The 284,233-nt window shown below is 34.3% G+C and overlaps 6 protein-coding genes across 11 annotated transcripts; 4 read left to right on the top strand and 2 right to left on the bottom strand.

Moving 5' to 3' along the window:
* Nucleotides 1–40,268: 40,268 nt before the first annotated feature.
* On the top strand, nucleotides 40,269–60,181 carry LOC105220635 (probable basic-leucine zipper transcription factor Q). Of its 2 annotated transcripts, XM_054232449.1 has the most exons (7): nucleotides 40,305–41,087; nucleotides 43,955–44,038; nucleotides 54,126–54,217; nucleotides 54,473–54,862; nucleotides 55,180–55,400; nucleotides 59,348–59,431; nucleotides 59,783–60,175. In XM_054232449.1, exons 1-6 carry the CDS (start codon nucleotides 41,021–41,023, stop codon nucleotides 59,379–59,381), a joined length of 888 nt encoding a protein of 295 aa, XP_054088424.1. In that variant the 5' UTR covers nucleotides 40,305–41,020; the 3' UTR covers nucleotides 59,382–59,431; nucleotides 59,783–60,175. The 2 variants fall into 2 exon arrangements, with proteins under 2 accessions (XP_054088425.1, XP_054088424.1); XM_054232450.1 differs by lacking the exon at nucleotides 55,180–55,400 and having other exon boundaries at nucleotides 40,269–41,087; nucleotides 59,783–60,181.
* A 53,368-nt stretch (nucleotides 60,182–113,549) lies between these two features.
* Nucleotides 113,550–230,998, top strand: LOC105213906 (uncharacterized). 3 transcript variants are annotated; one of them, XM_054232446.1, is made up of 10 exons: nucleotides 113,550–114,458; nucleotides 117,021–117,118; nucleotides 117,374–117,763; nucleotides 118,081–118,301; nucleotides 227,808–227,854; nucleotides 228,694–229,012; nucleotides 229,846–229,973; nucleotides 230,059–230,402; nucleotides 230,470–230,688; nucleotides 230,757–230,998. In XM_054232446.1, exons 1-10 carry the CDS (start codon nucleotides 114,293–114,295, stop codon nucleotides 230,856–230,858), a joined length of 2,034 nt encoding a protein of 677 aa, XP_054088421.1. In that variant the 5' UTR covers nucleotides 113,550–114,292; the 3' UTR covers nucleotides 230,859–230,998. The 3 variants fall into 3 exon arrangements, with proteins under 3 accessions (XP_054088421.1, XP_054088420.1, XP_054088419.1); XM_054232445.1 differs by having other exon boundaries at nucleotides 113,833–114,458; nucleotides 227,808–227,878; XM_054232444.1 differs by having other exon boundaries at nucleotides 113,845–114,458; nucleotides 227,808–227,878; nucleotides 230,056–230,402.
* A 79-nt stretch (nucleotides 230,999–231,077) lies between these two features.
* Nucleotides 231,078–236,111, top strand: LOC114804193 (putative mediator of RNA polymerase II transcription subunit 26). Its single transcript, XM_029041446.2, has one exon. The coding sequence runs from the start codon at nucleotides 231,078–231,080 to the stop codon at nucleotides 232,332–232,334; it is 1,257 nt and encodes a 418-aa protein (XP_028897279.2). The 3' UTR covers nucleotides 232,335–236,111.
* Nucleotides 236,112–237,941: 1,830 nt separating this feature from the next.
* Nucleotides 237,942–248,330, top strand: Trove2_0 (RNA-binding protein Ro60). 3 transcript variants are annotated; one of them, XM_011187015.3, is made up of 8 exons: nucleotides 241,501–241,641; nucleotides 241,780–242,047; nucleotides 242,116–242,353; nucleotides 242,426–243,259; nucleotides 243,346–243,478; nucleotides 243,542–243,729; nucleotides 243,810–243,988; nucleotides 244,123–248,330. In XM_011187015.3, exons 3-8 carry the CDS (start codon nucleotides 242,150–242,152, stop codon nucleotides 244,262–244,264), a joined length of 1,680 nt encoding a protein of 559 aa, XP_011185317.2. In that variant the 5' UTR covers nucleotides 241,501–241,641; nucleotides 241,780–242,047; nucleotides 242,116–242,149; the 3' UTR covers nucleotides 244,265–248,330. The 3 variants fall into 3 exon arrangements, 2 of the variants coding, with proteins under 2 accessions (XP_054088423.1, XP_011185317.2); XR_851804.3 differs by lacking the exon at nucleotides 241,501–241,641 and having other exon boundaries at nucleotides 241,796–242,047; nucleotides 244,123–244,409; nucleotides 244,946–248,330; XM_054232448.1 differs by lacking the exons at nucleotides 241,501–241,641; nucleotides 241,780–242,047 and adding an exon at nucleotides 237,942–239,393.
* LOC105213908 (uncharacterized) lies at nucleotides 239,738–241,313 on the bottom strand. Its single transcript, XM_011187018.3, has 3 exons — nucleotides 240,969–241,313; nucleotides 240,835–240,909; nucleotides 239,738–240,743 (listed from the first exon to the last, which is right to left on the bottom strand). Exons 1-3 carry the CDS (start codon nucleotides 240,972–240,974, stop codon nucleotides 240,057–240,059), a joined length of 768 nt encoding a protein of 255 aa, XP_011185320.1. The 5' UTR covers nucleotides 240,975–241,313; the 3' UTR covers nucleotides 239,738–240,056.
* Nucleotides 248,331–252,723: 4,393 nt separating the features above from the next.
* Nucleotides 252,724–273,600, bottom strand: LOC105213910 (dynein regulatory complex subunit 4). Its single transcript, XM_011187020.3, has 5 exons — nucleotides 273,315–273,600; nucleotides 260,629–260,671; nucleotides 254,374–254,538; nucleotides 253,970–254,273; nucleotides 252,724–253,867 (listed from the first exon to the last, which is right to left on the bottom strand). The coding sequence occupies exons 1-5, from the start codon at nucleotides 273,315–273,317 to the stop codon at nucleotides 252,949–252,951; spliced, it is 1,434 nt and encodes a 477-aa protein (XP_011185322.1). The 5' UTR covers nucleotides 273,318–273,600; the 3' UTR covers nucleotides 252,724–252,948.
* Between the last annotated feature and the right edge of the window lie 10,633 nt (nucleotides 273,601–284,233).

The following is a 284,233-nucleotide window of genomic DNA, read 5'->3' as shown; positions in this document are numbered from 1 at the left end:
GACAAGTGACTGGCATTCACTAAAAACATGGATAAGCACTGCAGTGAATTGCTATAAAAGATTATACATATTTATCCCGTATATGTAAATAGCACATGTCCAGAGAGAGAGAGCACATTCGCATCTGCTGGAAAAGGCTAAAATTCCGTTTTAATCGTCCACACATGCTTCTGCCTCAAAGCAGAAAGTGTCATTAAAGGCAGGAGTGCATATTGATCGCTATTAAAACTGCACTTAAATGCTAAATGTCCTCATTAAACAAGTGCGCGTGTGTACTGCTAGTTTTTGCCAACTTCCAATTTCATCGTTCAAACTTTGTTAGCAGCCACTTAAATGCGATGCAGTCACATATTAAGGAGCGAAACTCCCCTGCAATGCTGCATTTTTCTTTATGCACAGCCAGAGAGAGAGCGTAATGAGAATATGAATTGAGCTGAGAGGTGCTCTGAGGTGTTGCAACGACTTGAATTTCTCGAACTATATTGCAGTGATGATATTTTGTGAGGATAATGCTAGAATATTTTTTGGAATTAAAATTTTTTTTAATAAAACTGTGGTTCTCCCTTAAGTCGATTAGTTTTCTGAGATTTCCTAGATTCCTAGTTTCAACGACACAGCGTGTTCGAGTGTTTCTTCCATAGTCGCGTTTTCTAAACTGAAAGAACCAGAACTGTTATCTCAATAACGTTCCCAAAGTAAGGTAATGCTAACTAAAAAAAGAAAATAACAATTGGTTGAGATGTTGTGACATTAATGGGGAAGCTCAATGACTTTGGCTCCTCTTTCTATATCATTAACTTCAAAGGACCTATTAGATAATGTTACTGTTTCTATACTATATACTTCAATTTGAACTCATCTTTCGCCGAGAGATCATTTATGATTATTTATCTTAAAGTAGGGTGTCGTTAAGGTCAATATTTCAACTATGAGCTCAGTCAACATGTTTAAAACCCGAACAGAGGTTAGATGTCAAATAAAATAAGATTATTTTCCCTCGGTCATCCCTTGCGGAGAAAGGAAACCTTGCAGTTATGTTCGAGTAACTCAAGACCCTCACTTTAGTTGGAAAATTCGAAGCTATCTGGATAAATTCTGCTTGAATTGCTACAATGTATTATCAAAATCTTCAAAATAATCACAAACTTCGTTGGTAATGTAATCAAAACAACGATGCTGCTCGGCCAGAGTCTCCGCTGCACAAGCTTTTACAGGGCGCTCTCTTTTTCATGCACAAACAAGAGAAGGAAAACAAGAAACGATGAGCAACGAGCTGTCACTGTAACATCTCACTTAATGTTATTATGTAGCAATAGCAATAACAACAACAATATACTCGCTGCTTCACGAAATTGCATGCTTTTACAGCCTGAATGCTGCTTCGTCGAATCAACACTACACAGGGAGGGAAATCACCCACTGGTGCCACTGCTGCTACAAACGACCGACGAAGAGACCGGTCACCGGTGTGGGGTCTCGTGCTCTGAGGTAGTCAGCTGTGTCTGCAATGCCGCAGCAGCAGCACCAGCAACAGCAACAGTAATGCCAGCAACAGCAGATAGCAACGAATTTTTGCACACAGACTCATGCAACGAGCGAGCTAAATAAACAAGCGCGCTGCCAAGTAGCCAGGCAGCTGGCGAGTTGGCCCAGCGTCAGAGTGTTTCTCGCTACAAACGAGTGTGGTTGTCTTGAAAATACGAAATTCACTGCGAGCGACGCTAGATGTGGTAACAAAAAACCAGCAAGAATTAGAAAAGAAAATAATAATGCAAAAAACATTGTGAAATAAAAAGCTCAAAGCAAAAGTGCAAAATGGGTTAAAAATGTGTTTGTTGACGAAGTATTGAGAAAATTCATAAGAAAGTGCAAAAGTATTTTTAAAAATTTTGTGGAAAATAATTTTGAAAATTTTTAGTTGAGAGATGTTTTAAACAAAAGTTTTCAGTTAAAGTGAACATTTTAAATAGATTTTGTTGAATTATAACACATATTTGCTGTTTTTGTGTTTTTTCCAAAATCGTGTAGTTTGTGTTAAAAAGTAAGCAACAAGAAATGCCTTGAAGCTGCGCGAAAACTGCAGCAACGACGATGCATGAACATACAGACATCGTTGGAACAACAACAAGCGATGGCAAAAAATTAGCAACAGCCTTCACGAGCTTGCAGGCAAACACATTCACATGCACATGCACATTTGTTTTTATCCATTTAAGCAGGCAGCATTTACTACTTATGTGGAAGCATATATGTATAGACATATATGAATTGCCTACTATGTGCCTGTGTATGCATGTAGTAAGCACTGAAAGCCCTGTCTGCGCTTATTTTTGATTATCGCCAGCCATAAAACTATCAGCGCTATTATCGAGCTTGCTGATGAGCACGAAATAAAATTTAAGTAAATTCAAAAAGAAAACAAACACGAAAACGCTGGCGATTTGAGGCTCATATGTTTATATTCGTGAATGTTTGTTTGTTTTGGCGGTGTGGAATTGTTGAAAATTCGCTGTTGTTGCCTTGCTGTGTATATGTAAGTGTATGTACGGCCCTCCAGCACTCTGCTTGTTCGTCTATTTCGTTCAATTTGCAAGTGAAGGCATATATTAGACGCCGGCGGTGCTACAATATCTGCAACAACTCACTTCTAAATGCATTTCGTGCACTCTTGTTGTAAGCCGGGGCATATAAGTAATATCAGTTTTCGCCCGCTGCCGCTGTTGGTTGCGCTGAATTTTTCGTAAGTTGTTGTTAATATGGGGGAATAAAAATGCAGGTCCACCCTGCTTTTAGTAACTATTTGCTTGTTATTTCACTTTGCAATTTGGAATTTAGCAACTATTGTTTGTTTTTGGCAGTTTTATGACCGAGAAGGATTATGTGTGCTGTGGAATTTCTTGAATCTATTTAATTTTGGAGCATTTAGATGATGTAATTAGTACAGTAGTAGTACAGTAGCAGTACTCATTTGGAGTTGATATAATAACAAAAAATATATTAAATAATAAAAAGTAAATATATAAATATACATTTATAAAACTTCTATTTTAAAAGTTAGCCCAGACCTTGATAATATTTTGCGGAAGAGGACACTTGACTAAAATAGAAAATTATAGAAATTATTTTGTTAGAAGAAAGGCAAAAATATCAGTTCTCTTTCTTATTGGTTTTTGTTATATGAAATTATACAGAAATTGGTTCTTTTCATGCGCGTATTTGCGCTCGTTTTAACTAGTAAATAATTGCTCAATTAAATGGTTGTGGAGTTAGGGTCGTGAGGGAAAATGTTTCTAATAAATATTGTTGTTATTTATAATTATTAGTAATTAAAACACTCGCCCAGTGTCAAGTCTCCAAGTTTATTTAAGAATACAAAAAATAATTATATTACTATTATGATATAAAAATATAAAAATTTTGGAACTGTTTGAGAAAGTTTAAAATTTGTGGATCTTTCCACTTCAATTATTTAACCCTTTAATTAATTTTACGTTGTCTCTTATTTATTGCATACAAGTTGATCCAGCCAAAGTTTTTTGTAAGAAAAAACATTTCCATATTTTCTACTTTATTGGTTCTATCTACAGTGTAGCAGATACAAAAGGTCATAGGGAATTAAATTTGGTGACTTCGGTTTTGGATAGAGCTGTTGTTTCGTTGACAAGTTTTTTTACAATCTCTAATCGAGGACCTTCTAGGATATTATAGATTTTTTTGTAAAAAATGTTATATTAAAATGTTCAATTAAAATACAATAGATTTAGTCGATAAATAAAAGTTGTTGAGAACAATCGCTCTGCCTCTAATGTTAATTAAATTATTGGAGAATTTTAATTTTAAATTGATATTAGTTGATTCGAACATTATTGGCATTGGAATTGTATAACAATTCAGGGCAATCGATTTCAAAAGAATCGATTCGTGATTAATCTTTCACCAATATCATTAAAAACAACAGTCACGTAATGCAAAATGAACAGAAGGAAACAGCTTAAAATCAACGAAAGAACATTACAAAAACACATACATGAAGGGACAGCTACACAAACTATAAAATTCCCGAGCCACAAATGAGCATTAATTACCTTAATTTGACTTGTTTTACTAACTGCAAGTAAGCACAAGGCATCAGAGCATGAAGACCCTTACGACGACAAATCAAAAAACAACAAAAAAGTAGAAAAATTAACAAACCAAAGAGAAAAGCAGAAATGAATATAAACTGAAAAACAACACAAGATGCACGAAACTATACAACCACACTGACACACAACAAAAGTCGTTTCGAAAAAAGGCTAACGGTTAAAATGAATAAATGAGAAGTCGAGAAAGCGCAACAGTACAGAGATTGCAAGCGGTGGCAAACAGAAAACGTTTTCAATTGTTTTAGCCACTCGTCAACACAATCTTCGTCGTTGCTGCGGTTGACAACCTTCAGACTTTCGTTGTTATTGCTATTGTTATTGTGGTTGTTAGGCTAGGCTGTCTACTATAGCATTACCAGCTTGCTTACCATATACACACGCGCACTTGATTGCTCTAATGTGTGTGTGTGCTGTGGCAAGCATCAAGCTGTTTTCAATTGTTGTTGTTAATTTCGTTGACTCTGACATTTTATATCACGCTTTTGAGTCTGTATGCTATTCCGTTGACATTTGTCATTACACTTTACAGCGCCTATAAATATGCTTCGGTTGAAATGATTGCTGAGCATTTTCACTGGAAATCCTCAAAATTTTCCCGAATTTCGTTGCAAAATTTTGGCTTGTGTTATTGACTGTGCCGAAAGTCATATTAAGTGCTGAAATGTATGTTCTTTTGCAGTGTTCGAAATTCGCTGTCACCTAATCTGAATGTGTCAACAAGTTCAATTGACCTTTTGGTTGTTGGTTGGTTTTAGTGTGAATATCTGTGTTCTTAATTAAATACTTAGTGAACTAACGTTAATGCACTTACGTTTTGCGGTCCATAAAGTCCAATATAAATATAAATATAATCGAGTAGTGAATGTTAAATTGTAAATAAAAGTCATAGGATTTCAAGAATAACTAATCAATATTGATTGTTTGTGGCAATTGTCTAAAAATATTCATTTGTTTTAATTTTTTTCATTTTAATAGATATATAGTCACTTTCGAGATTACTGACTATTTATAAAATATTAAATATAAATATATTGGGACTAGTTTGTGAATTGAGACCAAAGTTCAATATTCAATATACATATACAGATACTTTTGTTGATACTCGGCTACTACCTTATTTGAGTTGTCGAATAATAGGATTTATATTTGGAAAATAGATTATTTGAATACCAAAGGTTTTGCTACCGTCTGCCCAATGATTTACTACATATTTTATTCGAAAAACTATATCCGTATCCTACCAATTGTTCTCAATACGATTCACACTACTTCATACTAAACACAGATTACCTATGAATACAAAACCCCAATTCTTGGAAATTAGTAATAGTGGAGAAGCATTCAGTGAAAACACACAGGTTCTTCCAATAACTTAATAATGTCCAAGAATTAGAATCTTAAACTATTGGTCGTTTAATTAGAGGTGGAAGAACATCTCTGAAAAAAACTAAGAAAAAAATCCTTCACATCACAAAAAAATCAGAAAACGTCAGCAACCAAACCAGACCAGACTTCGAAAGCAATCAGTCAAACATTTAAGTTCGCTCTGTCGAAATAGTGCTACTGATTTTTTGTTAAAGATTTTACAGATTGTCATCATAACTCAAAAACATCCTTGGATTGTATTGAAAATGCCCTGAAAGACAATTAGATCTCTTATTTACTAGATAGACTTCAGTTTGAAATATTTTTTATTATTAAAGTTTCAAGACTAAACCTAAATACAGGTTTCCTGTAATATTTTTGAGAATTGTTGATTAGTTAGTATTAATTGAGTAGTTGCCGATATTTGAAATCTTACGCAAATGACCTTACGTTGGCTCCTTTCTATTTGTTTGTCCGTGCGAAATTGGCTGTGGTTGCATGAATATTATTGAACGTTCTAAGTATCTTTAGGAGTCAAAAAAAGAAGAGTTTTGGTGACTTCTGAAGTTTTATGAAAGAGATTTGGTTAGTTGCTTTGAATATATTTGAGGAGTTCATATATGCTTACATACAAAAATATCCAACGCTGACCAAATCTGACTTTACTACAGTAACGAGCACTTTGTTAAAACTTCAATAAAATAAATACTTAAATTTCTTCAAAGTTACTCTAAGAACATTTTGTTTATGATTGCAATGCTCACATCTACGGCTTAACATCCAGCATATCCCTGTACAACGTCGGCTTCTTGTCTTCATGATTGCAAAGTTTACGCGTCATCAGTGCCCTTGTAGGCGAACTCTGTGTCTTTTGCTCTATGCCAATGTCATTTCATAAACTTACGCACATACATGCATACACATGTGCGTATATAGAGATATGCCCCAACATGCAACCGAAGCCGATAGTCCAGCACAGTTCAACTGCTAATGAAACTTGCAAGCATTTCGACGACGATTTAACAACAGAGAATTGAATTTTGAAAACCAAATTGAAAGAATTTTAGAAAATTAAACAAACGAATAGAGAAACGAGCGTGATGGTAAAGTAAGAAAATAGTAAAAATCAAAATGTGTGAGAAGGAGAAGCGGTAAAAATAGGAAAACTAAAATTGCATAAGTTTTACAGTTATTTTCTAAGAATTCGATTTTATTGGTATATGTATGCCAAACGGCAGATTTATGTGTGTATGTGCCTGCGAGTGTACGAGTGTGGAGTCTGTGGCTACGATTGCAAACCCCCTCCCTTACTCGTGGCATTTGCGGTGTGTGTGTGTTTGAATTGGCCGACTAGCGAGGTGTTGTTGTTGTGCGAAAGGACTCGGTTGCAAGAGTACGGGAGAGCCATTATTGCCGCAATGATATGTTGGCGATGATGACACGAACCATAGTTGTGGCCTAAGCGTTAAGACCAACACATATACACAATAACACACGCAACGCATAACGGTCATGTGTGCGTCCAAACGTGACTAAAACTGACAGAAAATAAATAAATAAAATAAGTTCGCCCGCATGCGAAGCATTGTGCGACTAAAGTTTCTAGACTCAACTTAGGTTGATTCTGCAGAGTTTTAAATAAAACCAAATAAATGAAATTCTCCTGGTTATAATTTTTATTCTGATCCAATCTTAAGACTGACTATAAATGAATAGATCATCAAAGTAAGTCGGTAACTTCAAATATGCTAAGTGGATTGTGGGAAGTGAGTGCCTGGGATTTGTGGAAAGTGAGTGCCTGGGAAAAGTGTGGATATGGAAGTTAGGATATGTGTAATGTGTATAGGAATGTGGGAAGTTTTGGAATGTGGGATTGAAGTGTGTTTATTATTATTAAGTGTGCTTATTATAATAGTGTGTTTACAATATGAGTATGATCTGTTTAAATTTGGGTACGGAACATAACTCCTCCCCTCTTAGATTCGAGATTCTCCCGGATCTCGTAATAGCTTAATGTTTAATTTAAATTGAATGAGTATCTAAAATGTTCTTATATATTTACATATAATATTTTTTTTTTATATAAGTAATGACAGTAGCTGTAATAAGTCACTTATGGTGTGTAATTTAATAACAGAAAATATTCATATATATGTGATATATTATTAGGGTGCGGAACATTACTCCTCCCCTCTTTTTTTTTAAGATATAAATGTAAGTAACAGTGGGTGTAATAAGTTTAATGTTATTGCAATATTATAGTATAAGCAAATAAATTTAATGTAATTCAATGTCAGGTTCAGCGTTTTATTTTTTTTTTTTTTTACATTTTCAATAGCTGTTGTTTTTTTTATATAATTGTACATTTCCAATAGTTGTAATCAATTTAACGGCAATTTATGGTATAAATAACATTGTAGTATAGATAAATATGTCAGGTGAGTTCAGTCCTGTTGGTGTCAGTTATTATCAGTAAAATAATTAGTAGAAGGGTCTGCAAATTTAAGTGGTCTTTTAATGTTCGTCTCGTGAATGTTATCTAATTTGAGTTTCCTAAACTTAGGTTGTTCTTTGTGTCGTACATTGCTATAATTTTTTACAAAACCTATTTTCCTGTTTTCAATATAGTCTTCTCTCTTTGTATTAAGTTTATTGTTTCTTATTTCCTTCTGTAATTGAATTCGCTGTTTTATTAAGTCTTTATTCGCATTATTATAATGGACGTTATGAGGAGTATCTTTGATAGTGGAGTGAAAAGTGTGGTTATATAATTGAATTACTTTAGACATTTGTTCCTTGATAGGAAGTTTTTCTTCTAAATTTTGTGATCTGATTTTTTCTGTAATTGTATTATTGAGACGTTCTACATCTGAGTTACCTGTATGACTGTTAGGCTTAGTGAAATGTGTTTGAATTTCTTGTTCTTTGCAGAATTGCTTAACATTCGTATTATTGAATTCATTATCAAAAACAAATTTATTTATTTTTCCAGAAAGAGATAAGTATAAACGCAATTTTTCTACTAAGGTTACACTGTTTCTGTCTTCTAAGTAGAAGCTTACTGCGTGTTTAGAAAATTTATCTAAAAACATTATAAAAGCTTGTTTAGAATTAATATATGTGTCTACATGAACAATTTCATCTATGGTTGATGGTGTTTCTGTCGTACGAAATTTCTTTTTGATCGGATTACGGTCATATTTGGCCGCACTACATCTTTCACAATTATTAATTACTTTATGTATTATATAAAGTAAATTTGGAAAATATATTACGTGTTTCAGACTTTGATAGTTTGCTACGATGCCAGCATGACCAGATTCTTTGGTATGGTAGAGTGCAATTTGTTTAATTGCATGTTCCTCATTTTCCATGTCTTTTGCAAAATAAGAGCATTTCACAAATTTAGTACTGCAATTATTTCCATATAATTCAATTAACTTAAGTTGGACCTTATTATACAAAAAATCGCTTAATTCTGAATAAATGGCAGTTTTTCTGTTTGTAGTATGTCTTCGAACTATATCAGCAATATTAAGAGGTATATCATTTTTTTCAATATAAATACGTTTGTTGCCTAAGATATGTTCAAATTCCTGTGTTTTTTGTTCAACTAGAATTATTTGTGATTTAAATCTGTTAACAATAGTTTCCAAAATTGGAATATGATCATTAGCGTTCTCTTCTTGAGAGTGAACAGTGGCCATTGTGGAAAATAAATCATTTTGTTCGTTTATAGCATTTATTTCATTTTTGCAAGCATCTATTCTGCTGAGAAAATCTGCAATTTTGTTATCTTTTCCATTGATATAATCTATTTTGGCGTCATATTCACCTAATTGTATTAACCAACGTTGCAATCGAGGATTTATATCTTTGCCATTATATTTAGCTTGGAGCCACTTAAGTGGTTGATGATCACTTTGAAGATCGAATTCCCTACCAAACAAATACGGTCTAAAATATTGTGTCGCCCAAACAATAGCTAAAAATTCCTTTTCAATAGCTGAATAGTTTTTTTCATGGTCATTGAGCGTTCTGGAAGCATAACAAATAGGGTGCCCATCTTGGGATAGTACAGCACCTAATGCAAAATTACTTGCGTCCGTTGTCAGCTTGAATCGTTTGTTAAAATTTGGATAATGTAGAACTGGATACTTTGTTATTAATTCTTTTAATTTTTCAAAAGATGTGATGTAATTTGGGTCATTTAGATTGATCTTGTTATCTTTTTTTAGATAATAAACCATCGGATAAGCAACTTTAGCGTAATCTCGAATAAATTTCCGATAGTAGCCTGTTGCTCCTAAAAATGATTTGATTTGTTTTTCAGTGGTTGGCAATTTCAGTTTTTGTATTACTTCTACTTTTTTATCGTTAGGAGTAATCCCTTGAGAAGTAAGAGTATGACCCAAAAATTGTGTTTGTTTACTTAAAAAATTACATTTATTAACTTGGATCTTCAAGCCTGCCTTTAATAAAGTGTTAAATATGATTTTTATACTGTTTAAGTGCTCTTCTAAAGATGTGCTAAAGATAAGTATATCATCCAGGTATACCACACATATTTTATTAATATGTTCTTTCAAAACTGAGTTCATCAGCCTTTGGAAAGTGGCTGGAGCGTTTTTAAGCCCAAACGGCATTCTGACAAATTCAAAATGACCATGAGGGGTACTAAATGCTGTTTTCTTTCGATCTTCTGTTTTGACCTTAATTTGGTGGAAACCCTTAGCGAGATCTATTGTAGTAAAGTATTGTGCTCTTCCCAGTTTATCAAGAATAGAATCAATATTAGGTATGGGGAACTTATCACTTACAGTATTTGCATTGAGTTTTCGATAATCAATTACAATTCTCCATTTTTTTTGGGAGGAATCGTCGACTTTTTTGGGTACGATCCATAGAGGACTATTATAGGGAGACGAAGATTCTGTAATTATTCCTTGCTGAAGCATATCTTTTATTTGACGTGATATTTCTTCCTCATGAATTATGGGGTATCTATAAATTTTTGAGTAGATTGGATTGTTTGTTGTTGTAACTATTTGGTGTTGAACATTGTGAGCAAATGTAAGATTATCACCTTCTTTGTAGAATAATGATTCATATTTTGTTATTAATTTTCTTATTGCTGCCCTTTCTTCGCTATTTAGATGTGAGAAGTCTAAATTTTCAATAGCTGTTCTATTTATATGTGACAAATGACATATATTTACATCAAAAGGATATTTTTCAAAAAACAATTTTCTTTTGCCTACTTCTATATAGTCATCATCATTGTTAATGGTTGCTTTGAAGGCTTTCAAAATGTTTCTACCAATGATCGCGTTGTAATTTTTGTTTTTCAAGTTGACCACTTTCCAAGATATAGTTCCGAATGAAGGAAACTCTTTCGGAAAAGGTGTAATTATTTTATCTGTAATTTTATCTCTTCCATTTATTGTAGAAAAGTAAATTGGGGTTTTGAGACTTTCTAATTCAAAATTATTAAGAGTATTCGGGCCTATTACACTAATGGTGGCTCCCGAGTCTATAAGACACCTAATTTTTTGGTTGTCTATGGTTAATGTAATTATTGGTAATCTTGATTCCGAGGCTCTTCGTGAAAATTTATGCTTTCATTTGTTCCGTCAGTTTTATATTGATCTTCAATATTTTGGATCTCCATTGGTTCAGTCGGGTCAATAGTCATATAGGACATTTTTGTTTGAGTTGAATTTTGTGAATTATACTGTTTTGTGTTGTTCGACTTATTATCATTAAATTTGTGATAATTATTATCCGTCCTGTAATTATTTCTGTTTAATTTGTAATTGTTGCTATTCGAACAGTCGTACTTTTGGTTACTATTGTTGTTGTAATTGTTATTTTGTGTCTTATTATTCGAATTGTATTGGGGTTTACTTGTGGTCTTACGGTGGCCAAAAGCAATCGTATTATTTTCATCTAAAAGCTTGTATTTTGTATATTTTTCTTTAATTTGGTCAAGAGTATTCGTTTCAGTCATAAGAGCTCTAGTTGATGGATGTATTTTGTCTAAGAGAAGGTCAATTAAGTCTCGTTCTATATTATGCGGTTCATACATATCTTTTTTGTCATCGTCAAAAAATTGTAGTTCTAACAGATCGTATTTTGCTGTAATAAATATACTTAAAAGTTCTCGTAAATTACTCACTTTGATATATCTACACTTATTATATATTTCGCCATACGTTGTCCTTGGATGAAGATGTTCTTTCAATTTCTTTTTTATTTCTTCCCAAGTAGCATTTTCCTTTATTTCACGGAGACATTTAGCTGCATCACCGCATATTTTTTCCTGGATTATTATTTGTAGTCCAAACTCCTGTACAGCTGGATCATCAGAACACAAGCCTAATGTTCTTTCCACCGACTTTGTAAACTGCATTAGATGGCTTGTTCCCTCCAACTGTTTCAAGTGGCGGAACTGTTGTAATTTGTCTCTATTATTTAGAGATAAGTGTTGTTGTTGTACTAACTCCTGCATTGCTGCTGTTGTAGCACCTTGGTTTTGTATATGGTGTGCTTGAGTTTTAATTGTATTATCAAGCTCTTGGAGTTTTAATTGTTGTTGCTCAATAATAGCTTCTTGTCGACTGATCATCAGTTGAAGCTCTTCAATTTGTTCACTATTCATTTTTCTATTTACATCAAATTTGTGTGTCATTTATTGATATATGTATGTATTTTATGAATTGGATTGAAAATTATAGTTTTTTTTTTTTTTTTTTTAGCTAATCACCGATTTTTTCGTATTCATTAAGTTTTTCTTTCACAAATAATGTTTTACTAAAATCTTTTTGTAGTCACTGATTTTTATTTATCAATTACGCTGTTTTTGCACATTTATGACACATTAATCTGTTAGTTTTTTATTTGTAATAAATTTTTATTACACCACTTTTGTGTTAAAACTTTTTTTTATAATGGAACTTTTTCGGGTCGTTTGCCGACTGCGCCACTAAAGTTTCTAGACTCAACTTAGGTTGATTCTGCAGAGTTTTAAATAAAACCAAATAAATGAAATTCTCCTGGTTATAATTTTTATTCTGATCCAATCTTAAGACTGACTATAAATGAATAGATCATCAAAGTAAGTCGGTAACTTCAAATATGCTAAGTGGATTGTGGGAAGTGAGTGCCTGGGATTTGTGGAAAGTGAGTGCCTGGGAAAAGTGTGGATATGGAAGTTAGGATATGTGTAATGTGTATAGGAATGTGGGAAGTTTTGGAATGTGGGATTGAAGTGTGTTTATTATTATTAAGTGTGCTTATTATAATAGTGTGTTTACAATATGAGTATGATCTGTTTAAATTTGGGTACGGAACATAACTTGCGCGTGCAGGAAAAATTCGCTATAAATCAGCTGATTTTCGAAAATAGAAATAAAGTATGGCCGTTTGAAACAACCAAATGGAAATCAAATAAAATGCTAAATTTATGTGTGAAATGCAATTCTACTTGATTTGTGGCAATGTGCAACCACAAATCTATAATTGAAATGAGCAAGTGTCGGATATAAGGAATAATGATATTTCATACACAATTTCAATGCATTTGCAGGTGCAGGTGCAGTCGCCACAGCAGCGTTTATGGAAAAATTGTTTGACATTTGAAATTCTTCGAACAAAAATAAAATAATTGAGTAGATAAGTGAAATAATAAGTGTAATTCAAACATATCCTTCAAATGTATTCATTAATATTAAATAGACTATAAAAGGAAATACATTTAAATTTATAAAAAAATATTTGAAACTAATAATGCAAAAAATTTAATTGGAAAATAGTGAATTATCAAAAAAGTGGTTCTTAGCAAGTTTTATTGATTTGTGAAAAAGTGGTGCATATAATTTTTTAAATTCTGAAAACAGAAAATATCATATAAATTACTAGATCTTTTGAGCTAAATTGTATTAAAATTAATAAAGATTTATAAAAAAAACCTAAAAGTATTTGAAGTGAAATATAAAAATTAAAATTAATGCTTAAAATTAACTTAAATGATCTTTAGTAAAAATTAAGACACAATTTGTTAAAATACTAGACTAAAATAGATTAATTCAACAAAAACGAGTGTTAGAGCAAATACGTAAGTATAATAACGGTATAAGAAGTTTTTAATATAATTAAAAAATATTAAAATACTTGACAGTGTTCAAAACAAAAACAAAAATTGTAAAAAATGAAAAATAACGTGTAAGAAAAAACTAGAATAAAAAAATAAAACTACTAATAATTTTTAAATATAAATATTTAAAATAAAAAGAGTTAAGAATACTCAGTATAATTTGTAAAAAATAGTATTAAGTTTAATAATATTTACGAAATATTACTTAGTTTCTGTAACTTAAACAAAAAAAGTGAAATTGTTGATTGTGATCAAACAATGAATATTAAAATTGAAAATTAATAAAAAAAACATAAATAATATTATATAATAATAGCAGTAAAAAATTAAAGAAAATGTGTATGTGAAAATTAAAAAAAAGCATAAGTGATTAAAACTGATATTGGGGTTTAACACTACAAATTACAGCTCATTTTAAAAAATTAGTTATTGTAAAGAATAATACCAAATAAATTAATGAACATATATAATTATTTAAATAAAAAATTAAATCAAATGCAAAAATTAATAAGGAATGCAATAATGAAATTGGAAAAAATATAAAATACAATACAAATATTTATAATAAAAATAAATAATTATAAAGAAAATTATTTAAAATTATAAAAAAAAATAAAATAAATAATACCAAAAAAATAATTAAAATTATTAAAAATATCAGAAATAATATTAATCGAAAAATTTTATAATAATTCAATAAAATGTTGGTAAATCGGAGTTCATTAAAAGTGGATTTTTCCAAAATTATTGTAATATCTAAATAATAAAAAATAATATTACTTTAAAATAGATGTATATTTATAAAAGATTACAAATATATTTATAGAAAATCGAAATTGATTATTAAAATTATTAAAAAAATTAAATGCAACAACAAATGAATAAATAATCATTTTGAATATTTAGTAAGTACGAGTTTAAAAGACAATTAAAAGCAAATAATAATTGAAAAGAGAAACAAATAAATTTAAGTTAAAAACGAAAAAATAAATACTAATAATTTTATTCCCATTAAAACAGCGAATGCAAAATCGTTAAAATTGAATATAAAAAAAAAATTATAAAACTAAATTTAAAAATTAGCCATACATTAACACAACTTTCGAAAAATTAAAAATATATCACAAAATAGCTAGTTTTGAAAACACAACTATAACCTAAGCATATCCAGTGGAGAATTAAACAGAACTAATCCAAAAAGAGCAATAAATATATCAGAAAGCTACAAAAGGGTTACTCCCCTACTGTAAAAGAGAGAAAATATTCTTAAATATTAATACAAAAATTTAAAATATAATAAATAACACATGTGACAAAAGTGTATAAGCAGCAACAAGTTTTAAAATTGTAATTAGTGCACAAAAATATACACACACAACAACAAACCAAACGAAACGATTTAACAATTAGAAATTGGTGAAAACAAACAAACAAACACCATTCTAATAAACCACTATATTGCTCTAGCCGGTCGTTGGTGCATGGAGCCGACCACAAATTCGCCGCTCGCAACAACAGTTATAGTTGACTTACAACTTTCGCATATTAACGTGTCGAGCATTACAGTTGTCAACATCAGCAATTCGTGTGCCGAACATTGTTGATTTTATTTGTCGTTAGGCTTGATGATGGCAATTTAGACATTCCGCCACCTCGAGCACAACAACAATACCCACCAACTAATAAATGGGTCCGTCGTTAATGACCACAGCATCGTCACTAACCTGAAAATATATTTATTAAACGAAACTAAAAGGCGAAAAATAGAAACGTTCAACCTAATAGCAAATACCAAAAGAAATGTTGTTCGTAGTATAACAACAACAATAACAAATTCAGCAATACAACAGCAGTCAAGGGAATCCATATATTTCGTATGGAACAAAGGAATTCATCGTTGTGCATGACTAAACATCAGTAGAAGCTAATCACATCACATAAACACCAAGGAAAAATCATTTGCTGGTGAGTAAACGAAACCATAGAAAGAGAGAGAGAGAGAGAGTAGACAAGAAACACTAACTAATTGATGAGGAGTTTTTATCTGCCAAAACCCAAAATGTGCGTCCTAATTATTTTATGTGGATGGCAATATTTAATTGAATATGTGTATACCCTGTAGGAATTTATGCCTTAAAGCGGTGCTGATTATACTATTTACATTGTACTAGTTATAAAAAAATTTTCAATCGTTTATCCTTTCTTCGGAATTGATTCATTTCCTAGTAACTCCGTCGCCCTTAGAGGATCCCAATTGTCATTGGTACAAATCAAAAAAAAAAAAAAAATTAAATAAAAATAAAATATGTTTCGATTAATACATATTGCAAATATTTGTAGTTGTTTTCCATAATGCGGTTGTAATTAGTTTATTATACTGTCGACCGTGCATACATACAGCCATCCTTCAACCCGCACAGAGACACTTTTGTTGCCCACGTGCTGGCCTGGGGGCTCTCTGGCAGACTCAGCACCAGAATTGGGTGCGATGTAGCATATAGCAACTGCTATCAGTTTTTGTAAATAGCAGAGAATTACAATCGCAACGGCATTTTAATAACTTGAGTTCGATCACAGTAGCTATAGAGAAGTTTAGGGTTTTTGTTCAATCACAGTACCTATAGCAAGTTCAGTAATTATAATTCGATCACTGTGTCAATAGCATTACAAATTACAAAAGCAGTTAAATTTAATTAATTTGTTAATAGTCAGTCATCCATCTTAAAATCACATGATTATAGAAACCACAAGAAGATACAACATAAATTAGATAATAATATCATAGATTTATGTTAGATTACGCCTTTGATAAACCCTTTTAAGTACCATATATGTATAGTACTTGTATTTGTTCTCGATGAACTGGTTAACTTGCTTGGCATTTTTATATATATTTTAATAGTAATTACAACCAATAAGGAAGTGCTAAGTTCGGACGTAACCGTATTTTATACTCTCCCAATTTATGTAACGAAACCCATTATATATAGTATATGGGGGTTGGGATAATTCTTGAACCGATTTCACTCAATCTCGATACCAAGGTGCATTATATCCAAGATTATACGTTAATTTTATACAGATATATACGGAATGAATGGGCATCGTATGTTTGTAAAACCTAATATTAGTTCAAGGAGATTATGACGCGATTTTAAACATTTTGGCACGGAGGTATATGATTAGAAAATCATATTACCTCTAAATTCCCAAATTCTATTTCCTCCATAGGCGCTGAGGTTATATATACTGATGTATAATAACTATTTTGTAACTTTCTATAAGGAAATCTGGATTTGAGACATAAAAAATTCAGTATCTTCAAAATTATGAAGATGAAGAGCTAAGAATGTCATTCTAAAAAGTGTTCGATACAGAATTATTAAAGTAAATATAATAAGATCCAAGGCATTGAAACAAGTTCGCAAGCTATCAACGAAAAACTAGTCCCTGAATACGCCTATGTACAGTCCCATTGGAAAAATTTATATGTGCTCTAAGTAGTTTCACACCACATTCACATTAGTAATCGTTGTTTACTCATTGTGCTCAATGTATTAAATTAAGTTGTGTTGCGGTTTTTCTCCTATTTCGCTGTTTTCGCTTCATGTAAGAAATATAAGGGAATTTTCACTACCTCGGTGTAAACCCAGGGATTAATTAAACGACAACGTCGATAACAATTGTGAGCAGGAGGGTGCAAATTCTGAATCACACCAGGTGAATTAAGTACCTTGAGGAATGTAATGTTACATATTGAATTATTTACTATATTTTTCCGCTGTCTTTTTTATGTGTTTGGCTTTTGGTAAATAATGGTCCGATGTAAAATAAAAAAGTTTAACATAGTAAATGTTGTTTTAGCTATTAATATGATCTGCTTCTTAAGTAAACTAATCATAAAGGCCGAAATGAAATATTCCAAAAAGCCTTTAATATTTTCCATAACATTCCTATGAAATACATCCATTATTCTTTAATTTTTAACTAAAAGGTTGCTTTATCTGTGAACAATACTAAATAAAATGACTATCAGTCACTGTTTAAAAAACTATATGTATACTGTTATCATGCTGTGAAACTACATTTGCACATAAAATTAAATTGAATTTCCGTCAGCGAACATAAAAGGTATAAAAAACATAATGGCTGACGTTCCTAATTGTAATGTTATCGGTTAATGAATAAATATTGCTATCAATTGAAATTATGCGCAAGGAGAATGCGCTGCGAGGCATTAATGTGGCTATAAAATTGTTCATGTGTTAAATATACAATGAAAATTATTTTTATACTCTTTATGAGTGAAGTTATGTTTTTCTCTGAAGGTCGGTTTAACGAAGTACTTTCTGAACAGTTTTTTGATGGTATGGATATACATATTTATCTGTTAATATGAATTTGAAACTGAATCCTGATTTATACATGCTTGGTTTAAAATATCGTTTACTATCATATTCGAAGCACTTTTAGTGAGTCAATAAAGATACATAGTTTTTAGAAATTGAACAACTAATTATTCTCAATTTATCATACAATCTATTAATTAACTAATTGCCTAATTAGCTATGCTATTGACACTGCATTTATGCAAATTTCCTAAGGCAACTCTGTGAACTGAAGTTAGATAGGCAATATCTGCTGCTTAATGGGAAATTAAATAAATACTTCTGTTATGAGTAAACAGAATTCGATCCAAATTATCATATACATATATTTAATTGTTCAATCAATATTGAGTATATATGAATACAACAAAGAATCAGCTCATTTATATCATAACTGCCTCAGCTAATTGATCTGTTTCTTTTTCGAATAATTAGTGTGTACTGCTAATGATCTCTCCTTGGATATCTCATAACGTTGCAGCACATGAGACGAAAAATCGTCTACATCGCCCATTGCTAACATGTAATAGAGATGTGTTCACGAAAAACAGTTGTATCTTCTTATTTTCTAACCACTTACTGACTAATTTTTCCGTTCAGATTATTCGTTTAATTTTTTTCAAAGCTATTAATGAAATGAAATGAAATTTCGATATATTTTAAATGGGGTTGTTAGCTGATTAAGAAGTTGAAATTTGAAGCATGCAAATTAAATGAGATATCAAAGAATCGGTTTACAATTTTTGAAAGCTTTTCTAACTAGCTTTACTAAGCTGTCAGCTTTGAACAATAAATAAATCTGTTGGAAAAATGAAATAAATAAAATAAAATAAAATTGCAAAGGTTTTTGTTTTGTTTGTAGGGACACCAAAACATCTGGCGAATAAAAGGAAAGTTTCAAACTGTAAATTTCCCTCAATCTCCCTCTCTCTACAGCCAGTGCTTGCTCTTATGCACAGTTTATGTGGTGTGTACCAAAAATATGTGAACTTTTCCCAAACACAAATAAATAGAAAATAAGTATTCAAATAGAACTTTCAAAGGCAAGAGACATTCAAAACTGTTGTCCAATTTTTCCTGCTGCTGCCAACAGTGCGCCTTCTTTGCCAACTTTCAACAACGTCAATACTCGCACTACATAAATTCATTTTGACTACATAGTTGACTGGCCAAATGCCAATTGTTTGCGTGTCTAAAATGTGAAATTAATATTTGAAGTTTATTGAAAAGTCATTCATGCTTATTTCAAGGCAAGCTGAAACCCTCACACGTCACACTCGCCGTATTACTCCTCTGCCCCATCCGAGGGGTTCCACAAATAATCGACGAAAATTAAAACTTATCCTGTGGCATTGGAGCAAAACTTTGCATGGTGCCAGTTTGAGGAATGTCAAAAAGTTTTCGCACACTAAGGCTTTGAGGACAAGTGCCAGCCATATTGAAGGTCAGCTTGGGAATTTTCGAACGAACTTAAGCAAATTAAGTAAAGGGTGATTTTTTAAGAGCTTGATAACTTTTTTAAAAAAAAACGCATAAAATTTGCAAAATCTCATCGGTTCTTTATTTGAAACGTTAGATTGGTTCATGACATTTACTTTTTGAAGATAATTTCATTTAAATGTTGACCGCGGCTGCGTCTTAGGTGGTCCATTCGGAAAGTCCAATTTTGGGCAACTTTTTCGAGCATTTCGGCCGGAATAGCCCGAATTTCTTCGGAAATGTTGTCTTCCAAAGCTGGAATAGTTGCTGGCTTATTTCTGTAGACTTTAGACTTGACGTAGCCCCACAAAAAATAGTCTAAAGGCGTTAAATCGCATGATCTTGGTGGCCAACTTACGGGTCCATTTCTTGAGATGAATTGTTCTCCGAAGTTTTCCCTCAAAATGGCCATAGAATCGCGAGCTGTGTGGCATGTAGCGCCATCTTGTTGAAACCACATGTCAACCAAGTTCAGTTCTTCCATTTTTGGCAACAAAAAGTTTGTTAGCATCGAACGATAGCGATCGCCATTCACCGTAACGTTGCGTCCAACAGCATCTTTGAAAAAATACGGTCCAATGATTCCACCAGCGTACAAACCACACCAAACAGTGCATTTTTCGGGATGCATGGGCAGTTCTTGAACGGCTTCTGGTTGCTCTTCACCCCAAATGCGGCAATTTTGCTTATTTACGTAGCCATTCAACCAGAAATGAGCCTCATCGCTGAACAAAATTTGTCGATAAAAAAGCGCGAAACACATTTCGAACCGAACACTGATTTTGGTAATAAAATTCAATGATTTGCAAGCGTTGCTCGTTAGTAAGTCTATTCATGATGAAATGTCAAAGCATACTGAGCATCTTTCTCTTTGACACCATGTCTGAAATCCCACGTGATCTGTCAAATACTAATGCATGAAAATCCTAACCTCAAAAAAATCACCCGTTATATTTAAAATGAAATGATGCTAGAGTTTTCGCTAATAAATATTTGTAATTGTAGCTCCTTATTTTACGCTGTAAAATATTTGCTTCTATTTCGAGTCGTAATGTTTCATTCAAACACTCACTCTTAATTTGATTTACATGCGCGTTTTGCGGATTAAGATTTCGGAAAATATATGAGAAATTATTGGTGCGAGAGGCAAAGAGTTCCCAGAAGCTTGTGAATCATTACGTCTGAGTTGAGTCTAGTGGCCGGGGGTGTATGCTGGAGAATTGCGTAAATTAAAAATTTAAATTATTATAACTGATAACGTTATATAACTATATATATATATATATACGGGTATGCCCCTTAAGGCGTTATATACCAATTCGCTAGTAATAGGTTAGATTAGGTTAGGTTGTAAGGCTGCTTGCCAAAGGGAAACACACGTAGTCTTTAAAAGACAGTTCTTTGTGAAGCCTGGATTCGACAAAGCGCCCTGAACCTACTACAAATCTGCAGAGATTTTTAACTTCTATATTCGCTATTTCGCGAGCTTGCTCGAAAAAGGGAGATCCAAGAAATATATGATGAGATGATTCCACCTTATACTCTCCATGCAGCTTCTACAGCTAGCGTCCGGTAAGATTTTTAACCTTACAGCATGGGTCCCGATGGTACAATGACCAGTAAGAACCCCTATGACTAAGGATATGTAAGGTTTAGGCTAGTAATAAATTGGATTGCATTTATTCTGATACCGAACTTCAATTTGACGTGCCTATATGGACGAAAATATTTAATACTAATTAAGTTTCTACTGCCACTCTAAATAAATGATTTCCTAACAACACTTAACATAAAACATTTGACTTCAAATCAATTAATTAGGGAGCTGCTTAATTGTATTCAATTAATTCTGTACACCGTCTGTCTAAATTAACATTATATTAATTTCGTTGGCATGAAGTCGTTAATTAAATTATTTGTAATTGTCAATTTCAAAGCGATCGTCCGTCCTTAGGCAATCAAGGCGTGACCATCCAAAAACCAAAAAGCAACGGCCTCCCCTCTCCATATGCGCATAATAGTTCAAATTTCATTTACCCTACAAATAATGGCTATTCCTTCGTCTTCTTTTTGCGTTAAAATATCTTACTGACTTTGTTGAAGTATCTTCTGCAACCAATCAAATCAATCAACATATTTTAAATCTAATGCCCTCCACAAAGAAACAGTGCAATATGCAATCGAATAAAATATAATTTCAATTTATTTTAGTTGCACGATTGTTTGCCTGTATGAAAGCTAGCGGTTGTTATGTGAAATGCTTATGAAATTATTTCTGTACTCTGCATGCAAACAGAATATGCAAATCCCTTTGCAAAGTTTTAGAGCGGAAGAGAATCATATAAAATGAAATATAATTCTACACAATACATTTTTACACTCACAAAGGGCACAAAACGGGAAATGCTTGCATAAAGCAAATGCTGTTTATACAAATCTCCATATACATACATATGTATGTACATGTATGTGGTTGCGCCATATATTCACTGCCACGGATAAGCGGGAGACATGTTGGCAGTGTTTACGCAGTTGGTGTCTACAAATGTTGACAATATAGAAAAAACGCCAGCCGGTCGGTCCAAAGTTACTCGTTTGGAGCAAGAACTATTTCGCCACATTTGTATCAGTTCGCTAGGAGGCATCCAAAGTGTAGTGGTTTAATAATTGTTCAATGAAATTTCGTTTTTCGGTAAACGTAACCGAAATCGAGCAAGATTCGTGTTCGAATAAGGATTATCGTTCCCAGATAAACATATGTATATCATAGAAGAGGCTGTCATGCCGACAATAATTCCAAAAGTATATAGGATACTTTCAAATTTTTCTGTTTGCAATACACGGTTCCACTGCCTGCAGGGAAGCATCAAATAAGTCAGATATGATACCATAATACAATTAGAAATTCCTGGCTTTGATCAAAATAGGCGGAAAAACCAATTATAGAAAAAGTGTGAAAATAGTTGATTCTCTAGAATTTGACTTTTGAAGCAAATATACGGGATTTTGTTTAATAGTTTGGGGGTTTAACCTGATCTGAAGTAGATTAAATAAAAAAATTATTTGATAATGTTACTTTGCAGAACATTGCTTTCCGATTTAGTATTTCAAAATACTAGAGTTTCGATAAAATATGTTTCCAGATTCCTGCAGGGATCAAGGAAATATATATAGCATACGACAATCAAGGAACAAAGACACACACTATGGTGTGTCAATAATGCAGCTTCTGCAGTTGGTTGTCACAGCTGCATTGAGGAGCGTCTGCTCGTTTGCGGCAGCTGTGAACATACAGTTTAGTAAAATGTCGAAATAGTTGCTGCAATGGCAACGGAAACGAAAAGCAAGGAAATGAAAAGAGCGACACATACGGACATAACAATCGCATTCGTACATATATGTATCTTCATGTTAGTCACTTCGCGCACATAATTTCGCTTATCGCTCATTTGTAGCGACGTGGGTAAAGTGTTTGTAGTTTGTTGCAGCGATTTCCGCAATATTTGTACAACTTTATACAATTGCAATAAATTGCATTTGCACAAACTATCCTATACAAACAACTGCCATATAAATGTATATACTTTTCAGCATAGAAACCCCTTTTTAATTTGTTTTCCCTGCTAACTTTGTGTTCTGGCTTGTTGCACGCGTTAGACAATTTAACAAGTTGCAGCGGAGATAAGCAAACCAGCTCACTGCTGCGAGGAATAGTGTGTGAGTTAAGCCTTGGGTTTATGCAATGGTAATGTGAGAATTCTATGACAGCATGTCAGCCACTGAGGCACTGACATACATATATGTGTAACGGTTTTTTATATAAGTATACGTTTGAACAACCACTTCTACGGGGAAAACGCGCTTGTCAACAACGGCGATAAAAACAAATACATACGTAATAAAATTACGAAAAGCCATTGGAAGATGCGTTTTAAATGTATGCACACAGACAAATACATATATAAATGTATAAAGAACAACACGCAATCACATACGCGCAACGGAAGCGTAAGCATATGTGTACAAGCCTGTTATGGTTGTTAGTGGAAGCGATCATCATCTTTTTTTTTGTTGCTCAACACAAAAGCTCGCAAAATCAAAAAATTGAGCTCAACAATTTTAAGCGAAAATTTTCTGAATGACACAAATTATTCGGAATTGATAGTAAACCGGAAGTACTGCACATATTTTTTAACATTTATTATATATGAAATTTCCCTGCGAAAGCTGAATGCAATGCAAAAAATTGTTATTGTTATTATATTCATGAGTTAAATATAACATTTGAACACCGCTATTTAACGAGATTAAATTTTTAAATTATTTTTTTTTTATATTTTTGTTTTCCGAATCTCTTTGCTACGCTGTTTATAGCGAAAGATTTACTATATAAAATTATAATTTATTATTTCACTTCTAGAACGAATAAGAAAGTGGAAAATCACACCAGTTTTGGGAGAAAAGGGTATACGTGTCGTATACGTAACATGTTCGAAGCACAAACCAGTCAACTGTGAACGATTGGAGTGAGGGAATTCTCAATATCTAATTCTTAAAATTCCATTCCTTTTTTAATTCTTGTTAAATGCTCGGACAAAAATATACATATAATTGAAATTCGGAATCAAAATTGGAACATTATCACTTCCGGATCCTTCCAGTGACGACACTACAGCCAACCTGTATAGCATCTTGAACAAAAAAATTTACAAACAATAAAAACTTCATATATTTTCTTGCTTTTTCAGAAGTTCATGAAAGCAGGTGATTTGTTGGCGCCCCAAAGCATGATATTAAAAAAAAACGGATTTCATGATAACTTAAATGTTAAAGTGTTGCTGTCAAGGCATTTAATTGTAATTTCAATTGCGACCAACATGTGTTCGCACACACATTCTTACGTAGTCTTCCACTGACGTCAACACGTGCACGCATAATTGCTTATGCAACTGTGTTGTTATATAATGAACAAAAGTTGTTTTCGAAGTGTACTTCTACGGTTCTCGATGTATACGGTCGCTAGTCAACAGTTAATTACCCGCAAGTGTGCAAGCAGATCTAATAAATATGAAGTAAATATTTGATGACGACCCACTTATTAGTCACTCGTAGGCAGTTGTTCTCAAAGATGCGAAGTCTGATTAGCGAAGTGTATAACGCTCGTCCTTGTACTATTTTAATTAATTATACCCAACACAAGTGGGCTGCTGCGAGAGTTGGTCCAGTTGAATTTCTTGAACACCCATATCTTACTTTATAAACTGAGTACATTTACATATACATATATGTATATATCCACTCTAAAATATGTGGCATATCATAAAAAAATTTTACACAAGAGCTAATTGATCAATAAACCGGCCTCTGCTCGATTAAAACGCTGATTAAGATCGATTTACCATCCGAATTAAAAATCTACATTAATTTTTGATTGAATTTTAATCGACTTGAAAATGAAATGCAAATCTGCGACAAACACCGTATCTGTAATTATATATACGTTCTTTGTCTGCGATTGGCTCTATTTTTTGATAAAATTGCATTAACACTACTCGACGGTAGATGTTGCTGCTAAAAAATTAGCAATCAGCTGATGAAACTTACCAACTTCTTTTGAAAAGCAAAATCAACAAGTAAGGACAGGCTAAGTTCGGGTATAACCGAACATTTTATACTCTCGCAATTTATTGAAGAAATTTTATTAAGATAACGCACAAATTTACCCATAAATTCGGCATAAAGTTTAATACAATAACGAAAATCGTCATATATAGATATGAGGGCTGAGGTAATTCCTGAACCGATTTCATTCAATTTCACCAGCAAGGGACACTATATCCAATACTATATGCTCACTTAATTTTGCTAAGTTATATCACGTATTAACCAATACATATATGCGTAATAAAGCCCAACGAATTTTTGAAAAACCTATAATTATGTATATGGGAGCTAGGAGATGTTGTGACTCGATTTTAATAATTTTTGGAACAGAGACACACTATTGGAAGAAAACAATTTCCTCTGAATTACATTAAATTAGCTGAGAGATTTACCCATATTTTCGGTTAAAATTTTACCTTAGGCGCTGAGTTCAACATGTTCGATATCTGGGGCCTTCAAAAGTTATGGTCCGTTTTCGACAATTTTTTCACAAGTGAAGCCAGAGATGATATGCACTATATGTGTAAAGTTTTATTCTGCTATCTTCATTGGTTCCTTATGTTTACATTATAAAGTGAGGGAATAAGATGGAATTCAAAATTGAGTTACATGGGAAGTTGTCGTGGTTGTGAACCGATTTCATTCATTTTCCACCCGTGTCAGGGTGTCAAGAAAATATTATATACCGAATTTCATTGAAATCTGTCGAGTAGTTCCTGAGATATGGTTTTTGACCCATAAGTGGGCGATGCCACGCCTATTTTCCAATTTGTAAAACTATCTGAGTGCAGCTTCCTTCTGCTATCATTTCTGTGAAATTTTGTGTTTCTGACGTTTCTCGTTAGTGAGTTAACGTACTTTTAGTCATTTTTAACCTAACCTTTCTATGGGTGGTACGCGTGGTTATTATCCGATTTCTTTAATTTTTGGACTGTATAAGGAAACGGCTAAAAGAAACGACTGCAGAAAGTTTGGTTTATATAGCTTTATTGGTTTGCAATATTTATACAAAAAACATATTTGGGGGCGGGGCCACGCCCACTTTTCCAAAAAAACTACATCCAAATGTGCCCCTCCTAGTGCAATCCTTTATTCCAAATTTTATTTTCATAACTTTATTTATGGCTTAGTTATAGCTCTTTATGTGTTTTCGGTTTTCGCCATTTTGTGGGCGTGGCAGTGGTACGATTTTGCTCATTTTCGAAAGCAACCTTCCTATGGTCCCAAGAAATAAGTGTGCCAAGTTTCATCAAGATATCTTAATTTTTACTCAAGTTACAGCTTGCACGGATGGACAGACGGACGGACGGACGGACAGACAGACATTCGGATTTGAACTCCACTCTTCACCCTGATCACTTTGGTATATATAACCCTATATCTAACTCGTTTAGTTTTGGGTGTTACAAACAACCGTTATGTGGACAAAACTATAATACTCTCTTTAGCAACATTTGTTGCGAAAGTATAAAAATGTATAACAGCTGATCGGTTATCGAGTAGTCGGCAGTGTGAAGGGCAAAATCAAAATTTTGGTTGATCAATTAATTTGGCTGTGTAAAAACGATAATGGGAATCTGGGGATGATTGCTAACAAATTAATAAATATATACTGTTTTTTCGTAATTTTGCTTATCCTTAATAAAATAATTAATGTAAGCATTTTTTTATACTCTCGCAACAAATGTTGCTAAAGAGAGTATTATAGTTTTGTTCACATAACGGTTGTTTGTAACACCCAAAACTAAACGAGTTAGATATAGGGTTATATATACCAAAGTGATCAGGGTGAAGAGTGGAGTTCAAATCCGAATGTCTGTCTGTCCGTCCGTCCGTCCGTCTGTGCAAGCTGTAACTTGAGTAAAAATTAAGATATCTTGATGAAACTTGGCACACTTATTTCTTGGGACCATAGGAAGGTTGCTTTCGAAGATGGGCAAAATTGGACCACTGCCACGCCCAGAAAATAGCATAAAAGTGCCATAACTAAGCCATAAATAAAGCTATGGAAATAAAATTTGGTATGAAGGATCGTACTACGAAGGGGCATATTTGGATGTAATTTTTTTGAGGAAGTGGGCGTGGCCCCGCCCCCTACTAAGTTTTTTGTACATATCTCGGAAACCAATAGAGCTATATAAATCAAACTTTCTGCAGTCGTTTTTTCAGCCACTTCCTAATACAGTCCAAAAATAAAAGAAATCGGATCATAACCACGCCCACCTCCCATACAAAAGTTAGGTTGAAAATTACTAAAAGTGGGTTAACTCATTAACGAAAAACGTCAGAAAATTTTTTTACAAAATGGAAAATGGGCGTGGCGTCGCCCACTTATGGGTCAAAAACCATATCTCAGGAACTACTCGACCGATTTCAATGAAACTTGGTTTGTAACAGTTTCCTTACATCCCAATGATATGTTGTGAAAATAAGCTAACTCGCTTTACAACCACGCCTACTTCCTATATACCAGAACTTTGAAGACAATCTGAATCGTTTACTTTACAATATATAAAGTAAGTACTAGTGAAGATATCGGTGCAGAACTTTGCACAAATATTATGTTAATAGTGTGGCAGCCCCATTCTAAAAATCGCCGATATCGGACCATAGGTTTTTAAGGCCCCATATATCGAACACGAGGACCTCGGTGCTTCTAACCTAATATTAGGGTTTCCAACTTTCAATGGACTTTAAACCATATATCGGACGAATATGTGGGTAAAATTGTGCATTATATAATATAAATAAAGTTAAATAACTAAATTGCGAGAGTATAAAATGTTCGGTTACACCCGAACTTAGCCCTTCCTTACTTGTTCTCTCTATATTTGTTTTCCACTCTTTTCTCCACTCTTCGCTTTCTTTACCTCACAATAATCTCAGAAGTTCAGACTAAACTGCAGCATCATTGTTAATTTGGTGCTTTTATATGTTCTTAATGAAATTGCTAGAGTCTCTTGAGCTTAATAATATAATTTAACGAAGGCCATAAGATTATTGAAGCTGTCATGGTAATGAAATTTAACAGCCTCTCATGTGAGTATGAGGTAAATGGCATAAGATAATGAGAGACGCGAGATTAAGCCTATTTGTCAAATTTATTCACTTAAATGATTTAAAAGCTACGTCAAGCAGCTTGGATCCTTATAACTCCCCAACTTACTAAAAGAGCTAACAATCTCTTTATTCTATTTAACAAATGAAGACCTCATATTGTCATATTGCTTAATGAACATAATTTGCTTATAATATTATAAAACCGGTACATTGTTATTTAGTTCTCATTAGAACAGAAAAACTAGAACACTAGACATTTTCCATTCCATTTTTTGTCTTACATTAAAGTTGTATGGCAGCTCTACCTAGATTAATTGACTAATAACAAGTTAATTACTAATAATATGTTCCTCCATTTATTGTATACCTAAAAGAAAATATCGCGTATTAAACAATATATGCTCGACCAATTATCTCTATAAAATATGCTTTATGCTTTGTTACTCAATAATAGCACAGTCAATGAACTTTCTAATGTGTACCGTTGGTCCTATAGAGTAGATAGCAATAAAAGCAACACTAGATGCACATGATTTTCACATTGCATCAGTGTTATGTTCAATTAAGTGACGTTTTCTCGAGCAAATAGCACGAATATGCTTTATTGCTCATAAATCCCAGTTTTTTCGTATAAATTTTGTCAAGAATTTCTCACTTTTTAGCTCCAATAGTGACTGAGAGAAAAATGTCTTCTCCTGACAAGTTGTTCTGTGTAAATAGGTTGGATACTAACTCAAGTGCACAGGTACAAACTTATCATTCTTATATGAAGGAGATACTGAGTTTACATGTCAAAAAACATATATGATTGTAAAAATATTAAGTCCTGTGTATTTACAAGCATTTATCAATGTCAACAGAAATGCTGAAAAAAAAAAACAAAGTCACTAAAACGCACATTTCGACTCAATAAAAGTAGTCTGAAAAGGAATTAATGTTCTTAAGTCTGGTTGCACGGATGCCAGCAGCGTAGCTTGGGCGAGTGTCGTTAATCATCCGTTAAGAACACTGCCGCGAAAAGTTCAAATGACAAAGTAAATCATTGTAAGTTTGTATGTGTCAGTCTAGGTGTGTAAAGGATACACTTTAATGCACATCAGCCACTGAGATTACAATCTACGAAAATTATGTGTGTGTTGTGTTGCTGCATTTTATGGCAAACATTTTGACAAGCGCTCATTTATGCTTCCGTCAGCTGCGACAAGTGAGCACGTAAGTTTGCTGAGAGCATTTCAAAATTTGGAGCTAAAGTAGCAAGCAGAAGCAAAATATCAAATAGAAGTCTTAATTTCAAAAGAAAATTGGGACTCGTTTTTTTGTTTCTGTAGTCAATTGCTTCGAAGAAATTGTATAATATAGCAGAATTAACTGTTTTTGGTATCACGACTCGTCTTGATTAAGTATGATGCGAATGATACAATTCTTATTATGATGAGACGCAAAGCATCATTTCACTTTGTCAAGAGCGTGCTCTATTTGAAATAACTTTATTATAGATGTATTGGCATATAATTATTTAACAATTACACAACAGTTAAAAAACGAAATAAACAATATTCTACCGGTATATCTTAAAAATTAATTAATTAATTTGTATTTTCTTAAAATTATTAAACAAAAATAAACCAAAATTTTGAAAAGATGTAATAATTTTATTCCATAATATACACAACGGGAATCAAATTGTAAATGTAAACGCATATAACTGAAAGCTTCCAATATCTCTGCCTGAAAGTTTTCTAGTAAAGAAAAAAAGCTCGAAAAGACATATAATCTGCGGGAAATGTAGCAAATGTGAAAAGTTGTATTTTTCTTCTTGATCCAAAATCATCGGTAAGTGGATTTATTTTATTGCTGTTTGCAGTGCTTATAATTCACTTTTCCATTAACATTGTGCACTCCTTACCATTTACATCCACCTTTTTATTATTCAGAAAAGCTCGTGGCTAGTTTGCTGACAATTTAAGCGCACTTAATATGCAAATCATGCCGAGACAATGGTACTTACAAATAGAATTACTTTAGTAACTTATTGGCATATACATACTAGGGCTCTTAAAATTAAATCGAATATCCGGTTTGTAACCATTCGTACGAATATTAACCGGTTAGCACTATTCGGTTAGTCGCAATGTTCCGACTATTCGAATAGTCGTTCTACTGCGGTTATTCGAATAGTTATACTGTCACTATTCGAATAAATGAAAATTGTTTGCAGTCTAAAAGCCTTTGATTTTCCAGATATATGTCCGTATTTTCCAGATATATACAATGTGCGGTATAAATCGGTTGAGAAGTGTTCGGTCAGAAGGGCACGAGCAAAACCGACCACTGACCGACCCAAAAAAACCGGTTCTTCACACAAAACCGACTACCCACTCGTCGAAGTTTTGCCCCAAAATGCCCCAAAGCCCCAACCACCGACCGCCCACACTGCCACGAGTTTGTCCCAAAAAAAAAAACCGGTTCCAAAAAGTAACCGGTTACTGCAGTACTAGGCATATGTCGCAAAAAACCGAAAAAATTCGGCAGCAAGTGGGTAGAGGTATAGAATAGCGAACTCAAGAAACATACCACGCAGTGTTGTATCAGTCATATTTTAATTTTGCATGTGAAACAACAACAGTTGGTATGACAGTCATAAAAAAATAGCGAGTTTTTTGTTAGTTCCAATGTTTCACTTTTTTCAATAAAAATAAGAAAATTAATGAACTTGCACTATTCGAATAGTCGACAACGAACGGTTAACCGAATAGTCGAAAATGAGCGGTTAATCGAATAGTCGATGACTGACGACTATCCGAATAGTGCAAACCGAATATTATTATTCGAATAATGCCCTATTCGGTTGATTCGGTTAGTCGATTAGTCGAATGCCAAGAGCTCTAATACATACACTACACACAATTAAGTATGTCCTAGAAATAGATTACAAGCAGATTACTTTCCCGTTTGAGAATCATCTGCTTGAGAATCATGTACTTATGTGCAAATTCATGACTGCTCAATCAATTCCAGCTCAACAATATGCCCCGTTTCATTTGCCATTTGCAGTACGTACTATTATTCTGCATTCAAATTGTAACCACTCACATACACACGCACATAAGTAGTTAGCAAGTAATTATATGTCAGCCGCAATCAACATATATGCATGTGTGTATGTGCGTTTGCGATCAGTCAATATTGGCACCACTCAATATTAGGCATATTAAGCACTAAGCACACCAAACGGCCGAATTGCTGTCAATAGCAAACACCCAATGGAGGTCATAAATTGCAGAAGCTTGTCACGAAGTCCTTGGTTGTAGGCCTCCTCCTTTGTTGATAGCAGCTATGACTACGTATGCCATGAAAAGTTATGTTTGTGCGAAATATCTGCTGGGCAATAATTAAGATTATCACTTCATTAAGTTGAGGATTGCATACGTGCAAAGCAAACCTTCAGTTATAGATATTACATTTACATCTTTCGTACATTTTTTATTTGATATGTAGATATCTTGATATGATAGAAGTATGTATTCGCTATTTCATAAATTTAAAATTTCCAAGAAGAAAAGCTGAAATATAAATTGGCAAAGTGAACAAATGAATTTCCGATATTGATAGCTGTTAAAGTAACTGTCAGAGTAAACAAATGTGTTTTACATTAACTTTCTTTATGCCTTCTATATAATGACTCGCATTCGTACATTTGAAAATCTTGGAAATTTATTTCTAAAACTGGTCTGAGCAAAATAACAATAACTTTGTTATTTTAAAATAATTTTCGGAGAAAAAAGTATTAAAATAAGGAAAAATACTGTTCTTTAATATCAGCAAACACTGCTATAAAGATTGGTCTTGCTTAGCCTCTTCTTCTTCTTTCTCCTTCATCAAATGGAGTCGTTTTTCTCCGATATCGTTCGCCAACTGTGTCAATAACACTGTATGATTATCGCAAAATCACAAAGATCCCAAACTATAGACGACTTAATTTTGTCAGTTGAATCGCCTTTTCACACAGCCAAATTAATGGATCAATTGAAATTTTGAGCGACATCTACCGTCGTGTAGTGTGAGCATCAATTTGTAGACAAAGATCGTATATTTAATTACAAATACGGTTTTTATCGCAGAGTTGCATTTCATTTTCAAGTCAATTCAAAAATTAATGTATTATAGAAAAATTGGATATTTATTTTGTGTGGTAAATCGATCTAAATCAGCGTTTTAATCGAGCAAAGGCCGGTTAATTGATCAATTACGTCCTGTGTGAAAAGGCTATTACTTTCCCTTGCTTTGGATTCGATTACTCTCCGAGTGAAATGTAAATCATTTACCGATCAAAACTGTGGACTTATCGACAGCATCATACATTGAGCTGAATCATCAATTTGTTGATGTTACTATCGTTTGCACTATTTTTGGACGGACTATTACCAAATTATTTTGAACAATATATATCACGTGTTATACTACATAGTGCCAACTATAGCTATTAATTTATATTTGTTTTCTTTCTAAAATAATTTAAGCACAATATTTTATGGGTGTTTTTCACTTCTTTTTTTTATTACAATAGCCGCATACTTTTCTAAGCACAAAAAACTCTTATTTATTGCAAAAAACTGTCCATCTAACGAAATTCAAAACACTCAATTTCAGACAACTGAAGTCCTATTGTTATGTGCTTTCAGCTAAGCAATCAAAAGTGCTTCTTCACTTTTTATACAACAAGAACGTACATGTATGTAAGTAAAATGTGCTTTTGTATTTGCAGAATTTTATTTGCAACATTTGGCAGTTGCGTCTTGACATTTTCAGAGGCACTGAATAGGTCAACCTTCTAAAGAGACATCCAAAAAACTTGTGCTGACCAGTGCTATTCTTGTAAGAGCAAATGCATTTACATAGTTTCACGTGCTTGCTGTTATTCATATAAGCTACCGAAACTGCAAACCACTGACATAAAAGATGGGCGTGAGTACATACCTAGAGTTGGCTCAATTACTTCTCCTTTCAAATTGTCTGTTATTGCTTTCCTTTACGACATAACGGAACAAGTAAGACACTTGACCGTTATTGCGGCGGATGTCATTGTGTGCGGTCAACTCAGCTACTCAACGGCGGTGGCGAATCCCTTCTTCTTGTACAACTTTTTCCGACGTTTCTTTTCAGAAGTTCTCTTTGCTCGGACGCTTATTGTGGTTGAGTTGTTGCTATTCAAATTTCCACAATTACAATATCCTATCTCTATACTGTAGTAGTGTTGTGGTTGTTGTTGTACAAAGAAGTGGTAATAATATTTTAGTTTTTCCTTTATAGTATTACAATATTTTATAGTTGTGAATTGTGCAATCGTTTTGTAGCCTTTCTTCGTGATGTTTGCTTGCAGAAGTATTTTCGGTGCTTTAGTTTTATTGCCATTTAAGTGTAACCAGCATCATTCAATTGAAAACTTTGTGGCTTTTGTAGGGACATTTTTTGCAATTAAGTTTGAAATAAATAAAGTTTGAAATTGGTCTAAAAGATACAGCGCAGAAAAAGCAGTATAATAAAATAAAGGTCTAATTTTGAAAATTATTACGTCATTTGTTGAAAGTTTGACTGTAGAAAACTTTATTGATTTGCGAGATATAAACAAAAATCGTATTTGGGGGCGGGACCACGCCCATTACATTCAAATATGCCCCTCCCTATTGTGATCCTCTGTACCAAATTTTACTTTCATTACTTTATTTATGGCTTAGTTATGACACTTTATATGTTTTCGGTTATCGACGTGGCAATGCTCCGATTTTGTCCATTTTCAAGTATCTAGTTTCATAAAGATTACTAAATTTTTACTCAAGTTATCGCTTGCACGGACAACCGGACAGACATCCGGATTTCGAATCCACTCGTCATCCAGATCATTTGTATATATATAATCCCACGTATAACTATTTTAGTTCTGGGTGACAGAAACAACCGTTATACCCCTTGCAGACGGCGGCGTTAATCCGGATTAACTGGATTAATTGGAATTAAGTAATATGAATAATAGCTGCAGAGTAGGATTTTATGCGACTTTTATCCGGCTTTTAATCTCGCAAATCACTTCTTATTCATATTCAACTGACTTAAATTTAAAAGTTAGTCTAAAATAATTTTATATGTGCTATGAAGCTACTTTTTCAAATCCGTATGTGAAACTTCCATGCCACAAGTTGACGTAGACAGTGCAGTTATGGGTACTTAAGGGCAATATAGGGTGGCACAAATGAAATGTGATGATTGATAAAGCTTCTTTATTAATTTCAATTGAAATCAATTAAAAAAACTCATGTTTTTAAGTACCGTAAGTGCTCTCACTCTTTACAATTTTCAAATATTAAATTTCTTAGCTACATAGGGTATTTTATCCTTTTCTGGGGGAATGCTAATACAAAACATTATTGCATGTGTTCTAATATACCGGACAAACATTTTGTCTCATTTGTCATATATGTGCTGTGTGGTGGTGTATGAGGATAACACATGTGACAACCAAGTACAACCAACCAGAGACAAATGCAATGAATGAATACATGTATGCTGCGGGTAAAAAATGTCCGTCGAGAGTAATATCAAAAGGGCTCCGGCTCTTAGCAAATGTAATAGATATATTGCAGTTTGTTTTATTTGCAATTAGTGCTACATGTCTCTATTTATTCCAGCACTTCATAAAATATTTATCCTTTTTTGCTTTCTGCTGGTCTCCCTTTTTAATACTACCAGTTCATAAAAATGTAGGCGAAATTTGCTTTGATAGTGCGTCAGTACTTTTATTTCGATTTTGACAAGCAATACTCGCTCCAGAGTTCTTCGCTTTGACAAATGTATTTCGACATGAAAAAGAGCTTTCCATTCACTGATTTGCTTTCATTTACTGCTCTCACTCGTGCATTAAATGCCAAAGAGATTACAAGCCCCATTGCTTTTGTGCGGATTTGTGTGTTCTGTTCGACCAAATTTTATGCGATTTAGTTACAGAAGGAATTAATTTTATTCGGATGTAGAATAGCTATTCTGTAATATATAAATAAAAAGGTGACAATATTTAAATAAGCACAGATTTAAAGCCATAAATCTCCTTTACAGGATAACTTTGTTCGACAGCAATTATTTACAAACAAACTACTTTTAAAAACAAAAGGGTACTATCTTCAAATGACTAAAATAACTGCTGAGTTGTGGTAGTAAAGCTCATTTGCTTTGTGCTTTGGACTTAATAATGATCTGATGACTTTAGTACTATAAATCATATGCACATCTACATACATTCAGTTGGAGCAATTGTATTAAGTTAGTACTCGAACGCACTCTTTTATGCGAAATGTGTCTCCTTTTATGAATAGCTTTTTATTGCGCTTCTTGCTCTATTTGACATCATTTTTATTACTCGAGTGCAATGCTGATGTATGCTATTAATGTCACATCCTTTTTATGCTTTGATTACACTTGTCGACACACACACGAAGACAAACATTAGCATGCAAGCATCCGCAAGCCCTTTACAGCCTACACGGTTGAATCGACACAGTAAGCTCCCGCATGACCTGGAAGGAACATAAAACTACACTATGTTATACGGTACGCATCCCATGCACTTTAATTCCTTTACACTCTATTTCCTTTTTACTGTTCATGTTTAATGTTGCTGCTTCGATTTTTATCCATTTCACTTTTGTTGAATGGTGGGCACAGCACGTTCAGAAATGTGTCCTCATCCATATATACATACATAGTAGGTACTTAGCAAAGTGGGAGCATATTAGGTTACCCTCAATCATCATCTATGCCACCTATCTACATATCTATGCCACCTATCACCCCACACGTTTTTTCTATTACGTATAGCACTTGCCGTAGCATTATTCACATTCACTTTGTCGCTCCACTTCGAGGCCCAATGGGCGTCACTGCAAATCTTTTGCCTTTTTAACTTGCATTTTTATTAAATTTCTGCTTTCTGCCTTGGCGCCCTCGCTCCTGAGGCGTATGCTCAACGTTGTTCCCAATTTTTTCAATTTATTTCTTCTTCTTCTTTTTCTTATTCTTAGTTGATTGCATTCCTTGAACACGGTGTCCAATTAGCCTTTATTTTTCTATTGCATTTTTCTCATAATTCATCAAGTTTTCCCTTCAGACCCCATAATTTAAATTACAATCTTTGCCGTAATTTGATTGCGCTGTGGCTTTGTGAAAGGTAGTTTAGAAACGATTTTTTAACTGGGCGATAAGAAATTTCATTAGCACATTACTATTAGATTAGATGACTACATGACATATGTCAATAATAATTTGATCAAATTGATTAATTATTTCTTTCTGGAAGAGGAAAGTAGCACTTCTGGAAAGTATACTCAAAGAAATATATGAATTCTTCATATTAGTGAAGAAATACTATGTAGAAACTGACAGGTTGGCGGTTGGCTGAAGTAATTAAGAGTTAATTGTCAAACTGCCATTTCGTATTCTAAAGTAATAAATTTAGCTTTCTAAACATTTATTTTTTATTTACCATAATATAGCATTATTCAATGCAGCACAGATGTACAATAGCTAGAATTGGTGGAACAGCAAAAGTATTTGCACTATATTTACTGATGTATTTATTTTATTTTTAATCTTTCAGAGTGCATACACAAAGTAAAATTATACAGCAGCAACAATAGAAAGCAACATAACACATACGAATTTGTATTCAACAATATTCGTATATATATACTCGTATATATTATTCAAGTATATCTCTATGGATCTGGATGCTCAAAGTGCAGCAATAGTGCTATAATAATATATACAAGTTATTCCATTTTATATAGAAATGATTAGTATGTATCCTACCAGAGTTTTAACCTACATAAAGAACTGTTCCCGCCTACAGCAAGGTTTGTATCGTATGAATATATTCATATTTAACAATGAACCATACAATTCGTTTGAGTATGCGCATTGCGGTAACCATGACCTCGGGCACTTTGGAAACAGAACAATGGAATGTTTTGTAAAGACATAAAAAAGATATACGAACAGCAACAGTTCGACAAACAATCGCATGTGTGGGAGTTGACGTTTTTTTATTGTTTTTAAAAATAAACAAATGTCTTTAAATTACTGCCAAACAGTTTCAAAGATACCTGTTTGGTTAACTTTATAAAGATATTTAGAGTAGACGATATATTTTCATCACCAAAGTGGAAAATGGTTGGGATTATGAGAGGAGACTTTAACGCTTAAACAGTCAAATTTCTTCTTTTGATCCATTAAAACAAAATATTTGTGGCAACTCTCCACATTATTCATACTATGCATTTTATCAAATCCTCCACATGCTTTCGAACTGGTGTAGCGACATTTTATGCTCTCAAACCTCATGATAATGGTCGCTGAAAAGAATACTTCTAGACTGAACTCTATTATGAAGCAAAAAGCCAATCGTTCCACATAAATGGTATCGAAAATTGGTTATATCGTTACAATCGGTGTTTCAGAACTATTATGAATTGTATATTCAAGTTGTTTCACAACTATTTGTTCTGTTCTGTTGGGATAAGTACTTTTCGGTCTGTTGCAATTGCTATGGGCAACCGTAATCTTAAAACAAGTAAGGAAGGGCGAAGTTCGAAGGGCACATATTCGTCATATATATTGTACTGTTGGAAACCATAATATTAGGTTAGAAGTACAGAAGCCCTCGTGTTCGATATATGAGACCTTAAAAACCTATGGTCCGATTTCGGCGATTTTTAGAATGGGGCTGCCACACTATAAACATAGTATTAGTATTAACTCTGCATCGATATCTTCACTAGTGCTTGCTTTATATATTGTAAAGTAAACGATTCAGATTGTCTTCAAAGTTCTGGTATATAGGAAGTAGGCGTGGTTGTGAAGCGATTTGGCCTATTTTCACAACGTATCATTGGGATGTAAGGAAACTATTACAAACCAAGTTTCATTGAAATCGGTCGAGTAGTTCCTGAGTTATGGTTTTTGACCAATAAGTAGGCGACGCCACGCCCATTTTCCATTTTGTAAAAAAATCTGAGTGAAGCTTTCATCTGTCATTTCTTATGTGAAATTTAGTGATTCTGACGTTTTTCGTTAGTGAGTTAACCGACTTTTAGTAATTTTAACCTAACTTTTGTATGGGAGGTGGGCGTGGTTATGATAAGATTTCTTTCATTTTTGGACTGTATTAGGAAGTGGCTAAAAAAACGACTGCAGAAAGTTTGGTTTATATAGCTCTATTGGTTTGCGAGAAATGTACAAAAAACTTAGTAGGGGTCGGGGCCACGCCCACTTCCCCAAAAACAAGAACAAGTAAGGAAGGGCGAAGCTCGGGTGTAACCCACCATTTTATACTCACGCAATTTATTTATTTAACTTTATTTATATTATATAATACACAATTTGACCCACATATATATTGTACTGTTGGGAACCATAATATTAGGTTAAAAACCTATGGTCCGATTTCGGCGATTTTTAGAATGGGGCTGCCACACTATAAACATAGTATTAGTATTAGCTCTGCACCGATATCTTCACTAGTGCTTACTTTATATATTGTAAGGTAAACGATTCAGATTGTCTTCAAAGTTCTGGTATATAGGAAGTAGGCGTGGTTGTGAAGCGATTTGGCCTATTTTCACAACATATCATTGGGATGTAAGGAAACTTTTACAAACCAAGTTTCATTGAAATCGGTCGAGTAGTTCCTGAGTTATGGTTTTTGACCAATAAGTAGGCGACGCCACGCCCATTTTCCATTTTGTAAAAAAATCTGAGTGAAGCTTTCATCTGTCATTTCTTATGTGAAATTTAGTGATTCTGACTTTTTCGTTAGTGAGTTAACCGACTTTTAGTAATTTTAACCTAACTTTTGTATGGGAGGTGGGCGTGGTTATGATAAGATTTCTTTCATTTTTGGACTGTATTAGGAAGTGGCTAAAAAAACGACTGCAGAAAGTTTGGTTTATATAGCTCTATTGGTTTGCGAGAAATGTACAAAAAACTTAGTAGGGGTCGGGGCCACGCCCACTTCCCCAAAAAAATTACATCCAAATATGCCCCTTCATAGTGCGATCCTTCATACCAAATTTTATTTCAATAGCTTTATTTATGGCTTAGTTATGGCACTTTATGTGTTTTCGGTTTTCGCCATTTTGTGGGCGTGGTAGTAGTCCGATTTTGCTCATTTTGCGAAAGCAACCTTCCTATGGTGCCAAGAAATAAGTAAGTCAGACATTCGGATTTGAACTCCACTCTTCACCCTGATCACTTTGGTATATATAACCCTATATCTAACTCGTTTAGTTTTGGGTGTTACAAACAACCGTTATGTGAACAAAACTATAATACTCTCTTTAGCAACATTTGTTGCGAGAGTATAACAAGTGACCTCCCGGAATATTTTGAGTTGTTTAAAGCTTTATGACCTGTAAAGAAGAGATATAAGTAAGATGAATATTGCGTACCTACATAAATTAAAGATGTATTCGTTGCACGAATATTATAACAACGAATCAGCACTAACAAGGCATAAGGAAATTGTTTGTAAAAGTAATTTCATCGAGCTCAAGTATTTATTTCACAGTTTCGAGAGTACTTCATTCCCAAAACTATGATCACACCAGAATTCTTGGAAAAGGCAAAAAGCCACACAACGCGAAATTAAGAATTAAATTAGCGAATACTAATAATGTGCTTGTGTTGGTGGGTGTAAAGTGGAAATTGGCCTCCAAATATTATAGAACAGTTTAAGCTTGTGGAAGAAGAAAATAAAATTGGAGGAATGCCACAAAAATATGAGGGCGCGACTTTTTTGATTCCATTTTCGTATTATTATTAAACATATTAGATTTGATATTAAATAGATGGAAATAATGTTCACACATTCATTGCACGCTTTTTCCCCCGACCACTTGTTGGGTTTTCCCTACGACGCACACTGTTGGAAAATGAATTTGAAATTTGAATTTTTCGGAGCAAACGAAAATCAACACTTGCCTTGACGTCAGTCAGTGGCACTCATTGCAATGGCCAGCCAATTGCGAGAATTTATGACTTTTAATATCTCGAAAAATGTGAAAAGTAAACAAAGTAACAGTAAATGAACACTGGCGGTGGCGAATGGTGCGCGAAGCCAAAAGCAAGGCGTCGCGGCACTGCTCGTACCTTTGGGCCGACACTTCTTGCGGCCACTGTACAAACGTGTGTATTTTTGGCTGCAAAACAAAACGGAAAATCGGAAAACAAAATTTCGTATGAAACGTCGTCTTCGCAATTGATGTGGGCTTCTCGCAGCTCTTCCAAAAATTTTCAAAATACGAAAAATACTTAAACATTTTATTGAGTTGCAAAAGCGACTGACGACAGTTTGCCATTTAACGGCTGGCGGTGTGTGTGGTGAAATTTGTGTTTATTTGGAGAAGCTAATTTGGGAAATAAGCTCTTTAGCATTTCACTTTACGGCTGCTTTTGGTGTTAATTTGTTGTGAAAATCATCGAATTTGCGAATTTTAAATTCGATTTCATTCGAAATTTCGACAAAAAATGGCAACGCAATCGCCAGCCTGCGGATATTGCCAATATTAAGCGTTTATTATGTGTGAATCGATTTGATGTTATGTGAAAAGTGTGCAGGAGCTTTCTGCAACCAGTGGCCATAAGCAAATTTAAATAGTGATCAGTAACGACTGAATCAGACAAATAAGTTGTAGTTGTTGTTTTATGTGAAATATTCTAAAATGTGCGATTCGCATAATGAGCTTTTGCGACAAACGCAGACACCGCAAATGATGGTGAATGAACAAGGTGAGATAAATCTTCAATATCTAACCAAATAGCATTAGGCAAAGTTGTGAGATTTTAGTTTTCAGGTTTGAAAGTGAGCATATTTATGAAGACTGCAACGAAATTGTGTTGCGCAACAAAATCCAGGGAAATGAATATTTTTTTATTAAACTAAATGCGTTTAATAAGACGTACAGTAGAAAATAATAATTAAAAGTGTTGGCAGCTATTTAAAATTTTGAAAGAATAAAAATTGATAAAAAATAAGAATTATGATCGCATTTTGAGGAGGGTTATTATCTCTTAAACTGTTTTTATAAAATTAAATTTTAAGTAAAAATAATATATAAGGGAAATAAACACTGTCTAAATTAATATAAATTAATAGCTTTAAGAAAGTCAACAGTTCTAATCATTTGTAAGAATTATTCTGTTTTCTTCTGCTGCTTATCGACAGAGTACTGTATATAACATAACATACCGTCGCAATAATTTTTTTTCAAAATTAATATTTCGGACATCTTTTTTCACGGCCAAACATTTTCCTGTTTTACTGTTTACACACGAAAATTTGTTCTGCTACTTTTCAGCCGAACACTTAATTAACACGATTTTTAATGCGATCACCCACAGACAGTTTGTAAACAAATACATTTTATTGTTTTAAGCAATAAAACTGCATAGTTAGATTTAATAAAATCAACACAACACAGACAAACATAAAACCATTAAAATATCTACGGATTTTCGTTTCATAAGGAAAGGATGAGATATAAAGTCAAATAAAACCGTTGAGTTGTTTGAACAATATTCTATAATTAAGGCATTTATTTAGCAAACAAAAGAAAGAAATATTTTGGCTTGTTGACATTTGTAACTAAGGAGTTGATAAGCACGGGCGGAGCGGATCATTAAATGGCGCCTCAGACTATATCCAGTGTTTTAAATGGAATTACTTTAATACTATATGTTTATCATGCTCACACTAGAAATGAAAGCATTGTTGATAAATGCACAATGGAAATCGAAGTAGAATTTCCAAGCTAACAAAAATTGAAATACCATTGTAAGAGTGGCATAAATGTACAACCTTAAATTCGACATATTTTTGCAGTTGTTCAGTCAGACCCCAGATCATGGAACAGGACTGATATTCTGAATAGGGAATGCTGACGTTTGTCTACGTAAACACATTAATGCTTCGGAGTCTAAGGTACTGTGGACTAAGCTATTAGATGTGGACAGAAGAAGGCTTCCGTATTTTAACTGACGATACCTTAACCTACATTATAGTCTCATTAACGCTGCAGAGGTCACGTATATGAGTTGCCAAAATTAGTGAAATACAATTACTGCAAAAAAAATAGTATTTCTAAGCTAATTCACACAAGAATGTCAAATATTCACAATTTTAGTGTTTATTTACAAAAACAAAACATATAAGTATACATTTTACGCTTCACGGCGTAAATAAATAAACATATATTATATTTAGAAAAAGTAAATTTGCATGAACGAATATACATATGTACATATGTGCTTTCGCCAGTCAACATTGCGCCGCTGTCGCACACCAAAGGTCCAATATTCCACAAGTGCTCAATCAACAGCAGGAATTGCTTGACAGCAGCTATTCGCACCGAAGAGGGCGTGCACTGAAAGGAGGAGTGTCAAGTCAGTGGTTTTTGGCATATACACACAACCTCTCGGCCGCTTGGGCTACCAACAGTGGCGGTCATGAAACTGTCGTTGCCGAGCAATTCCATGGGGAAAGGAGTGCGACGGTGCTGAAAGGGGACAGCGCAAAATAAACAAAATAATCACACAACCAGAAAGCATTTTGAGTACCGTAACAAGTCGCTTTCAGCTGTGCGAAGATGTTTAGCGTTGTCGAATGCTACCGATGTTTGTTCTTTGTGCACAGGCAATTTTTATGGACATAAATAATATTCTCTTTATTTTATTACATAAATAAGGCAGATCGCTATGAAATAATTTTATGAAAATTGTTATTTGCTGTTTGCCTCCATAGGATAGAGGGTCTCTTTTAAAACTGTGCCTCGATAGTAAAATTTTAAGTTTTGTATCTTGATCTGGTCGAAAAGTTCGATTTATGGAAGAAGATTTGTATGAAATTTCAATTCTATTACCAATTCAAGAGTTCGGGTTATGGAGAACTTCGAGTTACGGAAGTTCCACTGTAAATATATAAAACATGATCCCTATGTAGCAACAAAATTATAAAATTCACAATTATTATACTACTATTATACTATTACTAATTTCCATATGTCACACATAAAAAGGGGGTTTAAACTGTCCAAGTATCCCCTTGGATCTGACACTCGTGCCTCTGAACTGTCATTATCCCATCTCGTTTTGTTTATTTTATTTTGTTTGACTGGTGTGAAACTGAGAATCTCATAAAACCGAATTTTGGCAAGTGTCCAAATGTGTGCGAACGCCTGCCACGAATTGCCAATGGCCAAGAATTTTCACTGACAACAATAAAAACTATTGGTTCTTTATGATTGTTTGGCATGACTCAATTTGACCGATGATGATTCTTTGAATGTTATCGTCAATGTTTGACACCTCTGGTGTTGTAGGTTTTGTTGTTGTTCGATTTTGTTGTGATCACTGCAGATAACATCGAAACAAGTGTGCTTAGAGATGCATACAGTTTGTGAATTATTAAATTTTGAGTGTCACAACAACTGGCTGTTGGTTTAGGTGATTATCTCTATTTTGGGGTCAGCACAGGCAATCAAATTTCGGATAAAAAAAAATCGAATTATTTATATAGAATATTACATATCTATATCTATATATAGTATTATCTATTATATTTTATATATAAATTCTCATAATTTCCTCTTTTATTGCAGATAGCCCCCTGGGCACCCCCACCAAACTGGCACATCAATTTTGGTTCTCATATCCGCCACCGGGCGCTGGCGGAGGCTCTTCCAGTGAGTTCACAACCAATAACTACCGTTTATGTTTATATATATTCTTGTTGTTTTTGTATCAATTTTAATATGAAACAAAATGAAAAAAAGCGCATAAAACTCATAAAAAATAATTTCTGTTTGTCAGAGTTCGCGCATATTACAATAATATATGTATATTTTTCGGTTGTACTACCGCATAAGATTTGTTGTAATCACTAAATGTTTATTTTTGTTAAAATAACAAATTTTATTTGTCTTTGCATAACTCCTACTCGTACTCGTACTCGTATACTCGTGTATTGGTGTTGTCTTTGTTTTTTGTATTTGTGATTTTGGATATGTGGAAATTATGGTGCAAGTGCAATGGATTGGAAACCAAAACTACTAATCAAAATAAATAATAAACTATTTAAATATATAGTTAAGCATAAAATTATAATTTCGATTACTTAAAAACATTTAATTATTATTTTTTTATGAATTTTACAAAACATTTCTAAAAGATTAACAAATGAAAACATTTCAAAATCAGCGTTCCATACAATTTCATTTTTGAGAGTAGGTTAAATAAGATTCTTACCATTTATCACATCTATATATATAAAAATGAATGCCATTTTTCGTTGTGACTTTATAACTCAAGAACGGGCTTACCTATCCAAACCAAATTTTTAGGCTTTGTTTGGACTATTCAGTAGATGGTTTGTGTTTTGAAATTTTAAGAATCGGATACCAGGGTCTCGAGAAATAGGCCAAAACGTGGACCCGGGTAACCCTAGGATGTGTTAGTACAATATGGGTAGCAAATAGAAGCTGTTGATGATTTCTATAGTATAGAGTATTTTTGATGCCGCTCCGTGACTAGGGTCTCGAGATATCGGCAAAAATGTTACAAAAATTTCACCACACATATGTTACATTTTTTTTTTTAATTAACTCGTACCTATTGGAAAGCTGAAAAGCGTTCAATGTATGGTGGAATTATTTTAAAAAACACACCAAAAACCCATTTGTTTGGTCAGATTCATCCCACTTAGCCAGCGGATTATACGTTTTCATATTAACATACATACATCAATAATAGTTTAATCATTTACTGAAGATATGTGTCTACGGATTGCAAATAAAACATTAGTACAATTGGGTATGACCGCACCAAATCGTGACATGCATGATCTATTTGATCGTGAATTGCAACGTGAGCAGGAATTCAATTCTAATGATTTGCGTTTATTTGTACAATCGAATATAACCAAAATGAATATTCAGCAAAAACATGTCTATGACAAAATCATGCAAGCCATTTCCAATAATGCAGGTGGGTTATATTTCTTGGATGCACCTGGTGGTACAGGCAAAACGTTCGTTATATCACTGATTTTAGCCACTATTCGATCGGAACAGAAAATTGGATTGGCACTTGCATCTTCGGGAATTGCTGCTACATTATTAGAAGGTGGTCGGGCAGCACACTCTGCATTAAAATTGCCATTGAATGTACAGGTGATTGAAACTCCAACTTGCAATATTTCGAGAAATTCTGCTATGGCAAAAGTTCTGCGATTAACGTCAATTATTTTATGGGATGAGTGTACAATGGCGAATAAAAAATTACTAGAAGCATTTAATCGAACAATGCAAGATTTACGTGGTAACCAACAGCTTTTTGGTGGTGCTTTGATATTACTGTCAGGGGATTTTCGACAAACATTGCCTGTCATTCCTCGGTCAACTCCTGCTGATGAAATTAATGCCTGTTTGAAGTCATCAGTTCTTTGGAGATATGTACAAAAATTGACACTGAACATTAATATGCGTATTCACCTACAAAATGATTCAGCTGCCCATGAGTTTTCAAAACAATTGTTACAAATTGGTGATGGCAAAATACAAATCGACAGAACCAACGGATTGATCACTGTACTGAACAATTTTTGTACAATTACGAAATCGATAGCTGAATTGATTGAATGTGTTTTTCCAAATATTCTTCAGAATTACAGAAACCATGATTGGTTGAGAGAACGCGCCATTTTAGCACCGAAGAACATTCATATCAATGACATTAATTTTCAAATTCAAGCAAAACTCCCAGGCGTAGTCACGACATATAAATTAATTGACAGTGCTATGAATCAAGATGAGGCAATGAATTATCCAACTGAATTTTTAAATTCATTAGAACCGGCTGGTATGCCACCGCATTTATTGAATCTGAAAGTGAGTTCTTTGATTATATCATTGCGAAATACTAATCCACCAAAACTGTGTAATGGCACCAGATTGGCAGTGAAAAATGTATTGCCAAATTTGATTGAAGCAACGATCTTAGCTGGTAAATCAAAAGGAGAAGTTTGTTTAATACCGTGTATCCCTATGATTCCAACTGATATGCCATTTGAATTCAAACGATTACAATATCCTGTTCGTTTATCATTTGCGATGTCCATCAACAAAGCTCAAGGGCAAACACTTAACGTTTGTGGTGTGAATTTGGAGGAATCATGTTTTTCACATGGCCAACTTTATGTTGCCTGTTCCAGAGTCGGTACCCCCAGCCGTTTGTTTATTCATGCTCAAAATGGAAAAACAAAAAATATTGTTTATCCAAATGTTTTGGATAGCTAGCAAATAATTAAATAAATATTTTTTTATAAAAATGAGTTTGATTTAATATTTCACTTTAAACGTAGCGAAGCACGTACCGGGCCGCTATAAATATTATAAGTATTCATTGTATTGCTTTCAAAAAATCATAAAGTTCTGCTTATCTGTAACACCACATTCATTGACTGTTAGGCGGTACAAAGTTCGCCGGGTCAGCTAGTATGATATACGATATATTGATAGTCCCAATTATGTTCCTATTAATACCATAGTTCGTGAGAATAAAGGCACTATATGTCGTAGAAATACTCTGGTCTGTTCAGTTGACCAATTTCAGTAGCCGTCATCGATTCGAAAGTTCTTTGCCCGCTAGTTTTGAGCGCTGCTCTCCTGGCAAAACCATTTACAAACAATTTAGTAATTTATGAATAAGCTGAACCATTGAAATATGACTAATATCTAACGAGAAGATTTAGCAGACCAACAGCAGAGTTGCATTGAAATATATGCTAGTGAAAGCTAAAGAGCTTTTATTACTTGTTCGCTCAACTGTCATTACTTTTCAATGGATTGTATTTCTACATCGTTTTTGGAATGTTCGATATACTTAGATGTTGAAGAAACATTATACACGAATATAATTGAAAGAGATGTTTTCCCTTGTTTTTTCTATCAATTAACGCAAGTGAAAAGAAATAAACGAATAACAATATAGTTATCATATAAAAGGGCTTCAGTTGAATTTACATTGATACATACTTTTGAGAACAGTTGCCAACTGTTGAATTTTGTAATAAAACTTTGTCGATAGATGATATATTATGACTGAGGTTTTAAAAAATCTTTGTGGGAGATATTGCTAAGAGGGATTGACATCCGACTTTTTTTGGTTTAATACACAATATATAAATAGGTATGAAATGTAAAATATTTAACAAGACTTACAGTTATGTTTCAGGAAAGTTACCATATTTTAAATTGCATAATTTCGGGTCAAAAAGATTTCTAATTTCTAAAATGGTCACCAATTGTTTTCTTCAAAATGAAGGGTATTTAGAAAATCGAAAGTAAGTACAAAATTATTTTTTGAGAACCTTGTATTTGAGAGAATAGAACTCAAACGTTGTCCGTCTACTATTCCCTAAAGAACTATTAAAATCTTCTTTATTTAAAAAAAGAAGAAGAGAAATAGGTCACTTCATTCCAATACATTTTCTTATTCATTGTAATATATTTGGGTAAATCTTCAACTTCTTTTTTGTGTTTTGTAGCTGGAAATATATGTGAACCATTATTTTGCTATTTGAGTATGAATATATGTTTATTCTTTTCTTTTACGCAATATTTATATAAATATTGTATAATTAATAGTAAAGATTTTAATGTATTTGTATTTAAATATGTGTTCTTTCAATTTAGGGTTCCTCCACTTTTAGTCCAATAAGTCACAACCACCAAGTAAAAAATTGTAAACAAACACACGTGTAGAATGAAAAGTTGAAAAGTGTACAATAACAAACAAAAAATAAAGTACAACTTAACGTTAACGTAAACAAATAAACGTAATCGTTCACGTAATCGTAATCGTACCCATAGAACAAACAATTTTTAAACACTAACTTAGAGGTAAGGCTTGAAAACTGTAAGCAACAATTTATAGCGAAATTCAAACTAGTTTCTTATTTGAGTTTAGCATTTTTTGTCTTACTTACAACCTAGTTTGCTGTGCTGTTTTGATATCGAACATTTGCGTCGAATTTTATTTGCTATTTGTTTGCATAGCAAAGTACGAACTTTTAGTGCGTTCATTTTCTCGTTTCTCTTGTTTTTGTTGTATTTTGTTAGTATTTGCTGATGCTAATGCCTCTCCATATAGTTTTTGTATAATACTTTTATGAGTAGTGACGTTAAATTAAATTTAAATAAATAAATGTTTAAATGCGACCCTTAATTATTTTCCAAATATCTCATGACATTAAATTGTTTTCTTTAGTGCCGAAATTGCTTTGGATTTCTTCATATTTTCATTCTTCAATTATTTGCTTTTTATCATAATTTCAAAGTGCAAAATAAGAGAAAGCAATGACTTCATGCAATTATTACTATCATTCTATCTATATTCGAGGCATATATGTATAAGTATCACAGGGAGAAATAAAAATGCATGCAACTACGACACTTAATCGGTGAGAGAAGTTTCCATAGATATAAAAGTATGTATTATATACAAAGCAAGAATATGTAAAAATATTAATTTATGTGTTTCCACGTTCCCTGAACTTATTCAAGCACAATATTTAGGTAAACTTTAACAAATTTCGGAAATTATTTTAATCAGTTTTGCCGCAACTTATACCAACCCCAAACATTTTAAAGAAGAAACTTAAATTACCGGAAAGCTTCAATGAAAAATCTTTATTTTTTTCGTTGTACTAAAATAAACATCGGAAATCGAAATCTAGTTTTAGCGTCAAGTATCTAAGTATTGTAGGTTTTATTGTCATCTATGGTCAATAGAGAGTTCTTGTTTTATGCGATTTATACTTTATACGATTTATACGATTTGAACTTTAAAGAATTCCGCTTTTTGCACTTTAATCAGTGCTTTATAAAATGTGGTACAATCATCGGATTTAGTTCAAATATCCGCCGTTTCGTTCGATAATCTGTTTCCATCTAAACGGCAACTTCATAATACCCCCTCGTAAAAGCTCCTCTACTTATTTGGATCGGACAGCTACTTTTCACAAGCCTCTTTTGAGTTCAACTTTACGGCACCAAGGGCGTTCGCCATGGACAGAAACAGGTGGTAATTACTTGGCGCTATGTCCGGGCTATATGGTGGATGCGATAAAACCTCCCACCTCCGCAGCTTCTTACGAGTCATCAACGAAGTGTGTGTTCTGGCGTTGTCCTGGTGCAACACTGTACCCTTCCTGTTAGCCAATTCTGGGCGCTTCTGGTCGATGATTCGACCACGCCGTTTTCGCTTGATATTGTCCGCTTCAAAAATGGATCGGGTTCGTTCCGTTTCAGCAGCACATCACAGTCGTTGATTCGGTGCAGAAGGTTTTTTTGAGTCAAATCATGCGGCACCCAAACATCATGCTTTTTTGTGTATCCAGCTTTCTGCAGATGGTTTAAAATGGTTTGGGAGTCACGAGATGCCACATGCCGGTCTAACTCGATGTTTTCGATGATTTGATCGGTATTCGCCGTCACAGGTCTTCCGCCGGCTGGCTTATCCATGGTGTCGTTTTCACCCGCTCTGAATCGTCGAAACCATTCCTCCGCAGTTCGAAGTGATAGAGTACCATCCCCCAAAACACCATTACCTTTTAAAAAAGAAAAGAGAATAAGAAATATTTCTCCGATTAAAGATTGTTTTTGTTTGCTCAGGATGCTTTAAAAACAAATGGAATATTCTCAATTCTAAGTTCTTGGAAGTTAAGAAAATACATACCAACTGTTCATTTCGGAAGAAATTGAAACGAGTAGCTGATATTTATTCGCCAACATGAAAATAATCGAAGCACTTGAGAGCAAATTAAGTCAAAAGTAGGTCAATTGGTTTTAAACTACCAATGTATTTGTTAAACTACAAACACATTAACTGCATTATGGATCAGCTGATTTGAAGAGTGAGTTGGGGTAAGTGAATTTATGACGCAAATATAATTCAATTTCATGCATATTAATCACAATCAAGGAGACTTGAGTGCAATTATTTCGATCTAATAATTTTCATATATTGGCTGTTGAAATTAAGTAAAAGTAATGCGAATATAAGTATGTGTTAAATATAGGAGTATTGGAATGGTTCTATTTTGAAAACATCTAATGAGAGAAATTTTATTATATTTATTACTAAATTCAAAATTAGCTGATTCTAATAGCGTTTTAAGAGCATCCAAATAAATTGATCAATTAAAATTTTTATTAACAAACCGATACGATAGCCGATCGATAACCGATCAGCTGTTATACGTTTTTGGTTTTGCTTTGGTAAGTGTCATGAACTGATTAATATCTTTTAGCAGCGACATCTACCGTAGCTTTTTTTATCAAAAAATTCAGCCAATCGCAGACAAAGAACGTATATCGTCCGTCTTTGTCGCAAAGAATCATTTGATTTTCAAGTTCAAAATTCAATTTAAAATAAGTGTAGCTTTAATTTTGTATGGTAAAACGATCTTAATAAGCTTTTTTATCGAGCAGAAGCCGGTTAATTGATCAATTAGCTCTTGTTTAAAAACGATATAAGAATAGCTGTTTGTAAAGGCTTATTACCATATATATTTTAGAAAGCTTTTAGTGGCTCTTTTACATTTTTACATACAGTTATTGTACATAACTTCATATCATTCTAAAGATAACACAAAAAGTTGCACGTTCCAACTAAGATAAAGCTACTCAAAATAATGAAATACAAGTTTAATTCACGTCATTTCAAATCCGTTAAAAGGCTAGACAAAATCTCAGAAATACATTCGGTGATTTTAATATGACTTCGGCATACAACAAGCATTTATTTACAATTCCGATTTGGGACCTATTTTGTTATATAACAGGGTGGATAGGGTATAGGCCGATTTAAAATTGTTAGACGAGCAAAGAAGATAATTAGAACAAAGGAGATGATTTGTATATTAGTTAAGAATGTCAACTTATTGTATGCGGTATACATATACATATCACGTTTGGACAATAATATTGACGTTATTCGAACAGCTTTAATCCCTTGTAGTAGTATGCTACATATCATTGCAAACTCAAATATTTATTTATGTTAATATGTAAAATTATTTCGATCCGAAGCACTTGTTTTAATCTAACTAACTTCAAAACCAATTCTCTTAAGTAATACTGTTTTGCATTTTGAAAACACAATTTGAAGGCCATAAAGCAGCCTCTGCATTTGTTGTTCGGGTAAGAGAGAAACGAATTAATTCGCAAAGTCAACTGAATTTACAGCAACCCGCAAATATACTCAAACCAACTGCAAACGTAACCATTATAAATACGAGTGGTTGGTTAAGAGTCGCTTTATGTGGCACAAATGCAATTATTCATGCGACTTGGAAATGTATAAAACCAATTAAGGGGCGAAATCCACAGAAAGCAAAGGAATTTTGTGATTAATGAAAACGGCTGCGATTTAATGAAATATTCGAAGGTCAAATGTACTTACTATTTCCTTTTTGGAAAAGGTTTAAAAATTATAAAAAGAAATTTCAATTACGAATCTCATTCACTACATTAATCATAATTATTCATATTTGTTTGAATTTGGTTCCACTATAATTATGCGAAGTATATTGTAACGTTGATAATCAATTGGCGATCTGTGGTTGTTTGTGTGGAATTTGTTGAAAACGTTCGATGAGAAAATACTTTTGTCTTCCTCTGAATGTATAGGTATAATTTTGGGAATAAGTTGATGATAATATAATTCTTTAAAAACTAAATGAATAAAAAAATCTTTTATTTTTTGTGCAGTTCAAAAAATGTTTTAGTGGTTTGATTTTTAATTTGGTTTATCTTCGAATTTTAAGTTTTACATTGCCCTCCGTTGAGTATTTCATACCATAATTTTCACATTTTTTTAATGGCTCACGACTGCTTCTGATTTTTCACTTTTGTGCCCGATCTCGCGATTTGAATATCCTTCCACATTGTAAAGATTGATTTGTGCTTTTTTGAGTCACTGAGGTTTTTTCAGGAATCGTGATAAAATCTTAAACATTTGTATAATTATGAAACAGTTTTATTCTTTAATTAACCTAAAGATACCAATTTGCAATAATCCAATTATATGAATACAAAAACACATGAAACCAGTTTTATGTATCCAAAAGCCTTTTATTGCTTGCTATACCACAGAGGGGCAAAACCAAATGCAATTAATTGCGACGTCTCTGGGGTAACAGGAAATGAGAGTGTAGCTGTGTGTGTATTGATAGCTTTTGGGTTTTGTTTTGGCATAATTTATGAATGTCCAACTCTTGACATTTATTTCATATTTATTTGATTTAATTTTTAATCAGACGCTAATTGATGCCATCACCAAAGCTAAATCAATTATTAATAACGGTCGAAATGGATAATCACATTAAAATTTCGGAAGTATATGTGTTGATATACTACATACAACAGTTGTCAGGTTATTAGCAACGACAAAGTTTCTGAGATATTTCGCTGTGGCATCGCTTGTGGAAAAATTGTCGAGATCGGACTATAAATTTTCAAGGACCCGGATATCGAACGTGAAAAACTCAGTGCCTAAGGGTAATTTTTCATCACAAATATCGGTAAATATCTAAGATATTTTAATTTAATTCAGGCGGAATCTTTTTCTTCTAATACAGTATCTCTGTACCAGAAATGGTTAAAATCGGGATATAACTTCTCCTAGCTCCCATATACCTAATTATAGGTTTCAGGAATTACCTCAGCCCTAATATACTACACATAGAGATTTTCGTTATTCTATTGGATTATATGCCGAATATCTGGGTGAAATTGTGTTCCCTCAATATTATTACATCAATAAATTGCGAAAGTAAAAAAAATTGGTTTGCACCCAAACTTAGACTTTGCTTACTTGTTTTTAATTACTATTTGGTTATAACACCTTTTCTCTTTTACTGATCTATGTCGTCATCAAGCAAGCAATATTCTACCAAACACCGAATACTTGTTTTCTTGGATATTTCGACTTAAATACGTCCTGAATTTTTCGTAAAATACCAGTGAAACTCTTTTTTACTAACTAAGTACTCTCTTTTTCACTAAGTAACGCTTGTACTGTTTTGAAAACATTAAAAGAAGTTCAATTGCAGCAAACCAACTTTGAGGGAATAAAATAACGGAAAATTTAGGAATTTTACTCTTATTCTAATCAATCCCTATCAAAAGGAAGCGTTGCTAATTAGTTGACAACAGCTGTACGTTGACTAAATTATTTATTTCTAATCAATGAAATCGTTGGGAGAAAAATATCAGATTATAATTAATGAAGGATATTTATATAGAATAATTTCGTATGTATATACAATTTTTTGCTACAATTTACGCGCCTCCTTACTAAAGTACTTAGCAATAAAACTGTAAATATTAATATTTTGTGGTACTAAATTATTTTTTTGGAATTACACCTATTAACTCTATTTTATATAGAATATAATTCATCCATAAATTTTAGCTTTCAATAATAGCTAGTATGTTTATATGTTAATTTTATATTAAACATAAATAAATAAATAAACTTTTTAGTAGCATGTCGAAATCCGAAAAACATTTTTCTTTTTAAGTGAAAGCATGTTTGACATTCCAATCCTTTGTCTTGAATGCAATTGCATGCAAATTTTGAATAAAAGCATTACGTTTTACGTTTCCATTACGTGAATGATGTTTGCGACAAGCAAAAAGAAATGCAATCTGAAAATTCGTTTAGTTAAATTTGATCGATACAAACTTGATTGTAATTGAATTGCAGACAGCAAAACATCGCAAACGGACGAGGAGAAGCAACGCGACCGACAGCGCAGCGAAGCGAAGAAAGAGGAGCAGGACGCCATCAATTACAAGGTGAATATAGCACACAGACACTCTCGCAAAACCATATAAAAGAATATGCATAGACAAACATACATACACTCATATATACACATTCAAAACTACAACGATATCAAAGATGAAAGAAAGACACGACGCCTGTTGCGATTCCATTTTATTATAAGTTTCTAAGGAATGGTTTATTAAAACAAAACACACACTCCCTCACTTACCAACCAATGGATTCTAAATGTACCCAATCTCTTCTCTCCTGCGTGTGTTTTGCAGCGCGACAAAGAGGCACGTGAGGCGCGTTTGCTCGATTTGGAGATTCGACGACAGCAGAAACGTGAGGAGCATAAGCAACAACATCAGTTGCAACAACAACAACACCAGCAGCAGCAACAATCACAAGCAGGCAGGAGCGAGAAGAGTCCACCCACGACATCGGGCCAGTCACAACAACAACAACAGCTATTACAACAACAGCAGCAGCAGCAGCAACAACAACAGCAAGTGACTGGCGCTGGCAGCAGCAGTAGCGGCACGACCACAGCGCCCCGCATACCAACGCCACCAGATCGTTCGTGTCCGCCGGCATTTCGCAGTCGATCCATCGAGCGTGAGCTACACTACGAGCGCAAAAGGTATTCGGCACCGGAAGCAGCCAAAATCGAGGTGAGTGCACGACGAGTATGTGTTTGTGTGTGTCAAGCTTTGGCTTGAACGTGATTGCAATTTCCGTATGTTCAGTGCCCAGAGTGGAGAGCTCATTAAAAAAGGCAATTGCGGTTTTATTTTATATTTATATCTCTTTTTTCATTCACGCCTCATCACAGTTTACTTTTTAATTTGCTTCGATAGCGATTGCTGATTGCCTGCTCGTTTTACTTCTCTCTCCTTTCGTCGCGTTTCACTATATTCATATGTTCATGGAGCCTATTTAAATTACTTGAATATTTCTCTTTTATCTCTTTTGCGTGAATTTATTGTAGGAGGGTGTAAGCACGACACCATCACCGCAGGCTATAACTGGACCGCCGCCAGCCACACATCATTCGGTGGTGGCGGGCCCTCCGGCAACAGCAGCAGCTGCTACAGCTGCTATAATCCCAATATTACCGCTTGGAGTTGCCACCTTGCGTGATGACTCCACGGAGTCGGAGCAATCCGTGACATGTGCGCAGGCTCAGCCAGATGCGTATCATCGCATTATGTAAGTTCATAAAATACTTTGATTTATTTATATACATATATGTATATCTATAAATTAATAATTACCGTAACGGAAGTGGATAAACAGAATTGTTGCCCATATGTAATACAAATGTCTAATGTAATGTTATGTTTGTAGTTTCTTACAATTCACAACCCAAACGTGCTACACTTAGTTAGTTGAGGTCAAAAGGGAAAGCATTTTGCAATTATCTGCTCACTGCTGCATGAAGTGGCCACCAGTGGCCAACATTGCAGAACTAATGAAATAATCGATTCTTGATTTCGTGTAGCACACACCAACACACACACCCAAGCCAAACACATATCGATTTTCCAAGTGTGAATTTTTATACTCTCGCAACCAGTTGCACAGAGTATTATAGTTTTGTTCACCTAACGGTTATTTGTGTCACCAAGAAATATAAGAGTTAGATATAGGGTTATATATATATAAATGATCAGGATGACGAGTGGAGTTGAAATCCGGATGTCTGTCCGTCCGTCCGTGCAAGGGATAACTTGAGTAAAACTTGAGATATCTTAATGAAACTTGGAACACATATTCCTTGGGACCGTGAGAGAGTTGCTTTCGAAAATGGGCAAAATCGGTCCACTGCCACGCCCACAAAATGGCGAAAACCAAAAACACATAAAGTGTCATAACTAAGCCATGAATAAAGTTATAACAATAAAATTTGGAATAAAGGATTGCACTAAGAAGGGGCATATTTGGATGTAATTTTTTTGGGGAAGTGGGCGTGGTCCCGCCCCCAAATTGGTTATTTGTATATATCTCGCAAACCAATGAAACTATATAAACCACACTTTCTGCAGTCGCTTTTTTTAGCCACTTCCTTATACAGTCCAAAAATGAAAGAAATCGGATAATAACCACGCCCACCTCCCTTTTGTATGGGTAGGTTGAAAATTACTAAAAGTGGGTTAACTCACTAAAGAAAAACGTCAGAAACACTAAATTTCACATAAGAAATGGCAGATGAAAGCTGCACTCAGATTTTTTTACAAAATGGAAAATGGGTGTGGCGTCGCCCACTTATGGGTCAAAACCATATCTCAGGAACTACTCGACCGATTTCAATGAAACTTGGCTTGTAATAGTTTCCTTACCTCCCAATAATATGTTGTGAAAATTGGCCAAATCACTTCACAACCACGCCTACTTCCTATATACCAGAACTTAGAAGATGATCTGAATCGTTTACTTTTCAATATATAAAGTAAGCACTAGTGAAGATATCGGTGCAAAACTTTGCACAAATACTGTATTTATAGTGTGGCAGGCCATTTCTAAAAATCGGACCATAGGTTTTTAAGGCCCCATATATCGAACACAAGGACCTCGGTGCTTCTAACCTAATATTAGGGTTTCCAACTTTCGATGGACTTTATACAATATATATGACGAATATGTGGGTCAAATTGTGTATTATATAATATAAATAAAGTTAAATAAATAAATTGTGAGAGTATAAAATGTTCGGTTGCACCCGAACTTAGCCTTTTCTTACTTATTATTTTTACAATGTCCCTCAATTATAACTAGTATGGTGTATATAACTGGTGATGTTTGGGAGTAGCAATGTGACAATTGTAAATTGTATTGCATTTTTAATGCAATCAGGTTGCCAGAACGCGCTGTAGGGTGGGTAGACTTGCGTTCGGACCGTCGTTTGCTCGACTGCATTCAGCACGGTTGAGTGATTTTGGTGGAAAGGTTAGCTGGTTGGACGCTGCTCGGTTGCTTCGTTTGCTCTTTTGCTGCTTGCTGTAGTTGGTGTGGTTAGTTTTACTGTAAGTGTTGTTTTTTTCATTTTCCGTATTTACCCACACAGGAATACACAGCAATAAACGAAACTTACAAGCGTAGCGTAAGAATCACGAGAGCATTCGGGCTTCAATACACGCTAGCAAATATTCTTGTAAACATATTCACATACAGATATACATAGATGAAAGCTATGCACTTGTTTGGTTTTCGCTTGAAGGCTCTTCCCCACAACTGAGCAGTTAACGCGTCGCAGTCTTATGTAAGTGCTGGTTACAAATGGTGAGTCGTTGGGAGGAAAGCGCAAAGCGTAAAACGAAATAAGGATTGCAAGCGTTCGTGCACTCTGCTGCCGCTTTCTGGTGTAATTCAGTTTATTATTGTTGGCATATATGCTTTTTACTGCTGCCGTGTTTGGTTGTGTGAAGGACAATGTCAAGAGCTCACACCTCGAACTCATTAAGCAATTGGAATTAACAGTATATGCGAATATTTACTTCGATTCTGTAATGATTTTACATTTGCAATGACTTTGGAACCTCGCAACCAAGCACCCGCAGCTTCTGGCGAGTCACCATCGATGTCCTATGGAACACAATTCCTCTGCTATTGACAATGTATATGTCACAATTAAATGTTTGGCAGTAGGGTAACAGCTCATAGCAGATGATTCCCTACCAATCCTACCAAATAATAGCAAAACCTTCCTGGCTCGCCAATGTTTGCTCCAGATTTTGTTGTGATTCAAAAGCGATTTTCAGAAGAAAATTCAATTCGGGTAATCGAAACAGATACTTGTTTCGGTCAGATATGATCGTCGGATTCCAATTCCAATTCCGTATGATTCCAATTACTTTACAACTAGCCTTCTTATGCTTGGTGCGTTTTTGACATCAAAATTACTATTTTTTCTACCATTATTCAAAACTAATTCCTTATACGGAAAGAATATCTACAAATATTAAACATTTGAATGTTTTCTTCGCATTCTATACTTAACTGGAAAATCCACTTGCAAATGTTTTCACAGCAAGAAAAATGCAAAAGTATGAAAACGATTTCCTAAGAGGTTAATGGTTTTCATGTTGTGGCGAAACCTTATCAACTTTTGCATCGCTTTCATCTTTTTCGCTGCACTATTCATGCCTGTTTTCCTTTTTGTATTCACAACAACACAGCAGACACATTTATGAAAAAACAACAAAGCTAAAGTAAACAAAAGCTGTTGCAGTTGTGACAACGTCACAACTCGGCAGCAAGAGACCGACGGTGGCATGCAATTTCAAGCACACATTCTCACACCTGTTAATACACTTGAAAAGCTTGCAGACAACTATAGCACACTTTTATGCGCCGTCACCGAGCCTCGCTTTGTTTTCATTCACTTTCGCGGGTGCTGCCATTGAGAGAAAGCTGCTAGAAATTCATGACAGAATGGATTGAGGTTCGAAAATGCTGATGGAAAATTGGCAAAAAATACGTATACGAAAAATGGAAGAAAGTAAAAATTCCTAAGGTTAATACTCATATTGAATGATAAATAATTAAATTTGGAAAGAAACGTTGACAATCTTCGGAGTTGTCGATTGCAACTCAACAGTCACACGTACAGGTAGAACACTCCTTCCGTTAGCGTCTTTTCTTATCTGTCAATGCGGTTGTCATGTTAAACTATGTTGTGGAAGGACTTGAAAATTGGAAGGACTTGAAAATTGGAATGCTTGAGCATTTCGTGTATCACTGTTACGCAAGTGGCTTAAGTCAGAGATAGAGAGAGAGAAATACGAGTACATAACCAAAAACAGAATAATAACAAATAGCTTGTCTTAAAGAAGTGATTAAGCTAGATCGTAAGATACCAGGAAGCTTTTAAGAAACCCAAATGGAGAACTTAAAATGCAAATTAATGATTTTTTAAATAAAATATTTTAGACTAAAATTATAACTTATCATTATTTTAGATTTATAATATTAATAAATTTTATCTATTGAAATATTGGGTTATATTTTTTAATTAGTGGAAACAAAAAATTTCTTTAACTTCAAAAGTATATATTAATGGAGTTATATTCTTACGAACCTTAGAGAAAAAAATCTGTATATTATTTTACGCCTCCATCCTCTTTTCATCCTTCATCCTTTTCTTTTATCATTTGTAGACACAATTGCCACAGATGTTGGTGGATACTCTGAAGGACATACAATATCCAAATCAATGGAGGAAGACATGCAGTAAATGAAAGGTGAGTTTATTTAGTAATATCTGAATATATGTATATGCTCGTAGAATGGTTAAATGCATACATACATATGTATCGAAATATCATTTTCTAAAAAATATAATTTCGAAATCATATATTCGAAATATCATTTTCGAAAACATATAATTTGAAATGTATACATTTCGAAATATCATTTCTGAAACGTGTAATACGAGGCAATCGTAGCTTCGAGTCATAGGGTGAACCGAAAATCTCAGTGTTCATCTACATAAAGAACTTCTGACATCAATTTTGGTGTAACTATTGCATTAATATTTGCTTAAATTACTCAGTAATGAAAGCACAATGTTGATCCATTTGTTTACCCAACAGGTGAATGCCAGCGTCGACTTCATCATAAGGCAGATTTGTAATTCCCCTGAGTTCATCATGGTTTCATTGTGTCGATCATTGTCGGCACTATTGTGCCGGATGATATGCGGATGTAGAAGTTCATAATGAAAATCGTGAAGGCGATGATTCCCGAAGACCTGTATTTACTCAACAAGGAGGAACTGAAGAACAATCGCAAAGCGTTCGTGGAAGAAAATGTCGTGTGCCCAGTGCGAATATTACTGAGCAACAATTTATAAGATTATGGCTTCAATTCTTCACCATGATTCGCGTGAAGAAATGTGCCGCAAGGAATGGGACACAAAGTATATAAATAATTTAAATTTGTGGTATTAACACAATTCCAGTAGTTTCAATAAAGACTTTAAATAGTAAATATAGGAAAATACAAAAAATGTTTTAAATTTGTGTAACTTAATGAACAAGCAATAATGAGGTGTACGAAAAAGTAAGTATATTTAATAATTTATATAATTTATCAAAATTAATGTTCTAAGATGCTTCTGGTTAAATATTTTTGGTAAATTTCTGTAGAAATCAATCGACTATATTGAATTTTTTTGAAGAAATTCCGTCAGGCTCGTTGGATATGAATCATATTTTACAAATTATCGATGTATGAATGTAATACTTGGATTAATGAAACTCAGAAAAAGTTGAATGGTTGTCAACAACATACTATTAAATTTGTAATATTCTGAAGGGGCTTAACTATAGAATTGTATAAAATTTGAAGATCTTCACCGGTTAAAACTGTTTTTATAAAAAAAATTTATTATCATGGACTTTAATCTTCAGAGCTTTGTGATATAATCATATACTTATATAGCAAATTAATTATTTTTGTCAAATCAAATATCAAATTAATTGCTATGGAGGTTATCTATCGACAGACAGTTACATTTATTTCCTTTGACATTTGGATTGCTGGTTATCCCTCTATGTGGCACTAAAAAAACAAAAACCGAATTTTCAAAAAACTCCTCTTTAAACAAGGTCAAGGTCGAGTGACAGTATGATCAACAACCACTAGCTAGCAAATGATAACATACAACAGTACAAATAATATTGAGCAATACAAAAACAATATACCGTGAAAAATACTAGCACAATTATTTGACGATTTGTCCTCTAGAGCAAACAATTTATTCTAATATGTTGTTGTCACGTTTTTGGTTTGTTTTGTATATTTGTGTGTTCGTAGCTGCTTTTTGGTAAAGAATCTTTTGTGTGAATCTTTTGATGGGTTTTCATTGTTTTGCGAACACTGGTATAAGCAATTTGTGATTTCAAAATGAATTACAGGTAGAGGTGGATTAGTAATGTTGAAATATTACTAAATGAATTTTGAATTTGTTGAAATATGTAGGTTGTGCAAATTTATGTGCAAATTTAGTTTAGTTAATTATCATTTCCTTGTAAGGAGGAAAATATGCGGCTTAATCTAGGACGTATATTACTAACTTAGGTTTATAAAAATCTCGAACTTGAAAAATTACTGCAAAGCAAAAACAAAAAAATATACTATTTTGCTTTACTAGGCATTTTGCAACAAGCGCGGCAAAGTTTTATTTAAATACATTAAAACAGGTATTCTGTAATTTTGTTTGTTGCACTTTGCTATTGTTTGGCTCTTGATGACTATATTCCACGCCTTTGTTACACGGTTTAACAAATCTATTAGGGTAGTATCATATTTTTTGTTCGCCTCTATACGAATTTAGGGACTCCTCTAAAATTGTTCCTTGATAGTAAAATTTAAAATTTTGTATTATGCCCTAATCGAAAAGCTGGATTTATGAAGGAAATTTGACTTCTATTGCCAATTTAGGAGTTCGAGTTATGGAGATCTTCGAGTTATAAAAGTTCGAGTTATGGAAATTTCACTGTATTGATCCTATTATTGAACAGGTATTTAATTTGAATGGAAATTACAGGGTAATAATCTATAGAAACAAAAAATCATATCTATGGCTGTTCGCTACATATACCAGACCTTGATCTAATTCATAATATGTGGCGAACGTTGAAAATTGCTCAAAGAAACAAATTTAATTTTTGGGAATTGGTAAATCTACTAAATACATTAAAATTTTATTAGTTTTGTTGAAGCGAAAAATAGGAATATATATCAACGAAAATGGTTTTATTGTTTTTCAAAATATTCTCCATCAAGATTTATACACTTTTGCATGCGCTCAAACCAATTTTCGAAGCACTTTTTTTGAGCGATTGTCAAATTGTGCGGGATCCAACGAGAACAAACCTTTTTTACGGCCAGGTGTTCATGCAATATCGAATGTATGCTGGTGGGAGAAATGCATAGGCATGCCTCTATCTGAAGGTATGTTACATGACGGTCTTGCATTATCAGTTCACGTACGGCATCGATGTTTTCTGGCACAACGGCTGTTTTTGGACGACCTTCACGGAATTCGTCTTTGAGCGAGCGTCGGCCACGATTGAATTCGTTGTACCAGTTTTTCACAGTGTTATAGGATGGTGCTTCATAGCCATATAAAGATTTTAGTTCATCGATGCACTCTTGTCGCGATAATCCACGTCGAAAGTTGTGATTTCCATTTTTTGGCCGAGATGAATTTTTTAATTCCTTGTAAATAAAACAATTCACGATAAAATGACAAAACGTTCTGAGTGATGTTATGCTAAAAAATGTCAAACTTTCCAATGGAAATGTCAGATTGCACCTGGCAACACTTAGTGTTGCCTAGGCCAGAAATATATATATCAGCCCTCGTACAACCAACTGTCGATTTTCCAAGCGAATCTGCGCCATTGTGAATCGCTAATCATCTTCCGTGAAATTATGTTTACACTCCTGTAACTTTTTCTTTCTTTGCGGGGTGCGCCCCCTCTCCCAGAAATGTTTTTCTTTTCACACGGTGTAGAAAAAAAATCCACTACGAGTACCCCTTTAGGATTTTCAAATATAGTCGTACTTACGGAAATACTTAGCGCATAAAAGTATCAACAACGGAAAGCGTTGCAGCTGGATTGAAAATGTTAGTTAATAATCGTTTGGCTGTCAGGTGTACATATAATACATATACCAATATGAATAAGTATATCTATATATGTATATTCAAGTGTAAAATTTGAATTTTTAACGAAGTAATTTTTGTTGAAAGTAAAAAGGAAACTGACGACTTAAGCAATTTCACCAACACTAATTGCGAGAGTTGTGGAATTATATGAATCAATATAATTGTAAAAAGGAAACGAATTCATTTCTAATATCTGTTTACCCAATTGTCCATCCATGGCTTGAACAAAATATTTTGAAAGAATTTAGTAAAATTGTTCCTTGTTGATGATGATTGGATTGAAACGAATTATAACCACGAAATGGTACTAATCGATTAAATAATACACAGCCCAGTATTTTCGTTAGAACGTTCGGTAGGAGCCGCAGAGATCACCGTGAAATCCGTTTCCACAGCAATCATATTTACTTATACGTCCGGATTTTACAATTAATCAACTCGGGGACATATCCCGAAATTAATCGGTAAATTTTTTGTGTCGCTACAAAATTCTATGAATTTGATAAAACCACGAATTTTAGACGGCACAATAATGACTACTTAAGTTGAATGCAGCACACCTGAAGTTTACACCTGAATAATTAGTATTACTTTTCTGACTTCCATCGGTTCAAAACTATCAATAGCTTGGTTTTGCAAACACTGAGGAAAAGATATGGAACTTAGTGTGTGTATTTTACCTTTCGTACAGACATTTTTTGTAATTCCAAACATGAAGAAAATAAAAATATTTTTATAATTTGCGTATACTACACGTACATAGCAACAAAACAAAGTGTGGTCAATATCATAAAATTAAAGAACTTCTAATAGGAAAATATGTTGCACATAAATTTGTCGTCATGGTATCACGAAGCTATAAAAAGGAACATACAAAGTACATTTGGACAGTAATTGACAGGAAATGAGTTTTTAAAGCAACAACAAAGTACTCATATATCGCAATTACGTACAAACAAGCATTTGACGTTTATTATTGGCAAATGGAAAGATATAATGCATTTCAGAAATCCTGTAGGTGATGAAAATGAAGTCGACGACATTTCAAATGTACATACACTCGCCTGTATATGTGAATGCACTTTGAGCTTGTCGAAGAACCATTTTCTATTTTCACACGTACTTTGCGGTTAAGGCTCCACAGAAGTACGAAATTTGTAGCGTCTGTTCACCAAAGTTCGGATGCTAAAAGATATGCTTCGGAGTAAGGAACGTGATAGAAATATATTTGTGTTATAACCTTGAGCATCATCGCGACAAATAATAAATAATCCCTCGTTCGATACAGATCACGATTTCGGAAATGTTATGTACCATCAAAGGTTGGTTGCTTTTTCGTAACAGCCGGATCGATATAACCGAAACTGTACAGAATCTTTATTTGGCTAAAAGACGGTCTACTCATCAGAACTATTAAGGGAGTTTTTTAAACGAATTCAATTTAAAAAGAAAATAGTCCATTAATTCATTCATGAGTGTTTAATTTAGTACAACATAAATGCTATGCGTAAATAATTTCAATCTTTCTCTATGAACGATCTTCTTTCTTTATGTTTACTGATGCTTTATTCTTTTATTAAGCTAGTCCACATGACGCACATTTTCTATAATACAAAAGTTTGTAAATTATATTATCATTGCTATTTGTCAAATTTTTACTTCTTCCTGCTTTTAATTGAACTCATTTCACTTATGACCATATCATTCTGCTTTCATGCGCTTCCTGTTTTTGGCATCGTTTTCCCTTTTCTTTATTTCTTCCTCCTTTTACTTCCTTTTATTAAGGTTATTTTACTGCGATCATTCATGCGTATTATATAACAAAATGCTGACAACAGTAGAATCAAAATTGATGGATGGGGCAGTATATAATACTGATGACTTCACCAAAAGTGCATTTTCAAATTTGCTGCGATTTCATTGCACATGTGCAAATGTGTGAGTTAAGCAGAGTGTATGGATATACTAAATAACAGCTTTTAAATCAAAGTTGGAATTGATAAAGTGTGCCTGTATATTTAAATTTGGAGCATGGAAAGAAATGGTCCTCTGCATTATATTTTAAAAATCGTCACAAAGTCTACATTATTGATTTAAATTTATAATTTTTACAAAATAACGCTAAAGCTCAATGATCATCAAAAACCTTCTTTATCTCATATACGTCAAAACTGCTCTATGTGTTCAGATATTTCAGTGATTTTGGGCCACGGATATAAATATTGATATTTTTATTTTAAAAAAATTCTAAAATTTGTTATGGAAATTTTGATAGGTCAGATGTGTCTCTGCTCTTTTAGTTATACTTTTTATGTCTCTCTAGAAATACTGAACTTTCTAGCATATTAAACCCATAAGTTAGTATTTAATAATAGAAAAATTATTTCCCGATTTAATATTTAGAGTGTTCTCACTATTTCGGCAACTATTTAAGTTCGATTAATTTATCCATCACCTGTGGTTTCCCTAATTAAATTAATTGATATATTATATGAAGCTCCACAAATACGAAGGTTAGAGTGGAAAAGGAACTTGACCAATAAAACAAAACTTACCGTCACGTGCTCGTGTGAAATGAAGTAGTGTGAAAAGAATGCCATTAAATTGGCAGGCGAGGTAAAGTAAAGAATACAAAGCAGTTACTAAATGGAACAATAACAACAACAAGAGCGCTTAGGTATACTGCACCTAAGGTGAATTCGCAAAGTGTGAATGTTGCGCGAAATTGATGGGTTCAGTGGCGCTTTGCCGCTCGATATACAGTGGATAAGCAATGAGAATGCATGTTAGCTCATGCAAGTTTGTACAGAAATATATTTAAAGGAGTGTGCACCATGTAAATTCCATCAACCAACGAGGGGAAGAGGGGGGTATACACCAGAGATCAGCAAAAATCACATTTTTCTTGATTTCATCATACAACAAAATTTTTACTCACATTTAATCATGTAACAAAACTCAGCATTGAATAAAATCACACTCAAGTTGTCGAACACGTCTTTCGGATATTTATGAGTGGATTGATCGAACATGTTTGTGTAAATTCACTTGTTTGAGCGAAAGTAAGTTTGATTTGAGTAAGATCAACCCATTTGATTTTATTCAGTTTGTTGTGCAGAAGCATACATTTAACATCGTAAAAATGTCGGACGATCAAAGTTTTATTCGAGAACAAATTTTTAAAAATGTTTACACATTGACGCCACGACGCAAAGGCAGAAGTGTTATATGGAGTATATTATCCGAAATAATTAAAGAGGGTGGAAATATTTTGGAGGGATTTGTTTACTGCCGTTCATGTTCAAAACTTCTTAAATGTTTGCCAAAACAAACGTCCAATTTATGCCGTCATAAGTGCTGCCAGTCACTGAAAGAATTTAAGTGTCTAAAAAGTGTTGCACTAGAAGATAAATCGACCGCCATTGACAATTGTGTAATGTGGATTACAGAAGATTTTCAGCCATTCACAGCTATTAAGGGGTCTGGCTTCTTAAAGCTCGCAAAGTTTTTAATTAAAATTGGAGCCAAATATGGAGAAGATGTCGATATTGAAGATCTGCTCCCTGATCCATCAACACTTTCTCGTACAACACAGAAGCTAGCAGATAATAAGAGAAAAGAAATTAAAAATGAAATATCTGATATAATAAACTGCGGAGGAGCCACTGCTACAATGGACTTGTGGACGGATAATTATGTACACAGAAATTTTTTGGGAGTTACATTGTATTATCAAAAAAATTTGAAATTATACGACTTAGTTTTGGGTATTAAATCCATGGATTTCGAGCGTTCAACTGGTGCTAACATTTGGAGTAAACTAACGACTTTGTTTGGTGACTTTGGAATAAGTAATATAGATGACATTAAATTCGTAACAGACAGAGGATCAAACATTGTAAAAGCCTTGGAGAATAAAATTAGTTTAAACTGCAGCTCCCATTTGTTTTTAAATGTATTGGAATACTCCTTTAAGGAAACTACAGAGCTGCGAGACCTTGTTGAGGCGTGCAAGAGGATCGTTAAATACTTCAAAAAAGCCAATTTGCAGCACCATTTGCAAACTTCTTTAAAAAACGAATGCCCCACCCGTTGGAATTCGAATTTTACTATGTTCAAGTCAATAGTTGACAATTGGTTCCAAATTAACGAAATACTCAAAGAGAAAGAAGAAAGCCAACGCTTGTTGTTGATAAATATTTCAACGCTTAAAGAGCTTGTTGACTTGTGCAGTGATTTTGAAATAATATTTAAAAAATTACAACTTTGCAGTTCTCCATCATTGTGTTTCGTTATACCAGCAATTCAAAAAGTTAAGAGTGTGTGTATGCCTAAAGATACAGACGTAGCTGCTATAGTATCATTGAAGAAAAAAATTACTCAAAACGTTGAAAAAGTGTGGGATGTAAATGTGGGTTTATGGCAAAAAACTGCTTTGTTTTTATATCCACCAGCTTTGAGTACACAGCAAACCGATTTAAATGATATTAAGAATTTTTGCGTTTCCTTAATTGAAAATTTACTTAATATTACCCCCACATCATCAGCATCTCATTCTATCCCAACTAGTCCGTGCACACCTTGTTCTGATTCCGTTGCGCAATTTTCATTTACTCAAAACAGTATTTCAATAGACTTGGACACTGAATCTACAAATCAACCGTCATATAAAAAAGAGGTTCAATTTTTTTTCCCCGACATATTTAAAAAAGCAACGCAGAATACCACGAAGACACCAACAGGGGAGGTAGATAGATACTGCAAGGAAAATGTAGAAATAACTGACGATTTTGATGTTCTCAAATGGTGGAAATCAAATGAAAAGTTCTATCCATATTTATCTAAAGTCGCACTACAAGTCCATTCAATTCCTGCCAGTAGTGCAGCTGCTGAACGAGCTTTTTCTTTGGCTGGCAACGTAATAACCGAAAAGAGAAACAGACTTGGGCCAAAATCGATAGGCAGCTTGTTATTTTTGCAATCATATTTCAAAAATTTAAAAAATTAAAAGTATTGTTTTCAGTTTTTTTTATTTTTTAATACTTATTTAAGAAAATATGAATTAAATTTTTTTTTTTTTTATATATGTAATTTTTATTTTCCTTTCATGAATAACATATTATTTTAAGTTGTATTTATGTATATAGATATGTGTGTATGAAAATAAACATAATTTTACTGTAATGAATTAATATTCCTTCTTTCCCACCTCAGTTTGTTTTTTCCGTGATCCAGTTTGTCTACCGGCATAAAAATCAAAACATTCATTTGCGCCTTTTTTGAGTTTATTCCCCATCACAAAAAATCATTTTGAGTTGAACGAACAAGTACCCAACTTGAGTGATCTGAGGCGGTCGTTTATTAAATGACCGAGCGCACACGAACCGCATGGTTTGATTAAAATCAACATTGAATATGAGTGTTCGAACAAGTTCGATCGTATGAGCGTAAAGGCTGATATTTCTGTGCAATGATTGCGTATGAACATTTTACAATCACCCGTTGCTGATCTCTGGTATACACACATCTGCAAATGTGTGTCAACATGAGTAGGTAAATCTGTGTGTTTGTTATTGTGAGTCAACATATAATGACAATCACTGTTTACGATAAGTACTTACGACAAGTGACTGGCATTCACTAAAAACATGGATAAGCACTGCAGTGAATTGCTATAAAAGATTATACATATTTATCTCGTATATGTAAATAGCACATGTCCAGAGAGAGAGAGCACATTCGCATCTGCTGGAAAAGGCTAAAATTCCGTTTTAATCGTCCACACATGCTTCTGCCTCAAAGCAGAAAGTGTCATTAAAGGCAGGAGTGCATATTGATCGCTATTAAAACTGCACTTAAATGCTAAATGTCCTCATTAAACAAGTGCGCGTGTGTACTGCTAGTTTTTGCCAACTTCCAATTTCATCGTTCAAACTTTGTTAGCAGCCACTTAAATGCGATGCAGTCACATATTAAGGAGCGAAACTCCCCTGCAATGCTGCATTTTTCTTTATGCACAGCCAGAGAGAGAGCGTAATGAGAATATGAATTGAGCTGAGAGGTGCTCTGAGGTGTTGCAACGACTTGAATTTCTCGAACTATATTGCAGTGATGATATTTTGTGAGGATAATGCTAGAATATTTTTTGGAATTAAAATTTTTTTAATAAAACTGTGGTTCTCCCTTTAGTCGATTAGTTTTCTGAGATTTCCTAGATTCCTAGTTTCAACGACACAGCGTGTTCGAGTGTTTCTTCCATAGTCGCGTTTTCTAAACTGAAAGAACCAGAACTGTTATCTCAATAACGTTCCCAAAGTAAGGTAATGCTAACTAAAAAAAGAAAATAACAATTGGTTGAGATGTTGTGACATTAATGGGGAAGCTCAATGACTTTGGCTCCTCTTTCTATATCATTAACTTCAAAGGACCTATTAGATAATGTTACTGTTTCTATACTATATACTTCAATTTGAACTCATCTTTCGCCGAGAGATCATTTATGATTATTTATCTTAAAGTAGGGTGTCGTTAAGGTCAATATTTCAACTATGAGCTCAGTCAACATGTTTAAAACCCGAACAGAGGTTAGATGTCAAATAAAATAAGATTATTTTCCCTCGGTCATCCCTTGCGGAGAAAGGAAACCTTGCAGTTATGTTCGAGTAACTCAAGACCCTCACTTTAGTTGGAAAATTCGAAGCTATCTGGATAAATTCTGCTTGAATTGCTACAATGTATTATCAAAATCTTCAAAATAATCACAAACTTCGTTGGTAATGTAATCAAAACAACGATGCTGCTCGGCCAGAGTCTCCGCTGCACAAGCTTTTACAGGGCGCTCTCTTTTTCATGCACAAACAAGAGAAGGAAAACAAGAAACGATGAGCAACGAGCTGTCACTGTAACATCTCACTTAATGTTATTATGTAGCAATAGCAATAACAACAACAATATACTCGCTGCTTCACGAAATTGCATGCTTTTACAGCCTGAATGCTGCTTCGTCGAATCAACACTACACAGGGAGGGAAATCACCCACTGGTGCCACTGCTGCTACAAACGACCGACGAAGAGACCGGTCACCGGTGTGGGGTCTCGTGCTCTGAGGTAGTCAGCTGTGTCTGCAATGCCGCAGCAGCAGCACCAGCAACAGCAACAGTAATGCCAGCAACAGCAGATAGCAACGAATTTTTGCACACAGACTCATGCAACGAGCGAGCTAAATAAACAAGCGCGCTGCCAAGTAGCCAGGCAGCTGGCGAGTTGGCCCAGCGTCAGAGTGTTTCTCGCTACAAACGAGTGTGGTTGTCTTGAAAATACGAAATTCACTGCGAGCGACGCTAGATGTGGTAACAAAAAACCAGCAAGAATTAGAAAAGAAAATAATAATGCAAAAAACATTGTGAAATAAAAAGCTCAAAGCAAAAGTGCAAAATGGGTTAAAAATGTGTTTGTTGACGAAGTATTGAGAAAATTCATAAGAAAGTGCAAAAATATTTTTAAAAATTTTGTGGAAAATAATTTTGAAAATTTTTAGTTGAGAGATGTTTTGAACAAAAGTTTTCAGTTAAAGTGAACATTTTAAATAGATTTTGTTGAATTATAACACATATTTGCTGTTTTTGTGTTTTTTCCAAAATCGTGTAGTTTGTGTTAAAAAGTAAGCAACAAGAAATGCCTTGAAGCTGCGCGAAAACTGCAGCAACGACGATGCATGAACATACAGACATCGTTGGAACAACAACAAGCGATGGCAAAAAATTAGCAACAGCCTTCACGAGCTTGCAGGCAAACACATTCACATGCACATGCACATTTGTTTTTATCCATATAAGCAAGCAGCATTTACTTCTTATGTGGAAGCATATATGTATAGACATATATGAACTGCCTACTATGTGCCTGTGTATGCATGTAGTAAGCACTGAAAGCCCTGTCTGCGCTTATTTTTGATTATCGCCAGCCATAAAACTATCAGCGCTATTATCGAGCTTGCTGATGAGCACGAAATAAAATTTAAGTAAATTCAAAAAGAAAACAAACACGAAAACGCTGGCGATTTGAGGCTCATATGTTTATATTCGTGAATGTTTGTTTGTTTTGGCGGTGTGGAATTGTTGAAAATTCGCTGTTGTTGCCTTGCTGTGTATATGTAAGTGTATGTACGGCCCTCCAGCACTCTGCTTGTTCGCCTATTTCGTTCAATTTGCAAGTGAAGGCATATATTAGACGCCGGCGGTGCTACAATATCTGCAACAACTCACTTCTAAATGCATTTCGTGCACACTCTTGTTGTAAGCCGGGGCGTATAAGTAATATCAGTTTTCACCCGCTGCCGCTGTTGGTTGCGCTGAATTTTTCGTAAGTTGTTGTTAATATTTGGGAATAAAAATGCAGGTCCACCCTGCTTTTAGTAACTATTTGCTTGTTATTTCACTTTGCAATTTGGAATTTAGCAACTATTGTTTGTTTTTGGCAGTTTTATGACCGAGAAGGATTATGCGTGCTGTGGAATTTCTTGAATCTATTTAATTTTGGAGCATTTAGATGATGTAATTAAAAAGCGCTCGTTACTATTATGCAGTACTCATTTGGAGTTGATATAATAACAAAAAATATATTAAATAATAAAAAGTAAATATATAAATATACATTTATAAAACTTCTATTTTAAAAGTTAGCCCAGACCTTGATAATATTTTTCGGAAGAGGACACTTGACTAAAATAGAAAATTATACAAATTATTTTGTTAGAAGAAAGGCAAAAATATCAGTTCTCTTTCTTATTGGTTTTTGTTATATGAAATTATACAGAAATTGGTTCTTTTCATGCGCGTATTTGCGCTCGTTGTAACTAGTAAATAATTGCTCAATTAAATGGTTGTGGAGTTAGGGTCGTGAGGGAAAATGTTTCTAATAAATATCGTTGTTATTTATAATTATTAGTAATTAAAACACTCGCCCAGTGTCAAGTCTCCAAGTTTATTTAAGAATACAAAAAATAATTGTATTACTATTATGATATAAAAATATAAAAATTTTGGAACTGTTTGAGGAAGTTTAAAATTTGTGGATCTTTCCACTTCAGTTTATTTAACCCTTTAATTAATTTTACGTTGTCTCTTATTTATTGCATTCAAGTTGATCCAGCCAAAGTTTTTTGTAAGAAGAAACATTTCCATATTTTTTACTTTATTGGTTCTATCTACAGTGTAGCAGATACAAAAGGTCGTAGGGAGCTAAATTTGGTGACTTCGGTTTTGGATAGAGCTGTTGTTTCGTTGACAAGTTTTTTTACAATCTCTAATCGAGGACCTTCTAGGATATTATAGATTTTTTTGTAAAAAATGTTATATTAAAATGTTCAATTAAAATACAATAGATTTAGTCGATAAATAAAAGTTGTTGAGAACAATCGCTCTGCCTCTAATGTTAATTAAATTATTGGAGAATTTTAATTTTAAATTGATATTAGTTGATTCGAACATTATTGGCATTGGAATTGTATAACAATTCAGGGCAATCGATTTCAAAAGAATCGATTCGTGATTAATCTTTCACCAAGATCATTAAAAATAACAGTCACGTAATGCAAAATGTGCAGAAGGAAACAGCTTAAAAATAAGGGAGAAACGTTACAAAAACACATACATGAAGGGACAGCTACACAAACAATAAAATTCCCGAGCCACAAATGAGCATTAATTACCTTAATTTGACTTGTTTTACTGACTGCAAGTAAGCACAAGGCATCAGAGCATGAAGACCCTTACGACGACAAATCAAAAAACAACAAAAAAGTAGAAAAATAAACAAACCAAAGAGAAAAGCAGAAATGAATAGAAACTGAAAAACAACACAAGATGCACGAAACTATACAACCACACTGACACACAACAAAAGTCGTTTCGAAAAAAGGCTAACGGTTAAAATGAATAAATGAGAAGTCGAAAAAGCGCAACAGAACAGAGATTGCAAGCGGTGGCAAACAGAAAACGTTTTCAATTGTTTTAGCCACTCGTCAACACAATCTTCGTCGTTGCTGCGGTCGACAACGTTCAGACTTTCGTTGTTATTGCTATTGTTATTGTGGTTGTTAGATAGGCTGTCTACTATAGCATTGCCATTGCCAGCTTGCTTACCATATACACACGCGCACTTGATTGCTGTAATGTGTGTGTGTGCTGTGGCAAGCATCAAGCTGTTTTCAATTGTTGTTGTTAATTTCGTTGACTCTGACATTTCATATCACGCTTTTGAGTCTGTTGCTATTCCGTTGACATTCGTCATTACACTTTGCAGCGTCTACAAAGATGCCTCGGTTGAAATGATTGCTGAGTATTTTCACTGGAATCCTCAAAATTTTCCCGAATTTCGTTGCTGTTGTATTGCACTGTCGGACAGTCGTATTAAGTGCTGAAATGTATGTTATTTTGCAGTGTTCGAAATTCGCTGTCACCTAATCTGAATGTGTCAACAAGTTCAATTGACCTTTTGGTTGTTGGTTGGCTTTAGTGTGAATATCTGTGTTCTTAATTAAATACTTAGTGAACTAACGTTAATGCACTTACGTTTTGCGGTCCATAAAGTCCAATATAAATATAATCGAGTAGTGAATGTTAAATTGTAAATAAAAGTCATAGGATTTCAAGAATAACTAATCAATATTGATTGTTTGTGGCAATTGTCTAAAAATATTCATTTGTTTTAATTTTTTTCATTTTAATAGATATATAGTCACTTTAGAGATTATTGCCTATTTATAAAATATTAAATATAAATATATTGGGACTAGTTTGTGAATTGAGACCAAAGTTCAATATTCAATATACATATACAGATACATTTGTTGATACTCGGCTACTAACTTATTTGAGTTGTCGAATAATAGGATTTATATTTGGAAAATAGATTATTTGAATACCAAAGGATTTGCTACCGTCTGCCCAATGATTTGCTACATATTTTATTCGAAAAACTATATCCGTATCCTACCAATTGTTCTCAATACGATTCACACTACTTCATACTAAACACAGATTTCCTATGAATACAAAACCCCAATTCTTGGAAATTAGTAATAGTGGAGAAGCATTCAGTAAAACACACACAGGTTCTTCCAATAACTTAATAATGTCCAAGAATTAGAATCTTAAACTATTGGTCGTTTAATTAGAGGTGGAAGAACATCTCCGAAAAAAAAACTAAGAAAAAAATCCTTCACATCACAAAAAAATCAGAAAACGTCAAAACAGCAACCAAACCAGACCAGACTTCGAAAGCAATCAGTCAAACATTTAAGTTCGCTCTGTCGAAATAGTGCTACTGATTTTTTGTTAAAGATTTTACAGATTGTCATCATAACTCAAAAACATCCTTGGATTGTATTGAAAATGCCCTGAAAGACAATTAGATCTCTTATTTACTAGATAGACTTCAGTTTGAAATATTTTTTATTATTAAAGTTTCAAGACTAAACCTAAATACAGGTTTCCTGTAATATTTTTGAGAATTGTTGATTAGTTAGTATTAATTGAGTAGTTGCCGATATTTGAAATCTTACGCAAATGACCTTACGTTGGCTCCTTTCTATTTGTTTGTCCGTGCGAAATTGGCTGTGGTTGCATGAATATTATTGAACGTTCTAAGTATCTTTAGGAGTCAAAAAAAGAAGAGTTTTGGTGACTTCTGAAGTTTTATGAAAGAGATTTGGTTAGTTGCTTTGAATATATTTGAGGAGTTCATATATTCTTACATACAAAAATATCCAACGCTGACCAAATCTGACTTTACTACAGTAACGAGCACTTTGTTCAAACTTCAATAAAATAAATACTTAAATTTCTTCAAAGTTACTCTAAGAACATTTTGTTTATGATTGCAATGCTCACATCAACGGTTGTATTAGCAGTTTACCATCCAGCATATCCCTGTACAACGTCGGCTTCTTGCTTCCATGTTTGCAAAGTTTACGCGTCATCAGTGCCCTTGCAGGCGAACTCTGTGTCGTTTGCTCTATGCCAATGTCATTTCATAAACTTACGCACATACATGCATACACATGTGTGTATATGGAGATATGAGTGGAGCAAATGCGGGTATGCCCCAACATGCAGCCGAATAGAACAGCTCAGTTCAATTGCAAATGAAACTTGCAAGCATTTTGCCGACGATTTAACAACAGAGAATGTATTTTGAAAATAAAATGGAAAAAAGAAAAGTAAAAAAAAGAACAGAATAACGAGGGTTTGGTAAAGTATGAAAATGGTAAAAATCAAAATGTGTGAGAAGGAGAAGCGGTAAAAAATAGGAAAACTAAAATTGCATAAGGTTTTACAGTTATTTTCTAATAATTCGATTTTATTGGTATATGTATGCCAAACGGCAGATTTATGTGCGTATGTGCCTGCGAGTGTACGAGTGTGGAGTCTGTGGCTACGATTGCAAACCCCCTCCCTTACTCGTGGCATTTGCGGTGTGTGTGTGTTTGAATTGGCCGACTAGCGAGGTGTTGTTGTTGTGCGAAAGGACTCGGTTGCAAGAGTACGGGAGAGCCATTATTGCCGCAATGATATGTTGGCGATGATGACACGAACCATAGTTGTGGCCTAAGCGTTAAGACCAACACATATACACAATAACACACGCAACGCATAACGGTCATGTGTGCGTCCAAACGTGACTAAAACTGACAGAAAATAAATAAATAAAATAAGTTCGCCCGCATGCGAAGCATTGTGCGCGTGCAGGAAAAATTCGCCATAAATCAGCTGATTTTCGAAAACAGAAATAAAGTATGGCCGTTTGAAACAACCAAATGGAAATCAAATAAAATGCTAAATTTATGTGTGAAATGCAATTCTACTTGATTTGTGGCAATGTGTAACCACAAATCTATAATTGAAATGAGCAAGTGTCGGATATAAGGAATAATGATATTTCATACACAATTTCAATGCATTTGCAGGTGCAGGTGCAGTCGCCACAGCAGCGTTTATGGAAAAATTGTTTGACATTTGAAATTCTTCGAACAAAAATAAAATAATTGAGTAGATAAGTGAAATAATAAGTGTAATTCAAACATATCCTTCAAATGTATTCATTAATATTAAATAGACTATAAAAGGAAATACATTTAAATTTATAAAAAAATATTTGAAACTAATAATGCAAAAAATTTAATTGGAAAATAGTGAATTATCAAAAAAGTGGTTCTTTGCAAGTTTTATTGATTTGTGAAAAAGTAGTGCATATAATTTTTTAAATTCTGAAAACAGAAAATATCATATAAATTACTAGATCTTTTGAGCTAAATTGTATTAAAATTAATAAAGATTTATAAAAAAAACCTAAAAGTATTTGAAGTGAAATATAAAAATTAAAATTAATGCTTAAAATGAACTTAAATGATCTTTAGTAAAAATTAAGACACAATTTGTTAAAATACTAGACTAAAATAGATTAATTCAACAAAAACGAGTGTTAGAGCAAATACGTAAGTATAATAACGGTATAAGAAGTTTTTAATATAATTAAAAAATATTAAAATACTTGACAGTGTTCAAAACAAAAACAAAAATTGTAAAAAATGAAAAATAACGTGTAAGAAAAAACTAGAATAAAAAAATAAAACTACTAATAATTTTTTAAATATAAATATTTAAAATAAAAAAAGTTAAGAATACTCAGTATAATTTGTAAAAAATAGTATTAAGTTTAACAATATTTACGAAAGATTACTTAGTTTCTGTAACTTAAACAAAAAAAGTGAAATTGTTGATTGTGATCAAACAATGAATATTAAAATGAATTAAAAAAAAAAAAACAAAAAATAAAATTCTATAATAATAGCAGTAAAAAATTAAAGAAGATGTGTATGTGAAAATTAAAAAAAAAAAGCATAAGTGATAAAAACTGATATTGGGGTTTAACACTACAAATTACAGCTCATTTTAAAAAATGAGTTATTGTAAAACTTTCTGAAGAAATTAATTAACTTTCCAAATAAATTAATGAACATATATAATTATTTTAAATAAAAAATTAAATCAAATGCAAAAATTAATAAGGAATGCAATAATGAAATTGGAAAAAATATAAAATACAATATAAATATTTATAATAAAAATAAATAATTATAAAGAAAATTATTTAAAATTATAAAAAAAAACATAAATAAATAATAGCAAAAAAAATAATTAAAATTATTAAAAAAAAATAGTAATCAAAAAATTGTATAATAATTTAATAAAATGTTGGTAAATCGGAGTTCATTAAAAGTGGATTTTTCCAAAATTATTGTAATATCTAAATAATAAAAAATAATTTTACTTTAAAAATAGATGCATATTTATAAAAGATTACAAATATATTTATAGAAAATCGAAATTGAAAAATTTCGAAAAATTAAAAATATATCACAAAATAGCTAGTTTTGAAAACACAACTATAACCTAAGCATATCCAGTGGAGAATTAAACAGAACTAATCCAAAAAGAGCAATAAATATATCAGAAAGCTACAAAGGAGTAACCCTACTGTAAAAGAGAGAAAATATTCTTAAATATTAATACAAAAATTTAAAATATAGTAAATAACACATGTGACAAAAGTGTATAAGCAGCAACAAGTTTTAAAATTGTAATTAGTGCACAAAAATATACACACACAACAACAAACCAAACGAAACGATTTAACAATTAGAAATTGGTGAAAACAAACAAACAAACACCATTCTAATAAACCACTATATTGCTCTAGCCGGTCGTTGGTGCATGGAGCCGACCACAAATTCGCCGCTCGCAACAACAGTTATAGTTGACTTACAACTTTCGCATATTAACGTGTCGAGCATTACAGTTGTCAACATCAGCATTTCGTGTGCCGAACATTGTTGATTTTATTTGTCGTTAGGCTTGATGATGGCAATTTAGACATTCCGCCACCTCGAGCACAACAACAATACCCACCAACTAATAAATGGGTCCGTCGTTAATGACCACAGCATCGTCACTAACCTGAAAATATATTTATTAAACGAAACTAAAAGGCGAAAAATAGAAACGTTCAACCTAATAGCAAATACCAAAAGAAATGTTGTTCGTAGTATAACAACAACAATAACAAATTCAGCAATACAACAGCAGTCAAGGGAATAATCCATCTATTTCGTATGGAACAAAGGAATTCATCGTTGTGCATGACTAAACATCAGTAGAAGCTAATCACATCACATAAACACCAAGGAAAAATCATTTGCTGGTGAGTAAACGAAACCATAGAAAGAGAGAGAGAGAGAGAGTAGACAAGAAACACTAACTAATTGATGAGGAGTTTTTATCTGCCGAAACCCAAAATGTGCGTCCTAATTATTTTATGGGGATGGCAATATTTAATTGAATATGTGTATACCCTGTAGGAATTTATGCCTTAAAGCGGTGCTGATTATACTATTTACACATATAATAATAATTGTACTAGTTATAAAAAAATTTTCAATCGTTTATCCTTTCTTCGGAATTGATTCATTTCCTAGTAACTCCGTCGCCCTTAGAGGATCCCAATTGTCATTGGTACAAATCAAAAAAAAAAAAAAAAAAAAAAAAAAAATTAAATAAAAATAAAATATGTTTCGATTAATACATATTGCAAATATTTGTAGTTGTTTTCCATAATGTGGTTGTAATTAGTTTATTATACTGTCGACCGTGCATACATACAGCCATCCTTCAACCCGCACAGAGACACTTTTGTTGCCCACGTGCTGGCCTGGGGGCTCTCTGGCAGACTCAGCACCAGAATTGGGTGCGATGTAGCATATAGCAACTGCTATCAGTTTTTGTAAATAGCAGAGAATTACAATCGCAACGGCATTTTAATAACTTGAGTTCGATCACAGTAGCTATAGAGAAGTTTAGGGTTTTTGTTCAATCACAGTACCTATAGCAAGTTCAGTAATTATAATTCGATCACTGTGTCAATAGCATTACAAATTACAAAAGCAGTTAAATTTAATTAATTTGTTAATAGTCAGTCATCCATCTTAAAATCACATGATTATAGAAACCACAAGAAGATACAACATAAATTAGATAATAATATCATAGATTTATGTTAGATTACGCCTTTGATAAACCCTTTTAAGTACCATATATGTATAGTACTTGTATTTGTTCTCGATGAACTGGTTAACTTGCATGGCATTTTTATATATATTTTAATAGTAATTACAACCAATAAGGAAGTGCTAAGTTCGGACGTAACCGTATTTTATACTCTCCCAATTTATGTAACGAAGCCCATTATATATAGTATATGGGGGTTGGGATAATTCTTGAACCGATTTCACTCAATCTCGACACCAAGGTGCATTATATCCAAGATTATACGTTCATTTTATACCGATATATACGGAATGAATGGGCATCGTATGTTTGTAAAACCTAATATTAGTTCAAGGAGATTATGACGCGATTTTAAACATTTTGGCACAGAGGTATATGATTAGAAAATCAGATTACCTCTAAATTCCCAAATTATATTTCCTCCATAGGCACTGAGGTTATATATACTGATGTATAATAACTATTTTGTAACTTTCTATAAGGAAATCTGGATTTGAAGCATAAAAAATTCAGTATCTTCAAAATTATGAAGATGAAGAGCTAAGAATGTCATTCTAAAAAGTGTTCGATACAGAATTATTAAAGTAAAGATAATAAGATCCAAGGCATTGAAACAAGTTCGCAAGCTATCAACGAAAAACTAGTCCCTGAATACGCCTATGTACAGTCCCATTGGAAAAATTTATATGTGCTCTAAGTAGTTTCACACCACATTCACATTAGTAATCGTTGTTTACTCATTGTGCTCAATGTATTAAATTAAGTTGTGTTGCGGTTTTTCTCCTATTTCGCTGTTTTCGCTTCATGTAAGAAATATAAGGGAATTTTCACTACCTCGGTGTAAACCCAGGGATTAATTAAACGACAATGTCGATAACAATTGTGAGCAGGAGGGTGCAAATTCTGAATCACACCAGGTGAATTAAGTACCTTGAAGAATGTAATGTTACATATTGAATTATTTACTATATTTTTCCGCTGTCTTTTTTATGTGTTTGGCTTTTGGTAAATAATGGTCCGATGTAAAATAAAAAAGTTTAACATAGTAAATGTTGTTTTAGCTATTAATATGATCTGCTTCTTAAGTAAACTAATCATAAAGGCCGAAATGAAATATTCCAAAAAGCCTTTAATATTTTGCATAACATTCCTATGAAATACATCCATTATTCTTTAATTTTTAACTAAAAGGTTGCTTTATCTGTGAACAATACTAAATAAAATGACTATCAGTCACTGTTTAAAAAACTATATGTATACTGTTATCATGCTGTGAAACTACATTTGCACATAAAATTAAATTGAATTTCCGTCAGCGAACATAAAAGGTATAAAAAACATAATGGCTGACGTTCCTAATTGTAATGTTATCGGTTAATGAATAAATATTGCTATCAATTGAAATTATGCGCAAGGAGAATGCGCTGCGAGGCATTAATGTGGCTATAAAATTGTTCATTTGTTAAATATACAATGAAAATTATTTTTATACTCTTTATGAGTGAAGTTATGTTTTTCTCTGAAGGTCGGTTTAACGAAGTACTTTCTGAACAGTTTTTTGATGGTATGGATATACATATTTATCTGTTAATATGAATTTGAAACTGAATCCTGATTTATACATGCTTGGTTTAAAATATCGTTTACTATCATATTCGAAGCACTTTTAGTGAGTCAATAAAGATACATAGTTTTTAGAAATTGAATAACTAATTATTCTCAATTTATCATACAATCTATTAATTAACTAATTGCCTAATTAGCTATGCTATTGACACTGCATTTATGCAAATTTCCTAAGGCAACTCTGTGAAGTGAAGTTAGATAGGCAATATCTGCTGCTTAATGGGAAATTAAATAAATACTTCTGTTATGAGTAAACAGAATTCGATCCAAATTATCATATACATATATTTAATTGTTCAATCAATATTGAGTATATATGAATACAACAAAGAATCAGCTCATTTATATCATAACTGCCTCAGCTAATTGATCTGTTTCTTTTTCGAATAATTAGTGTGTACTGCTAATGATCTCTCCTTGGATATCTCATAACGTTGCAGCACATGAGACGAAAAATCGTCTACATCGCCCATTGCTAACATGTAATAGAGATGTGTTCACGAAAAACAGTTGTATCTTCTTATTTCCTAACCACTTACTGACTAATTTTTCCGTTCAGATTATTCGTTTAATTTTTTTCAAAGCTATTAATGAAATGAAATGAAATTTCGATATATTTTAAATGGGGTTGTTAGCTGATTAAGAAGTTGAAATTTGAAGCATGCAAATTAAATGAGATATCAAAGAATCGGTTTACAATTTTTGAAAGCTTTTCTAACTAGCTTTACTAAGCTGTCAGCTTTGAACAATAAATAAATCTGTTGGAAAAATGAAATAAATAAAATAATATAAAATTGGAAAGGTTTTTGTTTTGTTCGTAGGGACACCAAAACATCTGGCGAATAAAAGGAAAGTTTCAAACTGTAAATTTCCCTCAATCTCCCTCTCTCTACAGCCAGTGCTTGCTCTTATGCACAGTTTATGTGGTGTGTACCAAAAATATGTGAACTTTTCCCAAACACAAATAAATAGAAAATAAGTATTCAAATAGAACTTTCAAAGGCAAGAGACATTCAAAACTGTTGTCCAATTTTTCCTGCTGCTGCCAACAGTGCGCCTTCTTTGCCAACTTTCAACAACGTCAATACTCGCACTACATAAATTCATTTTGACTACATAGTTGACTGGCCAAATGCCAATTGTTTGCGTGTCTAAAATGTGAAATTAATATTTGAAGTTTATTGAAAAGTCATTCATGCTTATTTCAAGGCAAGCTGAAACCCTCACACGTCACACTCGCCGTATTACTCCTCTGCCCCATCCGAGGGGTTCCACAAATAATCGACGAAAATTAAAACTTATCCTGTGGCATTGGAGCAAAACTTTGCATGGTGCCAGTTGGAGGAATGGCAAAAAGTTTTCGCACACTAAGGCTTTGAGGACAAGTGCCAGCCATATTGAAGGTCAGCTTGGGAATTTTCGAACGAACTTAAGCAAATTAAGTATATTTAAAATGAAATGATGCTAGAGTTTTCGCTAATAAATATTTGTAATTGTAGCTCCTTATTTTACGCTGTAAAATATTTGCTTCTATTTCGAGTCGTAATGTTTCATTCAAACACTCACTCTTAATTTGATTTACATGCGCGTTTTGCGGATTAAGATTTCGGAAAATATATGAGAAATTATTGGTGCGAAAGGCAAAGAGTTCCCAGAAGCTTGTGAATCATTACGTCTGAGTTGAGTCTAGTGGCCGGGGGTGTATGCTGGAGAATTGCGTAAATTAAAAATTTAAATTATTATAACTGATAACGTTATATAACTATATATATATATATATATATACGGGTATGCCCCTTAAGGCGTTATATACCAATTCTCTAGTAATAGGTTAGATTAGGTTAGGTTGTAAGGCTGCTTGCCAAAGGGAAACACACGTAGTCTTTAAAAGACAGTTCTTTGTAAAGCCTGGATTCGACAAAGCGCCCTGAACCTACTACAAATCTGCAGAGATTTTTAACTTCTATATTCGCTATTTCGCGAGCTTGCTCGAAAAAGTGAGATCCAAGAAATATATGATGAGATGATTCCACCTTATACTCTCCATGCAGCTTCTACAGCTAGCGTCCGGTAAGATTTTTAACCTTACAGCATGGGTCCCGATGGGGCAATGACCAGTAAGAACCCCTATGACTAAGGATATGTAAGGTTTAGGCTAGTAATAAATTGGATTGCATTTATTCTGATACCGAACTTCAATTTGACGTGCCTATATGGACGAAAATATTTAATACTAATTAAGTTTCTACTGCCACTCTAAATAAATGATTTCCTAACAACACTTAACATAAAACATTTGACTTCAAATCAATTAATTAGGGAGCTGCTTAATTGTATTCAATTAATTCTGTACACCGTCTGTCTAAATTAACATTATATTAATTTCGTTGGCATGAAGTCGTTAATTAAATTATTTGTCATTGCCAATTTCAAAGCGATCGTACGTTATTAGGTAATCAAGGTGTGACCATCCAACAACCAAAAAGCATATTATATGCGCATAATAGATTAAATTGCATTTACCCTACAAATAATGGCAACTCCTTCTTCTTCTTTTTGTGTGCACCATTTTGCTTTACTGACAGCTGTCAGTTTGTCTTGACACTTTTGTTTGCTCTGTAAAAGCAACAAAAATCGTAATTAGAGTCTCCTTTTATTTATTTCATATTTTTGTGTAGCTTGTAATCGACATTGCTTACCATTACTGAAATACATTACAATTGCGTTAAAATATATTTCTGACTTTGTTGAGGTATCTTCAGCAACTAATCAAATCAATCAACATATTTTTAATCTAATGCCCTCCACAAAGAAACAGTGCAATATGCAATCGAATAAAATATAATTTCAATTTATTTTAGTTGCACGATTGTTTGCCTGTATGAAAGCTAACAGTTGTTATGTGAAATGCTTATGAAATAATTTCTGTACTTTGCATGCCAATATGCAAATCCCTTTGCAAAGTTTTCGAGCGGAAGAAAATCATATAAAATGAAATATAATGTTACACAATACATTTTTACACTCACAAAGGGCACAAAACGGGAAATGCTTGCATAAAGCAAATGCTGTTTATACAAATCTCCATATACATACATATGTATGTACATGTATGTGGTTGCGCCATATATTCACTGCCACGGATAAGCGGGAGACATGTTGGCAGTGTTTACGCAGTTGGTGTCTACAAATGTTGACAATATAGAAAAAACGCCAGCCGGTCGGTCCAAAGTTACTCGTTTGGAGCAAGAACTATTTCGCCACATTTGTATCAGTTCGCTAGGAGGCATCCAAAGTGTAGTGGTTTAATAATTGTTCAATGAAATTTCGTTTTTCGGTAAACGTAACCGAAATCGAGCAAGATTCGTGTTCGAATAAGGATTATCGTTCCCAGATAAACATATGTATATCATAGAAGAGGCTGTCATGCCGACAATAATTCCAAAAGTATATAGGATACTTTCAAATTTTTCTGTTTGCAATACACGGTTCCACTGCCTGCAGGGAAGCATCAAATAAGTCAGATATGATACCATAATACAATTAGAAATTCCTGGCTTTGATCAAAATAGGCGGAAAAACCAATTATAGAAAAAGTGTGAAAATAGTTGATTCTCTAGAATTTGACTTTTGAAACAAATATACGGGATTTTGTTTAATAGTTTAGGGGTTTAACCTGATCTGAAGTAGATTAAATAAAAAAATTATTTGATAATGTTACTTTGCAGAACATTGCTTTCCGATTTAGTATTTCAAAATACTAGAGTTTCGATAAAATATGTTTCCCGATTCCTGCAGGGATCAAGGAAATATATATAGCATACGACAATCAAGGAACAAAGACACACACTATGGTGTGTCAATAATGCAGCTTCTGCAGTTGGTTGTCACAGCTGCATTGGGGAGCGTCTGCTCGTTTGCGGCAGCTGTGGACCTACAATTTAGTGTAATGTTGAAATAGTTGTCCGCTGCAATGGAACGGAAACGAAAAGCAAGGAAATGAAAAGAGCGACACATACGGACATAACAATCGCATTCGTACATATATGTATCTTCATGTTAGTCACTTCGCGCACATAATTTCGCTTATCGCTCATTTGTAGCGACGTGGGTAAAGTGTTTGTAGTTTGTTGCAGCGATTTCCGCAATATTTGTACAACTTTATACAATTGCAATAAATTGCATTTGCACAAACTATCCCATACAAACAACTGCCATATAAATGTATATACTTTTCAGCATAGAAACCCCTTTTTAATTTGTTTTTCCTGCTAACTTTGTGTTCTGGCTTGTTGCGCGCGTTAGACAATTTAACAAGTTGCAGCGGAGATAAGCAAACCAGCTCACTGCTGCGAGGAATAGTGTGTGAGTTAAGCCTTGGGTTTATGCAATGGTAATGTGAGAATTCTATGACAGCATGTCAGCCACTGAGGCACTGACATACATATATGTGTAAAGGTTTTTTATATAAGTATATGTTTGAACAACCACTCTTACGGGGAAAACGCGCTTGTCAACAACGGCGATAAAAACAAATACATACGTAATAAAATTACGAAATGCCATTGGAAGATGCGTTTTAAATGTATGCACATAGACAAAAATACATATATAAATGTATAAAGAACAACATGCAATCACATGCGCGCAACGGAAGCGTAAGCATATGTGTACAAGCCTGTTAAGGTTGTTAGTGGAAGCGATCATCATCTTTTTTTTTGTTGCTCAAAACAAAAGCACGCAAAATCAAAAAATTGAGCTCAACAATTTTAAGCGAAAATTTTCTGAATGACACGAATTACTCCGAATTGATAGTAAACCGGAAGTACTGCACATATTTTTTAACATTTATTATATATGAAATTTCCCTGCGAAAGCTGAATGCAATGCAAAAAATTGTTATTGTTATTATATTCATGAGTTAAATATAACATTTGAACACCGCTATTTAACGAGATTAAATTTTTAAATTATTTTTTTTTATATTTTTGTTTTCCGAATCTCTTTGCTACGCTGTTTATAGCGAAAGATTTACTATATAAAATTATAATTTATTATTTCACTTCTAGAACGAATAAGAAAATGGAAAATCACACCAGTTTTGGGAGAAAAGGGTATACGTGTCGTATACGTAACATGTTCGAAGCACAAACCGGTCAACTGTGAACGATTGGAGTGAGGGAATTCTCAATATCTAATTCTTAAAATTCCATTCCTTTTTTAATTCTTGTTAAATGCTCGGACAAAAATATACATATAATTGAAATTCGGAATCAAAATTGGAACATTATCACTTCCGGATCCTTCCAGTGACGACACTACAGCCAACCTGTATAGCATCTTGAACAAAAAAATTTACAAACAATAAAAATTTCATATATTTTCTTGCTTTTTCGGAAGTTCATGAAAGCAGGTGATTTGTTGGCGCCCCAAAGCATGATATTAAAAAAAAAAACGGATTTCATGATAACTTAAATGTTAAAGTGTTGCTGTCAAGGCATTTAATTGTAATTTCAATTGCGACAAACATGTGTTCGCACACACATTCTTACGTAGTCTTCCACTGACGTCAACACGTGCACGCATAATTGCTTATGCAACTGTGTTGTTATATAATGAACAAAAGTTGTTTTCCAAGTGTACTTCTACGGTTCTCGATGTATACAGTCGCTAGTCAACAGTTAATTACCCGCAAGTGTGCAAGCAGATCTAATAAATATGAAGTAAATATTTGATGACGACCCACTTATTAGTCACTCGTAGGCAGTTGTTCTCAAAGATGCGAAGTCTGATTAGCGAAGTGTATAACGCTCGTCCTTGTACTATTTTAATTAATTATACCCAACACAAGTGGGCTGCTGCGAGAGTTGGTCCAGTTGAATTTCTTGAACACCCATATCTTAGTTTATAAACTGAGTACATTTACATATACATATATGTATATATCCACTCTAAAATATGTGGCATATCATAAAAAATTTTTACACAAGAGCTAATTGATCAATAAACCGGCCTCTGCTCGATTAAAACGCTGATTAAGATCGATTTACCATCCGAATTAAAAATCTACATTAATTTTTGATTGAATTTTAATCGACTTGAAAATGAAATGCAAATCTGCGACAAAGACCGTATCTGTAATTATATATACGTTCTTTGTCTGCGATTGGCTCTATTTTTTGATAAAATTGCATTAACACTACTCGACGGTAGATGTTGCTGCTAAAAAATTAGCAATCAGCTGATGAAACTTACCAACTTCTTTTGAAAAGCAAAATCAACAAGTAAGGAAAGGCTAAGTTCGGGTATAACCGAACATTTTATACTCTCGCAATTTATTGAAGAAATTTTATTAAGATAACGCACAAATTTACCCATAAATTTGGCATAAAGTTTAATACAATAACGAAAATCGTCATATATAGATATGAGGGCTGAGGTAATTCCTGAACCGATTTCATTCAATTTCACCAGCAAGGGATACTATATCCAATACTATATGCTCACTTAATTTTGCTAAGTTATATCACGTATTAACCAATACATATATGCGTAATAAAGCCCAACGAATTTTTGAAAAACCTATAATTATGTATATGGGAGCTAGGAGATGTTGTGACTCGATTTTAATAATTTTTGGAACAGAGACACACTATTGGAAGAAAACAATTTCCTCTGAATTACATTAAATTAGCTGAGAGATTTACCCATATTTTCGGTTAAAATTTTACCTTAGGCGCTGAGTTCAACATGTTCGATATCTGGGGCCTTCAAAAGTTATGGTCCGTTTTCGACAATTTTTTCACAAGTGAAGCCAGAGATGATATGCACTATATGTGTAAAGTTTTATTCTGCTATCTTCATTGGTTCCTTATGTTTACATTATAAAGTGAGGGAATAAGATGGAATTCAAAATTGAGTTACATGGGAAGTTGTCGTGGTTGTGAACCGATTTCATTCATTTTCCACCCGTGTCAGGGTGTCAAGAAAATATTATATACCGAATTTCATTGAAATCTGTCGAGTAGTTCCTGAGATATGGTTTTTGACCCATAAGTGGGCGATGCCACGCCTATTTTCCAATTTGTAAAACTATCTGAGTGCAGCTTCCTTCTGCTATCATTTCTGTGAAATTTTGTGTTTCTGACGTTTCTCGTTAGTGAGTTAACGTACTTTTAGTCATTTTTAACCTAACCTTTGTATGGGTGGTACGCGTGGTTATTATCCGATTTCTTTAATTTTTGGACTGTATAAGGAAACGGCTAAAAGAAACGACTGCAGAAAGTTTGGTTTATATAGCTTTATTGGTTTGCAATATTTATACAAAAAACATATTTGGGGGCGGGGCCACGCCCACTTTTCCAAAAAAACTACATCCAAATGTGCCCCTCCTAGTGCAATCCTTTATTCCAAATTTTATTTTCATAACTTTATTTATGGCTTAGTTATAGCTCTTTATGTGTTTTCGGTTTTCGCCATTTTGTGGGCGTGGCAGTGGTACGATTTTGCTCATTTTCGAAAGCAACCTTCCTATGGTCCCAAGAAATAAGTGTGCCAAGTTTCATCAAGATATCTTAATTTTTACTCAAGTTACAGCTTGCACGGATGGACAGACGGACGGACGGACGGACAGACAGACATTCGGATTTGAACTCCACTCTTCACCCTGATCACTTTGGTATATATAACCCTATATCTAACTCGTTTAGTTTTGGGTGTTACAAACAACCGTTATGTGGACAAAACTATAATACTCTCTTTAGCAACATTTGTTGCGAAAGTATAAAAATGTATAACAGCTGATCGGTTATCGAGTAGTCGGCAGTGTGAAGGGCAAAATCAAAATTTTGGTTGATCAATTAATTTGGCTGTGTAAAAACGATAATGGGAATCTGGGGATGATTGCTAACAAATTAATAAATATATACTGTTTTTTCGTAATTTTGCTTATCCTTAATAAAATAATTAATGTAAGCATTTTTTTATACTCTCGCAACAAATGTTGCTAAAGAGAGTATTATAGTTTTGTTCACATAACGGTTGTTTGTAACACCCAAAACTAAACGAGTTAGATATAGGGTTATATATACCAAAGTGATCAGGGTGAAGAGTGGAGTTCAAATCCGAATGTCTGTCTGTCCGTCCGTCCGTCCGTCTGTGCAAGCTGTAACTTGAGTAAAAATTAAGATATCTTGATGAAACTTGGCACACTTATTTCTTGGGACCATAGGAAGGTTGCTTTCGAAGATGGGCAAAATTGGACCACTGCCACGCCCAGAAAATAGCATAAAAGTGCCATAACTAAGCCATAAATAAAGCTATGGAAATAAAATTTGGTATGAAGGATCGTACTACGAAGGGGCATATTTGGATGTAATTTTTTTGAGGAAGTGGGCGTGGCCCCGCCCCCTACTAAGTTTTTTGTACATATCTCGGAAACCAATAGAGCTATATAAATCAAACTTTCTGCAGTCGTTTTTTCAGCCACTTCCTAATACAGTCCAAAAATAAAAGAAATCGGATCATAACCACGCCCACCTCCCATACAAAAGTTAGGTTGAAAATTACTAAAAGTGGGTTAACTCATTAACGAAAAACGTCAGAAAATTTTTTTACAAAATGGAAAATGGGCGTGGCGTCGCCCACTTATGGGTCAAAAACCATATCTCAGGAACTACTCGACCGATTTCAATGAAACTTGGTTTGTAACAGTTTCCTTACATCCCAATGATATGTTGTGAAAATAAGCTAACTCGCTTTACAACCACGCCTACTTCCTATATACTAGAACTTTGAAGACAATCTGAATCGTTTACTTTACAATATATAAAGTAAGTACTAGTGAAGATATCGGTGCAGAACTTTGCACAAATATTATGTTAATAGTGTGGCAGCCCCATTCTAAAAATCGCCGATATCGGACCATAGGTTTTTAAGGCCCCATATATCGAACACGAGGACCTCGGTGCTTCTAACCTAATATTAGGGTTTCCAACTTTCAATGGACTTTAAACCATATATCGGACGAATATGTGGGTAAAATTGTGCATTATATAATATAAATAAAGTTAAATAACTAAATTGCGAGAGTATAAAATGTTCGGTTACACCCGAACTTAGCCCTTCCTTACTTGTTCTCTCTATATTTGTTTTCCACTCTTTTCTCCACTCTTCGCTTTCTTTACCTCACAATAATCTCAGAAGTTCAGACTAAACTGCAGCATCATTGTTAATTTGGTGCTTTTATATGTTCTTAATGAAATTGCTAGAGTCTCTTGAGCTTAATAATATAATTTAACGAAGGCCATAAGATTATTGAAGCTGTCATGGTAATGAAATTTAACAGCCTCTCATGTGAGTATGAGGTAAATGGCATAAGATAATGAGAGACGCGAGATTAAGCCTATTTGTCAAATTTATTCACTTAAATGATTTAAAAGCTACGTCAAGCAGCTTGGATCCTTATAACTCCCCAACTTACTAAAAGAGCTAACAATCTCTTTATTCTATTTAACAAATGAAGACCTCATATTGTCATATTGCTTAATGAACATAATTTGCTTATAATATTATAAAACCGGTACATTGTTATTTAGTTCTCATTAGAACAGAAAAACTAGAACACTAGACATTTTCCATTCCATTTTTTGTCTTACATTAAAGTTGTATGGCAGCTCTACCTAGATTAATTGACTAATAACAAGTTAATTACTAATAATATGTTCCTCCATTTATTGTATACCTAAAAGAAAATATCGCGTATTAAACAATATATGCTCGACCAATTATCTCTATAAAATATGCTTTATGCTTTGTTACTCAATAATAGCACAGTCAATGAACTTTCTAATGTGTACCGTTGGTCCTATAGAGTAGATAGCAATAAAAGCAACACTAGATGCACATGATTTTCACATTGCATCAGTGTTATGTTCAATTAAGTGACGTTTTCTCGAGCAAATAGCACGAATATGCTTTATTGCTCATAAATCCCAGTTTTTTCGTATAAATTTTGTCAAGAATTTCTCACTTTTTAGCTCCAATAGTGACTGAGAGAAAAATGTCTTCTCCTGACAAGTTGTTCTGTGTAAATAGGTTGGATACTAACTCAAGTGCACAGGTACAAACTTATCATTCTTATATGAAGGAGATACTGAGTTTACATGTCAAAAAACATATATGATTGTAAAAATATTAAGTCCTGTGTATTTACAAGCATTTATCAATGTCAACAGAACTGCTGAAAAAAAAAAAAACAAAGTCACTAAAACGCACATTTCGACTCAATAAAAGTAGTCTGAAAAGGAATTAATGTTCTTAAGTCTGGTTGCACGGATGGCAGCAGCGTAGTTTGGGCGAGTGTCGTTAATCATCCGTTAAGAACACTGCCGCGAAAAGTTCAAATGACAAAGTAAATCATTGTAAGTTTGTATGTGTCAGTCTAGGTGTGTAAAGGATACACTTTAATGCACATCAGCCACTGAGATTACAATCTACGAAAATTATGTGTGTGTTGTGTTGCTGCATTTTATGGCAAACATTTTGACAAGCGCTCATTTATGTTTCCGTCAGCTGCGACATGTGAGCACGTAAGTTTGCTGAGAGCATTAAAAAATTTGGAGCTAAAGTAGCAAGCAGAAGCAAAATATCAAATAGAAGTTTTAATTTCAAAAGAAAATAGGGACTCGTTTTTTAGTTTCTGTAGTCAATTGCTTCGAAGAAATTGTATAATATAGCAGAATTAACTGTTTTTGGTATCACGACTCGTCTTGATTAAGTATGATGCGAATGATACAATTCTTATTATGATGAGACGCAAAGCATCATTTCACTTTGTCAAGAGAGTGCTCTATTTGAAATAACTTTATTATGGATGTATTTGCATATAATTATTTAACAATTACACAACAGTTAAAAAACAAAATAAACAATATTCTACCGGTATATCTTAAAAATTAATTAATTAATTTGTATTTTCTTAAAATTATTAAACAAAAATAAACCAAAATATTGAAAAGATGTAATAATTTTATTCCATAATATACACAACGGGAATCAAATTGTAAATGTAAACGCATATAACTGAAAGCTTCCAATATCTCTGTCTGAAAGTTTTCTAGTAAAGAAAAAAAGCTCGAAAAGACATATAATCTGCGGGAAATGTAGCAAATGTGAAAAGTTGTATTTTTCTTCTTGATCCAAAATCATCGGTTAGTGGATTTATTTTATTGCCGTTTGCAGTGCTTATAATTCACTTTTCCATTAACATTGTGCACTCCTTACCATTTACATCCACCTTTTTATTATTCAGAAAAGCTCGTGGCTAGTTTGCTGACAATTTAAGCGCACTTAATATGCAAATCATGCCGAGACAATGGTACTTACAAATAGAATTACTTTAGTAACTTATTGGCATATACATACTAGGGCTCTTAAAATTATTAACCTGTAAACCGATTATTCGAATATCCGGTTTGTAACCATTCGTACGAATATTAACCGGTTAGCACTATTCGGTTAGTCGCAATGTTCCGACTATTCGAATAGTCGTTCTACTGCGGTTATTCGAATAGTTATACTGTCACTATTCGAATAAATGAAAATTGTTTGCAGTCTAAAAGCCTTTGATTTTCCAGATATATGTCCGTATTTTCCAGATATATACAATGTGCGGTATAAATCGGTTGAGAAGTGTTCGGTCAGAAGGGCACGAGCAAAACCGACCACTGACCGACCCAAAAAACCCGGTTCTTCACACAAAACCGACTACCCACTCGTCGAAGTTTTGCCCCAAAATGCCCCAAAGCCCCAACCACCGACCGCCTACACTGCCACGAGTTTGTCCCAAAAAAAAACCGGTTCCAAAAAGTAACCGGTTACTGCAGTACTAGGCATATGTCGCAAAAAACCGAAAAAATTCGGCAGCAAGTGGGTAGAGGTATAGAATAGCGAACTCAAGAAACATACCACGCAGTGTTGTATCAGTCATATTTTAATTTTGCATGTGAAACAACAACAGTTGGTATGACAGTCAGAAAAAATAGCGAGTTTTTTGTTAGTTCTAATGTTTCACTTTTTTCAATAAAAATAAGAAAATTAATGAACTTGCACTATTCGAATAGTCGACAACGAAGGATTAACCGAATAGTCGAAAATGAACGGTTAATCGAATAGTCGATGACTGACGACTATCCGAATAGCGCAAACCGAATATTATTATTCGAATAATGCCCTATTCGGTTGATTCGGTTAGTCGATTAGTCGAATACCAAGAGCTCTAATACATACACTACACACAATTAAGTATGTCCTAGAAATAGATTACAAGCAGATTACTTTCCCGTTTGAGAATCATCTGCTTGAGAATCATGTACTTATGTGCAAATTCATGACTGCTCAATCAATTCCAGCTCAACAATATGCCCCGTTTCATTTGCCATTTGCAGTACGTACTATTATTCTGCATTCAAATTGTAACCACTCACATACACACGCACATAAGTAGTTAGCAAGTAAGTATATGCCAGCCACAATCAACGTATATGCATGTGTGTATGTGCGTTTGCGATCAGTCAATATTGGCACCACTCAATATTAGGCATATTAAGCACTAAGCACACCAAACGGCCGAATTGCTGTCAATAGCAAACACCCAATGGAGGTCATAAATTGCAGAAGCTTGTCACGAAGTCCTTGGTTGTAGACCTCCTCCTTTGTTGATAGCTGCTATGACTACGTATGCCATGAAAAGTTATGTTTGTGCGAAATATCTGCTGGGCAATAATTAAGATTATCACTTCATTAAGTTGAGGATTGCATACGTGCAAAGCAAACCTTCAGTTATAGATATTAATCCTCTTTCGTACATTTTTTATTTGATATGTAGATATCTTGATATGATAGAAGTATGTATTCGCTATTTCATAAATTTAAAATTTCCAAGAAGAAAAGCTGAAATATAAATTGGCAAAGTGAACAAATGAATTTCCGATATTGTAACTGTTAGAGTAAACAAATGTGTTTTACATTAACTTTCTTTATGCCTTCTATATAATGACTCGCATTCGTACATTTGAAAATCTTGGAAATTTATTTCTAAAACTGGTCTGAGCAAAATAACAATAACTTTGTTATTTTAAAATAATTTTCGGAGAAAAAAGTATTAAAATAAGGAAAAATACTGTTCTTTAATATCAGCAAACACTGCTATAAAGATTGGTCTTGCTTAGCCTCTTCTTCTTCTTTCTCCTTCATCAAATGGAGTCGTTTTTCTCCGATATCGTTCGCCAACTGTGTCAATAACACTGTATGATTATCGCAAAATCACAAAGATCCCAAACTATAGACGACTTAATTTTGTCAGTTGAATCGCCTTTTCACACAGCCAAATTAATGGATCAATTGAAATTTTGAGCGACATCTACCGTCGTGTAGTGTGAGCATCAATTTGTAGACAAAGATCGTATATTTAATTACAAATACGGTCTTTATCGCAGAGTTGCATTTCATTTTCAAGTCAATTCAAAAATTAATGTATTATAGAAAAAATAGATATTTATTTTGTGTGGTAAATCGATCTAAATCAGCGTTTTAATCGAGCAAAGGCCGGTTAATTGATCAATTACGTCCTGTGTGAAAAGGCTATTACTTTCCCTTGCTTTGGATTCGATTACTCTCCGAGTGAAATGTAAATCATTTACCGATCAAAACTGTGGACTTATCGACAGCATCATACATTGAGCTGAATCATCAATTTGTTGATGTTACTATCGTTTGCACTATTTTTGGACGGACTATTACCAAATTATTTTGAACAATATATATCACGTGTTATACTACATAGTGCCAACTATAGCTATTAATTTATATTTGTTTTCTTTCTAAAATAATTTAAGCACAATATTTTATGGGTGTTTTTCACTTCTTTTTTTTATTACAATAGCCCCATACTTTTCGAAGCATAAAAAACTCTTATTTATTGCAAAAAACTGTCCATCTAACGAAATTCAAAGCACTCAATTTCAGACAACTGAAGTCCTATTGTTATGTGCTTTCAGCTAAGCAATCGAAAGTGCTTCTTCACTTTTTATACAACAAGAGCATATATGTATGGACTTTTATTTGCAACATTTGGCAGTTGCGTCTTGACATTTTCACAGGCACTGAATAGGTCAACCTTCTAAAGAGACATCCAAAAAACTTGTGCTGACCAGTGCTATTCTTGTAAGAGCAAATGCATTTACATAGTTTCATGTGCTTGCTGTTATTTATATAAGCTACCGAAACTGCAAACCACTGACATAAAAGACGGGCGTGAGTACATACCTAGAGTTGGCTCAATTACTTGTCCTTTCAAATTGTCTGTTATTGCTTTCCTTTACGACATAACGGAACAAGTAAGACACTTGACCGTTATTGCGGCGGATGTCATTGTGTGCGGTCAACTCAGCTACTCAACGGCGGTGGCGAATCCCTTCTTCTTGTACAACTTTTTCCGACGTTTCTTTTCAGAAGTTCTCTTTGCTCGGACGCTTATTGTGGTTGAGTTGTTGCTATTCAAATTTCCACAATTACAATATCCTATCTCTATACTGTAGTAGTGTTGTGGTTGTTGTTGTACAAAGAAGTGGTAATAATATTTTAGTTTTTCCTTTATAGTATTACAATATTTTATAGTTGTGAATTGTGCAATCGTTTTGTAGCCTTTCTTCGTGATGTTTGCTTGCAGAAGTATTTTCGGTGCTTTAGTTTTATTGCCATTTAAGTGTAACCAGCATCATTCAATTGAAAGCTTTGTGGCTTTTGTAGGGACATTTTTTGCAATTAAGTTTGAAATAAATAAAGTTTGAAATTGGTCTAAAAGATACAGCGCAGAAAAAGCAGTATAATAAAATAAAGGTCTAATTTTGAAAATTATTACGTCATTTGTTGAAAGTTTGACTGTAGAAAACTTTATTGATTTGCGAGATATAAACAAAAATCGTATTTGGGGGCGGGACCACGCCCATTACATTCAAATATGCCCCTCCCTATTGTGATCCTCTGTACCAAATTTTACTTTCATTACTTTATTTATGGCTTAGTTATGACACTTTATATGTTTTCGGTTATCGACGTGGCAATGCTCCGATTTTGTCCATTTTCAAGTATCTAGTTTCATAAAGATTACTAAATTTTTACTCAAGTTATCGCTTGCACGGACAACCGGACAGACATCCGGATTTCGAATCCACTCGTCATCCAGATCATTTGTATATATATAATCCCACGTATAACTATTTTAGTTCTGGGTGACAGAAACAACCGTTATACCCCTTGCAGACGGCGGCGTTAATCCGGATTAACTGGATTAATTGGAATTAAGTTATATGAATAATAGCTGCAGAGTAGGATTTTATACGACTTTTATCCGGCTTTTAATCTCGCAAATCACTTCTTATTCATATTCAACTGACTTAATTTTAAAAGTTAGTCTAAAATAATTTTATGTGTGCTATGAAGCTACTTTTTCAAATCCGTATGTGAAACTTCCATGCCACAAGTTGACGTAGACAGTGCAGTTATGGGTACTTAAGGGCAATATAGGGTGGCACAAATGAAATGTGATGATTGATAAAGCTTCTGCGGGTATGCTGCGGGTAAAAAATGTCCGTCGAGAGTAATATCAAAAGGGCTCCGGCTCTTAGCAAATGTAATAGATATATTGCAGTTTGTTTTATTTGCAATTTGTGCTACATGTCTCTATTTATTCCAGCACTTCATAAAATATTTATCCTTTTTTGCTTTCTGCTGGTCTCCCTTTTTAATACTACCAGTTCATAAAAATGTAGGCGAAATTTGCTTTGATAGTGCGTCAGTACTTTTATTTCGATTTTGACAAGCAATACTCGCTCCAGAGTTCTTCGCTTTGACAAATGTATTTCGACATGAAAAAGAGCTTTCCATTCACTGATTTGCTTTCATTTACTGCTCTCACTCGTGCATTAAATGCCAAAGAGATTACAAGCCCCATTGCTTTTGTGCGGATTTGTGTGTTCTGTTCGACCAAATTTTATGCGATTTAGTTACAGAAGGAATTAATTTTATTCGGATGTAGAATAGCCATTCTGTAATATATAAATAAAAAGGTGACAATATTTGAATAAGCACAGATTTAAAGCCATAAATCTCCTTTACAGGATAACTTTGTTCGACAGCAATTATTTACAAACAAACTACTTTTAAAAACAAAAGGGTACTATCTTCAAATGACTAAAATAACTGCTGAGTTGTGGTAGTAAAGCTCATTTGCTTTGTGCTTTGGACTTAATAATGATCTGATGACTTTAGTACTATAAATCATATGCACATCTACATACATTCAGTTGGAGCAATTGTATTAAGTTAGTACTCGAACGCACTCTTTTATGCGAAATGTGTCTCCTTTTATGAATAGCTTTTTATTGCGCTTCTTGCTCTATTTGACATCATTTTTATTACTCGAGTGCAATGCTGATGTATGCTATTAATGTCACATCCTTTTTATGCTTTGATTACACTTGTCGACACACACACGAAGACAAACATTAGCATGCAAGCATCCGCAAGCCCTTTACAGCCTACACGGTTGAATCGACACAGTAAGCTCCCGCATGACCTGGAAGGAACATAAAACTACACTATGTTATACGGTACGCATCCCATGCACTTTAATTCCTTTACACTCTATTTCCTTTTTACTGTTCATGTTTAATGTTGCTGCTTCGATTTTTATCCATTTCACTTTTGTTGAATGGTGGGCACAGCACGTTCAGAAATGTGTCCTCATCCATATATACATACATAGTAGGTACTTAGTAAAGTGGGAGCATATTAGGTTACCCTCAATCATCATCTATGCAACCTATCCACATAAATGCGCACACCTTCTCTACTTCACCTCACATGTTGTTTCTATTACGTATATCACTTGCCGTAGCATTATTCACATTCACTTTGTCGCTCCACTTCGAGGCCCAATGGGCGTCACTGCAAATCTTTTGCCTTTTTAACTTGCATTTTTATTAAATTTCTGCTTTCTGCCTTGGCGCCCTCGCTCCTGAGGCGTATGTGTAACTTTGTTCCTAATTTTTTCAATTTATTTCTTCTTCTTTTTCTTATTCTTAGTTGATTGCATTCCATGAATGCGGTGTCCAATTAGCCTTCAGTTTTCTACTGCATTTTTCTCATAATTCATCAAGTTTTCCCTTCAGAGCCCATAATTTAAATTACAATCTTTGTCGTAATTTGATTGCGCTGTGGCTTTGTGAAAGGTAGTTTAGAAACGATTTTTTAACTGGGCGATGAGAAATTTCATTAGCACATTACTATTAGATTAGATGACTCCATAACATGTTTCAATAATAATTTGATCAAATTGAATAATTATTTCGTTTTGAAAGAGGAAAACAGGACTACTGGAAAGATGTCCAAAGAAATAGATGAATTCTTCATATTAGTGAAGAAAACTATGTAGCAACTGACAGGTTGGCGGTTGGCTGAAGTAATTAAGAGTTAATTGTCAAACTGCCATTTCGTATTCTAAAGTAATAAATTTAGCTTTCTAAACATTTATTTTTTATTTACCATAATATAGCATTATTCAATGCAGCACAGATGTACAATAGCTAGAATTGGTGGAACAGCAAAAGTATTTGCACTATATTTACTGATGTATTTATTTTATTTTTAATCTTTCAGAGTGCATACACAAAGTAAAATTATACAGCAGCAACAATAGAAAGCAACATAACACATACGAATTTGTATTCAACAATATTCGTATATATATACTCGTATATATTATTCAAGTATATCTCTATGGATCTGGATGCTCAAAGTGCAGCAATAGTGCTATAATAATATATACAAGTTATTCCATTTTATATAGAAATGATTAGTATGTATCCTACCAGAGTTTTAACCTACATAAAGAACTGTTCCCGCCTACAGCAAGGTTTGTATCGTATGAATATATTCATATTTAACAATGAACCATACAATTCGTTTGAGTATGCGCATTGCGGTAACCATGACCTCGGGCACTTTGGAAACAGAACAATGGAATGTTTTGTAAAGACATAAAAAAGATATACGAACAGCAACAGTTCGACAAACAATCGCATGTGTGGGAGTTGACGTTTTTTTATTGTTTTTAAAAATAAACAAATGTCTTTAAATTACTGCCAAACAGTTTCAAAGATACCTGTTTGGTTAACTTTATAAAGATATTTAGAGTAGACGATATATTTTCATCACCAAAGTGGAAAATGGTTGGGCTTTAACGCTTAAACAGTCAAATTTCTTATTTTGATCCATTAAAACAAAATATTTGTGGCAACTCTCCACATTATTCATGCTATGCATTTTATCCAAATCCTCCACATGCTTTCGAACTGGTGTAGCGACATTTTATGCTCTCAAACCTCATGATAATGGTCGCTGAAAAGAAAACTTATAGACTGAACTCTATTATGAAGCAAAAAGCCAATCGTTCCACATAAATGGTATCGAAAATTGGTTATATCGTTAGAATCGGTGTTTCAGAACTATTATGAATTGTATATTCATGTTGTTTCACAACAATTTGTTCTTCTTCGTTAGGATAAGTACTTTTCGGTCTGTTGCAATTGCTATGGGCAACCATAATCTAGAACAAGTGAGGAAGGGCGAAGTTCGGGCGTAACCGAACATTTTATACTCTCGCAATTTATTTATTTAACTTTATTTATATTATATAATACCCAATTTGACCCACATATTCGTCATATATATTGTATAAGGTCCATTGAAAGTTGGAAACCATAATATTAGGTTAGAAGTACAGAAGCCCTCGTGTTCGATATATGGGACCTTAAAAACCTATGGTCCGATTTCGGCGATTTTTAGAATGGGGCTGCCACACTATAAACATAGTATTAGTATTAGCTCTGCACCGATATCTTCACTAGTGCTTACTTTATATATTGTAAAGTAAACGATTCAGATTGTCTTCAAAGTTCTGGTATATAGGAAGTAGGCGTGGTTGTGAAGCGAGTTGGCCTATTTTCACAACATATCATTGGGATGTAAGGAAACTATTACAAACCAAGTTTCATTGAAATCGGTCGAGTAGTTTCTGAGTTATGGTTTTTGACCCATAAGTAGGCGACGCCACGCCCATTTTACATTTTGTAAAAAAAATCTGAGTGAAGCTTTCATCTGTCATTTCTTATGTGAAATTTAGTGATTCTGACGTTTTTCGTTAGTGAGTTAACCGACTTTTAGTAATTTTAACCTAACTTTTGTATGGGAGGTGGGCGTGGTTATGATAAGATTTCTCTCATTTTTGGACTGTATTAGGAAGTGGCTAAAAAAACGACTGCAGAAAGTTTGGTTTATATAGCTCTATTGGTTTGCGAGAAATGTACAAAAAACTTAGTAGGGGTCGGGGCCACGCCCACTTCCCCAAAAAAATTACATCCAAATATTCCCCTTCATAGTGCGATCCTTCATACCAAATTTTATTTCAATAGCTTTTTTTATGGCTTAGTTATGGCACTTTAAGTGTTTTCGGTTTTCGCCATTTTGTGGGCGTGGTAGTAGTCCGATTTTGCTCATTTTGCGAAAGCAACCTTCCTATGGTGCCAAGAAATAAGTAAGTCAGACATTCGGATTTGAACTCCACTCTTCACCCTGATCACTTTGGTATATATAACCCTATATCTAACTCGTTTAGTTTTGGGTGTTACAAACAACCGTTATGTGAACAAAACTATAATACTCTCTTTAGCAACATTTGTTGCGAGAGTATAACAAGTGACCTCCCGGAATATTTTGAGTTGTTTAAAGCTTTATGACCTGTAAAGAAGAGATATAAGTAAGATGAATATTGCGTACCTACATAAATTAAAGATATATTCGTTCCACGAATATTACAACAACGAATCAGCACTAACAAGGCATAAGGAAATTGTTTGTAAAAGTAATTTCATCGAGCTCAAGTATTTATTTCACAGTTTCGAGAGCACTTCATTCCCACAACTATGATCACACCAGAATTCTTGGAAAAGGCAAAAAGCCACACAGTCCGAAATTAAGAATTAAATTAGCGAATTCTAATAATGTGCTTGTGTTGGTGGGTGTAAAGTGGAAATTGGCCTCCAAATATTATAGAACAGTTTAAGCTTGTGGAAGAAGAAAATAAAATTGGAGGAATGCCACAAAAATATGAGGGCGTGACTTTTTTGATTCCATTTTCGTATTATTATTAAACATATTAGATTTGATATTAAATAGATGGAAATAATGTTCACACATTCATTGCACGCTTTTTCCCCCGACCACTTGTTTGGTTTTCCCTACGACGCACACTGTTGGAAAATTAATTTGAAATTTGAATTTTTCGGAGCAAACGAAAATCAACACTTGCCTTGACGTCAGTCAGTGGCACTCATTGCAATGGCCAGCCAATTGCGAGAATTTATGACTTTTAATATCTCGAAAAATGTGAAAAGTAAACAAAGTAACAGTAAATGAACACTGGCGGTGGCGAATGGTGCGCGAAGGCAAAAGCAAGGCGTCGCGGCACTGCTCGTACCTTTGGGCCGACACTTCTTGCGGACACTGTACAAACGTGTGTATTTTTGGCAACAAAACAAAACGGAAAATCGGAAAACAAAATTTCGTATGAACCGTCGGCGTCGCAATTGATGTGGGCTCCTCGCTGCTCTTCCAAAATTTTCAAAATACGAAAAATACTTAAAAATTTTATTGAGTTGCAAAAGCGACTGACGACAGTTTGCCATTTAACGGCTGGCGGTGTGTGCGGTGAAATTTCCGTTTATTTGGAGAAGCTAATTTGAGAAATAAGCTCTTTAGCATTTCACTTTACGGCTGCTTTTGGTGTTAATTTGTTGTGAAAATCATCGAATTTGCGAATTTTAAATTCGATTTCATTCGAAATTTCGACAAAAAATGGCAACGCAATCGCCAGCCTGCGGATATTGCCAATATTAAGCGTTTATTATGTGTGAATCGATTTGATGTTATGTGAAAAGTGTGCAGGAGCTTTCTGCAACCAGTGGCCATAAGCAAATTTAAATAGTGATCAGTAACGACTGAATCAGACAAATAAGTTGTAGTTGTTGTTTTATGTGAAATATTCTAAAATGTGCGATTCGCATAATGAGCTTTTGCGACAAACGCAGACACCGCAAATGATGGTGAATGAACAAGGTGAGATAAATCTTCAATATCTAACCTAATAGCATTAGGCAAAGTTGTGAGATTTTAGTTTTCAGGTTTGAAAGTGAGCATATTTATGAAGACTGCAACGAAATTGTGTTGCGCAACAAAATCCAGGGAAATGAATATTTTTTTATTAAACTAAATGCGTTTAATAAGACGTACAGTAGAAAATAATAATTAAAAGTGTTGGCAGCTATTTAAAATTTTGAAAGAATAAAAATTGATAAAAAATAAGAATTATGATCGCATTTTGAGGAGGGTTATTATCTCTTAAACTGTTTTTATAAAATTAAATTTTAAGTAAAAATAATATATAAGGGAAATAAACACTGTCTAAATTAATATAAATTAATAGCTTTAAGAAAGTCAACAGTTCTAATCATTTGTAAGAATTATTCTGTTTTCTTCTGCTGCTTATCAACAGAGTACTGTATATAACATAACATACCGTCGCAATAATTTTTTTTCAAAATTAATATTTCGGACATCTTTTTTCACGGCCAAACATTTTCCTGTTTTACTGTTTACACACGAAAATTTGTTCTGCTACTTTTCAGCCGAACACTTAATTAACACGATTTTTAATGCGATCACCCACAGACAGTTTGTAAACAAATACATTTTATTGTTTTAAGCAATAAAACTGCATAGTTAGATTTAATAAAATCAACACAACACAGACAAACATAAAACCATTAAAATATCTACGGATTTTCGTTTCATAAGGAAAGGATGAGATATAAAGTCAAATAAAACCGTTGAGTTGTTTGAACAATATTCTATAATTAAGGCATTTATTTAGCAAACAAAAGAAAGAAATATTTTGGCTTGTTGACATTTGTAACTAAGGAGTTGATAAGCACGGGCGGAACGGATCATTAAATCGCGCCTCAGACTATAGAAATATTGTGTTTTAAATTGAATTACTTTAATACTATATGTTTATCATGCTCACAGTAGAAATGAAAGCATTGTTGATAAATGCACAATGGAAATCGAAGTAGAATTTCCAAGCTAACAAAAATTGAAATACCATTGTAAGAGTGGCATAAATGTACAACCTTAAATTCGACATATTTTTGCAGTTGTTCAGTCAGACCCCAGATCATGGAACAGGACTGATATTCTGAATAGGGAATGCTGACGTTTGTCTACGTAAACACATTAATGCTTCGGAGTCTAAGGTACTGTGGACTAAGCTATTAGATGTGGACAGAAGAAGGCTTCCGTATTTTAACTGACGATACCTTAACCTACATTATAGTCTCATTAACGCTGCAGAGGTCACGTATATGAGTTGCCAAAATTAGTGAAATACAATTACTGCAAAAAAAATAGTATTTCTAAGCTAATTCACACAAGAATGTCAAATATTCACAATTTTAGTGTTTATTTACAAAAACAAAACATATAAGTATACATTTTACGCTTCACGGCGTAAATAAATAAACATATATTATATTTAGAAAAAGTAAATTTGCATGAACGAATATACATATGTACATATGTGCTTTCGCCAGTCAACATTGCGCCGCTGTCGCACACCAAAGGTCCAATATTCCACAAGTGCTCAATCAACAGCAGGAATTGCTTGACAGCAGCTATTCGCACCGAAGAGGGCGTGCACTGAAAGGAGGAGTGTCAAGTCAGTGGTTTTTGGCATATACACACAACCTCTCGGCCGCTTGGGCTACCAACAGTGGCGGTCATGAAACTGTCGTTGCCGAGCAATTCCATGGGGAAAGGAGTGCGACGGTGCTGAAAGGGGACAGCGCAAAATAAACAAAATAATCACACAACCAGAAAGCATTTTGAGTACCGTAACAAGTCGCTTTCAGCTGTGCGAAGATGTTTAGCGTTGTCGAATGCTACCGATGTTTGTTCTTTGTGCACAGGCAATTTTTATGGACATAAATAATATTCTCTTTATTTTATTACATAAATAAGGCAGATCGCTATGAAATAATTTTATGAAAATTGTTATTTGCTGTTTGCCTCCATAGGATAGAGGGTCTCTTTTAAAACTGTGCCTCGATAGTAAAATTTTAAGTTTTGTATCTTGATCTGGTCGAAAAGTTCGATTTATGGAAGAAGATTTGTATGAAATTTCAATTCTATTACCAATTCAAGAGTTCGGGTTATGGAGAACTTCGAGTTACGGAAGTTCCACTGTAAATATATAAAACATGATCCCTACGTAGCAACAAAATTATAAAATTCACAATTATTATACTACTATTATACTATTACTAATTTCCATATGTCACACATAAAAAGGGGGTTTAAACTGTCCAAGTACCCCCTTGGATCTGACACTCGTGCCTCTGAACTGTCATTATCCCATCTCGTTTTGTTTATTTTATTTTGTTTGACTGGTGTGAAACTGAGAATCTCATAAAACCGAATTTTGGCAAGTGTCCAAATGTGTGCGAACGCCTGCCACGAATTGCCAATGGCCAAGAATTTTCACTGACAACAATAAAAACTATTGGTTCTTTATGATTGTTTGGCATGACTCAATTTGATCGATGATGATTCTTTGAATGTTATCGTCAATGTTTGACACCTCTGGTGTTGTAGGTTTTGTTGTTGTTCGATTTTGTTGTGATCACTGCAGATGACATCGAAACAAGTGTGCTTAGAGATGCATACAGTTTGTGAATTATTAAATTTTGAGTGTCACAACAACTGGCTGTTGGTTTAGGTGATTATCTCTATTTTGGGGTCAGCACAGGCAATCACATTTCGGATTTATATAGAATATTACATATCTATATCTATATATAGTATTATCTATTATATTTTATATATAAATTCTCATAATTTCTTCTTTTATTGCAGATAGCCCCCTGGGCACCCCCACCAAACTGGCACATCAATTTTGGTTCTCATATCCGCCACCGGGCGCTGGCGGAGGCTCTTCCAGTGAGTTCACAACCAATAACTACCGTTTATGCTTATATATATTCTTGTTGTTTTTGTATCAAATTTAATATGAAACAAAATGAAAAAAGCGTATAAAACTCATAAAAAATAATTTCTGTTTGGCAGAGTTCGCGCATATTACAAATAATATTATGTATATTTTTCAGTTGTACTACCGCATAAGATTTGTTGTAATCACTAAATGTTTATTTTTGTTATAATAACAAATTTTATTTGTATTTGCATAACTCCTACTCGTACTCGTACTCGTATACTCGTGTATTGGTGTTGTCTTTGTATTTTGTATTTGTGATTTTGGATATGTGGAAATTATGGTGCAAGTGCAATGGATTGGAAACCAAAACTACTGATCAAAATAAATAATAAACTATTTAAATATATAGTTAAACATAAAATTATAATTTCGATTACTTAAAAACCATTTAATTATTATTTTTATGAATTTTACAAAACATTTCTAAAAAATTAATAAAAATAAAACATTTCAAAATCATCATTTCATACAATTTCATTTATGAGAGTGGGTGTAATAAGATTCTTACCATTTACCTCATATGCTATACGATATTTTGGTAGCCCCAATTATGTTTCTTTTTATACCATAGTTCCTGAGAATAAAGGCCCTATATGTCGTAGAAATAGGTCTGTTAAGTTGACCAATTTCAATAGCCGTCATCGATTCGACAGTTCTCTGCTCGCTAGCTTTGGGTCCTGTCAAAAACATTTAGTCAAGATGTTTGGGTAACTTTAGTCATTGCTGAATAAGCTGAACCATTGAAATATGACCAATATCCAATGAGAAGCTTTAGCAGACCAGCAGCAGAGTTGCATTGAAATATCTGTTAGTAAAAGCTCAGATGCTTTTCTCATTTGTTCGCTCAACTGTCATTACTTCTTAATGGATCGTATGTCAATATCGTTTTTGGAATTTTCAATATACTTAGATGTTGAAGAAATATTATAAACGAATATAATTGGTAGATAGATGTTGTTTTTCTAACAATTAACCATAGTTACCATACAAAAGGGTTTCACTTGAACTTACATTGATACATACTTTTGAGAAGAGTTGCCAACTGTTGAAATTTGTAATAAAACTTTGTCAATAGATGATATATTATGAGCAAAGTTTTAAAAAAATCTCTGTGGGAGATATCGCTAAGAGGGATTTACATCCGATTTTTATAGGTTAAATATATAACATATAAATAGGTAGATATGAAACGTAAAACATTCAACAACACTTACAGTTAAAGTATGGGGCTATATTAAGATAAAGAATTTTTTTTTCGAAATAGTTATTAAACTAAATAGTTTTAGAAAAGGTTAGGGTCAACGATAATTTCTAAAATGGTCACCAATTGTTTTCTTCAAAATAAATAAAAAAATAAAATAAATACCCTTATTTAGGAAATCATTTATGTATACAGTTATAAAATTATTTTTGACAACTTTGTACTTGAGAGAAGAGAACTCAAACGTTGTCTGTCTACTATTCTCTAAAGAAGAGAATATAGGTCACTTCATTCCATTACATTCTCTTATTCATTGTAACTATATTTGTGTAAATCTTCAACTTGTTTTTTGTGTTTTGTAGCTTGAAATATATGTGAACCATTATTTTGCTATTTGAGTATGAATATATGTTTATTCTTTTCTTTTACGCAATATCTATATAAATATTGTATAATTAATAGTAAAGATTTTAATGTATTTGTATTTAAATATGTGTTCTTTCAATTTAGGGTTCCTCCACTTTTAGTCCAATAAGTCACAACCACCAAGTAAAAAAATTGTAAACAAACACACGTGTAGAATGAAAAGTTGAAAAGTGTACAATAACAAACAAAAAATAACGTACAACTTAAACGTTAACGTAAACAAATAAACGTAATCGTTCACGTAATCGTAATCGTACCCATAGAACAAACAATTTTTAAACACTAACTTAGAGGTAAGGCTTGAAAACTGTAAGCAACAATTTATAGCGAAATTCAAACTAGTTTGTTATTTGAGTTTAGCATTTTTTGTCTTACTTACAACCTAGTTTGCTGTGCTGTTTTGATTAGCGAACATTTGCGTCGAATTTTATTTGCTATTTGTTTGCATAGCAAAGTACGAACTTTTAGTGCGTTCATTTTCTCGTTTCTCTTGTTTTTGTTGTATTTTGTTAGTATTTGCTAATGCTAATGCCTCTCCATATAGTTTTTGTATAATATTTTTATGAGTAGTGACGTTAAATTAAATTAAAATAAATAAATGTTTAAATGCGACCCTTAATTATTTTCCAAATATCTCATGACATTAAATTGTTTTCTTTAGTGCCGAAATTGCTTTGGATTTCTTCATATTTTCATTCTTCAATTATTTGCTTTTTATCATAATTTCAAAGTGTAAAATAAGAGAAAGCAATGACTTCATGCAATTATTACTATCACTCTAACTATATTCGAGGCATATATGTATACGTATTACAGGGAGAATACGCTCTCTGAATTAAATAAAAATGCATGCAACTACGACACTTAATCGGTGAGATAAATTTCCATAGATATAAAAGTATGTATAATATATATAGCAAGAATATGTAAAAATATTAATTTATGTGTTTCCACGTCCCCTAAACTTATTCAAGCACAATTTTTAGGTAAACTTTAACAAATTTCGGAAATTATTTTAATCAGTTTTGCCGCAACTTATACCAACTCTTGGCGCTATGTCCGGGCTATATGGTGGATGCGATAAAACCTCCCACTACCGTAGCTTCTGACGAGTCATTAACGAAGTGTGTGGTCTGGCGTTGTCCTGATGCAACACTACGCCCTTCCTTTTGGCCAATTCTGGGCGCTTCTGGTTGATGATTCCCTTCCAATTCCACTAAACACACAGCAAAACCTTCCTGGCCGTCAATCCCGGCTTGTCCACTATTTGGGACGATTCACCGGCCTTCGACCACGACCGTTTTCGCTTGATATTGTCATATGTGATCCATTTTTCGTCGCCAGTCACCATCCGCTTCAAAAATGGGTTGGGTGCGTTCCGTTTCAGCAGCTTATCGCAGGCGTTGATTCGGTCCAGAAGGTTTTTTGCGTCAAATCATGCGGCACCCAAACATCAAGGTTTTTTGTGTATCCAGCCTTCTGCAGATGGTTTAAATGGTGGCAGATGGTTGACTAGATATGGCTAGAGATGGTTGATAGAGTACCATCCCCCAAAACACCATTAATCTCAAAGAACGTGTAGCTGTGTTATTATACTCTGAGTCACATTTTGCATATGCATCAAGTATTCTTTAAATAAGCATACCTTTTAAAAATGAAAAGAGAGCAAGAAATATTTCTCCGATTAAATATTGTTTTGTTTGCTCATCATGCTTTAAAAACAAATGGAATATTCTCAATTCTAAGTTCCTGGAAGTTAAGAAAACACATACCTACTGTTCATTTCGGAAGAAATTGAAACGTTGCTGATATTTATTCGCCAACATGCAAATAATCGAAGCACTTGAGAATAAATTAAGTCAAAAGTAGGTCAATTGGTTTTAAACTACCAATGTATTTGTTAAAGTACAAACACATTAACTGCATTATGCATCAGCTGATTTGAAGAGTGAGTTGGGGTAAGTGAATTCAATTTCATGCATATTAACCACAGTCAAGGAGACTTGAGTGCAATTATTTCGATCTAATAATTTTCATTAAAGTTTTCATACATTGGCTGGTGAAATCATTGTCATTAGCTTGTGGCTCTTCGTCCTTAAACCCGATACACCGTTGCTGCTTCGCCACGGCTCCTTGTTCAGGACGACGTCGGCCTCGTCCAATCCTAGACGAAGCAATAAGTTGGCCGCCTTTGCGTGTTGGAGATTAATTTGCAGGATCTTTATCCTCCAAACTCTTCTCCAACAGTGCGATTTCCGCACTCTCCATACATCTCGAACAGTTTGCCGAGATTGAAGATGGATCCATCTCCAATACTCGCCGTGTCTGAGTGGGATGAGTCAACATCCATGCCCGTTTGGGCATCAATTCCCTCCTCTCCCGCTCCTGGAGGTAGTGGGACATCCACTTTGGCATCGGCAGGGAGGACCCGAAGGACCGCCTTCTCGAAACCATAGCTGATGACCCCCTTTACATCGCTGAGAGGACCCAAGGACTCTTTATTCAGAAGTATCAGCGTTTGCCGATATGGCTCCTGAGTTTTCTCTAGCCGAATGACCTTCCAATCTTGAACGGGAAGAGAAGGATTGCAATAACGCAAGATTTCTTCGATCTCTCCTGAAGTGGAGGGTTCGGCGGCGAGCCACACCCGAGCACGAGGCCGAGGTGGAAGTTCCTCCTTAGCCACCGCCTCGAGCTTAGCCCCCTTCCAGACCTCTCCCATCAGGGACACCGCTTCCTTGTACAAGGATGCTGATCTTTCATCAGCACACCTGACAAGCTTGTGGATACCGTAGTGCCATCCTGCGCTCTCGCATTTTGAGGGGGACCAGGGTTTCCTCTGATCACCCTCATGAAACCGCTGAGTTTGAGTTTCACCCAATCCCACCGGTTTACCATCGACACCGTCGCTAAGCACCTTCCTAGCCCACTCGAGTGTGCTAGCATACTGCCCATGTTTCTGCTGAGCATGCTCGCCACCGTAGCGTTCCAAGATCTTGGCTCCCATGCGGCGGTCCGACTTCAACTTTTTGGACGCCGACACCTGTCTCCTAGCGTTTGTCGGCAGGCTTCCGCCGTAAAGAGGGAGTCTTCTCCACCTACACCTCCACATCAACTTAATGATGACAGGAGCGGAACGGACACCGAGGCCTGCCAGGGTTTTAACGGGATGGAGGCAGCCTTGGCATTAACCCACCAGCCATTTCTGTAGAGTGTCACCCCTACATACTCAGGTGGCGGAATATCAAGACCACCAGCCCAGGTAACAAACAAATCCAAAAGATTTAAAAAAATCGTAGTCCGTGTCGGTCCAGGGTCGTAGTCCGTGAGGAGCTTCAAAAAGGAGGCCGCAGGTCAGTCAGCGTTACCCAGGATGCACCACTAGGAGGCGACCCGCTCTACATCCCAAAAATATCAAAACGGCGAAATTTTAAAATTGAAAGCAAATATTTACAATTCCGCCTTTGGCACTTTCGATCTGGGACCTATTTTACACTTGGTATATCAGACTAGATAGGGTATAGTCTGATTTAGAATTGTTAGACGAAAGAAGATAATTTGTATATGAGTTAAAAATTTCAACTTATTGTATGCTGCATACATATATGTACATAACACGTTTTGACAGTGATATTGATGCTATTCGAGCAGCTTAAGCCCTTGCAGTCGTATGCTACAAATATTATCATTGCAAACTAAAATATTAATTTGTGTTAATATGTAAAACTATTTCGATCCGAAGCACTTGTTTTAATCTAACTAATTTCAAAACCAATTCTCTTAAGTAATACTGTTTTGCATTTTGAAAACACAATTTGAAGGCCATAAAGCAGCCGCTGCATTTGTTGTTTGGGTAAGAGATGTCATCTGAATTTACAGCAACCCGCAAATATACTCAAACCAACTGCAAATGTAACCTTTATAAATGCGAGTGGTTGGTTAAGAGTCGTTTTATGTAGCACAAATGCAATTATTCATGCAACTTGGAAATGTATAAAACCAATGAAGGGCCGAAATCCCCATAAAGCAAAAGAATTTTGTGTAAAGAGCTATTCGAAGGGCAAATGTACTTACTATTTTCTTTTTGGAAAAGGTTTAAGAATTATGAAAAGAAAATTCCAATTACGAATCTAATACTGTAGTGCATAATGATAATTATTCAAATATGTTTGAGTTTGGTTTCACTAAATAATGCGAAGAATATTGTAAGGTTGATAATCAATTGGTGATCTGTGGTTGTTTGTGTGGAATTTGTAAAAAACAGTATGTGTTACTGTTGTTATGAACTAAATATATGTGTTTATTGATTTTTCTTTAGCATATTACCTGAGTACGGTAAAAAATGTATTTGTTATTCATACTTATTTACAATTACTAAAAGCTCTAACCTCACACATAGAGTCATGTCAAAAGCTATTAAACTGTCACTGCCATTTGAGTCTAAATTTGTGGAAGACAAAAAAGAAAAGTACAAACCTATAAATAAATATGTTGCCATACCTGTAGAACGGCAAACGAGCATACATGCTTTTGTGTTACAAAAGTTATTATTTTTCGATTATATATGTATGTTTGTTTGTTAACTTGACATAAATGCACCGTTATGCCTGGGTATGCCATTGGGTGTGTAAACATTTCAAAGCACCGTTATATACATTTATTACATTTTATTTTATTTTTTTTGTAGCAGTGGCTACTGAGTGGTCTACCTATCTACTTGCAAGTACACACATCTGCTTATGGTATGCCATGGCGTATACGCAACACATATTTTGTGCTTTTATTCGTAGAAATTTCTTGCGCTATTTTTCAACTGTTCTTAGCTTAGTAAAAATGAATTTATCGTGTGGTGACATGCCTTTCTTAGTATGAGTGTATTTGTTGAATTTTTGATTTTTTCCGCGAACAAGCGACGTCAAACCATTTTGACATTTGCTGTCGTAGGTCTAACCAGATTATTGAGCATTTCCTCGTATAAATATGGCACAAGTATGCAGAAGAATTTGTTCTTGCATATACAGTGTCGGACAAAACTCATTGGACTAAATCGAGTCTCAGACATATTCTGTCATAACTTTTTACATGGATGCATTAGAAGAATAACTTTTTTTGCAAAAGAAAGATCGCATATTCTATATTAAGAAACAATTCAATTTTATTTTTCAACTTTTATGTACAATTTATAACATATAACAGAAGGGAAAAAAGTAAAAAATTCTCGCGACATAACTCATTGGACTTTAGCTGAATATGAAAATAAATTAGTTTTAAATTAATTTTTTATTGGGTAGCTATTATTTTTAATGATTGCAGCACATATTTTAGGCATTGATGAAATTAAATTAATAATATGTGTATCATTTATCCCATTCCAGGCTTGTTTCAGGGCATCAAATAGCTTGTTTTTATTACCGTGGACCTGTTCCCTATTAATCTGCCTGTTGACCCATAAGTTTTCAATCGGGTTTATATCAGGAGACTGGGCGGGCCATCTCATCACACAAACTTGTTCTTCCAAAAGCCAATCCTTCACAACTTTTGATGTCTGTTTGTGGTCATTATCATGTTGGAACTGCAAATCAGGCGGCATTTTTTGGATGGCGTGGGCTAACATTTGGGTTTGCTGTATATTTTTATATTGGAACCTATCCACGTTCCCTTCTATTTTGAAAATAGGTCCTAATCCCTGCCAGAGAAGCATCCCCACACCATTATGTTACCCCCACCATGCCTTACGGTACCCTGCAAGTATCGACGGTATAAACGGTTTTCTGTTGGTCTTCGTACACGTGTCATTCCATCTGAGTTCTGCAAATTAGATTTGGAATCATCTGAAAACAATACTGACTTCCATTGCTCCAAATCTAATTTGCACTTATCGGAAATTGTCAACAGGCAGATTAATAGGGAACAGGTCCACGGTAATAAAAACAAGCTATTTGATGCCCTGAAACAAGCCTGGAATGGAATAAATGATACACATATTATTAATTTAATTTCATCAATGCCTAAAATATGTGCTGCAATCATTAAAAATAATAGCTACCCAATAAAATATTAATTTAAAACGAATTTATTTTCATATTCAGCTAAAGTCCAATGAGTTATGTCGCGAGAATTTTTTACTTTTTTCCCTTCTGTTATAAGTTATAAATTGTACATAAAAGTTGAAAAATAAAATTGAATTGTTTCTTAATATAGAATATGCGATCTTTCTTTTGCAAAAAAAATTATTCTTCCAATGCATCCATGTAAAAAGTTATGACAGAATATGTCTGAGACTCGATTTAGTCCAATGAGTTTTGTCCGACACTGTATATATATATATATATTTCCTAATTAGCGTATATTTATATGGGCTGAGTTGAGGTTCTGCCACTGAATAATCAATATAGTGAGACATGTGAGCTTTTTTTCCGTTTCAACGCCATTCTCAACGACTATTTGTCCAATATGTGTGTATTTTGAAGGGATTATCTTCGCTTACAGCTTCTTAAAATTCAGCAGATGCAGAAATTGAATTGATCAAACCAAATTTTTTTTAGGTGAATGAGTTAAATATCAAGTGACTGTATCCCTCCAGCAGGCTTAAAAAAATAGTATGTTTTTCATTTGAAAGAAAACTTCCCTATATATGAAGCTCAACTGGTATGAAAGGTCCTGTCTTCAGAATAATCTTTCTTAGTTATTCGGAGATCGTTAGTACCTAACTTACATTTGCTATTTCTGATTCCCTAAGCTTTAGCGAGCAGCGATATCTTGTCCTCTAATGCACATCGTAAACACTTTAAGGAAATATTCGCAACTTATCGCGTTCAACTCTCCAACTTTGTTATTGCTTTCACTTGAAATTTTTTTGACAATTAAGCAATTCCCAGACATAGTGATCCGATGATGGCTACGAACTAAAAAAATAATAATTACGATCCGTATATGGACATAGTATGGAATTAGTAAGTTTTTCTGATTAAACCTCTGAAATTGTTCACTGTGCATATGTCTCACTCACACAAATGCCTAACGGTTAATAAAAATAGCGTTAAAAGACTACATAGCACAGCTAATCAAACAGGCCAGTAAGCGTTACATGTGCAGTCAGATACAATACCACAGCCAGCACACACAGTACCGGGAAATGCCGGCACATTTGCCAGCGCTAATCTAGCGAAAAAGCGTCACGACTGTCGAATGTGGTGGCTTGAACGTTTCGCTTAACGGCAGCACATAAGTAGCGACACTGAGTGGGTCACAAAGCCAGTATGTGACCGGGTGTTGTCCCACTATTTAACTGACAGCGGCAAATACGCGTCGCCGTGGCGTGCTTAAGTCGCCTTATTTCTTTGCTGTTGTTGAGTCGTGGCTGTGCTGAGACAACGGGGGTACAACAAGAGTCAGAGTATGCTGGCGCACAGCACAAACGACTCATTATAGTTGCAATTGCATGTAACGGTATTTATAATTACAGTTATTGTAGACAGAGAAATATGAGAATAGAAGACGGTCAACGTGGCCGGTCACTCGATTTGATTTCCTGCCGCGTAAAGGTTGCGTGCTGCCTGCTGCCGGCAAAGTTTATTGCTTTTTGTACTGGCGTATAATAAGAATAACTGTTAAATATTGACAAAACGGAAAGGATAAAAATAAATATATCGAGTGCGTGTTTGAGAGTGTGGCATGCAAAATGTTTGTAAAACTATAAACAAATTATTTGTGTTCTTAAACGTGTGAATATTTTAAAAGATTAAAGCGACCATGTGAACAATTGTTTGTGTTTATACGCGAGTATTCTTTAAAGAGTTAAAAAAAGTTGTTTGTGCAACATGGTGCCACCACCGAACGTTTCCAAATATTTGATGAATGTGCGCTCGTCTCAACGTAAATTTCCATCAGGCCCGCCACAGTCACCATCAAACCAACAACAACAGCAACAACAAAAGTATCAAAAACAACAATCGGGGCAAAAGCAACAACGCAATTTATATGATTGTAAGTGGTCGGCTGCAGTAGAAGCCTAGGATCCTAAAAGTAGATTTAGAAAATTCGTTAAAAAATATAAAAACAAAATACGAAAAAAGTTAAAAATCAGTATTAAATAGACATTGAGTAGCAATCTTGATCTTTTCTCCAATCGATACTGATGGTGATGCCATTATGTTTCTATCCAAATGCATGCACTTTCTCCTTTTTTTCTTTGAGAGCTATATTAGGATTTTCTGCCAAAACATGTTCCCCACAAGAGAAGGAATACACATAGACCTTATAGCCTACAGACCTTTATGAACTCATAAAAACCCTAAATAGATGTTAGGAGTCGTCAATGCGCCGTGAACCACCTACAAATCTGCATACATTTTTTACTTCAAAATCCGCAAATTCGCAAAGTCAGATTCCAGAAATTTTAGTATAGATCTCGCAGAGGTGGGACATTCCATCAGCAAGTGTTGAGATGATTCTGCCTCGTCTTCTTCTAGGAAACTTCTGCAGCTAGCACCCGATAAAATTTTTAATGGGACAATGACCCCTTCCTAGACGTCTCACAATTTTCTTTGGATTAGTAGGATCTTGCGACTGACCAGAGCTCAGCCTGACTATCTAGTTGAGTATCACAAAAGAATAGGTAGTCCTCCTACTTGTTCCCATTCTACAGTAGTTAATACTAACGTACCTAGCCTTGAAACATCGTTATCAGCCTTACGTTATTACCTGGTATTCCTCTGTGGCCAGGCAACCAAACTAATCGTAACCGGTATCGCCCGAATGTGAGGGTAGACATTTCCTTACAAGTCTCGAGCACTTACTACCAGAGAGAATCGTCACTTCACTGAAGGGTGCTACGCTTCGAAGCAATAGATTCGTTGCTACCTTTATAGCATCAACGTGCGCTTTAAAAACGCTAAAATAGTCGGGAAGCCTTTTGGAATCTCCACCACACAAGGATCCTACCGTATATTAGTTTAACTTTGGTTTTATATATCCTTCCACATTGTAAAGATTTATTTGTGCTTTTTTGAGTCACTGAGGTTTTTTTCAGGAATCGTGATAAAATCTTAAACATTTGTATAATTATGAAACAGTTTTATTCTTTAATTAACCTAAAGATACCAATTTGCAATAATCCTTTATTATTAAGCGTGTACAAATACGGGATTGCGTAGGTTGCAACTCGCTGCAGTCACGTTTGATTGACCTCAAGATATGCATGCCTGCTCACGAAATATTTGAAAACATAAGTGCGTATATGAATACAAAAACACATGAAACCAGTTGTATGTATCCAAAAGCCTTTTATTGCTTGCTATACCACAGATGGGCAAAATCAAATGCAATTAATTGCGACGTCTCTGGGGTAACAGGAAATGAGAGTGTAGCTGTGTGTGTGTTGATAGTTTTTGGGTTTTGTTTTGGCATAATTTATGAATGTCCAACTCTTGACATTTATTTCATATTTATTTCATTTAATTTTTAATCAGACGCTAATTGATTCCATCACCAAAGCTAAATATATTATTAATAACGGTCGAAATGCTTAATCACATTAAAATTTCGGAAGTATATGTGTTGATATACTACATACAACAGTTGTCAGATAATTAGCAACGACAAAGTTTTTGAGATATTTCGCTGTGGCATCGCTTGTGGAAAAATTGTCGAGATCGGACTATAATTATACTGATCTTCATGTCGTCATCAAGCAAGCAATATTCTACCAAACACCGAATACTTGTTTTCTTGGATACATAGACTTAAATACGTCCTGAATTTTTCGTAAAATGTCAGTGAAACTCTTTTTTGAGTCTTTTCGGAAGTCAATTGCTATTTTGAGGAATACTCCTACTGATTTTTCGGGGGCCGTTTCACGTGCAACATTAGGAAGTGGTTTTAAATTTACATATTCTTTAGGACATTAAATGCTTCTTTTTTAAATACTGTACGACTTTGTAGCAAATGTTAAAGAAAAACATTCTAAACAGAAACTACAAATATATATTAGTTGACAACAGCTGTAAGTTGACTGAATTATTTATTTCTAAACAATCAAATCGTTGGGAAAAAAATATCAGATTATAATTAATGAAAGATATATATATATTTACGTATGTACATTTCTTTTGCTAAAATTTATGCGCCGCCTTACTAAAGTACTTAGCAATAAAACTGTAAATATTAATATTTTGTGGTACTAAATTATTTTTTTTTGGAATTACACCTATTAAAACTAATTTATAGAGAATATAATTCATCCATAAAATTCAGCAGTCAATAATAGCTAGTATGTTTATATGTTAGTTTTATACAAATAAAATAACATAAATAAATCTATTTTTTTGTAGCATGTCGAAATCCGGAAAATATTTTTTTTAAGTGAAAGCATGTTTGACATTCCAATCCTTTGTCTTGAATGCAATTGCATGCAAATTTTGAATAAAAGCATTACGTTTTACGTTTCCATTACGTGAATGATGTTTGCGACAAGCAAAAAGAAATGCAATCTGAAAATTCGTTTAGTTAAATTTGATCGATATAAACTTGATTGTAATTGAATTGCAGACAGCAAAACATCGCAAACGGACGAGGAGAAGCAACGCGACCGACAGCGCAGCGAACGCGAAGCGAAGAAAGAGGAGCAGGACGCCATCAATTACAAGGTGAATATAGCACACAGACACTCTCGCAAAACCATATAAAAGAATATGCATAGACAAACATACATACACTCATATATACACATTCAAAACTACAACGATATCAAAGATGAAAGAAAGACACGACGCCTGTTGCGATTCCATTTTATTATAAGTTTCTAAGGAATGATTTATTAAAACAAAACACACACTCCCTCACTTACCAACCAATGGATTCTAAATGTACCCAATCTCTTCTCTCCCGCGTGTGTTTTGCAGCGCGACAAAGAGGCACGTGAGGCGCGTTTGCTCGATTTGGAGATTCGACGACAGCAGAAACGTGAGGAGCATAAGCAACAACATCAGTTGCAACAACAACAACACCAGCAGCAGCAACAATCACAAGCAGGCACGAGCGAGAAGAGTCCACCCACGACATCGGGCCAGTCACAACAACAACAACAGCTATTACAACAACAGCAGCAGCAGCAGCAACAACAACAGCAAGTGACTGGCGCTGGCAGCAGCAGTAGCGGCACGACCACAGCGCCCCGCATACAAACGCCACCAGATCGTTCGTGTCCGCCGGCGTTTCGCAGTCGATCCATCGAGCGTGAGCTACACTACGAGCGCAAAAGGTATTCGGTACCGGAAACAGCCGAAATCAAGGTGAGTGCACGACGAGGCATGTGTTTGTGTGTGTCAAGCTTTGGCTTGAACGTGATTGCAATTTCCGTCTGTCCAGTGCTCAATGTGGAGAGCTCATTAAAATGTCAATTGCGGTTTTATTTACTTTTTATGTCTATTTTTTCTTTCACGCCTCAGCACAGTTTACTTTTTAATTTGTTTAGACAGCGAATGCTGATTGCCTGCTCCTTTTACTTTCCCTTCCTTTCATCGCCTTTCACTATATTCATATGTTCATGGAGCCTATTTAAATTACTTGAATATTTCTCTTTTATCTCTTTTGCGTGAATTTATTGTAGGAGGGTGTAAGCACGACACCATCACCGCAGGCTATAACTGGACCGCCGCCAGCCACACATCATTCGGTGGTGGCGGGCCCTCCGGCAACAGCAGCAGCTGCTACAGCTGCTATAATCCCAATATTACCGCTTGGAGTTGCCACCTTGCGTGATGACTCCACGGAGTCGGAGCAATCCGTGACATGTGCGCAGGCCCAGCCAGATGCGTATCATCGCATTATGTAAGTGCAAAAATTACTTTGATTTATTTATATATATCTATAAAATAATAATTACCGTAGCGGAAGTGGATAAAAAGTAAAGAATTCTTATCCATATGTAATACAAATTCTAATGTAATGTTATGTTTGTAGTTTCTTACAACAATTAGCCGATAGTAGGTATTCCTCTATATGTAAATACCAACGTTCACAACCCAAACGTGTTAAACTTAGTTAGTTGAGGTCAAAAGGGAAAGCATTTTGCAATTATCTGCTCACTGCTGCATGAAGTGGCCACCAGTGTCCAACATTGCAGAACTAATGAAATAATCGATTCTTGATTTCGTGTAGCACGCATCAACACACACACACCCAAGCTAAACTTTTACTTAAACAACTTTTATTTTTACGATTTCCCTCAATTATAGTATGTGCATGGAAAAAAATTATTGGTGTATGGTAAAAAAGGGTGGCAACTCGCAAATACATATCTACAAGCACAAACCCGTATCAATGTAGATTTATGTGTTCCAGCCCCAGCAGTGAGTAGCAATGTGGCAATTGTAAATTGTATTGCATTTTAAATGCAATCAGGTTGCCAGAACGCGCTGTAGGGTGGGTAGACTTGCGTTCGGACCAACATTTGCTCGACTGCATTCAGCACAGTTGAGTGATTTTGGTGGAAAGGTTTGCTGGTTGGGCGCTGCTCTGTTGTGTCGTTTCCCATTTTGCTGCTTGCTATAGTTGGTGTTGTTGTTTTGCATTTTCCCATTTTACCGTCGCAAGAGTACACGGCCAAAAACACAACTTACAAGCGTAGCGTAAAAATCACTAGAGTATTCGGGCTACCATACACACTAGCACTTTCTTGTAAACATATTTACATACAGATATACACAGATGAAAGCTATGCACTTGTTTGGTTTTCGCTTGAAGGCTCTTCCCCACAACGAAGTAGTTAACGCGTCGCAGTCTTATGTAAGTGCCTGTTACAAATGGCGAGTTTTTGAGTGGAAAGCGAAAAGCGTAAAGCGAAATAAGAATTGCAAGCGTTCGTGCACTCTGCTGCCGCTTTCTGGTGTAATTCGGTTTATTATTGTTGGCATATTTGCTTTTTACTGCTAAGCCATTAATATACGGCTTACGTGTTTGGTTGAGTGAAGGACAATGTCAAGAGCTCACACCTGGAACTGATTAAGCAATTGGATTTAACTGAATATGTAAATATTTATTTCGATTCTGCCTCTGATTTTATGAATGGATTGGATTTGAATAATATTATTGTCCTTTTTCCATTAGACATCAAAAGGTCTGAATAGACGATGTGAATAGTCAAGTATACATTCCATATTTGTCTAGGTGGAACACAATTCCTCTCCTACTGGCCAATGTACAAGACATAATTAAATGCTAACGATTGTTAAAATAATACATTTCTTTTTATTAGACCTATATAATTATTTTTTATTCTATTCTAATAATTTAGTGGTATAAACATTGGAATATAGCGTAAAATATTTATTTCTATTATTGAAAACTAATCCCCAACACGGAAAGAAAACTTAAAAATATTTAATCTTTTTATGTTTTCTTCTTATTCAATGCTTAACTAGAAAACCCACAATTTGTTTTCATTCGCGTACAATTTTTTCGCACCAAGAAAAATGCAAAAATATGAGAACTATTTTCTAAGAGGTTAATAGTTTTCATGTTGTGGTTGTGAAACCTTATCACCTTTTGCCTTGCTTTCATCTTTTTCGCTGCACTATTCATACCTGTTTCCTCTTTGTACACATATCAAAAAGCAACAAAGGTGAAAGAAACAAAAGTTGTTGCGGTGGCACAAACTACGTCACAGCTCAGCAGTGGCAGCCATGGTGTGGAATTTCAAGCACAGTCCCACATACGTTTCAAAGCATTTGAATAGCATGCAGACAGCTGTAGCATACATTTGTGTGCCGTCAACGAGTGTCGCTTTGTTTTCATTCACTTTTGAGGGTGCTGTCATTGAGAGGAAATACTGCAAGTACCTGGAACGTTAGCGATTCGTGATAGCATACAGTTGATGTGGAAAATTTAAAAAAATATTAAATACGAACATGAAAATTTACAATCGTAACTTGCAATATAAATAAAGAAAGTACGAGAAAAATGTTGACAGCTCTCAAAGTTGTCGATTGCTATTTAATCACACATAATTTTGCTGAAAATTTCTTGCGAAAGTTGACCCATAAACGGCTAATCTGTCAATGCGGTAGTCAACTTAAAGTATGTTGTGAAAGGGCTGAAATGCTTGAGCTTTTTATGCGTCGCTGCTGCGCAAGTACCGGTATCGAAGTTTCTCAGAAGCCTGTAGATAATCATTGCTTCACTGCTGCTTAACGTTGCATATTACCTTCTCTCAGAGAGAGAACTTCGAGTGCATAACAGCATTCAGAGTAATAACAAATAGCAGTGGGAGAGCAAGAGTAATGCCCTAAAGGAGTGAGTACGCAAGAACGAAAGTTGTCAGGAAGCTTTTAAGGAACCCAATGCAGAATTAGTTCATGAAAATTATAATATTTTAAATAAAATATTTTGTATACTACAAGCATAATTTTTTTTATTTTGGATTGTTTAAAAAGTTTAATTTTGAACTTACAAATTTTGGTATAATAAAAAATAATGTTTGTAGAAATGCGATTAAAATTATTATAGGAAATATTAAAGGAAGTCAAAGCCTCAGATTCAAGAACTTCACTTATGATAGTGCTATAAGCGCTAATAATGGTATATTTAAATTGTCTGACAAAACAATCCTTGGAGCGTACGCACGTCTAAAACACAGGAGACATGTCTTCCGTCTATCACAACGTGATTGTTATGATTGCGCGTATTTCGATCAGGGGACATCCATGTTGCTTAATGAATTTTCTTGTGCTGGAATCTGGTACTACAGACAACCATATTACCAGCGAAGTCGATCAGCCTCTGGCCGTTTGGCGATGCTTCGTCAAGGAGGCTGAATTTTCCGACTGTTGTGCAAAAGACACCTTCTTTACCCACCCTAGCGTTGAAATCGCCAAGCACGATTTTGACATCGTGGCGGGGGCAGCGCTCATAGGTACGTTCTAGGCGCTCATAGAAGGTATCTTTGATCACTTCGTCCTTCTCTTCCGTCGGGGCGTGGGCGCAAATCAGCCATATGTTGAAAAACCTCGCTTTGATGCGGATTGTGGCAAGACGTTCATCCATCGGGGTGAATGCCAGGACTCGGCGACGCGAAGACGGAGTCTCTCTCCCACCACAAATTCAACACCAAATTTGCGCTCCTTTATATGGCCGCTGTAGTAGATGTCACAAGGGCCCGCCTTCTTGCGTCCTTGTCCCGTCCATTGCACTTCTGGGATGGCGGTGATGTCAGCCTTTAGTTGGCACCTTCCCAATTAAGGGTCCGGACATTCCAGGTGCATGCCCTTAAATCATTTTCCTTAAAACGTTTGCAGGGGTCGTCATTAAAATTGGGATATCTCATCCGAGGCTCAGTTCGTTCTTTCATTGTGGAGGATTTTTTAAGTGGTGGGTCCCAAACCCTACGCACAACCGCAGAAGCGGGCTTCGCCTTTTCACTTTGGTTCGCCTTCAAACGGATGTCTGTTGGCTACCCTGAGGATACTTGGTCTAAAACCGGAAGTCGTGAGAATCGATTCTGGCCACTCCCAAGTGAATGGCAATTAGAAACTTTCCTCACTTGTGTAAACTGCTATAAACAATATAGTGTGTAATTTTTTGAAAGTCAAAACTACGTCTTATTAGAACGCGTTCCTATGCGTTTCAATCTAAGTCTATAAGACGGAAATACGTGTATAGTGTCCAGCCGGACCTACTCATTATCAACTATTTAACTTAGTTTTGTATGCATTAATGTTATTCTTCCCTCCTGGGAAAACAGCTAATGTTAAAGCTAAGGATTGTTAAACGTTCAAAGTTTTTTAACAGCAAGCTTTTTAACATGAAATATAACATAACATAGATGTTATTGCTCTACATTTTCCTCCCTACATAACAACTGACAGACGAAAAATGTTAAAAACGGAGAAGCAGTTGAAAAGCGAAAGTGTAAACTAAGGGATATCAACAGATAACAACAACATGAACAACATAGTGAAAAGGGTTTGTACGAAAAAACATGCAAACTATTTGAACAGAAACGTACTGGTAAATTTTTATTAAATACTTCTAGTTCAGTTGTTTTCAATACATTTGGCGCCTTGAAAGTTCGCTTATTTTGTTTGAGAGCATTCAAGCTTGTCAACTCGAGCTATGTATATTGTGCAATAAAAATAATTGAAAAGGATGCACCAACGAATGTCAATTCAATATGAAAACAAATAATAATAAAAATGCGAATTTCAAAACCAAAGCGAATTGCAATGAAAGCCAAACAACAGTGCAGAGAAACACACACACACATACACATGTAATTGAGTTTCATGGGTGTGCGTGAGTTGACGCTTTCGTGTGTCTGACAGTTTATAGTAGTAACTTATGGTGTCTGTTGGCGGCTGACAACACGACGCACACACACCTAAGTAATTGCTCATGAGTGTGAAGTACGCCCACACAGTTGTACTTGTAGTATGTAGGACACAGGAGCACAGTACGCAAAATGCACGTGTCCTTTTCGAATTTTGCTTCAACATTTTCGCTTTCTGCTTTCACTATTTTCCATTTCGTTGGCTGCACATCGAGCGTTTAGCGTTGATTTAGTTGCGTCGCCGCCATTTTCGGACGCATTTCGTTGGCGTATAGACGCGCCGACAATTACCCGTTGAGTTAGAGTTAATGTGTGGCTTTTGGTGATACATTTCAAATAAGAAAAGATAATAATAATTGTGTGTAGCAAGATTTTGAAGTTGAGAAAAAATATAAAGAAAATTGAAAAAAAAAATTAAAAGTAGAGAATTGTGCTGGTCAGTGCAAAAAAGAACCAGCCAGTGCTTGCAAAGTAAAAGAACCGCATTCTCAGCGTCCAACATCAGCTCGTACCGAAATCCAAGCGCGTGCAGTTGCCTGTTTCGCATTTCGCTTTTCACTCTAATGACTTTATTGGATTTTTCGTGCACCGCCTGCAGCTCCAGCACACTCGCATAGCGGCTAGCTGGACATCTTTAAATGCAAGTTCAGCGCTCTTTATGCTTTGTGCAACGCTTCGCGACCACATCAAGAACTGCAGTGCAAACAACTTTCGGCGAATTTTTCTCAAAAAAATATTGAAGGTAATAATGTATACTATTTCAGTCGTTCATCCAACCACACTTTCGCCTTGCTTGCACTTCACATCAGCTATAATTTATATTTAAAACCGCAAATTAAAAATTAAAAATGTATTATCTTCAAGTTTGTGGTTTAAGTGCTTCTACGTTGGAGATGCTTTGTGCATCTCCTTTGCCAAAGTGACACAATGCAAGTGAAATACAATGCGGCGGTAGCGCTTTGTTGCCACTTACGCTTCTCGGTGGTTTTTACGTATAAAAGACTTGGTGCTTTTGTATAATGTGTGTATGTATGTATGTTTGTCTACTGGCTTGATGAGTCTGCTTAACGAGCTGCTATGCTACATTTGTGCATGTGAACAGGCTGTAGGTGGCTTGAATTTCTGGCAAGTTTAAATTTTAAATGCAGAATAAGTTGCATAAATAATTTTAGTAGAAATATTTGAATTTCCACGAATTGGATCTAGTTTTTGGAAGCTTTTGCGTAATCTTTATTTGAATAATATTAGGTTGTCTGCTGACGAAATTTCGTAAATTCAGTGGAATTGGATGAGATGTGATATTTCATTTATTTCTTACACATAATTAGTAAAAAAGTTGTTGATGGTTAAACCGCTGTAAACACATACTATTATTACACTGAATAAATTTATTTATTTAGAATTTAATAACTCGACATTAAGAATTTTTAATGAGTCTTCACAACTGGAGTTTAATATCAAATTTAAAATTTTATAACCTGCGGTTTCCCAGACACACTTAATTCTTCAAAATTCGGCATAAGTATTAACACTACCATAAATTTCTCGGAAATAAAATGCGTTTTGTTTACTTATTCGTTATCAATATACTTCAAGAAATAAATGTTATCTCCATAAAAGTTTCATCACAGGAATATTTCATATTATAGTTGCTGTTCATATTTACTTTTACCAAAGAATATTTATTTGACAAAACCATGAACATTTAGTGAGATTTTCCAAGTATCTAATAATATATTACCATAAGAAGTAAAAGAACTACCGCTGAGTTCTACGAAATTTATTTTCGCCATATATCCTTCAACTTTGTTTAACAAGCTTAAAGGAAACAGTAAAATTTAAAAGCGAGTAAAGAAGGAATTTATTTTTGTATTTGATTTAGACAGTTTCCTACTAAAACATGTCATTTTTGTCATTCATATTTGAAAAGTTCGAATTGAAAACAATGAAATTCCCTTGAAATTGTGTTTTTTACAAAGTGCTTATGTGCAGTCAAGATCATTTCACTTAACTTTACTTTGACAAGACGTCACAAAACAATATGTATATTTTTCGGATCAAAATCAAGCTTTCTGTTTCCTGGAATTGTTAATAAATTGGTAAAGTGTTGAATATTGCTGTCATCGACAATGTCATGATAGCCATGTGTACTTGAGAGTACTTGCGCAAATAAATATATACTTATATATATATATATATATATATATATATATATATATATATATATATATATATATATATATATATATATACAACTTATTTGTTGTGCTATAGTTGCTACGAGGATTCTACTTTTTGTCATATATTTTCTTCGATATTAAATGGAAATGAAATATTTAGATTTGTTAAGAAACACAAATATGTATGTTCGAGTATATTGGCCGTCATAATTTTGTATTGCCCATAATTGTTTGACTAAAGGGGTTAGAACAGTTTAAGATTTTCATAAAAAAATATTTTTTTTCCTTGAAATACATTTTGGAATCCGAAAAACATTATTAATTTGATAGTATAGGGGTGAAGGATTCAGGGATCTTTAACGTTGACGCCTTGTCTCTTTTTACTACAGAATTATTGCTTCGTAGTGCTTCAAAAATTGAAAATCGAATGTTTACAATACTGTATATGACGATCTTTTGAGCATTTAGAATGATCGTTTGTGTGACATTTACATCCTTAATATCTCGTTTGATTTCAATCAGAACATTCCAGTTTTCCAAGATCTTCATGACGATCGCAACTAAACTTGGATGGAGTGGGATCTACAGCTTGGTACCATGCTGAACAAGGAGTGCTTATTTTCATCATTTAATATACCTCATTTAATCTTATTGCACTTATTACTCCTAGTAGTTGTTCTAAATATACTAGACTCCCACCAGTTCTCACATACTCATGCTCTCTTGGTGGGCATTCAAATGAAGGCAGATTTTTTATTTTTCAAATCAATCATATTCGTAAATGTGCTATCATTTACATGCAAATACAACCGTGCGGTTGTGTAATTTCCACACACACGTAGATGTCAATGATGCTTTATTATCGCTACTCGAAACGTTTACGCTCCAATAAATTTGCGCATAATACTTTTTATGTTCTACTGCTGCTAGACAAACACACTTGTTGGCGCTGTCAGCGCACAGCACAGATCACAAACTCAATCAATTAAAAATTCATTGCATGTAAATACACGGTGTTACGTATACGCCAGCGTGTGCCAAACGCAGATGACTTACACTATGCGCTTGTAACTGTGGATGTGTGTGTGTGTGTGTTGGAGAGTGTGCAGCGTGGCAGTCAACCGACCGTGAAGTTAAGTGCCAAGAGCTAGTGAAAATGAAAAGTACACGTCTGCGGCCCTCCTCGACCCCTACGAAAACGGTAAAAGCGGCAGACTGTCTATGTCGGCACGAGCTGTTTCGTTGCAGTCGCTGTCACTCGCACTGTCGTTGGTGGTTGGTTAAAGCAATTTCAGAGGAAATATCACTCAGTTTTTATTTATTTGCATGCTGGAATCAATTTTAGCAATAACCTTTACCATGAAACGGCTATCATTATCGCGTAACTGCACATTTGAGTGCACACGCTCACATCGCTGGCTACATATGCAGTTGCTTTTATTGTCATCGTGTGTATCGAGTGCGAATAACGTGCAATAGCTAACAAAAAAATAAATAAAATATTATCGAAATCAACACAAAAAAGTGCAGAGGAAGTTCAAGACCTCTACCAAGTACTAATATCCGATTGCATTCGTGTGCAAAGCGAAATACTCGTGTGTGTGTGTGTGTGTGTGTGTGACTTGAACTTTTTGGCAAAGTGCCTTTGAAATGTTTGCGCAATAACATCCATTTCGGTTGGAATTAGTTCTTCTGCAACTATTTAACCTTGCTACTTGGCGCTGGAAAGTGCATTACTCTACTCTACAGCATTGTTGTGGTTTTCTATATTTGCTGCTGTGATACAGCTTCTGATATCTTTGCGGGCCGTAATAGTATTCCTATCATTGCTGGCAATTTATAAAAAAATATATCCTTAATTACCCAATGTGGTATAAATCAATGGGTTTAGTTAGCAACAAGGATTGGCATCAGAGGATTTTTCTTTTGTGATTAGCTTAATTTTAATTCCCTCCTTTATGATTAAGTTATTTATTGTAAAGTATAATAGGCTAATCTGACTAACTAGTTCTATGCGAAGTATGCACGGCTATCGTCTGATTTTTTTTTTCTTTTTCGAATTCTGTAAAAGAATTGAATTTTTTAAAAACTTGAATTTTTATCTCAAATTGGACAGTGTTACTAAAATTCGACATTATTTGGGATTCTAATTTTTTCATCCTAATGATGAAGAACAAATTCCATTGCTTCATTAACTGACCACTACTCTTACGGATTAATATTCTATGAGAAGTAATCTCTCAAATGCGCTTATGTAGTGTTGAACCAAAAAATTTCTTAAAAACAATACGATGACATCCGATTAATTTATTTTTTTTAACACCGAAATCGAAACACTATCTCCGGTGTGGTAATAACGTCCGGAGATCTGCCACTAATGTTCGTGAAACAGCGAAATATTGTTCAACAGTACATACTTAAGTTCTGTTTAGGTACTGAAAAGAGGAGACTAAAGGGCTTAGGTGGGTTTCAAAAATTTTAAAGTTTTGAAGTTCCACCCATCAGGTCACGTCCTTTTCTATCGAAACTTTAAACGCGCTTTGAAAACTCGATCTTTCAAGTCGGTAACCACAATCGAAAATTTATGAAGCGATTTTGCTAAAATTTTGCACATATATTATCTTCGAGCCAATTCATGCCCAAAATTTGATCAAAAAGTCAATTTTTTGTTAAAGATCTGGATAAATAAAAATTTTAACATTAAATTTTTTCTTTCGTTCATTATCCTCGCTTGAACTATAACTTGGTGTCCTTATATCGTTTTTATCCACCTGAAGTATAAAAAATAACATACTTTCTATATTTATAGACGACATATATTTCCCTTTAAAGATGCCATATCTTGGTCATTATCGACTGTGAAACGCAAACGACTACTTTTCAATAATAATGTTTTGCTAAGACCTTAGCGGAACAACTTAAGCACGGACTTTGAAAACGGGCATACGAGTTTGGTTAGTTGATCGAAAGGGGATGTTAAAAGAATCATAACTCAAATTATAGTCAATATTGAATCGAACTAAGCAACATTGCACACATCTCTGTATTATGAAATAATTCCTCAACTTTCCTGTAATGGCCGATCAATATCTTTCATATTTGAACACTAAGAGAGAATATCTAATTCTGAAGATAAGATCTCATTATGAGTCGATGTCTTCATCGACTTCCACCAGCGGGTACTGCATTGAACACTTTCAGAGTTAGTCCATTCGAACAACTTGACCTAGCCAGCGTAGCCGCTGTATTTTTATTCGCTGAACTATGCCAATGTCGTCGTTTAACTCGTACAGCTCATCGTTCCATCGTCTAAGGGACCGAAAAACTTCCGCAAATCCTTCCTTTCGAAAACTCCAAGCGCGGTCTCATCAGATGTTGACAGCGTCCACGCTTCTGCACCATAAAGTAGGATGGTTATGATGAGGGACATGCAGAGTTTGGTTTTTGTTCGTCGAGAGAGGATTTTGTCTTTAATACGTTTACAGTGGTCGTCATAAAAATTGGAATCTCATCCGAGGCTGTTGCTACCTTTTCATTGGGGATGTTTTTTATGTGGTGGGTCCCAAACTATACTTACAACCACATAAGCGGGATTCGTCTTCTCACTTTAGCACGCCTCCAAACGGATGTATGTTGGCTACCCAGAGGATACTTCGTCCTAAGACCGAAAGTCGTGAGCTGTTTGAGCCACTTGCAAAAGAATCGTTCCTGGCCATTCTAAGTGAATGACAGTCAGGAACTTTTATCGCCTAGGTGAACTTCTACACATGACCCCGTCCTCAGTAACCACTCTACCCCAAATTAATTATCTATCTAAGAACTTAAAAAATTTTTTGTCACAAATACTTTTTGAGCTATAGTCTCAGCAAACATATAGAACTTAAATATCGATAGCATACGCTTCAGGCATGCTTTCATGTGAAATTAAAAGAAATTCACCGGCCTGGTACAATACTTTCAAAGGAAGTACTAGTTGAAAAGCGCTGTTATTAATCTAAATCTCAAAAAGTGTGATACTACAACTTATCTTTTTGAGCATTTGCCACACCTTATCTCCATATTATATACATATATATGTGCAACCAAAATCCAAAAATTATATCCCCTTTAAGCAGTGTACTCTAAATTAAAGCTATAGAATCCTAAAAAGAAAAAAACAACTGTCAGCTCATCAACTATATGTCACGTGCATCACAGATTGTGCGAAATATTCGCTTATAAACAAATAAATAGCGCAAATTCGCTGAGATAAATCATCTTGCAACTGTGCCGGGAGCGCCACCACTTTTCTAATTAACACAAAAATTCTGGCAACAGCTGTTGAAAATGGGGGCGGCAATGGCAGAAAAGCTAGGCCGCCTTTTGAATGAATGCCAAATGAGCGCCAGTTTCGCACGCCGCCATCCATCCTTGGCCCCACGCTTCGCAATGCCTGATGTAAGCTCAGCTGTTCACAGTTTGGCTGCAGCAATGCTTGCATTCCCGAATTTCACAGTTGTGTTCCGTTGTAGGCCCTGGGCTTTATAATGCCTTTGTTGCTTCAACCAACAACACAACCTTCGCCTGTCGCTCACACTTTTGCTGCCTACAAACTATTTTGCATTTGCGACTGCGGCTGCAACCGCGACTGTGAACGGGTTTATCAAGCCACAGTTTGTCGAACGTAGTAGCTCGCATTTCCCGGGTATTTTTTTGTGTTCTGTACGTCAACATGCAATACCGTTACATTGTGTTCTTGCGTCTGTATGCGCGTGTGAAGTGAACAAGGCGTGCTTGTTAACGAACTAAAACATAATTTTAGCATTAAAAGACGTGGAGAAGCGAAAAATGTTGCAGCTGGTGGGTATAATGCCTTGTAATTTTTTTTCGCTTGCTTCATCTAACGCGGTCGCCTAAGCAACGATGAACAGCGTACTAACAAGTCTGCAAGCACAGATAGAAACTACAACAATGCCGCGCTGCAACTTTTCACTGCTGTTATTGTTATTGTTGTTCGCGTCAACTTTTGTTTATTGCATTGCATTTTTACGCAATGAGAAATGAGGAAACTATGTCTCACAACTGCCGTTGGGCATACTCGAAAAGCAAAAGCAAAGCACACATGAAGGCGCAGAATGGCTGCAAAGCCAAATGCAATGTAAAAAAGAAAAATTCAAAAACTATCAAGCAAAATCACAAACGACAATAAAAAGTGGGTGACAACACATGCGATGTTCCACAGCTGACAACACAGTTATAATCGCACTTTTGCACAGACGTACATGAAAGTAAAATGCAAATGTGTTTGTCCATGTTAGCAATTGTTAGCATACAGCCAGGCGCATATTAATACTGTAGTTGTGGTCAACGCAGTTTTAATAATATTTTGCGTATAAGTGGCTGTTTGCGTGCTTGCACCCATTTATTATAGCTTCTATATAATTTTATTTTTATTATTTTAATTTAATTAAACGTGATAAAAGTAGTTTGTGAAAGACAAACTTTCATCCGAAAGCGATAAAAATCAGTATTTTCTGCTGCAATTTAAACAAATGTGAAACTACGAAAGGAAAGCAGTTAAGGAAATCGATTTTTTTAATAATTATAATTAGGACTGCAGTAAACATATCTAATATCATCAAACAATAAAATATACAGATTTTAAATGACTCCACTCAGCGCTTCCAAACATATTGAAGTATAACATATCTCTTTACTACTGTTATCAATTTCTTCGTTCTCAATTCCTTTTACATAATTACAACTGTAGTCATGTGTACTTTTAAAAATTAGAAAAGGTTAAGAATGCCGAGTTTTACAGTTAACTGTAATTTGGAAAGTATAAATAGAGTGGCTCGTTCCAAATAAGTAGTTATATTAGCTTAATTAGATATTTGAATCCATATTTGTATTAATTATGTATTTATGTAGAAAAATTGGTCGAGTAAAACATTGTTCAGAGAAAGAAAAGTTCTGCGTAAAAAAATTGTTAAGAAATGATCACACGCAATGGCAAATTGCAAACATATTGAAAAGAAAATGCAAATATTTGAGTTTAAATCCTTAACATCTCCGAACATATGTGAAAAAAGAGGCCGGCCACGAAAAATTACGGCGAAAGTCGATCAATCAGTCGATCGGTCGCTGTGCGATCCGTTTAAGTCCGCTGCTGGCATTTAACAAGAGATATTTGCAAAATTTTTTTTCAAGAACGGTAAGAATACGGTTTGTAGAGAAGAATATCTTTGGCAGATTGTCCCGACAATGTCCATTGCCGAACGAAGGGCATAGATGCATTCTTATTTAATTTTGCAAAACACAATTTAATTGGGGTAAGGATGAAAATGAAAAAAATGGTTCAACAACGTATGGTCTGATGAATTAAAAATTAATATTAGGGGAAATGCTGGCAGGACATAGGTCTGACGTTAAAACGACTACACGACTTAGCACTTCAAACATGGTGTCGGTAATACAATGGTTTGGAGCTGTTTCTCGTGATGTGTTGTCTGACCTATTTTTGGATACAAGTAAACATGAGCCGCCAAATATATGTTTAATTTTTAGAGGAACTCATTCTCCCATATGCTGAATAGATATGCATTTCATTTGGTATTTCCAACGAGACAATGACTCCAAGCATGTCTAGGGCGTGGAAAAAAGTGGTTTGAGACCGTGGTGTTGATGTTATGGCTTGGCCAGCACAACTACAAGATACGAATACATTTGAAAACTTATCGATATTCATTAAGGAAAAGAGCCTTAAAGAAATAAGACCAGTTAAACCAAAAAATGAGGAGGAACTCTTCGAGGAGGTTCAAGAGGTCTGGTATTCTGTTCACAGAGCTCTTAATAATTTAGTATATCCCTAGAAAATATGCATGCGATAAGTCAGTAGCGGCTACGCTACAAAGTACTAATAATTTAACGTATTAGTTCTCTTAAAACATTTATTATTTTTAATATAAAATATTATGATTCTATTTTTTTGTCTTCCCAATTTTTTATTTTTTTTATTTTACCTTTGTTTTCCATTATTTATGAATTGCTTTTTCCCAATATTTTTACTGTAACGAATAGCACTTGACATGAAGTAAATAACAGAAATAAATTTTAGTTGAATTTAAATCAAATTCATTTTTTTTTTCGAAACAGAAAATTAATACTATGGCTGATTCTATTTTATTGTCCTTAACTGTAACTATCGCGTAAAAGGTGGGAAGATTGAAGGGAAATATTACACAAATTCCATCAATAATATTATTATTAGTTCTTTTAAATTAGTGATCTGAAATCAAGGGATTTGTGTCAAATTTGCTTAGTTCATTTTTATCGAGGAATACATTATGTTTTTTCTGCAAGCTCCAGTATTCATAAATGTTGGTATTTATACATAAAGAGTCTACCAACCAGAGAAATTAAAGGTGAGCATTTTCCAAAATTGACGAGTCGCCAAACATTTCACGCAATAGGTCCAAGTTTAGACATGGAACATGAAGCGGCGCAGTCTTGTTGGAAGTAGATGAAAGATTTCATCAAACTCAAAAAAAAAAGCCGGTCAACATCATGTTATAATGCTAGTTTCTAAAGAAATAATGATGCCGCCATACCACAATCGGTAACAAACTGTTAAATCTTGAGGATGCAATTCTTTTTCCTGAACCAAAGGATTTGACTAGCGATATTTTTCTTTTTACGAAGGCTTTATTACGTCATCCCTATTGGTAGACGATGTATATGTATATAGCATTTCGGAACTGTTTGTCAGGGCGTATGAGAACTAATCGTAGTGAAAATTCCTGATAAGTGGTGGGGCGTATAAGCAACTTGTTGATTTCTTTTCAATATACATAATGAAATTTCCTTTGTATGCCACCAATAAATACAATTATCTGTTATATACTTTGGATAGCTTTAGACTATGCAATAGTTAATTATATTAATTCAAAAATGAGCAAGTGTAAATTATTATAGTCAGTAGATATATAAAACAATAATAGGTGCTTATAAAAATTCATTTACACTCTTTTCTATAAATAGTTCTTTTCCTCTTACATTTCGCCGGATTTTGCTAGTTTCTGCTAAAGCACTGGACAGAGTACTAAAATTTTTATTTGTATTTCGGCAGATGCATCTCTCTGTACCGCAGCTTTTGTCTTTTTTGATACTTTGGTAGCAGCAGCTGCAGCTGCAACACAATGCGTTCTTAAATATAGCTGCAGCATCCCAAAAGCTCTGCTGTCGCATTACATAAAGCTTTCTTATGTGCGGCAATTAAAATGCAGTTCTCTGCTATCAAATAGTTTTGAGATGCACTAAAAGCTGCGCGCAGCTTACGAATACTGTGTAGTGTGTTAGTACAGAAAAGGTGCATATCAGAAAACAGTTGTAACGATGAAGATTTGAATTTTCATTTAAATGTGGCTTGGATTTATTTAAGAAAAGCTACTTAATGCTGTTTTTGAATAATATATAATTTGGTCTCCACGGCGTATGAGTATCGAGAAATATTATCGAATGTAAATTTTTGTTTGCCATTTTTATTTACAATTAAAAATCAAAAATCGTATTTGTCTTCAAAATAAATTATGATTAACAGCAAATAAATCCTATGCCTTTACTCAATGAGTCCACTACTACTTTATATATAAATTTGACAACAGAAAATTTTAACTTCACAAGCACATTGTCAAAATTCATCTTCTAACTAATATGGATGCTTACACTGTAGAATATTCGGCTGAGTATTGGACCAAAATTACTTTTCCCGGGAGATTGAGTCATAAGTAAAAACTGTGTGTTCTCCGATTTTCGAAGTTAGCCTCACAACAATATTTGCTATATCTAGTTTCTGGAGGCCAGACCTTAGAATTAAATACCCACATTACTGACTTTCCTTTTACCTCCTACTCTACCTGAAATTAATTTTGCAGTGTAGCACTGCTATAAACTGTGTCTGGAAAGGCCCCATTCACATGTTCATTTTCGTCTATACCTATCTAATCAGGGCCATAAAAAACACTATACGACAAAATGGATATTTTTTCTCTGGGTATGGGACACATATTACAAGGAAGCGTACCTACGCTGGAAGGCCTTACTTATAGATATAAAGTAATTGTAGAGAATTTATGGTAGTTGACTCTTCAATATTTCTTTTCAGTGAAATAATATGTATATTAAAAAAAAATTTAAAAATTCTTTACACTTACATATTCTATAGTTATGTATTTAACCACTCAAAATTAGTTGATATAAATTATATTCAATGTCCGCACTCTGTAGATATACTGAATTGACCTTAGACTTAGAATTGTAAATTCTAATTTTGGAAGGGTCGATATTTTGATACACTGTATTAAGGAGCAATAGCTTTAATTGAATATTTTTTCCTTGAGGCTCTAAACTATTGCATTATTTATACAATTTTACATTAACTTTATATAAGTCACATCATGCAAAGACATAGATAGCTATTAAATACTGTTTAGTGTAAAATTTTTGAAGAAATAAAATTATAATATTAGTATTTTCAAGCGAATAAAATATATTTAAATTTACGACGACCTCATACTTACAAATTAGCAATTTTCAAAACTGAATAACATTCATATTTTACAACAATTATATTTTCATGAATTCTTTTCTTATATACTTTTTCCGAAAAAAATAGTTCTTAACTAATTAGAATTTCTCCCACACTTATTTGCGGCTTCACACACATTTCAAACAATATAAACACCCAGTGCGTATGAGCAACATACGAATTTGGACAACTTCAATGTGAATGCCCATTGGGATTGCCCAACTAATCAGCGAATTGAGCAAACATTTGTGATACAAAAAAGACATATTCATTATTCCTACATATGCTCACATATTTGTATAAATATTTACAGCATTTTGTAAAGTGCCCTAATGTGAAGTGTAATAAGCAAACTCATAATCAAGGTTTAACTTACAGCTCACGGCATTAAACCCTTTTTGTTCTTACTCGCCCATTCATTATGGTAGTTGTCTGCATTTGCCGCCACACCAACCCGCAGCGCTGCTACAACGCCAACATGTGTTCATAAATGCTTGTAAATCACAATTGGACACACATAAAAGCACATGTCTATATATGAAATGCTTTAGTTGTTATTTTGTTATTCCGGCATACAGACGACATGTTAGCCGATTCCCACGTGGCGGAATGCGCCAAAAACAAAACGACATTTGTATGTGCACAAATCTGTAATGCAGCAGGGCTGGTTGTCACTTCCGCCCCCTCAACTGCCACTGTTACTACCACTTCCTTAGCACTAATAATAATAAAAGTTACGAAAAGGCATTTTAACAGCCAACAATATGCCGCATAACATACTAGCTAAACTCTCCACAGTTGGTGAATTGGTGAGGAGACTCTACAAATGTTTGTTTGCTGCTTTGTTGTGGTGAATTTGAAATGCTTTTGCTCGCCCTTTCAAGACTCTCCACAATGTCACTAGTGTCAAAACTTTACTTGCAGCTGTCGCTCTCTACTTTCTCTCGCTGAACGCTGTCTCTCTTTCCGCTTTCACCTTTAATTTCGTCCGTGTTTTTTGTTTCCACTTGCGTTTTGCTCGCTCTCTCTTTGTTACTTCGCTTGCTCTCTGTTGTTTTGGTGTGCGCGCGCGCAATTTCTACGCCAAAAACAACAATTTGTTGCAAAAACACGTGCACGCCGTGGCACCCAACACTACTAACCGACTAAGCAGCCAACTTGGCCGCCTTTCGAGCTACCGCCTGACTGCTGCGGCGCGTGTATTGGTGGCCGTGTGACCGACTGCCGCTATGCCAACTTTCTCACATAGTACCCACTTGCATGTGCGTGCGTGTGTGTGTTGGCGCGTGTCAGCATGCGGTTTGCTCTGTGTTGTGTTTTGTTGCTTGTCGCTTTCGTTTGCTATTTTCCATTTTCGCTTTTGCTCATAGCTTTCTCGCTGTTTCTGTTTGTGTTGCCCTTCCGCGGCTGCTCTGTCTCTGCAGAGACTGTTTGGCGGACTGGCCCGAGCCAATGGTGCCTGCCGTGTCGCTGGCTCATTGCGGTGTTACGTGTTTTGTGTGTCAGACGTTGTGGCGGCGTCGTGCAGCAGTAACAAAAACAGTGTTTTCTCTTGTGTTTTTATGAATTAAAAAAATATATTAACTAATATTAACTACAAATTAAGCGCACTCTGTGATCGAGCGTAAAATTAGCGAAACAAAGTGTGAATTGTGACTATAGAATTTGTGACGGGAATTACAACACAATTGCTGCAGTGCATATATGATACATAATATAATTAGAAAATAATATAAATATTTATTAAAAAATAATTAAAATTAATATAAGCAATAACCTCTAATGCCACGCTTTTCTACAAAACTCGCTTAAAATTTAAACATAAATAAATTTAGTAAATAAAAAAAATAAAAATAAATTTTTTGACATAATTCAAGCAACAAAAAATGACAGACACTGTCAAACAAGCGCCGTTCAACGCCTGAGAAAATCGTTAAAATAGCAGCAAGTAAAAAAAATCTCGACAAACAAATGCAAATACTTGATATTTGAAGTGTCTAGAGTGGCACTGTGTGCTTACTCTGCCATTTGCCAGCATGTTTGCGGCGCAAGTATGAGTGTTTGCTTTACTGAAAGAAAATCCTGTCTGAACAAAAAGTTGTTGGTCGCCTATATAAACGTATATTATATGCATTTATTTGTTCAACATTTCAGTTTATGATTTTTTTATATTTTTTATACTCGACTCAGTTCGACTCAAATGCGAAACACGCACGTTATGTGTGACTCACTTGACTACCAAGTGCCGCCGCATTATAGTCAGTTATTGTAATTGTTTTTGTACAACGTGCATGTGTTTGCCAATTATTTTTTGTTTTGCGCACACAGCAGCACGAGTGAGCAAGTGAAACAAAGCAAGCAAATTAACGAAAAAATATGAAAAAATCGAAAATCAATTCAAATCGTCACGGCAAACACAAGGCGTTGCATGATTTTAGGCGTCTGGCAGAGGTGGGTAAAATGTGTTTGCTGGTTGCAAGTATTTGTTGTTTTACTCAGCGCGTTTTTAAGCACATGCTCAAGTGTGTCAACTTTTATACACGCCACTGTGTCCTTACAGCATTTCATTTTTGTTTAAGTAAATTTTTTTCGAAAATTTTGGTTTGTGTGCACAGGCCATTGAGAGGTCACAGACGACGCTAAAAACTCGCTGAAACTTTTGTAGTGGCCTACAACAGCAATACAAACCTTGGTTGTGTCATAGCCAAATATACCATATATGATAACAACAACACACTCACACATTTGAGTTATTCATGCGTGTGTGTGTGTGTGTGTTTTGTTGCCTTTGCGTGTCCTTTGTGTGTCACACGCTTTGTTGGTCGCCGCATTGCCGTGTTTTAAATCACAAAAAGCAACAAAGCAAAGAAAAAAGAACAACAACTGCCATATTTTAAACTCCTCTCCTCTCTTCATCGTCGTTTTGGCAAATTTATGTGCCTAACACAAACGCCAGTGCGGCTTCTGTTCAACTGTATGTCGCAGGCAGCGTGGCGTAACCAGTCAATGTGATACACCACACATTGTTGAGATCGACAACAACAGCAACAACAGCAAGAGCATATTAACATCGCTTTTATGTACAAATTTGCATTGTAAGCGCCCGTTGTATTATGCAAAAAGGTTACATTGTCATGCATAATCAATGGCGTTTATTGCTTTTGTTGTCGCTGTTTTTTTATTATTTGTGCATAAAATATTGTATTTAGTTGTGTTTGTTGTTGCTTGTAATTGCATAACCGAAGATGCTCCTTTTTTTGTAAATTCATAGGCTATAAAATCAAAATATTGAACTTACTTTAGGCGTTGCTGTCGTCGTTTATATTAAAATCTAAATATAAGAATAAGGAAGGATCCTCTTGATAGAAGAATTCTGTCTTATTTATGTTTGCCACATGAATTTTCTAATTTTAATAAATTTTCAATGAATAATTGCACCCAAAGGTGTCGCTGCAAATCAAGTAAGTGAGAAATACTTCCGCGAACAGAAAAATGGTAGCGCTCGAGATATGTAAGAGCTTATTATTTATTTTACCTTTGAATATTTATTTAATCTACCTTATCGACGCTTCAGATTGCCACTTACTTCAGTCAATCAGTAATAATTTTGACCAAATTAGGAGATTGTCTCAAACAACACTGGTATAAACTATTGGTGTCAAAACAAATATGGACAATGAGCTGCATTAATCATTTGAAATCAAATAACTGAGAAAAAATACTATTTTCGACTCACACATTCTATTTATGTGACTTAATTTACAATCAATTAGTGATTAGAATTTAGATTCTAAAGTGAAATTTGATAATTTGGATAAATTATACTCAATTTAGATCCAACAATTAGCAAAATAGCCGTAGCAATGTATGCTGAAATGTACTAAATGTTTATTCCGTAATTTTTTCTGAGGTAATTTAGATGTAAATTGACTAAAATGTACTAAGTGTTTATTCAACATTTAGTATTTTTTCTGAGGCAGTTAAGATGTAAATCGACCGAATCTAGGTCAACTGACGCAATTAAGATATGAATTTAATAAGATACATATATTAGATTTTATGAGGCAATTAAAACGTAAAACGTAACGCTTCAATAATTATTAAATTAGGTAACGGAGTTAAGATATAATTGAATATAATTAAGCTTTTCTAAATTGACTGAAACGTAGTCCATCTAACTTAAAAGATTTGTATTTGATAGCTATCTGAAAATTGTATTCAATTACTTTCAGCGGGGTTTTGTTTCATGTAACTTAAGTCATTTAGGAAACCAAATATTTTACAAATTAAATTTCAAAATTAAAAACTTACTGTAACTGCACGGCTTGACATATATTTTGACAATATTACGTTTTCTTACTGAACAATCTCATCGAATAAACTCGAAAGCTTTTACAAATTAATATATTCTTCAATATATACTAATTATGTAATTAGTTAATTGCTCCATTATATTCATAATTGAATGGAGTATATACTAAATTGTTGGAGTTAACTTAATTATTAAATTAACAGTTCATTGGACATGGAAAACTGGAATAAAAAATTAACAAAGAACATCAGATTCTCGCGTAAGTTAACACTAATTAACAAATTGTTTTGAAGTAAACCCTTTCAGAATGACACTAATGTTATTAATGCTTTTGTTGTTAATTCTTACTTAATATTAATAGTTTAATTCAAATGAAAAACAAAACATTTTCACTGTCAGGTAAACATATAAACTGTAGAACTCTCTTCGCCCTGCAATTATATGAAAAAATATATATCCTCAATCTATAAACCATTCAAAGTTATTCTACATGAATATACACACGTGTATTTAAAGCAGCATTTCATCTCAGGATTTCATTATATTCAATAGTTTATTTATTTTAGTAAAATATTTTCCTAAGTTGTCTTTCAAGATTTATTTTCAACGCCCTTGCACTAAGCGATTTATCAGCTCGAATTGCTTTCACAAGATCTGCATTCAATGGCATAATGTATACACAATTATTTGCTTGTACAAACGTATGTTATATTATATGTTGTTGTTCACTGCTCTCGTTGCCCTTTAAGCCATGTGATAAATGCCTTGCACTAAACACAGGCGACATTGATCTATCGCTTAGATATGCAGATGGGGCAAAATATATTGTCAATCTTGAGAAAATAAATAAGCAGCTAAGTAATATACAGTTAGTCTGGTGTTTATGTGTATCGACATTATGTTTCGTTGGATATTTGCACTTATACATATGTGTTTACTTTTCATGTTTGCCTTAAAGTTTTTATGTACTCGTTGTTATCGAGACTTTTGTTCGGCATCAGTGTCAATATTTTTTTTTAATCACGAAGCTTATATACTGAAATATCACTTATTACTTCGTTATACTCAAGTGAGATGAGAGAATTTGATGTTTTTGATTTAAAAAATATTGATTTTCGCCGCTTTTACAGGGCGAGAATAGGTTAATTGAATGAACAAATTGAATATGTTGTATTGGCCTATAGAAGGGGTAAGGTGTCTACAAATAAAGTAAAGTTTGAATCAAGCTGAATAATAATACTGACGAAGTTGAAGTTGTTCTACGTCAAGACGATAATTTAGTTAGGGATGAGACTAGACCACTTTGAAATTTTACTTACTATACTTGACACTCTGCCCTACGACATCACAAAATGCTTTTGAATTATATTTTAGAGTAACCGAATGGACGAAAACAAATCTCCATCTGGTTCCGTATACTAAGAAGGAGTTCGGGCTAGAAAAGGAGCTTGATTTGTAACTCTTTCTGTAACCTATATTATCTTCCGTCCTCTATATATCTGTTCAATTCAATACAATATATTCGGAGGTATGGCTTTATGTTGTCCAAATGTCTGAAAACGGAACAAAATCTTTTTATAACGGCAATTTCTCTGATAGGGGCAATAAATTTGATATCATATAGCTTCTTTCGATAAATATTGGAATTAAAGTGAAGATGCGTCAAACCATCGTGTCATCTTCCACGCAATTTCGGCAAAGATATAGAGATATTGAACGAACTAGCGTATATAGAAGTGTAAAATCTTTGCAAATTTGTAGTAAGTTCAGAGCGATTTGTCGAGTCTTAATATCTAATCAAGGAAGCGATCCTGGCTTCACAAAATACTGCCTCTCATAGTTTAAGTGTTTTGCTTCTAGGGAACAGCCTTACCTAACCCCCTTAAGTGAGGATTAACATACCTTACTGAGCACTTAAGTAGTAGCAATGACCAGCATTCGTTGCAACCCAAGAGTAGACCACTGATGGCGCTCTTTCCAATTCCGAGAAGGATGAAAAAACTGCGTTTCCTTGCAAGCTAATCAGTTTTATATTTTCTATTGGATCTAATATGACCACTCCCCAAACGTTTATATAAAATCTCTACAACTAATAGCTTTTCAATCCCCACACGTCAAACCCTTGGGGAATTACTTGAGAATTAAGTGGCTGAACTCAATTACATAATGAATGAAGAGGTCAGCAGGTCAAGACAAGATATATAAAGTTGTTCATTATTTACTAGCCATTCGATCAAAGTAAACTACTGAACATGAAAGTGCAAAAGTAAATCACATATCCTCTCACAAAGTAAAGAAGCGCTACACTCATAAAAAAGCAAAAAGGCAAAGTAAAATAATATGTGATAAAAGGAAAATAGATAGAATAAACAAAAGGCGGTGCTTCCTATGAATACTAACCTACAGTAAGACGCCTGGGAAAGTAGCTGTTGGTAGGCTTGAGAAACAGCGCTGTGAACCGAGGCAGGCTGTTGGCAGCTAACCGCAGTCACGTGCCAAGAGACGCAACCGTGTGTGCATACACATGCAAGTAATATAAATATAGAACACACGAGCAAATATGCGCACATGAGTGTGTGCTGTTTGTAGTAGTTGTTGTAACGGTAATGGCAACCTTAGCGGTAATGACAACGGATGTGGCCGCAATGCGCCATATGCAGGCTACTTAAATGCTTCAACACTTGTGTGTATTTTATATATTTATATATTGAAGTATGTGTGTGTGCATTTCAAATGCGTGCAAAAGTTCGCTTTTCCTATATAAAGTGCCATATGATAGGCGTGCTCGTAGTTGTGTAGCGCTGCTGCAGCTGGTGCGGCGCGCTGTAAGTAGAGCAATGAAGGCGAACAATGCAAATGACAAATGGCAAACTTTTATGTCCGCAATCTCGCGACATTTCAAGCAATTTGTGTGGTTTGGGTAAAAACTCGAGCCACCGTAGAGCAAAGAATATGATAATAATAGGAGCATCATCGAAACAATAGTTTGCTTGCTGGCCACACCTGCTAACAATTAAAGCGCCTAAAATGCGGCTGGTGCAGTTTTTGTTCCGCTGTGTGTTGTTCTTTTGACATACGACATTGCTTTCGTGTCGCTCATTACTTTGGCTATTGTACCGTGCTGAGTGCGACACAGTGGGTCATAGTGTTCTTAATTAAATTTTGGCTTTAAATGTCAGTACAACCAGCTGTGGAGTAGGTGGACGCACCTGGTCAGCGAGTGAACGAAATGCGCGATAGGCTTTTTTTTGTTGTAGATTGGTTTTTATACTTGACCATGTCACGCAACAATTCATAGCATATCATAGCTTCAAACCGTTTAAGGCTAACACAATTTTGATCACGTGCCATAAAATTTGATAAACATAAAAAGTACTCACGAGAAACCGAATTCAGACATAGGACATGTATATATAACATATCTGTTGGAGGAATAAATCATAGCAAATGAGAATAATGACTCATGCCTAAGGATGGTATATAAAGTATGTCAAAATGTTTGACAAAGAAATTTCAACCCAGTAAAAGAGACAAATTTAATTTCTAGCTAGAGTTGGTGTCACATAATAAAGCAATTAAAGTTAATTAGGTGTAAATTTTCTCGATGGAAAACTTCTTTTCAAAATTATACATTGTCAAGGTAATGCCATTGAATCTGACATATAATTTGAAAAATTGACTGCTAATTTATAGCTTAAATGTTTGCCATCAAATTTGTTATTGAAACAGTGACAACTTTAACTTCTTTCTGAAACTATTTAACCAATAAAAACTTGTCAGTAAATTTGACAATTGACAAAACAGTTAGTAGCACAATAAAAGAATAGAATATAAAACATTTCAAAATTTTTGACATTGAATTATTCGTCTATCACTGAATTTGACACAAAATTTAAAAAGGGTTTACTGCTGTTCTATAGTTTAAATTGACAAGAATATTGTGATTAAAAAAATGACTTCACTTATTTCTATTTGACTATTTAACCATTAAGAATTTGACAATAAATTTGACATTGTAGTATATCTTATAGAATTTATCAGTCCACCTTTCATATGTAAAATTAAATTACAGTGATGTCAAAGTTTGAGTACAAATAGATATCAGTTGTAAACAATATCAAAATCTTTTATAGCCATTTAATGTAGCTCGTTAAATGGTTGTAAAAAATATTTATTGCCGATATCGCAGTAAAAATATTTTATTTGTACGGAATGAAACCGCTGTGCCACTTCAGCCTTTGCAAACAGAGCATTTTATTACAACCAAATAAAGCATACAGCGTCAAGTGAGGTGATGGTCAACAACAATGAGCGCAAAAAAAGCAACACAAAGCAGTAAGGAGCGCAAAATTTACGGAAAAAAATCAATAAACATGCATGCCAACATTTCGCTTCAAACACACACAGACACACAAATACAAATTCAGTGAATTACAAAAATATTCAAGTATATAACCGTAAGGGTATGCCTGAGTATGTGTGTATGTAATTAAGTATGCATGTATATTTAGCAACACGAAAGGCCACAATTCTGCCAGCAACTGCCACTTACACAAATATACAAAAACAACAATAACCATTTTGTGCTTTAACGATTTTCTTTGGCCTTTTCACATGTTCAGGGCTGCCATCGACACCGCCAGCTTTGCCACGTCACATTTCGTCATACTTCGTAGGAAACGAATAAATAATTAAAGCGTGAAGATATACATGAGTGAAAGCAAATATTTATTAAAAACTTCACAGTTGCTGCTGCGTTAAGACATTGATTAGCAGAGGTGCGCGCGGGGCTTAAAAGGGTTATGGGCCCCAACTGCTTCTTTAACTGACAGCTGTGAAAAATTGCCGCAATTTCGCACACGCAGCACAGCAGGTGCAAAAGCAACTGAGCATCCGAAGATCTATTGCTTGTATCATTCACGACACATAAGAGACTTATGGCACGTCTTTTTTTGAGGCGCCGCAATTACCTGCAGCTGTTGGTCTGCTTTCCGCAGCGTAATTGTATAATTAATTCAGCTCATTGTTTTCCTTTAAGTCCATTGTAGAAATATATTGTTTTTATTTTGGCAAATTGTGTTTCTTATTTTTTTGCACAATGATTTTTTGTCAATTGAACATTAACTTGAGTGACTCATTTTGTTCATTGTCGTTTTTAGTCGACATCATAAATTTACTGCAGTGATTAAGTTCATTGCATTCGCGTGTTAGCCTCCATTAACTAGATGTATGGTGGAACATATTAAATAGAATGGGAAGGATTAGCTCATAAAATAGTAAAAAGAAATGCTGTTTACAATGTACATATGTGCGCAGTATAAATGTTTTTTCAAGGGGATGCCAATGCATATACGCAACATTGTGTAAGAAAGAAAATGTTGTCAAATAACAAATAAAATATATACATAAATTAGTGGCCGGGCCAAGCATCGCTGTGGATAAGGTATATGTATGTTAAATTCTCTTCGGGTTAACTATTTTCAGATTAATACACTTTTTATTCGGTTGCAGTTCTATTCCACCGCTTCCAAAAATAATATATCTGCTGAGGAATCAAGTTGAAGCTGTATCCGATTGAAGTATTTCAACATTTCGCCATAAAATGTTTTGAACGTGCGTTATTCTTATTATCTAAAGTACATAAATATGTCAAAATAACATGCATCCAATTTGGATCAAAGCGGCAAAAGAGTAGTATGTAGTGTTACATCCATTGTCTAATTTTTAGTGAAGCCTTTCTCTACTATCTCGAGATGAATCTACTACTTTCACTGCTTTCCAAGTTTTCCGTCAGCTTTAGTAGTCTGCGATAAATATACCAAAACTCTCTCTTTGGTTTTTTTTCCGTCAATTTATCAAACAATTAGCCACACATGCCCTTCCGTACCTAGATCATGTGTTCCGAATTTTATAGCTTAAATTGTTGCTTTGTTATAACTCTTTTTGTTTAACTACTATTTTGTAGTTGTTGCAGAAGTCAGATTTGGCCATCAAAACTACCAACCTTCTCATAGTATCAAGTTTTAAGTGTGAGCTAAGTTATATTAGGGTATCCAGATCAAATTGTCGCTTGTCCAATTCATTTCCTAAAAATATGTAAATTCTAATTTTTATATTTTTTTTATTTTTTCTTAGCTTTTTTTTTAATTTTTTGCATTTGTCCGGTTTTGTACATCTACAATACAATCTCATATTGCTAATTGTAACGTGTACGAAGTTTTATTAAGATATCTAGATTTCAATTCAAATTTTCGCTTGACCGAATGGTGAAATGGACAGACGGACATTGCGAATAAAATTTGAAATATAAACTATCCTATCTCTCAAGTTGGACCAAACTGCAGGCGTGTGCAAAATTTCATTAAAATCGGTTTTGTAGTTTATGCGCCAATCCCGGACAAACAACGTGACATGAATTAATATATATATAGATAACGAAATAGCAGGCCATTAAACTTATTGCAGATGTTTTGTTATAACCGGATAGTAATATTTGAAGGGATATTTGTATTACTATTTCTCATCCATAAGTTGAAATCAGTTTCCATAAATGTTTGATCATCGTCAATGTTCTGCAAAAAAATTAAAGGTATGTTCGTCGTTCCAAGCAGAATGTAGACCAAATCCAGCCTTTTGCTATATATAGTTAAAAAGTTCAAGTTATAGTTATAGAAATTTGGGTTATAGAAGTTCAACTGTATATAACAAGATCCGTACTTCAACAAAAATAAAGTAGAATAAACAATTGCATATCGCTATAGTATACAACACATATACTTTATTTAATTCTTGAATATCAGAGTTTGCACTGTTGACTCCATTCATGTCATATTATTGTGAATTTATAACTTTTCAAAAAACCATAGTTTATCATAAATTGCTCTAAATGTGACATATTTACATATATTAATTTGCTTCTTTATGTATAGTTTCTATTTTGTCAAATTAATGACAGTTGTTGTCAAACTAATGAAAAATATTTTCATTTCATTATTCTAGAAATTTATAACAAACAGTTTTAAACCTATTCAAATGAACTCAACATATACAGGTCGAATGAATAGCTTTATCATACTTACAAGAATAAAATTGTCAATACAATTGTCATTCAATTTGACATAATCAAAACCACATATTTGTCAGTAAGGCTATGATGTCACTAATAATAATTTACTTAACGAATTTGATTACAAATCGGACACCGAAATAACTAAGATTTTGAGTATGCTTTGAGATTTTATCAAAATCAGTTAAGCTGTTTTTAATGTTTTCTGTATTTAACAGCATTTATAATATACTTATATACTAGCGGACCCGACAGACGTTGTCCTGTCCCACATCTCAATGTAAAATATACAATCGCCCAATATTTTTTGCTCCTCTGCGAAGACGTGGTATTTTTTCTTTTAAATGCAATACTATAAAAAATAAATTACAGCTAATGTTGTAACTTCTGTAAGTTAATATTTAGAAGGGTAAACGATTTTAACGTACCTATTTCGGATAAATAATGACTCAATTTTATAGAAATTATTTTTCATTTTTGATTATTCTTTAAATGAATTTTTGATGAATTATGACAAAAATATATGTAAAAATGTAAATATGACATATTTACATATTTTCTAATTCTTTCCTGGTCTTCCACATAAGACACACTCTTGAATATTTGACACAGCGATTGGCGTATCCTATGTAAGTTGTGCTAATATCAAAAACAATTTTTAAATAAATAATATAACAAAAAATATAATATCTAGATGATCTTATTGTGAATCTAAACCATCCTCAAACCCCCTGGAATACACACAAAAAATTTCATCAAAATCGGTCCAGCCGTTTAGGAGGAGTTCAATGACTAACACACGTACAGAAGATTTTTATATATAAAGATATACAAATATATTGAAATATATTTTCAAAATATACATACACACTTATTTAAGGCATTTGAAGATGTCAAAGAAAGGAGATAGCAAAGACATTAGTTTAACATAAAAATTTATATATACAGCATAGAAAACGTATTGCAATATATAAATTTCTAGGATAAAAACACACAAAAACCAGCTAGGAATACGTACATACATCCTCATATGTACATGCGTTTCTAAAAGTAAAACGAAAAAAAAATTGTACGTGTGTCTATTACTTTTTCATGTACACTATTCAGCTACTTTAAGTTCAGGCATATTCCATATAAATCTCAAAAAATCGTCTTCCTTCTGTTTAATAAAATTATCCTTAAACGAAAAAGATTGACTCGATATCAGTACCCACTGGAAATATCTTGTAAATCTATCAGTTATTTAGAAACATATTTAATATAAAATGTTTCTGAACGGAATCTCTGTTAAGACACTTTGGACACATTCATTACATTCTTTCTTTTTTTCGTGCTTGCTCTACTCTTTTCAACATTTTTACTAAGCAAACTTAATGGATGAATGTAAAGCTTGAAATATTAATTATAAGAAAAACAAACCAGAAATTCTCATTTGAGTGCAAAAGCAAAAATTTACTTATTCGCACGAAATAAAAAATGCAGCTGCGCTCGTATTTGCAGCACTTCAATGTCTCATCAGCACAAGTGGCGCTACGCTGCGTATACGTAACATTTGTTGGCACTGCAAAGAGGGCAGCACAATTCGCACAATGAAAGATTGCATATATGTACATATATAATTTTGCACATTTGAACATTTGAGAGATGCAAAGGCAAATTGCCATATAAAATATATAATATGCTGCATGTAAAACTGCAGAAAGCTCTTTCGTTTCTGCGTCACTTCTTTTTGCATTGTTCCAATGCTTTTAATTGTTATAGTCTCGTTTTTAGCTTCTCCTTTATCGCTACATGCAGTCGTTTGAATGTACTTTAGTTCCTTCCACTGCCATAATATTTCTTTTTGCTCATATGGGTTAGCGGAAGGACACATTTCTATTTTAAGCAGGCAGTGATGCAGTATTTGGTATATACCTACTACATACGTAAGCAAAGTGCGGAAGTGTGATGTTAAACGATTTGCTGTTTGTTGCCTTCTGCTTCTTGGCTTTTAAAGCTCACTAAGGAGATATGAACCGACTTCATATATGTATATAACAAATTTTATGTCTGACGTACAGAAGTTTACCTCTTAAGTAAAGAGAAGTAATTTGAAGAATTTTACGAGGGTTAGATCTTCGGTGAGTTTATTGGGTACCAATAAATATATTTTTAGGAATCTGACCAATTATTATTTGTATTATATTTTATAGCTGATCCTAGTAGGTCGATGCAAAAAATACCATAACAGTGTGAGGGATGCTAGTAGAATGATGATTCTTTTAAACTCTTTAATCGCTTTCATATGTGCATATATAGTATACATATTTATGTATATGTATATATATGAATATTCGTGTCTTTATATATGCCATTTTGCTGACACAGAACACATCCGTCCAAAAGCAGTGGCACAGAAACCGACGAAAGGCTCCATTTCCGGTTCGTTGGCGTCAACTGGTGTTGGCTGGTCAGTCGCCTTTGATATTTTCACTTTTTTACGATTTTTTTCCAGCTTTTGAACGCTTCATATAAATGCTCCACATCCGTGCGTTCATTTCGGTTCAGTATTTAGTGGTTTTGTTGTGATTTTTTCGCTTATGCGCGATTTTAACACTTTTGGAATACACAAATACACATACATACACACGAGCAAGTAAACTTGCCTGCAAATAAATATCAACACATGTGAATACAATACATATGTATGCCCGCATACATGTGTGCTTTACGAAACTTCATGACCGCTTGCGTGCATGGATTTTAATTTTGTTGACCTCAATGTCACAGCTTGAGTTGCGCGCAATGTGTGCTGAGTGCTGAGTGTCGCGTGCTGCCATAAGCCGCTTGCAACCGCCACCAATACACTGACACCGCACTATCGACCGCAAATGCTGTTCAAAGCGCTTTTCAACGCCGCACAGCTCTTTCGTCCTGCCCTTTGCTTTCACTTGAACCATAACCCAGCATTTCATTCCTTCATTGCCATTCTGCTGTGTTGCGATTTCTACTCGTACGATTGCTCTGGCGGCCTGTCAGCGCTGTTGAATCACACTCATATCCACATTTCGTTTGGCAAAACGTTGTTATGAGTTGAGTGAAGATTGTGTCATGGCGTTTTGTCAAAGGATTTCTTCTCATTTCATTCTATTTATGGTAAACATTGCCAGAATTTGTGTGTTGAAGTCATACCAAGGAAACGAAATTTGAACTGTGGAAGAGTACGAGGACACCTTAGTGATGAGGTTAGTGAAAGACAACTAACAGTTATGTCATTTCATATAAATATTTTCTCCGGACATATCTGAGGATATATAGTGATAATAAATTTTCAACAAAATCTATAGCTAATGAGAAATGCATGGAAACCTTAAATCAAATAGATCCCTTCTTTGAATGTATTTTACAATTTTTTAACTCAAAAGGTCGACAGCAGAGCCTAGTTTAACAAATCTTCAAAAGTGCGATTTCACGACGGTTGCACTTGAACGGAATGCATCCAGGCGCTGTGATCTAAATGTTCCAAAAGTTCATAAATATCTTAAAATGTTGCTCGACAGATGGCGTAGAAGCCGAATTAATTTGAAAATTGCTATGTATGGACCCATCTAGATCACACGAAATGATATTTGACTAATGCAGTTTTGGTTTAAAAAATATATTTACTAATATTGAAAACGCTTTGAGATGCTCTTTTGATTCAGAAATTTGGCAGTTCATTTGAAAATTAGCCAAAAAGTATACTTCTTTTCGACCTACATCATCTAAGCTTTCCTCAACTCCGAAAATCTTAAATATAAAACCTACAATGTGGATATAATTTATTGTAGGTTTAATGAAGAGAGTCTAGAGAATCAACGACTGTCATTTATATTTGAATATGATATTAGTTTTTATTCAACTTGAGGTCAACATCTTTGAAGTATTATTGTCATGCAATGTGAAGTATATAGAGTGGACTGGAAAGGAAAGGAAAGGAAAGGAAAGAGAGCAACTTGGCAGAGCCCTAGCAAATATATGTAGATTTATTAGTCTCCTCTTTTCATACAAATTTTCTTTAGAACTAAAAATACATTCCGCTCCCTCAAATTTCGGCAAAATCTAACTTATACACCAAATCTACTACACAGTCGCAATAGGTCACACTACAAAAATAATAAAAATATAAAATTAAAGATATCTTTAAATATTTGACAAGCTAAATGCAGCTGCTACTTACGCTCGGCTTCAATTTATGTGCTGCTGCAGTTGCGGTCTACAACTAAATTATGAATATACGCAAATGTAGAATTCTACTTCATAAATACTTCGCTTTGCTGACAAAGCCTTGTAGAGCCACTTGTATATACGGAAAATTGAAATGTTTGTATATATTCGTGCTTTAAACTAGCAAGCGGAAACTGTCAACTGTTTCATAGCTGATTTACATTTGAAATATGAAACGCTGAGATTGAGAAATAGATGACTGTGCGTTGGGTTGCGCAGCTGCCGTTTTGCGTACGTACAGACACTCGAATATGGCTCAAGCACTAAACAGAAATATGAGCCATGCATTGCTAGCTGCTGCTGCTGCTGCTGCTCATTATTTAAGAAATGTATTCATTTCGAATTTATTCAACTGACGGCAGGGTTATCCTGACAGTGCATAAAGTAAATAAGACCCGTTTTATGGAAAATAAATTGTGCTGCTCAAATGCCAGTTATTTATTTGCATGCAAATATATAAGTATGCACATGTAGGTACTTATGTTAAGTGCGCATTTGCGTATAAAATAACTGTACTTATGCATATGAACAACAGGCAACAGGAACAGCATGAAATGCAAAATAAAGTGGATGTAGGTTTTAGAGCAAACCTAAGACTTTTAGGGTTTTTAATTGGCTACAAATCATTATTTTTCTTTTCTTATATAATTTAAAAATATTCGTAAATGTTTACATCAAGCAAATATTCGAAAATATTGATGAATATGAGTACTTTTTGATGAAATTAAATATATGTATACTACAACAAAAAATTACTATTTTAGTGCTAGAAATAAGTTTAGGCAATAGAACTTCTTTAAATCTGAATTGACAGACCACCTTGTATCAAAACAGCAAAAAAAAATTATTTAAAACCCACAACACATGAAAATCGAATTTGGTTGCGTATACGCCTCAGCGCACCGTTCGAATTAGTGTGTTACTTTGGTTTCACGTCTGGTTAGCGTGGGTAACTGTCAAGCACATGTGTAAAAAAGCGCGAAAGCGTTAACAAATCGAGCGCTTCGAAAGTGAGTGCTGCAATAACGCGCCACAAATCGAGTCGCCGTAAGCAAATGCCGACTCAAACTGCCAGTGGCAATAACACTTTTTGCAGCTGTCAAAAGTTTATACAAAAATAAAAAACAATAAAGCAAAAAACGCATGAAATAGAAAACTTGTGAAAGCTAACATACGTTAAAAAAGGATGTATTCTATTCTTGTCTATCCAGAATTGGAGAGATCTATAAATAGATAAATCAAAATTTCGGTAATACTCTTTAAGTATAGGCAGCTTGATATTTTATTGACCATAATATACATATATTGCCATGATTTAGCAATATCTTTAAAATATATTCCATTTTCAGGGGCTTTACATTCCGAACAAAGGTGTTACGCTAGATAGTCGTAATGTGGTCAGTGAGGTTAGGAAAGTGTTTTACTATATATTATTATTAGCGCGTGTAAATTGGACTTTTTTGGTTTTCCATTTTTAACAATTAACATTTTTCCAAGTTCTTCTTGATTCGTAAATTGAGTCTCGTCTCCTGGCATTCATTTGGTAAAAGATTATGTAAATACAATAATAATAATTGTAAACATCTTCGGTTAGGCTTTGCAGGGTGAATATGATAATAATATTATACTTTTTTGACGAGGTTTAGGTTTAAGTTAAGTTCTCAATGTTATATTAACGACTATCTCGGGTAATTTACCAGAAAATCCCAACTGAGTTAAAATAAGATGGAGTCGCCTGAATCCAATACATTTTCCGAGAATGAGAATAAACTGTTGTCTACACGAAAACCAGATAACGGTGTCGAAATATCTTCAGAACACTATTCTAATAGATATTTATATGATGGAGCACTTTAAGAAATAAGTCAAAATTACGAAATCTTTCTTCTAAACTCAACGTATAGCTGGAATCAAAGCATACTTTCAATTGGTATTGTTATATTTGTTATATTTGTTTCATTGTATAAACATCACATTGTAAACTAAATAACAAAAGAATTGAACACATTCTCTCCCATGCTAGCCCCACTCACACTTCTACGTTACAAATTTCCTGCATGTTTGTCTAAATTGGAAGCGTGCAAATTCTCTTTACTCAGATTCTCGATTAAAAATAACATAAAGAAGAAACATTTCGAAGCAAATACACGTTCATGGTGGCGCCAATTGTGCGGCAGCCCCCACTGACAGGCGTTCAATTAACAGCTTCTGGTTGAGATAACCAAACAACGAAGCAAGCAAGCAAACAACATGCAGTGAAGCAAAACAAGCACGCAGTGGTGAGAGCAGGTGGTGCATACTAGGGCGTTTTGGGTGGGTCAGTATTTTTTGATAACAGAGATTTTTAGGAAAAATAATATATTTATTGAAAAATGTGCAGTTATGAGGCTCTACTTTGGGTTAAAACTTTAGAGAATGAGACAGATGGGGAAGTCATGTTTTTTTTGAGGTACTGTCTAGTTTTGCTGGCATATCGAGGATTTCATTTTTTCGATCGTCCAAAATTATCTCAAAACTGAGTGACTACATTCGACGAGATCCAAACTTTATAGCACAGCTTTACTGAATTCCTTCCAATAGACTTCGATATAAATATGTGCCCTCGTACCAAGTGCTGAAGACGATCCCCGTTGCTGGTCATCATAGCTCAAACATTGATTAAACTGCGTGTATTTTTTGCCAACCAACCCCTTTAGACAAGCGAGCAAATTGAATACATTTTCATTTACTTTTTCGCTTATTTTCGGAAGCAAAACTGCAGAGACTTGCATACAGCATAAAACCAACTGAATATTGGTTTAACAATAATGGCAAAAAAGTGAAATAAAAATAAAACAAAAACAAAAGTGAAGAAAAATAAAGAAAAACTGCTGGTCAACCATTGAATGCGTTACGCTTTTTCCCCCCACACACACACACACGCTCAGCGCTCTTACAGCAATTCATCTTGTCAAACCTGCTTGATGCTGCTTCCGCCTCTTGAGCTATCCGTGCCAGCGAGCACTATATATATGCTACACGAGTGGAGTTACTGATTCAATACAATTTTAGTGCTTGCCAAATCTTTTCCTACCCGTTTCACTTAATTTTTTGCGCCGATTGCGGTACACACACAAATAATGTTGAACTTTCGCATTTTTATCATACGCACGCGTGTAAGTGTGTTGGCATTACTAGGTTTTTGTTGCGATTTACCGTTATAACAGACATTATAACCAGCTACTCACATAATACCTACTATTGCCAGTGCCTGAGTGTGTGTGTGGCAGCTATCAATGCAACCGATTCGTTGCGGAAAAAGATAAATTTGCCCTACTTCGTGCTGTGCATATGAATTGCTGAAATTGTGCCTGACAAACGGCTGCAAAGCATCCGGCCTGCACACTTCGCAGCAGCTGAAGAATATCCGCTACGCTGCCAGTGCTTATAAAAAAGGTGTACTCAACAATAAGCACTACAACAAAAAACTATAGTTGCATTAAACATTTATAGTAATTTAATGTGCGGCTTGTGGCAATTAAGCGCAGAGATTTTAACTTTTTTACTCTACTTCATCAATTTGCTGTCGTGCATTAGTGCAAAAGCTGTGCTCACATTCATCTTCTTTTTTGTCTTCTGAGCCATTTTCCCATTATACATTCAAAGTTAGGTTGAAAAAGCTACCACCTCCCAATATCACGTGCAAACTTTGTTTCATTTGAGTAATTTAAGCAACAGCTTTATTTCCGAATTTCTTTTTTAATACCAACTGAACTAACAGAAATCCTTATATGCCTTAAGTCAAAATTGAATAGAGATAAATATTACAAAATTTTAGTACAGAAACGTTAAATCCATTATTTTATCACTTATCTGTATTATTATTTTTAAAAGCAATATAAATCAACAAAAGTGAGGAAGTCTACGAATATTTTTTATTATTTACATATATGTATATGCATATAATAGTAAAACTAAGAACGATCTCTTCGAACAAAATATCATCATGATTTTAAAAATTTTAAACAAGACCCACATTAAGCTTATTATAATAATATCGCTCAATTTGATTTAGATAGCTGACATCCTGACTTACATATAAGTTAAATAGAAGTAATTATATTGATTTTCACAATTTCTAAAGGGTAAAATCTATTTAATCTATTGTTAATACCATATCATATTGGTTAAGAAAACATGCCAACTAAATTCCATTGGACAAATTGGCGAATAAAATCAACTTGTATTTGAAATATAATTTTATATTAGAATAGATATAGTTTGTTCGGAAAAATATTTCTGATTAAAGAGCCTAAGTCTTCTCCCACACACAACGTACTCCACATTCACATCGTTATCGAACACACCACACTGTTAGACAACACTTACTCAGACGCACATCACTGACACTCCACGTTCACCACACTCATTACATCATCAACATAAAGGGATTTGTAAACAACACGATCGTTAATTATCCCCTTTGCCTTCTTCACCATTGAACTCGCAAGTCCGCAGCAGCCTGTACATTCAATATATTACTATAGTTTTTTTAGATGTTCTCTAAAAGAATTTTAAGTAACAATACAACTTAAATTCGATTTTAGTGCGCGTGTTATGTGATTCGAGAAATATGTGTGATTCGTTCATTTTCCATACGAATATTTCCAATATAACTCACACATTCCATGACTAGGTAATTTTGTACCTAGTTTTTTACATACTTGCACCACCGAAGTATATGATATTTTACACTAATATACCCAATTGTTAAGAAACTTACATATTTACTGATATAAATAAATTTCATTATGATGTCTTATATCATTATCTTTCCGTAAAAAGTCAATAAACAATAAACTAAGGGCCTCATACTCAGTCTGTGAAGGCAGGAAACGGTATGAGTAAAGTATACATATATTATTCTTCCATATTTTCTTTGTTTCTTAAGTGAGGTTATGTCACGATGTCACTCGAACTTTAAACAATAAAGCCGTACTGTTAATATTTGCCAGTACATAATAAAAGCCTTGTTGTTATATCTTCTTTGAAAAGAACAACTTTTCAAAATAATTGTTTTTATGCCCAACATCCCAGTTGCCGGTTTGCCGAATATTTAAGATATTTTGTAAAATATTGATATGAACAATATGACTTGTCGACAACGGGGAATTCATGTATGCCACAGAGGCACACACACATACACCAGCAGGTACAAGAACATGCATGCATTCATTTCAAGCACTACATGCCTTACATGCCATGAACACCGGGCAAAATTGCCGGACAACAAACGAAAGCGAGCAAATGTAAAGGGGTGACCTGCTTCGGTGTTGTTATTCAAGAAAATAAGTTGTGTTTTCGGTTTTAGTGGCTGCCAAGTGTGCGCCCAGGGAAAGCACAATGCGAATGAGACACACACACAAACTTATAGAAATATATATGGATATGTGTATGTTTTTATGTGCATACAGGGTGGCCTGGAATATGCAAGCCGAAATTGGCTTAAAAGCAATTACTTTCCTCTGTGTGAGAGCGTTCTCGGGTGTATGCACTTGTAGTTTTAACTTTTCGTTAAAATGCTCAGGCATGCGCACACACACATACAAGTTTAAGAAGCCTAGCTATAGGCTGACTAACTACGCTGTCATTCCAGTGTCTCACACACACTCGCACACATACCAATTGGCAGTTGCATACTTTTCGGAGTCAACAGACACGTCAGCTAGCAGTTGCAGTGACTCCTTTGCGATGAGTCTCAATTCGCATTGTTCCAAAAATAACCAATTAAGGTGAAGGGGGGTAAAGAAAGCAGAGGGGTAAAATTCGTTGCTTGTAAGAAATGTGCTCAAGTTGCAAGTGAACATGGCAAAACTATTTGAAGACAAGTGAATCCTCTGGTATCTTTTGCTGTATTGTACATTATTCCCCTTCTTGTTGTTATTGTTGTATGTTGTCTTTCTGTCACCGCATCCGCAATGTTATTGTTTGCTTACGTTTAGCACTTTCAATTTATTACCGAGTGCAAACGAGCACTGGCAAACGTTGCGGTATTCTCTCTCTATGTATTCGTGCATTAATTGTGTGGCTGTGTGCAAATACATATATAACAACCGCTTACTAATGGCGAAATCGCCAAGATAAAACAATAACAATAAAAGCTGAGCATTGATGATTTTAATAACAATGGAGATGTAATCTTGCTCTCTCGCCATAATTGGGAACTTTACAAAAGCGTATTGTAGAAGACATTGAATAAGGGTTATGTTGTCGATATATCTATTTGGCAATGCAAAATACAAATAATGCCGGGCAGTAGTGTGAATATCTGATGGTAAATAGTAAAAGGTTTTTCATGGAGGTTTCTTAGCTCACCTCGAATCAATTGTGAGGACCGAAACCGAGCGTTCGCTTTACTACTTATATGTAAGATACATTAGATAATTTAAAATTATTTCATTTTAATATATTCACATTATCTGAATTTGAAGCACATTCTTGATATATGTTTAAGTTAAGTAAATTCACTATAAATATATAGGTACTTAGCCAATTATCTACTCATCAGTCCACCTGAGGTAGTTTGTATAATATATTTTGCTACCCTCATTTCATAATTACAATTTTACTTGATTCTTTCAACTTCTCTAAATAGTGTCTAAACCACATGTAAATATTAAAATTTGATTTAAAGTATGAACGACCTTGATTTAATGAGCTAGTTTATTAGATACATTTTATTTTATGTAGAAGTGTGAACCTAGCTTTAGATAACTACATTAATTTTTAAAATATTCGCTGGTCAAAAGCATATAACAGAAGCAAAGAAACAAAGCTGTTAACAATGCCATTAGGGATTTAAATTATAGGAAAACTATAAATCGTTTTATTTGTGAAGAACCCTCGTTTATATTATTTCCATAGTTGTTCTCTGATAATTGAGATTGGAAAAACTATAAAATGTATTATTTATAACTCTATGTGCTAGACAAAAGCTCAGCAGGAGATTTTTCGTATGAATATATCGCTTATTTACTTGAATAGTGTCACAACTCAACTTTTTGAGGAGAGCGGTTTAAAGTTTACAATCGTCTCTTATTCAGCAAATATAGAAAAATGCCATACGTGTATTGAAAAAAACTAGTGGCATGTAATATATTGAATGAAATGATGAGCTTAAGTGGACTAAAAAGAGTGTACTGAAGCTTTGCCGTGGGCATAAACAGGACCCCTTTTGAATTATGTTGTTATTTGTGAAAAATATAAATCAATTTCGCCGTCATAAGTTAAATTTAATTATTTTTTCACCAATATCGTTGTAATACAAAATGTGTCGTTTTTTCCGAAAAGAAAACCAAATTAACCCTATGACAAGATGTGTTGGAACACAAAATATGTCGTTACTTAGTAAAAAAAATTATAATTAATATTATAATTAATTCTGGCACAACTGAGAAGTGTCGTTATTGTGGTTGAAAACTAATGCAACATAACAAGTTTAAGAACGGCACTTTCTTATATCACGGTTTATTTGCGCACATTTCTGCATACTCAACTCAAAAATCGTGTTTTTTGAGTTATGACACTATTCAAGTAAATGAGCGAAATGTACTTGTTTGGACCAAAAGCAGGTTGAAAACTCATATTCATATAAAATCGAAAGAGTTAATAATAGAGGGAAAATATGTTTCTAAAAATATTACACCGTTAAGATTGCAGTTATTCATTTCTGGAACAGACTTCGTGATCAGATGGAAAAAACGTCTACTGGTCATAGTATAAAGGCAATGTATATAAGATAGTACACCTTTAACTTTTCCCTACAAAGATAATTATACAAGAGCAGCCCTATCAATTTAAATGTTAAATATTAAATACAGTTTGTTAAATGAAATTATATATGTTATTGATATATATAACTAAATATATTACAGCGATCTTGTTTTGTATTAAATTTCGCAGATATACCATCTTTTTGTGATAAAAATAAAAATTATTCCATTTAATTCTGATTCAAAAATATTGTCCTTCCGAAGCTTTAGCATTAACTTTTTTAGAAAGTTATACCTTAAACATCCTAACCTTCTTTACCTTTCCGATTTTTATCTGTGTAATTAAAAAATCGCCTTAAGTAACATAGATCTCATAGTACATATGCAGATGTGAGTACAGTAGTATGTATGTTTAAACATTTGCATATAATATATTTAAACACATGTACATATGTATATACACATAAATTTACCCGCATACGTATGTAGCTAAGAACGTTGAATATTCATTTGAAAGTTATTCTTGCCAGCATAATCTTCTGCATATATTCCAATCAATGTGCAGAAGAGCATCTTATATATGTATGTACTAAGCTAAATACATCAGATGATAACAATAGCTATTCAAAAGCGTTCAGGGTAAATGTAAATGTAGTTATAGTTTGGCTACGGTGAAAGAAAAGCTGCCAGATGTACGAATGATACACATATATTAACTTATATATAAATACATACACACATTTTTATTCGGTTTCAAAGACAATAGTATGTGGCTTTAGAATTCCTCAGTTTCTTGAGAAACTTAAGAAAGACTTTTATTCATCTCTGGTCAACACAATAGCATACCTTATATGTGACCATGTGAGCAGTCTCAAAGTATTCTTGAATGTTAATCTTTGAATGAATTGTCGTTATTGAAATAGACAATATGTGGTTGCACGGACTGCAAGGAAAAGCTAAAAGCTTTAACATTTAGGAAGTTGAAATTTTAATTAAAACTTCGTTTAATGATAATCCTGATTTAAAAATGTTATATACCATTGAAATAATAGGAACAAGTAGGTATTTTTGGTTGAGTAACTACATCCTGGAATTAATAATAATGATTTTCGATATGTTTAATTTCGAAGTTCGAAGACTAATACATATTTCGATTTTAGAGGCTAATTGCAAAAAACATTTATATATATATTCATTTCTTTACTTATGGATTAAATTCCAGGAAAAAAAGTTTGGTCCAATACTTCATGCGGTATTTCGTACATACTATACTACTACATATTATAAAGAGAAAAAATTTGTATGTATGTTGGTATTGAATAAACTCGAAAACTACGTAACATGCAGAGGTGTTGTGGAATCCAATACAGATTTGCTGAATGTCAGAATGGCAAACCAATTCTGATTTTCATTGGTGTCACAGAATCTGATTGGATTTTCGTCTTTTCGAATATAAGCAAACCAATATTCGATCAGCTGTTCTGCTATTTATTCATGGGGAAAAATTAACAAGACATGTTTTTGGAATTGTAATCATATAATTAGTTCAAAATATTCATTAAACCCAAAAAATATAATTAACATGAGAAATTATTTCAACTTTTATTTTATTTGGCAATGAAAGTAGCGCGAAAAAATGAAAGTTTTAAGGAATCGCAGTAATTCGCTTTATGCTCAAAGGAAGTCAAAAATAGTAATTATTTGAATGTAAAAATGTACATATTTAAGTGTATATATACAGTGGACTTCTCTAACTCAAATCACCATAATCCACAAAAAAAAAAAACTTCGAGGAGATTTGTATGGAATTGCCTTTCAATGCCACTTCAAGAGTTCGAGCTATGGAAGGAAATTTGTATGAAATTTGATTTTTAAACGCTATTGCCAATTTAAAAGTTCAAGTAATGGAGATCTTCAAGTTATGGAAGTTCCACTGAAATCTGAATTACTTATTTTGTAAAATTCTTAGAATATTTTATTCTTTTCCGTTGGATTCAATAATTACGTCATTTAGCGTTCTTATCTTCTTTTTTAATAATAAATATATTTTTTCCAAAGCGTTTTAACGGCAAATCAAAATATATTTGAACAAAATGTCTCAAATCTGTCAGCCCTGAAGCTCTTGGTTTTTTTTCTGATAGTTAAACCGTTAAAATTGGTTTCCATGACACCTAAAACCAATAGAATTTCTGATTCGAACATCAAACCAATAATATCAGAATTCATGACACGAACCAGAATTTGTAGTCGGTTCGAATTCTGATCCCGACAACTGTCATCATCTTGCAAGTCATTCCCTTCACATCGTGTAGCAGAGAGTCGAAAAACGAGCGCTCGCAGCTGCTTGCTGAACAAAATTTCAAAACCTCCCAAGTACTCGCTTGAGAGTCGAGTACGGAACGTGTGCAGCGGCTTAAAGAACAAAATATTAGAAATATACAAGCTCGCACTAGGGCGTCGAGCGTTCTGAGCGTTCCCAACGCCTTAATAATCAGAAATAAAGACAACTGACACCAAAGAACAGAGGTTATAATCAAGTTTTAGCTCATTGCAAATAAAATATAATTTCATGTGCAAATTTTCCTCATTTTATTTTTTCAAAATGGACCCACGCAAGAAACGGCAAAATCCATAAATATGTATGGGAGAGTGTGTATAGGTGTGTAAAAAAGTATAATTTTTGAAAGGTTTGTTTAAACCCGTGCGTAGCCGGAGTGGTCTGCTAGTAATTTTATAAATGAAATAAATAATTATCCACAGGTAATTTTTAATAGACAGTCTGCAGTCTGTCTTATATTTTTTTCGCAAGATTTTGATAATCGAATAAACTTATATAAAACAATAATTTAAAAAAAATGTTGCCAACAGTTTTCAAAAACAAGGAATTCTTTACCAAACAGATTGGCTATTAGAGAGATTTCAAGAACTCAAACTACTGGAATATAATTAATATCTTATTATTCATGTCTTATTCGTTACCGATGTTTTGTTTTGTTTTTCAAACAATTTTCCGAATAAGCACCGTCTTCTCCTTTACTATTCTCCGACAAACTGGATAACTTTGAATCACAAACAAATACTTTTTATTATTTGTTTATTGTTTTTATACAGTAGATAGTTAAATGTTCTATTGTGCTTATAGAATTCTGAATATGAAAAGCGATTTTGGCGTTATTAAAAAGTGAATAGATACTACGCTGATTAGACATTCTCGATGGCCGATTATTGCTCTCGGTCATGCCATATTTCACACCAACTATATGAATTTACACCACTTTCAATAATTGCCACTAAGAAAGTGCACGCTCCGTTTATTGTCACTATGAAACCGTTATTTCCTATTTCAAGCCCTTTATGCGCGTCAACTTAATTTATTTGTGGTCAACGTTATGCAATTTTTATGATTATTTGCCATTCGCCACACTCATGCACGCAGCAATGGACCTTGTGTCAATATTTCAATACTGACAATTCAAACAACGAAAGCAGGGCAATAAATAGTTGCGGTGAAAGCCCGCATTGTCGCATTGTGTCGCCAACAACACATGCAAACATAATTGCAAAACCAACTAGTCGTTAGTGTGTGTGTGTGTGTGTGTGAGGAAAAATGCTTTATTTGCTTTGCATTGTTTGCTTTGGTGGTCTGTTGACAATGAGAAGGACAATAACGAATGACCGACACGCTAACTGAGTGGGTAACTTTTGTTTTGAGCATTCAAATTACCATTTACCTTAAACATATGTACATGAGGGCACATACATATACATATGTATATGTATATAGCATATAATATATGTATGTATGTGTGTGTGAGTCTGAATGCTTGACAGTCAAGCTTTTGTGCGCAAAGCAATTGTGAACGCTCAGCGCGCCATTTGTGGCTGTCAGCGTGACCATAAAATCCAGCGCATCTACACACACACATACAGATGTAATCATATATCAGTATGTACGTGTATGTGTGTAAAAGTGTGAATACATAAATGCGCTCGTTTACAAATATTGAATTGGAAGCATATTGTATTTGCATAAGAAAGTGAATGCAAAGTGTGTGTTGAAGGTGTATTTTATTTACGGGCAATAATGTATACATAAACATACATACTCATATGTCCTTATGTATTTATGCGTTCGCCTGCAATTCGCAATACTTTATTTTCGAGCGCGTTTATTCTGATCTTTAATGCTGTGGCTTATTGCCGTAATTTCCATTTTTATACATTTTTTGCATATTGCACGAGTTGTTGTTAATGGCTTTTCAGTTCTGTTTTTTTTGTTTTTGCGTTTCTCTTTAGCCACAATCTTTTTTATAACTCATTGAAAAGCGCATAAATCGCGCTTGTCAATAACACTCAGCTGCTGTAAAGTGCATAAAATGAAATGATAATAATTCAATTTCCGCTCCATGAAGTGCGATGGTGATGGTGTTGTGTAATCACATATGCACTTAACATACATATGTATATTTATATGAACAAATACATATGTGTGCACACACTCATAAACTTTGAAATAAAAATTAAAAATAAAACAAAAACTTAACCCAACTCTTCGCGTATACCTTTTATAACACCCTATTCAAATTGTTATGGCTCATAAATGGAAATATATTACATCTAAATATCGCCGTTGAGATATAAATTTTTACGTTATATTGAATATTGTTAACATTATAGGAGTCAATAACAATTTGCAAGGAACAAATTTCCGAATCATTTACACAAATACAGTCTCATAAATTAAACAAAAAACAAGTAAGGAAAGGCTAAGTTCGGATGTAACCGAACATTTTATACTCTCGCAATTTATTTATAATTTATAATAATACGAGCTGCAGAGCTAAATAGAGAAGGTACAATCTTCTATAAGAGTGTACAGCTATTGGCGTACGCCGATGATATCATTGGAAACAACACCTGCGCCGTTAGTTCTGCTTTCTCCAAACTGGATAAGGAAGCGAAGCGTATGGGTCTGGTGGTGAACGAGGACAAGACGAAATATCTCCTGTCGTCAAACAAACAGTCAGCGCATTCGCGTCTTGGCTCCCACGTCACTGTTGACAGTCATAACTTTGAGGTTGTAGATAATTTCGTCTACCTGGGAACCAGCATTAACAGCAATAACAATGTCAGCCTGGAAATCCAACGCAGAATCACTCTTGCCAACAGGTGCTACTATGGACTGAGTAGGCAATTGAAAAGTAGTCCTCTCTCGACGAACAAAAACTAAACCCTACAAGTCCCTCATCATTCCCGTCCTACTTTATGGTGCAGAAGCGTGGACGGTGTCAACATCCGATGAGACGGCACTAGGAGTTTTCGAGAGAAAGGTTTTGCGGAAGATTTACGGTCCCTTAAACATTGGCAACGGCGAATACCGCAGACAATGGAACGATGAGCTGTATGTGTTATTCGACGACATAGACATAGTCCAGCGAATAAAAAAACAACGGCTACGCTGGCTAGGTCATGTTGTTCGAATGGATGACAGTGCTCCAGCTCTGAAAGTATTCGATGCAGTACCCGCTGGTGGAAGCCGAGGAAGAGGGAGACCTCCACTCCGATTGAAGGACCAGGTGGAGAGGGACTTGGCTTCGCTTGGTATAACCAATTGGCGCCAAACTGCCAGAAGGAGGGATACGTGGCGCGATGTTTTGGACTCGGCTATAAGCGGTGTCTACGTCAGTCAAGAAGAAGAAGAATTTATTTATTTAATTGTATTAATATTACAATTTGACCCACATATTCGTCATATACATATATGGTATAAAGTCAATTGAAATTTGGAAACCCTAATATTAGGTATATGGGAGCAAGGAGAAGTTATGACTCGATTTCACAAATTTTTAGAACGGACACATATTATTGGAAGAAAAATATTCCCTATATATATAACCCCATATCTAACTCTTTTATTTCTGGGTTACACAAACAACCGTTATATGAACAACACTGTAATACTCTCTTTAGCAACTTTGTTGCGAGAGTATAAAAATATATACCTAAATTTATCCATAATTATTTTAATATATTGCTTTATATCTGGCTATTCAATTTCGATGGGTTTAAAGTTGGGATTGATTTGTGTCAAAAGTGTTATATAAAAGTGTTATCGACACATTCATCCGATAATTTGGCCTATACAATAATAGAATATCTTTTACGATATTCTTGCTGGACCGATATATATTACTTCGTCAGTTTGATATTAAATACTTTTTAGACGCTAACTAAAATAGACACTGTTTTTAAGTTGATCGCTTCGACCTGTCAACTGAGCAAGCATCGCCTTAACTGGCAGTGCGATGTCCTTCACATAATAAATCGAAGTTAGGTAAAGTTAGTTTGGTGGAGCAATAGGCTCAAATGAAGTGTCGGCTCGTAGTCCATAAGGAGTAGTTATCCTTTAGGAAACCAACGAACTTTATCAGATTATATGAGGCTATACCTCTTCCAAAGTCTCGAATTGAATGCCCACAACCGCCTAAACCACCCCGGTAGAATTTTCCAACGCGTCTTAATCTTCGTTTCCATGCTTCTGTACAGATAATTGTAAAGACAATGTATGCTATTTCGTTACCCTCAAAGCATTTGTGGCGTGGCAACCAAAAGAAGTTAAGTCGCTTGTTCCTGGCTACATACGCCAGTGTCACCCTGCTATCCAACGTACTTTTGCCCGATATGCAAAAATACATCATTTCATTAATTTCTTCTTGATCCATATGATGCATTGCAGACGGCTTTTGCAATAATTGCAAACACTTCTGCTTGAAATATACTGCAGTGAACCGGCAGTTTAAAACGCTGCCTTTATGCCTAACTCCGGACAGTATATTCCCGCACCAAGTCCGTCCTCCATTCATGTGATAAAGTAATCTTCTCTCACATGCTTGTTAATAAGATTTAATTAACGAAGCACAGGTTCTAATTGGGTTGGTCAATCATATACCCTTAAAAAGGAACATGTCAAGAAACCATAAATATAATGATGGTTAAAAATTTTATTCTAGCCTTGCTAGCTGACTTAATACTTTGAAGAATACTCTCTTATACTCCATATTTCAGTTGAAGAGAAGTAAATATATGGGCAAAGTCCATAAAGAAGCTTCCGTTTTGTACTAAAGATTGCTCATAACCTCTTAGGACCTTCTAATCTCAAACAGACTCTCAAACCTGAAAAAGAAGTTCTGTTAAATAGATACCGTGAATTATTACTTCAGTAATTCGTTAACTTTAGAATTATCTAGCGCTGTCGTTTCATATAAGGAGAAACAAACACAAATATTTTCGAAAACAAATGTAGATTTGATTATAAATAATAAGTTTTATTAGTTTTAATTAATCTTAAATGGAAACCTCAATTTTGTATTAACTGTCGAATACTAGAGAGACCAGCCTTATTGCACTTCATAACGTACTTTTATATGAATTGAACCACCCTTCATGTCAGGTTAGAATTCCTACTGACCCAAAGTAAAACAGTCGTCGTTACACTTTATCTCACAATCATTTCACATTCCACAATTAAATATATATAAACACACATTTAAGCAATTATTTTTGTTACACACTAAGTTGTTGCCGTTTAGTACTTATATCACACTTGTGACCCTTACAACAGAATAAACATGTTCCAAAATTGTTATGGCACTCAGTTAATGGTTGGTTGGACATTATAAGGACATTTTCACATATTAGGCGTACTTAATATTTATATAAGAGGGCGCACACGAATTTATTGGATAGACTATTCCTTCATTTTGATGAAAACGCCCCTTCACTTAATCAATTGATAAAATAACCATTTGGTAATTATTGATTAGTTCGTTCCCGAATCATTTCAGAAGTTGGTTTTACCGAAGTACATATTTAATTACTACTTACTTGTAATGATTGTAGTAAATAATTGAATGAAAAACAGCATCAAATATGCAAAGCGCGTGGCTGGCCAATTACAATGCTGTCAAACGCATTTCACCAATTAGCCAGCAGCAACAAGAAATACTAGTGAAACGATTGAACTCTTACTAAACAGCACTTCCTACACAAGCCGCTTAGTAACAAACAGTGTAAGCTAATCAACCCCACTGATAAACCAATTAACAGTTCAAACAAGTAAACCTGACGTTGGCCACTGATTAGGCAACTAGTGCAAAGTTAACGAGAAACTTGTGTTGGGAGTTACAAGTAACTTTCATCTTCAGTACCAAAATTGTTTGCGTCTTTGATTTTAGCAAACAGTGTAATTTTTATACTCTCGCAATATATGTATGTATAAAGATTTTGTATACATATCATTTTTTATGGCACTAAAAGATAAAGATAATTCTGAAGTTTTATATACAAAAACTATCTGGATAGCGATACGAATTGATTTTCGAAATATCTTCAGAATCTTTATATTATATATTGATTTTTTTACATAAGTATTCCTCAATAGCTCGGTTTGGATAAGCGTTGTAATCCTCGAATGCCACATCAATCAACACGCATTGTTCGCAAAAGTTTAAAGCAGTATAACTCGTTAACCAAATCAGTTAGAATACACAATATTAAGCGTGGTTTATAAATTTTTAAAATTGGGTGAGATCTGTCAATATAAAGTATTGCAATTAATAAAACTATGCCAACCAAATCCGGCAATTCTACAACCAAATATATTTAGTACATTAAGATTTTAATTGAGATACCAGTTTTTACTTTTCGCACTGCCGGCTGCTCCACTGAGGATTAACTATTAAAAAATTTTGATTTTGCTGTTCACAAGAAGTTTCTAAGTTTCAACAGCTGATTGCTATTATTCCAATAAACACGGCCAAATTTACAACGTGGACAAAACTCCACAGAGTTGCATTCAAGTTTCAACTCGATTTGTATTTGAATAAAAATTAATGCAGTCAAATAAAGTTTTTCTTTTGTACGATAAATCGATCTAGATCAGCGCCTTAATCGAGCAAAATCTGGTTAATTGATCATTTAAGGAAACAAATCGAGTTTTAAGTGTATACAAAAGTTGTTTTATTCACACTTTTACAAAGAATGCTATGGGACCAGTTTTCGAAATCACCCTTTTGAATGGGGTTTCTATGAGTGATTTGAGTGTAAAAAGTACTTTTGAATTCTTCTAATATTTAAAAAAATAGTAAACAATTTTTCAATACTCAGTACTGTTAATATCTTCTTTATTTCACTTAAAGTAAATATTTCTAGTTGAGTACCAAAGAACCTGTTTTGAATGCGATGAAGCCACATAGTCGGGATTATTATTATCATTAAGTAAACACACCGCGCCATAAGTTGCGCACTGTTCGCACATGACTTCTGCTAATTACCGTAATTCCAATTAATAAAAGCGAGCAGACGTGCAACATTAACAATAAACACACATTATGTACCGTTTTTATTAGCACGCCGCAGCACCTCGATGTACTCCCATTATAACAGCGCATACCAAACGCTGATAAACTGTGCTTACCCCAGTTGAGCGCTTGATTTGCCTTCACATTCTTTCCACACATACTGTACATAGTAAACATGTGTTTTGTGCGACTTTTTTGTTGTTATCTTTTCATGTATGATGCTTGTTGTTTGTCGAGCACAACATAATTGATACTTTGCTGGCAGATAAACCACTTACTGCCGGTGTTAGATCTCTAAGCTGCTTGTGGATTGTTTCCTGCAGCGTCAACCACAACAGCAACAAAACAGCAACAACAACAATGATGTGTTGGTTGTGCGTTGTGTATCCAGCTACTAGTAGCTATCAGCTTTGTGCAACAACATGTCATTAATGTACCGTTACTTGTACAATGTATGTACCCTAGATATGCCGCTTTTACACGCATTTGCAAACAAGTGCGTGCGGGTGTGACTGTGGGTACTGCTCTTCTATTATCAAAGTGTTTCCGCCGTCATTTGCTTCCTAACAACTGTTGCTGCTGCTGTTGTCAGTGCTGCTGGTGTTGTGTTAATGCATGATTTATTAGTTTACGGTTTGACTTGTCAATGTTGCCCGCGCCTAAGTGCTTGCTCGCTGTGGCATAAGCAGCTGAAACATGTCAAGCGCCCGTTTATTATGCATAAGAGAGCATACATTGTAAGGTCTCTGTTTCACTTGCGTGGTTGCCTAATTTATGCATATTCCATTTGCTACTGCGCTTGAAAGTTATGCGTTCCTTTAATGTTCCTCAGGTTTATTTGAAATTTTTGGGCTATTAAATTATGCATAGCTCGCTCTTACATATTTTGAGAGGCCTCAAAACTCATTTCATCAATTTAATGTATTCACTAATTTGAAAATAGCATACACGTTTATTAATTATTCTACCCTACAACTGTTTGATTTCGTATTCCACATACTCTTGTTATACTACAACAACAATAAAATTACAATAATATTAGAGAGAGCGAAGTTGTTTATCCAAAACCAGACCATATTAACATCATATTTTCTGAGGCAGAGTAAAAATGTTTTAATAAATAATATTTATTTCAATAAGTGTCATTAATTTGTCAAAGTATAAATATACACGAGTTTTATTTTTAATTTGCATTTTTTTTTCAATAACATATAGGGCTTTTCAACTGTCTGCAGAAAAAGTTACGTATACGCCCTGTAGGTTGAGAGGTATCTGTACAATATGTAGTACGTATAAAAACGATATTATGTTATGCTGAAAATAATTATTATTGCCCCTTTGATCACTTTCTTTCTATTCATGCTAATCGATAAATATTATTGATATCATTATTAGAATTTCCATAAAATGTGTAATATAACCTTTCATGATGAATGAAATTATTAGGAAAATTCATCAAAAGGTATTCAAATTCTTTATAAAGTGAAGTGCAATCGATTAAGGAATTTTTTTTTCTTTCTTTATTTACAAATTCTTCAAATACTCAATGTTGAATTGAAATTTCAAAGACTCACTGATAAAATCTCCTTCTTGAGTCGGTATCAATGAAAATTGTCATATAGAAACCGGTGAATTTTTTCACACAATTATCCAATGGGCACTGCTGCATAAACTTTCATTGTGGTGATGTAGATAAATAATAATTGATAAACGGTGAACATTAAAAAAATATAAATAAGGTAACACTTTCCAATTTATGCTGCAGATGAATACAATATCGGTATTCAAACGATATTTTTCGAATTTTTTAACAGCTTCAAATCTTGTTATTTCTATTCTTTGTTCAAAGGTAATAGAAAGCGATTTTTAAACCTATAGCAGGTGTATTCAGGGACGTTCTTCGAACGAATTTTCAAGGTATAATACACAGCGCTCCATCAACGTAAATTATTTTTACTTCAAAATATATTAACTAATCCCATATCTTTCATTCAATATAGTTGATTTAAGAATACCACAAAATCACAATCGAGTATTGTTCTGCAGCAATCCCTTGATATTCTTTTATTATTCTTTGATTTCATTTACATATAAAGAAAGTAAATACATATATACATAATGCATTGTAAACCTATGGCAAATCACTTTTAAGTCGTCAAATTTAATGAAACCTATTGTCAAATAAATGAAATTCATGTTAGTAATTTCAAGGTGGTGTGAAATGTCATCACAACTGAAACTGAATAATGTTTATGAATGTACACAGAAATAGTAAAATTGTCAAATTAGCTGACTTGTTGTCATTCAATTTCACACAATGAAATGGAATATTTGTTTAAACTTATCAAATCAGTTGTTGCTTTGTGCAAATTTGGAAATAATTTCTTTGTGAATATTTTATTTGAATACAATAAATATTTCAAGGATATTGAATATCGTTACAAAATACTTTATAATGTACATGTAATTATTACAAATTTTCTTAATTTATTTAATAATTAATAAATTTACAAAATGATATTTTTGAATACAGCTTAAATTTATAATTTAGCGAGTACGTTTTAATATGATATTTCGATATTTCCCCTATCGTGAGGTTGTTAGTGTATACTTTCATGTGAATGAACTGCACTTTTCATTGGTGTAGCTCAAAAACTTTTAATCCCTATACCCTTCATGCATAAAAGTTAGTAATTCAGATAAAAATATATAATTAAATATTTGTGTATTGAAATATTTATATATACTTATATATTATTTATATTTATATATGTACATACATACACACTATATATCTCTATAAATTTATTATATTAATGTAGTGAATCAAATAACATGCACTCCACTCACTTGAACAGTGACGCTAATTAAACGCAACCCTTGAAACGAACTTATCGCTGCCAGTTTTATTTTATTGCATTATCTCTCGACAGACATTTCAATAAAACATGCACAACTACTGCAGCCAAATATTTGCATATTATTTAAATGTGGCAGCGTAAAATCAGCGCCATTCACTCGCGTTTTAGAGCGTAACGGAAAATAATTCAATTCAACAAATTCATATGTCAAAAACAAAACCGTAAATATGATTTATTTCGCTTTTCACTGCATCTACGTGCGGGTGTGTGGAAATCATTTGCCTTTCACGGGTCACAAACGCAGTAATATTAACTTGCTGCAGTCGCTGCAGCCGGGCGACGCTGACACGCACATGTCTGTGGCAAGTCATGATTGTATGATGCACATTTCACGCATGAGAACGCATGGGTTCTTATGCAAATGCATATGAATAAGTACGTTATAAAATGTATTTTTATATGTATATGTACATGAGATAGAAGTGAACTGAGTGTTCATATTTTATGTATTTCAACACGCTGCCAACAATTGATAAAGTGTAATGTGATTATGCAGCTTCACTTTATACCCAGTGAACAAGAGAAGCATAAAAAGGGGAAGAAATGTGGTTGTCTACACGCCATCCCTGTATTTAACACTAGATTATCAGAACCCGTCAATTTGACATATTAATATAGAAACAGTATTTTTTAAGTATTAGGGTACACCCAGATATACTACAGTCAAGTAATCTGTTCTTTATCGAAGTGATTTATTCAAAAACTCCTTCACCAACCAACAGCCATCGTATATTCGCTATAAATGTTTTGATTTTTCACTACTCCTGGATTCCGATTGAACCAATATAATGGTATATTGTGCAAATTTTTTCGATAATAAAAAATTGTCATTAAGGTTCCTACACTACATCTTTTGAAAAAAAGAATAATACTTCATTATTTTCTCTTTTTTTCGTCATTTCATTCGCATTTTGCTCACTAAAGTTTTTAATTCGATTCCCACTCTCTTCCAATCTCTCCGAGACAAATTTTTTCTCTTTCCCTCGTATAATTAAATCGTATTACTAGAATCACACTTAGTTCTACCTTCACGAAGTAAGCTAAGGAAGATAGTAAAGAGGTTCTAACATTGAACGAGAATGTGACGAATCTCCAAAAAACGGGTGAAAAATTGAAATAAATGAAAACTAGAATCATCTCTTTGAAATCTGCAAACCGACTAAAGGACCTGATAGTTCAAGAAGCTTATCTTGACCGAATTTTTTCTTATTTTGAAAAATGTGCTTCAGAGACTGCATAAAATAATCTCTATTGTTTGGAAAATACATCTGAGAAAATAGGTGTCGGGGTAAATTTATTATTATCATTAGGGTTTCATAGACCCGATGTCATAAGGTCTTAATTAGTGGTGGCGGAAGAATTGTTCTATTTTGCATTGTAGTAAGAAACCTAGAATGATTTAGGAAAGATATCACATTTTTCAACGGCTTTTGAAGAATATGCATCTTTTACTAAACCGGACGGCATTTAAGAGGACCATTGTGAAAACCAAGAAAATAATTTTTTTAGGTATAAAACAAATAAAACCATTTAAATCGTACTTTCATCAGTTGAAATAATATTCTAAAGCTTAATATTAAATTTTTAAAAGAAATGTATTTACTCAACCCAACCTTTTGTCTACTGGGTATTTGTATTCTCATCAAAGTGTGTAAGTGCAACTGACGTTTTCACTTTGAAATTTGTCGCTTCATGGCTTTGTTCAATTTATGACCGATTTTATGTTGACTTTCGCAACTTGAGCTCGTGTAGTGCATCATAAATATGACTTTGCTTATTGATGTGTGCAACATTGTGCGATTTAGATAACTATAAGATGAGCAATACATTCGCATGCCAGTGTGTGAGTGTGTGTGTGAGGCATTAACTCAACCGTAAACATAAAATTTTGCACACAAAATGTTTTCTATTCAATGGCTAAACTTTCGCAACTGTTTGCTTGTATTGTGTGTGTGTGTGTGTGTGTGTGTGTGTGTGTGCTTGTGGAAGAAAGTATCAAGGAAGTTTCACTTACTTATAATCTCGACCGACAGCAGCAAACATTATCTGTGAGCAGCGTATATATAACGAAGTACAGTTCATTTATATACATACATATGAGTATTTGTGTACACTTGGCTGTGCAAAAGTTGCGCTATGGCTTATGAGCTTGGATTACTATGTCGTGAATTGCACTCATTGAAATAATACACTTTCGAGCACATTTAACACTTCAGTATTATGAGCATTATGGCTGCCATGAAGAAACTTCGAAACTTTGCTCTGCGCTCAATTTTATTATGCATGAATCAAAATAGAATATAAAATACTTTTTAATAAATACTTGAGTACATTACATATAGTAGAATTGGTGTAGCAAGATGTCGGTATTTAAAATTTAGTTGAACGGTCAAATGCAGTTAGAATTTAACTCAAGTTAGGAGTAAAAGTTGTAGTTTTACTATAATCTTATTTTGAATATATTAATTTTTGGAAGTCATGTTGCAAAATATTTATCTTTATGGGAACCTGTCAAAACAGGATATATTCAAAGAAAGGTCAGCATCAAAACATAACCTTATTGTTAAGAATATATTTGTGTACTGTTGTATGAATTATGCGGATAACAGTATTTTTTATAAAATTTTTCTCGTAAGTTTTAAGTATGCTTTGAGAGCCGTTAATATTATTTCTGGGAGCTCATAAATATGCCATATCACTGCAGTGGAAGTGGCGGTCATAAATTTAGTAACTGATAGAATACTCAAACTCTGTCAGGGAGATGAGCATTCATTCAGATAGCAGAGCGACATTACTGGCCATGCGATCGTTGCCTGTTCGCTCAAAACTAGTCAAGAAGTGCGTGGTCTCATTATCAATAGCTTCTAGCTACTTTGGGATACGACTCGTTTGGATCTCAGGCCATAGCGGTATCGCTGGGAACTGCAGAGCAAATGAGCTTGCGCGTAAGGGCATCCAAACTGCAATTTCATCATATTGGGAACAAGCTGGTACTCCACTATCATCCTGCTTCTCCACGTTGAAACATGTTGGAATAGTGGTCGTCGAATGAACACGGTAGACGTCGAACAGTACCTGTGTGAGATCATTCTTACCTAAGGATCACAGGAGATCTACTGAACTAAAGGGTGATTTTTTAAGAGCTTGATAACTTTTTAAAAAAAAAAAACGCATAAAATTTGCAAAATCTCATCGGTTCTTTATTTGAAACGTTAGATTGGTTCATGACATTTACTTTTTGAAGATAATTTCATTTAAATGTTGACCGCGGCTGCGTCTTAGGTGGTCCATTCGGAAAGTCCAATTTTGGGCAACTTTTTCGAGCATTTCGGCCGGAATAGCCCGAATTTCTTCGGAAATGTTGTCTTCCAAAGCTGGAATAGTTGCTGGCTTATTTCTGTAGACTTTAGACTTGACGTAGCCCCACAAAAAATAGTCTAAAGGCGTTAAATCGCATGATCTTGGTGGCCAACTTACGGGTCCATTTCTTGAGATGAATTGTTCTCCGAAGTTTTCCCTCAAAATGGCCATAGAATCGCGAGCTGTGTGGCATGTAGCGCCATCTTGTTGAAACCACATGTCAACCAAGTTCAGTTCTTCCATTTTTGGCAACAAAAAGTTTGTTAGCATCGAACGATAGCGATCGCCATTCACCGTAACGTTGCGTCCAACAGCATCTTTGAAAAAATACGGTCCAATGATTCCACCAGCGTACAAACCACACCAAACAGTGCATTTTTCGGGATGCATGGGCAGTTCTTGAACGGCTTCTGGTTGCTCTTCACCCCAAATGCGGCAATTTTGCTTATTTACGTAGCCATTCAACCAGAAATGAGCCTCATCGCTGAACAAAATTTGTCGATAAAAAAGCGGATTTCACATTTCGAACCGAACACTGATTTTGGTAATAAAATTCAATGATTTGCAAGCGTTGCTCGTTAGTAAGTCTATTCATGATGAAATGTCAAAGCATACTGAGCATCTTTCTCTTTGACACCATGTCTGAAATCCCACGTGATCTGTCAAATACTAATGCATGAAAATCCTAACCTCAAAAAAATCACCCGTTATTTGCTCTTAGCAAGGTTCCGCTAGCTGTAATGGTAGAGGTACTTACTGCACCCTGACAAATGGGACTACATGCCCAGAGGCTAAATAACCTATCGGATGCAAATTGCTAACGCTGTATGGAAGAAGATGAGATTGAGACATCTTGTCACTTTTTCCTTCTTTGTACTGCTTTCGCTAGACTACGGCTGAAACATCTTTGCAGCATAACCAGTTGAACTGTTCCGAAAGTTACCTGTACAAATTCGTCAAAGGCACAAAGCGCTTTGTCTTCACTTGAGGGTTTCGGGAAACCATTTTGAGGAGCTCACGGCATAACAATGTACTGGTAACACAGGGACCCGCCTTTTAACCTAAGCTAACCTGACCTCTTATCAGGGGTAGAATTAATATATATATTATTTTGATACTTTAACTATAGCTTATATTATCTATAGTTCATTAAAAGAAGCTGATGGAATTCAAATCCAAATTGTATGGAGAGTACATAATAAAACTATTATGAATGAAATTGGTTTAAAATCGAATTGAAATTGTGGTACTAACACTGAAGCTCTACTTTATCTGGCAATGTCAAAATCAGAAACCCATAATTTCGATATATTTTTCAATCAAGTTATTACACCATCCAGAAAAGTAAAAATATATAAACTGTCACACCTAGTGCTTTTCAGCATTTGAGCAATCAATTCAAATTTAAATTTCTATTAAATTTGTCCATAAGCAACTCACACCCCTCTCGGGTAAACAAATATAATACGAATTAAATTAACGATTTGAAATTCAATCGCACATTCCATTTCGGAATTTAATACCATCAAATTTAATAACAAAGCCGTTAAATATTTTGCCCAGAGCCAATGGATATTCATGTACTTAATTGGCAATATAAATAAAATTTATGCGATTCAAATCGATTAGAACACAAACAAATTTGCTGCAATCAGATTTGCTGCTACAGCTGCCATAATACGAACGGCGGCACATTAGTCACATTTGCTATCAGATCGAAAAGAAAAACACTAAACTCACACAACAACAACAACAAATCAGTAATAAAACAAATATGTGCAGAAGCGAAAAAGCGCTGATAAACAAGCAAACAAATATGAGTAAATAGTTAGTTATATGGAATAGCGGCAGTTGGCGGTGGCAAATTAAAACGCCATCAAGACACCTACACGCATGCATTGTATGTGATTTAGCGCCTGATTGTATGTTTCTAATATTTATATACTAAACGCCCGCTGTGTTTAGGTGTGTGTAGGCGCATTTACGGCGCTTGGAGGGTGTTCGTCATCAGTGAAGGTGACGTGCGTTCCACGCCTAGCGATTAAACGCATGCCACGGCGAATGTGATTTTGTGTGTGTGTGTGTGCGTTTAATCGATTGTGCGATTTGCTTCTCTGTGTGTGCTGGCATGGACTCTTTGTTGTTGCCTTTTATTTTGGCTATCGCTTACATAAGCAATTACATCAGAATGAGAACATTTATCGATGACATGCGAACGGCACATAAGTGGGTATTATGAAAAACTTTCAAGAATGAAAAAACAGCGTTTGTGCTATATAGTAGCAGCCCAAAGTGTCAAGTGTATAGTGAAGTAGTTGAAGTTGGTGAGTGTATAAAACTCCCTCTGCAAATGCAATATTCTATTAGCTTCAGCATATTTACACTCGTTCCACAATATTCGTTATATGTATCTGATCCATGAGTATCTTATAGGCTAAGATTTTACCTTTTAGAAAAGGAAAATTAATATTTTACTCATTAATCTCTCGTATTCCTAAGTAAAAATCTAGCGACTTAAAACTGATATCACAAATTTGAGCGTTCGATTCAAAAGTATTCTTTATTTCGTTCAAGTCTCGAAATGATAACTCTGGTACTGTAAACGTTTTCAATAATATGTCGATTCTAGGACAGAACTTCAGCGGCCATCCACTTATACTTTTAAGGCTTCCCTTGCGTTGTCAAAATATATAAAATAGACAATCTGCTGAGCTGAGGAATTGCTTATAAGAAAACTGAAGTTATAAAAAAATATCGAACCTTAACTCGATACATAGCTGGATAACATGAAATACGAGGAAAAGCTTATCAAAGTGATCGGAAAGTTTCTTCTTCCGGGTATTTAATTGCTTGTTACCTACTCTTACACAGTCATAAATCATGTACTCCATTAACGAGAACATGAGGGGCGACTATAGGTTTTCAAGCTAAGCTTCAGATTATCATTGGCCCAATAGTCGACCTTTTGGTAGCAAAAATCTATTAAGAAGAACAATTATTAACAAATATTATAAGAATAGAATTTATGAGAATTAGCCTTTGAAAAAATATTGAGGGAATCACAGATAACTTAACTATATTTCTGTTTCTTAACTACGAGTATTCAAATCGAAAATATATAATATTTAGAAAGTAGATAAAAATAAGTCTGATGATACTGCATTCTGGTGGGAAATCGAATAAATAATGAGCAAAACCATAATCGGCAGAAGTATATAATGAAAAATTGCACCGAGCGGTAATACCATTAAATGATGGCTCTTCCCATCAATCGGTTATACAAAACCAGAACGGAACCGGATTTGTAAAATTTTAAAATTGTTTTATAATTTTTATTTGCTCTCTTTTTGATTTTATTATTAACCCAAACGATTACCCTCCTCCCGCCCAACCGACGCGTGGGGCGCAGTCCGCACACGAGCGGAATTTGCCGAGTCTAAAAAGGCAAGAGATTTTTAAGCGTCCGGTTCTCAAACTGCTCAGCTACAGAAACAAACATTTCAACAGCTGAGAATTAAAAATTTATAAAAACAAAAAGTTAAAAATTTCTGAATATTACTTATTAAGAGAAGACAAAATAGTTTTTTTGATGCTAAATATTGAGTCAGATGGATCAAATGTGCTGGAATGCGAATTAAAATCATGACATATTCGGCAGAATGGTTCATTTAACTCAAAATTTGTTCTAGAAGATTTTAGAAATAATGGTCTAAACTGCCTGGATGAACACAATGGGACATTAAACTTAATATCAGACAAAAGGAATGAACTACAAAATAAACCATTCAAAAGTTTTACTAGGAAAATTATACATAGCATTTCTCTGCGACTAGTGAGTGTGGGAAGATTTATAAGTTTTAAACGACTAGTATACGGGGGAAGATTCAATCTTGAATCCCAATATAAGTGGCCTAAAGCAAAAAGTAAAAATTGTTTTTGAACGGACTCAAGCTTATCAGAATGAGATTGATAGCTAGGATTCCATACCACAGAACCATACTCCAATATATTACTACCAAATTTTTTGCCACAAACTCAGAGTTAATAGGAGGCGGATCCTGAATAGTTTTCCGCTTAAGGTTATCGTTAATTGTTTTCGGAGGATTAAGCACTTTTGAAGAGGAAGGCTTCTCTCCTTGAGGGCAAGGAGATGAGAGATTAATAAGGTCTAATTTCACCGGTGATATACTTCTTACGGACAAAGTGGCAGGTTCTTCATTAGACGGACGTTTACGTTTTGATGAAGGCTTAGCATTATCATCTTGATCATTTAGGCATTTAAATGATTGAAACAACACTTCATAATGCTTAAATTTTTCTGTAAGGTTTTGAAGTTCTCGACCGATTTCTTTAAAATTATTGCGCGCCTGTTTAAAAACTTTACATAATTCAATATCTGTCGGTCTACACTTTAAGCACGACCAGCGCAGACCCTTTCCATCGAGAATAGAATCTAAGATTCTACCTCTCAATCCAGCACATTTAAGATGGGCAAGCCCGTCACAAAGCCAACAAGAAACAAAACGATCAGAATCACCTTTAATAGTACAATTCGGAAAATTGCAAGTCATTATAAAAAAAAAATTAAATTGAAGGAAAAAACAAAATAGTAAATAATAATAAAAATTAAAATATGATATAATAGTAAATAGAAAAACAATGAATAATTTGGCAAAAAACTGGCACTCGAATTTAGCAAGTAGAGAAGGGACGAATCGGCAACGGTTTGAAAATATGATAGACTTATGTTTTTATAGCGTACTGTACACAAATGTTTTCTATATTTAACAATACAATTTTCATTAACCTATATCACATAGTTTTATTATCTTTTCATTGCTCTTCACAGAATGACAATTTTAATAGTAGTAGTGTTCTGTTACAGAGAGACAAAAGAAGACAATTATTAAACGAATATGGCAACTACATATATAAATAAACATTAAATTCGTCCACTTAAATACATTTCAAATATACATATATACCCCTATTTATCCACCAACATTATCTCACTGCGCACCCATAAATTATTTACTTTGTTTCCCGTTCCCTATAACATAATTTCATGCTTCACTTCATCGAATTTTCCATGCTTTCCTTTTTTCATTTCATAAGTTTTTTGTTTACTCAACGGCCAGTCTTTTGCAATTTCGTATTATTAAGGGCGCTGTCACTTATTTTGTGGCGCTTTCATTTGTTGAAGCAAATCCTGTTTATTTTCTCATTCAATGTTCGTAATGTGCTGGAGCGTGTTGAAATCGAACTCAATGAAATGTTGCATGTTAAGACCAGCTGTCCATCATTTGATTTGAGTTTTATTGATGTTTCATTGTTTGCCTGTAATTCGATAGCGTAGCAATGAGGTGCTGTATTAGTGAAACCCTTTAGATTTGTGGCATTTCGAAGAATAAATATTTACTTTCGCCATCTTGCGGTTAGTTAAGTAAGTAATTTGGATTTGATTAGATTTGGTAATAAAACATTTTTTAATACGATGAAATGTATTCGATATTTACAAAAGAATTACGGCAACTACTTCAAGTACATAAACTATTTAGCACAGAGATATTTAAGGAAATTTTGGTAGATATTTAGCATTAAAGCTATCTCCCGGAAATCAACAGTTTGTAGAACACTTAAATATTGTTGCTGTGGGGATAAAAATTGAAAAATATGAATTAATCAATTGATGAAAGTAATGCAGTTAAAGTTTGCAAGTCGTTGAAAAATTTTATCCTTCATTTAAACTAAAAATTTTATGTAGAAATTCGATATTACAAAAACGAGCTTTTGTTTCGAAAATATTGCCCTCTAATTAATAAACTATGGATGGTATACATTTTCAGCACATTGTAATGGTATCATTTTAATAAATGAGTCCAACAATGCTAAATTCAGGATCCTAATATTAAAGAAGTACAATAAAGAGATCTTTAAAGCTGATAAATATATCAATACAACCTGCTAGATTGTAACTGGAAAATCTGTCTCATTAATTATAGTTAGCTTACATGGCATATGTATCAGCTCGTATACATGGCCAAATTTGAGTAAATTTGCCAGTAAATTACTGAAACAATAGAAGATATTGGATACCGAAAAAGTCTTCCAAGCCTTTAAAGTTTTTGTTCCAGAGCAATACACAAACTTCTTTTTAAAACCATTGTCAAAGACGATAAAGTTCATTACTTCTGAAAACTACATTGTATTCCTCTCAGCCCAAACTTCACGAAGTGACTTAAATAAGTTTCTGTTTACGAGAAAACGAACTTCTAGGGTAGGTCATCAGTCTTGAAAGAACACAGTTCGTCATTGTATACCTATATGCGGTTAGCTCACATAGTGAGACCCACCAGCCAATCTCGAAACAAGTTTTATACAACTATCTTTGAATTCGTCCAAATGATTTATGGTACTGTATCGAAAAGTTCCAATCGCTTCTATCAGAATTATACCATCTATAAGTACATTTAAATGTTTTGTAGTTACATATAACCTTCAAAAGAGTACGAACGAAGTTAGTTTCTTCTCCCCCTCTTTGAACTTCGATATATCCAAAAATATAAACGTAATATTGTATTTAACTCAAACAGTTATTATTTATAGTCAAATCTCAGAAATCAGTTTAACAATTGCACTGTAATGGTTTTTGTCTGATTAACCAGATATTAATTTCAGACTCATGACACTTATTCCAAGTATTTTCCGTTTTCTTTTTCTAGTAGAACCAACAAACAGACTTGCTGACATAAGTTTCGAATAAATCGATACAAGTATTACATACGAGTATGTTTGTAATAAAATGCAAGACTACAATCTGTGTGTTGGCAACTAGCAGTTAGCAGCTTTGTACTATCATCAATCATTCTTGAACGGCAGTCAGTCGTGGTAGTCAACATTTATGAAGCGTTTGACGGCAGCAAATCATTAATTTCCCCTGTTTTTCTAGAAAAAATTGCTTGTACAGCGTTATTTATATTAATATTTGGGGGAAAGTTAATTTTTCAAAGCCCAAGTTAATAGACCAGTCGAAGTTACTTATTTCCTAACGCATACAAAGTTTTATTTGGGTGTGAGCACTTTTTTGGTTGAAAGTGGTCGAGGTCATAGTAAACAAATATTTCGATACGTAATTTCTACTTGGTGCGTCGTAAGTACTTACATCCGAGACATATGTAATATGAAATTATTGCAGTGGTTTCTTTCAGTAGTACGATACTAACTGATGTTTTAAAAAATAAAAATCTTTTAAAAATTGAAACTTGAAACCAATTTTAGAACTTCAGGAATGAGGAATAGCCAAACCATGCTTTGAAAGCTGGTTTTACAACTGTCCCCTAAGAAATTCACTATATTTGACAGATCTTATATACAAATGACTTACAATAGGAAAATAGGGTTAGGTCCTTGTGCTAAGATCCCAACAGGATAGCTGTGGACAACGCCAAAATGCCCAAATTTTTCGTCGAAGCCCTTACATATTTCTTAGGTCGACTATATAATATGTAGTGAACCCAATATAGCCAGAGAATACAAAAAATTTTATATACAATTATGATATATGTACATACAAATGTTCATATATATATCAACAACATTAACTATTTCAGCCAAAACCCAGTTCGATTTAATGTGACCTAATAAGATTACAACAAATTAACTATGTATTTCGATGACCTTTATGTGCAGTGATCTAAAACATTTTGTTTAGCGCCTGAATGGCTCAATTGTACGAAAAATGTGTGCTGACTATTCAGAATATTTATTAACCGACTGGGAATGAGTAGCGATATGAGCCTTCGATTTTGGTGCCACATACTATTGCCTTGCCAATGCCTGATTTTTATCAACACTGCATTTATGATTACCAACCACATTTGGGCCACTGAAGGCGAAAAGGTTCCGATATCCTTGGTGTCTGCTGTTGTTTGGCATAATTTGTGCTGACGCCGTGCATATTCATGGCTGTCATAACGCTTAAACCGATAGTTGGTTACACACAACTAATAATGTCATTGTTGTCATATTTGTTTACTGTAATAATGTGTAGTTGTTGTTGAAATACGACATAATGATTTTGTTATTATTCGCTCAACACGCTCGGCATTGTTGCATGCCACTCGCTAAATTGCCATAATTTCAGTTTTTTTGCTGCGATTTTTTCTGTTTTTTTGGTATCTTTCTTTCTAGCTTTCGCCTTATTGCACATATTTATTTTCTTAGGCATTTATTTGCATTGTGTTGGTGGTGAAAGTCAAAGTCAATGTTGTTTGGTGAAAGTGGCAAATTACATAGTTCACATTTCCTTTCGTACGTTTTGCCAATTGTACCGTTATTGGTGAAATTTCTTGCCAGTTTTAGCGGATATGTATTTGTGTTTGTGAATATCGACCTGTCATTGCTGCCGCAGCGATTTTCGGCACAAACACTTTCACATTCTCTTTGTCGGCGTAGACATGCAACGTTTTGAATTCCAAATTTAATTTTTGTTTGCTTTTTGTTAGCAATATTTTATTTAGCCATTCACAGCTGAGACAATGTTTAAGATTTTGGCTTTGTGAGAAATCAATTTTTTATACTATTTAATATGAATCTTTAAGCTTGCTGTGCGGTTCTCAATTTTCCAGATTGGTTTCAAAAGACTCTCCTTCTGACTATGTTTGAGTAATAATTTAAATATTTTTTGGTTAATTCGATCAGATTTTTTCAATTTACTTTTTATAAATCAAGCACCGATAGAGAAGTCCGATAACCTTTCGCTTACTTCCTAAAGAAATTGTTCAAATTAGGCCTGTTTTGAATGCCCAAGAGATTAACTTATAACAACAGGATTAAACTGACCCTTTTTTGATATAACTGTAGTCAAAACGGTGCATAACTTTTCAAGGTCCCAGATAACTGATATGGGGTCCTAATTAAACATGTCGGGCGAAAATATCGGGCATTCTATAAAACCTTTTCATAAAATTATATTGATATTATCGATTCAGTACTTTCCCCAGCCCCATTTACCTAATATAATGATTATGCCAGTATATATCGGTCAAGATATAAGATATATAACAAAATGAAGTGGTCCAGGAATTACGCCGACTCTATGCAATATATACATCACTGAAATTGTGAGTTATCTTTATTAAATTTCATGGATATATGTTCTCAAAACCTCAGTCTTAAAGATTACTATATATTTATGTTCTACCATCAATATTGGTTAATATGTCCTATTTTAGTCAAACTAAATAGACATTTTTCTCTAGACCAGAATAGGTAAGCTTAAAAAATTATCGAAATCGCTTCAATCATTCGTCTAACTCCAATTCATCCAATTTTAAGAAAATCATCCCTCTTTTATATTATAAAATAATATTCAATACATTTTTACTTAAATTTGGATTATCACCTTTTCTTTTATAGTCACGAGTTTCGTAATACAAATCCACAATATTTTTTTGCCACTCGGCGTTTGTTTGTTTCAACCCAAGGCATCATTTCCTTTATTGACTTTTCTGCTCACCTACACTAGGTTAACTACAAAAAATCAAGAAAAGCAAACAGTAAAAATACAACTCGTTTGCGAAATGCTCAGCAGTATACACCGACATTGAGAATGCCAAAAACGCCCAAAGCGTTGCCACAATACTCGTGTAGAGCCTAAACCTGCTTGTGGCGGTTAAAGGCTCACTACGCCCGTTTCCTTGACATGCAAATTTATTTTGCGTTTTTTGCAAATTCGCTTTTTCTCTTGTTTTTGTTTCTACAATTACTTGATTTGACTGTTGAAGTTGTTGGAAGTTTGCGAAACAATACAACCTTAAACTTTATTTAAGGCTATGAAATGCCACATGCAAAGTGCTCTGGCGAAGGTTTACATTTCACTCAAATCGATTTTAGCAATTTAACTTTGAGTATGCAGGTTGCTAACTAGTATATTTGATTGTATGAAAATTGCTTTTGTATGAAAATAAATGGCTAAATGAAATTGTAGTAGAGTTGGTTTATTCACAAGGTGCATGATTATCCCGATATGTGGATTTTGGAATAAGTTCTTTAGTCATCAATCCGTGAAGCTCGCAGTATTTTTGTGTAATATTTGAAGAACCTCTTTCCATAGTTCAGAAAAGTTAAAATAATTTACCAACTGACTCAAAATGTTAATTCTAAAACATGTAAAGGTAAGAACACTGCATTATAAACAGTAAATATTAGTTCAAAAGGTTTGCCATCTGTATTTTTGAAATGTTTGTAATACCGTTTTCGAATTAAAAATATCGAATTAAAAATATTTACAAAAGTCTAGAATTTTAAAAATTTCTAAGAAATATTTTCGAAACGTTTCATTTAGTTAAACTAATAAAGTATTTTAGTTGTTTACGAATCGCCAAGCGTTGGAGAGAATCGACTCAAATGAACTATCCAGTTGTTCGAACCAACAGACAGCACTTGTGGTGCAAACCTGTCTTGTTACACATATGTAGGAGTGTAGAGCTGCTTCCTTTGGTGGATAAATACTGTAATCTGTGCTATGAAAGATATTATAACTCTCTAGTTTCGAGTAGCATCCATACATTACGTTTCATTTAAAATATTTTTATTTATTTCAAATTAAAATCAATAGTTGATATTATTATTGTTTTTGACATTAAGAGCCATTTTACCATTGTAAATTGAGTAAAATGTGTAAAATTAAATTTGGTAGCATTGACGCTATATATATTCGCATACTCTCATGTACTAAATCAACTGGATAACTTTGTTGTTGCCTTTATAAATTTAAGATAAGAGAAGAGCGCACAAAGATAACGAAAAACAAGTAAGGAAGGGATAAGTTCGGATGTAACCAAACATTTTATACTCTCTCAATTTATTTATTCAATTCCATTAATATAACACACAATTTGGCCCACATATTCGATATGTATTTGGTATAAAGTCCATTGTAAGTTGGAAACCCTAATATTATGTATAAGTTATAACCCGATTTCACGTATTTTAGGCACGGAGACATATTATTAAAAAAAAACATATTTCCTCCGAATTTCGTCAAAATATCTGAGAGATTTACTTATATTTCCGATAAAAAAGAAACTATAACCCCTGATGTCCTCATGTTCGATATATGGGGCCTTGAAAATGTATGATCCGATTTCGACGATTTTTAGAAGGGCGATGGTTCCGATTTCTTCACTAGTGCTTATTTTATATATTGTAATGTAAACGATTCAGATCGTCTTCAAAGTTCTGGTATATAGGAAGTAGGCGTTGTTGTGAACCGATTTGGCCTATTTTCACAACATATCATCGGGATGCAAGGAAAATATTACAAACCGAATTTCATTGAAATTGGTCGAGTAGTTTCGGAGATATGATTTTTGACCCATAAGTGGGCGAGACCACGTCTATTTAAAATTTTGTATACCATTTTGAGTGCAGCTCTTCTGTACCTTCTTTATAATGAAATTTAAGGTTTCTGTTCCTTACTGAATTAAAGCATTTTTAATAGTTTTAAACATAACCTTTGTATGGGAGGTGGGCGTTGTTATTATCCGATTTCCTCCATTTTTGGACTATATAAGGAAATACCTGAAAAAACGACTGCTGAAAGTTTCGTTTATATAGTTTTAGTAGTTTACGAGATATGTACAAAAAACTTAGTAGGGGAAGGGGCCACGCCCACTTTCTCAAAAAAATTACATCCAATATGCCCCTTCCTAGAACAATCGTTTTTACCAGATTTTGCTTTCATAGCTTAATTTATGGCTTAGTTATAGCTCTTTATGTGTTTTCGGTTATCGTCATTTTGTGAGCGTGGCAGTGGTCCCATTCCGCCCATTTTCGAACTTAACCTTCTTATGGTGCCAAGGAATACGTGTTCCAAGTTTCATTAAGATATCTAAATTTTAACTCAAGTTACAGCTTGCACGGACGGACAGACAAACATCCGGATTTGAACTTTACTCGTCACCCTGATCACTTTGGTATATATAACCCTATATCTAACTCGTGTAGTTTTAGGACTTACAAACAACCGTTATGTGGACAAAACTATAATACTCTCTTTAGCAACTTCTGTTGCGAGAGTATAAAAAGAAATGACCAATCGAAGGCAACTAATACATTTTAGCTATTGAATTAAAGTGACTTATGCAAGTAAAATTTCTTTTGAAATAAGTTATAATATTGATATTAAATAAAAGAACTTCTCACCTATAAAAAAATAATTTTATTTATTATTTACAATTAATGAAATAAATTTCTTATTAATTAAATAAATAAAAAAATTCACACTAACTTAAAAAACTTGGATAATATTTCCATCCATAATATTTTTTAAAGACTTCTGACCTGTTTGGAAAATTTATTATTGATCTCAAAAAAAGACATTTGAAAAAGCTTTTACGCATAGATACATTTTATTTGATTGTCAGTTAGGAGTGACATTAATGCTTTATGTGGCAGTCATATAAGGTTTTTATGTATCAGCGGTAACTTTAAATTATATTAAATTTATATGTCAATATCTAATAAATTAATGAATATAATCACAAATTCATAGGCTTATATATTGCAGTTCAGTCATCAATAACAAATTAAATTATTCCTATCAATATAAAAATCGTCTTTGCGAATGCTTAAACACACAATTTTTAATTATTCAATTTTTAAATTAATTCCATGCTTACAACAATAGTCAGTGAAGTTTCATTTCGTTTTATTTTCATATTAGCTTCTGCTGAAAGTAGTACTTATTTTTGCCGTCCTTCTTTTATTATAGCTTTTTTCAGTTGTTTACAGCTTCTTTTGCACTGCTTTCCAAACTGTAAATTGTTTACATAACAACTGTCAAAGCAATATGAACAAGCACTTTATTAATATAGAATTTTTATTGGAATCTGAATTTTAATGAAAAGTGAAATAAAGCGTAAGTGAAAGCAAATAACTATAGTTTTTGTATTTTACAAGTGTAAACATTTGTTGACTGAGTGGAAAAATTATATAAAATCGACAATATGCAGAAATATTGGAAAGACCAAATAAAAGTTTTTTTAACAAATAAAGTGGAAGGCCAACAAAAAAAGTTTTTTGGTGCCCAAGGTTTATGTGCATTTTATTTGGTACTGATAAATGACGACAATCAACACGCTTGATCGGGCGAAAATTTTTCCTCTGATCACTCTTCTGAACGTGATATGCATGACTGTGATGTTCCAACGTTTTAATCAAAATGAAATTTCAAATCTTTTTTCTCAAGAAGACAAGAAAAAATGGCCATTTTGACTAATCTCCAAATGATTGGCGATTATAGTTTGAAAGCTCAAAGCGAAGTTTAAAATGTTTAAAAACTATACATTTTCAAGGACCCTGATATCGAACACAGCGAATCATTATTTTTGCACGATAGTAACGGTGAATTTCTCAGATATTTCAAAGAAATTCAGATGGAATCTTTTTCTTGTATTATACCATATATAATGATTTTCGTTATTCTAGTGGACTTTATGACGAATATACGGGTCGAATTGTGTGTAATTTTAATAACATTAAACAAATAAATAAATACATCCGAACTTGGTCCTTCCTTTCTTATTTTAAAGTAATAAATTGTTGATTTAAGAGGGTTTCACCAAAATGTTGTAATTCAAAAATTTGAGTTCCTATGCAAAAACTAACAAATACCCCGACAAAACCATTGTAATGTAAGTTTTCATGCATATTTTTTTAGAAGTGAAATTTTTCGCCTCAATGAAGGAAACAAGGTACAAATTCAGAAATATACAATGCTCAGCTGAGTACATCAAACAATCGTTGTTTCCAAATATTTAATACATTTATTTTGCTGGACAAATTTTGTACGAACTGCCATTAACGCAAAATTCATAAATTCACGCTTTATCACGTATCTAAGCAAGAAACACGAACAATCAAACCTTGAATATATTCACACCGATTCCAAAAGATTTTCTAAGTACGCCTGCTTCCATTTTAAATGCAACCCTACTTGAGTTATCATCAAACAAATGCAAATGTATGCACTATGAAAAGTCAGAAACTGTCATTTGCAACATTAAACTGCTGCTGCTAAGCGTCGCGGCGGCAGAGGTTTGAAAATGTGTACCAGATCTCAGGTGTTGACTACAAAAGTGTAAGGTGTTCAATGGCAAACCGCCAACCAATTCTCCATGGTTAATTGCCGTCTGTCACCGACGAATATATTTATTGCAGACGAAGAACTAAGTTGAAAATTTCAATTACCAATGCTAATTACTTTCCCGTAGTTGTTGCTGCTGCAGCTTGTCTGCCTGCCTGATGAATGCGATTGCTGATTGCCCTAATTGGCGCGGTTGACTGCGGTTTGCCGCGCTCATTTTCATATTTTACAGTTTTTTCACTCGAGTGTCGGCATGACAATTCATTAGTGTTGATTATATTATATAATAATAGTTTGATTATTTATATATTAATTACTGAAATTTAATTACTTTAATATGATTTAATTAATTACTTTTGTACATGTGTAAGTACAGACGAGAGAGTTAGTGTGGAGAGTGTGAGAGAGCTGCTCTGAGTAGTTTTAGCGAGTTTGATGCCATAAACTACTCGCTAAAACATTGTTGCTGTATGTATATGTATAACACGTACCTACTCCCTTCCGCCTCGCCAACAAACACCGATTGTTATCAACCAAAGTATTTCGGTTAAACGCAGATGGAAAGCATTTGCCCTACACATCAAGGTTGCAACTCACACACATACAAACACACACAACACACACACACACACACACACACACACACATATATATGTATATATAAATGAGATTTTTACTTGCAAAGTCATTTGCATTCAGTGTCTTTTTGCCACACTTCCGCACCATTCGCTCGCTTTTCGCAGTAAATTTGCTGCAAATTGGTAATCATTACCGCGCGCTGGTATTTGTGGCATTCGTCCAGCGGGCCATACGTTCCGTTTCTGATTTCATGCATGCAATGCGCGTTTGCTGCTAACTGTACACTGACGTGTTGTTGTTGGTTTACTCACACCACCATTTGTGCATATTAATGGTTGGGAGGTTGGTAGCAGTAGAGCTTTGCTAAAACTTTTTCAGTTCATTCAACACCACGTGTTTATCTGGCTGTTGAAGGCTCTGTATGTGTGCAATGAGTCTCAGTGGATTTGATATGGCAAGTTGTTAGGAAAGGAACTACTAACCGTTAGGTTCATTTCAGTGCGCAATAAAATATATATAGTTCACTATTAAGAGTCAGAGATTGAAAAATATTAATGATTTCTATTAGTAACTATATTCAGGAAAGGGCTGAAAAAACGTATAGTTAACAAGTCAGGAAGGAAGTCAAACAATTTTACTGACATATTCGGCATATATATAAAGTCCATTGAAGGTTTGAAAACTACTATATACCTATAGTAGATAGATAAAGTTCTGATCCGATTACACTCATTTTTGGCACGGAGACTTCTTATTACAAGAAAAATATTCCCACTGAATTTCTTCAAAATATCTGAGAGACTTACGTATATTTTCGGTAAATAATTTATTAGAAGCACTGAGGTCCTCATGATCGATATGCGGAGCTTTGAAAACTTATGGTCCGATTTCTGCATTTTTTTGGCGATACAACCAATTTGAGTAAAGCCCTTCTGTATCATCTTTATAATGCAATGTAAGATTTCTGGTGTTTTTCTTTACTGAATGGAAGCATTTTTAGTGGTTTTCAATATAACCTTTGTATAGGAGGTGGGCGTGATTATAATCCGATTTCCTCCATTTGTAGACTGTAGAGGAAGTATTTTCAGTACTTTACAAGATATGTACAAAAATAGGGACGCGGTCACGCCCTCTTTCCCAAACAAATTACATCCACATATATGCCTCTTCCTAGTGCGATCCTTTGTACTTACTTTTAAAACTTAACTAATACATAGCTTAGTTATGGCACTTTATATGTTTTCGGTTTTCGCCATTTTGTGGGCGTGGCAGTGATCCGATTTCACCCATCTACAAAAGCAATCTTCTGGATCACCAGGGATCACATATACCACGTTTCATCAAGATATCTCAATTTTTACTCAATTTTTACTCAACGACGGATGGACTGACGAACGGACAGACATCCGGATTTGAACTCCACTCGTCATCCTGATAACTTTGGTATATATAACTCTTTCAGTTTTAGGTGTTACAAACAACCGATATGTGAACATAGCTCTTTAGCAACTTTGTTGCGAGAGTATAAAAATGTTTTTGAGAGCGCTGCCACCTGGTTAATTTAATGTAATAAAACGTGTTTTATGTATAATTGAAATATTCTTTTTAAAGAAATCAAGGAAGTGAAAGGTGCAAATATTCTTAGAAGAGTTGCCATCTGTTTATATTTGATTAAAAAAATCAAAAAAAAAAATTACGTCAAAAAACAAATTTGTATGTTATATAACAGGCATAATTACTCGGAATTTTAATAAAAATTATATGAATTCTCTTATGATACATTTATGCACAATTTTGAACTCAAAAGCCATTTAAGTTATCTAGTAGCATCAACCACCTATTCAAGCACTTAAGAAAATTGCCAGCCACTTGAAAGGATTATCTCAGTATCTAACATTCTTAACTCATATTAACAACAACAATAAAATTAAACATGACTGCATTTCGGTTCAAAACACTTGATCAAGCAGCTTATGCGGTAATATGATATAAATATTAGAACGCTAAACACAACAACAATAAATACAAACAGTTTAATGTTAGATTATATAAGCGAGAAAAATTGTGAACTTTCAAAAATTACAAGTGTAATTATTTTTGGCGGCTGCGACCTTCAACGACCCATAGCAACTACGCAGCGTACGAGCGACACTTACAAAGTAACGGTATGGTAATTATAACGGAAAATAATAATAATCTCAAGTACACTTGGCAAGGCAGCAAATATATGTCAGTGTAGTTAGGATTGCAATGTAAAGTGTGGAGGCGATTGCACGGGGACGAGGTAACGAAAAAGTTTAACAAATCTCAAGAAGACGTAGACAAGGAGAATGAGAGGGAAAGTGCTGTCAAAGTAACGACAAAAAATAAAACAAAACAACAAAAATATGTGTCTGTGCAAACAAGCAGCAAACACTTTGCATACTTTTCTTGTACAAACACACACAGGTCGGCAGGGCCGCACATTGTGAAAAATGCCTACATGACGTAGCTAGCGGGCAGAACAGAGAGAGAGACAGATGTGCGCAAAACGTCAGCAGTGACAGGATAAACGCTCATGCATAAAATAACATGTACGCCCAACGCCACAAGCACCTTGTAAAACACATGCAAATTCACCTATGAATGACACATATGCTTGCCTGTGCGCTGCCTGCTGCCTGCTGCCGGTGCGTTGTGTCTAAGCTATGAATAATCATGCATATGCCTTGGCATACCTTTCATATAGCGGTATTATGTGAATTTTTGTATTTTCTTTTGCCGCTTTTCGGTTACATAAATGTGTGTCATGCCGGTGTGTGTGTGTGTGTGTCAACAGCCACTTCACGGTTACTGTATATGTGTTTGTGTGGGTGTGTTGGCATCCGGCGCCAGTGAGTCCTCTCGACTAAACTTTTCATTTAGTGGACGCTCACAGACATACACAGTTGTAGATTTGTGCTAGGCATATGTATGTATGTTCGTATATAAGTGGGGTCATCTTTCGCTCACAGCCACTTACTCACTTTGACCTTCACAAAGCGCAATCGGTTGAAATAGCGGTAGCCGCATGAAGACAAATAGCTGAAACAGCAAGGGCTGCATTACATTCCTGACGCTTTTTGTGTGTTTTTGATTGAGTCTTGTCGCATTCAGTATATATATTTATGTATATATATAAACTTACGATGACAGCACACGACTTTGGTGAGCAAAACTGTATAATATCATAAAAATATTTCGTCTTGTTTCACTTGTGATGTCAACAAAACAAAAATCGTGGGAATTTCTCTTTCTTTTCCGTTGTAGCAAGGAATGGTTTGGCAACAAATCGCTATTGTAAGCAAACATATAGACAAAATAAAAACTAGCTCTTCCGCTAGTCTATTGTTTATTATACACAAAGTAAAAAAAAAACATATTATTCACATAGCGAAACAGTTATGTCATAATTCAGCTTTGTTGCTTTGACAGACAACGTGGCGTATACGTCCGATATTAAGTTGCTATACAACTTCAAATTTCTTTGAAAATATGGCACTAAAGTCGTTTTAAATGTTATAAATATAAGTGTTAACACAAGCATGCATCTACTTGCATATACTAGTTTCCTTGTTATTATTTATTAGCGTATTATATCATATTATGTGACTAAAAGTGCTGTCAGATATTGAGTGTTAAACCCTATCGTGGTTTAAAATGAGACTTAGATCAATTTAAACTGTAGTGGCATAAAAAAGTTGTAAGTTGACAACTCAACTAAAAATAACTTGACAAGTTGTGTGGTAATGGTTAATACCGAAATTAAAAATTTAATCTGAAGAAAAGTTGAGTTGTAAAAGGCGTTTACAGTCTTATTTCGAAAATACTATAAAAAAATAAAAGAAAGAAAATATTACTTACAATGTGCGGCAATGACTGAGCGAACGTGGGTTTTCCCATGATAATTGTTTAAAGGTTTATAGGAACAGGAAAAAGTCGCTATATGCCAGATTGAAAGAATGCTGTATATGCTGAAGCACTTCGAAGGACAATTGACTTCTCTGGTATATTGCAAGATTATTACTAGAATCGCAGTCACAATCGCAGTTTTAAGATTCACTCTGAATCATACCATATTTATCTGAACTTTTCTGAACGATTGAGACACTAAGTCCAACTAATTTGTCGTTGGTACAAAAATTTACTGAGTTCAGTAGTATTTTGTATTTGAATTCTTATTATATGAAGGTAAAGGATTGTTCAATAGGGACGCTACAAAAGTAGACCGATAGGGACAGCAAGTGACGTAATTTTTTCCCGCTCTGTTGAGACTATACCAGTGTTAAAATTTTCAAAAAATTGTTTTTTTATTTTTTTTATTTTTTGCTTTTTAAAAATATCCCGTGAAAGCGGCAAGGTCGTTTCTGAAGTAGTTTCTGAACTGCAGAGTTCTAAAGAGCGACCGATCGTAGGCATACGCCGCTATAGTCGAAACTTTAATCGCAATTTTCTCGAAACGGCATTTCTCAAAACTGCTGACATAATAACTCAACGAGAAATTGACCGATCAACTTAAACTGAATGTTCTCGAATATATTGACTATACAATGATCATTTAGGTTTGTTGAAAAATGTCAATTTGGCATTAAAAAATTTTTTTCTTTCAGAACTACGCCATTTTGTCAATTTTTGATATTTTTCAAAAATCGTAGGTCATTGTATAAGAAATATCTTCAAATATGGTCTATGCCAACAAGCCATCGACGATTGATGACCTTCGTACGAATATCGAACGTTGAATTGCAGCGGTATCGGTCGAGTTATGATTGAAAATCGTCGAAAATTGGGTTCAGCGTCTGGACTTCTGCCAACGTGCACGTGCTGGTCATGTAAAATAAATCGAGTTCCATACATAATGGCATCGAATATACTTTCACAAAGCGCTAAGCTCTTATTGAAAAAACCTTTAAAAAAATTTACTAAACTCCACTATTAGTAGATGCGAGGTCAATGAAAAAATTATATAGACCACTTAAAGCTCTTTTTACACATCCTCTCATAAAGGGTTCCTTAAAACAAGGGACACATCTTTATATGCGGCACAATATTCTTTCTCTTAAGACGCTTGTGCAATTTTCATCGCGAGTCTATTTTGGTTTAACTTTTTCTCCTTTCGTTAATTTCTTCCGCTGTTTTTTGTGTTTGTTTTCGCTTATGTAATTGCTTCCGCAATACAAGAAAACAAAAATCGAAATAAGCTGTACAACTCACACATATTAAAAAAATAGATATGTATGTGTAACATTGAACATTCAATTTATTGCTTGACATGTCACGTTAGCTCGTAAATACACGAATTGAAAGAAAAAACGAAAGAAGAAAAACCAAAAGCAAAGAGAAATGTTAAATAAGTGAAAAGGAACACTTCGAGGAATTTTAATTTCATTACATATTTAAGCTGCTGCTCATTACCGTGTGTGGAAGGTATTATGACACACAAACACACAGATATAGATATACATATGTATATTGTATGTAAGGCCATATCGATGCCTTAAGTCGCCCTTTGCTGTTTTTCTTCACAGTATGCCGCATCTTCCCGTCCCTGGCGTCGCATTCCTCTTTTGAGTAGGCATCGAAATTTATGTTGCAATGCCATTCCAACAGACAGCCTAGTAAATAAACATGTCGAAGTCAACGTTGTTGCCTTTGCTGGGATTTTATATTTTCTATTTTCACTTATCGAAGCAGGTGCAGACAGCGGCTCGTAAATTGCCGATTGGAATCTTGATAAAGAAATTATCAAAAAAAAAAGATTTTCGTAATGCCAAATAGAAGATTTTCCTAAAAGGAATTGGGTTAAGTAGAGAAAATTAATTCTTTAAGAATTTAATTATTCTTTAGCTCCTTAACTGTGTAAAATAAGAAGTTTTTACATATTTGTAAGAAAGTAGTTGCAAACTCTTTGAAATTAAAAAAAAAATATTATTCTAAAAAAAAATTCGATTTAAGATTTAAGATTTAAGATTTAAGATTTAAGATTTAAGATTTAAGATTTAAGATTTAAGATTTAAGATTTAAGATTTAAGATTTAAGATTTAAGATTTAAGATTTAAGATTTAAGATTTAAGATTTAAGATTTAAGATTTAAGATTTAAGATTTAAGATTTAAGATTTAAGATTTAAGATTTAAGATTTAAGATTTAAGAATTAAGATTTAAGATTTAAGATTTAAGATTTAAGATTTAAGATTTAAGATTTAAGATTTAAGATTTAAGATTTAAGATTTAAGATTTAAGATTTAAGATTTAAGATTTAAGATTTAAGATTTAAGATTTAAGATTTAAGATTTAAGATTTAAGATTTAAGATTTAAGATTTAAGATTTAAATTTAAGATTTAAGATTTAAGATTTAAGATTTAAGATTTAAGATTTAAGATTTAAGATTTAAGATTTAAGATTTAAGATTTAAGATTTAAGATTTAAGATTTAAGATTTAAGATTTAAGATTTAAGATTTAAGATTTAAGATTTAAGATTTAAGATTTAAGATTTAAGATTTAAGATTTAAGATTTAAGATTTAAGATTTAAGATTTAAGATTTAAGATTTAAGATTTAAGATTTAAGATTTAAGATTTAAGATTTAAGATTTAAGATTTAAGATTTAAGATTTAAGATTTAAGATTTAAGATTTAAGATTTAAGATTTAAGATTTAAGATTTAAGATTTAAGATTTAAGATTTAAGATTTAAGATTTAAGATTTAAGATTTAAGATTTAAGATTTAAGATTTAAATTTAAGATTTAAGATTTAAGATTTAAGATTAAAGATTTAAGATTTAAGATTTAAGATTTAAGATTTAAGATTTAAGATTTAAGATTTAAATTTAAGATTTAAGATTTAAGATTTAAGATTTAAGATTTAAGATTTAAGATTTAAGATTTAAGATTTAAGATTAAAGATTTAAGATTTAAGTTTTAAGATTTAAGATTTTATATTTTAGATTCACTGCCTTCATAATTGCAATAAACAATATTCATTTCTTCTTCTGTCCGTCTTTTAACCGTTATTTATTTGAGGTTATGTATTTCACTTTCCTCGAGCTCAACCTCATGCTAAAGAAAAATCGAAGGATCAAGGCAAATGAAAAGAAATCGCTTACACAATATTTTAATTTCGTTAAAATAAGAATATATTTTTTCATGCTTATCTCTGCTAGTATCTTCGTTAGAGCAATAATATCTACTCTACTGTCTATGCCACTCAATGCCTTCCTTTGCAAGCTGAGACCTAGTTTTGCCTTTTCCTGCAACAACCGCCTCACTGCCTCTGTCATTGCCAATGCAACTGTGGCATTTATTGGTGAACTTCCAGCGAACGAGCAGTTGGCTTGGCGCCAAACTGATTTTTGCCAGCGACTTTTTTGCACCGAGTGATGCAAAAAACCTCCGCATATATATGCATGTTTGTATTGTTGTTTCGCATGCTGCAAGTGCAAGTTGCAAGCGGAAAATTGCGCCATCGGAATCACTTTACTCACTGTGCAGCTCAAGTCTAATTTGCCGGATTATATAAATTCGCACTATGCATGCGGAGGGATGAGCGTTTTATGTGCAAGTGGAAAAAGTCGATTAGTTCGCAAACGTGAATACGTGTGGCTGTTGTCGCTGCCGCTTCTTCTTCTTCCGCGGTGGCTTCCGATATCAACGTGTTAGTGAAGATGCGACAGCAGTGGCTCGTTAATAAAAGTTCGCAGGTTCTTTTTTATTAAAATTGACGTTGTTTGTTGTTGCTGTTCTTGTGCTGGTTTGAATGGCTGGCGCTGCTGCTGAGAGACGCGCAAATTTGCTCGCAATTTTCCGGTACTTGAAATGGGCACTCATACGCTTTTAGCTGGCTGTGGCAAGCACTTACGTATAAAGACGCAGCTTTAGAACGCAAGCGTCGGGTGATTTAAGTAAAAAAAAAAAAAATGCATTAAAGCACGGCACGAGATCACAAAAACAGCAGAGAAATAAATTCTGTGTAATATGCTCCTAGTTGAATGCACGCCAGCAGCTATGAAGGACGTTAAAGTTGGCGCGCTGATCACTCAACCTCCTACAACAACAATGCGCGCGTGTAAATGACTGAAATCGTTACGAGTAAAATGTAAATTTACGGCAGAATTTGGAATAGAGAATGAGAGCGGGGATGGCAGCAACGTAAAAAGCGAGAGTGACAACAACTGCCAACAATTATATTGTTATTGTTGTTGTAGTTAGTGCAGCTGCATTGCAAATGAGTTGCAATTCAAGCAGCTACAATCTGTCACACAAACACACACACACACAAGTGATGGCAGCGTACTCGTATATTGGTGGCGCCAACTTATACAGTTAGCTGGCATAGCAAATGTAAGCTAAGCGAATGAGCCCCAAAAAGCTTTCGGCGCATAAAACCAGTCTAAAAACGGTTGTATGCACGAATAAGCGCAAAACCAAAAGTAAAGAGAATAAAAATAAGCTCGCGGCGCGTTAGTTGGCCCACCATGTGACCCCTAATCGAGTCGTCATCGGGGCGACCTGCAGTTGGCGCTCCACTCTTGCCGCAAGTTTAGTTTAGCGCATGACTTTTTTCACTTTACTATTTTGCGACACGTTTTATAGTTTGCTTGCAATCCGCATGGCATATGCCCCTTGCTGTTGCTGCTGGCATCGACAATATTGGCAACGCAACCGTGATGAACGATGGTAGTGAAAGATTATGTAGAAAGTAAGAGGTCGGTGTTGAAAGCAAAAGTCAAAAAGCAAGATAATATTCATAAAATAGCTGAAATCAATGTTCTTGAGTTAACAATATTTTCAAGACCGTAAACTAGAAACCAATTTCCTTTTGAGAATAGAATGTTACTAACCATGATTCTTTACATATCGTAAACTCAGTTACTTTTTGACTCGGTTACACTGTGGTTCTTAATTTATAGTTTTTTGGGTTAATATTGCGGATGGGTAAAATATCAAATATCTAGTATTCTCTGAAAAATTCTGTAGTTTTTTTCTGATTCTGATCCTTCTTCTTCTATTGTAACACCTCAACAGTTGATCGGTCTGCGTCGATAATATAAAAATTTACTAGTTGCTTCTATCAACTGCGTGGTTACGCCAGTTATACATCCCTATAACTTGTTCTCACCATTTAGCTTCTGTTGCCCAACCTCGAACCACGATCTTTTCGATGGTGCATTGTCTTCCTTATGTACGACGTTTTATGCGCTTACAGTTTTCTTAAATGCTCAAATAGGTCAGAAATGATGAGGTACTTATAGAGCAAAATTTTTGTTCATCGAGAGAGGGATCTTCTTCTCAATTGCTCAACGATCCTACAGCACCAGCATTTGACATGTGTTATTCTACACTTGATCTTCAGACTTAGATTGTTGGTGATACGTATGCTTATTCTGAGGTATGAGACAAATCCTGAGGATGAGACAAATCCTTTGACTTTTTCAAATTTATAGTTACCAACAATGCAGTAGCTCTCAAGACGCGGTGTATCTTTGTGCGTAGCCTCCATGTACTTTGTCTTGTTCTGGTTCCCCACAAGACAAACTTTTTTATAGTCTCTCATTTTCGGCTATTATTTATTTTATTAATTTAGCTTTTGTTTTAAATTATTAAAATAAACTAAATAATTTTAAGTAAGATAATTGGCCAAATTACTTGGTTTATTGTAACTCAAGTTAATATGAACATAGTCCTATTATAGTTACTCATAAATGATCTGTATTTAGAAAATGTCATAAGCTACTTTAAATAAACAGTTTCATTCTCCCGTCAATAGAGAGATTTTCTCTTAACAGCATGCCTAAATTGACGCGGAAAACGCCTCAAAACTATGAAAAATGCGAGGTATCATAAATTTTGTATGAAGCATACCAAAACAAATCGGCGGCAACACAAAAAATTTCCCAATTTTGACAGCTTACAACTTGTGAAAAAGGAAAAGAATCAACATCTAAAAAATAATATACTATAAATATTGCAAACAACATATTTTATATGAAAAATATAAATATATATATAAATATAAAATTTACTTGAAGAAGAAGAGAAACTGTCAAAAAATATGACGCATATATTTGGGTATGACACTCGTGACATTCACTAGAGTTATGCAAATGTAAAAATGGGATACAAATGAGAATTTCAATAAAACATTTCATGGAAAAATGAATAGAAAATGAACTTCGATTGTGTGGGTGAATGTGAATGTCAAAAATTTTGACAAATTTATTTGGCACGAGTATGAAATAACGGGTGATTTTTTTGAGGTTAGGATTTTCATGCATTAGTATTTGACAGATCACGTGGGATTTCAGACATGGTGTCAAAGAGAAAGATGCTCAGTATGCTTTGACATTTCATCATGAATAGACTTACTAACGAGCAACGCTTGCAAATCATTGAATTTTATTACCAAAATCAGTGTTCGGTTCGAAATGTGTTTCGCGCTTTACGTCCGATTTATGGTCTACATAATCGACCAAGTGAGCAAACAATTAATGCGATTGTGACCAAGTTTCGCACTCAGTTTACTTTATTGGACATTAAACCAACCACACGAATGCGTACAGTGCGTACAGAAGAGAATATTGCGTCTGTTTCTGAGAGTGTGGCTGAAGACCGTGAAATGTCGATTCGTCGCCGTTCGCAGCAATTGGGTTTGTGTTATTCGACCACATGGAAGATTTTACGCAAAGATCTTGGTGTAAAACCGTATAAAATACAGCTCGTGCAAGAACTGAAGCCGAACGATCTGCCACAACGTCGAATTTTCAGTGAATGGGCCCTAGAAAAGTTGGCAGAAAATCCGCTTTTTTATCGACAAATTTTGTTCAGCGATGAGGCTCATTTCTGGTTGAATGGCTACGTAAATAAGCAAAATTGCCGCATTTGGGGTGAAGAGCAACCAGAAGCCGTTCAAGAACTGCCCATGCATCCCGAAAAATGCACTGTTTGGTGTGGTTTGTACGCTGGTGGAATCATTGGACCGTATTTTTTCAAAGATGCTGTTGGACGCAACGTTACGGTGAATGGCGATCGCTATCGTTCGATGCTAACAAACTTTTTGTTGCCAAAAATGGAAGAACTGAACTTGGTTGACATGTGGTTTCAACAAGATGGCGCTACATACCACACAGCTCGCGATTCTATGGCCATTTTGAGGGAAAACTTCGGAGAACAATTCATCTCAAGAAATGGACCCGTAAGTTGGCCACCAAGATCATGCGATTTAACGCCTTTAGACTATTTTTTGTGGGGCTACGTCAAGTCTAAAGTCTACAGAAATAAGCCAGCAACTATTCCAGCTTTGGAAGACAACATTTCCGAAGAAATTCGGGCTATTCCGGCCGAAATGCTCGAAAAAGTTGCCCAAAATTGGACTTTCCGAATGGACCACCTAAGACGCAGCCGCGGTCAACATTTAAATGAAATTATCTTCAAAAAGTAAATGTCATGAACCAATCTAACGTTTCAAATAAAGAACCGATGAGATTTTGCAAATTTTATGCGTTTTTTTTTTTAAAAAAGTTATCAAGCTCTTAAAAAATCACCCTCTTTACATTGACACTCGTCAGAGTTTGGTAACGCAACGCTTGGCATTCAGTGATGATAGTAGAAAGGTCATCAGGGGATAAGAAAAAAATTAACATGAAAAAAGAGATCATATAGCAAAGTAGAATATAGGCTTATTGAACACCAAATGATAGCCAGAAGATATTTTTGAAAATGGAAGTTATAGATGACAACTGACAGGCATCATTGAATATGCCAAAATTCAAGCGCTTTTAAAATCGACATCAGATAAATGTCCGACAATTTTGAGGTTAAAAACTGCTTGATACCCCACACTTTTTATACATAATTGCCGCTTTTTTAGCTGACACTCATCTCAACTCATCTTTTTGCTGCTGCCACATTGTGTTATTGTTGCATGCAGTTGTCAAGTAAATTTATGAGTCAATCGGTCAGCAGAGTAATCGTTACAAATATGTCCTTGCCACTTCACCAAAAACAGTACCAACTTTTGGTCCCTTTTTTATCTTTTTTTAATGCACACACATGCGTCATCCATCCACCATGCAACATCGAATATGTTTTCGTGCGGCCCAACTGGCTGTCATACTTTTGTGAACTTTTTCCAAAAGCAGCTTCTTTTCTGCTGGCAATGTTTCAACAACAGTAGTGATGTTTTTGTTCTACTTTTTTGCATTCGCAGAAAATTACAAATTGTGACTGTTTGAGCGCGCATTCACTTGCGTCAAGTTGTTGTAACTGGTGTGCTGCCAACTTCGGTGTCATTGTCGCCGCTGCGTCTGCTGCTGATGGGATGTGCAATATACATACATACATATATGTATTTGCAACAAAATGTTGACACAGTGCAGTTGACTTACGGAAAGCATATCTGCTTGTATGTGTGTGTGCAATCAAACTTTCTTTTTGATCTCAACTTGGCTTGCACGGCGCTGCAGTGACCGTATTGTCGTAACATCACACAGGCAGAGTGTCGCTGATGGTTGGCTTTGGCGAAGGTTCAAGAGATTTCCAACATTCGCTCTCGAACAACAACACATTTTCATTTCGTTTGCCTCTATTGTTGATGATTCAGTCATTTCGTGTAAACTTGCATTGAGCTCGCGTGCAACCCTGTAGGTTCACATATATATGCACGACGACTTTTATTCTACTTTTGTACGTACATATATCTGCATGAATCGCGTACTTAGCTAAGCATTTCATTTTCATTTGCGCTCTATTCATCACCTTTCCTTCCGTTCCAACCGTTTCTGCGCTATCTCGCCTTTCTCTTTGCTCATTTTTACACCATTTTGCTGGGAGGTGTTTTCCTTCAGCATTTTTAGGTTCAGCTTTAGCTTTCCTATTTCAGTCTCTATTATGCAACATACACCGTATAAGCACATCTGTATATATGTATATGTATATGGAAGACGAATATATTTGGATGATAGCGTTAGTGTTAGAAACGCTCGCCATTTAGCTCTGATTGACTAATTTGGATGTTTTGAAAGACGTCTGTGCACAGTTTCCGAAATCTAAAATATCTTCAACCATTTTTGAACTTTCATTGCGGAATTGTGTGTGTAAAAAAATTATTCGTTTTTCCGGAAAGTGTTCGAGGCACAATTCAATACACCATATGTTGAATAGAGGTGCCAAGTATCAAAAATTAAAACATTCAAAAATGGTTGATAAATACAGGGCTTAGAAATTAGATAAGTCTTCTAAATATATTTATTATAGAAATGGGTTTCCATCCTATTCTATATTATTTCAAAGAAAGGTCATAATGATATAAAAACCTACATACATACAGGGCCGTCTTAAACCAAGCTGGGGCCCTTGGGCACACAAGAATTCGGGGCCCTTTTTGAAAGTAAAAAAACGACTTATACTAATTTTTTTTTTACATTTAATAAAGGTAATCAAATACAGTATGATATAAATGTCATTAATGATGATGCGTGTAGGTGTGTGTGTGATTACGATATTAAGATAACGATTTCTTTCGGGATTTCTGTTGAGCAAAATCCTCTATTATATCTTTAAAGTCAATTTTTTGAAGGATATCACTTTCTATGCACATAATCGACAAACTACTCAGTCGTTCTTGTAACATTGTTGTTCGCAATTCATTTTTTATTCTCAAAGGAATATTCTAGTAGCAATTTCTACGTTTGGAAAAGTTTCTTCCAATTTATCTGATTTTATTAGGTTATGTAAGTTTGAGATATTTAAATCCGCTGATTGCTTTGCTGTGTTTTTTAAATATTGGCTTAAATGAAAACATTCTGTTTTAAGCACATCTGCATTATTGTCTTCATGATAAAATTCTGAAAATTCTTTGCATTTCTTGATCAACTCGCCAGATTCAATTGTTGTTAACTGACAAAGAAAACTAAATCGACTATAAATTTCTTGGTATGCAGCCGAACATTTTTTTAAATGTGTATTGAAACTTATCCTTGCCTCTCAACTGTGTAGTCTATGATGATCCTTCAAAAAAGTGATGCTTGTGCTGCGATTTCTTTTTCTTTCAAATGTATCTTTGTAGTCAGCAAATGGATTTTTTTCTTTAGCAGCCGTTTCGTACTAATCAAAATTATTGCGTGCCGTATTGACGTAACTGATCAGAGATTCATAAAGTTTCGTTACAACGTCTATGGTCAGGGTGCTATTCTCTAAACTTAGGCTTATTTTATTCATAATTCCCAAAAGATCATTCCATATTTCCGTTAGAAGAGCAGTCTCAAATTTTCAAAGCATTAATAGCTTTGGCACGTGCAGACCATCTAGTTTCCGAAAGAGACTTTAGGACTCTATTTGTTTTGACAGAGCATTTGTCAAAATTTTCCATCGTTTTGTCGAAGCTGAGAAAAAATTGAACAATTTTTGTACAAATTAAAAGAATGATACCGCTTCAGTAACACACTCAACAGCCTGAACACCCACTAAATTTAGCGAATGTGCATGGCACATGGCAATGCACATGGAACGTAAATCGCAAATTCGCAAATTTCTTTTATTCTTGACTGAACACCAGAGTACTTTCCAGACATATTTGATGCATTGTCATAGCTCTCCCGCGACAATCTTTTATAGGAATATCAAGGCTTTCAAAAAAGTTTAAAATGGTATCTGCTATATATTGCGCATTATGTTTATACATAGGCAAAAATCGCATAAATCTCTCAATAGGCTGTCCGTCTTTTACGTATCTAACTATGAAAGTTAGTTGGTCAACGTGGGACAGATCTGGCGTAGAATCTACGCTAATAGAATAGTATTTTGCTGATTTAAGTTCTTTGACAATGGTTTTCAAAACTTGCTCTCCCATTAAATTAATAAATTCATTACAAATATTTGCCGATAAATATGATGTACTTCCTTTTCCACGATTTCCGCAGTTTTGTATGTGATCAGCAAGAAAAGGATCAAATTCACTAATCCACAAATGAATAATCCCTCGCCTTATTTGTTTCTTCAACCGTAAAAAACGAAGTGAGCTTTGGAAGTTTTTCCGTTGTTTCTTTTTGAGCTGTAACTTTTTTTCTTTTTTGTGAACCACTTAAATATGTTCTTTTCGACATAATGAAATTGTTCAAAAATGAACATGTACGTTGATACCAAGGAGCATTCGGTACGCATCAATATATTTAGTTTTATTACACTTAAGAATATTCAATATATTAGATAAGATATGAAACTATGTAATTCTCACTATTTTAAAAACACATACAGTCCACTAATATTGGATAATTACTTTTTCTCTCGCAATATGTTGTCTTCGCCAATGCTGAGGCAGTACAAAGTAAATACATAAACAAACACTTAAATAAATAATGTTTGCATGTGTACTCACATTAAAACAAACCCAAGGTCACATAACATAGGTTCAAACAATAACCAACACATGAACATGCACACATACACATATATTAATATAGTTAAGATAGTTATTAAAATTGTATTATCATTCTGGGATTCCCCCAACCATAGACAATGTCGATATTTATGTATGTTAGGCCTTGTTTACACGGCGCGGCTTGACCTTTGAATCGGAGTGATTGCGTGAGTGAAATTAATTAAATACTTAGTAAATTAGGTAGAATGTGTTCGAAAATATACCCTCTGATGACAATATTCGGTCTCCGAATTGTCCACAACCGTTTTAATTGGAATGGGTACCAATTTCCAGAGTCTTTGAAAGTCCATGTCAATATAGAGCCTTTTTAAAAACACTTCAATCTCTGCGGTCTAGTGTCCACATTTTCATTGAAGTTTTGTTGTATTCCTAACTAAAGAGAAATTAGATAATAAAAACAGGTTAACAAGTAATCTTTCCTAAAACATAAAAGAGCTGAGCAATACAAAGATCCATTACGAGGTTCCGTACTTTTTTAAAGAGAAAACACAGTTAATTCAAATTTATTATCATTCGAAAGAATATTCTTTCGCAATTGTTTTGTTTTTTAAGATTATCTCGTGGCTACGTCTCAGATGGTCCATCCGTAGAGTCGAATTTTCGATGACTCGAGAATTTCGACTGGTAACTGGCACCCGTGAAGTTTCACGTGATGGCCTGAATCGAAGCGGATTTGTTCGAATAGACTTTAGACTTTACATATCCCCACAGTAAAAAGTCTAACTGTTGGTGTCCAATCGGTCGTCCCAAAACGTGAAATGATCTGTTTACGGAAGTGTTCTTTCAATCAATCCTTTGATTGATTACGAGCTTCCATTTCAGGCATCAAATAGTCGGTTATCATGGCGCGATAACGGTCGCCATTGACGGTTATTTTCTACCCGGAATCATTTTTGGAGAAATATGGACCGATGATTCCACTAGCCCACAAACCACACCTCGTAATAAATGCCAAATAATACCGAACAAAAATATAAGTAATAAAAAATATTCACATATTTTGAGTATCTTTGAAATCGTCAAAACAAAAAGAAAGGCTTCAGGTTGATACTAGTTACAAGTAGTTTGTAGCTAGTTCATTTGTTATATAGAATATATAAAACATAAATTATATACAGATAATATATATGGCCTTTTATGTCCTCATTAAGTCAATGCATTCGAGGAATTATAGTAAATAATCACTAAGAAAAAAAAACAACTCAGTGAAATTGCATTTGCAGATTCCCCATAAAAGGAAAACTTAAAGCATTTTTACTAAGGAGTTACGCAGAATTAAACAGACGGCGAAAATGGTAGAAACAAAAGCATTTTAGTGCAAGCAAAACAACCATTTAAACCGCTTGTTCCTTTCACGAATTCTCTCGATTTTTTCCACCTCTTTATTTTTACATTTCCTTAAAGCGCGCATTTCAGAAACTTAAATTAATTTTCACTTTTTGCTACTTAACCAGAGCATGTGTTGGGTGCGCCATTGTGCTGGAGCTCGCCACTCAACTGAGATTAGCATTTTTTGCGCCGCAGTTTCTGCAGTGATTTTATACTTTAGATTTGGAAACTTTTAAGTGCGTGTTGGCATGAGACTGCGTTTCGCCTGGCTTCCTCTTGTTTCGCACAATTTTATTTTAAGTGGTTGTTTGCAAGTTTGGGAGTTGGTCAGCCAAAGTTTCGCTTTGGAGCTGCACTGATTGGCAGAATATATTCACAGCTTTTTCCTACGACCTTAATGAAATATAAAATTATATAAAAAAGTTAAGCTAAAATTCTGCATATTTTGGATTTGACTAATTTACTTCAAATAATTAACAACTCGTACACAAGTTTAGAATTCATATGCTTTTGCTTCGACATATATAAATTCTATATAACTTTAGTCAACCACAAAGATGCTGTAGAATTCACCATAAATCCAATTTTATTTTAATCACACATTAATGTCATTGCAACCACAAAGCTCATGTAAGTAAGAAAATGTCATCTATCTGTCAAACTGTCAGCTCAACATCAACGTTACTCATACGCCACGTTGCACCAATTTACTTTGTAAAGAACTGAAATTGTAAGCGCTTAGCTGTTGAAATCATGAATTCATTTCTAAAAGCTGTATTTGTAAACATATTTATTTATGAGCACACAATCAGGCAGGTTATAGTGTCAGTAATAATTTACAAGCAATGTACTCAAATGTACATATATTCATGCATTTATTATTCGGTTATTTTATGGCAATTGCAAGTTGTAAGAGAAATATATTTGTATATTTCAATGCAAATTTAATGAACAAGTGTTTTGTTTAAATTTGGAATCACATGTCAATAAAGGCAGCATCTAAATGTAGTTTATTATTAGTATTATTACAATCACCTTGCACACTCAATACCAACAGTGAGAGAAAAGAAAATGATTCTCGAACAATGACAGTTAATAAAAGATCCCGTTAAAGCCTTAATTAAAATATCAATAGAAATAATACAATACAATTGCATAGAATTCTGATAATTAAAATTTATGTAGAATTTTATGTTTATTAGTTGAAAACTGTTAGTCGTACAATTCATAGTACTAGAAAAAACGTTTCTAACAATCTTTTTAATGTAAATTGTATTAAATTTATATCACAATATATTGAATGTATGAAAAATACTTCCGTTTAAATTGGTATTGGTCTACAACTTTGCTTCCGCCGTTTTTTTTTTTTTTTTTTTGTTGTAAATTTAAGGCTTTATTGTATAAAAACGGTTAAAAAAATGTTATAAATATTGGGCGTCGCTAGCCGTTGTGGCCGTTTTTCTTTTAGTGCTCGGCTCAAACGCATCAATTGCGTTCGGTATCGAGCTCCTGTGATGGCTTCACTGGGCTTTAGCAGCTCATAATATATCAACCCCAGCTGGACCCACCAAATGCAAAGCATGACCTTGGCGCCGTGAATGTTTGGTTTTGACGTCGACGTGGAGGCATGTCCAGGCTTTCCCCATGACTTTCTTCACTTAGGATTATCGTAGTGGACCCATTTTTCGTCACCAGTTACAATGCGATGTAAAAATCCCTTTCGATTGTGCCTTTGAAGCAGCTGTTTACATGCGAAGAAGCGCCGTTCGACATCTCTTGGTTTCAAGTCGTAAGGAACCCAGTTTTCCATCCCCATGGCTTTGAGGCGTTTGATACGGCTTGCTGTGTCACTTGCAACGATTCGGCCAATTCCTCTTGGGTTTGAAACGCATCTTGGTCGAGTAATGCTTCCAATTCAGCATCCTCGAAAGGGAGAAGCCCTTCCACCAACATGCCGGTCTACGACTTCATAATCACCATTGTTAAAACGTTAAAACCATTCGCGACATGTTCTTTCACTTAGGACAGCCTCACCGTACGTATCCGAAAGCATTCGATGAGCCTCAGCCGCACTTTTCATTGAATTAAAAAAGAAAAGCAAAATTTCCCGCAAATGTCGAGAATTCGGCTCAAAAAGTGACATCTTCAGTTGAGAATAAGTTTGGGATGCAAACAGATATCTACAAATATTTTGTTGGGTTAATGTTGACATAAATATCCAAGATCGATATAAAACGATTTAATCGACCAGTGCTTGACCCTAGAGACATCTATTGGATAACGGTGGAAGCAAAGTTGAAGACCTAATAAAACGTATACTTGGTGCAAGTTGACCATTAATTTCAAATTAAGAAAAAAGCTCATCCAATAACTTGACTGGAAAATCTGAAACTGGAAAGAATTAAAAAATGTTTGCCAGAATCTCAAGCGATTTTTAAAGAGTGTTATTTTTTTAATTAAATTAAGTAAAGTTTGAATTATCAACAAGTGTTATTTATTTGTAAAAGCAAAATCATTATATATATACTAATAATATATTCTATCAAACCTCGACTTTGTAGACTCTACCTTAACATAATCCTCATACAGAAACTCTTCGATACCAAGTGATTATATAACGATTATTAAAGTTGATAAAGAATTTAAACAATTCTAAACAGTTTTCGTACCACAGGATTTTGAGATCTACGCTTATATAGTTAAGTAGTGGATCGACGAATCGCATTATCCAGAATGTAAGACGACTTCACAGATTTGTCATTTTCATCAGTAATTGTATCAGATGTATGAATTTCGAAATGATTATTTTGTGAATTAGAGTTAAAGGTACGCGCTACTACTACGCATCGGCTGTGTTTGATTCCAACTTCCGTCAAAAAGGTTTTAAATAGCGACCACTTCAGACAGGCTTACGATAAAAAAATATTCACAACTCTTAGCAGGATTTAAGCTGTTAAACAATACAAGATAATTTTGGTTTTGTTTCCCAGAATTATTTACTAAGGTGAGATACTCACTCTCTTCCCGTCTCCGTATTTCAGAAGAAATATTTTAATTCAAACTTTTACTACTTATATTATTTGTATTACTTGTTCAATACATCATAGATACACATCTGGTCTTGATTTGACTTTTAAAAATAAAGTCATAAAAAGAAGCCAGCCTTGAATTTTTTTATTGTGACACCCAAAGACCATTGATTTTGGTCACCGAATTAATTTGGATATCGATGTTTAGTCAGCAATATATATTTAAAGTATGCCACCAAATGTTTCTTCTTTTGCTAAATACGTTGATAAAATGAGTCTTGTTGTTTCCTAACCTTATTTCGGTGGAAATGATTCATGTTTAGAACAATACTTGAAAATATATCTAAACGACTCAACTGGTGAGTCACTATCTAAGATGGCGCACCCTGTACATAACTGTATACTTCCAAACTTTTAATCAACGAATATTTTGACATTGAAATGTAAAACCACAAGATAGAGAAAATCTGCATGTCTAATTCTTAAGCGCAATAACCTTAAACCACTTGCAACATAAGCTAAAATACGACAGTAAATATGCCAAATAAATACAAATAATATGTAAAGACCGAATATTTTGGCTTTCATACAATTAAATATCTTCATGCAAACATTTAAACTATTTTCAGCTTAATATTTAAGGGCTTAACACAAAATATGTGACACTGCATAAATAAAATATAAATGATTTCAGTTGGTTAAAAATAAAACACTATTGACATTTACTACATCTGCATGCACATTCTACTCCTATCTGTTTCTGCTATATTTATTGCATATGCAGCAAACAAAAACCTTGACAAAAATTTCAAATTTTATGAAATGCACACCACAGAATTGTGCCTAGCCGATGCCAAAGCATATGTTGAACATACTCGTATGTAAGTATGTACTATATATCGACAACTAAATACTTTAACTGCCGGCATAGAATCCACTGCAATTCCCCAAAGCTGCTGCGCTCCGAGTGGGTGGGACAGACTGTGCGGCAACGGGCCGACGTTAGTTAGTCGGGTCAGTAAGGCCAATAACAAAGGCGTATACACATATTGCGGCCCAAAGCTCAACAGCCAACATCGATTGCTTTATTTATTTTTAACTCTTTCTGCTTTTAGGTCTCATATTTTTGCAACGAACGGCCTTTTGGGGCATATTTTTCAGTCTATCTCTTATATGTTTTCCAACTATTTTTATACAATGCTTATATGCAGTTTTGGCAAACCAATGCCTTAATTAATCTGTTCAGTGAGGAGTAACTGTGCCAAAGGGTCTGCCAAATGGAATTTTTAATTAAAAATTGAGGCACTCTAAAAGCTAAACTATGATAGTAGAGAGTTTATGTTTATCTCGAAATGAAAATGCAGCCAATATCTTGTGTGTTGTTGATAATATTTGAACTCTTCTTCTTTCACTGTTATTTAGAATATTTCTTTTTGTGATACTTAAGACAGTTTTGAATATTTTAGCCAAAACCATAAGCCACTTCTGAACTTTATTTCTCTCAAACATTTACAAATTAATTTTGTAGAGTTTCTGAGAGTAGATCTCTTCCGGTACAAGGTCCGTATCTTTTATACGGCTATGGTATTGAAAGTATCAAAATTGATTTTGTTTCCTCAAAAAAGGATTACAGAGTCATGTTATATAGACCCGATCTGGTTCGTAAAATGACTTTTTGAAAACATGTGTTTCAAACAACAATTGTAATATCGTTAAACATTGATAAATTTTTCGGTGATAACTTGTTTATTTCATAAATTTCTTGAATTTTCACAGCGACACTCAAATAATTTATCAATGAATATCTTTTCGAAGAAACCTTCATTGTCGTTGATATCATTCGGTAAAGTATTGATTTCAGTAACTATATAAAGACTGCAAAGAATTATCGATAACATATAAATATTGATATGCGGAACTATCAATTAATATTATGGAATTATTTATTCGAATATTTTCTAAACAAAAATAAAAAACGCTTTTTCGAGAACTATGGGTTAAAATAAGCAACTAAAACATAAATGGCCCTTAAATTCATAAATAATTTTTTTTTCGGATTTTAATTCTTTAGTTTCGTAATTTATTGAATATGCAAATAGAATTATAACAATTTTGAGGTTATGCAATTAAATGTATATAATTATAGAGTTATAAAGTACAAGTTATTTCTTAAAAGTATATTTCTTAAAAGTATATTATCGATAAATAAGTAAGAAGTTGTTTATCGATTTGTATCGAGTTTACCGAGTTGTCAATCAAAGTACGGCTATTCCATACTCGCTATACATATTACAAATTTGGAGAATTTGAGTCATTATAAATTTTATTTTTCTCAATCTCTTGAAGTTTTTACTTTCGATAAGTATCGTCTATTCGATTGTACTGAATAGTCAGTCAAAGTATCGATGTGTCAGAAATTAATAATAATAAATATGTATGTGATAATAACTTAAAAGTAAGCTTATAAAAACATTTAGCTTGAAATATTCGGAGATGAGCTCAGTTGCTTTTCTATGAATAATTATCTATTGATTACATGATTTAAGTCTTTAATTTATTTTAGGATGGATATATGTTTGCTTCCCAATAAATTTTATAATAAAAACTGTTGTAACTCTTTATTGTAGAATTTGAAATTAATTTTTTCAAGAACGATGAAGTTGAAGAATTCTTTATGCATTCTCTTCAAGCCTCCGACATATCATTGCAACTAGTAAAATTTTTTTTGAATTTTTTTTCACAAAGTTATTATACCGAAACTTTGAACTTTTCTTACCTAAGTCACGCGTATATTTAATGCTATTTGTACAATTAAGCGCTTAGCAAACTAACTTCGCAGCCAGCTACTGAGACTACACTGGCAAGACACCACCGAAACCACTGTGGCGAGTAATAAAAATGCACAATAAACTGCTTGCAACATAGTACATAAATTACATTTTCTCATTTCCCAGCGATTTCCAAGTCAAACAAACAACAAACAACCAACAACTTCCTAAGCAACAGAAAAGCAAATAAAAATACACAAAATAAGAAAACAGAAAAAGAAAATAAGCGCAAACGCTCGATATGCAGTGGCAATGGCAGAGAAAGCACAGCAGCAAAAATCATAAACTCCGCAAAGCTTAATGTGTAAAGAAAAGCGGCAAACTGCCAGCTTTGAAAGTCACACTAAGCCAACCACTTCTCTTGCAGGGGCGCAGAACATGAAGAAAAAACAAATAAAACGCTAAAAAGCAAAGTTCATCTGTTATATAAATACAAATACACACATAAGAGTACATCGCATAAGGAAATCAGAAATATAATAAGGAAATAATTAAGAGATTAAAAATCAAGCGAAACTGCCTTAAAATATGCAACAAACTTTTTAGTCATTTAATGCTAACTAAGTAATCGTCGTAGTATTCTATTAAAGTACAACAACAACGAGTAGCGATATAACGTTAATTTCAAGAATCTATTTAAGCATGACTAATTAGAGAAATTATGAAAATATCAAAGTAGCAAAGTACGAAAACCGCATAAATATTTGCAGTTAAACAGTTTCAAAGCAAACAAGTGATCTAATAGTAATTAAATTCAAATAAATACAATTAAACTTACGTAAATATACAAACAAATAATACACATAAATGTTTTTGTAGCAAAAAACGGTAAATAAAATGAATATTTTAGCAATTAAATACTCTTTAAAGGTGAGCTGCTTGCTATACGAGTAAATAAATTATGAAAAAATGCTGTGAATTAAATTCAGTTTCAAATGAAAGTGAAATTAAACAAAAAATAAATAATTAAATGAATGTAAATATGAATATAAATATAAAAAGTAAAATAACTAAATCGAAAAAAGTAAACTGAAAATATAAATACAATTTCTAAATTAACAAAATGATGCAAAAATTAATAAGGTAACAATAAAAATCCGAGACATTTTTTTTCATATAAAATACTAAATAAAATGCTGATGACATACAGTCACAAAGTTCGTACAGCTCATTACCAGAGATGTGAGATATTTGTGATTTTTTACATACAAAGGTTTATAACCTCTGTGATATGACTCTTAACTTTTAATTAATCGAGTCGAGGTCGAAGCTCAAATTTACTCATGTGTGAGTGATGTATATCTCTTTTTTGTTTGAATTCGTCCTAATTGAGATTATTTATCCCTTTAAAGCGTTCATATCTCTTTTATTTTCACTTTTGCCCGAGAATGAATGTTTTTAGTTTCTCTGTCGGTAGTATATAGCTAATTTCACTGGGTAACATATTTTCTCATAAAGTGATCAGTTGAGTTTACAATCTGGAGTCTGCCGGGATTCCTCTCTTTCGTACCGTTGAAATCGTTGGAGCAACTCTTCTCAGGGTGTTTTCATAGGAAAGAGAAACATCTATAAACGAACTTAAAGTCGCTTTATCTCTTTCTTTTAATGGTTCTAAAATTCTTCAGCACAGAGACTCAACATTTCCTATTAAGAATACTGCCGCAAGATGTATACCTTCAATTTGTAGTACTTTTACCATACTCCTACAAAAAGCATAAGCCCACAGTGAAACAGTTCCGACCTTTTCTGTCACATGCCATACGCTTAATTTTGCCCCAACTCTTTCCTGTTGGTCTGAGTTCTTCTCCAGATATGAGCTGGTCTGCCAATGCGCCTCTGGTTTTCGCAGGTTTTCGTAAGGTATGTCCAGTTCACGTCCACTTGCGCATCATAGCGCTGTGGATTTTGTTGCGTCCGGCTTCATAGTGCTTGATTGGAGACTTTATTCGGCCGGTAAATGTGTAGTATTATACGCTTGTAGTCGGATTTTCTATAAGTGTTGAGATTTCCATATGTTTTTGAGCATTCCAAATGTTTGTTTTGCTTTTCCGATGTGCGTACTTATAACTATCCTCAAACGAACCTCCAGAACCATTTATCGTCCAGCCAAAATAATCAAATTATTCAACATCTTATACATACTCTCCAAGTATATACAGTGGTTATTGCCAGAGTTCAGACGCATGATTTTTGGTTTGTTAAATTTTATTTTAAGGCCAGTTTTGAGGACGCTTCAGCTTTACCGTCGAATTTGGTTTTCATATCTGCGTGATTATGCACTATCCGCATAATCTAAGTCTTCGAGCCGATCAAACAGTCCCCACCTTCTTCCTCTCTCATCACGCGTTGCGTTCCTCATCACCATCATCCTTTTCGCTCGCCTCTTTCTACAGGAATACTGCTACCAAGTTGGCTATCGTGTAACACGCAACAACTGGCACCCGAGTACAATAGTAATGAGGGCATTTTTTTATTCCAAAGCGTCCCAAATCGCACGATGACATAGAGTGTGGAATGCTTTTTTGTATCAAATTATATGAAAGCTACATATAGTGAGGAGCGCCACTCCGCAGACTGTATATTCACCGATTATTCGTAGCGTGTTTACATGGTCAACACACGACCTTCTAGGACGAAATCGGCCCTTTATTTTTAAATCTTTCTTCTCTGAAAATTTCAGCAACAACTTTATTAAGACAGCATAATAGGGTTATTCCCCTCCAATTATTTCACATTGTGAGGTCACCCTTTTTTGGAAGATTAATAATGATACCTTCTTTAAACTCTTAAGTGAGCGCTTTGAATAGACAGAATTGATTAACGAGGGACGTCACAAGGGTCAGAGAGACACTTGTTACTGTACCTACTTGCATCAATTCTGGGGGTATGTTGTCGATTCCACGCGCCTCGTTGTTTTTAATAAATCTTTTAGTCACATTAGACGATAATAAAAAGTAAGCACCGTAACATTTAGAAATAAAGTGGAATTGTAATAACTAAATGTTGCAGATGTGAAATAAGTAAACTGACCCAAAAAAATCATGAAACTATACCTCTCAATTAAAACTTTTGTTAACAATTAAAAGCTAAGTTGGCGAAAGCTTATAACTTTTAGTTACACAATGGCGAAATAATAATAATAACTGTGATAAATTTTACAGTTCCACTTGAAAAAATGAATGAGTAATGAATGAGTAAATAAAAAAGAAAACACATAAATAAATATTTAGTACACAATAACAGTCAACAAATAAGTGATAATAAAAGCAAAAACGCAAATTTACATCCACAAAAGTGCAAAAATAAATATTGCATAACAATTGTATGAAAACAGGTTATTTTACAGCAATATGCAATAAGTGAACCCGCAATAACATATAAATAAAAATTCTTTACAATTTTATTCAGGCGCTTTATGGTTTTACGCGGGAAATCGAGTGCAGAAATTTGATGACCCAAAAACACAATAAAGCTTAAATAAATTATTTTATTGAAAACTGAATTTATTCAGCTAACGAAACAGTTTTTTAACCAACGTTAGTTTTTTAAAACTAACAAAAACAACAACTCGCCAAAGGAACACAACCAACAGCCAGCAGTCGAGCATGTAAAATTCATTGGCTATCCGTGCGCGTAAACAATGGCCGAATAAAGACGACAAAAACACGAGTGAAGCTACAATAAAAATAAACACAAAAACAGCAAATAGGATTAAAAGGAAACATTAAAACCAATTTCGAATTGCGCGTAAACAAGATAACGGAAAGCAATAAAACGCCCGAAGTCAGTCACACAGACAGGCACACGCAGCAATCAACAGTGAGCTCGCGCTTCACACACAGCGGCATACCGTAAAATGCCAATAGCAACCAAGGCGGACACAAAGCAAAATTTACAGCAACAGCAACTATCAGCCAACAACACCATGACCATGCACGACGACAACACTGCAGCAACGCATGCCAGCAGCAGCCACAACACAACCACAACAGCAACAGCAACAGCCAATAATTCACACGCCGCCGCCGCCAGCAACCTCAATAATAGCAGCGCTGCCAATTTAAGTGGCGGCATTTCATCGCTGCCGCCACTACAACCGCCACCACCTCCACCGCCCGCGCTAAGCAGCGGCAATCTGAGCATACTGAACGGTAGCATTGGCATTGCCAGCGCTCACGCTCACTCGTCGCACGCGACGTACGGCCATGCACCGAGCGCTGTCATGGCCAGCGCCACCGCCGCCGCCGCCGCTGCCAATGCGAACAACTACAGCATGCCGACCTACGCCAATATTACCGTTATTCCCTCGAATATAGCTGCCGTCGCTGCGTCGCACGTTCAAACAGCGAATGCCGTCAATGCCAATCCGCCCATAGCCGTTTTCATGGGTGGACTGGCTGGTGGCGCGGTAGCGACCACAACAACGGCTGCCGGTAGAGGTGGTGCTGGTGGTGGTGCCATTGCTGTGGGTAATACAACAAATGACAACAACAACAATATGGATAATACAAGCGAAGAATCGAATGCTGTGACAATTTACAGGTAAACACGCAAGCAAAAACAAAAGCAACAGCACTACTAACTGTAATTGCGGGGAGGGATAAAAAGAACCATATGTTTGTGGAGAGCATTAAGCGTACCAATTTTTTCGGTAATTGAAACCAACAATTTCCTGTTCCAATTAAATTTTATTGCATGCCCTGCGTTGTTGAAAGTAATTGAAAAGTTACCGAAATCCTTATCCCTTTAATGTCCTCTTGTAATATTCTAGTACCCGTAAAACAAGAAGTTCAAATTACTTAATTGCTGGAGTAAACAATGCATAATTTAAATTTTATTAAATACATTATTTATAAACAAATATTTTTGGTTTTAAAAGAGGAATGCGTTTCAGAAAACATGAATGAAAATCAAGAACTAAGCCAATACAAATACATACGTTTCAAACCGCTGACCGAACTGGCAAAACCTCGAGTTTTCACTAGAGATCTGAGAACAGAAATCAGATCGTTAGAGTATGATGGATACAGAAGAATTCTATACACTATCCATGGAATATTCCTATCATATTGATAGATTTACATATCACAAAATATCTAAACTTTCGTCTTTTGAAGGGATATTACAACCATGAAACATATGCATGCAATTTGAGTGACGTCCTTTCATAGAAACCATAATACATTTTCAGCCTTGATGACATAATATGAACTATGGTTCCCATAAAAGATTATGAAAAGTTTCTTCTTTCTTATCTTATCTTTAAAATATAATCTTATATCTATCTTCTAATATCTTATCTTGTTATGAAAGACCAATTATTTAAACTAAAGTTACAAGTCTCAAATATGTTCTTTCCTCTTTAAATATTGTTCAAAAATGAACAGGAGTCACTTTTGTCGCCCGGGAGAATGTTCAAAAATGAACATGTGCGTATATATTTAGTTTTTTATTACTCTACATATTAAGAATATTAAATAAGAAAAATATAAGAACACATACAGTCCACTGAACATAAATATGTATGTTCAAATATATTTAACGAGCATACATACATACATACATATAATACATACATTTATATATGCAACGCACATACATTTATATGAGGCACGCATGCATCTATATGCAACATGCATGCACTCAACAAACACATTTATATGTATGCACAAGATAACCTATTGGTTATAAAAATACATTTGGCAATTGCTTGTTTGCATTTGAAATAACCCCTTATCGTGCAACATATAAAATATACATATAGACATACACACATACATATATAATTAGTTCTTAAGATAATTCTAAAATTTGTATATAAGTAAGTAAAAAACCAAAATAAAATCAGAATGAAATAATTTCTCAATAAAGCTAGACTATCATTTATTTTCCCCCACCAGCGGTAAGAAATATTTGACACAGCTAGTTTTAACATTTGGTCCTTCGAGCCGGATAGAGAGATCCGGAGCCGAAGAGAGATCCAATTAAGAAGGCCTGCTATTAGAATATAGAGGCACCTATTACAAAATTTGGTCTTTAGAGCAGAATGTGAGCTCAGACAAATAAAAAGACCTGTATATAGAAGAAATACAGGCAAGAAAAAGTCCTATACATGAATTAGGCAAAAGACAACAAAAAAAAAAAAAAAAAAAAAAAAAAAAAAAAAAAAAAAAAATCAATTGAAAAGATTGTATGTAAAACGTATTTGCGAGAGACAATACGCATTAGTTAACTGTTATTCAAAGAATTACAGCAGCTGTGAGTCGAGGCACAGCATGATCAACAAGGCGATCGAAACAAAAATCCTCAAATTCTTTGAAGAAAAAGAACAGTTTGTTTTTTATAAAATTTTAATATAAAAAAAAAATATATGGAAGTATACCGCATTTGTTGTAGAGTTGGGAGACAACAACAAGCATCCAAAGGAATGGATACAGGGGCAAGAGCGTATAGCCCAAACGAAAAGTTGGCAGACCATTTATTGCAAGCAATTGAAAAAAGATCAGAAAGAATTATATCTATAATTGCAGAGGTAAAAGCAAATATATATATTGCTGACGAAGCTGCACTTGAAAGGTATGAAATTCAATTACAACATTTTCAAAACCTCGTGGAGCAAAATTTGGATGAGTTATCATATAAATACGACGAGAAATTTATTTATATTGAAGCAGAGGAATTACTAGTTGAAGTCGCCGAAATTGTACGAATGTTGAAAATGCAAAGGGAATTATTCAACATTAAATTTTCGAGCCAACCTTTTAAGGCTCCAGCTACTAGTGGTTTTGACGCTGATACAAAGGATAGTGTCTTTGGTCAAACCAATACATATGACTCAGATCCAGAAATGCAATCAAATAAATTTTCGAGCCTAATTTTCAAGGCTCCAGCTAACAAAGGTAAGGTGGAAACTAATGGTGGAAGTACTTTTGGCACCGCTACTACAGTTGGGTCCAAGGCATATGACGATGGAAATATGCCACTGGAGAGACTTGCCGGTAATGAACAACCAACTAATGACAAATACACATTGGAGAAAGTCACCTACCCTTATGGTGATAACCCAATTACAAAGGACCTGAAAAGAAACGACGACGCAGATGCATTACATGTCAAAAAAGTAGCAACACAGAAGGAAGATGTTACTACTTCTTCAAAACGTATCACTGTTCACAGCGAAATTTCGTTTCCGCATTATATGCTGTCAGAAAAAATGTTCATGAAAGAAGAACTTATTTCAGAAAGTTCTTTAGCAGAAGAATCTCATGAATTTCTTTTATCTGAGGAAAAAACAAATAAATTGGTTGAAGAAGAAGAAAAATATACACAAGGAGTTATTACTGAAAGTAACCAAATCGAAGAAAATATTGAAGATAAAAATGTCCAGCAATACAGAAGCAAATCGTGCAAGAGCTGGAGAATAACAATAACACCGATTGTGGCAACGATGATTGGTGGAGATATTCGTGGTAAGAAGATACCAGACAACAATACAACATATAGGAGGAAAAATAACATGCTTGATTCACGAATGAAAAAGAAATACCACTATGTGAAAAAATTAATATATAAAAAGATGATAACATTACTGAAGATAAGATCCAATGCGTTGGAAATTGATAAGAAGACATTATTACAATCTACAAGGAAACGTCGAGAACCATTTGAACTTGCGAAATACAGTCAACAGATTTTGTTTGGAAAAGTGGATGTAGTAACAACCATTTGGGAGTTACTAATACCATGGCAACTTATGTTGGAGCAGGAGCACGATGCACTAACCGCTACAAAGGCGTTATTCTTGCGGCTTCACAAAACTATCACACACAAATGTTAATTGGGGCATCGGTAACGACGAGGCGACGATTACAAACTGATTTCATCTATCCAGCAGTCACTATTGTCGCCCGGGAGAATGTTCAAAAATGAACATGTGTTGGCGTCAAAAGGCCACACTTAGTTTTTATGCAGCAATACATATATATACATTTTTTATTACTCTACATATTAAGAATATTAAATAAGAAAAATATAAGAACACATACAGTCCACTGAACATAAATATGTATGTTCAAATATATTTAACGAGCATACATACATACATACATATAATACATACATTTATATATGCAACGCACATACATTTATATGAGGCACGCATGCATCTATATGCAACATGCATGCACTCAACAAACACATTTATATGTATGCACAAGATAACCTATTGGTTATAAAAATACATTTGGCAATTGCTTGTTTGCATTTGAAATAACCCCTTATCGTGCAACATATAAAATATACATATAGACATACACACATACATATATATTAGATAGTTAAGATAATTCTAAAATTTGTATATAAGTAAGTAAAAAACCAAAATAAAATCAGAATGAAATAGTTCTCACTCAAGCTTGGTGTTTCAAATATTTTCCCCGACCCGCGGTAAGAGGTATTTGAAATCAGCTTGTTTTAAACAAATATAGCTGTTGGGATGTCTTACGTAAGCATAAAACTAAAAAGAACCAATAGCCGAAAAATACTAATCCAAATGAATTCCGGATCAATGTCCGTAACATTAAAATGTTTAACGTCTACACACACCCTAAATTCGCAGCGATAATATTAAGCAATTCATGAAAAGAGTATTGAACCTTAAAACCTGTGTCAATCATCCCAAAATACTGTTATAAGAATATTGCAAATAAGAAGCCCGACGTGCATTGAGAAATAGGAGTGATCCTTGTGCAATTACTGTAGTAGAATAAACACATGTTTATCTAGACTAGAACTTACATATTTTCTGAATACAAAGAGTACCAATGTGACACTACTCAGATTTTAAGGGTGTTTTTCAGGCATGTGGCTTACAAGCAGGAATAAATCGCATATTATTAAGTGTTATGGCCAAGAATTTAACATTATTATAAAGATAAATGTTTGCCATTATGTTTTTAAAATTATATCTTGTAAATACTCCCGCGGCAAGCTCGAATAAATTCCAGCCGAGAGGCACAATTTTCGACCCCTTATGTCAACAATAAACGTAGTTCCAGAGGAGATCTGTTCATTTTGAAATCAAACCCCAACTGAGTATATGTAAATGAAGTTACAGCTGTCAAAAAACCGACTCCAAAAAGTATATATTCATGTTAAGAGTTTTAGACTTTTAAATCATTCCTTTACAAACTTAGACAATACATACTATCGGAGAGTAACCAAAGAGCCCCTTAGTTCTGTCGAACATGACTAATAGACATACGACAGAGTTATTCCCGATTTACTGCGCTTTAAATCAGTTCCAATTTGGGGGTGTCAGACGGCAGCAAAGCGAGTTATAAACTCTCATAAACAGCTGATTGGCAATAATATTTCCATTTTGGTAAAAAGAAATTGGATATAAAGCAAATATTGCGGTTGTTAGCCGCACAATTAATGCAAAATCATTAATTACTAAAAAATATACATAAATACGTTATTATTAGAACTTCCATTTTAGAAAAAAATAGTTATTTCATTGCATGCGTATGTTTTTGTTTACATTTAATTGAAAAACAGCTGTCAGTATTGCATATTTTCATTCACAATAGATAAAAAGAGGCCATGTTTAACAATGTTGCCAACGAAAATGGCACGAACTCCCTCTACCTCTCTAAAATTTTGAGGATTAAATGGAAGTTAGCAAACGGAGTGAACTGAGATATCTCTCGAATTAACCCCGATTAAAGCAGTTATTCCGAATTAACGCCACCGTCTGTCAGGGGTATAAGAAAACATTTATTATTGATTTGTCGAGATTAAATCAAGTTTGAGTCTAGTTATGACGCTCGGTTTGGAAAACTTTCGGTCTAGTGGTTAAATAAAGTCAGACACCAGATGCATAAATACTCATACGATGCTATACACATGTATATGATCTCATCTCCATCCAATTCCATCGATAAACCAGTGTAAAGAACCTAGACGAGGGAATATTATATTGCAGATGTACATATATGGTTTGCAGAGATCTTTCTCCTAGTGGTTTACTCCTTAGTAGATATATGAGAAGAAAATTTTCTATTATTAATCAAGAATGCGACTTATTTGTTTTTATATCGTGTTACTGACTTAACTACTGTATTTTCTAAAGCCACCGTATGTTAATTTGATATGCCATCACAATCACTGGACCTTTATGTCGAGTTACCAGAATATATTCTTAAGATAACAATCAGATAGGTTTGTAGCGAGAAATCGTTTTATGGTGGGTGCAATTAGTTGTCTCGAAAAAAAAACCAAACCCTCGGATGCCATTTGAAAAAATTGTCTGAAGAAAGGCGATACTTTCTCATAGATAGTCTAGGTTTCCCTATACCGATGCTTAAGCATTTCGTCTATCATATTTTCAATAAACCGGGTGACTTTGAAATCTTTTGACAAGCTCAAAGGCTTCGTTGATAGGCAAAAGTGGGATTCTCGAGACTTTCGACACTGAGGCGTCGTAACCTAACTAAATCGGACCGGATGAAGTCATATATATAAGGAACTTCCAAATTGGTTTCGGTATACATATGTATACTTGTACTATAAGTTGTGATTGACAGTGAAAACCATTGATACATGACAAATACTTTGAGGTAACTTCAGATAAAGTTTCTAAATTTCAATATGACAGCGACACTTTCAAGAAGACTTTTTGATTAAAATTTATTGTTTTGAAAAGAATACTTTCCAACTATGTACATGACAACTTGAGCACCATTGTGAGTTATTAAAACTTTAGTAAGCTCAAAAAAAAAATTAAAAAACATAAATAAGTAACTTTTCGTGCTGTTCACAGAACTCACAAGGTAATAACTACAAACACATAGCAGCAATGCACGACTGCCACCCACTAGGCCTCCTGCGACTTTAATTTAAAATGTAAATTAAAACGATGTCATCACGGCCACCGCTGTTACAGTTACAGTTATGAGATCCCTAACTACATTTGCTGACAGCAGCAAAAAATCTGCCTACAGATTAACGCTGAACTGTTGCGGAGCCAACAAGCGGATTTCGCTGCGGCTACCTTAAGCACGTAGCAACTTACGTACTGTGCTCGCGTACGGTTCACCGCTGCTAATGAAGTTGTAGTGAGTGAGCGACATTGACTGTCGTGCAATTGTGCCGTAATTGCAACATTGTAAAAACAAAAACAACAGCAACTTGTAGTTGACAGTAGCTGAAAATCGCAGAAAAACACTTGCATTGCAACAACAAAACGCTTTGGAGCGCGTATCTACTGCCAGTAAATGCATGTTTGTGTTTGCGTGCAATTAAACCAAGTGCAATTAGCCGCATAACAATAATTGCCGCTGCAACATGACATGCTGTAGGCGAAAATGTTGCAAAAACACAGAAAAAATACAACATAACAACAACAATAACAATCATAGTAGCAATCGTTTTAAGTACTCATGCAAATATACTTGCGTGATCACACACACACTCCCATACAAACATATACAAACATGTGCGACACATGTAGTCTGTGCTTTAAAGTTGCAATCTACAAGCTGCCACACTCGCCTGCCATGCATTTAAAGTATTTAAATTATTTAAAAATCAGCTTTAGCCACAGAAACCATTTTAATGCTTCGTTAAATCACCGACACACAGAAGCCTTGTGCTCGAGCACATGCCCGAGCGTGTGGGTGAGTGAGTAGGTGTATGTGTAGGGACGTTTGCTACAAATTAGGGCAGCAACGAGGTTGCAAATATGCACTCAACACCGTTAGTTTACAAAAACACGCACGCACTCACACGCTAACGACCACAAGCGCATATTTACCACAAATTGTCAAATTAGTTAGTGATTTTTTTTTTACTGAACAAGCAGCCATGGGTTGGTTTATTTATTTTTGTGGAAATTAGAGTCATGTGATGCATGAATAGCAGCAAATTAAAGCTAAAACGATTAAATGAAAGTTTAAACTCACTTCAGACAACAAGGCATTTAACGGAAATTGAAGCAATTGAGGAAGCAATAAATTTGCACGAATTTTTCGAAGAAGACAAGCCTGGTGAGAAAAAGTCAGTTGAAGGGGACCCAAACGAACATTTGGATAAGACCGATTTTTAGAAATTTCAAAGCTGTCGCCAAATGGTTTCCAATATATAGCTTTTTTGAGTCACTAAGTAAAAGATTGTTTGTCCTCAGGTCTCAAGAAAATTCCCCCTGGAAAGAAGAGAATAATGAATGAGACATACATATTTTTGTGCAAAAAAAAATCGTTCAACCCAGCTGGTTTAAAAAAAATTTGAAGATTTTCAAAATATATGATAATAAATATCAATTTTATCAAATTTATTAGAATATTCGTCTGGAAGATGAATGAATTAAGATATATTACTCATTTCTGTATACATGTAATTCCTGAAAAAAAAAAAACAATTTCAATAGAACTAAATATTCGGCGTAGAGGTACGAATCTACCCCAGTCAAATAATTATTTGTGTATTTCTGCTTTTGTTTATACTTCTTGTTCACTGTTATTTTTTGGATTTCGGTAAATGTGGAATAGAAGGTTGATATGTTACCGTTACTATGCAACGAAAATTGTTTCATACTTTTCTCGTTCGTTGTACAGTTACATTAAGAATGTGCTTGTGAATTGGGTATTGCATAGTAAATATTTATATGTGCAAAATCAGTTTAGCGGATCTTTCTTACTGATAATGTCGCAGCAAAAACTTTTTTGCTAAAATTTGTTTTCAAAATTATTGTAGGTGCATTAACTTAATGAATTATTAAAAATGTAATTACATTTATTTAACTTTAAGCCTAAAATGCCTCGTGGTACTAGTTTATCAGCCGAGGAACAAGTAATAATCATAGGAATGCATGAAAGCGGTTCCAAAGTTTATCTAGACCAAAGCGACATCGGAACTGTATCTCAAAATTTCTTAAAAACCCCACTAGTTATGGTATAGTGCGACGCAGCGGACGAAAAACAACATTGATGAGCGGTGCGAAAGGTTGAATCGACGGCTAGTAGTTGCGGACTTGATAAGCAGCGATCAAATATGGACCAGTTAAGACAGAAAATCATAATAAATATAATTTTTCCAATTAGACATAAAAATCAGTTTCTGAAACACACCTCCATGGCACCTAAACCAACGCTAAAGAAATACACAATAAAGCCCATTTGAGGTTTGCAAATAAATACCAATTCTGTGCTTATGAGTGATAGAATACGGTCTTTCTTCTTCTTGACTGGCGTAGACACCGCTTACGCGGTTATAGCCGACAACAGCGCGCCACGTATACCTCCTTCTGGCAATTTGGCGCCAATTGGTTATACCAAGCGAAGCCAGGTCCCTCTCCACCTAATCCTTACATCGGAGTGGAGGTCTCCCTCTTCCTCGGCTTCCACCAGCGGGTACTATACTTTCAGAGCTGGAGCACTTTCATCCATTCGAACAACATGACCTAGCCAGCGTAGCCGCTGTCTTTTTATTCGCTGGACTATGTCTATGTCGTCGAATAACACATACAGCTCATCGTTCCATCGTCTGCGGTATTCGCCGTTGCCAATGTTTAGAGGACCACAAATCTTGCGCAAAACCTTTCTCTCGAAAACTCCTAGTGTCGTCCCATCGGATGTTGACATCGTCCACGCTTCTGCACTGTAAAGTAGGACGGGAATGATGAGAGACTTGTAGAGTTTGTTTTTGTTCGTAGAGAGAGGACTTTACTTTTACTGACTGTTTGTTTGACGACAGGAGATATTTCGATTTGTCCTCGTTCACCACCAGACCCATACGCTTCGCTTCATTATCCAGTCTGGAAAAAGCAGAGCTAACGGCGCGGGTGTTGTTTCCAATGATATGGATATCATCGGCGTACGCCAGGAGCTGTACACTCTTGTAGAAGATTGTACCTTCTCTATTTAGCTCTGCAGCTCGTATTATTTTCTCCAGCATCAGGTTAAAGAAATCACACGAGAGTGAGTCACCTTGTCTGAAACCTCGTCTGGTATCGACCGGCTCGGAAAGGTCCTTCCCGATCCTGGCGGAGCTTTTGGTGTTGCTCAACGTCAGCTTACACAGCCGTATGAGTTTTGCGGAGATACCAAATTCAGACATCGCGACATAAAGGCAGCTCCTTTTCGTGCTGTCGAAAGCAGCTTTAAAGTCGACAAAGAGATGGTGTGTGTCGATCCTATTTTCACGCGTCTTCTCCAAAATTTGGTGCATGGTGAATAACTGGTCTGTTGTTGAATACGGTCTTTAGTGACGAAAAAAATTAAATTTGGTCGACCCAGGTCATTGCAAAAAATATTGGAGAGATTCGCACCAGGAACGACGGTCCTACTACAAGTGATGTTTTGGAAGCGGTACCTTGATTTCATGGGCTGCATTTTGCTTTTGTGGAAAGCTACCTACATGTTTTATATTCACTCAAATGAATTTGCTGGCAATATTTATGGCATATAACTGGACATATTCAAAGGATAACGCTTCCATACACACGAAGAACATCTTTAACGACCGGTAAATTCCGGTATTACAATGTGCAGCATTGAGTTCGAACCTAAATCCTATTGAGGATCTCTGGGGGAACCTCTCTACTCCTTTTTTCCAAAACGGAAAGCAGTTTGAGACAGTACGTCACCTTAATTTAGCCATAAAGCAAGAATTTGCCAATATTTACCTAACTATTCTACAGTCAGTAGTTAATTCTCTGATTAAGCGGCTTAATTAAGTTTTAAAATATAAGGACAATTCTTCTGACTATTAAAATAAACATTTCTTTCAGTTAAACTCAAATGTATAGGCTTTACTGGTAAAAATAGTAAAATGCACATATAAATATTTACTATTAGCCTAAACTTCAATTCTGTTTTACAGTTTAAAAAATATTTTGAAATTTGTTAATTTTTTGTTTTTTATATCGTATACATTAATAATAACAAACCTGCATACTCAGAAATATTTTGCAATTTTGTAATTTTTAATTTTTTTTTTTGCAAAAAGTTCATGCACATATAATTATTTGACATTAATAATAACAAACCTGCATACTCAGAAATATTTTGCAATTTTGTAATTTTTAATTTTTTTTTTGCAAAAAGTTCATGCACATATAATTATTTGACTGAGGTACATATATAATACATTTGAAAAATGAGAAAATATATAACAAATAGTTTGATTACATAAACCTGAATAGTCTGACACCTCTTACAGTTATTCTACCCGATAATATTATAAGTCAATAGTTAATAATAATAAAACAGCCTTCCAACCTACAAATAGGTATTCTTTGTAATGAAAAGGTTAGATGGTACTTGAAGATATTAACATTAAAGTGCCGATGACAGAAATATAATGGTTAACAACCGTACAATAACCTTCATTATCTTTTAAGCTAGATTAAGAATGATATACATTTTAAGATTAGTCAGTGCAAATATTTTTTTATTGTCTAAGGATGAGATGAAATAGCTGGTAGTAGGCTTTAAAGAAACTAATATTTTAATTAGTGCCTGAAAAGGCATACCGTACAAAGGTCAGTAGTCGATTAAAAATTTTATTATTGCGGCTTGTGCAAATTTCATTTTATAGTCTGTGAAGAAAATTCTAATTATTTTAAAATATTGAAAATATAATTATTATAACACCCGTACAATAAGATTTCCCTATACTTTTTTTTGCTAAGGTTGGCAAGCTAATTGAACAAACTATTCACGACTAGGCTTTACATATAACAACACAAGGCAGGCATTATCTGCAAATAGGCTGCCTCCAAAGAGTAATTTGTAAATATATTATAAAGGGCTTTTCAAAAGGGACGCTAAAAAAGTAGACCAATAGGGGTAGCAAAAGATGCCATATTTTTTCCCGCTCTTTTGGCATTTCTCTTTAGTAAGGTTTGCCATTGCATATACTATCTAACAACGAGTCGATATAAATAAAATTTATTACCAAAATTCGGAGTTAGTGGCCTCAACTTTAAGAGCGGTACGTCCAATTTATGGTCGTCATAATCGTCCTGTCTGACCACTCAATGATAACCGAATATTTTTGGCCCAAATTTTATGATATAGACTTGGACAATATTTGGTTCCAACAGGACGGCGCCACAAGCCACACAGCAAAAGTCACATCTTTCAATCTAATGTGGAAAAAGCTTTCATCGAGCTTTCATAATCAGAGCTTTTATCCAGACTTAGAGCTTTCATTATTCTACAAAGCTATCAACTACAATAATCACTGTATTTAAAAACTATTAAGTAATTTCGAGCACGAACATTCCGTACCATTTAATATAACTGTCTGCTGTATAAACTCAATGCCAATCAACTGGGCAGTGCGTCGAGCCACCGGTCAGTGTGTCAGTTTAAGCCCGTATGAACAGTCAATAATAACATTAAATATTAAGCAAGTAAGGGAAAATTATATTTGCAAACCACTTAAGTGCGAGCGTAAAAAGTCATTCGAAGGATTACACTTTTGAGCCGCGTGTAACGAGAGCACCGCAGCACAACCTACGCGCTTCTGTCAAGTGCCAGCAAACGAAAGTGGCGTTGGCGAAGGACACAAACTGAGTGACGGCGAGCGGCAAAAGTTGAAAAATAAAAAATGAAATTATGATAGGTATTAAGTAAAACAGAGATGTCAATCTGTGTGGCAAGCAGAAATTTCAGCCACGCGATTGGACAAGCGAGCGAGGCCAACAGTAGCTGGTGCGTGCTATCAATGCGACACACGGGACCCGTTGGCGGTTAACTATTGGGTATTTCTTACTGGTCTATCCACTTCCACAAATATTGTATATTTTCATATTTATTGAAAAAATAAGAGGATTTTGTTTAGTGCTTATATTAATTTCTGTCGAAATTTCGTTTAATTACAGGTGCCGGGCCCCAATAGCGTCACTCGACTGCATGGAGGAGTTCAGTGGTACGGGAGGTCATCTTGATTTCGGTATCAAATTTCTCACTACCAATTTCTGCCGCTTGTACTCGTGTTCTAATGATTAGTGTTCTCATTTCTTCTCATGTTTTCGTGTGTACTCGTGTTTGTTCAAGTATTTGAAAAGCAGAAATTTTACATTTCATTAATTACTGTTTTGTAGAGAAAAAACCAACCGATATTTGAACAAATTTTGTTTTTACGTTTTTGTGTTTTTGAGAAACTTTTCCGTTTCTCTCTACGTAATTACAGTTTCTTTATTAACTCATTCATTCATTAATCAATTCATGCATCAATTAATCAGTATTGTTGTTGTTCAAATAGATACATAGCGCAAAACTAGGTAAAGTTGTCCAGTAATATTGTAATTAATATGAAATATATGACTTGTAAATTGAGGTTATAATTTTTATTTCACCAATCGACTCAACACGCACATGGAAAAGTGGTATATATCACTATGTCCACTCTCAATTTAATTTATTATCGAGACTGAGTGTAAATTTTTTTGTTTTTGTAATCAACTAATTATAGTTCGCTTACACACTAACTATTGTCAACATAAAGTCCACCAAGTCCAATATTTCGTGCACACAATTCTACCACACCATGTTTGTTTTTATTGTTTTCATGTTTTCGTGTGATTAAAATTAATATTTGCACGCCACTGTACACGCTGCTCGTAGCAATTGGTCGCTAACTCATATGTTTGCACGTCAATATCGCTTAGTTGAATCAAATTAGCTGTTCATGACTTTAATTATACTGTTTTATTGACTAATGTTCTCTTCTCTGTTCCTCCCCTCCTTCCTGCACGCGCTGTGAAGGCCGTTCGATAAGTTTGGGTTCGAATCCGGCACTACCGTTACGCCATGGCTCCACACCGACGCCCGGCTTGCGCTACAAGAACCTTGGCAAGAGCGGCTTGCGCGTCTCCAATGTCGGTCTGGGCACGTGGCCCGTTTTTTCACCCGGCGTTAGTGACGAACAAGCCGAAGCTATATTGCGTTTGGCCATCGAGAGTGGCATCAATTTGTTTGATATCTCTGAGGCGCATTCAGAGACGGAAATCGGAAAGATTTTGCAGCGCACCGGCTGGAAGCGTACAGCATATGTGATTACGACAAAGGTCTACTGGAGTACCAAGTGAGTAAATCATTTAAACCACACACTCACGACTAAAACCTCCTATCAGTTCCACTCAAATTTATACCTTCCTAAAATTTAGTTACCTGTAAGTTACCTCGCATAGGAATATGAATATAATATGATTCGTCTTCCTTGATAATACACTAGAAGTAAACAGCAAAGAAGAAATAGGAAGAAACAAGGTTGTTTAGGTCGCTAGAGTACCTCAGCTCAAGTGGACGTAATTATGCTATTATTTACTAGGCTGATTGCTCTATCAAGTGATTCACAACTAAACACTATTCAATAACTGTAGAAAATGTCCCGTCTCAATAATCTGAGGACTGGACATTCAGAAAGACATATGACGTTATGTTTCATTATAATTTGCAGACCGGTTCCGCTTTACTAGGTTTCTTCCATGTGGATTCCGGATTAAGTATTACTTTTGGGGTCGCTAGGTATCCCAAATAATGTGTAGTTGAGTACAATCACTAAGGACATGCCTAGCTAAGATGTGGTTAGCTGAACCGCAATCCGAATCAAATTACAATTTCCTTGCAATATTTGTCGGAGCTCTGAATGGACTATGAGCGTTTTAGAACCCATTTTAGCATCTTGCCGATCTCTTGCTTCTAGACTGCCAAAAAGATATAGGTTAAAGAACTAGAACATAGCTGGGTAACTAATGGATACTTTCCAATCTCTAACCTGTAATTTTATAATGATTCTAAGGGGCTCTACTTCGAAAGGACTCGCTGAGTTTTTTGAGGTCCCACATACACTGTGTTATCCATAAGTTCTTACACTTCCACTTTTCTAATTTCTGTTATTTTCAACATCTTCAACAGATCCGAAGAACGTGGCCTTTCACGCAAGCACATCATCGAATGTGTCAAAGCAAGTTTGCAGCGTCTGCAATTGCAATATATAGACATAGTGATTATACACAAGGCGGACGCTATGTGCCCCATGGAAGGTGAGTAAAGCTAACCGTTTTCCTGTTTAATTTTTAATATTTCATCTTAATTTCCTTCTACAATTTGTACTCTTGCGCACAGAAGTTGTACGTGCCATGAACTATGTCATCCAGCAAGGCTGGGCAATGTATTGGGGCACAGCACGTTGGTCACATGTCGAGATCATGGAAGCCTACACTAACTGCCGACAGTTCAATTGCATTACACCCATAGTCGAACAATCCGAGTACCACATGTTTTGTCGTGAGAAGTGTGAGCTCTATTTGCCAGAAATGTACAATAAGATTGGTGTGGGCCTGATGGCTTGGGGGCCACTTTCAATGGCATTGGCCGATACGCAAAATGGTGAAAAGCTATTTTTACCAAAGGGTTCATTCAAAACGAAGAGTCAAAGTTATTCCTGGACAGAGGATGAAATTAACCGAAACGTGAGTCGAGAGAGCAAAGAGCAGGGGATAGAGTCTCTACTTAACTGTATTTTATTGTTAATTTCAGGCGGCCTTATCGCCACAAGGCAGCTGGGGTAAAGATCGTGTGGATGAGGGACGCCGACATTGTGATCGTTTGCGTGATTTGGCAGCACTGGCCGAGAAATTGGGTTGCAGTCCAACGCAACTCTCCATTGCTTGGTCACTCAAGCATGAACCGGTGCAATGTTTGCTCTTAGGCGCAACCTCGGCGGAACAATTGCATCAGAGTTTGCAATCCCTGCAGGTTAGCCCCGCTTTGCTGGGCTTTAATTGTCCGTTTTCTAAACTTGTGTTATTTATTTACTCATGCAGCTACTGCCACGCCTCTCAACCAGCGTTTTGATGGAGTTGGAGCGTATATTAGAGAATAAACCGGTGCGGCCGCCAATGATATCGACACTCGCACTTCGGTGACAATCAGCCTGCCCTCAGGGGCCGCCGAGCCTCAGTGGCGGCGGCCCTTGCGGGGCAGAGTCACCTAAAAATGAGGAAGAGGCGTTCTGCGAGGAGGCGGATGCGAAGGATGCGTCAAAGCAGGGTTTCTGTGTTATTCAGTGACAAAAGGGGTCCTTAGATAACGATAATAAATTTTTGAAAGCGATTAGTAGTAAAGCTAGTTTAAGTAGTACAACAATGACAACAACAATAAGCAAACATGACTTACAACTACAACAGCAGTTGCAGCAGCAGCAGCAGCAGCACCAACAACAGCAACAATTGTTACTACTACATCAGCCGGAGCATGCGCAGCAGCCGACGCTACATGTGCAATACACAGACCAAACACAACAACAACAAGCAAATTTACAAAAGCAACAACATTCTTCACACTTATTCAAATCTACAACCAATAAAAGTTTGTTAATTAAAAATACCGTTAGTAGTTTAGTCGATAACACCACAAATATTTACGATTTAGACGCTGCGACCGCGACGCTGGCGACAGTAACTGCAACTGCTGCAACGCCGTCAGCTAGCATCACAACAACAACAACAACCACAACAACACGCTTAGATAGTGCAACCGCAATTATACAAATAGATTCTCTAAACAACAACACAACTAGTTTAAGTGTCACAACCAACGCCATCACAACCGCCACCACACCGACCAACAACAACGGCTGCGTGTTGATACCAACCAGCGAAGCCAGCGAAACGGAACCGAAGACACAAAAGCGTCGCTCACTGCTCAACTTCAAATCGTTCGATTTCCATATCAAATCGCTCTATTCGGGCTTGCGCAACGGCAACAAACACTCCCAGTCGCAATCCTCATCACTGGGCGGTTGCGTCGGTGGTGGCAGCAAAAGTGGTGCTAGCGCTGCTGACGGTGACGGTGCCACAGATAACGCGAATGGCAGCGGTTTACTGGACGCCGTCACACCGATTGGCAACCGCGGCGGCACAGCAATCAATAATCGCATGCCACCATATCTCAAAATCGAATCGGTCGATGCTGAGGAGGCGGAGAATCTACTGCTCGATTATCCGCAATCACCGTACTCGTCGCGTCGCAATAGCTCCCACGAAGACGACCATCGTTCCAGTTCGCAGCTGTTACACATCAATCGTTACGACATGTGTTCGCGTTCGCAGGCCAGTTCGCCTTCCCCGTACTACCTGTCGCCGTATGCCATCGATTCGGGCAATATACGACGCTCCTCTACGTCGGACATTATGTCGTGCAAGCGCAGCGGTACATCCAGCGCGAGTGATAGCCGTCGGCCGAGCACGAGCGATCTGTTGCGGAAGGCGCGTGAACGGCGCGGTAGCGAGGCGCGAATGGGCCGCAGCGTTTCGCATAGTGGACTGCCGCGTGGTGGTGGGCCCCGTTTGGGTGCGGGTGGCGGCGGCGGCGGTGGACGGCGTACGAGTATGGCATTTTAAAGCCTTACATTTGGCAATGCAATAATAAATAGCAGCGTATGTTAAAAGGTAGTCGAGCATTTCTATGCGTTCTCAAGCGCGGTTGACTTTGTCGCGTCATGTGTACTCTTGATGCTCTCTACATCGTTATGCAATTAAGTGCTTATGAATTTTTAAAATTTAATTAGACAATTTAAAATTATCGTAATACATAACTAGTCAAGTATTTATAATTATAAAATAGCTTAAATATTTATTAAATAAAAATTAAAGCTTAAATTATCAAATAAATTATGCAAAAATAAAGATTATTGCGAAAATTTAATACAATACAAATTAAATAACTTTCAAAAATAAAATCTATAAAAAAGACACACAGTTCAATCACAATCGATGACACTTCAAATTGTATGCAAACACTTTTTTCTCACACATTTCTTCACAATAGCCAAATAGCCAAATTTCTAAAATAAAAAATCGCTCACTTTTCACTTTATTTCTTAGCGAAGACACATTACGTGTGCAAACCTTTATGTACATATGTAAGTGATTTTAGGGAGGTTAAATCGTCGATAATAATCGCTTTTGATAAAAGAGTTTCAAAAAATTAAGGCTCTGAGGATTTGGTTCGTAACTACATACAATTTTAAATGAAAAAACTGGTGATTTTAGACCAATTAAATACTGCTAATATTTTTAGGTTATGTTTCAAAATTCAAAATTAATTTTGAGAAACGAAACCAAAATAATTAAGAAATACATTTTATTTCTGTAGTTAAAAAACCATTGAATAACCATTATTTGGAGTATTTTTTTTATTTATCGACGACCAGTTTAACTCTAAATAACTTACTTTAGAAGCTAACATTTAAAAGCATGATTCATAACCTAAAAAAATATACAAATATTTGTTATAGCATTACAAATAATATATTTTACAAAATAAATTCTCGCAGTTTGGTTGGGTTTTACAGTTTCTTCCTAAGAAAAATTTAAAACACTTAATTTTGGCTCTGTTAAAAAACTTTAAAAAACCTCATATTCTTTCATATTCATTTGTTGTTGTAAACACCATTTAATTTCAAAATGAGTGCAAGGCAAAATTTGTGGTTTTTAATTTCTGGATTGCCTGAAAAGTGGACATTTATCTTGGTTTGATTTTATTATATGGGGAATGTCTTTTCAAAAGTGCGTATCTACATCTTAATTTTTTTTCACAAAATAAAAAAACATTACAAAAGAAATATTTACAGACCTACTGAAAAATAGTATTTGCTTTTAGAAACTATGGCATTACATAGTTCTAACTAGAGCTACAGTATTCTTAAAACACAGAATATCCCCTTTTGACACGAGACTTTAGTAATATCCCCATTTGTTGTGCACTTTTTGTAAATGCCTTCTTTAGTTTTGCACTATGTTGTAAATATCCCAATAAATATTCCATTTCAGTATTCTGTTATTCAGGACTGAAGTTTGGATTATTATTAATAAATATTTTTTTATGCCCCTTCAGTTCAGTTCATCTAAATTGTACCATTCTTCTCCAAACTGTTTCTTGAGTAAATTTGAAGTCTCTTTTTTCTTGCATTCTTTCAGCGCCCGTTGTACTACGTGCATACAAATCATCCAAAGTCAAAAGGGGTCGGTTACCCCTTTTTAGTAATGACATAGGTTGTTTTGTACCAGATTCAAATCTATATTCTTTATAGGCCGCCAATTTGACAGTGGTTGAAACACGAACCAGTTCTCTCTCTTCAAAGCTTTTTATATCTTTCAGAATCCAGTATTGTTCTAATACTTTTAATTGACCATATTGCTTGAAAATATCATAATACACCTTTTATGTTATGAAAAGAACAAAGCTATGTTTTTATGGATAAAAATATCCCGTTTTGAAAAGACGCTAACATTTAAAGCATTTTTACTTAGAAACTATCTGGTTCAGATCATTATCCAAGCGGCAAAATTATGTATATTAGCACTTAGAACAAGACTGCTTACTTAGTTTAAAAAAGAATAAACATGTAAGTATATGTAGTCTTTTGAAAAGACACTTCTCACATATTGAAATGTTTTTGAATCCTACTTGCAACGTAATGTTTTTTTATATGACAATTCGTTAAGGGAATCAGAATCAGGGTTGTGCATATGGGCTTATTTGAAATAATTAACGAACTAGCTTTTACCCGCGACTTCGTCCGGAACATGATAGAGCAAAACTCCCAGCAAAAACCATAAAAAATCACTAACTCAATTCAGTTTTCTGCCTACTTCCTATCCCCTAAGTACGATGACGTGATCATTTTGATCTTATATCCGTTTTTAGGTATCCATCTATTACCTTACTAAATTTCATCAAAATCCGTTCAGGCGTTTAGACGTGAAAAAGCAAAAGTCCCAACAAAAACGACTAAAAATCACTAACTCAATTTAGTTATCTGTCTATTGCCAACTCACTAAGAACGATGGCGTGATTATTTATAGCCTATGACCATTTCTAGGTTATCATCTATCACCATACCAAATTTCATCAAAATCCGTTCAGCCGTTTAGGCGTGAAAGAGTAACAGACAGACAGAGTTACTTTCGCATTTATAATATTAAAATATGGATTGTGGATATAGATTTTTTACCCATTCAAATAAATATTTTTAAAGTCTGCAAGAGAGAAATTTTATTAATTTTTCATTACTCCAGAAAAAGTCTTCTAATTAATCTCTTAAGTTGGGTGTTATTTAGTAATCAAATAATTGTACTATTTTGCAAGAACCTTGAACAAGTTTTTATAAGGCTTCAATTTGGAAATTTATGTAGTTCTTGAGCTTCCTGTAAGTCGCTTGAAATGTTTTTACGGAGCACTTAATATATTTTATTTCCATCGAGTCTGGATTAGCTCTCATTTTATTAAGGAATTTATGTATTATTCATTTAAAACAAGTTTATGTTGGATTCCTATCAACATACATTTATAACTGCTTTGAAGACAATATAAAAATAAATATTACTAAATAGCAGCTACAACCGTTTGCGTAAAAATTGCTCATAATATGGAAATAAAACATGGATGCTTACAACTAAATACTTATTGAAACATATTAAACAAACAGAAAAATTAATTTTTAAAACAAAATAGCATAACTAAAAATACACGCTAATGAAACCAAGCCAAATTTTTACTTAATAATAAATAATTAAAAAATACTAATAATAATATAACCCAATGCATTTTCAGTTACAGTGAGCATTTTGAGAATTTTGGTACCGCATACATACATATGTATGTAGATAGCAAAGTAACATACTATTTTACATTCTAACCTCACTTTTAACACTTTCATCTCTCTTTTGAACAATTAAACATGTACTGCGGATAAAAAGAAAATGAATTAATCAATTTACAGCATCACCTTGAACAAATCACAATTTCAAGACTTTATAAGTGAACATTCTTAGTTCCATGAACAATATAAATTATAAATAAAATTAGCAAAAATAACTAAATGCAAATTAGTAAACTTGAAAAAAGTTGTGACGCCATCAAAAGTAAAGTAATTTGTACATACATAAGTATAAAAGTGCGAGTAGATAACTAATTTATATTATATAACATAAAGCATTTCAATAGCATTAAAACATACACATACAATGTGACGGCATAAAATTTAAGAGCAAATTATTTTTTTCATTCAAATTGTTAACACTAAAATGATTGCAAAACCAATAAGCACATTAAATAATGCTTAAAAAATTAACAAATTAAATTAAAGTAAAAGAAAAACAAATATACTCGTATAATGTTAAATAACTTATGCAGAAGGCTGCATAAACATTTACACGTTCTTTCTCACATACGGACTGTGATTTCATGTAAAATAATAACAGTTGAATATTAGCGCATATACTAACTAAAAAAACGAATATGAAATTAAAATAAAAAATTAAAATTAAATAAATTGCATACGAATAACGTTTGAAGCAAAATTAAAATAGAATAAAATTTTCATTTGAATCAAAGAACTTCATTATTATGCGTAGTACAGTAAAATACGATACACACAATATTAAAAAAATAATAATGAAAATACTAAAAAGTAATGCCTAACACACTTACACTAGTGTAAAAATTGTTATTTCCAAAATAAAAAAAAATGAAATCAACATTAGTAATAGCGAAAATTGTCGTTAAGTAAGCGCATGATATCAGCTAACGTTAAAGCAGTAAAGTTGTTCAATTAACGAAATTCATGAGAATTATTATTAACATTAATATAAATACTTTAGTTGCGTTTGCCTTATACTCAACAAATGTAGTGATTTTTGAAATTTCAAAATATAAGCAAGTAAATGAATAAAAAAAATTAAGCAGTAATCAAAATTTCGCATAAACACTTTACATAATATAGTAAAACCAGAAAATGGTTTTGTGTGGGGTTGCTTTGTTATTTGATAACTCCGTCCTGAGGCGTTAAGCATATGAAAGTTATAATTGCCAAAAGTTGCATTATGATTTTCATATTTTTTTGTTTACTTTGGTTGGTTGGTTGCTTTTGCTGCGAAAATGTTAATTGTGGTTTAAATAAGCTTAGTTACAGATGTTGTTCCTTAAATAGTGTCAAGAAGTTGCAGTAAATATTATAGTTTGAAGCAGTTATTACTGGGTCTAACTCCACTTCTTTGACAATTGTATGCTGTGAACCCAACTGAAGAGGGATTCTTTGAGAATATTTCAATTTATAACAAATTTATTTTATTTCTTACGTTCTTACGTTTAAATTATTACAGATTTCTTAAATATATATTTTGTAAATTTATACTCCAGAAAAAACGACTCAATTTGTTGGAATATTGCTATAATTCGTTTATTTTAGCCCTTTTATTGATTTAGTTTAACAGCTTTGTCAATACGTGACAACTCTGATTAATTTTATTTTATGAGAGATTATTCTTGAATACAATTTTGGAACGTTTATGGAACCAGTGAATTTCTGAGCCTTCTGTTAGATTTTTATAACTGATATAAGATTTCTGGCATCCACGTTAGATGCCCTTACACCTAGCAAAAACAACTTATTCACTCAATACCGTTTGTCTAATACCTCTCGATTGATTTCGATCCTTATTTTCGGCATAGATGACATTGCTCATATCTAAACTTATTACTAAACAGAATGGATAAAATATTTTAAAAATCAATCAGAAAGATTATGAAAGACTATTTCAAATTTGAACACGCCTCTCATGTATTAGGTGCCTACTATGGGCTGAAAATGTGGACGTTGTAGCAAGTTAGATCTTGTATTTGACTTTAATGTTTTGCATTTCATCTGTTATTCAGCAGATTTGAGAAAATTTTCTTGTTTTTAATATGAAATTGGTAAAAAAAAAATATTAATATTTCTAATACTAATAAGGTTAGATCTGCTGATTACAAGTTAGACACCTACCATGGATAACGCTGGTTTGCTCCTTCATCTTATTAGTTTATGATCCTGTACACTAATACACACCTTTAAAGAGAAAAAATTAGATAAATAAATAGAATAAAAATATATATATATGCATTACATACCTTAAATATTATTATTATTTTTTTGTTTTATTCAGATTATATATAAAAAAATTTGTTACTATGTTTAAACCAGAAAATATTTAAATGAATTAATTTAGCTTGCTGAAGAATTTAATAAATTAAAATTAGTTACCTGAAAAATATGTAGTATAATGAAATTATGTTCATAAATTCTCGAATGAAGCAGTTTATATTTTTTTATAATTTACCACAAGATCATTTTAGAAATAATCAAGTTATGGAATCTCCCTAATATATATTAATAGATGTTTGTCTAAATCTCTCTCCGGCAAAGAAAAAGTGGTGTTTTTTGTGGTGCAACGAGCACATTACGAACAATAATTTTTGTTATTACTGCTTAACGAACGCATAATCACTTTTTTCTCTACAACCGCTTGAGTTTTTGAAAAACATTGTCACATTGACATATATCTTTGAAATATACAAAGCACTTTACGAAATTGTACAATTTGCAAGGGAAAAAAAAAAATGTAAATAGCACAGATAACGAACAACATTTGAGACAATGTTTAACAAGAAATAACACATTTTTGAAACCATTTTGCATTCATAACACACATATACAAACATAATGTACACATTTGTAGTTTCCAAAATCGAAACGCCGATGAGCAACATTTAAAATTACGCTAGTGAAAAAACGTAGTGAAACGAAAAAAATACAAAATACAAATTAAAAGCAATTTTCAACTTAACACTTCACTAATACATAGTATAAACTTGCAGATCTACCAATAAAAAATAAATTAAATTAAATTTAACTAAATATTGAAATCTAGAAAACAAATGCAAAGCATTACATTTTACTTTATAATCTAAGTGCAATAACAAGCTTAAGTCTTTAAATTAATAGTAGTCTATTAAAATTTAATTAAGTGCAACACTTAAATACTACTATAAGGTGGTTAAGCGATGACATTTCAAATTTATGCAAGTGCCACATGTCAGATGAGCGAATCATAACAAAACATAAAATAAATAAATAACAAAAATCTAAAGGAAAATTCTTGCGACATTAAATATTTGCTTATTCGACAAAAATAATAAACATGTTAAATTTGAGCGGAAGAATATTTATCGCAAATACAAAAAAGTGTAGGAATGTATGCCAGTTTTAAAAGTATTCTCATAAAATTGTTTAGCCGCGTATAAGATTAATATAATTAACAATAAAATAAAAAAAACACAAAGCAACAAAAACAAACAAAGCATATTTTCTTATTAGCGTTGGCAATAAATATATTTATAGACCCTACAGAGTATTGGATAAATCCATCATAAATCCATCCATCCATAGAAATAGCAAAATTTATTCAAAATTCCAGCGAAATTTTTGAATGAGAGAAAATCCAAAATGAAGTGAGAGCTACTACATATTAGCTGCAAGCTAAAACATATCGAATACCGTTTACTTAATAAACTTCATAATGTCAATGTCAATAATCAATGAAAATATGCAGAGAGACGCTGGCAACCAAGTGGACAACGTAAGTAAAGAATTTATTTTATCTAATTTAACGCTTTGATACATAAAAAGTATGCTCAACATTTTGTCGCATTTTCATTTTCTTTTATACAAATGTTTCATACAGTTTGGTGATTTTAGTTATATTATGTGCTATTCGGTTACACTAAATTACTTGGACCAATAAGATTTCTTTGTTTCTCAATAATATTCGAACAAATTAGTTCAGAATTGTCCATACCTTCACACTAACTTAACTGATTTCTATCATACTTATATCACATGAATCAATTCCTTATAAATATAAACTACATTTGTGTGATTTCAATGTAAATATGTACAAAAACTTTAAATTTTATTTGTTTTTTCTTTACAAATAACTTCATTTTTATATAATTAAGTTCTATAATCTGCATTAGTAAATATTTATACAGATAAACTGTATAAAAGTCAAAAATTATTCACTGGGTTAACTTATTCTCTAAATTAAATGGCTGTAGTTATAAACTGTAAAAACCAAAATTCAATTATTGTTTGTAAAGCACTTTTGAGTAAATTCGTCCACTGGTAAGTATTTTTATTCGTCACTGATTCCAAACCATGTCTATGCTCATGGTTTGTCGTCTTACATCATATGTCTATCCACATGATTTGTCACCTCATAGCAATGTTGTTAAATCCCACCTTAATGTTTTTGCTTCACATGACGCGTGAAAGAGCCTCTAGCAGGGTATTGCTTTGGGCAATATTCACAACGATATGGAAAGAATCCCATATGTATATTTAGATGAGATTTTAGCGTGCTGAAAGAACATAGTTTCTTCTGACAAACCTCACATTTGAAATGCCACTTTGTTTTGAAGGTTTGACCAACACGCGGTATTTGTACCCACAATACATCCTGATAACTACGATAGAATCGTGTATACCACATCGTACCTTCCTCATAGAATCTCACTACCACATTGATGCGTGTATATTGGTCGGTCGGCGTATTAATTAATTTAATTTTTAAAGCATTCAAAATCTGCTCTTTTAAAAAATCATCATTAACGCATGCCAGTGTTTGACGACGTTTTTGTAAAGTTAGTTGTCCGGGCGAATTGTCTGCACAATTAACGCCGAGATTATGCTTAGCGGCATATAAAGCATTTTGTAAAATCTCGGCAGTACACTTTGAGGTGTCATTACAGGCTAAACTTGAATTACGGCGATAAATTGCTGATGTCGTATTACTTGTAGTAATTATAGAGTCGCGTTCTACGGTAGTATGTGCAGCCTTAGTAACGGTTTGTATCGAGTTTACATCTCGTATGGCCTTCGAGGTCATTCTTGTTTGTCGAATTTGCCTTTCATCGTGAAGCGCAGTCAGCTGAGGACATGTGAGCAGAAATAAATGCACAATAATAATGTTGTAAAAGTACGGAAATATTTGTAAATTATTAACACAATTATGTACTTACAGTTGTTGTTTTTGTTGTAGTTGAGTTGTCAGGGCTCTGCTCTGCCTTCAATTTCAAATACTGCGAACGTAAAATCTGTACGAGTATATGGCATTAATCTAAATAAACAGCTTACTTAATATGTAAATACTTACGCGCATTTTGATTGTATAAATTAGCACTCGTTTGTAAAGTTATTAAAAAATTACACTGTTTGCATATCTGTACACATGTTAATCCGACAAGTGAAATTTACAAATACACTACTTGAATGAAATATTTCTGTAACGGTTTGCTCATACGACGCACAAGTGCTTCCAAATTAAGTCACTACCAACAAGTGGCTCTAAAACTGCTCAGTAACACATGAAAAACATACCAGTATTTAATTCAAATAAGAAATCTTATTCTGCTTTTCATAACGATGAGGGTCTGGCTTGAATAAAATAAACAAAAAGTATAAAAAATGTACGTTTATTCAGCTTTTAAATTGTTTTTTTTTACATTTATTGAATATAAGTATATCATTAATCTCAAATTCTTGTAATTTTAGAAATCGCTCAGTCTGGCTAACATCATTACACAATAATTCTAATATGATTCCTCCAAATATATTTTGCGTTATTTGTTTTCATAGGCAATTTCTTCGTTTCTGTTTTGTATAATTTCATTTGTCAACTGTTTCTAATTGGAAATGTGTAAACGGAGAAAATCGTTTAACATTTGGGATAATCGGAAATCGATTATAAATTGGCAATTTTTAACAGCATTCCTTTGCTGCGGGTTAAGTAATAAATTTTTCAACATCCATATTTATTTACAGTTATTGTAAGTATAATAGAACTATGAAATTTTAATGCACATTGTGCTCATATATGTGCCAAAATAAGACTATCGATATTTCCTTTGTACTTCTTTCACGTCTATCGATGAATTCTTCCGAAACTTTTGTCATCCCAAAAAAAGTAGAGCTATTGCAATTTGCATTTCATTACGTTTTGTGCTGTTTGCACATTTCTTCATTTCATTCTTCAGTTTGACCATTTTTACATTTCAAAATCTTACACAAATACGATATTATTAACGACAAAGGCTATAACCATTTAATAAGGTTGGCTTAGAAGTGAGAATTGTTTTTGCGTGTCTTAATTTGGGCTGTGGCCGTAGACATCAGGAAAGCAAAGAATAGACAGTGAAAGCGGGCGGTGGCGATAGCTTTTAAGACGTTGGTGTTGTAAGTGGTTAATGTACGTTTAAAGAATTCAGAAATTATTTTTTCTTTTCCATGTTCATTTCATTCAGCTGTGCGTAAAGTAGGCTTCTTAAAAGCTCGCTAATGGAGTTGGACGCAAAAGACAAGCTACGGCGTTTCTGTTATCTTGGGAGGTTTGAACCCGTCTATATACATCTGCGTGGCTCGATCAATGTTGGGTTGTATTGGCCGCAATTAGCAGAGCTCTGCAAATCACTGGATGACGTAGCAATGCTTCTAATTTTGCGACAAGCGCTACAGGAAACCACACTCGTGCGACGTGATGAGGTGAATATTAAACATTTTAATATTCTACATTTGCTGACTAAGTTTTTTTTGCTTTCATAACCTCTTCAATAGCCACTTTTCGTTTATGCAGCTTATTTAGCTAGTGATGTCGACATAAAATTGAAAACGTCAGTGCGTAAAGTCTTTCCGGCGTTAATACTAAATGATGAAGACCTTTTCATGTTTTGCAAATACGCTATGCTCATACAACGTCAGTTAAAGCATAAAGGATTCACTAGTACAACAAGAAAAGCCATAACAGCTTGGTACGAAGATCAATCATCAGAAGAGCTACGTCAAATGTGGTTAACGCACCGCGGTGCACATGGCTTCACGCACAAATCGCTTATTAAGCTATGTCATATTAACGACGAAACCATCGGTGCTGTGGGAACAGTTACACCGTTTTTCAAAACATGTACTGAATTACTTAAATCATCTGAATCGAGTGATGGTTTCGCCATTGTTGAAAATCACACAGACTCTAAAACAAATGAGAACGAAAAAGAGCAAACTGAGCAGACAACCGCCATAGATGTTGAAAAAACGAAAAGTAATACAGAGTTATCACCCTCAGTCGTTTTGTCTGTCAGCAAACTACGTACAACCAAGAATAAGGCCGAGGCACTGAAAATCATACGCAAATTCAAATTACGTTACCATCAAGTGCCCAATCATTTGCTACGTTTCGGTCCCATAATGGAGACGTTAATACCAACCATGTCATATTTGCAACTCTTGAAGAGTTGGCGCAATTTGGCACGCTATCATTTTGATAACCCAAAAATAATGAAATTGTGTCAAGCGCTGTTTGAAAATAAGAAACTATTGCGCAAGGACAATATACATCCCATTGTATTCCTGATGCAGATGCGCGACTTGGGCATGCGTGATGACATAGCAAAGGTAAGTTTATCAGCGAATAAAGTGAAAATTAAACTAAGAAAATTAAAAAAAAAAAATTAATTCAAATTAATAAATTCAACCAACAGCTGGCACCCAAGCGAGTTGAAGCGTTGAAAATGCCGCTTTTCAAGCAGCTCTATCAGCAGTCATTTGGCAACAATCAAAGCACCGGGTTGCGTATGCACATCACAATAAACATACAAAAAAATTACAGGAAAAGTGTGTATATAATTGTTTAAGTATATGTGCCAATAATTAACGAAATTCAATGCATATTTACAGAAACTTTAAAAAATCATAAAAAACTGGGATTTCTCGAGGCTGCAATCGCACTAGCTTTTGGTTACTATAAAAAAGAAAAGGAGGTTGATGTGTTCTACTGGATTGACGATAAGCTTGCTTTGGCACAAATGCCCTGGGAGAATGGTATAACTGTTGAAGATGCAATTGAATATTGCGATTTGTTGGATGTAAGTTTTAACAACTGCAATTACTAAATTTTTTGCAAGTTTTATATTTTTTATTTTCAAATTATATTTGCTCAATTTAGATTACAAAGACAAGTCAGCGTCTCATAACGCCAGTTTTGCGTGCTATGGAACGTAAGCAGGTCTACGATGTGTTCCTGGTTATTGTGCCAACAGCCGGACGCGGCAATCCAAAAAATAGTTCTGAATTTCTGTGCAAATTTTTAGATAAATATCGTGAAAAGAAGAATCCGAAAGCAAAGTGAGTGTCGTGATATTTTATTTAAAGTATGTGTAGTTAATTTGTTTATTTACTATTACGCTAACGTTAATATAAATGTGTAATGCGCATACTTTTTTAATAACAAAAGTTTAACTAATTCCTTAATTCCACAGGTTCGTTATATTGGACTTATTGAAATTTCGTCAGTCGATGTGTTATTCAGCTACACGCAACGAAAATGTATTAGAAATTTGTGGTTTAGACGAGCACACTACAAATTTGATAAACAACTTCGCGTTGAACCGCTTCGGTTAAAAACAAATTTCAACTATTATATATTCTCGACGACTCAGCGCAGGAAATTGGTAACGATCCAGTGAACAAAACAGTAAAAGTGTAGTGAAAAAAAAGAAGTGCGTGAATTATATAAAACTTACAGTTTCCGCGCTCTGTGTGACCGGTAAGCGTAAGAAATGATTTCACTTGGTAAATTGGGTGTTAGTGAATGTGGTTTGAAAATATAAACACACACACATAAGTTGTATGTAGTATTAAAAGTGCGTTATAATTAATCCAGTTGCTTAGTGCATACATACATACTTATAATACTAATGATAACATTTAAATGTTCTAATTACATGCAATGCGCCATGTATAAATAATTACATAATTAATATCGTAGCTTGTAGTACGCATACATATGAGCGATACATAATTGTAGTGAAGATTTCCGTATTTTTCTTTCTGCTAAGGCTTAGTGTTAGTGTTTTTTGTTTCCATTTGTGTTTGAGCGTTAAATTTGCATATTAATTTTTCTGTTTATTTCATGTTCTTAATTAATTATTTTTCCACACACACACACACACATACCTCCTCACTGAGATAACATTATCAAGCGTTACGCTTTTCTTTATTATTATTATTAATTACAAAGTAATGAAAATGTTTGCTTGTCTCAATTGTTTAACTCAATTTCTGTTAAATTATTAAAACTAGTTAATATGCAACCGTTCAAAACGTGCTTTAAAGTAATGTTGAAAATAAAGTCAAACAAACAAAAGAAAATGGGGAAATACAATATAATTGAAAATTTTGAACACAATAAATACTATTGAATGGATACAATCAAATCAAAATTGAACGAAATCATAGACGTAACGTACCAATATGGATGCTAAACTGAAATGCCTTAAAACTGCAAAATCGCAAACAATTCGAAATGCAAACTACCAATTAAGTTAAACCTAATTAAACTAAATTATTGTAAATTTAATTATACTTTGTATGAAACGAGCATTATGCTAACGGTATTTTAAGCTAAGCGTGTATTATTGGCACACATGCACGCAAAACACATAATCACACAAACATACATAAAATGTATACATATATACATATTTACAAATATATGTTTGTATGAAATTCGAATGTTAAACAGAAGCAAAAACGCGTAAAATGCTGATATTGAAACTGAACTGATGCGAAATAGTAAATAGTAAACTGTACTGATAAACTCGAAATTTGTTTAATATTTACAAGTGATTATAAATTTGTGAGATAAAATATTTAATTATAGATTTAGAAATTTCAGCGTGCGATTGAGGAATACAAATTAAGCGAACATTTAATTTAATTCCAGTTTTTTGTGTAATTGTTATTGTAAATTGCAAAGTATTTTGTGTTAATAGTGTCGGTTACAAATCAATATGGCAACGCTCTCTGACACGCCAATTATAATTCCAGTTAGTTATATTACAAAAAAAAAAGAAATTTAAAGAATCTCAGCAATTTGTGTTACTGTCTTGTATACATAATCATAGTGAAGTATGCGCAATAATAAAATCCATTTAGACATAATTAAGTGAATTGAAATGAAAAAAATACATATTTACATATATCAGAAACAATGCTGCCAAATTCCAATTTGTATAAAATGCAATATACTGACCAGACACACAGACTACACAGCCACTTACTGCAATTCAATTGCATTGGAATGTTAGTAGTTTATGTTAGACGAAAGCGTTTTCGCAACGCATACAACTGCAACTGAAGGAACAATAAACTAAATAAATTATTCATTATCTGATAAAATAGTGAAATTTTTGTATTGACAAGCAACTGAATCTTCGACTGCCTTTAAAGAAACTGGTTATATAGCAACATAATAGAAAATATATAGCAACAGTTATTCGATAAATCAAATACATGCATAAGTAAATGAAAATTTCTTGAAAATTTATGTGCCATTTCAGGAAGTAAAATTACCACACAAAATTTGCATATGAAAAATCTCACTTTATAGTAAACACAAAACGATTTACGATACTGTTCGACTTAACTAAGTAGTAAACCGCCAAGTTGTAATGTTGTAAATTAATTAGTAAAAAAAAAGCAACAAAGAACAATAAACTAAAGAAATATTGAATATTTCAACTTAAATTATAATTTATTATGGTCTACAAACAGTTGCTAGCGTACTAGTTATGTGCAGAATATGGTATTGCTAATTATAGTTAAAGATTAAACTCTATATATGTATATGTATGTATATGATTTTAGTTTTATTATTTTAAGTAAACATAGAAATTTGCAAAATTTCCAAAAAATATAAGAAACACACACACTCATCTGTGAAACAAACCGTTGTGATCGCTAAGAAATTTAAAGCAAAAATTTAACGTTTAACGAACGATATATAGAAAATTTAAAAGTATTAAAACGAAACTAAATAGCATATAAACCGAAACGAAGCAGCAAAACCGAAACAAAACTAAAGTAAATAGCAGGCAAGCAAAGACAAAGCAAACTTGTGTTACCGGATCGTATGAATTTGCAATAACAATAAAATAAAAATAAGAAATACATGGAAATAAAGGAAACAAACAAAATGCAAAGAACTTTACAAAATATTAGGCAAATTGCAAAAAATTACAAATTCATTGTTAACGAATCAAGCGCAACCGAAAAGTACCTTTCAAAACTCCGATAAATCCTCAAAATTTATGCAAAACACATAAACGAAGTAAAAGAAAACAAAGACAAAACAAATGAAATAGCAGTTAAACAAAATTTAGATACAATTTTAAAAAACGTACTTTGCTTTCGTTAATAAATGAATAATAAAATAGTTTATTTATTATTATTTATAAACTAAAAAAAAACAATAAAAAACAAAAAGTGTTTAAATTGTTGCAACAGGCAGACACATAAAAAACTCAAAAAAAATGACATAAAGCAGTCATCACACCCACAGTTATGCGCAAAAAGCAGTGAGCAAATGGAACATATTAAGAAATAGAACCGTTGAAACGTTGAAAACTGATGTGATATTTTTCAAAAACAATTGTAAGAGTATTAAAAATGAATTAAGTAAAAATAGTGAAAACAAAACAAACGCATATACGCTAACTGTACACCAGCAAACGTTTAGATTTGTAATTCAATTTAATTTAAATAATTAATAAATATTTAATTGTATGTAAACATGTTTAGTCTAAAGTTATAGTGCCGAAAGTGTTTTTGATTTGATTACGAAAAAATATAATTTTTTTTCCTTATACTAAAAAATTAAGCAATTATAAAAGCGAAATTTGTTTCAAATTGAATTTTGTAACTATGTAAACGCTACATATTCACACACGAAATTCTTTTTTAAGCACACATACATACTATGTATATAGTAAAAGTGTGAGGAATTAAAAAGAATTAAAGCGCGCAATTGCGAAGCATAAGTATTTTGTTTAAAAGCAAGTTTGAAAAGTGATTAATTCATAAGGCTAAAACATAAATAAATACATATGTAAGTTTATATTATAAATCTCGATGTAAACAATATGAAACAAAAAATAGCGATAAAATTGATTTACAAAACACAAAAAAAAAAACAAAAAAATATGTTCAAAAAGGAAAAATACATTTGCTAATTGTAAAGCAAGCATACAATTTTCTTAAAGTTAAGAGTATTCTATCTGCATAGATATTAGCATTTAACAAAACGAAATTAATGAACATTTAAAGAAGAAAAAAAAACTTTACAATTAAAAGTAAAACGAAAGCCAAAACTCATACATACTTACATGACATAAATTTTCTCCGGAAAACAAAAACAGCCTGAATAATTTTATATACAAAAATTCGCGTTGTATTAAATTTTTTGATATAAGTTTATATGTTTTCTTTTGTAAATTATAAAAACTACTTATTGCTAATGTGTGCACAAAAGTGATTTATTTGCTGGAAATTATTTAAAATCTACGAATTTATTTATTACAGTTTTTTATTTTACTCTTTCAACAAAAATTCTTTCATTAATTTTTTTTTACTGCTTATACAAAAATGTATGTAGTTCTTATATTACTTTATTTATTTATTTATTTTTTTTTTCAAAAATACATTAGATTTATTGCTATTACCGCGTTTTCATTAGGAAAGTTTATATTTATTTAAACAATATTAAATAATTTTCGATAAAATTTTTATTTTCTTAATATTGTTAAGCAAATTTAATAAATCCGACTTAAAAAATATACATCCGATCAGCTGAAAAGCAAACAAAAAATGTGTTTTAATTACCTGTATTAGAAGCCTCCAGGTTTTCAAATAATTGCAGCTTTCCTCAACCAAAAAAAATGGTCTTTAGGGTGCCCCTTTTGAATCGTAAAGGTGTAGATATTTATAATAAATACCAAGCCCCTATCAAACCACATAAACAATTATTGGAGGAACCGCTAGTTTATAGATTCTGGTTAACTTTGTTACTATTATTCTCTAACTACCTGACCAATCGGAATAGTAAAGATTCCCTTATATTTTTTTTAATCCTAGGGAGATAAAAGATTCCTCAAATAATTTATAAGAATGCTGCAAATACAAACAAAGTGATCCAGGTTCGATCATATGCAACATTCGTGTTAAGAATGTTGGGTTCCTTGTCATTTAGTTCTCCGTACCCAGACGATAACTTTCATCGCAAAAAGATAAACAGATAACCTATAAAAAACACGAATATCTTGGAAAAATATCCTCGGCATCAAAAAGGCCTAATAATTCAGTACAGTAAACAACAGCTGATAGATATAAATAATGCGTTGAAATACCCCAAAATTAAAAAAAAAAAACGTGATACATATTTGTAATGAGTGTTAGACAACTTCGGAAACCATTAATATACCTTTTGGTTTTCAACCTAGAGCAGATAGAGACAAACTGATCACAGATTTGAATTTAGTTCACCCAAATTAACTAGAATCAGTTGATAAATTCAAAGAAGCAAATTGAGTGTTGGCCTGTGCAATAAGCAATGAAACAGAATTCTCTGGTGTAATGCTTTACTCAAACTTGTCTCGATCAGTAGTATGTTTTTGACATATTTGGATTCTGCATATAATGAGGGTTGACAGTAAGAAATATGAAAAAATGGTGACTGGCGATAGTAGCCTGTTGTTGTTGTAGCGGTTACCCAGGCCTTCCTGAAAGGACAAGCCTAGCCTAATTGTCATCGAAGTCATCTAACGGGAGGCCCAGGAAACGAGCTGATTCGATGAGGTCGGACCAAAGGGAAAGGGGTGTTGGATAAGTAGGGTTAAGGGGGAATGCTAGTGTCATGCGGGGACTGTTTGCATGCAGGACATATATTGAGTATGTCAGGGTCTAGTCTGGATAGGTAGCAGTTTAGTCTTCTACAATATCCAGAACGATGTTGCGCAACGGTCACTCTAGTTTCGCGAGGCTACTCGAGCTCTGTGTCTGCAACAGTGGGTTTTGTTTCTCCAAGTAGGCCATTCGCGGGGAGGGAGTCAATGAAGGTGTTAATAGCTCCTCTGTGAATAGCGTTCAGTGCTTGTCTATAGTTAGTCACATCCTGTCGGTATAGCCTTTTAAGTCGTCGACGCATTTCAGGAAGGTACTCTTGATGGTTCTGGAAGGCGGCTCGGCTTCCAGCAGGGGTGATTTCTACGAAAGCATCCTAATAGAAACTGCCTGGTATGCATTATGCTATGCTCCTTCACAGGTAGCATGCGGGCCTCATTGTGAAGGTGCTCGACCGGAGTCATCAAGATGCAATGATATATTCGAAAGTAGCCTTCTTAATATATTTTTCAATCCACCTGAATTTAGCCTGAATGCGTCTATACTGAGATTATTATAGATACATAATACAGGTGTTAATTTTGCTCAGATATCTCCTATAATAACCGATATATACGGTATAAAGACCACGGGATGTTTGAAAACTCTACTATTAGACACCACTTCACCATACTTCACCATAAGTTATGGTCCGATCTCACCCATTTTTAACTCAGAAACGCATATGAAAAAAGCAAGATTCCCTCTGAATTTCCTCAAAATATCTTAGATTTTTACCGGTATTTTCGGTAAAATAATTATCCATTATCCAATTATCCAATGTCTTAAAAAGTTTTAGTCTGATTTCGGCAATTTTTAAATTAGTGACGCAACACCTGAAATGCAGTTTTTGTGTAAAGTTCTCTTTCGAACTCTTAATTTGTACTTGTTTTATACACAGTAAGGTTAACGAATCAGATAGAATTCAAAACTATGTATATTATATGGGAAGTAAGTGTAGTTGTCAACCGATTTCGCATTTTCCATCGGTATCACGAAGGCATTAAAAAAAGTGCAGTGTTCCGATTTCGCCAATTGCCATATTTAACCAAAATGTATTTTATCAATATACGGTTAAACTTCCATAACACGAATCACCATAATCCACAAACAAACTTCGAGCTAGAGAGACTTCGAGTTATTGAAGTTTTCATTAATAAACTGTGTATATCCCATGCTTTTGTTACATGATTTATGCAATCATATTTTTTGTTAGCATCCATACGATACACAGGGGCATTTTTAAAATTCTGCCACGATAGTATAATTATAAATTTGGTATTATACCCTGGCCGAAAAGTTCGATTTATGGAAGGAAATTTGTATGAAATTTGATTTCTAAACGCTATTGTCAATTCAAAAGTTCGAATTCGAAGTTCCACTGTATTCGGTTCTACAATATCATCTATTATAAATCCGGCTGAGCAAATCTCATTGTCCACCTTAATTCGAAATCAGTTTCCATTGATTATTGATCATCATCATCAATATTTAGCAAAAAAAAAAATATAGGAATGTTATCTTCGTCGTTACCGGCGGAATGTTGACCATATATTTTTTGTGCGCGTCCATGCGACCTAGGGACTTTTTTAAAATTCTGCCTCGATTTGTAAAATTCGTGATTTTGTATTATATCCTGGCCGAAAAGTTCAATTTATGGAAGGAAATTTGTATGAAATTTGACTTCTATTGCCAATTTTATTCTAAAGTTCTAGTTATGGAGGACTTCGAGTTATAGAAGTACGAGTTATGGAAGTTCAACTGTATCTCAATTTTTACTCAAGCTATTCGTTGCAAGAACCGACGAGCGGTCGAAAAGGCATCTGTATATCTCGTCTCGTCATTCTGATCAATTTGATATACATATATAACTATATATCAAGGTGTTGAAAACTAGCATTGTGTGAACTATTATACTCAGTGTAACAGGTTGCGAGAGTATAAACAGATTATTCGTATGAGAGCTCCTTAGCAGATTACCAGCAATTTCAACAGCTTCATCCAATGGTCTAGAAAATGAAAGCAATTTGTTTGTCTTTAAGTCTAGTATTTCTTGGTCTTACGAGATTGCACGTCTAGAGAATTTTTTAAGAACGTATCAGCGATTCTGTTAGTTTACTCCCTACAAAACTCGATGTCCTCTCGCTTACAATTACCCGGTACTTTGCTGTTAAAGATTGATACCTAGAAGATACTATGTCTGAACTGATGAAATGACAATGGACAAATTTTAGCACAAAACCTAACCCACTTTGTAAACAAAATTACAACCCTCTGCATTGTGAAAACATATTATCAAAAGATATTAGTTTATTTTTGTTTAGATCTCACGGTAAAAAGCATATTAACTTCTATATTACTCTAAATAAGGTAATGTAAACATCACTTTAACTTCAATATAGGGTAGGATTTATAATCTTTAGCGTTACTATTATGGTTACCTTCACCACGAGACCTTGATTACATTCCCATTTTTAGTCAGATCTGGAGTTTTGGGTTCAATTAGTCTAGAAACCATAATACCTTTTTTCACCAGTTTTAATTGGTATTATATATTCATCGTGGAGTACGAACTACCGAATGGATGAATAAATCATTAAACGTATGCGAAAGAAAGTTGAGGGCTTGATGTCGAACTTTGGAAGTCACCAAATATCCCACCTGAAGAAATGTGACTTGAATCCTCTTATTACAACCAAACACAACTTCTTATCTTTACCCTCACATTTCAATTTATCATGCCTATGCTGTGTTATTTTCAAGTTCAACTGCCGCAAGAGCGCTTATTTGCTCTGCACACTTCACTGCATCGTTAGTTGGCCAATGGCCAAGATCTGCTGCAGCCAAAACACCGTTAACGTCAACACCACCGTTACCACATCCCAGGCATAGCGGAATTTTTGAATAATGTACTTGCTGGCATGCAACTGACGACGACAAGCCGCCCGCACCGCCTGCCAACGACTTCACACACTATCAGTGTTGTTGTCGTACAACAACAACGAGAATGCTGCCTACAGCCGCATCAGTGTGCCAGTAAATCATCGAACATAAAGCGAAAGTTTCCATTCATGCAACGAACAGAGGCACAAAACAAAATGTGAAAAAAATGACGAACATATAAAAGAGTATATCACAGAGTATATGTGTAGGTATGTATATTTTAAAAAAATATGCTTGCTTGTCTGTTTCGAAGGTTAACAAAATACTACCATTCCACTCCATTCAGTCCATTAGCTCCGTGCATTAATGCCAGCTTAAAGCTTGTACAAAACGCACGAACAAAACAAAAATCAAAAGAAACGAAAATATGAAACATGCCAAACCGATAAGCGTGTCTGCATCATTGACATATTGGCAGGAGTTTTTCATTGATTTTTGGTCACCAGGCCAGCTGGGCCGCATAAATAACGATGTTTCTCCGACAGGCGCAGCGGCTCGAAACCTAACTCGTCCTGTGGTATGCCGAACTGCGCCAACTTGGATTCGTACGTGGCGAGCAGATCGTCGTGCGCTTTGATGACGCGCACCAGCTCGTAACGCAGTTCGTCAATCAATTTATTCTTCTCATCCAACGATGTGTTTATTTGCTTTTGCATATTTTGTGTAACATCACCGGAAGCGCCGCAGATCAACTGTGTCTGTTTGAGTAATATGTTGCGCTTCTCGCCCTCACGCTCCATCATGGATATCTTGCGTTCGAGCAGCACATTCTTTAGGCCCGTCTTCTGTTGCAGTTCCATGACGACTTCGTCGAATTTCAACTTAAGTTCTTCGCGTTCCTTTTTGAGTGTGTCGTTGCGCAAGAGTAGCGTTTCGGTCTCCCACGTCAACGCCTTCAACTGCTTTTCTATGTAAGTATTGCGTGCTTTGAGACGCGCCAGCTGATTGCGATCGCGCTCGAAATGCTCCATCTTGCGTCGCAAATCGGCGAGTTCGGTTTGCGCTGCTTCGAGCGGTTCTTTCAGCTTGCGATTCTCTGTAAGCACTTCGGTTGCGGTGCGATCACTGCGTTCGGACTGCTTACGCAACGCTTCGAGTTGTTCTTTCAAACTGCTAATTAGTCCCAAATTGTTCAGCGTGATATCATTATAGTAGTTCTTCATGTCATTGAAGGCGGTGTCGTGACTTTCAATTAGACGCTGAATTTGTGAGTTTTTACGTTCCTCCACTTCAAACATTTGCATGCGGTACACCAGTTCGACCTCGTTCTTCAGCGCCTTCATTTTCTCTTCGTGTAGAAGCTCCATGTCTTTTGCTTCTCTTTGGAATTGTATGCGCGCTTCGCTGAAAGTGGGAAAGAAAAGAAAACGTTAAGTATACTAAGGTTTGAAAAGTCGTTTCGATTCTGTTTAAGAATAAATATGGGCTTTGAGCTGTTCTACTCACGACATCTCATCGTTATGTTTCATCTTCAGCTGCTGAACTTGTAATTCATGTGTTTCATCGTGCTCGCGCAGTAGGCGTCGTAAATCGCGTTTATCCTTCAGCAACTCCTGCTCCTGTGCCACATGATCCTCCTGTGCCAGCTTCAGCTGTGTCATGGCCTCGGCACGTATTTCACCAATTTTATTTTGGTTTTCATACTGTAGATGTTTCATCTGCTGCATAATGTGTTTGGTGTCGACATCGGCCAGCTCTTGTGCCATCTCCACTTCGTGATCCTTGTGACGAACCTCATAGCGGGTTTCCTCTATATTACATTACACCAAATAATAGAAACGTGTACCAATTAGTAATCGTATAAATCATCCCTGTTAATTAATACCAGTGCTGATGTGATGTATACATACCCAATTGCCCCCTGGTGATCTCCCAGAATGTGCGTATTTTATCGCGTTCCAATTGAAAGAAGTTTCGCTCTTCACGTTCGCGCTCCATCTCCTCCTTCAATTTCAATGCAAACTGCTCCAGCTGGTCCCGCGTCATGGTGGACGTGTCCACGCCATCAATTAACACTGAAAGCACAGAAAGTGAATTCAATTGCAGCTAATCGAAATCGAATCACAAGGATTTCAAATTCATTTAAGCTTGTCGAATTAGGTTAAGTTTGTGTTGAAGTTGCTCTTCACACCCTTATGCTTTGAATGTGCTGTGTTGGTGAGTATCATGCCATTTGGTATTTCAACTAATTTCTCAGCAGGACGGGAATTGTGCGCTTATTTGGAAATACTTATAGCTGTGGCACTATAAATGGGAATAAATGCGTTTGGTGTAAGCATATGAGCGCCATTAAATGAAATCGTTATAAATCATGACTTTATTACTGGCATTCAAAGTAAGTGGTGTCACTTCATAATTGCCAGTAATTGAGTTTTAATTGAAATTATTGTTGTTCTAACATTATATTTATGGCTTTGATGTTGTCGTGGACTTGATAAGTACTTGAGAGAGAAGTGGATTCTAGTTTTTATGATTTATGAACAATATCAGCAGTTAACTCAGAATTCGGTAGAACATCTCCAAGCTCTTTAATACTAAACGAGGTTTCAGGCAAGACAACTCGCGAACGAAATATCAAATAAACAACCAATTTATTCGAGTCTTTGCTAACACTTTACAGTTGACAGTTTTAACTTTGGGGTTGTAGTTCACTGCCTCGAAATAGTTCTTCTTTTAACTTCTCTCGACAAACGTTACTAACATTTAACAAGTCGCCTATCTTTCCCATTATAAAGTATAGTATTAGTCTGAATTCTAGAGTATACTGCATTCATTTTGAAAGTATTTAAATAGGTACCAGCCAGAGAGCTGCAACGGGTATATCACTTTCGTGCACACTCGAATGTCCACTCTGATTTTGTTTGATCAAACTTTTCGGTATGAATACACGTATTGATCGCTTGGAGACATGTTCAAAACGAACGAGCCTTTCGCGACACTCGAAACACAAGCATATATGCTTGTTTTAACAGAGTGCCGAGTTGACACTCGTTTGTGAACGAGCTGGCACTCTAACCCGATCGTATTGAATGTGATCGAGTCACACACGAGTGTGCACAAAATTTCAGAATATGTATGTATGTAATTGGCAGTCATGCTATTATTGCGTAGTGATTGTCAACGATTATTGGTTTTGTTTGTTTTGTTTACTTTTTATAATTCATAATGACAACGATAGAAAATTCGGGTTGTGAGAACATTTCCAATGGCACAAACACCTTATCTGGTCTACACCTGAAATTTGTGATTTAAAAAAAAAATTAAAATATTTAAGTGCAATGAAATGTTTTTTATTTATGATTTATAAATTAATAAATAAAATAAGTCTTAAGTGAATTCTATTCTTAAATTGAATTATTCTTTTATAATATGTACTATGTACGTCTAATATTCAAATTATTCAACCAAAAAAGCTAAGACAGAACGCGTCATCCCGACGCCAACATATGTACATATGTGTGTACGTATGCTTATCTATTATTTTTTGGTCTTCGAGTGCCACTCGAGTGTGTCGATCACAATCAACACGTGCACGACACACCCGAAAATATAATACACATAAAATCCGAGTTTGCTGCTTGCACTCGAAGATAGGACCGTCGTGATTGTTCGTTTGCGTTATTTTCGCTTCGGGTTCCAAACTCGATCGAACACGTGTTTGAAGAGTGTTACGACACACTCGTACCGAATTTAAGCTAGTGTGATTGAACACACTCGAACATACCCGAAGCTGCTCTCTGGTACCAGCTACTGGTAGCTTCAGAATAATGTGTTTAGTGTATGGGAACCCCCGTTCAACTTGGTTTTGCATGGGGTTAATATGGGCTTGGTCATACCTTCATAGACGTTTGAAGGATTAATCAAGGAGAATAATAAGTATCATTGTTAGTTCGGTTAGTTCGAAAGTTTTCTGGAGGAAGATTTAGTGGAAAAATCTCGAAATTTTTAATCGACTGTTCTGACTTCACTAGACTAAACTTAATGGATCTTTGATAAGCTCAAAACGCTTTGTAGGATCCCCAAGATCTCCGGTGAAATCAGCTCCTAAACCTTACATTTTTATCTAATTTAATACTTAAATAAACTCTTTAATTAATTTATATAGTACTTCTGCCAAAATATTCCATATATGTCGTCATAAAAATAATTTACCAACCAAACGCCTTAAGTGAAAAACGTGAAATGTGTCTTTTTAATTACTACCCATGGCATAATCGACTTCTCCACTAAGCGATGCAATTGGCCTTGGTCTGCTTTGGAGTCTGTCCCAAACGCGGTTGGACAATCGTCGCACACGCTGCACTTGTTGTGGCTTACACCAACGATGGCAATGATTTTATGTGCTTCTCTATTTGCGCAATTATTTTCTATTTTAATTTTTGTTTTCTCTCTAGTTTGCTAAGTTTTCTTTTTTCGGTTGTTGCTGCCGTTTTCACATATGAGTTGGCGTGCCATTATTGCACAGCGTCACCCTCTAGAGATGGTATTTAGTAACTAAGTCGCTAATGTACCGTGTGGAGGACCGTATGGGACATCAGTGCCCTCTCGGTTGTAGTTGACCAGCAAGCACTTACATACCTACATACAAACTGGCGAAGTCGGCACCGCAAAGTTAAGTTGAATGCGTCTCGTCGTGAATTGTGCATTTGTGACGCAGAGGAGGACATATGGCGCAGCTGGGTATTTAGAAAAGTGAGAAAGTCGTCGTAGCAGCATTTAGTTGCCCAGTTAGCCTTTGTGCAAGAGCTAGACATTTTTGCAATATTTATTCTAAGCTGCATGTTTTCAACGACATCAGTGTCTATGATTTGAAGATAAAGTGGATTACTTGGAAAGTTGTGTGATATAGAACTGTAGTTAGTAGTTAAAATACTATGACTATAAGCGGAAAATAGGTTTCAGAATAGGACAGACTGGTTGGTATACTCTTGAAAGATTCGGACTATTATCATCCTTTAAAATAGCGTAAGAAATAGAGATTACGGTAGATTTTGTTCCATTACTTTTTTGAGGTTCTTTTGACAATAAAAATAAAATAGAATAAAATACATGACATCGTGACGTCATAAATGAGACGTGTAGACGGGTTGGTAACTTGTTGTTCTTTATAATGTTATAAAATGTCTTACTTACAAGGAAAATATTAAAGTCTCTCTAATCACTAGCAACTGGGAGTTTTATTATAGTTAAATTGTATATATTCTATTTAAAATGATATATTTTCAACTCAAAATAATAATATTTTCATTCATTTCGAAGTCACCGATTACGGATTTCACTTTACTTTTCAAAAATTCAAAATAGCGGATCAGTATGGTGGACATATTTTAAAAATCTGTCATTTTGGATCCGCCATTTCACACCCACATCAGTTTCGTATTCAAAGATTCCGAAAAACCCTGTGTAACAGGTTTCAGGTGAATTCGATGAAATTTTCAAAAACGCGCCCGCTATATGGGATTCTCTATTTTGGATATGAAAAACCGACACCGTATTCGTAATCCGTGAACCCGAAAACCGCCGAATAGCGAGTTCCAATCGAATGCGTTGAATTTCTACAAAAGCTGTCCGCTATATCGTTTTTGGGGTTATATCAAAACCCTAAACTGTTGTACCCCAATGGACCTCAGATTCGTATTCGGCGCCGAAATGAGTTAATTGGAGAATGTAGGAATGAAACTAGATCAGCAAAGTCTACATAAGTATATTCAGTTAAGAGTGAGTGAAATAACCACCATGAAAGGTCTGCAAATGAGCGATTTCTGAGGTTACATCCGCCTCCAATTAAGGGTATTTTGATATGATTTAAGTTAAGAATACTTTCTTAAACCTTTTTCACCGATGTACGATTTCAGAAACTCAAAATGTATATAGATAACGTAGGGCGTAGTGAAGTAAAAATCTTAGAATTATTAATTAAATGCTGTCTAATATAATTAAATTAATCAATCAGTTTGTAAATATCACGAGTGATGATTTTGAATTTATACCTTACACTATTTTGGGTATACTTATACGAAGTTTGTTCTCAACTAGAATTTTTCGCAACGTTCACGCATTTGATTGAACGATCAAAAGTGTTCCTTCTAGTTTGAAGTAGGTATCCACAAGGTTATGAAAACCATTTTCTGAGAGTTTCTAATAATTTTAATTTTTGTCTTATCTTATCTTAACCTTTTTTTCATTTCCCGCTCTGCCATAAACCACATTGAGTGGTGGTTAAAGGACATATTGGAAAATTTTAATTCGGAATAATCGAATCGGACTAACCGCTTTCTTTCACTAAACAAATATTAACGTTTCTTTGCGTTGACGTGGCGTATAAGTGATCAAGTATCCGACTGACGCCGCGTAGCTTGTGGTAAAAGCAATTATCCGCTCAGTTGTGGAAATTAAGTAAGGAGACAACAGCTGCACTGTAACCGCACTTGACTCGCAGTTGACTCTAAGTGCAGTCCATATAAACAAGATGCCATTAAAGCCTATGTGCACACTGCACATACAGTTGCAAGTAAATAAAAAACCTACTAAACTTTCAATAAAGTATTTTCTTTTTATTTACGGAATTAATTCATGACTTCTGATTTCTGATAAAGTTCATGTACTACTTTAAATTAACAAACAAATTATTATTTTGTATTATAACTGTTTTTGTCTTCACTGTGTCAAGCTCGAAGAAATGTACTTAATTTTTTATATTTTTTTTAATATATAACCATATATGCCAAGGGCTGGTGGCCCGTCAATAGTCATGGGCTTCTGCCAGTGACCAACAATTGAGTAATATCAGAGATAGTTATAACTTCGTATGTGCTTTAATTTTCATAGTGGCCATGTTGCATGCAACATTTGCCACAAATACCATACGCATTCGCTCATATAAATATGAATATATGGACATGTCGTGTCTGTTCTGTGTCGCACTGCGCTTAATAGGTCGGCAAAATGACTGGAGAGAGCATACGGCAAAGCATAGGTTTATGCCTGGACCACTACAAACCTATATACATAGTGAATAAGTATTTTTTTATTGCCTTGCATTACATTGTGAGTGCACCAATTGCGGCAATATGTGCCACTATACAAATGTGAGTATGTTGCAACACTTTGTTGCACGCCTACACACACATTGTCGGCAATTCAAAACGTTGCAAGATGCACAAAATGCTGTACCGTCATGGTATAGGCGCTGTCTGCCAAAATAACGTCACAACAGATTTATTCTTTATTCATGATGAATGTAAAGATAATTTTTCCTTTTTGTGAAACGCATTGTTGCCGCTCGATTGCAGAAAAATCGGAAAAATATGCAGCGCCGCATTAACGCTTATCAGCCATTGACATTTTTCCACTAAAAGCGTCAATAAGCCATTGTCCTATCTATTGTTTTTGTCGCTTCTAAGCGTAGCTAAATCGCGCACACAATTGACTTCTTCGTCAGCCGGAAGCCGGCATTTCATGTGATGCGAACTAAAATAATGCAATATGCGGCTTTTGTTCGTGACTCGGCGCCTCAAATTGTGCTCGTAAATTACAACGCTGTAACTCGCGAGCATTGTGCGCTTTTAGGCGCGTTGCGAAAAATCTATGCACAGTGACACCAGTTACTGTATATCCTAACAATCGTGCTGGTATTTTAATTTGACTGCATACTCAACATTTAGCAGCACATTCGAAGTACATTTTATTCTCATTTCTATTTAAGCTTTTAAACGCCGAAAAACATGCTGCAATATTTGAGCCTATCCCCTTCATGTCCATTTGCAGCTTTGAGTGTCAATGCCGTTGCTGTTGCAATGCCATGCTGCATATCAGACAGCACTGTTTTGGCTATAAAGCATTTTTTCTTCATATTAATTTCAACATTTAATTTATTATGCAAAAGGGATGTATTGCGAAGCGCTTGTCGCCTGAGTCGAGGTTATTCCTTTGCTATTGAGTGCTGTCTTTGTCTGTGTGGTTTCTTTCGGAAACCTTGAAGAGGGTGACACATTCGTATATAAATTAAATACTGAGTTCTTCTTAAAATAATTTTAGAGCTTACTGTCAGCAATATTCGATATGACTGAAAATTTAAGCTTGAGTGAATTATTAAATGTACTTACTTGGCGCCTTCTTGCCCTTTTTTCCTTTAGCCTTTTTGGGCGGCTGAAATGAAATAAAGAATTTATGTATTAGCAATTGATGGTTGAAGTGCCTTATAATAAATGCTTATGGTTTATATTCAGCGTATTAGTATGTAATATTGAATATATTACGGCTCGTGCTATCGTACAAATGTAATAATGTTCTTAAACAAAGTTACCTATTTTATCTCATACTTAAAAAAAATATCGAATAAATCTTGTTCAAATATTGCCTAAACTAATAGTTGTCACAGGAATTAATTCTTACGACACCAACAATTCAGAGACTAAAGAATTACTTGTGTATGAAGAGTTGACGGAGCAATCAAACAAGATAATAGAAGATCTGTAAAATGTATGGAGGAATTACGGATATCAAAACGCCAGGCTAGCCCATAAATATCTTATACGGGCCACCAAGTAGACAACTAAAAGAACTCGGGCAGCTAAAGTAAAGAACTCTAAAAAAAGGGAATAGAGATATTACGATAACTTTTGTTCCATTACCTGTTTGAGGTTCGTTCGATAATAAAAATAAAATAGAATTAAAAGAAAATATTGAAATCCCTCTAAGGAGAGTTATTATATTTAAATTTCCAGAAGCCTTAATAGTTTCCATTTTAAATAATATATCTTCAAACTCAAAATATTCATAATTTCATCCAAAAATGTGTAGGTGTCCTTGGTTAAAGACATATTGAAGACTTGAATGCAGAGGCGAGGTCAGGTCATACTTTCGGACTGTTTTATCAAACCACAAAGATGATGAAATGTTGTTTTTTTAGATATTTCAATGCCAAAAGTTTATTATACTCTCGCAACAAATGTTGCTAAAGAGAGTATTATAGTTTTGTTCACATAACGGTTGTTTGTAACACCCAAAACTAAACGAGTTAGATATAGGGTTATATATACCAAAGTGATCAGAGTGGAGTTCAAATCCGAATGTCTGTCTGTCCGTCCGTCCGTCCATCCGTCCGTCCGTCCGTCTGTGCAAGCTGTAACTTGAGTAAAAATTAAGATATCTTGATGAAACTTGGCACACTTATTTCTTGGCACCATAGGAAGGTTGCTTTCGAAAATGAGCAAAATCGGACCACTGCCACGCCCACAAAATGGCGAAAACCGAAAACACATAAAGTGCCATAACTAAGCCATAAATAAAGCTATGGAAATAAAATTTGGTATGAAGGATCGCACTATGAAGGGGCATATTTGGATGTAATTTTTTTGGGGAAGTGGGCGTGGCCCCGCCCCTACTAAGTTTTTTGTACATATCTCGGAAACCAATAGAGCTATATAAACCAAACTTTCTGCAGTCGTTTTTTGTGGCCACTTCCTAATGCAGTCCAAAAACGAAAGAAATCGGATCATAACCACGCCCACCTCCCATACAAAAGTTAGGTTGAAAATTACTAAAAGTGGGTTAACTCACTAACGAAAAACGTCAGAAACACTAAATTTCACATAAAAAATGGCAGATGAAAGCTGCACTCAGATTTTTTTACAAAATGGAAAATGGGCGTGGCGTCGCCCACTTATGGGTCAAAAACCATATCTCAGGAACTACTCGACCGATTTCAATGAAACTTGGTTTGTAATAGTTTCCTTACATCCCAATGATATGTTGTGAAAATAGGCCAAATCGGTGCACAACCACGCCTACTTCCTATATACCAGAACTTTGAAGACAATCTGAATCGTTGACTTTACAATATATAAAGTAAGTATGTACTAGTGAGGATGGAGTCATATGTAGAAGTTCACGTAAGTGAGGAAAGTTTCTGACTGTCATTCACTTGGGAATGGCCAGGAACGATTCTTTTACATGTGGCGAGCTAAAGTGAGAAGGCGAAACCCGCCTATGCGGTTGTGCGTAGGGTTTGGGACCCACCACATAAAAACACCCCCCAATGAAAAAGAAAAAACAGCCTCGGATGAGAGACCCCAATTTTGACGACGACCACTGCAAACGTTTAAAGGACTACGAAATAAGGGCATGCACCTGGAATGTCCGGACCCTTAATTGGGAAGGTGCCTCTGCCCAGCTGGTTGATGTCCTCGTAAGAGTAAAGGCTGACATCACCGCAATCCAAGAAATGCGATGGACGGGACAAGGGCGGAAGAAGGTGGGTCCTTGTGACACCTACTACAGCGGCCATATAAAGGAGCGCAAATTCGGTGTGGGATTCGTGGTGGGAGAGAGACTCCGTCGTCGAGTCCTGGCATTCACTCCGGTGGATGAACGTCTAGCCACAATCCGCATCAAAGCGAGGTTCTTCAACATATCGCTGATTTGCGCCCACGCCCCGACGGAAGAGAAGGACGAAGTGATCAAAGATACCTTCTATGAGCGCCTAGAACGTACCTATGAGCGCTGCCCCCGCCACGATGTCAAAATCGTGCTTGGCGATTTCAACGCTAGGGTGGGTAAAGAAGGTGTCTTTGGCACAACAGTCGGAAAATTCAGCCTCCATGACGAAACATCACCAAACGGTCTGAGGCTGATCGACTTCGCCGGGGCCCGAAATATGGTCGTCTGTAGTACTAGATTCCAGCATAAGAAAATCCATCAAGCTACTTGGCTGTACCCGGATCGAATCACTCGCAACCAGATCGATCATGTTGTGATAGATGGACGACATGTCTCCAGTGTTTTTGATGTGCGTACGCTTCGTGGTCCCAACATCGACTCGGACCACTATCTTGTAGCAGCTAAGATACGCACCCGCCTCTGTGTAGAAAAGCGTACACGTCAAAAAACACAAGGAAGGTTCGACATCGAGAAGCTGCAATCACAACCGACAGCCGAACGATTTTCTACTCGACTTGCACTCCTGCTCTCTGAGAGCACTCATCAGCATCTCGGTATAAGGGAGCTGTGGGACGGCATATCAAACTCCTTACGTACAGCTGCAACCGAAACCATTGGTTTTCGGAAAAGTCAAAAAAACAGCTGGTATGATGAGGATTGTCGTCTCGCAATGGAGGGAAAACAGACTGCCTACCTCGCAATGTTGCGATCGACCGCAACACGAGCGGGATGGGAAAGATACCGAGAGCTGAAGAGGGAAGCGAGACGCATTTGCAGACAAAAAAAGAAAGAGGCCGAAATGCGTGAGTATGTAGAGCTTGACAAGCTGGCCGACAGGGGTAATGCTCGAAAATTTTACGAAACGATCCGGCGACTAACTGAAGGTTTCAAGACCGGAGCGCACTCCTGTAGGACCCCCAGAGGTGATCTAGTTATTGATGACCAGAGTATACTGAGTTTGTGGAGGGAACACTTCTCCAGCCTGCTGAATGGCAGTGAAAGTACAACACCAGGAGATGGCGAACCCGATTCCCCAATCGACGACGATGGAGCAGATGTTCCATTGCCCGACCGTGAAGAAATTCGAATAGCAATTACCCGCTTGAAGAACAATAAGGCGGCGGGTGCCGATGGATTACCAGCCGAGCTATTCAAATACGGAGGCGAAGAGCTGATAAGGTGCTTGTATCAGCTTCTTTGCAGAATATGGTCGGAAGAAAGCATGCCTGACGATTGGAATCTCAGTGTACTCTGCCCAATACACAATTTGCGCCAATTACCGTGGGATAAGCCTCCTCAACATCGCGTATAAGGTTCTGTCGAGCGTATTGTGTGAAAGACTAAAGCCCACCGTCAACAAACTGATTGGACCTTATCAGTGTGGCTTTAGACCTGGAAAATCAACAACGGACCAGATATTCACCATGCGCCAAATTTTGGAGAAGACCCGTGAAAATAGGATCGACACACACCATCTCTTTGTCGACTTTAAAGCTGCTTTCGACAGCACGAAAAGGAGCTGTCTTTATGCCGCGATGTCTGAATTTGGTATCCCCGCAAAACTAATACGGCTGTGTAAGCTGACGTTGAGCAACTCCAAAAGCTCCGTCAGGATCGGGAAGGACCTCTCCGAGCCGTTCGATACCAGACGAGGTTTCAGACAAGGTGACTCACTCTCGTGTGATTTCTTTAACCTGATGCTGGAGAAAATAATGGTGAACGAGGACAAGACGAAATATCTCCTGTCGTCAAACAAACAGTCAGCGCATTCGCGTCTTGGCTCCCACGTCACTGTTGACAGTCATAACTTTGAAGTTGTAGATAATTTCGTCTACCTGGGAACCAGCATTAACAGCAATAACAATGTCAGCCTGGAAATCCAACGCAGAATCACTCTTGCCAACAGGTGCTACTATGGACTAAGTAGGCAATTGAAAAGTAAAGTCCTCTCTCGACGAACAAAAACCAAACTCTACAAGTCTCTCATCATTCCCGTCCTACTTTACGGTGCAGAAGCGTGGACGATGTCAACATCCGATGAGACGGCACTAGGAGTTTTCGAGAGAAAGGTTTTGCGGAAGATTTATGGTCCCTTAAGAATTGGCAACGGCGAATACCGCAGACGATGGAACGATGAGCTGTATGTGTTATTCGACGACATAGACATAGTCCAGCGAATAAAAAAACAGCGGCTACGCTGGCTAGGACATGTTGTTCGAATGGATGAAGGTGCTCCAGCTCTGAAAGTATTCGATGCAGTACCCGCTGGTGGAAGCAGAGGAAGAGGGAGACCTCCACTCCGATGGAAGGACCAGGTGGAGAGGGACCTGGCTTCGCTTGGAATAACCAATTGGCGCCAAACTACCAGAAGGAGAGATGCGTGGCGCGCTGTTTTGGACTCGGCTATAACCGCGTAAGCGGTGTCTACGCCAGTCAAGAAGAAGATGTACTAGTGAAGATATCGGTGCAGAACTTTGCACATTCTATGTTAATACTGTGGCAGCCCCATTCTAAAAATCACCGAAATCGGACCATAGGTTTTTAAGACCCCATATATCGAACACGAGAACCTCGGTGCTTCTAACCTAATATTATGGTTTCCAACTTTCAATGGACCTTATACAATATATATGACGAATATGTGGGTCAAATTGTTTATTATATAATATAAATAAAGTTAAATAAATGAATTGCGAGAGTATAAAATGTTCGGTTACACCCGAACTTAGCCCTTCCTTACTTGTTAATACTTCAATCGTGTAATAATCGATGTTAGAAAGTGTTTTTCCATAATTTTACTCAGATAGTTACAGAAAGTCACACAATAGAAGAAAATATGAAATTTGAGGTTTTCAAAATAGCATGTTGGGTGTGGTACTGCCTAGATTTTATATTACAATGAATAAACGGTTCACTTTTAGTTGTATTTTTTTTATTATTTTACACATGAACTTGTCCACTTTAATGAACTACAATAGTTGCAGCATGGAAAAAATCAGTATTGATTCCAGATAATGTCACTATAATAATGACAGATTATCACGCAAAATATTTAAAAGCTTTTATCCAAATATATGAAATACCGTTCATTATCAGAACTTAAAAAAACAGTGACTTTTGATAATTTCATTGACTTTCTAGTACATTACAATACAGAAAATATAAACCACCTTGTCTACACTTAGAGCCTTTTCCTTTAATATGACCTTATGAGCCAAACCTTAACGTATTTGTTGCTTTTCTTCAAAGTGTGCTTTCTTCATTGCCGCCGACTTTCTTTCCAATAATACTCTTTAAGGTTTGAGAACAGAAAACAATCGCTGAGGCCAGATCCGTTAAAACCGACAACGAGGAAGCAATGTGAATTCCATTTCATGCATTACATTCGTGGCACAGTGCATCGGTCGACTGTGAGCACCCGTAGCACCAACTTTTCCCAGAGCGTCCGTATTTTCTTTATGAGAAACAGACAAAATTCGTTTTATCCATATCTTAAAAATTTTATAATTAACTAATGGCCCGACAGGTAATACATCTACAATACATACACATATCTTTCAAAGGGACCTTAGTACCAAACTAAATTTAATACTTGTCGATAAAACTAAATCTGATGCGTTTTTGGTGTTGGGAAAATAGTGTGAAATTAAAAATTTCGACTGACAGAGCTTTTATTTGAAAACAGAATTCAATAAATTAAAAAAAAAAATCATTAACTTTGTAATGTTATATATAAAAATAAAAGTTAGATACAAACACCCTTTAAATGGATACATATACACAAGAAGCATTAAGAGATAATTACTGTAATTCAATTGATGTATCATTGAGGAATTGTGATAATAATTAACAAAACTATGAATTTAAAATATATACTTTACAGTTAAGTAAATTTCATTTTAAATACACATATGTATGTGAACATATACATATAGAAGATGATACAAATAGACCGAAGAACGAAGCAACAAGAGATCGAGTTAATTACAATAGCTGTTCTTATTGCTCAAGTTGTTGTTTCTGTTTTCGAGAAATTATCCGACAGAAACTTAATATTTTCTTTACTCATTTACACATGTATCGTGCATATATATTAACACAACGTATGACAATCCAAGCAACGCCAACTCCATAAAGGCACAATAAGATATTTAATGGCGAACAAACACATACAAGCACATGTACATACTATGTAATCACAAGGAGGCAGGAAACTTTCACCAGCCATCGATTATAAAAATTTAATAATTGAAATGCATCAGGCGAACCGCTAAAGCAGATTGGCGTTCGCATTTTCGTTTATGAAGTGCATTGAACTGACAGGATTGTTGAGTACAACAACAACACGCATTTACATGTGTTCGTGTATATTTGTATTTTTGTTTACACATACATATGTATAAGTCAGCGCTTTAAATGATATAAATACATACATACATCTGTATTGATATACGCCGAAGAGCTGTGCAAAGCATTAAGAGACTGGTAATATAAAGAGCAACTGGCGAAAGTAGGAGTAACAAAAAGACAAAATTAAGCTGTTAAGTAGAAAAATAAACGTGAAAACGACGGAGAAAACAACGCTGAATTGCTTAATCATTATTAAAGAATCTTAAGAATCGGCTTGATGACCTTTTTTGTCTTGTAGGACAAATGCGATCAAAATAAATAACATGGAGTTGACTGATTTTGATTTTTTTGTTGCACACGGTGGGTATATCTATAAAAAGTAACCTATACTTCTGACATATTACTTAACTCGAGTGTGGGGTATTACTGTATAAAGGTTCAACGAAAGTCTCCATGTATTCTTGCTCCCGAAGGTCTACCTATCATTGATATAGCGATGAAAATATAGGAAAGCTTCGAATGTTAAATGATATCGCCGTTTGTATTATCTGAATATATTTTTCAAAAGTCCGCAGCTTAAACAAACTTCAGTGCACCTCATTTGATTTCTAAGAAACGTGTCATACATATTATTGAGAACCAAATTCAACCGACTGATTGTATCTTTTCAGTCTGAGTTTGGAAGATCTCTTGAGAAAGTACTAACCAACCGTTGAAAAAAAATGCTGGAGAGATTTATTATTGGCACACTTTTTATAATATATAAAGTTAGTAACCCAACTTTATTAGAATTAGAAAAGAATTCCTTCAGCATATGGTTGCAAGTTCAATAGATATTTTTATAGTGTAATTTGAAGATAATAGTTTATCCAATAGATCTAGTTGCAAACTTTTACGGGAAATATCATAATACGTTACTTTAAAAAGCGTGTCTTTAGTTACTTTTTCTCTGTACGATTTATAAGGAGCGTTCAGAAAGCATTTTGAGGCGTTCGATAAAATCTCGACACAAACCTTGCAATCGAAGGAATTACGCTTGTTGAAACTAGTTTATGTAGTCTGAAACTAATTTCAGCTACAAACATCATCCTACGTCTCTTAAGAATGAGGAAATACTGTTGTGAATAAATGGAACTTTAGATTGAGTACTACTGATTTCGGTACTTTTGTTAGGTTCTCTCTCAAAAATACAGTCGCTTACATTCAATAGTTCGACACCATCGAATACAAGATCGGTGAAATGTTGGATTTTGACCATGAGGAGAGAAGTGATATTTGAGGACGCTTGACTGGGAGTCAATTAGGTGGTTAACATCGTGCGAAAATACCTTCCATGGTGATCGAGGGTGGATAAGTGGATTGAATGGCTCATAACTCATTATTTTAATAACGTTTTACACGTAACACTTTTGTTTATCTCTCCTGGTCAAGAATCTCCGTGCTCTCATGGACGGCGGTCAGACTATAACCCGAAGAGAATGACAAATTCCTTTGGTTGAAATTAGTAGCGTCTTTAACCAAGAATCTCCGTGCTCTCATGGACGGCGGTCAGACTATAACCCGAAGACAACGACAAATTCCTTTGGTTGAAATTAGTAGCGTCTTTAACCATTTGAAATGCCAGGACTACTTGTGCACTGATTAAGTGCGGGATGGATGAGTTATTCTGCTATTCGGAGTCATAACGAATTCAAGAAGCCAGAAATCTTAGAAATTCGGCCAGTAGTTCTCGAAAAGATACACATATATAAGTAGTAAAGATCTTTCCCACTGTTATTTGGTTCCTACTGGTTTTTAATAAGAGTTTCGAATTTAATTCTGAGCAAATAAGTATATGGAAAAATATGCCTTTAATGCAACATACAGAAACCATATTCAAACATGACTTGATCTGGGTCACGCTACTCCGTCTTGACCATTTAATAATTTTCCCTTGGTTTAAATGCAATTTTAAAGCGTAAGGAAACATAGTTTCACCGAAATAAGTAATCGCGCATTTGGTTTTTTTCGCGTTTTTCCGTTCGCGTGCAGCCAGTGTTTAAATAATATGATGACGCGGCTTTCAAAACAATATCACAACAGCTGTTGGCTTATTGCATATTTTATGAATGCAAATTATTCAAAAACCCGCGTCCGAGCGCCACACTTCCACGCTTGGGCCAGCAGGGCAGCCCAACCTTATCCCTACAATCCTTTCCTTTTCACGAAACTATATGCCACTAGCGGGCGGCGAGCTGTTTCCGATAGTTGGTGAGAATATAACGGCGAAAGCAGTGAAAATTTCATAAATAAAATAACAACAAATCCATAATGACAACAACGCCGACAAGGCGTTCGGTTGTGCTTGCACGCGTTGGCTTGATTTCATAAATATTTCCACATTTTTGGTTATAAATTTTGTTGTTGTTGCCGCCGTTGTTGTGACGCATTTGTTGCACATAACGGTCGGTTATGCCTTGGCGTCATTTTCGCTTAAGTTGTTGTACGTGGATTCATATTTACGAACGTCTACACACAAACACACACACACAGTTGCATGTGCATTTGGTAGCGAAGGCGGCTGCTGTTGAAAAATCGCTACATTTGCTGGGAAGCGCCTTGTGCAGTGCAGCAGGACGCAGTCTGATGATAAAGTGACGGTCGATATATCGTCGCATTGCCGCCTGCATGCGGCTCATCGGCGTACTGCTTGCTTAACGCGTGCAACATCTTTTTCGTAAATTGTTGTTGGTGTTGCACTAATGATGCATTGTTGCTGCAGATAATCGCATTTAAATATTTACTCAACGTATGGTAATCCACAGCCGCGCACGCCCCTATTGGAAAGTACTTCTTTGCTCTCAGAAGTAGTGGGTGTGGATGACTTACAAGAAGTTAAATAAGACAACTTTATCCCTTCGGTATTAAATCTTCTGAGTGGTGGCTTAAAACTTGTAGGACCCTTCTTTTGTTGTATTATATATCCTGATTCAAAATCAAGTATTTAGAGTATTATAGCAGATACCTCTTCATTCGAATCATATTTATGGGTGCAAATTGGGAGAAAACGTAAATGGGACTCTGGTCTCTGATGTGTACCAGAAGATCCATATTTCGTCAACAGTTACAAACTGACGCCGAAACTCCTTCAGATTGCGCTTAACCAGTCTCAAACCTTGTTGTTTAATAGCCTACGGTGGTGGACTTTTGCCACGTCGTGTTAAACTAATTTTGACGTGATATTCCCAAAGCTATAATCGAATTACCGACCAAAATTACTATTTTTCATTTTGCTGAAATTCGCGGAGTACAATTACACTAAAAAAATTTCAAATTTCTCTTGCAAAAGTGTCGTCATTCTTTAAAACCATTTTCATGTTTTGACGTCTGATTGAACCTACATACATATATTTCTCTTTACATATCTATTTGCGATCCGTTATTTTCTGATATTTGGATCTCGTTTTAGATCTCGGGGTATTATATTGGAAATAATTTGACGACCTGTTATGCAAACTACTTTGATTGACTGTTTCATAGTATTTGTCTAACTCAGCCAGTCGTTTATTAGCTCCGTTAATTATAAATATTCTTTATAAAAATTAATTATTTATATCTGTAGCCATCACAAACTCTCCAGCTGTTAAGAATTCTTACATTTAAGATGTCTTAAGTAAGCAAGGGAAAATTACATATTTCATTATGGTACAATTTCCTGGTGGGCAGGCATCCTTCAAAACATTTATGATTTACTATCATCTTCCATTCACACGTAAACTCTTAACACTTGCTCTTAACTATTTTCTCAAATTGTCGCCTTAATATTTCTTCAGATATATCAGACTGAAGCCATAATAAATATTCATTATGTAATCTTAGCGCTTTTGGCGAATTTAAATAGAATCTCTAATTACATTTTAAATACATTTTTAACATTACATTGAAATAACAATGAACACGGAATACAAAACTTTATATAAGATGTTTCAAGATCACTCCTTAGGTATACTTATACTCTCTTCTTTGCACAACTATTATATTTCTAGAGACTTCCAGACAGATCTAATCGTATCGCAGCTGAATGGATTGTTAAGATTGATGGTTAGACTATTCAGATCAACTGTTTGGGTGTACAAAGTGTAGATGTCAAAAGGTTTATGATAGGGAGTATTTTGAGTTTTGTTGGTGTATCTAAATAATGGTAAGTCTTACGTTAGATATAAAATTAGAAACTTGGACGAAATATTAGGTCTGATGATTCTTTTATTAATTAGCTAAATATTTAGACTAATTTGCATATCGTGGAAACCTCGGATTATTAGCAATATATTAAATAGTACATAGATCTAGTGTCCCACCGATACCAAATTTTTGGCCGATGCCGATGCCGATTCTTTCATCAAGAACTTAATAAATTAGTATGGTAACAAAAGAAAAACAAAGACAAATATCATCACAAAATAAGTAAACAATTCAGTTCATATATAAATATGAAGTTGTTTATTCATTTAATTAATATTCAAAACTAAATAAATTATTATTATAAGATATATGTTGATAGAAAAAATGAGTTATTCAAGTTTTCTCAAAGCGAATCAGCAATATATCTTTTTTCCTTTAAGGACAAGTATGAACATTAAAGCCAATATTCGAAAATATTAAGTCTAGTAAAAGTAATAAAAATAAAGACGAAATATCTCCTGTCATCAGACAAACAGTCAACGCACTCGCGTCTTGGCTCCACGTCACTGTTGACAGTCATTACTTTGAAGTTGTAGAAAATTTCATTTATCTGGGACCCAGCATCAACACCGACAATAATGTCAGCCTTGAAATCCAACGCAGAATCACTCTTGGCAACAGGTACTACTTTGGACTGAGTAGGCAATTGAAAAGTAAAGTCCTCTCTTGAAGAACAAAAACCAAACTCTACAAGTCACTCATCATTCCCGTCCTACGCTGCTGGTGCAGTAGTGTGGACGATGTCAACATCCGATGAGACGGCACTAGGAGTTTTCGAGAGAAAGGTTTTGCGGAAGATTTATGGTCCCTTAAACATTGCCAACGGCGAATACCGCAGACGATGAAATGAAAAGACAGCGGCTACACTGGTTAGATCATGTTGTTCGAATGGACGAAAATGCCCCAGTTCTGAAATTGTTTGATGCAGTACCCGCTGGAGGAAGCCGAGGAAGAGGGAGACCTCCACTCCGATGGAAGGACCAGGTGGAGAAGGAACTGTTTTCACTTGGTATTACCAATTGGCGCCAAACTGCCAAAAGGAGAAATGTGTGGCGCGCAGTTGCGTACTCGGCTATAACCGCGTAGAACTCTATTGTAGTACGGAACACCATTTGCTTTCAAACAAAATTCGGAAAACCGGTGATACACATATGGTTTCTGAAGCATACTACAATGTATACTACATGTCTGTCTCAGGTATTATAGTCCAGGCCAGCACCAAGTGATTATCACGTGATCCTGTCTATGTCGAACTTTAAAAATAGATTCTCCTAGTTACGAATGCTTCTAAAATAGTGGCTTTATGACATTATTTCCAAATCTCAACAAGTTGTTAAACAAAACTATGAATAATTGACATAAATCGAATCTTTCTAGCAGTGCTAAATAAAACCTTATATTTGATGCAAAATTATTGCATTTCTTTATAGTAGACTTAAATTATCATCGTGATGAATTATTAGTTTAGTCAAATGTGAATCACTGTGTTTTATATGGTAAACAGAAGAATTCAAATTTAATGCTTTAAAGAAATCAAAAAAGTAAAAAAAGTGTATTTTGGTGTAATCCGAAAGAAATCGAAAGAATCGGCTAAGAATCGGCCCAATATGGCCGATGCCGATGCTGAATTTTGTGGCCGATACTGGCCGATGCCGATACCAAGGCCGATTAATCGGTCGGTATCTACATAGATCCGTAGGGAATAATTAAAAAATTAAGTCATTACTGAATAAAATAAAAGCGTAAATGTATATAAAATAATGGAGAACTATCTTCTTACCATCTTGTAATATCTGCTTGTATGCTTTGCTTCTTGCTCCTGCTATTAAAATCTATACTTTAAGTAGTCTCTACGCTTTGTGTTTTTGCTCGTTCTTCGTTTAACGGTTGATGTCCTTTCAAAACGTTTCTTCCAATTTCGATCGCTAATTTTGTTGTCAAATATATTATTCTAAAATCAGTTAACAATCTGCTTTTTTATCAATTAATAACTTATCATATTTTTATGAATTTTTTCAAGGCTTCAAAATTGTTTTTCAAAAGAAAAATTACTCCGGCTGACATTTGTTCAATTGTTTGTGGAAGTTGAAAGTGAGTAAACAAAATTGGTAACCAAGAAACTGCCAACTTTCTTAATAAACAAACTCAGCTGTTCGACGCGCAGTGACAGTTATTCGTTTGTGGAATATATTTCATGTTTGATCGATCAGGTAGTGAAGGTAACTGAGTTTTATTCACAGGGTGACAAGGTTTACAGTTATTTGTTTTGTAAATTATTATATGAACAAAAAATAAAAGCCCGAAAACCGAAATATGAATTTGCTCCAAGTCGCATTGACTGCCATCAACGTAGAAATTTGTTTATTTTTTTAGTATATTGAATATATATATTTCCAACAATTGCCTGATTTCCTTGTTTCTCTTTTTGCCATTTCCAGAGCCACTACCACTACCGCTCGGCCCTTCGTTTGTCTTGGGCAAATGTGGCGTGTAAACAGATTTGTTTTCGTGCCTCACTGCGAATTCCCATTTGCTGTGGCTTGTGATGGCAAGCCAGATAACCGAGTGCAACGTTTTGTTCATCTTTTAGCAGTAAACTAAGATTTTGTTGTAAAATACAACAACAATAACTGGAACTATTGTTAGTTGATATTGCAGACGTGTCTTAAACTGTTTGGAAGTTACTTTAAGAATTTTACATTCTGAAATGCAGAATTGTTTCGAAATCTTCATATTATATATATGTATATATATATATGTATATTATACTCCGTTTATAGTCTGTTTTTTTGTCAAATATTAAACTTAAATTATATACAAACCGTGACTACAAATAAATTGTGATTTCCTTAGGAATAATTTTAGAGTTATTACTTAAGACTGTTGGTTCTGAAAAATCTGTAACTTCAACTAATTTTGGACAACTTCATCATCAGATTCTTCGAAGAACGAATGGAGGTTTCAAGAAAATTCGTTGGACAATTCGTTGGAAAATTCGTTGGATATTATATAAGCTTTGCAATCCACGTTTTCTGTTGCTTATAAAATTTTTGTTCAAATACAGTTAGCAAACCTCTGGAACAAATATAATAGTTTTAGTTAATTTTTATCAAAACTAAAGAACCAACCAATCTGAAATTATTACCGACTATTAATGTATTAATTTCACACTAAATAAAACAAGGATTTTTCACCTTTCCTCAATATTTTTTAATATTTGTGTTACATTTTCAGCTAATATGTAAATATTTTTAAGTTTTTGTATTAAGTATTTAAAATTTTTTTATTTATTTTTAAGAGTGTGTTGATCGCCTGATTTTCTAATAGAATTTCAGGAAATTAATGATCAAGGCTTTTTAATACTTTGACTTTGTTCTAATTTAGTGGACTATTGCCTGCGAGACCCGTGAACTTTTCCAACTAACGATATTCACATGTTTTTTATTATATTGACAAATTTTTAAATGGGGAATACAGTTTCCTGTACGTTTTATATATCTTTATGGTTATATTAGTATTCAAAAATTCAAGTCAGAATATGCCATAATAGAAGACGGCTTTTCAACCCATCACACTTCCTCCATAACTATGTAGCCATAGTCCGAAGATCATAAAATAATAATTGAACCCATAGGGTTCTCCCAAATAACATTTTTTTCATCCGAAAAACCAACATAACTGCAATTTGACTGCCATTCCTATGCACATGGCCAAAATGTAATTGTGTGTCTCTTCGGACATCGTTAAGGTAATTTTAATTTAATTTGTAATTTTTTTCTTTAGTTTTAATATTTTCAAATAAGGAGCATACCTTCTAACCCATTAAACAGGAGGTAATCCCGTTTTAACACTACTCAGCTCGCTTCAGCACTACTTTGTTCTGATCTTGACAATCGTTTGATGACAATTGGAAACTTATCTTAAAATCGGTGTATTATCATCAACGGAAAATACTTTATTGTTACTGCCTGTATGATTCAGGCGTATTCCCACTTGTTACCCAGGAAATTCTGTAATATTTTCCACTTCCGACGTTCTTTTTATCAGTTATTGAAAGCTTAAATATTCTTAAGATATCGATTCATTCTTAGAAAATTGCAAAATTCTTAAAACATCTTCGAACTCAGGAGATATAAATTCTTAGTTTTTTCTTTAAACAAAATATTAGGAGCTATTATCTTCCGACTGAAGGCAAGGCAATCGTAAATATAAAGCTTTAGCGTTTCTTCATTCTCCGCCCATGGCTTACATTCTGCAGATTCTACTACATCAAGTTTTTGCAGGTGAGATCTCAGAGATAAGTAATTCTCTCATCTTTTTTTACATACCCGAAAGAAACTAAGGGCGTGGCCCCGACCCCAAATAGGTTTTTTGTATATATCTCGCGAACCAATAAAGCTATATAAACCAAACTTTCTGCAGTCGTTTCTTTTAGCCATTTCTTAATACAGTCCAATGAAAGAAATCTGATTATTACCACGCCCACTTCCCATACAAAGGTTAGGTTGAAAATTACTAAAAGTGAGTTAATTCACTAACGAAAAACGTCAGAAACACTAAATTTCACATAAAAGATGGCAGATAGAAGCTGTACTCAGATTTTTTACAAAATGGAAAATGGGCGTGGCGTCGCCCACTTATGGGTCAAAAACCATATCTCAGGAACTACTCGACCGATTTCAATGAAACTTGGTTTGTTTCCTTACATCCCAAATCGCTTCACTACCACACCTACTTCCTATATACCAGAACTTTGAAGAGGATCTGAACCGTTTACTTTACAATATATAAAGTAAGTACTAGTGAAGATATCGGTGCAGAACTTTGCATATATATTACGTTTATAGTGTGGCAGCCCCATTCTAAAAATCGCCGGGCCATAGGTTTTCAAGGCCCCATATATCGAATATGAGGACCTCGGTGTTTCTAACCTAATATTAGGGTTTCCAACTTTCAATGGACTTTATATAATATATATGACAAATATGTGGGCCAAATTATGTATTATATAATATTAATAAAGTTAAATAAATAAATTGCGAGAGTATAAAATGTTCGGTTACACCCGAACTTAGCCCTTCCCTACTTGTTTAGATAATAACAGTTATCTTGCTTTGTAAATTAGGTCTGGTATGTGCTCTAGAAAATAGCAGACATGTAGAGCTTACTTTTGGGTCTCGGCAAAGTTGCAATTCAATTTCGTTCGAACTCATCTAGGGAAAGTAAACGTGAGATAAAATGTTATCTAAAACGCAGTAGAATTTTGAATTTCTGATTTTTGGAAAAGTGTTAAATGAAATTAAAATACGTTGCAACCATTGTGTATAATTTGAAACTTTAACTCCAAACCTTTTTTATTCTTTCAAATTGCAAGTTTAGCAATAATTTAAACTATTTAACTGTGCAATCTATTACTGAAACGAATTCTGCACTAATTCACCTACCCAAACCACTCATTAAGACTTGCCTAATTCTTGGCCACCAAAATGTGAGTTATCAAAGCTAAAATTAAGCGAGCATTTCTGGCAAATTTCCGAGTTTGCTTGTTTTATCATATTTCATAATAATTTCGCCAACATGCCGACGCTTCCCCAGCGATGCTTCTGTGGCATGCCGCCTTTGGTTGAAACTTCAAATATGACTCCGCTTCATAATCTCTTCCGCTAACTTGGCGGAGGTGATGGTGAAGCGATGCACGCAGTTGGTGTATGTGGAGTATCTCCTTTGGAATGCCAGCTATTTCTTGGCACTATATTTTGCTTTTACTTATTATTTTTTTTTAACACTGCTGCGTTAAAATTTTATTTTATTTTGAATTTTACAGCTTAATAAATGAATCAACCTGCAGCAGATTTAATTAACTTCATTTAGCGACGACGCTGGCGCTTTGCCTGACCGACTGCTTGGCTAGTTGACTGGCTGGTTGACTTGGCTTGGCTTGGCTTGGCCGGTCAATGTTAGTCGTTAAGCTTTAAATGCTTGGAATTCCGTACGTTGTTGGCCGCGTGCCACCAAACAGATATGCCGCTATGTGCCGGAGTGGGTCAGTGGGCGTTCCATTGGCTCGAATTAAATTATGCTGCAGTTAATTGACGCTTTGTGCTGGCGCTTAAATTGCACGCAGTGTTCTCGGTATGAAATAGGCAATTTCAAAATTCACATTAAATTCTTAAAATTAAATTTCAAACTAATTTGGAGGCAATTAAAAATTGCTCAATGCAAATCAAGCGTTAGAAATTTAATCAAAATTCATAAATAAAATTACCAAAATGCAAATACAATAGGCCGCGGTGGCAAACACAAATATAAACAATAGCGGCGCTGTCTTTTTGTAGCTCAATCAGTTGAAAGTGTTGAATTGACCCAGCCAAAAATCAGAAATTTCGAAATATTTAATGAAATGCGTAACGGCTGACTGCTTACAACCTTCTGTGGCTGTTGTTCTTTCCATCCTTCCGGTTACAACAAAGCGTAGTCTTCTAAACAAAAGAGTGCTGAGAGAATCTGTGCGGCGCTCAAACCTTCTTAATAGAATTTAATTTATGCCGAGTAAAGCTATTGAAGCGCTAGAAACCGAGTATTGATGCGGTTAATGTGTAATTTAAACGCCGCAAAATTAAAATAAATTAAAATTGTGAATTTGTTAGTGGCGAGTAAGTTTTTAGGTTGTAATTTACTTTCAATATTGTAGAAACCTTTATAATTGAGAACAGTTAAAACTGTGCAATTGATTATAAAATTGTTGAAAGTAATTAATTAAGGCTTCTTCACTGAAATAAGTGTCTAATTTGAGCAGCTTAAAATCGCAGTAATTTGTTAACATGTTTTTAAAAATATTTTCCACCAAGTCACTATATCTGATTTATCATACAAATTCACAAAAATGGGGTTTATCGCTTTCTATATGGATAGTGAATACTCTCAAAAGATCTAATAGCCTCATCCTCAAGTCCATATCTTGTCACTTCGAACTACTTCACAGAGCAATATAGCTTAAGGGGTTTGGGGTAGTCAGGAAAAAATTTCAAGAAATGAAATTTGTTTTGCATTTTCTTTAAGTAAGTATTAAAATTGTTCACCAAATTGGGAGTTGATCCGATAATTACTTGTAGAGTTATTCGACAAATAACAAAGAGCGCTCGGTCACTCCAACAATGTGAAACTTTAAATGCGTCTTTTCTCAAAACTATGTTTTTTGAAGTGGTGACAACTCTAACTCAAAAACGTCTCAGTAGATTTTAATGAAATTTATACAGCTTTTAGAATGCATAATAATCTTGTTGATTTTTTCCTGAAAATCTAAGAAAATATTTCCTGATTTCCATTTTGTTAATTTTTTCCTGGGCCTAATATTTATAAAACAAATGCTTCTTATTCGATTGATTTTAGATGAGTCTCCAAGGATTTATGATTGTCACCGCAAGGACCTTTTTTGGAACTGGGTTAGCACAAACACATTTTTTTGTTAAAATTTTCGTGACTTCAAGTTAAATTTAAAATGACTAAAAAACTATTTAATAGCAAAATAAATTACTAAATATTGTCCTCGTATCTCTGACTATCCCTAACCCCTAAACACATCCAGCATGAAATGCTATGCAACTAAATCTATGCTAGCATCATTGCAATGCCGCTAACCACTTCCCGCAATATGTCAACCCGTCAATTCACTGCCCTCAGTCCCACAATATACAACAACACACCTTCCTTCACCACCCAATGAAACAGTTATTTAGCGGCCAGAGTTAGAAAGATACACGAGCAGTTGGCTTGTAGTTGTTGCCGCGGTTTGCGGTTAAAATCGTTGGGGTTTCGCCTCTATTTGTGTGTCGATGGTTGGGGAAGGTCGTTAAGTGCGTTATGTGGCTGGTTAACTGGTTTAATTGAAATTAATAACGCGGCATTGAAAATATTTGAGAATTGCTTCAGTTAAGCAGCAAAGTTCACTTGAACGACCAATATTCAGTTTTGTTTTTTCGTTGCATTAATTGAGAACATTTAATATCTGCAATATGTGGTCTGTGATAATTTTCCAGGAAGCTTTGAATTTGAGCTGAAAATTTAATACAAAAATATCATGGATTATTAATAATCATATAAACTTGTGAAATTTGTAGGATGCGAAAACCAACGTTTAATATTTAATAATATCATACAAGACTCTCTTGACAAGGCATTCATATATATGTTCAGAACCAAAGGTTCGTTGATAAAATCACATTCTGTAACAGTATTTGTTTAAAAGTAAGATAGAACTAAGTTCGTGTTAAACCGAACATTTCATTTTATCTTGCATTTTGTAAAGCTCAGAAATGGATGGAATTGGTGAAACTTTATTATAATAGTTGTCCATGATCTGGACTGAATTCGTTACTATATTGAGCACATTGGCTAGCGGAGGTCCATACTCAAAGATATGATTCCAAGATAACACACAGTTTGATCCATATATTCGGTATAAAATCCACTAAAATAGCGTATTGGGTCTGGGGTAATTCTTGGACCAATTTCAATAATTTTCACCACCAATCAATTGTATATTCTTTCAAAGCATATATTTTAACAAAATTTTGCTAAGATATCTCACATATGAACCGATACATACGGTATGAAACTCACCGGAAGTTGGATTTCCTTATATTAGGTATAGGGGAGCAAGAGGAATTTGCTCATTTTTGGATAACACTATTATACGAAAAATATTCTCTCTGAATTTATTTAGAATATCTGAGAGATTTAGAAATATTTTCGGTAAAAAAACAACAGGCCCTGAGATCCTCAGATTAGGTAACTGGAGGCTTGAAAAGTTAAAGTCCGATTTCGTAAATTTTTATTAATTGGAAAGTGAACAAATATATGAAATTTAAAATTGTGAATGAGAGGTTAGCGTGGTTGTGAACCGCCCATTTTGAAGCTGTAACATCAAATTGTCATGGAAAGTATACGTACCAAATCTTGATCGAAAAGTGGGTGGCATCAAGTGGCTTTGATTATAATTTTTTACACGAACCTGATAATGCCTACATTGTGTACCATCTTTTCTAACAAATTTAGTATTTCTTAGTGAGTTAAAAAACTTTTGGTAGTTTTCGACGTAATATTTGATATTGCGATACTTACTTTCACAATCAAAATGTCGTCCTTGAAATAAAAATGATATTCAAATTCAACTTTATTTTTTTATTTTTAATTGTATCCTTTATTTGTATCATTATTTATATGTTTATTAAATATATATCTCGAACAGTATATAATGTTATACTGAATCAAATGCATTTCATATATTTATATTGTATTGTATATATATTTTTTAATATTATATATAAAGTTCCTTTTAGTTATATGCGCTCTTATGTATATATAATTAATAAATTTTTCTTTTTGTTTATACTTATTTAACTAAAGGTTTATAAGTTAAACTAAAAATAAATATATTTTTTTAATTCAATGATGTTCAATATTATTAGCAATGGTTAAACAGAGACAATAGTTTGAATACCATTTTTTGGCTGCTGTTAACTAAACAATAAATATTATAAAAAACAGATTTGCAAGCTCATAGTACTTACATATAATTTAATACTTTTTGTATTATCGTAAGATATTGTGAGTAATTAAAAATACAAATAATAACAAGTTGTTTTAGGCCTTAACTGAATTGCTGTATACAACTAAAAACAAAACCTTTATATTAATATCAATAATAAATTAAATTATTTTTATTTACTTACAGCATTATACTTATTTACACTCTAACCTATTCTTATTTCCATAAAATATTTTTGATTAATTTTTTGAAAACAGCTTCATGAAAAAATAATTAAAATGGATTTAATACATGGATCATGCTTTATATAATTGCAGTCAAACTAATTGATTATTTAAGAACAGTAAGTACAGATAGCGCCATAATTTGTCGTCGGTTTGAGATGTAGGTACCCCAGTCAAATAATTATATGTGCATTTCTGCTATTGTTTATATTTCTTATTCACTGTTATTTTTTGGATTTCGGTAAATGTGGAATAAAAGGTTGATATGTTGCCGTTACTATGCAACGAAAATTGTTTCATACTTTTCTCGTTCGTTGTACAGTTACATTAAGAATGTGCTTGTGAATTGGGTATTGCATAGTAAATATTTACATGTCAAAATCAGTTTAGCGGATCTTTCTTACTGATAGTGTCGCTGCAAAAACTTTTTTTCTAAAATTTGTTTTCAAAATTATTGTAGGTGCATTAACTTAATGAATTATTAAAAATTTTACTACTTTTATTTAACTTTAAGCCTAAAATGCATTGTGGTACTAGTTTATCAGCCGAGGAATAAGTAATAATCATAGGAATGCATGAAAACGGTTCCAAAATGGTTTTAGACCAAACCGTCATCGGAACTGTATCTCAAAATTTCTTAAAAACCCCACTAATTATGGTATAGTGCGACGAACGAACAATAACACTTATGAGCGGTGCGAAAGGATGGTTCGACGGTTAGTAGTTGCGGATTTGATAAGCAGCGATCAAATATAGACCTAGTTAAGACAGAAAATCACAATAAATATAATTTTTCCAATTATACATAAAAATCAGTTTCTGAAACACACCTCCATGGCACCTAAACCAACGCTAAAGAAAAACACAATAAAGCCCATTTGAGATTTGCAAATAAATACCAATTCTGTGCCGATGAGTGATAGAATACAGTCTTTAGTGACGAAAAAAAATTAAATTTGGTCGGACTAGGTCATTGCAATAAGTATTGGAGAGATTCGCACCAGGAACGACGGTCCTACTACAAGCGATGTTTTGGAAGCGGTGCCTTTATTTCATGGGCTGCAATTTGCTGCTGTGAAAAGCTATCTACATGTTTTATATTCACTCAAATGAATGGTAATATCAATGTAGATCTTTTGGACAGCGAGTTAATAAAATTTGCTGGCAATATTTATGGCATATAAGTGGACATATCGAAAGGATAACGCTTCAATCCAAACGAAGAACATCTTTAACGACCGGAAAATTCCGGTATTACAATGTGCAGCATTGAGTTCGAACCTAAATCCTATTGAGGATCTCTGGGGGAACCTCTCTGCTCCTGTTTTCCAAAACGGAAAGCAGTTTGAGACAGTACGTCACCTTAAATTAACCATAAAGCAAGAATTTGCCAATATTTACCTAACTATTCTACAGTCAGTAGTTAATTCTCTGATTAAGCGGCTTAATTTAGTTTTAAAATTAAGGACAATTCTACTGACTATTAAAATAAACATTTCTTTCAGTTAAACTCAAATGTATAGGTTTTACTTGTAAATATAGTAAAATGCACATATAAATATTTACTATTAGCCTAAACTTCAATTTTGTTTTATAGTTTAAAAAATATTTTGAAATTTGTTAATTTTTTGTTTTTTATATTGTATACATTAATAATAACAAATTTAATTTAATTTTTTTTGCAAAAAGTTCATGCACATATAATTTTTTGACTGAGGTATATTGAGTATACTTTTAGTTATCAAGTCAGATTTTCTCTCGATGAACAACTTTATCTCAATATAAGTACATACGCTTACACTCACAAATAGCAAGCGTTGGAATTCAAGATCTATGAAACTGTGTTGGATTCTAACTATAGTTAACCATGGTAGAAGATGATACAAGCCTTTGCATGTGATATTTCTATTTGTCATATCGCGATCTACGGAGGATAAGTAAATTGAATGATACATATATAGGTAACATAGGTTAGGTTGGTCTGGTAGGCCTGCAGGCCACGCATAGACAGACCAGTTGTGGCCCTTAGCGATGAATATTACATAAATAAGAACCAAGTTTATATTTCGAATAATTTCATTTAAATCAGGCCTTTATTTGAACTTGAATTGCAAAATATGTAGAGTGCCGCCTTTAGTGGCCACAGCAAAATTAGTTTCTTTGTGGAGTGTTTTCCATGACATTTTTGAACATCTCTTCGGTGTTTGACAAAAAGTAGTCAGGGAACGTTAAATTTGGAACTCTGTTTGGCTACTCAATTTAATCGGTTTTTCACACGTGATTTTCAGGAAATTTTAGTTACTGAAATTGATATATGAGAGATTTAAAGGAAATACAAGTCGACGTAGTAACTTTTTGGTTATTCAGTAATATTTTCTGAATATAAAATGTGTTTTTCCTGTTCCCCAAATTTGTCTATATCATTTATGAAGTCTGCTGAAGTCGACATGGTTCAACAAAACTACTTGATTCGATAAAAAGTTTTTCAAAATCTAACATACTCAATGGATTACTTAATTTTAAAGTTTCCATATTGTGTATTTTAACACTTCCTGTACAATTGCCGTTATAATTATCGCAATTTGATTATGTTGTTAAAAAATATGAAATTTGAAATGAAATGAAAATATGATTATTGTTTTTAATAAAGGAAATAATATAAAAAAATTTAATGTAATTTGGAAATTATCAAAATTTCTAATTATTTTCTTTTATATCCTTAAATCTACTACATACATACATATTTTATTTCATTTAATACCAATTCTTAATGATTTTTCATATTTTTCAGGTTTCCATTGACATTTGTTGCTGTTATAAACATGTTATTAAACTCTTGTCCAAATTACAATAATTTACATATTTATTTTTGCTTTTATTTTTTCATATAAGTGTTTTAGAATATGTATGCATTCGGTAAAAATTCAT

The sequence above is a fragment of the Zeugodacus cucurbitae genome, chromosome 5, assembly GCF_028554725.1.
Source record: "Zeugodacus cucurbitae isolate PBARC_wt_2022May chromosome 5, idZeuCucr1.2, whole genome shotgun sequence".
NCBI lineage: Eukaryota > Metazoa > Arthropoda > Insecta > Diptera > Tephritidae > Zeugodacus > Zeugodacus cucurbitae.
Note: the sequence above shows the minus strand (reverse complement) of the source record. Positions and strands in the feature narration are given on the sequence as shown.

Excerpts from the sequence above, each read along its gene's own strand:
- LOC105220635 (XM_054232449.1), top strand. The coding sequence starts at position 41,021 with ATGTGCGATTCGCATAATGAGCTTTTGCGACAAACGCAGACACCGCAA. Across the intron at positions 54,863-55,179 it reads CGGAAGCAGCCAAAATCGAG|GAGGGTGTAAGCACGACACC; the intron begins GTGAGTGCACGA and ends AATTTATTGTAG. Across the intron at positions 55,401-59,347 it reads GATGCGTATCATCGCATTAT|ACACAATTGCCACAGATGTT; the intron begins GTAAGTTCATAA and ends TATCATTTGTAG.
- LOC105213906 (XM_054232444.1), top strand. The coding sequence starts at position 114,293 with ATGGTGCCACCACCGAACGTTTCCAAATATTTGATGAATGTGCGCTCG. Across the intron at positions 118,302-227,807 it reads GATGCGTATCATCGCATTAT|GTGCCGGGCCCCAATAGCGT; the intron begins GTAAGTGCAAAA and ends GTTTAATTACAG. Across the intron at positions 230,403-230,469 it reads AGGATGAAATTAACCGAAAC|GCGGCCTTATCGCCACAAGG; the intron begins GTGAGTCGAGAG and ends TGTTAATTTCAG.
- LOC114804193 (XM_029041446.2), top strand. The coding sequence starts at position 231,078 with ATGACAACAACAATAAGCAAACATGACTTACAACTACAACAGCAGTTG.
- LOC105213908 (XM_011187018.3), bottom strand. Across the intron at positions 240,744-240,834 it reads CTACAACAAAAACAACAACT|CTGACTGCGCTTCACGATGA; the intron begins GTAAGTACATAA and ends ACATGTCCTCAG.
- Trove2_0 (XM_054232448.1), top strand. The coding sequence starts at position 242,150 with ATGGAGTTGGACGCAAAAGACAAGCTACGGCGTTTCTGTTATCTTGGG. Across the intron at positions 242,354-242,425 it reads CACTCGTGCGACGTGATGAG|CCACTTTTCGTTTATGCAGC; the intron begins GTGAATATTAAA and ends CCTCTTCAATAG. Across the intron at positions 243,730-243,809 it reads AATATTGCGATTTGTTGGAT|ATTACAAAGACAAGTCAGCG; the intron begins GTAAGTTTTAAC and ends TGCTCAATTTAG.
- LOC105213910 (XM_011187020.3), bottom strand. Across the intron at positions 254,539-260,628 it reads AAAGGGCAAGAAGGCGCCAA|TGTTAATTGATGGCGTGGAC; the intron begins GTAAGTACATTT and ends CTGTGCTTTCAG. Across the intron at positions 253,868-253,969 it reads AAACATAACGATGAGATGTC|CGAAGCGCGCATACAATTCC; the intron begins GTGAGTAGAACA and ends TCCCACTTTCAG.